This window comes from Scophthalmus maximus, chromosome 22, assembly GCF_022379125.1.
Source record: "Scophthalmus maximus strain ysfricsl-2021 chromosome 22, ASM2237912v1, whole genome shotgun sequence".
Lineage (NCBI taxonomy): Eukaryota > Metazoa > Chordata > Actinopteri > Pleuronectiformes > Scophthalmidae > Scophthalmus > Scophthalmus maximus.
This window is the reverse complement of record NC_061536.1, coordinates 2,190,822-2,465,786: the sequence shown is the minus strand read 5'-3', so window position 1 is coordinate 2,465,786 and position 274,965 is coordinate 2,190,822. Positions and strand designations below refer to the sequence as shown.

The window sequence follows — 274,965 nt, the reverse complement described above, 5'->3', positions numbered from 1 at the left end:
GGCCAGATAACTGTCTTAATCCACAAGGAAGCATGTAATATAAGGCTTTGCAAATCCTGGTTTCTGTTCCTATATACTGTATACACACACATGTCTTATTGTACAATTATAAGATGGCCAAATAAGAAACTCGATGAGGTTTATTTCTTGTGTTTCAGTGAATCAGCCTTTTATCTTGTTGCTTTTTGTTTTGATCTCAGTCAAACACAGCAAGAGACATATCAAGTATCACTGCTTGAAGAGAGAAACCCTGCACTCTTATACATCACTAGGATTAGGATGACGATGACGATGACAGCCTGCAGTCTCATCGGCACTGACGCAGTTGAGGACTCACCAGGCTGTCCTGTCAGTCTGATACCGCTGCTGCTGTAAGATATATATACTGCCTGATCTCTGCAAGTCTACAGTGGCAATACGGTGACGTTGTTTCACTATAATCCAGTGCAGGGTATGACAAAAATGTCAGCATAAATCTAGATCAGGAAAAAATAAAAATAATAATGGATGGATTTCCCATTGACTTGCATACATTCATAGAGCTATAGTGGAAAGGAGATGTAAATTGTGAGGAATAGTTAGCGTCATCCATTCATTAAATTTATTCCTCTTTGCTTTTTAAATACTTATTGTTATCAGTTTGTTCATCTATTACATATTTACTGCTGTCATGATAATTAAGGATTTGGGAAAGACAGGAGAGATAATCAGTGTCCTTATTTGTACATGAACATATACAAATCTGTAAGAGCATGCATATTTAGACATATATGTATAGACATTAAGACATGCAGCCACCTACATGTACCAGGAAACATAATTTTCATTTACTCCATGATTTCACTTTAAATGATTTTCCCCATTTAATTTGTAATACATATTTGTCCGTCAGTTAATCATTTTTCAATAAACGTATTACTTTCCTTATAACACTGATCCCAATGTGACTTCAACATACATACACATATCCAATGACATGAATCATATTCAATATTTGTATGGTTAAATATATGAAATAATCTGAATTAGTTTAAGGCTATTGAAATCCTTACAGAATGTGATTTCTGATAAAGAATCCATTTATCAACTTTTAAGATACTAATGGAGATAAGGCATGATGACTTGTTAAACGGGAGTGCATAGGATAATCAATATTAACGAGTGCTATGGTCGGCAACAGCAGACAGTATTGATTGTGGCAGTGTGTGTGTGGAGCGCTGATGAATCAGTGCAAGCTTTGAATGAAGACTATTGGTGTAATTTTTTGTCGAACAGTGCTTTGTGAAATTTTTCCATCTGCGACGTGTGAGAAGCGTCTGTTGAGGCTGTCAGTGGCATTACGACGATGCTGCTCCAACAGCGTCAGAACTATGAATATCAGCAGACTGTGAAAAGATCATTGTTATTCTCAAAAGCATTTTTTTTTTTCTTCTTTTGCCTCATCTATTTGTGACCCAAACTTGATTCAGACGTGCTGGAAAGACAGTGAAGACATAGCTTTACAGGAGTACAATAAATAAGAAATGTGCTGCAGCCAAACGGCTGACATTTAACTCCTCTGCATCATCTCATGCGACATTGTTCTTCCATATATGAAGAGGAGCAGATGGATGAGGCCTCTCTTCCTTCCGTCTGCTCGCTGCAAATCTGTTAGTCACGCAGAAAATGAGGAAGATGTTTCTTGGTGATACCCCAGAAAGATTGTGCCATAGAAAAAGCTCTTATTCAAAACAGGCGCTGATAATCTACAGTAAAGCCTATTTGGGTTCATTAGAGAGTGTTTACAGACTATGCTGGTCTATTGAGGACTCCCGAAAGACAGGTTTCAAAGAGAACGACGACTATCAAAGCAGTGAAGAATGAGATATCCTGACTTTTAGTTCTTATGGACTCAGTAATAGTGTCCTTCATTTTGCTCACAGGCAAAAACAAGGAAAGGGACTTCAGAATTAAACCAGGAAACTCAAGAAAACACAAACACAGGGGATAACAAAGGTAACTTAACTAAGGCCAAGACACAGGGTGAGGTCGAATTGCCCTTCCCATCTACTATTCCTTGACCTCAGTGGAAAACGTCATATGGGTCAAGGAAAGGTGTAAAGAAGGACTGATAGGAATTAGGAAAAGCCGACAGGCGCTGAATCCGACTCGACTTTGACTATATTACGTCATCATGCGACAGTGGATGTTATTGACGTGCGTCTGCCGTGGTGAAACTACAAATTTGCGAATATGGCCTGGAAAAAACACAGCGGTTCCATCCAGTGTTTTACCACTGTGAGACATCAGATGCAAATGATTCATATGTAACAGTAACTTACATGATGACGTGAATCTCTTCTGGGTCATACACTTCTACTGCTATTTCGGACTCAATAGTTTAAGGTTCTTGCATGGCGCGTCATGTTGAATATTGCTGCCGCAATGAATTGTGGGGCGTGTCTATCTCCTTTCCCTTCGCATAGGAAGGTGCAGTGTACCCTGTGCATTTAGAGAATCATCATGGCTGCTGATCAAATACTTCTGGGTCACTTCAAGATTTAGGAAACTTCCTAAGCCAATTTGACAATTCGACCTCACCCACACTAGGAACACTGCAGAATATAATCATAAAAAACACAAAGTGACGAAATAGTCCATAACCAAAATGCTCTTAAGTTCATGATCCTCCAGGACCATGACAGCTACTCATTTATTCTCCTTGTACTGCTCAAGCAAGGCCACATGGGGAAATAAATTGTTGACTATTAATACAATATCATTTTCTTAAAGTTTACTCACTGAGGATCCAACTAAAATCAACCCAAGACATTTTGACGGTGTTCACACAGAATAATCATGATCCAGCATTTCCACCACACAATCACAGAACGAGCATTTGTCTTCCTTATTAAGGACATATTTGCACAGAATGGAATTCATGAAACAGTTCTGATTTTGTTAGGGGAGAGTCAAATCAATATTTCATGTTTTATCTGGGTCTATGTTTTATTTTATTTGTTGTTTGAACTTAGAAATACCTCACACATAGAGAGGAGCAATCTTCTTGTCTCACTGTTGAAAGAAAGTAAATATACATGTCTTTTCCAAAACTTTATCTAAAAGAACAAACTAACCACATCAGTACATATTTCTACTGTCATGTTAAACTCTTTGCTATCAAACTGCCTATCACAAAGAATACTGTGGTACCGGCATGTCACAACACACGTGAAGCTCGCAAATATTCTGGCAGCAGCAGATGGGGTAACGGGTGAACGACGAAGAACCATAAATAAAGTTAAAACAATGTGGAAATGAATGAATCATTGAATGGATGGATGACTCACCTACTCCAATAACATTGCCTTCATTTCTTTTTAATTCTATAAAGCCACGACAAAGGCTGACACGATGATGGGAGATATTGGATCTGACTGTGGAACCCTCAGCTCAGACTGCCGGGTGTGGCGTCCCCGCGGAGAGTCTTACAACGGCTGATGAACAAACTATTGTAATCTCTTTTGCCTCTAAAAAAAAATTGCCTGTCATTAAATTCTTGACTGCGAGACTTAATGACATTTCTGAAATTGGAGAGAGATCAAATTTACCGTTGGCGACTGAACTGAAGAAATCCTATGAACACACAGGCAGCCTCTCGTCTCTCACTTCCAATCGATGCAAACGTTTCTGGTGGGAGTAGGAAGAGAGCTTGTGGGGGTGCAGGCGGTCATTCTTTAAGCTTGGGGTGACAAAAATCGTTGCACGCTTATATTGTTTGTATTCATTGAACTCATTCAGTAGTGGGAGTGTTCACGTCGTTTATTCATCATGAGCAAGGGACCGGTTGGTGGGGGGTAAAGGTTTACAGAACAGGGATACTGAGGTCAAAAACAAAAAGATCTTGAATCTTTAATGCTGCAAGTGCAGCATGTTGAATAAAATCAGGAGAAAAAAATAACAACAAATGCCACACAATGATCGTTTAATTGCTGCGATGTTGACTTTCAATGGCGGTAAATGTGGAGAGCGGCTCTCGGGGCTTCCCTGAGGACTTCAAATTTTTGTTGACTGGAGAAAATCATCACATTATGCAAAGTGGTGCTGCAGGCCTTGACTGTAATTGCACGCAGCAAAAATATTCTCCTGTGGGTAAGTACCACAGCAGAATGGAGTACAGTGCTGAATACTTTTCAGACGGCTTATCACATTACTCTACATATGGCGCTTCGTAATGACCGATAATCACAGAATATGATTAGTGCTTGTAAACAGCTCAGGTGATCGTCACTGGGAATGAAATGCCATGTAACAGCTGTTCAGGTCGGGAGATTGTGTTGGAAGGGTAAACTTTGTTAGGAAAGGATGAATGAGAAGCAATAACTGCATATTAGTCTTGAAAGCCCCACAAAGGAATATAAGACAGGACTGGGTGGCCTCACCAGGATGGTGACGTTCCATTCAAAAGAGCTGAGGAGCGGATATGATGATGACAAAGAGCTGTACTTCCCCCGTGTTCATCTTCAAGCAAATCCGATGCAACGCATGAGGCATGTGTGGCAGTTTGCTGCAACCTTGACCCCCTGCTGAATACACTGACACGGTTTATTGTTACAATTCTTGACTGTCCATTCTTCACATGTTTCTGTTACCGCAGCTTCGATTAGTGTCTGCTCCCCTTTGTGTACAAGTCACGTGGCAGAGCGACATCGATGTTTGCCAAGTGCAGGACGGATGGCCTGGTGTGATACGCCTGTGGTGACAACACACAGTGACTGATACCTATAGTTTACATGCTTCTATAGATCCTCTACATCCTTGGGAGCAAACCGGATGGATTCGGGGCTTTAACAGCTCGATCGATGAAGTGCATTGGCACATGGGTTGTAATAATATGCATGGTCTGCACGGTTTCCCAGAGGAAAATTGTTGCGATACTGTCAGGCTTGAGCAGGAACTGGACCCAAATGCAGAGGTGGTGGAGAGAATATTTAATAATAAAACGAAAACCAACTCAAAGTGTCCACAACATGTGGCAAAAGCTGGTCAGACCTAAAAACACTGGAGCCAGGGGGAAGAACACAGGTGGGACACACGAGGAACAGGTGCAGACAATCACAGGGGCAGGAGACAGGAAATGCAAAGACACCAGAAACAAGACACAGGAAAGGAAGTGCAGCAACACAAGGAAAAGGACTTCAAAATAAAACAGGAAACAACAACAAGGGATCAAGAACCTAAGGGGAATAAAAAAAAAAATAAACAGACTAAAGAGTCCACTGTAACCTAATAGTTCATGATCCTTGCAGATCATGACAGATACATTACGTTTGTTATCATGAGCTGTGGGTTTTAAAGATGGCGAATCTGTATTTACCATGAGGATGGGCAAATAAAAATCCTTTAACGGGAGCTTTTAGGTGTGTGGATCTTTTCGTTTGAAATGTCCTACAGTTTGATTTTAACACCGATCGCACCTTGGAAACCTTTTGTATAGACTAATCAGGGTCTGGGTTTTCCTTTGTTTTTTTTAAGTCAGCATGTCTTTGGACTGTGGGAGGAAGTCAGAGAGAACATGTAGACTACATATAGAAAGGCCCTGGGTGTTTTTTGTCCGAACTCGGATTCCTTCTTGCTGCGAGGCAACAGTGCTGACCAACACACCACCCTGCAGCCCTGGTACTAAAGTAATGACATACAGTAAATGAATGCTCCAAGAAAGATCCAGGCTGCAACTTATGAGTTCAGCTTAGATTGAGGGATTGCCTCACATCAATTTAATGTGAGGCGTTACTGTTATTTCATTATTTATGAAATAGGTACTGAATTAATTGATCTATTTATTGATTTCATTATGTTTCATTCCACTGGCACTTTTATTTAAATTAGAATAACATGGCATTTTATATAAAACAGCAAACCAATTCCATCTGTCGATTCCTGTCCTATTAGAGTATTTTAAGAACCTGCATACCTACAGTAAGTTATCTGAACACATTTTGCATCTGGTAAACTGCGGCCTTGGTGGTCTTTTGTTTTGTGCTGTTGTTCTGTTCAATTGTTTTAGTGCCCACCGCTTTCTTGTGAACTGGTCTTAGACACTTGGATGTGAGATTAGGAGGTAGGCTAGTATGGGAGTTGTAAAGTTTTCATTGAATTTTAGCCAACTTGCTTCCTGTTGCTGAAAGCTGCTTTTACCTGACCAATTTATTCATTTATATTTTTGCATTGTAAAGATTTGTATCTTTTAATATGAAAGCTGCTTTCTGATCTTATGTATTCCAACAACATTTAAACAAGTGATAGGCGGCTGAGAAGGTGCGACTGTATCACGTGGCCTATCACATCTCAGTTAGGGAGGTGCCAGAGGATTTGGCTGAACCAGTTTTCAGTTTCATTATCATGTGTTTTACAATGTATTTGACTATTATTGGAGCATCCTGCCCAGATAGACAGATCTGAAAAAGCCTGAAATCCCAGAATTCCATAAGTGAACATGGGGCGAACACTGGACCTGAATAATGGTCATAGCTGAGGAATGAAGGCCGTTCAGAATGTGCCACAGAGAGAGAGAGGAGTTCTAATTTTAGAAGCTGATGATAAGCGGTGCTCCCTGTGGGACAGGGTGATATCGAAGGAATGCATGCTGACTCTGTTGCCATGGCGATTATAATGCAGCTTGGATATCTCCTAATTAGAATGCAGGGATGTGAAATAAAAGGAAGAGAAAGAGGAATAACATGAACTGAAATCATCATCATCACAGCAATATGAATCAATAGCTCCTGCCCAGTGAAGGCATTATTTGGATGGAGTGGTGGAATGGGTGCACTCAGCTCTCAGAGAACTGAGGGCGGGGGGAGGAAGGCAGGATCACAGTGCAGTGCTCCTTCTTAAAAAAGTCCTCATGCTCAAGTCTGCACATCTTAATGTTGTTTTAATGTTTTTCTAGCATACAGCATGTGTGAATTCTCTTCATATACTGTGTAAAGGTAGGGAATCCCAGACATTTTATTAACTTCACACGTACAGTAACTCGAGCTGGACAGAGAGTGATGTACAGTAAGGCCTAAGGCCAAATTGATCCCTGTGTAGAAGCAGGGCTTTCCTTTCCAACCTGGAGAAAAAAAATGAAAAGCTTCAGCTCTCATTTATCTGTGTCAGATTATTTCAAATTAAAAATTTGATGAATAATTGATTTATTCATTAGCTGGATGTGACATCCTGAGGAGTTAATAAAAACGCATTTTCTAAAAATGGGTCTGGAAAGACATTCCCCGGTACAGTAATTCATCATCTGGGTCCGGCTTTACACCGTGTTATTAAATTCAGTCTCAACGGTGCAATATTCATCAAGTGAAATACAGAGCAAGAGGGCCAAGTTAGCCATACACAGTAGAGAACATAAAATAACAGATTTCTCTGTAAGAGTTTAGTTTGATTTGGCTTCCTGATATATGGATCACAATCTACAGAATTAAATTGTTTTAAATATTATTTTTGTCCACTGCCTGGACTTGACGGCGGTGTTGGTTTGTCTATTTCCATTACTTTGAACATAGTAAAAATGGCTGAGATTTGGCTGGATAATCATGGTCCCCACAGCCTGAACTATAATGACTATGGTGACCATTTAACATTTGTTTTAACCACATTATCAAGTCCCACAGTTTTCTCTGACACTTATTTTGTAAATGAACTTGTGAACTATTTGGCAGAGGATAACGCTCTTGGCGCCCTCAGTTTCCTCTGGTACCAAGGCATAAATGTCCTCTTGTATTCGAAAAAGATTAAAGTCGACAAATGTCCATGAAATTTGCAGAGCACATTCACGCTCCCAAGAAGAGCAGGAAAATGTATACTCTACTGTATTCTCTCTGACCTTTCATCAGGCGTCATCTTTTGAATTTTTCTTTTATTTCTTGTGGTAAGACTGAAAATGAGGGATTGCACTACTGTCATTAGCGCATAAAAAAAATGATTGTGGGGCCATGAATTAATTATATGTGGGTACTGTTCATGGCCACAGCTTAATGATCTTGCTCCTATGTTATGAAGTCGTGGCCTATCCACATTTTCTGTCATGCATCAGAGTACTCCATTGAAAAATAAAAAATAAATGTGAGAGGCTGAATTTGTCCTTCAGATTTTTACAGATTTTTCAGAAGATGCTATGGAGGTATTTCTTATGCACTGTGCATGGGGGGGAGGAAATACCTAATTGGTTTCATTGTTTAGCAAGTGTTTGTCATTATCTGCCCTCAGGAGCAAAAACCTGACTTTTAACTTGAAATAAATAATAATGTGACGTTTATCAGCTTATATGAAACATTTTGGCCATATTGCCCAACCCTGCTGTGTCCTAAGTTTTCTGAAAACATCTCAGTGTAAATCACAGGAAACAAAACCAGAATCTCTGAACTCATCTTTTGATCTTAAACCTAAGTGTCTTATTGTATGTGCACAGCAAAAATCAAAGCTGGGCAAACCCTTCTGGAGGAGACTTCAAATATATACATAAATGTGTGATTTTTGTTTTACTCACAGCCTTTAAAAATCTTCATGGGGCACTTTAAAAACAATGCTCTCAACCATTCAATTCAATTCAATTCAATTTTATTTGTATGGCGCCATATCACAACATACATTGTCTCAAGGCACTTTACATAGTGAGGTCAATATTACAATATTGCAGGGAAAACCCAACAAATCCCACAATGAGCAAAGCACTGCAACCATGACACCTGCAGGGAAAATTTGCCTGCAAATCAGCACTTCATGTCCCCTGATAGTCATTATGTCTCCCCGAGGAGGCCAGAGAGAACTCTGTGTCTCTTCTCGCGTATAAAGTGGCAGAATAATTGTCGTAATAGTCTGGAAAAGCATCCTTCTCCCTGCGGGGACTGTTTACCCTATTGCATTTGTTTCCACCCTGACATAAATGGCACTTGTGTCCTCAGTTGACCTCTCTTACTTGTCCCCTATGCTGTGGTGATCTCTGCTTGTGTTCTCACTGTATAAAGAAAATGGCCACAAGAGGCTGAATCCGAGAGAGAGCGTCACTGAGCCAGAGGTCTCAGAGGTCACGCTACTGTTAAGATGGTTTCAAAGTCTGCTGCACACTCTTACAGAACCCCAGAGTTCTTATTTTAAAGAGTTTGTCCGCTAAAAGCCTAATCTTGATGTAAGTGCACATAGGAACTAAATGGATGGGTCGCTGTGAGTCAGCACCATCTCCTGGTACCGCGCACAAACTATTTTTCTTTTTTAATCATCAAATACTAGGTATCTGGATTATCTAGGATCATGCAAGATCCTAGCCTAATCATTTGTTTTTTTCTTACCAGCAGAAATAATCTTGTTCAGGCTTTTCCTCTGCATTATGTCATTGTAAATGGAATATTTTTGGACAAAAAATATCTGAAAATACCACCTTTTGAGATTAAACTGAGCTTTTTTCCATACATTTTACAGACAAAAATAATAATCGATAACGGACTGAATAAACACATTACTTAAATATGATCTGTTGGCCCCTGGAAGCCTCCACTGCCGCCTTGCTCTAGGGGTGCACAGCACTGGAAATGAGTGAAATACTTTAGCAAACCAGATTTATTCTTGCAGTCACAATCTGCAAATACTGAAGAGCAGCAAAACACACAATACAGAACACCCACATTTTCTGTTTCCATGCCAAACTGTAAAGCAGCTTCTCCACATAGAGACCATACTTCTACCATGAGTTTTGTTTTTATGTAAACAAGTTTTAAGGATCCAAACTTGTAGATAAATGAAGAAAACTTTATTGATCTTGAGGGAAATTTGGGATTTCTATGGAATCTTCACTTAATTCACATTATTGTTTCATAAAAATTTTCCACAAACGACCAGTAGCAGTACTGATGAATATTCAGCCAGTTAAACTCTAATCACACCAGAAAAAGAGGAAAGGATCCAATGTGATTTAGATTATGTGGTTAGAAGATTAGTCTCTGTCTTTCATCAGATGCTGGCGAGACACAGCGAGGCGTTGGTGCCTCCAAATCCAAATGAGTTTGTGAGGGCGACCCTTCGGCCCCGGGTCCGCCACGGCTGCGCTGTGCAGGGAACGTAGTTCAGGTCAAACTCTGGCTCGGTGCGGTCCAGGTTGAGAGTCGGGGGCAGGACCCCGTGGTAACAGGCCAGAGCGGTGAATGCTGCCTCCAGGGCCCCTGCCGCTCCGAGCAGATGTCCTGTGGCTCCCTTTGTGGAGGAGACTGCCATGCTCTCAGTGCTCTGCTGGAAGAGCCTTTTGATGGCAGCATTTTCGGCCGCATCACCCAACGGCGTGGACGTGGCGTGAGCGTTCACGTATGTTACATCTGCCGGTGAGACGCCAGCATCTCTGAGGGCTGCAGACATGCACCTGTGGAGACAGTGGTCAGTCAGTCAGAGGACAATTATGCTATTTTCCAATTTGGATCTCACCTGATTGGTGGAGATAAAAATGTGTCACCTGAACGCCCCATCCCCGTCTGCAGTGGGTGCAGTGATGTGGCTGGCATCCCCTGAGAGCCCATAGCCCAGCACCTCAGCGTAGACCCGGGCTCCCCTCTTCACTGCGTGCTCCAGCTCCTCTAGCAGGAGCACCGCGGCTCCTTCGCCCATCACAAAGCCCTCTCTCTCTGGATGGAAGGGTCTCGACGCCAGCTTGGGGCTGTCGTTCCATTTGGTGGCGAGGGCGCGCGCCCTGGCAAACCCAGCCATGGACAGAGGCCCCACGCATGATTCGGTTCCCCCTGCAACCATAGCGACCGCATCCCCGTGCAAGATGAACCTAGCGGCATCGCCTACGGCGTGTGCCCCCGTGGTGCATGCTGTGGACACCGCGTGATTGGGACCCTTTAATCTGTGTTTGATACTTATGTGCCCAGCAGCCATGTTGACAAGGATGCGGGGCACAAAGAAGGGGCTCACTTTGCTGTAGCCCTTCTCCTGGAAGGCAGCAGAGGTGCGAGCGATCTCCTCCAGCGACACCATGCCCATGCCAACAGCCACCCCTGTACTGAGCTGTTCCTCTGGGGACTTTGGGGACCACCCGGAGTCCTCCAGGGCGAGCTGAGCGGCTCCCAGGGCCATCACAGTCGCCGGGGACATGCTGTTGATCTCCCCACGAGAGGCGAACCTTTCCACGTTAAACTGACCCTCTTCAGTGCCTCTTGTCACTAGAGCGGCCACTTTACAAGGAACAGACTTGTACTCCTCAGAGTCCAGAGCAACTATCCCACTGTGGGCTTTAACCAGATGGTCCCAGGGCAGAGCGGTCCCTGTCCCCAGAGGGCAAACCAACCCAATGCCAGTGATGACAACCCTCCTCCTCTGCTGTCCAGAGCTGCAGCGCCTGTAGTGTTGGTTTGGACAGACACAGGCACTCTTAAGAAGAAGTGCCCTCACCTTCTGTGGTCTCAGCTGGAGTTTAGTCCAACAGGATGGTGGTAGGGCGGACATAGTGCTACCTCTGTACACGCCCGCTTAATATGAGAGAGATAATTTCACAAAACGAAAGCGGAAATATTTCCCTGACACGTCTGAACGCACAGTTGACAACCAACTCGACGGGGCGCTGCTTCCGTCAATGCGAGAAAAAAAAAAAAACGCGCAAGCGCACCGGCACGTCCTCGAATGTGCCTGTGACTTTGGATCGTCTTCACATGCGCCACACGCGAACGACTTGTGGAATATTCACTAAAAAAGGAAAATGAAAGTGACAATACTTAAATTCACATTTCATAGAATAACGGACAGCAAAAACAAACTACAATTTACACTATTTTCAAATGCTACAAATATTCCGGCGGTGACGGGGCAGCTATTTTTTTTTTTGGTCCCAGGACCCAAAACATCAAGTTAGCCGCAGCAGCTGAGTTAGCGTCAAACTGGGAAGAACCGTGGTGTTTTGGGAGTGAGGAAAGATTAAATATATATATTGATATATTGATATATATATATACATACATACATACAAGTATGGCTGTGTCGCCGGCGGTCACGACGCTGTGCGACAATTCAAACGAAGTCTTCCTGGACGTCGCCAAGTTGCTGCTGACATACGCGGACAATATTTTGAGGTGAGCTTGTGAACGGAGGTTGTGTTCGAGGGATTCTGTACGTTACCAGTAAACTACAACTGGAGCTCATGTCACGTCAACACGCGGGGGGAAACTCCAGCTGTACACTCTGTTTGTTAAAGCAAAAAAAAAAAAAAGAAACCCTCTGTTATACAACACAGCTTTGCTTTTTGCTTCTTCTTTTTTTTGGCCCTTAATGTGATGACGCCCTGCAGGTGTCTGCAGGGTTTCCTGGTATGACTCACGAGGAAGCAGTTTTTAAATGGTGTCGATGGACTCCCAATTCTTATCACACTCTTTAAATACACGCAGTGGAGTTTCAACATGTACACGTCAAATGTCTGCATGTCCTGCAGTGGTAAACAGGATATTGACAGTCATGTGCAGTCGCAACAGCACCGGTCAACCCCAAGACACTCGTTTGTAATGTGTGTTAATGTCTTATAACTGAAGGCATAACTGAGTGTTTGTTTGTTTGTTGTTGTTTTTTTTTTTTTTTAAAAGCCTTGAGAACAAATGATGCCACCTCCCCACAGGTGTCCCAATGAGGAAAAGTACCGGTCGATCCGCATAGGAAATCCCACGTTCTCCGCCAAGCTGCTGCCCGTCAAAGGAGCCGTGGAGTGTCTCTTCGAGATGGGATTCGAGGAGGTCAGAGTCTGCCACGTGGCCACTACCAGTAGCTTGAAGCCAAGCCTTCCGCATTGTGTCACCGCCACGGGGGACTAATACGCCCGGTTGCTCCTCCTTTCAGGCCGAAACCCACTTGGTGTTCCCCGGATCGGCGTCGGTGGAACAGCTGAAGCTCGTCAGGGAAACCATTGCAGCGGAGCGGGATCGGAGGCTGCGAGGAGGTGGACCGCCTGTCCGTTCCCCCAGTGCCCAGGCTGCTGCAGCAGCAGAGAGTCCAGCTGCTGCTCCTGCTGCTGCTGCTCCTGCTCCTGCTCCTGCTCCTGCTCCTGCTCCTCCTCCTGCTACTCCTGCTCCTGCTGCTGCTGCTTCCAGCCAGCCTGTTTCACCACCTCTTCCACAGCCATCATCCTTGGTAAAGATGCTTCCAATCCCTTGAAACTGCATAAGCTGTGACTGAATATTTTTGTCGCATTCAACTGCAGTGTCCTCACAGCAGAGGCTGAACACACCATAACACTCCTAGATCAGTTTTCATTTGAAAATGAGAATTTTACAGATCTAGGATGGACAGATTCTAGTAATTAGAAACTCCAGTGAATGCCATGCAGTTCGCCAGATAAGGGAGAGACAGCGAGATGAATTAACAGCATTACAGCATCACAAAGTCATATGTGTGTGTGTTCAACTTTAATAATGGGGCCCTTTTGATGTGTTATAAAGAGCAGTTGAAATGTGCCAGTGAATCAGTGCCAGTCATTTACTTAGCAGCTCTGAAAAAGATAGTGCTCAATGTTAGTGATGACTTGAATTAATAAAATATAAATATATATATATATATTTATTAATTCTTGGTTGGTGACTGACCTGGCTGTTTTCTTGTCTTGTTTCAGGAGAGCAGTATGAGCTTCTTTTTGACTCTCCAGTCAAACTTCCAACATGTGATGCTGTATGAAAACCTCGAGCTGCAGCAAAAAGCTCTGAGTCACATCCCTCACCAGGAGCTGTCCTCCGCTGCTCAACACAAGCTGAAGGAGGCTGAAGAGGCCGACCCAGGTGAAGCCCCCTCAGTCTCCCATATATTTCTGTCGTTCTGTCTGTGAGCAAACGTGAATGTTATGCTCCTTTACACACAGATTCAGGGTGGCCAACTGACATTTTTTCTTTCCTCTTTGTAGATTGTAAACTTGGAATAGAGGAATTCCTGGTACTGGAGTTACTCAGGTGGTTCAAACACGACTTCTTCTCCTGGGTGAACAGTTTACCCTGCAGCCGCTGTGGAGGCTCCACCCAGAACGGCAACTCCCTCAGTCCCAGCACCGACGACCTCCGCTGGGGAGGCCAGCGAGTGGAGAACCATTACTGCCAGGGCTGCAGGCTCTCCACCAGATTCCCCAGGTCTGTCTGTCTGTCTGTCTATCTGTCTGTGACATTTTGTCTACTTCCTGTTACTTAAGTGAGTGAGTTTTAAGGTTGTATTTAATATTAAAATGAAGATTAGGTTGCTGAGAAAGTTAGACAGGTTAGGCAGTCAAATTACTTATTTTTCCCACAAACAGGTACATTGTGAATGGATATGATCACAAAACCAATTGATCATTATAAATTGCTTGCATGATTTCTCTACCAGGTACAACAATCCGGAAAAGCTGTTGGAAACCAGGAGGGGGCGCTGCGGGGAGTGGGCGAACTGCTTCACCCTGTGCTGCAGAGCCCTTGGCCTCGAGGCCAGGTATATCTGGTGCAGCACAGGTATGTACATGACTGACTGATGTGGGTCTTGCTTTGCTAATTTGATTATCTGCACAAAAAGGAAAAGATATACATGTTTTTTATTTTTTATTTGAGTTATTACTTGAAAACTCTTCAGTTCCCTCAACTGTCCATTCCTGCTGCTCCTCTTTTCAGCCTCTCTCTGAACCACTCTGTTTTAGCTCCTGTCTCTTTATGGCCCAGTGAAGCCCAGTCTGCTCTGATCACTTTTTGTGATTGGTCAACCGCTCCAATGCATGGAGGTAGTGTTAGAACTTAAAGGGGCAGTTAGCGATTCTGGAGAAAGCTTGTTTCTCTCTTTGTAGTTGTGATTTTGCTGCTCTGACCGGGCTGCGAACCCTCGGTATGGGAGTCCGACGCACTAACCACTGCGGACTTGCAGCGTGGAGAGCCAGCACGTCTCTTCAGGTTTCGACGAGTGATGTTTACAAGCTGCACTCACAGTGTTGTGTGGTTCGGTTTACAGAGCCTGGGCTGCTCCAAAAACCTTTTTTTGCAAAATGTGTATTGCTTTAGAATCGCTTACTGCTGCTTTAAAGGAAGAGGATTCTATTCCAAACACTGAACCAGTTTTAAATATTTTGCCTTGAAAATAGAACAAATTTAGGATATTGAATCCTAATTTTATCGTTGGTTCACACATGAGTTTGACTCATTATGTAACATTACATTTCTCATTAGATTTCTCAAGATCTCAAAATGTCAGTATTGGCTTTTGAAAGCTCTAAAATCTTCTGTCTATTATCAAAACTGTTTGTGTTGTTTCAGACCATGTGTGGACAGAGATCTACTCAGTCGCTCAGCATCGTTGGCTGCACTGTGACTCGTGTGAGAACGTCTGTGACAAGCCTCTGCTTTACGAGGTCGGCTGGGGGAAGAAACTGGCCTATGTTCTGGCCTTCTCTAAGGACCAGGTCAGAGAATTGGACACACTACTATTACAAATATTATGTCCTTAAAGGATATTCTATATTTTTTGTTCTTTTTAATGTATCCCATGAATAGACTAAAACCTACATAGGGTTAGTCCATCTCTCAATGGTGTCCACCTTGCTATGACTGTGGAACTCACAATGAATCTTTAAAAATGGCTCACAAATTAAACTACTACAACTGAAGATTAATACACATTTTTAACGTCAATGGAGGTCTTTGGCACAGAGAAATAAGATCTGCCAGGCTTTGGATACACACAGTATATTACAACGCTCATTGTTCATAAAAGCTTCAGAATGTGTATTGAAATAACTTTGATTTGGTGGCCGGTTTTAGTTTCTCAGTGGATTTATTTTTTGTAAACCTAAAACATTTTTAAAGATGCTTTCCACACATTTGAAACCTGCATTGTTTGCATTCATATTCACTTCCCAGCAGCCAATCCTTGCTGTCTTTATTGAAGCATAGTGTTATTATCTATAAAGGGTGGTTTGAAGAATTGTAGAAAACTTAATCTATTTCTGTATGAAGGAGTCTGGACATACACATCTGTGAATATATTCAAACTAAATATAAGTGCAAAATATGTCCTATTATTTATATATAATTTCCAGTTTATTTTTGTCTGTAGCACCTTAATTGAGGCAATCAACAAAGATCTGTACACTGATTGCTGTTGTTAAGACATGAATTCTCTTCAACGTCAGTTCATGTACTCATACTCGCACTGTGTGTGTGTGTGTGTGTGTGTGTGTGTGTGTGTGTGTGTGTGTGTGCATGTGCGCGTGCTTGTGATGCAGGTGGTGGATGTGACGTGGCGGTACTCCTGCAAACATCCAGAGGTTTTGTCGAGAAGGACCAGTGTTCAAGAGGCCTGGCTGCTTCACACCATTAATGGGCTCAACGCCTCAGTAAGTCTTAACCCCTTTTGACTCTGCATGTACTAGAAATCACTGTGGGGACTCTGATGTTAGCCACCTTCTGTCTGCGATACTGTAGAGGCAGCAAGTCCTGAGTCCAGACAGGAAGAAGGAACTGACAGGGAGGTTGCTTGTCGAGCTGGTGGAGTTTATTTCCCCAAAGAGGCCAAAACCAGGAGAGCTGGGGGGACGCAACTCTGGCTCTCTGGGCTGGAGGATAGCAAGGGGGGAGACCAAAGGAGCTGAGCCAGGGTCTTCAACACAGGTCCAGTATATTATAAAAGGTGTTGTTATGGAGCTTACTCCACTGTGAATGTCAATCAGCTATATGTATCTACTAAATACACATTTCAATAGACCCTTTTTCCATCAGCTAAATAAACATGCTATGAAAAAACAAAAAAAGTCCATCAACTTTTGGCCTTCGATCTCGACATGCATTCACAATGTATGTGTGGTTATAACATGGCTATTATTTCTGTTGCACTGGGCAACAGTCCCATTGCTTATGACAACACTGTACCCAGTATATATTTGTTAAGATTAAGGACAGAACGAAAATACATTGACACTAATAAAACTAATAAGAAATAAAAATCACGTAAAAACATTAAAAAAATATAAAAGAATTAGATCAGCGATATGAAAGGACGACATTGCGTAAAAGCAAATAAATACATATAACAGCAATAGAACAATAGATTTTATTTCTTTAAATGGATTAAAAAAGGGAAATGCTTCAGTATACGAGCTTATGGGGAACGCCGGTATACATTGTCCGTCTGTATGTGTTTATCTCAGGAAGCAGGTTACGTGTTTACTCCCACTGAGAAAGAGCGGAGCGACCGATTACTGCACGTGTGCTACATTGCCTCCAAAGACCAGTACTGTCGACTGTCCAGCAGCTCCGAGGTCGTTCGGGGGTGGGATCAGTGCGTGTGGAAGAAGGAATCGGTCTTCAGAAAGGTGGAAGACGACTGGCAGATGGTACGATCATCAACAAAGCCATGTTTTTTCACTTCAGTTCAGATATATATATATATATGTATATAAATACATAGGTGTTTTTCTTTTAGTTTTTTTAATATCCTGTGATTTGTAATTACAAAAGTATTCTTAATGATCTCACGGTGTATCAATTTGAAAACAGTGTTAACTTCAAATGAAGCCAATCTAAGTGCAAATTGTCTTTGAATATACAGTGGTGTGAAAAGGTGTTTGCCCCCTCCCTGATTTCTTATTTTTTTTGCATGTTTGTCACACCTAAATGTTAGAGATCATCAAACAAATTTAAATATAAGACAAAGATAACACAGGTGAACACAAAATGCAGTTTTTAAATGAAGGTTTTTATTATTAAGGGGAAAAAATCCAAACCTACATGGCCCTGTGTGAAAGTGTTTGCCCCCCCCTGTTAAAACATAACTTAACTGTGGTTTATCACACCTGAGTTCAATTTCTCTAGCCACACCCAGTCTGGAAAAGGTTATAAAGCCATTTCATAAGCTTTGGGACTCCAGCGAACCACAGTGAGAGCCATTATCCGCAAATGGCGAAGACATGGAACCTTCCCAGGAGTGGCCGGCCGACCAAAATTACCCCAAGAGCGCAGCAACGACTCATCCAAGAGGTCACAAAAGACCCCACAACAACATCCAAAGAACTGCAGGCCTCACTTGCCTCAGTTAAGGTCAGTGTTCATGACTCCACCATAAGAAAGAGACTGGGCAAAAATGGCCTGCATGGCAGATTTCCAAGACGAAAACCACTGCTGAGCAAAAAAAACATTCAGGCTCGTCTCATTTTTGCCAGAAAACATCTTGATGATCCCAAAGACTTTTGGGAAAAATACTCTGTGGACTGACGAGACAAAAGTTGAACTTTTTGGAAGGTGTGTGTCCCATTACATATGGCGTAAAAGTAACACCACATTTCAGAAAAAGAACATCATACCAGCAGTAAAATATGGTGGTGGTAGTGTGATGGTCTGGGGCTGTTTTGCTGCTTCAGGACCTGGAAGACTTGCTGTGATAAATGGAACCATGAATTCTGCTGTCTACCAAAAAATCCTGAAGGGGAATGTCCGGCCATCTGTTCGAGACCTTATGCTAAAGCGAACTTGGGTTCTGCAGCAGGACAATGATCCAAAACACACCAGCAAGTCCACCTCTGAATGGCTGAAGAAAAACAAAATGAAGACTTTGGAGTGGCATAGTCAAAGTCCTGACCTGAATCCTATTGAGATGCTGTGGCATGACCTTAAAAAGGCGGTTCATGCTCGAAAACCCTCCAATGTGGCTGAATTACAACAATTCTGCAAAGATGAGTGGGACAAAATTCCTCCACAGGGCTGTAAAGGACTCATTGCAAGTTATCGCAAACACTTGATTGGAGTTGTTGCTGCTAAGGGTGGCCCAACCAGTTATCAGGTTTAGGGGGCAATCACTTTTTACACAGGGCCATGTAGGTTTGGATTTTTTTTCCCCCTTAATAATAAAAACCTTAATTAAAAAAACTGCATTTTGTGTTTACCTGTGTTATCTTTGTCTTATGTTTAAATTTGTTTGATGATCTGAAACATTTAGGTGTGACAAACATGCAAAAACATAAGAAATCAAGAAGGGGGCAAACACTTTTTCACACCACTGTATATTCAGCAATTTCAATATATATAACAGCAGGAACAATTCTGGTCACAGTTTTATTTTTACACTGGAAATAATATTTTTTCTGCCTTGACACATCAAAGTCCATACTGCAACTGATATTATTATTTAATGATTAATCTGCCTATTATTTTCTCAATTAATTTGATGTTTGCTTGATTTATTTGACCAACAGTCCTAAACCAAAAATATACTTAAGCTTCTTTCATATTCAATAAATATATAATAAATGCAAGTACAAACACTTGTATTTGAGAAGCTGCAACCAGCAAATATATATATATGTGTATATATATGTATATATATATATACATGTATATATATATATATATACAAATTGGCATTTTGCTGGAAAAAACTAGTTAAATAGTTAGAAGAATGTTTTGTGATCCATTAATCGATAAATTGACTTAACACCCCCCCCCCCCCCCCCCCCCCCCCCCTTCCGAACATGAACACATTTTCAGGATAATTAAATGTATGATATGTATAATTGTACAAATGTCAATTTAGTCAAAATACCAGGAAAAGGGGTGTGTACATCTTTGAAAGGAAGTACCCTCTGTTGGGCACCAGCATCGAAGCAAGAACTCATTTTCACAAGCTGGTGTTTCAAAACATAAATGGAATTTCTCTTGAATATGAATTACATTTGGTAAAAGTATAGAAATATCTAATGAGAAGAAAAAATGCAGTAAAATATTAAGGGAATACAGAAGACGAGCTGTATGTGTTTTGACCTGTGTTGTCTTTGTTAAGGTGTACATAGCTCGAACAGAAGGCTCCTCAATGGGACGTATAAGCTGGAAGTTTGATTTCTCTGCAGTGGAAATGAAGGTGAAGTCCGTCTCAATCAGGGCCAGTAGCCAGACCTTCGACACAGGGAGAGTCTGCTGGTACTTGCAATCAGGCCAGACCACTACCGAATTCTCCGGAGGTACAGTCACGCAGTAGATCATCAAATCAAGTCCTCAAAAATGTTCTTGTATGACATGATCACCTCGTTGTTATTTCCTCTCCTGTGTTTGAACCATCAGATGGGAAGATGCAGTCGTTTCCCAGTCTGTGCGGATCCTCCGACTTCATTGTTGAAGCACAACTCTGTGATGGATCGTGGCAGCACTCTCAGCTGTTCAGACAGAGCCTGAAGGAGACAGAAGAGCCCTCATTTGAAATCCTCATCCATCTAGAAGATGCTTAACAGTTGCTTTACTCAACAAAAAATTGGATCCATAATACTGTTTCACTCTTGGCTGCTCTGATGAGCTCAGGGCTAACTGGTGGAATTATAGTTAGAACTATAAATTTATGTATGTTGACAAATCACTGCAATAGTCAAAGGTGTCGGTCCTCCAGGATGATTAGAAATGCATTCTACTACACATTCTAATCTTTGATGGGACTATGGGCCAAATGAGCTAATGAGCTATGAGACGTGCATTCTGAGACATAGGGTTTTACCTGTAAACCCATAGAGTTTTTATATCACATACCTCCATTGTGAATATGTCTGTAATTTGTGATTATATGGACAGATTTCACACCGCAAACCAGAGCTGAAACCCTAATCAGCTCTGGTTCTCTCCAGTGCTCTCGTTAGTAGTAAAATGTCATTATTGTTCAGTGTATTATTTAATGGTGTGCAATGGAATTGTTATATTTTATCATCCACAGCTACAGACTTGTGTGTGTGATTCCAAATGAAGCAGAATAATGTCCGCATTGGTGTAATGGAAGGAGTTGGAGTTAGAAAATGGTGTTATAATAAAGATATTTTTTTGCACCGGGGTGAAATCATTTTCCTATTTGACATTCGTCAGTTTACGTGGCTGTTATCTTCATTAGCTCTGCATCTAAACCTCGATCTTTCCTAGTTTTGGGGTATGTTCATTCAGGAAGATGTTTCACACATTTGATCAAATCAAAATCACCAAAGACGACGATGCAGTGGAGAGCGCAAGGCATCGAATGTCTGCCAACTGCGCATGTCTATACAGATGATGTCCGGGAAGATCCCATTTCAATCTTCAATAACTTTTTTAGACATAATCAAACCACTGCCATTATACAGAATTACAGCCATTTAGTATTTCACGCCTGAGCACGAAAAAAAAAAGGACTAAAGGTTTGCATTTTCAATAGCTCACTCATTTCAAACCACCTCACATGTCTGTGACATCCTCTCATAGCTTTCACAGCTGTTAGTTTGTGAAAAAAGGCCTAAGCAATAGCAAAATGCTCAATGTTAAGGATGCTAAGGGATTTGCTATGGCCTTTTTCACAAACTAACAGCTGTGAAAGTTGTGAGAGGATGTCACAGACACGAGATGTAATTTGATGTCAATAAATTCAGTGAGCTATTGAAAATACAAACCTCATTTGCATATTAAAGCAAAACGCTCACTGATGCTTCACATACTGAAAGCGGTGGGAGGATGTCAGACAAATGAGGTGCATGTGTTACAGGGCCCTCTGCATCTGTTGCAGAGGGCCCAAAATAAAAGTTTTAATAAATGGAAACGAAAACAGATTTACAATGTCCAAATTAAACCAAGAACACAATACGACCAAGAGCGTTAAAGTGTCAATCAGGGCCTTTCTGTGTGGAGTTTGCATGTTCTCCCCGTGTGTGCGTGGGTTCTCTCCGGGTTCTCTGGCTTCCTCCCAGAGTCCAAAGACATGCAGAATGGGGTTAGGTTCATTGGAGACTCTAAATTGACCGTAGGTGTGAATGTGAGAGTGAATGGTTGTTTATCTCTGTTTGTGGCCCTGTGATAGGCTGGCGACCTGTCCAGGGTGAACCCCGCCTCTCGCCCAATGTCAGCTGGGCGCGACCCTTAAATGGATAAAGTGGTAGACGATGGATGGATGGATGGAATACATAGGTAACTTAACTAAAAACCTAAACACAAGGACAACCACAGAACACAATCACTAAAGCAAATGAAGCAAAAATACTCCACAACCAAAACAGCTTTTTCACAAACTAACAGCTGTGAAAGCTGTGAGAGAATGCCACAGACCTATAAGAGGTGGTTTGATGTCAATAAATTCATACATGACTGAGCTATTGAAAATGCAAACCTTCAAATATGCATATTGAAAGGAAAATGCTCACTGATATATATGCTATGGAATTTGCTCATTGCGAGGGGCAGGCAGCCACCTCTCATCCAAAGTCTGTTTTCTATTGGTTCCTCAATGGTGAAGCGAGCTCCCCATTGACATTGACACAGCAGAATCCCTTCAATGCTTTCGTCGCAGACTGAAAACTCACCTGTTCAGACTTCACCTTACTCCCTGAATTAAATATTTCAAACACAAAAAAATTGCACTTAATTACAAATAGCACTTGAAGCACTTTTTGCCAATTTCATGAATATTTTTGTTCTTATTAATTCTTGCACTTCTGAGTAATATCTTCATGGTTGAATAGACATATTGTAAGTCTCTTTGGATGTCAATGACAATTGACAACTCAATTTTATTCACCATGGACTTTATACACCAATGTTAACACTAGTGAAAGCAATCAAGTAATAAAAAATATATTTCAAAAGAATCCGGTTAAAATGAGACCAGAAAAATAATTACTTCAACTTCTGGAAATTAATTGAACCAGAAATGATTTTGAATTTAATGGAGATTTTTTTCTACAAATAGGCACAGCCGTGGCCAAGAAATTTGCCCCTGCATCTGGCAATATTTTCCAAATGGGAAACATCAGCCCTGGCAAGCTGTTTATCAAACCCAGCACCGAGGTGCCAGGGCAATTTTTTCAGCACCAAGTCTGGTTGCGCAGCCACTATAACAAGAACGTGTTCCAAACACAATACCATGGGAATATCAAGTCAAAATACGGTGTGTCTGTTATAACTTGTGTACAATGTGGTCTACAGTATGGGGGTGAAACTGATAACACATTAGAGTGAGGTTCACTCAACACGGGCATAATCTCTCAATTAAGAAAGAGGCACATTTTTTAATTCATGGATGGAATTCTATTAGAACTACAGCAGTACAAAGTGACACAAATTAGAATAAAACTCAAAGACAGAAAGCGGAGAGCATCTGGACATCCAGACTGAACACCATAGATCACAGGGGGCTCAATGAGAAGTGGTGAGGGGTCCGCAGCGAGGGCCAGTCGATGGATAGTACACTGGGCCCCCTTCAGGGGCTCCAATCCCCTTTATCCAAAACTGACCCAAAAAACTGATCAACACATCAACAACATAACGACTTGAGGTGGTTGATGTGAGAGATACTCCGTGCCCTTCGAGATTTGCTTGTAGGAGTCCGAAATTGAATGTTACAATTGTCACTGACAACTTTAATCGGGACCGTAATGTGGCTGGAACGATGGCTGCCGGAGGTGAAGGTGGTTTGTCAGGCTCCACTATCGTCCTTATCCTTTTAGCCTGCCTCTCCTTGCTACCGCTCGCTGCTATAACCTGTTCTTTTAAACAAAGTACAGGGACAAGTTTAAAACCAAGAGGTATTTTGAACAAGCACAGAGATGATGGCTGGTGCCACCTGGACAATGCTTTCAATGTGAAAAATTCAGAAAAACTAACGCCAAAAAGGGCAGACTGCTTTGTATCCTTGAATGAAAGACCGAGATTGAACTTCCTTGGACACATTCTTTGTAATTTACTCGATCACCAGACAGAGCGGATATTCCCGCTGCACACCAGACAAACAACACATGCAGAAAAGATGCAAATGGCATCAGGCAACAGGTTCCATTTTTTGGACTCTATGGTCAGCATAAGCCTGCAACATCTCATTAAAAACCCTGAAATCAATCAACAAAAACAGCCTGTGCATAACTGAAACATTAACTATCACTTTCACGTAAATACACCACAAACAACCTAATCACATTTACACAATGATGGGCTGTGGGAAAATTCCTGCACTGGAAACTTAACAGAATCGATTTATTTATTTATCTTTAACCTGGTTAAAATTCAAAAAACTCTTGACGTTTGGCAGATTACATATTCCCAATGCAGCCGGGCACACTAAGGATCCATGGAACAGTCCTGTCTCATTGTTCTAGTGGAAGGTGTGTTACTGAGCTCCGGCGCATATGGAGAGTCAGACAACCAGGCCATGATCATCTCTGCCACCAGACTGGGGTCTGAAGGACATGACATCATCAACAGCAGAATCTCTAAAGTATACCAGCAACAGAATTTCAATGCAACTTGCCGTGTTTTTCTGGATTGTTATTACATGGCATAATACCTGGCTCCATGTACTTTGTCATATTAGTACCAGCAGTTAAAAAAAGTACCTAGCAGAGAAAATTACAAGTTGCTTTCCTCTAACACACTCTCTAAAGTAATATAACACATTTCCTTAGATGGGCTTTACTGTCTGCATCTCAGACAACAAATGATTATGGTTATTATGAAATGCTTTGAGAGAGTGGTACTAACCCACATTAAAGCATGCAGCCCTCCTGACCTCGACCAACATCACGTCGCATACAGGACCAACATATATATATACACGCACACATATATATACACATACATATAGACATGCATATATATATATATATACACGTACACATATATATACACATACATATACACATGCATATATATATACACAAACATATATATATATACATGCATACATACATATATATATACACATACATATATATTCAACTCCATTATATTTGAACATTGAATAACTTGTTTTTTGTAAAAAAAAAAGAGACAACTGTATCATTATATCTTTACATGCTAACCGGTGCAATATGTTAGGTTATATATTTATTTAATCTGTAAACAAGTCATCAAGCATCAGAGGTAAACATGTAAATAAAAAACAATTAAGTTCGACGACAAAGTCAAACAATTGATCAATAATTGACCAATAACCACAAAATTTAAATGTTTTGAATATGAGGAAAAAACTTTGTGTAATTTATTCAGTTTTCTTTTTGGATTTTGCACATTGTACTTTTTTTCCAGCAAGAATCCTCTTGTACCAGGTCAGTGACGTGATTCAGAAAGTTTTAAAGTACTATTTATTTATTATCATTTATAAATAATTTATTATCAATAAATCATTTTATTTATTCACTATTTATTATTATCTTAAATGTATAATCTGTTTGTGAGTAGAGCCTTACTGACCCTAACCCTGAAGCCAAGTCAAAAGATTTCAAATGTTCACATTTTGATAAAGTTAAGTCATTTTCATTATATAGTACATGAAACATGTAATTAAAATGCCTTAAAGCAAAAACAACAAATTATGACTCCATTTAATACTGCTTACTAATTCAATATTTAGTATGACGATCCATTCTGGTCAGTGCAGGAATTTATTGAAGTCTTACAGATCCACATATACCAACAGAAGACTCCAGTTAAAATTGTTCAACTCAATGATGAAAGCTCATATTTCCTGCTTGCTGCCACTCATGATGAAAACATATGCTGAAACAAAGCAGTGTGTTTTCTCAGCATGTTGATAATGAATACAAATTTACATAAAGCGTTGTCTCTTATACGTAGACACAAAATAAACAACTCTTAATGCACCTTGCAGGGTCACGGTAAAGTCTGTTACATACTCTCATTGAGTGAACTTACAAAACTTCTTCCACAATAATTTACTTTTAAAAAAATTAAACATGGAGCTCATATATTGGTATCGGTGTATATGTTGGCCAAGAAGTAATAAAACTACTATATGGGAAGTCAAATATTTGTGAAAGTGCAGTGGAAACTGTAAGGTTTAATATACAAAAATATTGGCCATTATGTACTTGGCAGATTTTTTTTAACTATCAAATATCAGTATAGGTTTTCTCCTCAACTTAGTGTCGGTGGAACTCTAGAATATGTAACAGAGCTTAAACCCAGTTATACTTAACCGCAACATGACCAAACACTGATGAAACAGGGTATATAAAAAAGTATCAAACATCTCTGCACAACAATAAGAAAATGCATTTGTATGTCCTGCCACAAGTTACATATAAAAGCCAATATATAAAGTGAAACCTTGACAAAGAGTATCAGCATGGTCGCGTGCTGCCATGCAGGATAAAGTAAAAAGCATTCATTCCTTAATAGAACTGTGATGCCTCAAATTAGTAATCATCTGTATTTTCATCACCAATTATATATCAAATAAAACCTAATAATTTAAAGCCACACATCGTGCTTCACACACACACAAGCAGTGGCATACAAAGCTTGTAACTCAACGTTTCAAATCAGTCCGGAAATGTATCAACCGTCCTGAAACGTTTCTAACGTATGGCTTTATTTACTCTCCTCCAATCATTTACTCATGTGCTTGAGTTCCTGTAGAATACAAATATTCTACAATCCTCAGTCTGTATTGCACCTAGTAACGGCACTTGTCACAAACACTGATGGGAGCCGTGTTCACAGTGGCCTGTAACACGCGTCTGGTTGCCACATACGCAGATCCACCACAATCTGGTTCAGTTTCTTCATCCACAGATTCCTCTCGTCCTTGGTGTCGGCACTCAACCAGTTTCTGGAAACAATCAGAGTTCAGCACATGCAGTCACTCATTTTGAATGAATATGTACATTAATGATCACATATTAATGGTCAGTACTTACTTGGTGACACACATGGTGTTCTTGCACTGACTGACTAGTGTCTCTTTGTCATCCTCTCTCTGTGGTCTGACTGTGATGAGCTCAAACGTGTTTGGTCTGGCACAGAACTCTCTGTTTGCTGGTTCCACTCTCTTACTGGTGCAGTTAGCCAGGTTGATGCGACCAATCGGATTCTGCCACAATCAGCAGCAGCAGCAAGAAAAAAAAGAAACATGTGGGTCAAACATTGTGTGTAGGACTTTTTTTCTCTCTTCCTCTGCGTGAAGGTTGTAAAGCTAAAAAGCTTGAGCTTCTTCTGGTTCCTGCTCCCCATGCATATGTCTCACATTCAGACAGTTTACTTCAAGGAACTGATTACTCTGCTCGAGATTCGGGACATAACCGTCATTGATGCTGTTCATCATTAATAACACCACTACATCCATAAGTAGTCTATTTTTGTCATATGAACAAGTCTGACAGTGCTTCAATTCAACTCTTTGCTTGTTATTACTATTTGTATACTTTTTTTTTTACAATGAGCACCAATCAGAATGTTTGCCATCATTTGTATGGACGAGCTCATCACTGCTGTCTGTAAACTTCACAATGTTCACCAAACCACTGCTACAGTCAAGAAAAGAGATACATGGGAAAATCCACTTGTCACACAAGTAAAGTATCTTTATTATCCAGTGGCAGTGTATGAAAACTTGATGGTGTCTATTTGGTCATATTTTTATTTTCATACACTGACTCATCCTTGTGACGTATGCGCAGACAGAGCAGGCACAAGGCGCAGAAGAGACACTCGCTCAGTAAAGAACACTTATTACAATGTTTGAGACCTTCTGCACTTACATGCCTACACACAGTATTATTATTACAGTGTAAACAGAGTGACCAAGTGCCACTTCTTAAATCTTGCAGTTTGGTAGCTGGAGACAAACTTTTTGATTTCATCTGCAACTAGTGTTCTGTCTGAAGCACATGTGACATGGACAGAGCTTCTCAGCCTCACATATTTGTAATCTCAGGGTGAAAGGTCACACAGATTTAGACCCTGATGCAGTTCTCCATAATCTGTGATACCACCTGGCTCCTCAGGCCTCCTTTCCTCATTCATATTCGTTATGGGTCCGACTCCTCCCTGGTCTGCGACTCTGGACCAGCCCACCACTGTGTGGCACAGTCCACCACTGTATGGCCCAGTCCAGTCCACCACTGCGTGGCCCAGTCCATGACTGTGTGGCCCAGTGCACCACTGTGTACCAGTACAGTCCATCACTGTGTGGCCCAGTCCAGCCCACCGTGTGGACCAGCACACCACTGTGTGGCCCAGTCCACCGCAGCACACCACTGTGTGGCCCAGTCCAGCCCACCGTGTGGACCAGCACACCACTGTGTGGCCCAGTCCAGCCCACCGTGTGGACCAGCACACCACTGTGTGGCCCAGTCCAGCCCACCGTGTGGACCAGCACACCACTGTGTGGCCCAGTCCAGCCCACCGTGTGGACCAGCACACCACTGTGTGGCCCAGCCCACCACTGTGTGGCCCAGTCGTGGCCCAGTCCACTGATAAACATCAGCATTATTTAAACCACCGGGTGATGTTGCCAGGGGCTGTGATGTAACGTGATTACTGTTAACCACTTTGTAACATATGGTTCGACTGTTACTGGATAAACAGAAGTCGACCATTGTTTATATTAGGTTAGTTTTTCTGATAGTTTGCTTACACTTATTATCTTGCTTTCACAGGACTTGTGTTTTCATTATGTTAAGACAGATGAGGCCAGACAGGCAGTGTCTATTCAAACCTCAGATCAGTGGCAGATTGTATGCGATTAAGATGTTTTTGTTTGGTGGTTTTATGATTTGTCGTTGCCCCTTTCCTTTACATGTTGACTCCCCTGACTCCTGCTCTTTGTGTTGTGATTTTACCTTATTTGCTTTCTTGAAAAATAAATGGCTAAAATTGCCTCATTCCACTAAAGGCTTTGTAACTTCCCTCCTCTTACCCCTAGACCAAATGAAGGGTCATAACAATCTCTGTTCCTGGCAGCTAACTGACTTTGGGCCAAAGTCAGGAGACAAGAATTACACATTACCCATGTCAGAATCACGTCATTTTGGAAAGCTACAGGAAGCACGGCTTGTCCCGATACAAGTCTTCAGGTGCAAGTCCACTTTTCTCTAAAAATGGAATTGGGGACACAACTATGCACAACTCAGAAATACAATTGCCATGGTTATGGAAATACACCAGGCTGAAAAGTAGTGAAATTCTCCTGAATTTAAAAAAACTAAACAGGATGTTATTCGTGACAGTTACCTTGCTCTTCTCATCATCGGGGTAGGTCCAGTAGGAGACGTAGTATCCTGACAGGACACACCACCTCCTGTGCCAGGCTCCAAATCCACTCACATCTTCAAACATTGTCTGGGGTTGAAAAGAAGACGGATCAACAATTGGGAAACAGCATGAGCAAACCAATGCTGGACTAATGCATTAGTTCATCTGTGGTGATGATTTGATCTGACGACACTCACCAGGAAGCCCCTCTCCTCCACCTTTGAGCCAACTTCACACTGCATCTTGAGGTAGACGTTGCCCTCCAGCGGACACAAGAACGGCACCTTGGATTCATAGTGGATGGACATCGTGGTCATTTCAAACATGTTCAAGATACAAGATTAAAATACAAGTCTTCTTCAAAGATGGTGAAAAGCATCTGACACGCAAAGACAGGTAACATCCACCCTAATATGTTTTAGTTTTAAAATGCATCACTTTCTATGTTGGTGTCAGACGTACACACTACTCTGCTCTTCCAGAGGTGCAGGGATGTGTTTTAGGCTGGACCGGCAGAGATGTTGACCCACACACACATACATTTGCTTCCTGATTGGATCTTATCAGTCATGACTCAACTTCCAGCGGTGAATTCAAAGCCTTACTGACTCGGCTTCCTCTTTACACAAGCGGTATGCGTTTTAACTGATGGTATGGACGGTATCTTTTTGGTAACGTATTAACGTGGACAATTTAAATTCCCTGATGAGAACAGATTTGCTATCAGACTAAGTTAATAGTGTTAGAATGTAATGTGGTGGCATGGCGTTGCCAGAATAATACTCAAATAGCTATCAGTCTGGGACCTCTTGGTTCTTTTAGATGGGATTCAAGAGGGGGTTACCAACGGACCGCGACGAATGTCAACAGACCAGAGGAGATGATGTGATGATGATTCCACAATATCATTGAACCGGTGTTGCCGATATAGGAAAATATTTGCTCGTTCGTTAGCAGCAGCCATGGTTGTTTCATCCGCGCCGTATAAACCCCGGCCATTATCGGTTGTGAAATCACTTCCCGATGGAGGAGATCCAGACTGTATTCTGGCAGAGCAAATTTAAATGAGCTCCCAGAATACATCTGGATCCCAGGCAAAAAATGCAGTTCATAAGGTCCTTGTTAGTGTGTGCTCACCTTTCCCCACACAAACAAAATAAATTAACAAAAGGGCAAGTAGTAACCTTGGTATGAAACATGTCACTGAGTAGTTCTCGTTCACAGCCTTCATATTTGATCTAAAAGAAAGATATCGGGGCAGAAGAATGAATATAGGCAGAGGGTTCTGTCCTATGAGAGTCTCTATAAAGCCTGTATACAGATACAAATATACTATGATCGAAGACTGCCACACAACATGAACACTGGGTCTTCAGAGAGCCACACATGAAATGCAGAGTAAAGAAGAGAACTAAAGAAAGACAACAGGAGAACCTGTGAATGACACAAATGGTTTCTCTACCTTCTCCAAAGGAAACTTGTTTTTCCCGATGGAGGACAGGGTGAGCTTGTGTGATCCAACCAGGACGAATCTACTGGTGCGCACAGCGTTGGGGCCTCCGGGACTGGCCACGACTACATACAGAGAGGGAATAACCGCACATTAAGATTTACACCGACCAAGTTCACATATACTAAGTAGTACAGTGAAAACAGATGTAAATGGTAAATGGGCTGTATTCATACAGGGCTTTTACAATACAAGTCACATTCACCCATCCGCTGCTAGAGCAGAGACAATTTAAGGTTAAGTGTCTTGCTCAAGGACATTAAGTTCAATTTCTAACTTCCTCTAGTCAGAGAGTTTATCCCTGTAATCAGAATGACCTCAGCTTCGGTTTGGAGACTATAAATTCATTATCATTATAAATTAGAGTCTGCATTATGTGAGTGTGATGTAAAGCTTTCAATACATGGGTATTTACAAAGACATGTCATTCAGATGCACCACAGGAAGTTTAGGATAGAGCAGATAGGCACTCAGCTAATTTGAAATGCTAAACTAAAGTCCCGGAAGTTTCCCTTAACATAACATAAAATGTATCTGTCAATAAGCTAATTGTAAAACATTTAACATTAATTTTATATATATAGTATGAATAAATGACATACCTGGTGTCTGCCCACTTTTCTGCAATGAAAAAGATAAAAAGGAAAAAGTTGAAATTACATTTAATTTTTTAAATCTTGTGGTTAAAGTAATTTCATTGGGCAAACAGATCTGAAATCTTACAGTGATGCCGAGGAATCTCTTTGGAGTGATAGCCTGAAGAAAGAAGTAAGAAGTTAGAATGAGTCTGAACTGAAAGTTCTTTTTCACCACCTGAAACTGTGAGTATACTTTATACAAATATAAACAAAGCACCTTTGCTTCCATTTTTCAGGTTTTTCTGCACTCAAGACTCATTTCTGTGCACAAATATGTTTAAGACACTTGTCCTTATGATTATTGCACGGGTGTGGCTCGGCTCACCACAATAAAAAACAATCAAACCAGATGTTGAATGTAACAGTGCCACAGATGTCGACAGCTGCTGTCAGGGTGCGTCAACCAGAGCAGCATCGGCATAACCCAACATCCTGCCGTATGCTGCAGTGCCAGCAGAAGATCCATAAATCAGACAACTCAGCCCCATGTTGTTCAAGGGTCTGTACATGTGCTGCAGATGACTTCCCATACAAGTTTTGTTTTGTTCATTGGAAGCTGTGTGATTTTGCACGCTGCGTTTATATTTTTGCTCAGTGTAATAATTGGAATAACTTTACAGTTGTGACATTTTGCAACCACTGCACACCGACCATCAAGTGAGGGATCTGATACAGAATCAATTCATACCGACATACAAAAATCATGTGCTTCATCAGCGCATCTCCAGATATATGCACGCGCACACACACACTTTAACAATGTTTCATGAACTGATGATGAGTTTCCCATTTGGTAAAAAAACAACAAAGGGCATTTACCTTTGATTTACTTGGTTTCTTCTTCTTGTCACTGCAGACCTCACTTTTCTGCACCTGAAGGTGTAAATAGTCAGTTACTCTAGATAACAGCACAATACTAAAGCATTTCTTTAATGCTTGATTTGATATCCAAAAAATGTTTGCATGGCAGTAATACACAGACATAAAAAAGGTTTACATTTTCCACTTGTGTTATCCAGATGTCCAGCAAAAACTTTAACACTGAAATAAGTTGAAACTACGTCTAAAGCAAGATGTCGCCACAGGTTAAAATATGATGCCAAAATTAAAATTAAAAAGACATCAGGTCACAAGTCAGCGCTGTTTCAATATTCATTGAATTTCTGACAACTCTAACCCTAAACCTGTGTAACACTGTTGGGGTTCAGGTGAATCCTGCATCTGGTAAAATTGACCTGTCAATCCCCAGGTTGATGAAATGTTTGTGGGTTTACAGTTCATCTTAAAGTGAAGAGGAAAACGTCTTAATAAATTCAGAGGCACAAAGGAGTTTCAGTATTAATTATGAGCATACTGAATATGTTGCACAACACTTTTTCAGTGTATGTATTGTCAGTGTATAATGTCAGCAACATTCTGAAATCCACAGGTTTGCCAAGAAATTTCACATTTTACTTTCACGGACTAAAGAATTAAATTTGTATATATAAACAGATGTAGCTCGAACACAGGAAATCAATGTCTAAAAGAATTTTATAGCAGTGGAATGTGCTAACACGTAAAGAAGGTTGCTGGGTTGTTTTTATAAAATGAAAGACAGGAGAAAAATCCAGCAATATGTGGTCAGAGCATTATAATAACTCACCAGGCCATAGACCTCAATATCAATGACAAAGTCACTGGAGACATCAGATCTGAAATGAAGAGATAGAGGAATATTTGATGTCATGTTTGATATAATCATACGTGTAATATCATTGGGTCTAATAAATGTTTATTAAAAGGAACACTTTATCATGTTCCATATTGAAAGCCCCTGTGTGTCATTTATGTAATTTTCTGGCGGCATTTGGTGATAAAGTTGCAAACCGCTATCAACTGAGTTTCTGTGAATAAGTTTATCTAAATATTACACACTGTAGCTGAAACAGACTAATACTGTGCAAAGAAAATTTGAGTGAGGCTTGTTTTCTTCATTCATTGGTTATTAAATGTGATTTGAACTTCAACTATGTCCCTAGTATAAACAGACACAATGTGCTTAAACTGTTAACACAAATATTTCGAATGGTTCATGTCTTTATTGAACAGCCATTGTCAGACTCACATAGTGAACCTTGTGGGGAAAGTGAGAGTGTCTCCACTGAGGCCACGGTGTGTGCTGGCCAGCGGAGTGGCCACCGTGTTTTCTGCTCCAGCACGAATCATGATGAAGAAGGAATGTTTAGTCGACTCTGTAATAATCAAAAGAAAGAATAATATTAATAACTACCAATAAAATAGCTCCAATGAAAGTTCAATCACCAGAATAGAGCTATACATAACTAGATTGTATTTTTTCTTATCTACAACTGAGCATTAATCAGTGACATCAGAGAGTCACTGCACGTTTTGAATGTACCTGGCTTATTGGCAGTAGAGCAAACAAAGTCTGCCTTGAGAGGCAGACGGATCTCCTGCAGGGTGATGGAGCCCTTGGAGGCAGACTCTGGGGCCACAGGGGCCTTTTTCTGTCCAGCTGCTCCTCCTCTCAGACGATCCAGCTCCACCTTCAGCGCCTCCCTCCGCTCCACTAGGTCAAAAGGAGAGACAGTCAAGCTTGAACACGGCTCTTCTTTCAGCTGTCAGTTGCAGTGGAGACAGGATTTCTCGCATTTTCCATGTGGATTTCAGGATTGCAAAAATGGTAGAGAAGTTTCCAGTGTGGTGAAACCACCATATGCAAATGTACCTCAAACAAGTCATGTTTTTCTTCTGTGTGAATGAACTCACTTGCCACCAGCAGGAGCCTCTCCGCCTCAGCCTCCACCTGGGATCCTTTTCCGTGCTCCTCGTCTGTGCAGCAGTTAAGAGCCTGGCTGGCCTGATGAATAATTGTCTGCTGCATGTTCACCTCATTTGTCAAAATCTACAGAAACACAAAACAGTGATTATTCCACGACACACAGACCAAGCTTTGGTATAACTAGAGAAGGGCAAGAGGGTGATCTGACATTTTCAGAAAACGATTCCTGTTTTTTCTCCATGTACATAAACCAATCTTTAAGATATACTTGGGGTCAAATATTTATTCCAAACCTTCATCTTCTGTTTCATGCTGAACAGACTGGATCCTCTGGGTTCTTCTGCTCGGTGAGAAACATCCTCATTTCTCACAATGACCTGCTTCACAGTGGGTCTCTCCGTCTCCTTCACTCTGATGGACCTGTATGCATCAATGCTAACACAAACAAATGTACATGTTAACATTCAAACGTTCAGCGACAGCAATGAGAGCCAAGTGAGTAACATGTGGGCAAACACACCTATAGAGCAGTTTATGGTCTTCGTCTAAGGCCTCCACACTATCTGAGGAACCAGTTTGAATCACATTAGTTCTCTGGAACTTGCTCCGTTTGGAAACGTCCTCTGGAGACTTCACAATGAATGAAGTGGCTGGAGTTGACGTCTGCACAAAGACATGAAGAACATGTTATTTTGTTGTTACACTGTTTTTTGTTAGTGTCTTCCACAAAACAAAAAAAGATTTAGTGACTGTGGAAGAAAGATGCAATGTCAGTGCCTACCATCATTCTGCCCTCTGGACTCCTCACCACAGCAGCCACAGTCTCTGCCAGGGGAGTGAGGAGTGACATGGAGGAGATATTCAAAGCATCTTCCTCCTCATCCTCACTCTCACTCTGCTCCAGGACTCCCTCAAACAGTTCGTTGATAACTGCTGAGTTGATGGACTGGTCTACGTTCATCTCTTTCTCCGTGACCACCTCCTCTTTGTCTGTTGGTCTCACTTCAGTATGAACGACCACCCTCAGAGGGCTGGATGTCAGTGCTGGAGGCGAGACCACCAACCCATGACCTGCTATTAAACATAATCCATGTCACCCACTTTTGAAAGGCAGACAGATCCCATTAATCCTCAAACTGGCTGTGACATCAGAAGTCGTTCTTTTTGCTTCAAGCCAAATGGACAAACAGTTCCGCTACAACAAGCCTCAGCTTTTGAACATAGCAAAGAAAAATACTACTAAATGTTTTTGTGTCATCGTTATTTGAATCTTGATGAAAGATCTTCAAACCAGGGCTGGGCGATATGGCCTGAAGTGTTAAAAATAAAAAAATCTTCATCAGTCCACATTGATAATTATTGTGGTAAATGTCAGATGATTATTTTTATACATTTATTAAGTTTACTGCCTGAGTTTTGCTCCTAGGTGAAGGTTGTGGTTTTAAACTTTTCTTCATGGGCAGAGAATGACGAATACAAATCTGATAGAACATTTAAACCCCTCACGTATTAGACCTCACCATGCTTGAACAATGCATAAGCAATATACATTGAACTTTTGTAATATTGCTTTTAATGATTTATATGGTTATTGTTTTATTACACAGCCCTATAAACAAGCCTGCATGTGTGAGAGATACATTTTTAAAAGGTTCTATGTCCAGTATTTGTATCATTCAGAAAACCCTTGTTAGTTTGACTACATTTGACTCTGCAGCTCTGCTACTACTGTTTCTGTGCTCGTGGGGATTTTGTGCTGAGTCTGATGAAGGTAATCGCAATTAGCAAATAAATAAACTAAGATACAAATTCCCTGTAAATTCAGATTTAGTCCTTTTCATCAGCCTGTGTCAAATATCTTGAATCCTACATCAGACAAACTGAACTAAGCCTCCTAGTGTAACACTGTTATCTCTAGCTCAGCATTATTTGACTAGAATTGGCTTCATGACCAAAAGAACAACGGCTAGCTCTGAAACACGGCCACTCGAACATTTGGACAATATTAAATACAATGTGAAACTTCAGAGTACCTGCAGGAGTGCACGTGGTGGGTGAATCTGTCTTCTTAGTCGACGTGACTGTGGATTCATCCTGTGGCTGAAACGGGACAACTTCACTCTCCACTGGCTTGACAAGCTGTTCCTAAAGAACACATCATCTGTGAGACATAATGTTGGGTGTGCTATGATGAAACTTTTTTTTGCCTGTCAGATCCAGGTTTGTCAGCAAACCTTGCCATCGGTGTTTCTCTTGGTTTCTGTTGCTTCGTCTTTGTTCTTCCACATGTTGTTCCCATTCTGGAAGCGACTGCGAATCTTAGCCAGCTCAGACTCACGCTCCTGAAGAGTGGGGGGATTATTATTATTTATTTATTTTAATCTAATTTTGTTATCATAACGTTGAATGAAACACTACAGTGTGTGGAACATTCACCCACCAGCTTCTGTCTTTGGGTGAGATCGGCCGTGGTTGTGTTTGCAGCCTGGGCAGCTCTGAGTCTCTCCTGTACCAGTCTGGTGTTTGGTGTGACGGATGGAGTTACAGTGGGAGTCTTGGCCTGGACAGCACTGCCTGCGGGAGAACTCTGGTTGGATCGCTCCTGGCACCTCTCTCCAAAGCGCTCCAGGAAAGATTTTACACCTACTGGAAAAAGAAAGCAACATTTTCTGTTTTTTTTAATCATCTTTAAAGTCACCCTTCAAGAGTACCTCAAAAACACTGATGTACTGTATAAAGATACATTAGAATTATATCATAGCTGCCAAACAAGACCTGCAGTTTTCTTTTTTCTTTTTTATAAAAAAGTGAATTATTATCAATTATTTAAAACATTGTTAGTGCTCGGGAAGTGTGCATAGTTGTATAAAATGATTGGTGAATGAAATTGTTGACAATCTTGTTTATTTATTTATTTTTAATATAGAGTGACCAGTGTTTACCCCAGGTTTACTTGTTTGGGGATGAAACTTAAATCACATTAAGTTTCATCCACAACTTCTATACAGGAGCCCACAGGAATGAGGAATAATGTGTTTAACGAAAGTGCCCTTAAATGACTTCTGTTTTACATTATATGTTTAGAAAAAAAAAAGAAGCAAAAAGAATTTTATAAATTAATTTTACTTTTCAAAAAGTATTCAATAGTAGGGGAAACACTGCTCAGTTAGATCAAAAACATTATACAACCTTAAAAAGTAAAAAAAAATATATATTCATTATATATTCATTCAATATTTTAAGTAGCAACAGAATTTTTAGCACTTCTATGAATTAGAATATTCAGAAACTGACACTGAATCATTACTCCATTTGAATCCATTTTTAATCTTGTCAAATAATCCCTAAATTAAGTGAAAAATAACTCACCAGGACCTCCAGCTGTGGCCTTTTCCTGGGGGGCAGAGGGGGCAACAATGGCAGGCTTAGCACAGAGCTCTGGCTTCCTGGGGCTGGCAGTAAGGAGACCCTTGGAGAGGACCTGACTCTTCAGGGGGCTTTGAGGCACAGGGGCTGTGGAGGACGGCCCGGCCTTATGGGGACTGGACTGGACGGTTGTTCCATGGTTGGAACTTTTCTGAGGACTAGAGGTTAAGGTCTCCCCCTGATTGGAAGTCTTCTGAGGACTAGAGGTGACAGTCATCCCCTGGTTGGAACTCTTCTGAGGACTAGAGGTGACAGTCATCCCCTGGTTGGAACTCTTCTGAGGACTAGAGGTGAAGGTCACCCCCTGGTTGGAACTCTTCTGAGGACTGGTTACCAACTGGAAGGCTGGTCTGGCTGCAGGGATGTCAGCCTTTTTGGGGCTTGGGGGAACTACTCGGCTAGACTTTATAGGAGAATACACAGCCTGCTGAAGAGAAAACAAAACTGAGTCAGGTCTCTATATACTAAAACAACAGGTTATACGTCCTAGAGGGTATTCAGATACGTAGAAAGCACTGCTGTTCACAGATGCAATGGGGTTGAGAGTCTAATCTGCCAATACTGATTTTTGCCGATTCAGATTTTTGTTCCCACTTACACTATAATTCACAGCATACTAGGGATGGGTGTGAGTAATAGTAAAACAAATGAACTCAATTGGTGAACAGCACGTTTTGTGTGTGTGTGCGCTCGCACACCCTCCTTGCTTCTGCGCTTGACCCGAGACACAAACACCATAGATTTTTGGAACCCGCACTTCGCCTAACCATCCGAGAGCAGTTGTCTGACCTACACGACGGGGTTACTGTGCAAGACATCCACGGGGCCGCAACGTCGCAAGCACAGAGGCATTGGACACCCAGCACCTGCTGACACCTGACACCTCTGTGCCAGTAAGAATTGAATTCATTTTAGGTTTCCAGAAAAATTGTTTCTCCAAATTTTATTTTCTGTGTAAAGATAAGCCTCAGTTTTGTTTGTTTTTACCGTTACAGGCCGACAGCGTTTGTTCGACGTTAAGTCAAGTAAAGTGTGACCCGTGAATTTAATTACGTTTTTGTATGAATAAAATGTGATGAAGTTGTAGTTGTGAAAAATAAATCCATAAAGGGTAACTGTGACTGTTTTGATTGAGAATAAGCATTACGTTTTTGGTATGCTGTATTGATGTGCATAGTTATTCCTGCAGAAAGATGCGTTCTAAAAATCGATTTAGAAAAACGAGTGGGCTGGTACGCTTATCGATCCGGTACTCTAAGAGTTCCTCTTATCAGTTCTTGTTTCCTCTTTAGAAGAAAAAATTAAACCAATTGAGAATAAAAGGGAATGGACAACTGTTTTGTTTCCAGCCGTGCACTCAGAGTCAGGGCACAGTTCATGACCCCTGCTGTGCCAGTATGAGATATTGATTATTATAAAACCAATAAAAATAGGTGTTATATAATCAAATGTTAAAGGACATTCTCAGAGTGTATATTTCACATATTCACATTATGCAGTCATATAAATTGTGTTCTTGTGAGTGATGAGTAAAGTTTAGGGTCTTCATAGCAGATCTGACAGTCATGGAAAATGTTATTCAAGTTAAGTTACTTTTGAAAAGCTGTCAGATTCACTAAAGCACCAGGTCATACAAAAGCAACCAGAGAGAAGGAGACATTTCTAGGTCAACGCACCTGATTGGAGCTGGATGTAGACTTTGTGCTGACAGCTGACCTGGGAACAGCTGAGCCAGTCTTTTCTTTTGGATTCTCTTTGGGGACACTGGCATGGCTTAGGTCATCTTCCCAGGATCCAATGGTGGCCGCGAGGTTGGCCAGTCTGCCTCTCCTCCCTACTGGTGTTTGAGAGGACACAGGAGGGGCAGCAGTTGGTGGGACCTCCGCCTGTCTCTTCAGCAGGGACAGGGGGACACAGTCTGGAGGTGCATCAGAGGAGCCTGAAAAGAAGTAATACGTTCATTTGGATGAGGACAGATGATATGACAATCAGATATCTGACCACAGTCTCCAGTCTTTTTACACAGTGATAGGTCAACTTACTAAAGTTAATTAAAAAAAAGTTGAGTTTATTTTTTTATATTATTCTATTCTATTTATGAAAATATTTTGTATAACTCACCCCAAGGACTGGGACAAATCTTCTAGATAAGTAACTTCTAACAAAAGGTGTACATGTATACGATTTAGAATGACAATACCGATATAAAAAATCTTACCAGCTTCATAAATCATAAAAACTATTTGTGACATTGGATGATTTAGTTGCTGTCTGGTGTTGGTTCTTCAATTGAAAGGTTATGAGTCAGTTCCTGCAAATTCTGATCATGGGTGTTATATTATTTGGTCTTGTTCACTCCTTGACCTTGGATTGCTTTTTTAAATATCGACTGCATCATAAAAAGAATTGTATCGAAGTTAAATCATCACATAAAATATTCTTACTATCGCCATCCCAACATTTTCTTTGCTCAGCGAGCCTGTGAAAACGTGACTTCATGCCCGCAGCACATGGAGCTGGGTCTTCCTCCAGGTTCTCCTTGGTCCTCTGGGGGACCGGAGAGGCTTCTCTGCTGCTCTGATAACGAGCGGCAGGGGTGACGGCTGACTTGTCCTGCTGTGGCTGTATAGTTTTAGGCTGCCCTAGCTGACAATGAACATCAGGCTGGGTAGCAGTCCTCTCAAGGGAGGAGGACTGTCTGCTGCCTGGCCCGACTGGAGGTTTCTTGTCTGTGGGTGGATCGGAGGGCAGAGGGGCCACGGGTCGCGCCATCATCGGCTGTTGGTTCTCCTCACCAGCTGCAAGCTGGACATTTTCCCCTGAGCACCGGCGCTTGGAGGGAGAAGGCTTGGAGGACAGCTGTGGAACTGTTAAGACATATTGGAGAAGTATGAGCAAAGACACTCAAAATGAAAAGGACAAGTCTCAGAGCATTGCTACACAACAGACATGGTCTTACCTGTGTCAATGACTGGCTCACTGGTCACACTGTTGGTGTCAGCCAGAGGCTCTCTGGGCCTTTTGACCATCTGCCTGTTTGCTGCATTCGGCCTCTCTGCCAGTTTCTTCTGCAGGTTTTCTCTGCGAGCTCGTGTCCGCTCCAGCAGTTTCTGTTTGAACAAGGCAGAGCTCAATTGTTAATAATAATAATAACAACAACAGCAACTGCAAAAGTTAATCGATTAGTAATCGACTACTAAATCTATCGCCAACTATTTTGAATCGATTAATCGGTTCAAGTAGTATTTATGAAAATGGAAGACAAAATTCTCTGCTTTCAGCTACTTCAACGTGAATATTTTCTGGTTTCTGTGCTCCTCTACGACAGTAAACTGAATATCTTTGGTGTGGACAAAGTAAACCACCATCTTGGGGTTTGGGAAACATGGTCATCATATTTCACCATTTTATAGAACAAACAAGTCAATTAATCGATAATGAAAATAATCGTTAGTTGCAGCCCTACATTTTACTCTTCCTCTTTAATTAGAACACAAAAACAGGTGAACAAGTGAAACTTAAGCAGCAACTTGTGACTGCTCATGAATATGAATAGAAACATTCCCGAAGGCCTTTGTTGATTTAGCGCTTGAAGCAGATGTTCAACATTTTGGGGGACATCTGCTTCATGTCTGTGTGTTAAAGCTGGATTTGTACTTAATGATGCAGGTTATCAGATCATAGTTCAAAGTGGATGTCTCCCACCAACACGTTGGAGCGTTGAACGTTGGAGCTATTTTATCAACAGTACGTGGTTAATATTGTTTTATTATTATTTTATCTTAAAGAATAAACAATGCAGACAAGATGTGCATACATTTTTTTAAACTTTATTTTATTTATACTCTTAATTCAAGTTCTATTTATTTGGTTGCATTTGTGTTTTATATTAAAAAGTTTAAAGTTAAACTGTAAAATATCAAGCCTCAATTAGATTTCTGTATCCCAAGCATAAGCTGCTAAATCCTTAATACATGGCTTGAGAATTGTGTGTGTTTGTGTGTCTAGTATTGGTCAGTTTGTAGTGTGGAGGCTCCCTTCATTAACAGCCCTTCTCCACCAGAGTGACTTTCCCTCCCTCTGGCCTCAGACATGTCCTGTCACATCCTGATTGACTGTGCTGTAGGCAGCCCATACACACTCCTCTCCGGGCCCCGTGGAAAACCTGATGTCACGACTGTTCAGCGTTCCTCAGGAATGAGCCACTCCTGCCTGCGTTGCCAGGATTTGAAATGTCGAGCTCAGCTGGTAACGAGCGTTGGACGACTTCCAGTGCGGTTACATTCCACTCCCTTACATGGACACAATAACGTTAACTGTCGTACGGGTTTTTTTGGTTTAGTGCATTGATCAACGTGAGCCCCATTCAACTGTTTCTGTTTGTTTTGTAAAGTGCCTTGAGTTCATGACAATCACTATAAAAAATATAATGCATTATTATTATTATTATTATTATTATTAAAGATGGAGAACATCATATGATTTAGGAAGCCAGTCAACCAGCAGCTTTACCACATGGTCGAACATTATCAAATCGAAATAGTCTGCTCTAAGAAGCGTGAGGACGTTTTTAGTTCAGGTGTTTGTCTACTGACGATGGACAAGACAAAGAAACGACACGTGACATTTTTTCATTGGCATTATTTCAATGTATTGCCACAACTTCCTGTGTGCTGTAGCGCTAGCTTACGTTTAAAAACACTATCGGAATAAACAACTTCGTCTCGTTCCGTAGCTAACGTGTGTCTCGTTAGAACACGTTAGCATCGGTAGTTAGCCACATTAACCGTTGGTAAAGTTGAAGTTAGCTCAACGACTCACCTCAGTGAACGGATCCATTTTGGGCGATTTATCCGAACTCGACGAAAATGTCCAATGTCTTTTTCACCAGTGACACGCAGATCGGCTGAGGCGAGCCCAACGACGCGCAGCTCTCTCCTTCTTCTTCTCCTTCTTCTTCTTTTCTCTCACGCTAGACAACTGTTCAAATTTGAATTTCAGCGCTGGGCGTACTGCGCAGACTCCATCCGTTGAGCGAATTGCTCAAGGACCAATCAGCGTCAACGAGCCGAGCATTACGCTTGTCAGCCAATCACAGCTATGGGTGCGTTGTACGAAAGGAAGACGTCACAAAACAACATGCACATGATTCTGGTGCTGGAGGCAACGGCACTGACCTGAATACCTTTATATACAGTCTATGCCTTATACATACATTTCATTTCAGCTGATTTAATGAACAAAAGTCTCCTTTCATTTGATAAAAATACAACCATGCATTTGTTTTTTTACATTCCAACTTCTGATACCATGAGCTTTTACCTTTGTTGTTGTGATTTAAAGTGTCTGTCCCAGATGGAACAGTTCTACTGACATCCTATGAAAAGAGCTGTGTCTGTGGAGGATCACAAGCAGGGATCAAACAAGGATTACTAACGCATTTCATCAAACAATAACCAATTGTGCATTGAATTATTAATTCATACATTTGCTTACAATTTAGTTTTGATATAACTAAAGTACAAGGAGAGAAGGGGACATATTAATCCAAGTTACTTTGTAATTTAGTCCATTCATTTAGAGATTAATGAATTGATTTGTAAACACATTTTGTTAATGCCTATACTTACTGTACTATTTGTCATCAATTAATAAAATGCCTTATTACCATTTCTGTGTCACATTTGGTCCTCCATATATCTATCTCTTTTGCAATTTAACATCCAACTGCAAAACACAAATAAATGAGGTTAAGTTTTTTTATGTTAGGGTTCACACTGTAAAGAGAGTCACCCCCTACAGGATGTTGAAACAAAGGAGCCACCATATATGTGTGTGTATATATATATATATATATATATATATATACACATATATATACACATGTACAAAACGATATATTTGTTATGACACACACACAAACACACACACTCACACAATAATAGTGAATCATTGCTTGTTTGATGTTAGTGGTTGGGCTTTAAATAGAAGATGGAGCACGCATTTCATAGACACATCACCACATGTAGTCTTAACTTTAATCCACTTAAAATGTGAGTGTGTGTGTGTGTGTGTGTGTGTGTGTGTGTGTCTGTGAATCTCTGACCATTTCATTTTTCCTTTTTTGTCTGAACGGTCTCAGCCTTTTCTGAAATGGACTTCACTTCCCATCAGCGTCCTTTGTGGGTTGCGTAGGCAACAAGGAAACCATGGAAACCGAGCAGTCAGAGCGGAGACAGCTCGGCCGGCCTCTCGGTCTCTCCCGTCGTTAGTCGGACCAGGGATCCGTGTGGGCTGGACGTGCAGTGTCAGCTCGGCTCATAGGCAATTAATATGTTTTGCACTTACACTTTTCTAGCGTCGCCACGACAGGGAACTCTTTGGACGCCATTGGAGCTTTAGCTAATGCAGCTAGTTTCACTCTGCTCACCAGACGTGGTATTCTTCAGACAAGCTCTGTGGAAGTTGAGCCTGAACCCGACACCTTACCAGAGGATGCTGGAGTCAATACAAGTCACAGGTAATGTTAGTTTCAACGTGAGATGTGATGGGGTTTTTTATTTAAAATTCAACAACGTCATAACGCCGCCCTCGCAGTAGCTGTTTATTCATTGTGCGGTACAACTGTTCGAAGAGGGGGGCGTGGCCCGACGTTTGTGATGCAGTTTTATGTGCGTGGAAGTTCACTCGTCGTCGCGTGTCCTCATTCTTGTTCCGTCGTGTTATTCACGTTCCCCGTGCTATTTCTGTCATTCATACAAAAGCCTCAGGTGCTGACACCATGGGTGAATGGAGTGGTTGGGTTTGTGCAACTGTCAGCTGTTCACTACCAGCTGTGCAAATGTCAAAGAATAAGCAAATACAGACGAACATGTACAGACAAGCAAATACATAAACAACAACTAATCAGCATCAGAAAGTGTAACGATGGGCAAATCTCCCAAGAAAAAGTATTTGATTTGTTGAGTTGTACAGTGGTCTCTTTTGCCTCGCCGTTACCCCTCCGCACCCCTTCTTCCAGCGTCCCTGGATGTGACAGTGGGTTATCCCACTCGGCTGATGTGTTAGATAACAGTATTTGATTCGAAGCCACTGAAGCTCCGAGTTGTACTTTCCCCTCGTGCGGTCCCCGCTGCCACTGTGCTCATTAGTTTTGAGCTCCTGCTCCTGTGAGTGGCCGATAGATTCTGCCTCAGTGCTCCTGTCCGAACTTAGGCTGCTCTCAGGCTGATGATGCTCCGGGTTCCCTCGGTACAAGTCCTATGGCTAATGTGAGAATCATGCCTACTGTAATAGCAGGATCCTGACAGGACATTAGTCCAGGACAGGTCAACTCAGGGTCTATTTGAGTCAGATCACATTATTATGATTGTATTAATAAGTGGTAAAAGAAACGTGGTAGTTGGCTTACAGAGATGTCAAACACGTTCATCATACTGATGACAAGTTATTGTATCCCTATCTGTATTACCTTGTTTGTTTTAGCTTGGCATTGGAATAGATCTAATTTTATTCTGCGGCTTGATAAGAGGATTAGTCTATCTATCCATAAATGGTCTGCACGTGAAGGGGAATCTGAAGTAATCAGCAGACACATACACTGTCCTCCCTTAACGGTCACTCTTGTTATTTATTTCAGAAAGACTTCACTGGCCACAAGTAGAAATGTCCAAAAAGTACATCTTTAACTCTGCTGACAAGGAACTGAGTCCAAGCCAAGTATACCTGGAGAAGATTTCCTCCAGTGCCCTCAAAGACCTCTTCAGCTCTGGCTCCAGCAGCTACAACGTACTGCTGCAAGCAGAGGAGGAAGAGTGGAAGAGCCCAAAGCAGGCTCTGTACAAGAGGCCAAAAACATCAGCAAAATGTGGTGCCACACTTGGTAAAAGAAACCATCCAGGCATGGCTTTTAAAAAGGTGCGTGCTCAAGAAGGTGGCGGTAAACCTGCACAGACAGGTTGTGTCCAGCAGCGGAGCATCGCAGTAGTGGGCAGCACGATGGGCCTCACCCCTCGTACAGTCCCACAGCTCAGGAAGATGTGTGTCCCCAACTCGTCTCGCACTAAACTTCCCTTGTTGCATAAAGCAATAATCACAGGTGAAGTGGAAAATGCCAAGAAGCTCTGCATCCTTTCAGCCATCAAGCCGTCTAATGTGGAAATGGAGAGGGTCAAGTTTTTCAAGTCGGACTTCAGCTACAATCCGCAGTTTGAGTACAGCAGCCCTGTCTCTCCACTGGTCTTGGCACGGCACAGTAATGCCTCAGATCGCTTCCTGACACAGGTAAGAGTGTTTCCACCAAACGTGTGGAACAATTCTTCACTTTATTTTTTTGCAGTCTTCCTAGCAGGCAGCTGCGTAAGTGATTTAATGTGCGAAAACAAACAATCCCAATAAGTGTAGCAGACATCCACAAAGTGTAACCTTTTGGGATTGAATTTATATTTAATTATTTCCAATAATTTAGTGAGGAGATTGTATTATTGAAGCGATGTGCAATATGTAACAGTTGAATGTGTGTGGTATTTATGGAGATGTGCAATATGTAACTGGTGTGTGTGTGTGGGGGGTATTTTTGGTGTGGGTACTGTGCAATATGTAACATGAACTATTGTTACACCGTCTGTCAATGGGACTGTAGTTGAATGTACATGCGGAATGACTGGGGGCTGATGTGACGCTGTGCCCAAGACAAATTTCTCCTATGGGAGACAATAAAGGCTAATCCGATCTAATCTAATACAGCAATTAGCATTAACTAATCCTTGGAAAAGATAGCAGAATAGGAATAGTCATGGTGAAACAATGATGTTACCACATCTTACACCTGTTTCACACCACCTGTCTTTACTGACCTTTAGGATCTTTACAATGTACCATTAAAAATGAAAATAAGTGGATATTTTGTTGGCTGATTACATTATTTGTTAAATCAGTTTCATTATAATTATTGAGACAATAAAATAATGATTAACATTGAATGACGCAGTATCTCCCCTAGATGTTTTTTCTTTTATTAAAGCTGCTCTATTCCATATTTATATATGAATGACACATTAAATGACTGTAAAATTTTAACGCTGTGAACCTGCAGACAAAAACCACCATCTCTGCCGTTACCCTGAGCTCAACGGAGACATTTAGGATCGTTCCAGCTTATTGTTTTACTTTATTTAGCATCTTAGTCCTACTTCTCTCCTCAGCCTGGTCTCCAGCAGCAGCAATCAGCCGTGTGTAAACTTACTGTAGACCATCAGTCGACTGTATGGTGAACATATGGAGCAGTAAGCAGCTTAAGAGACATATACTTTAATCAAGAATTGATTTAAAGCACTGTGAACACTGGACTTTCAGGGGCTTTGGCTGGATGAATAGGAAAGTGAATGCTAACAGCTATCAGAAAATTAATATTTGGTGGTCAATATTAATATAAAAGCATTGGCCACAAATAATATGTAAAACAGTGAGAACAGTAAAATACTTTGGGTTTAGTAAGAAACTGTAACATTTCAGAGGACGTCAGCTGAGTAGGCGGTCCTTGAATGTGGCCCAGGACACACAAAAATGTGGCCACGTGAGTCCCAGACCACATCAGATCTCACACGATGTGACCACCAGACCATCTCCCAATGTGGTCTGGTGATCACATCTCACATGTGTCTTTAGTGCATCTGGAGTGTTCACACTGTCCACTTGTGATCAGATCACCTGAGACAGGTGTTAATACCATGTCTGAATGGGGCCTTTGCTTGGTTGTATGGCAACTACAATAACCTAAAGCGAAAAGTCTCTTGCTTTAGCAGTAACAGGTCTTTCAGCTAATTTACAACAATTCACCAAGTGCTTGACATAAAAACATAAATTCATATTCTTAATGAGGGCATTCAATCTTAGGCAAAACTGTATGCTAGTGTCATACAGAATCACAAGATTCGAACTATCAAAGATTCAAGTAGTGTGAGGAAAAACTTCTGCCAAAAATATCCATTCATTTACCAAGACATTTTACTACAGTAGAACATTTTTAAAATTCTGTTACTAGGACAGAAATAATGACAAGATCGTATCTTCATGATTAAAACTGTAGAGTAAAACATACCACAAGACGTGATGTACAGGAATTAATTTGTTGTTGTTTTTTACGTTCCACCCCTTTGTCTTTGCAAGCCATGAATTCTGTGGCAAGGGGTCATACTCTTTGTTTTCCTACACTGCAAGAACAAACTTTTGCCATGACATCTGAATATGCTGATAAGTTGAAGTCCTTTAGACATTTGTCGAGAGGTTTCAGGACATGAAAAGTAAAGTAAAGGAACTGAACATATTTGTTGAACTATTTAATGTGGAACCACCTCATCCTCACTTGGATTCTGGACCACCACCCTTGCTTCATCTGGTGTCTGCTGGAACTGTAAGGATATGATACTGGCCTGTCTAAGTGTATGTGAGAGTATAGGCCCTCATGAAGAATGATGTGGAGACCACCATCAAGAGCTCCAGCCTATGCACAAATGGAGACAACATAGAATATTGTGAGGTTTCGACCTCACTATGTAAAGAGCCTTGAGATGATGTATGTTGTGATTTGGTGCTATACAAATAAAAATAGAGACAGGGATTGGACCAGGACCAACTGTAGAACCCCATAGGATGATAAGGATTTGCTAGTTACTGTGGACTTCTCTCCATCCCATAGTTGGTCTGTAAAAATAATTGTTTGTGGTTTGCTAGTGGTTTGCTTAACACCTGTGCGATTGTCTGACTGTTTGTGTTTTTATCTTTACCAAGTACTGCATCATTAGTCATTAGTTATAATGAGTTTCTCATCTCTTACAGGCAGTGCACATCATGGAGCTTGCTCTGCAGCGATATGGCAGCTATGAGAAATTTGAGCAGGTCACTGGGGGTAACCTCCTCACCAAGAGTCGTGTCTGGCACAATGTCAAGAAATACATGGAGAAGGAAGGCTGCGTGGGGGAGGTGAGAGGACACAGAAGGAGATACTATGCTGTTCATTAGCACACTCATCTTTTTGTAGCTTTGATTGTTTTCATTGTGACTCAGTCGTAATGACAGTTGAGGCAAAGGATGTCATTTGGAGCCTGGTTGTTTTTCGTGTCATGGTTGACATAATCATTAAACAGCAGCCGACAGGAGCATCGAAGCGAATGTGCTTCAGAGAAAAGTGAGACCTTGCAAGAAGCTGCCACTTTACTGAGTACATCAAAACCAGTTCGCTTTTGTGTTTATGTAATATCAACAACGTTACATCACCCAGTTAATATTAATAACGTTCCATTGAACATATTAATCCTCATGTACATCAACCTTTGTGTATGCTTGGCAAATTCTTCATGGGTTCCAACGTACCGGACAGCAGAAAGAAAATGCAAGTGAGTGGAAGGGAAACTCTCTGACACTGTCCAGCATATATGACATGTAAAGATGTATCCAGTACAACAAGGAAGAGAAAAAACACATTTCAGTAGTCATCAGACTGAAAATTAGTAAAATTAACTCTCACGTTGTGGTGGAATGCAGAGTCTCATTCTATCTATATATTTGAATTTACTTTTTCACAGCGATGTAATGTTTGAAACGTACAAGACCAAGGCTTGAATCTTGGAACAGCAGCCTAACGGTATCTGTGTAGTTGTGAACCAGTCTAACAGTGTGTGAGAGATGGATCAGCACAGTGCCACAGCCACAGAAAAGTTAATGCCATTAGCAGTAGTCATGTGTCCCAATGTGTAGACAAGTGGGGGTTGCAGTTAAGTAGTAACTGAAAGGGAGGAGAGCTGGGATAAGAGCAGGGCTAACGCAGCTTTGACCTACTGTAAGTGAGCAAGGAGAGAGATTCACTGTTGCCCACCAGCTTGCCAGTCAGTCACCAAGTTGTTGTTGGATTTGATGATTAATTGGTTGGAAAGATAATTTTTTTTGCTGTGCAGAGACGCAACAAATATAATCAACAATTTGTTTCATGTCAATACAAATAGTGTCAGTTTGATAGACATTTTTTGTTTTTACAACCCATCAATTACAAGTATCACAGTGCAACACAAAGCATACATTTGTGTAGATAAGTCATATTTGATATATGGGCTTAACAGTAACATGAACTGTCACTGATGGAAACGTCTGCCCATGTACACATATTTTGTGTCATTTTGTATCCCTTATGTGTTGATAGATAGTAGTCCAGGTGACAGATGACCTCCTGTCCAGAGCCTCCATGACAGTTGTGAACAGCAGACCCACACTTACCATCAACATCTCCACTGCACGGGAGCACTGGCTGGAGGGCATGCTGAGGCATGAGATTGGTGCGTACAACAGTTTTCATTCCTGGAGGTCACCAGACAAATCGGGGAAAAATTGAAATGTAACTGTAATGCAGTTCATCAGGCGACATAGCTTCTCTAATCGCAGGTCCGATTGGCGTCATCCAGTCTTTGCTAAATGACTGTAATAGACACTGTATCAGTAGACCACGGCATGTATCTCCAATTGTTGTTGCAACGAATAAAGTTAGCTTGAATTTGAACAAGTGTTAATCGTGTAATTAATCCTTATCCCATTCCATTAGGCACGCATTATTTCAGAGGCATCAACAATTGCCACCAGCCTTGGAGCAGCAGCGTGGGCAGGAGGAAGCACAACCTGAAGCCCCTGAACCCCACAGAAGAGGGTCTGGCAAGCATCCACAGTGTCCTGTTTAGGAAAGACCCCACTCTGTGGCGTGCTGCCCTGCTCTACTACACCGTCTACCAGGCCAGCCACATGTCCTTCATTCAGCTCTTCCACAACCTGGGCCGCTTTGTCCAGGACCCCAACACCCGCTGGGACTACTGTGTCAGAGCCAAGAGAGGCCAGACTGACACTGCACAGCCAGGTCACTATGTTGGGCTTGATTCCCCAAAGGTTGTTTTGAATACATAACATGATAATTCAGGTTATGTATTCAAAACAACCATTAAATTACTAATATTAGCATTTTAAAATTCATATTCATCAAATGTACTGCCCCTCTTCTCTGATCCATAACATTACAGGGTGCTTCAGTAAAGACCAGGTCTACCTGGACGGCATCCTGAAGATCCTAAGATACAGAGACAAGATCAACTTCCCACTTCTCATGGCTCTCGGAAAGGTGAGGCTTCTCAACCATCTCCGTCTGCGCTGTTATTAGTCAATTTACTGATTAACCAAGCAACAACTACATTGAATAACTGCTTCCTGGATTATTCACAGGTGAGAGACTTCATTCACAACATGAAACAAGCAGGTTGATCAGACTTACACCAGGTGGATGTGCCTTCCTGCCAATACGTCTTTTTCTTCAACAGCATTCATTGGCTGAATCCAAATGTCCACCCTTCAGATTTGTGGAACGATACTTGCACACTTCTGTGATACAAATTGCGAAGTGTAACAAAAGTCTATGAGAAGTCTGTAAATAAGTTCAAAAATGTAAATTAAGCTGTGAGCTTTCATTTGAAAACAGACAACTGGCGGGCTGAGCTGGTGCCTCTTCCCTGAATGAGACAAAGTCTTACCCAGCTCTTAATAAAGCTTATGTAACCTCTCTCAGGAGAAGAGAGACCATGTTCTTCTGCTTCAGAGGAGCTGAAGCCACTGATGATAGAACATTTGAACATGAACAACCAAGTTTTACAACACCAGTGGTTTGAGGACAAATGACACAAAAATAGTTCCCATCAAATAATAACTCTAGGTTCAAAGACCTAATCTGTCAATGTTTACGTTCTGTGTGCTCAGGTGTCATTTGAAGACATAGATCGCCTTAAAGCCTTGGCTCACATGGAGAACATCCGAATCCCTCACTTCATGCAGGACCAGGCAAGGTACGCCGAGCAGCTGACTAAAATAATGTTGGTCAACCAGCTGACTGACGAGGAGCTCAAGACCATCATCTGAGCCTGCTTCATTCCCCCTGCACGACCCTGAGCAGACCAACAAAAGCTGTCAAATTACTGCCAGCCATAGCCTGCATGCCTCGACACCACCACCAGTAGTGTGCACGGGGGCGGTGAGTGTCTTGTTCAGCTGTATTGCATGTGGTACACACTGACTTATAATTAATTGTCTGTTTGTACAGTACATCACCCTGCGATTTCCTTGTGGTGTGTTTATGGCTGAATGAAGTTCAGTATGAGCACGACATGAGCAAATTAATTAAAATCCACACAAATGTGCACTATTATGAACGTGCATCCAGACTGGTTACCATCTGGTTGCATCACAACATAGAGGGAGTGTGAACTCATTCTCTGCTCAGGTCGCCATAACTTCACTATATCATTCATTACATAGAATATAGTTGTTGGAGGCTACATTAATGTTTAAAACCTTATATATATAAGATTTAACACCTTAGATTTAAAATGTAGCTGCCTTACAATAACATTGGTTGTTATTTTATAAGGTTTTTTGGGGATTAGAAAAGTCAGTTGCATATAAACGAATTCAAAGAAAACGTGCTGGATGCTCAAACTCCAATTGTAATGAAGTCACAGCCCTAATACTAATTTAACTGTAAATGTCCGTGATAAGCTAATGATACAGGCTGTTACAATGAATCAGTTGTGCCCATAGGTTTTTTCAACCACAGCAGTGAAATTCTTAAAGAAAATGATTCACTTCTTGTGCATGATTATGGTTAAATGTAAACCTATGAAACACCTATGAGTATAAGCAAAGCTTGACCTAGTACTTAAATTTTGATTATTTTGTCGTCCGAGGACCTGATCCAAGTGTACTTACCTGCGGAAGGTTCTGTATCTGTCTCTGTTTTGAACACAAACACATTCTTGCACTTTGTTTACGGTAGATAACGCGGAGGTTTACCTTTGTTGCACTGCATTTGGTGGGAATTACAACTGAGAGCTGTTGCTGGAGAGAATGATCATGAAAGCAAGATGGTGCACTATGTTGAGGCCTCTCCCCTGACAGAGATGGAGCGATGAGCTTCACAGCACACAAAGCTGGACCTGTCAAGCACTGTTCTACATTTGTTGAAAAGAAAATGTCCCTCATGTGTGAAAGTAACTGGTGGTACTGTTAGTGAGGTTTTAAAGGTGTGTTCCGTGAAGCCCTGTCAGACTATTTGCACTTTCTTACCTTGAATCTACCTTTTCAACTGCAATGATATATGCAGCTACTGTGTACAGACTGATCTGTGTAATGGCGTGTGGTTGTTGCTAAAACCAAGGATGACCTGATGCATGAAGCACGTTTGCTAATTAGGTTCTTCAAAGACCAATTAAATGATACGGTTTAATAACATGGTATATCTATGTGATGTTATCTCATTGAAGGATTTTTTTGTGATATTAGTAGATAAAATCTTCAAATAAATGTGTCTCCCTGCATAAGAGTAACTATGTGCTTTGTATCTCATAAATTAGATGTCCCTCTCCATTTATATATAAAAATTATGTAAATTATTTGTTGCCAAAAGTTCTATCATTCTGCAACATGTTTACATGCAGCAGTATAACCGAAACATCCCAGGTTTTCAAAAGTATTTGTCTTGTTGCAACATGTCTCCTGTGACTGATGAGCTGTGAAGACGATAAGACATTAATGCATCAACATCTCCAGCAGCATTTAACTTTTATATCTGCTGTCAGGTTGTTTAGTCCACTGGTACTCCACCTAAGGGTTTGGGCGGATTCAAAGGGCCACTAAATGAATATTTGGGGTTGTGAGATGATTAATGAGAAAAGACAGAAGAAAACTTTTGCTACAATCAATCTTTTTGTACTTTTACTTCTTTAAGCATTGATAGTAGTTAAAGAAACCATATAAAAACTCAAGGAAAGCACAGAAAACTCAAAGACATTTGAAACTATCAATCACACTAATATTCAGTGAAATCACAGCTGTCACTAGCACGTCTCTTAAGGTGTTGGGGAGTGATGTGTAAAACTGCACAGAGATGTGAGGTGAGGTCTGCACCATTTTTTTGTTTTTCAATTTACAGAGCCAGGGCTGAGCCGTAAATACAGGGGGTTTTTCGGCACACACAGAGAACCAACAGCTAGCGGACCGTGAGAAAATATTTGCTGAATTTCACAAAAGGTGTGTTGGATTAAAATTGCTTACTGCCCCTTAACTCTAAATGCCATTCAAGTTTTTACATGTAAATAGAACAATTTAAAATGATTTTCCGTGGGTTTTTCACTATGAGTGACATCCCAAAGTAAAACTGATCCATTGAATTAAAGAATATTGATAAGTGTAGCTTTAAAGCATTTGACAGAATAAAATCAGTCATAATGCTTCTTTTTTTCATAATTATGCATTGGAAGGATATTTAAAAACTCAACAGTTCCAAAATTATGCAGTGTAAGCACAGGTTCCATGTCACTCAGGATTATGGGGGTAAAATACCAAATGGATTTTTAAAAAATTGATTTGCCTAATGCTGCAGCTTATAATGCTAAGACTGAATATCTAGGCTTCTCTCAGTGTCAGAGATCAACTGCAATAGTGTCACAACACACACTGCTGGCGTCTCCGTACCCTGAACAGGGGTGTCACACTTCACCGTCACTAGTGTTGGGTTTCGCTGGGAAACTGGAAACCAGTAAGTGCCAGAGTGATGACTGATAACTACAAGCAATGACATGCCAGACAAAGGTATCAGGCCTCACACTCCTCTCACCTACACCTATTGAAAACACAAAGTGCACAAAATGTAGGGTGATGGAAATGAAGTTTGTCGGTACCAGTGAAATAGAGCCACATCTCCACAAATGCATTGTGAGCTATACAGAACACAAGGACGTTTCAAAAATAACGGCTCCTGTAAAGGATCCGGATCTTCTGGTTTCGTTCCTTTCAAGGAGGCTTTACGAGGTCAGAGTAAGCTGATGATAAAATATCTCATGGCCAATATCCCACAAATGGAATAAATGAGATGAGGTCCACAGTCTCTGCAACATTAGTTTGGATGGGTGGAGGGTGGGCTGCATCGTACACTTCTCCTGTGGTCTCCTGTCTCCCTCCCCAAAGAAGGAATCTCAACTGCATAATTTCTGGTCGTGGGGTAGTCTCACATGTAATCATACACAAAGAAAATCTTAAGGATCTATAAACATCTTGCTCCTGGTAATATCTGAAAATAACTTTCCTTGGTCCTGAGGTCTATCATCATCACATTGATATACATTATGGCAACACACGAATATACATGTTGAAATGGAATTATTGTTAACCACCATGACTCCACTAATTGTGCCACATGTACTAGACATATTAATCTATCTATTCATTGTTCTGAAACAGTCATTAGAGGAGTCATTTCTTTGTTTGGTCACTTGGGGTCAGTTATTGTAGACTTTTGACCAATCCCGCGAGAGGACCACCTTCTTGATCAAGGTATCACCGTTCACGGACCAACCATGCTGAGTGATTGTGCTGACAATATACTCATTAACACAACTATAGGTTGCAGGGACAGTGGCTCACTCAGTCTTTACAGCCATTCAACACACATACAACTGTTGAGTACAAAGATATTTTACATTTGATTTGATTTAAAAAGGGCTATATTCTCCCATCATGCAATGCTGTTTCCACACGAAAGGCTGACTGAAAATCGTCTATTTTATCTAATTTGACCTTCTACAGATGATCAACAGCCCAACTGTGAGTTCACGTGAGTGAACCAGACTGAAACACATGTTGTTTCATTCACATCTGAAAGTCAGAGACAAGAAAAGAATAAGGAACGTTCAACCTGTTCCCCCAATAGACTTGCCACTTCCTCTTTCTTTTCTGCCTGTGGTGGGTGCATAGATTGACTCATTAAAACCGGGGTGGATGAGTGATGTTGTCACTACTGCCACCTACTGGAGTGTGACGGCATTTTCTTCTACATAATTATCCATGTTTCCAAGAAGAAATGATTCAGATGATGAACATGAACGTGAACAGAACACGAGGTGAACACAGAGCCTGTCTCTCGTTTGACTGGAAAACTGCAGCATCAGAAATGATGCAGAGAGGATTTTAACTTCTGATAACGCCACAGTTCATTTCAAAACTAGAGCGCAATGATAGACAGACAGACAGATCGATAGATATTTTAATTATCCCAAACTGGGAAATCCGGCTTTATATGACTGTTATGAAGAAAGGTGACGCGAGCAAAAACAGAGTAATGCACTGAAAAAACAAACAGGAGTCAAGAACATAACGAGAAATAAGAGATTATTCTGAAAAAACTTCTTATTGAGGTTATTATGACATGACTGTGTCATGTTACAGGCTACTTACTAGATATTACAACGAATAACCAGGATGTCACAATTTAATTGTGATCCCGCCGTTTCATATTTAATATTCAACAGCCAGAGGGGGGTGCACCGTTCCTGGAGGTACTGCAATACCAGGTCGATGCGTGGAGTGGACGGAGCAAGCCCCTATTCCATCTCCCTATTCCAAAAATCAATTTAATATATGGTCCCCGGGTAGGGGACGTATCAGATATTAAACTGATAAGAACAGATACTACACTTGATCTTAGCCAAAAGGCCGAGAAGCGATAACGGAGATGGGTCAGCGGTGACGGAGTGATTCTCCTCACAGTCGTTCTCACTGAGAGGTCTGAAGACTCAATGAACAGATCAGGGACAGTCGGTGAAACTCGACTAAAACACGACGAACCACAGTCGAGGGAGAGTCACAGAATCGCTGCAAATAAAAGTATTTTTTAAAAGAAACAAACGTAGCGACGTGAACTCCTGGACTCTTCCGGGTCACGTGGCGCGTTCGTGTCCAATAGAAGTTTAAGGCATTCGTTTTTGGAATAATTTGAAAATACAAACACCTGTGTGTATATTTCACTGATATTAATGACAACACGTAACATTTGCTGGTTACAAAAATCACCATGTAATCTGTAATCAGTAACTGACAACTGTTCAAAGTAATCTGACCCAACCTTGTCAACAGGACACTGAAAGTGTAGAGCCCTCTGCTGGATGCTTAGGATAACTGCAGCTCATTCACCACCTGCTATTTCCTGTTCGCTGCAACTATTTCAGTTAGTCAACTTCCATCTTTATCGTTTCTCTGTATGCAATTCACAGCAAGAGGAAACATTAGCAAAAACGAGACGAGGTGACGAGTGAGGAATAAACTACTGAGGCCTAAATTTCCCTGTGTATATTTAACTATCTATCTCTGCAACCTCACTTCATTACGATTATACTGGTCAGTTTCTATTGAAGATGTTGATTTATTGCATTGGTCATTTTTGGGGCTTTGAATTGTGGTTCTATTCAGTTGTGTTGGTTTTACAGAGAGGTGTCCGTAATATATTGATAATATGTTTGTGATGATCAAACTAGTCAAACAAATATCTGCTGAGTGAAGAGAAAATGATATGTGTTCACTGTCCTGTCTGCATTTGATAAAAATATTACTTTTTTTCTTCCTTGGGAGGTTTTCAAAGTGTCCTTGTTTAATAGTGTTGTTGAGCTTCATTGCACTCTGGTTTTGAAATGAACTGTCGTTCAGTCTCATCATTACTGTAGCTCATTATCCAGAAGTTGAAATCCACTCTGCATCATTTCTGATGCTGCAGTTTTCGAAGCCTTTCCCCCCCCGACAGATCAAACGAGAGACAGGTTCTGTGTTCACCTCATATTCTGTTATTATCTGAATCATTTCTTCTTTTTTTCTTTAGAGCCCTTTATGCCCACTTTCCGTAAGTCAGCATGGATGCCAACTTTGGCTGAGGAATTACCCACAGTTCATAGCGTTGTGACGTGAAACACGGGGTAACCAGGTGGAACGTATGAAAAAAGATAAACAACCGTCATGTTGGAAAAGAAAAAAATTCAAAACCCTGGAACATTTTCAAGTCCAGTCGCTTCCTCAAGTGTCTTGGCGGTGAAGAAAGTTTGATTTGATTTTTAAAACTTTTCATTGAAATATGTACACAACAAATAACAAGATTATTGAGGTACAAATTTGAATTGAAATGTATTAAACATGAAAAAACAATAAACACGATCAATAAAGAAAGACGGAAATGATAAATAAACAAATAGATTAAAATAAATATACAAGGGGAAATACATTATTATTTCATTGTGTGAGGAAGTGGGGTAAAATCCTATAGAAGGTGCTTTTTACTTTTTTTTTACTATTTCTAAGACTTCAAGTACAATTTAAATTTTAAAAAAACAACTTAGAGTTAGATTTACATAAAACCACATTACAACAGAGTTGGCAATGATGAGATTTTTTTTCTTGTCAACTTGTGAATATCAAGCCAGAATGTATGTATTATATTACATTAGGGCCGTGAAGCAAGTAAAATATTGAAAATAAAAAGACCCAAACCCACCAAAGTCAGCATGCAAGTTTTTGCATGGTGAAGTCAAGGTGCTGTCCCATTCCTGTTTATACTCTCCCACTCAATCACTTGCCAGGTGACGTCACAGTGTGTGAGGGTTCAGGGTTTAGGGGTTAGTGGGTCATTGAGATTCAGCCTCTGACTTTCAGATGTGGATGAAACCACATGTGCTTCAGTCTGATTCAATCCCTTGAACTCAGAGCATTCAGTGTCTAGTGTTTACTGAATGCTGAAGTTGCTGCTGAAGGTCATGCACTCTGCAGTGTAGCCATTACATTACATTCATTTAGCAGACGCTTTTGCCCAATTCAATCTGTGTAAGTATACCCCCTCCCCCACAATATACCCAGTATTACAGATGTTGTGTGTAGAATAATGGAAACGTTGATCCACTGCAGCAACTGGTCACAGAGTGAATGGTGACACAGGGGGAATAGTTCTTAGTTCTTTATATTAACTTAAAAAATGGACAGCAGCACAGATTAATCTTCTGCATAACATTCAACATATGTACATGATGATTATCCTTATTAAACTCAACTGTTGAATGTAACAACTCTTCACACAGTCTCTGCAGAACGAACGAGAGCCATTAAATCGCTGTTTTTTTCGTGTGGCCAATTGCGAATTTCGCCAGTCTGAAGGACATTGCCATAATCAAAGTATAGCATATGACATTTTCACTATGCATGCTGATTTAACAAATATTTACACTGTACCACAGTCCTAGCTGCATGGCGATCCTTGTGAACCATTAACTGAATGAGTCAACAACGAGTTGTACAAATAGATCAGATGTACAAATATTGAAAATATGCCCTTTGAGCCGACTGCAGTCCCTTATACACCGTTGTGCTTCATTAATCTCATTTTCCTTCGCAGACTATCAGCAAAACCAAGAAGATGGGAACCTGTATGATTTTGGTGGGTGTGCTCACCATCTGCGGCCTCTCCTTCAGTCAAGGTATAATACAAAACACTACATTTTGTAAAAGACAAAAATGTGGGCACATTATCGAATTACCTTTTGTATCACTTACTGTACCATATTGTTAAGGGGTGCAGGAACAGGACCCAAATGCAGAGATAAGATAAGATAAGATCACACATACCTTTATGCGTCCCACAACGGGGAAATTTGGTCGTTACAGCAGCAAAGTGGACAGAATATAGCAGAAATATAGCAGAAAGAATGCAGTAGAAAAAAAAACAACATTTTTAATTAAAGGAGACAAAAAAAGAGACATTCGGTCTTTCAGGTAGAAATAACAAAAATACACCAGGGAAGATTGAACACAGGTGAGACACATTACAGGTGCAGACAATCACAGGGAAACACAAGAAAACGTAGTGACAGACAAGAGACAGGGAAACAGGAAGTGCAGAGACGGCGAGGAACGTGACTTCCAAAATAAAACAGGAAACATATTTGAGACGAACAAACAAAAGGGATGACAAAGGTAACTTAACTAAAACCTAGACACAAAGGAAAACTACAGAATATAATCATTAAAGCAAACACAAGGTAACAAAGTTGTACTATACTCACTGAATCATGAGATGTGGTAAAAACCATTTTAATAGCCGTCCATTTGTACATTTAAAATTTGTCTGTGCTTCTTTTTACATTTCTCCAGAATGCCGTCGCACGTTTCTGGAGAATGTGGATTTCCCGGGAACAGACATCACTTCTCTCCTCTCTCCTGACGCGGAGCACTGTCAGCAGCTGTGCACCCAGCACCCCTCCTGTCTCTTCTTCACCTTTATTCGACAAAACTGGACCGAGGATAACAGGTTTAACACTGACACATTCACTTTTCTTCATCAAACAATCCATCGAAGGTAGTCAGGGTACATCTGGAGCTGTGCACTGTTTTAAAGCAAAATACAGCCAAAGTCTAGCCTGTTGTCGCAAGCAAATGTAATCAATTTCTTTTTTGTTTTTTTATCCAGCTCGCATGAAAGAAATATTCATATCACCTGATCCTCTTTGCAGGAACTTTTACTGCTACCTCAAGTACACTGAGTCGGGAAGGCCCAAAGTCCAGAATCCCCTTCTGGGTGTCACCTCTGGTTTTTCCCTCAAAGTCTGCGACTCAGGGTCAAGTAAAAACAGCGACATTTTAAACCATTACAAAAACAATTTATTCATTTTGAGATTTGCATGGCGTGTTCTCATGACCTCCCACTGTCTTTCTGTCAGTGGTACCTTGTCTGTCTCAGATGTACCAGAACACCGACTTCCTGGGGGCAGACTACAGAGGCTTGTTCACAACCGACCATGAGGAGTGTCAGAGGGTCTGCACACAGGACCCATTCTGTCAGTTCTTTACTTTTGTAAATGGCGACTTCACAACAGAGCGAATAAGGTAGAACTTGATAACATAACTCCACATTGCAGGTTGAAGCTAAATTGTTGTATTTCTGACATACGTCTGCTCTGGAGCCAGGGGTAATGTCATAACCTTTTATTGCATGGGGTGGGACAGGGCTGCAGTATGATATCCAACAACCCGCCTTTGCCGCCATTTGCATATTCGGCAGAGATTGGTTTTCCGTATTTGGGACGTACCAAATCAAGCTTGCCAGGGTTCGTTTTGAATTTCAAATTTCAGAGAAGTGCACAGAAATCTCCTCCTCCAGGAGAGGAATGTGAAAACACCTCTATAGTGACAACATGTGCTGAGGTACAAGTCCCACAGTCAATGTCAGACATTTTAGAGGACAGAAACAGAAGAAAAACACTTTTTTGAGTGGAGGGGGGCTTTAAGTACTGGTCAACCTCCAAAACCTCTGGATCCTACATATCCCATAATTCAGTTGGATACCGTCTTTTGTTAACATCTTCCGAACACTTCGCCCAAAGGTTTATAATAATTAAACATTTTTAGTCGGCATCCAATGTGGAGGAAGATTCGAGGTTGGAGTGATGAAGCAGGATCTGTCATTAACTTATGGTGTTGTTTTTTTTTCCTTTTCTTCCAGGAATAAATGTCATCTTAAATTCAGCTGGACAATACCAAGGACTCCCGGTGTGAAGAGAGAGGCTGGTGTCGTATCTGGATTTTCCCACAAAGTGGAAATCAGTCAATATTTCGAGCCGGGTACGCCAAAGCGGTAGCACGGAGACATACATCCTGCGGGTAGATGTGTTTGCTTTCTCATTGTGTTATCTGTGGTGACAGTGTGCCGGGGAAAGCTTTTTTCAAACACGGACATCCCAGGGAATGACTTGGAGGTCCTGCCCGCTGCCTCTCCTGAACACTGTCAGGCACTGTGCTCTGCTGATCCACGCTGTACCTACTTCTCTTATGTCAGGTAGTGTGCGTCTGACAAACTCTCTCAGAGTGAAACAATTACCGTTAACTCTTTTCTCTCCAATGTGACATATAGACAACATTTGTTTAACATCACAAAGTGTAAAGAGTCCTTACTGTCCCTGAAAGGCCTAAACATTTGTTTCCCCCCTTCTCAGTCCAATCTGTGCTCTACTTTATGAGTTCTCAAAACGTAGACACACTTCTATTTAAGATTTCCTTTTTCGTTGTTCCTACAGTAGCAACTTCAATTGTCACTTGAAGAGCAATCCAAATGAAATTGTGACCACGGCCAAAGAGGGAATCACATCTGGGCTACCAGTGCACTTCTGTCAGCTGGATAACAGTACGTATCGCTAACCAACGCTGAAAATTGAAATTGTACGGAGTTTGGAGGAGAAGTGGACGTAGGGAAAGTCAAGAGTCTTACTGTTGCAGAGGGGACCACCGAGAATCAGGGTATCACTCCGCAATCCACCCGTTCGACTCAGAGCTTTCGCGGCGAGTTGGCGGTGGTCCCCTCTGCCACAGTGGGACTCTTTCACTACTTCCACATATCCTCCAAACTCCGTAAAACGACAGCGCTGATCACCACCTCCATAAGGTAACATATTAACTATGCATTTCCACTTCCAAAATCACTGAACTATCCCTTTAGCTGAAATAAATAAAACCGGAGGTATGGTAGTCGGACGCAATAACCACTAGGCCACAACCGCCGATTGAACACGTTCCGTCCGAAGAAAAGCAGCTCACCGACGAGTATAGATTGCCAACTATTTCCACAGTGCAGAACACACCGTCACAAATTGGACTATGGACACCTATCTAGGTTCAGACGAGTTCCGACAGGCGACCGTTGCTTTGGTGTGTAGCGCCCTTGACTCTGTCCCCCTCTGTTGACAGACTGGCTGAAGGTGGCTCATGAAGGAGTTAGTTTCGAGGGTTCTGACATTCGCTTTGAGCTGATGGATGATGCACACACATGTCAGAGGACCTGTACCTTCGATCCTAACTGCCAATACTACAGCTACTTCACTGATTCCTACTCCGAGAGTAATATGCGGTACAGTATTCTTTATGCATGCATGCAAACCTGCATGAGTACATTTTTTACATTAACTTGAAGTCGTCACACAATCCGTCTTTTAAAATTGATTACTGTTGTATTTATGGAGTTCAATCAAAGATGCTGTTGTGGATTTTGTGTCCTAGGCGCCGCTGCTATTTCAAGCGTGTCATCACCGTACCTGCTCCGCCCAACATTGGAAAACTGAACAATGTCATATCTGGCTTCTCCCTGAAGAGCTGTGCATAGACACAAACCTAACACAATTTGTTTGCCATTCAAGACACGGATTATTGTATTTGTGTGTAAACAATAGCAATAAAATTGACTATAAAATAAGTTTGCTTTCATCTGCTTCATTCATTTTTAAGAGTCAGTTTTTAAGTGGCAGCCCACCATGACGTCACCCATTGGTTTGTGAACTGTCGTTTTGAACCCTGGAGTTTGGCATTTTGACCAGCACCATGTTGTTGTTTTTCTAAATCAAAAGAAACCATATTCAGACGAGCTAGGGTGGGTTTGGCTGAGAGCTCGTACACTTTTCGTCCACCCACACCTACGACCTGCACCTATTGGACCTTACTAGCTGCCAGTCACATGGTATCCACACCCCAATAGATTCATTCATTTTCCCCTAGACCTCTATAGAAACTAGCTTCTTTTTGCAACCAGTGAAGACTCTGTCTGCTGGTTATTCATTTGCTTCAATTTCCAGATTTTTACATACAGTCTATGCTTCTACCATGAATATGTTGTATAGAGGTGAGCAATAAAATTATATATTTGTTTTTACAGCCAAAAATTTGAATTAAATGTTATTATAAGATACTAATATACAATGATAATACTTATAATAATATAATAATAGTTGTTACAATTTCCTGACGCCCTGGGCCCTGGAGAAATGTTCACTCACTTCCTGGTTTCTTCCCTCCTCCCTGCATACGGAAACCCTCCTTTTTTCCCTCTGCCTGAACCGCAGCATCGTTCTGTTCACAACACCAGTGTCAGACATACACACTCACAAGCATGCGGCACTTCCCTCCTCTCTCCGTCGTTCCCTTCCCTCCTTCCTCTCTGCTCCCTCCGTCCTCCCCTCCCCCCGTGGGAAACCCAGTGCAGTGTGACTGTGGTCGTCCTTCCTGGAAGCTGTGGTGGTGACTCTGGCTCCTCCACTCAGGGGCCAGAATAGTGCCAGCCAGGCAGCCTTGTGTGTGTCTATGTTAGTGTGTTGTCTGAGTGCCTGTGTGTGTGTGTGTGTGTGTGTGTGTGTGTGTGTGTGTGTTGTCTGAGTGCCTGTGTGTGTGTGTGTGTGTGTGTGTGTGTGTGTGTTGTCTGAGTGCCTGTGCGTGTGTGTGTGTGTGTGTGCGTACGTATGCACCCTCCGCAAACATTCCACCACCATGCCGTCCGTCCAACCGCCGGCCGGCCTCGCACGAGAGAGCCATGCCGCCACCGCGGTTCAGTCCTGACGCCAGCCCTGAAGACTCACATTACACACACACACACACACACACACACACACACACACACACACACACACACACCCACACACCACATAAACAAAACACTCAGAGAGGCTCAGACAAACACATGGAGGGGGCAGCGAGCGCATGAGACTTTTCCTAAGCACACACTAGCACACTCACTCAAATAAACAATATGCACTTTGCGGCACACACACATTTTTTGTACCGCAGACCACAGACATTGCATCCTGAAGTAGATCAAAGCGTTCTCCAGCTGTAAACACACACGGGACTCTTCTCTGCTCTCTCATCCCCACTGAGCTGTTTTTCGTGAAGCACGGCACAATTCCGCTGATCGTCTTGAGAAACAACTCATTGCAACTGTCATTCATCATTGCTCGGGGCTTTCTCGTGCACACTGCGAATGCTGGCCTGCTCTCTGTGATTCACACCATGTCTCTCCCTGCCCTTTTAAACCTTCCCAGTCCTTCTCATCTCGCCACAACCCTGTCTCCTGCCTCTCTGCCACCCTGTTATTGAACGTCTACGCCGAATCAGTCACCCGACCGCAGCCCTTCAGATCTTTTCCTTTGTTTTCCCCTCTCCCAGTGTCTCTCCGTCCCTCCCTCCTGCCCTCTCCTTTACTGTTTGTCCATTGTTGAAGAGACTGGGGCGCAGACAAACAGGGAGAGAAGATATCCACTGGTGTACCACAAGATTGAAGAGAAAGAATGGCATAGAGACAGCCGGGGAGAGGAAGATACATAGACTGATATGACGGTAAAGTTAATTACAGGGGACTGCCAATTAGAGGGCAAAGTGATGGGCCTGTTTGCCTCGCCGCGGCATCCCAAAAACATCACCAGCTCCCACCATGTTTATCCTCGGCAGCCACACGACCACAGCTCCCATCAGCCGTCGCTGGAGACAGCTAAAAAACAGCGGGGGGTTACGGTTGGGGAACAAGCGAGCCGTGATTGCAGACATGGCCAACGTGGATAAGTGGGTAACATGTAGTTTTCAGCCGTGTCTTTTCCATTCGTATTGATGGCAGATTATGTAGCTGCAATTACACGTTTGCATTTGCATATGCAGTCAGAGAAAACACGGAGAAAACATGAACAGAGTTGAAGGCACTTCACTTTATAGAGATTTTTGTCAGACATTCATCAGAGTTGTAAAAGGCAAACAAGTATCAGAGTTAATAGATCAGTGAAAACTCAACATCACCCTGTTGAGCATTTTCTATATATATGGCTCTGTTGGATATTAATGTGTCTATTTATTCGAATGCTCTATTCCTTCACATTCCCCCATTCTTTTATTGAATATAAATGTTTGTCATTATCTAATACTTCACCCATAGTCTAATATGGCTTTTAGAGTCCCTTAAAGTTGGAGACAATAAACAAAGGTCCAATGCTTCTTTCTCCAAATTCATCGTATTTGCTACATGGTGCACTTGGGAGCTCCATGTCCACTGTACAGAGTTCATTTGGAAAATAACAAACTGGAGGTGGGCCTCAGAAAGCTCCGATCTCAGTCCCCCATGCCTGGGCCACCTTGGCTGATCCGCTCAAGCCCCTCCGCTGTGCTGTGGGAGACCCCAGAGGTGCAAAGGGTCTGAAAGACACTTGCGGTTGAGCAGAGGATGATGGAGTAGAAGAGGAGGTTGAGGAAGAGGAAGGGGTGGGGAGAGGAAGAGGCGAGGCCCTGGTAGCGCAGTGTGGGGATGGCTGGGTCGGTCTAGAGGGGGCTAGGGCTGGGGACGCCGCGAGGGAGGGCATCCTGTGGACGGAGGCCAGAGCTGCTGGCGCGAGGAGCGGTGGTACACCCTGTTGGCAGCCGGCCATGGGGGCGAGGCGGAGGGAGGCGGGTGATGGGTAGCTCCCAAGCAGGGCAAGGTCTCTTCGCCCAGCGGAGAAAGGAGTTGAGGAGGACGCTGGCGAGGTGGCGGCGATCTGAGGGAAGGACGCCCACTGCCAGGGAGGGAAGTGTAAGGCGGAGGCCGGGGGTGACTGTAAGGAGAGGAGAGGGTCGAGCTCACTTGCACAGTGGGAGAGGTGGGAGACCAGGCGGGCTCCTATAGGGTCCTGGGACTCTCCCTCGAGGGAGCTGAGGTACCGCACCACCTCCCCGACACACTCTCTAAAACCCAGCGTCCTGTAGTCGACTGCCAGGGCCCTCGCATCAAAGTATCCTTGGGGGAAAAAATTGACTTGAGTGAATTATGATAATCGAATGCACACATAATTAGACACTCAGGCCAACGCTGTGCATTTTATCATTTCTTTTAAAAAGAAAGCAATAATGATGCATTTGTTTCATTTTTGATGGATTGTTGATCTTTTCCAGAATTATTAAATTCTTTAAAATTATTAAAAGCCTTTGGTATTCTTGTTTGAATAAATAAAAATGAAAGAATGAAAAGCAGGAAATGCTGGACATCAAATAAAAAAAAAACCCTGACCTTTTCCTCCCATGGCATGCAGCAGTTTGAGGTGGTCCACTGTCATCTGCAGGATCTCTGCTTTCTCGAGCTTAGATGAACCCTGCAGGGAGAATCAACGACATTTTACTCAGTTACGTCACATTTTATTAAACTGGTATATTACTCCGTGTCACTGAGTTAGAGTAGATTAGCTTAAATTGAGTGCTGATTTGTCAGCAGTCACCTGTTTCTCAAAGGCACTGGGGACGAGCCTGCGCAGCTCTGACAGGCTGTGGTTGATCCGGTCTCTGCGCCTCTTCTCTATGATCTACAGAGAGAGAGACGAGCAGCGGGACAGTGAGAGCTGAGCAAAACAGCTCTAAAACAAAAGATTAAGACCCGAGGTTGTAATCCGCTCACCCCTCTCCTCTTCTTTCGGGCCAGAATCTGCGAGGCACTGCCAGGAGACATGGACCCGGTGACTGGGCTGCACCGTGGGGAACAAAGGAAAAGAAGGAAATCGATGAGGGGGTGGTGGAGTAGCTTTGATTTCTGTTGCATATTGTTATTATTACCCTCCGTAATGTGACACAGAGGCAGGATGGCACATCCTCTCAATCGAATTAGCTTTTTGGGCACAGAGAGGCGAAGGAGTGCCCGGGAGAGGAGGGAAGGCAAGATTGTTTTTGTTTTAATGCGTTTTTGGACATTAGTCTCAGTGAAATGGCATGCTGTTCTTCTTTCCATCTGAGAGAAGGCACTTTTAGGAAGATGATTATATAGCCTCGGGCCGGCGCTTTCGCTCACATGGGGCTCCAACATGCAGCTCCTCTGAGCACAGTCACTCAATATGGATCGTGTTTGTTTGTGAGCTCTCATCTTGCTGGCCCGCATGAGCAAATCAGCTCGGAGTTCCCTTCAAACTGTCCCACCAGAGACTTAATGCATTTCTATTAGATTTCAACATGAGGGCCGCCAATTCAGCTGTGTGTTTTTGTTTAGGTTTATGTTTGAAGTCTTCTGTTTGCATGTCACATGGCAATCTGATTTATCCAAACCGTCCTAAGCATCAGTGTCTTGCTGGGTTCTTTCGTGTTTGTGTACTAGATGCAGTTATATATATATATGACAAGTTATATGTGATGGCATTGGAGGTCACATTTGCCTCAATGGTTGAAATTGATTTTTTTTCTTTCTAATAAAAACATTTTATATTTGTGCCTGCGCTTTTTATAGATTATTCCAGATGATTATATGCATTTGAATAATGCACACACTATGATTTAAAGTATACATTTGTGACAAAAAATGACAACGCTCAAGTTTCCTGTATGATATTATAACCTTTTTTCTAATATAAACGGAAAATAACAATTTACTCTTTTAAAATATCAGCATTTTTTAAAGCAAAACAGTTATGTATTACGTAACAGGGGCGAATTTAATGAAATCAGTTCACTCATACACAGTGTATGTGTATCCCTCAGCAGATTTAGGGGTTGTCCCTCTCTGTTGCTGGGGGGTTCATTTGACAATTCCTTTTTTTCTGAAGCGTTCCTGAAATGGAAAGGTTAGAATTCGACACTGCTCCAGTGCAACAACTTGCAATTCTAAACCAATCAAAATTATTTAATGAGTACATTAATCCGTGAATTTTTGATGTATTTGACCTGATGGTATTTTCTATATTGAATCCATTTAAGAGACAGTGTCAGTGCTTCTTGTGACTAATTGCTGTAATGCACCGTCATGCATGTAATGACTGGTACCAACCTTGTTTTCCTGCAAGTAAAAAGGAGCAAACATGACGCTTTCGAAGAGAGGGACTCATTTCCGCACGAGTGAACACAGGAAAGTCTCTGCGCAAAGGCCTGAAGTTTAAAATGTCAAAACCTTTACATGACTTCAATACATTTGTCAATACGTTGCAAATGCGTTCGACGCGAATGCCGAAACTTTTGGAGTAGGAATCACTCATCACGCACCACATCTGACTCTGACATAAACTTTTCCTGCAGCCTTTCAGATTGTCTGCACGTTGGTTGTATGGCAGCGACTACATGTCAAAATCTTTGTCAAAACCCACAGATGCCCAAACACGCTTGGAGCAAATGTTGTCTTGAGCTACTAATTACAACTAGAAAGCATCTAATTTGACTCTGAAGTGAGACAGTGAGGCCACGGGCTCCACGCTCGGCGATGGTCGGCCGATGCTCACCAAAAGCTGTCTTCTTGTCCCACGTCAATGAACTCGTCTGTGTCCGAGTCCGGGGAGCTGTAGTCGTGAGGTCTCTTCATGTCTCCCCTCCTTCTTGACAGGGTGGCTGGATGAACGGACGGTGGACTGAAGGATCGGGGGTGATCTTGTCGCCTGCGTGGAGGGGACACGCTGGCCCCGGTGTGCCCCTCACTCTCTTGAGCTGTTACTTTTAAAAGCTTTGTTGTCCTTAGTTACTTCTCGTCACTTGTGCTCATTTCTCGTCGTTGTTGTTTCCTCTTGTCTCTTCTGTCCTGTCCTCTGTGAATCAGCGGTGCCACTTGTTCGACCCCCAAGGGCCCATGACAACTCAGAAAATTCACAAGCTGCTTTAAGTCTTTCACTCTACCACTGGCATCGTCTCCCGCTTTCTCTCTCTGTGTTATTTCTCTCTTGGCTCCCTCTCTCTGTCACATCCACCCAATGACAAAATAGGACTTTGGCAGTTGGGGCAGGGTTGCCAGTTTTGGCTCCCCCGCCTCCACTGCCTGTCCCTCCTCCCTCCCTTTAATCTGCCCTTCCCCGGCTTGTCACCTTCCCTCCCGCCCTCTCCAGCCCCCTCCGGGCCCCGTCCTTTCCACCCCTTTGCTCAGTCATCCCCAGTCAATTAGCCTCCAATCTCATCCTGCTCTCCTCCCGTCCCGTCTTTCTGTCCTCCGTTCTTTCTCTCTCTGCTCCTTTAATTATACTGCATTGTAGAAAACAATGGCAGTGGGAGGGAGGGAAGTGAGGTGTGGGAATGATGGGCTGTGAAAGCGCACCAACGTCTGCAGGGGACTGTGTGACGGTACGCAACGCTCCACTCTCACACAATCACACAGGTGATCTGGAAAAAAGGGAGTTATTGAGCTACTTTGTGTGCGTGTGCATGGGACAGACGAACCACAGAGGAAGAAGAAAAATAAAAAGAAACCCATGACCTATAGCAGCTGTCAATGATCAGGACAAGACCACAATATGGAGAAAAATAAGATTATCATGCATTTTCCCTTTCATCCCCAAACGACTCCTCACATTGCTTTAATACCACTCACTATGGTGCAGAGGCTCCCAACATGTTTTTGTCTCACACACTAACCCACAGCCTTGTCACATGAGTCAACAACACCGCCGTTCATGTTCCCAATATTTTCTCCCTAATAGATCATAAACTGTGATATTGAGCCCTATTGAATCATATAAAAGTGATTATTATTGCAATATTATTTTCATACAAATGTTGCATTATTTCATGCTGTTTCACTGTTTCTGTGGCTTTGGCCAAGTTTCAGTTTGAACTGTTTATCCTTTACTTTAAAGCCATGCTACGATTTTTCAGTTTATATCTTGATTTTACTTTGTATGAACTATTTTCGACTTGTGATCGAATGTGACTTTGAATTTTTTTTTTCTGCATACATGACATTGAGAAAACCTGCTAATTGAGAACACAAGATCAGACCTTAATTTAATGCGTGTGTGTGTGTGTGTGTGTGTGTGTGTGTGTGTGTGTGTGTGTGTGTGTGTGTGTGTGTGTGTGGTGTAGCTATGCAGAGATGAGGGCCGGTACTGAGGGGTCAAGAGAGAACTCAGCCCAGTGAGTATCTGAACATCTGGGCTCTTCGCTGGACAAGATAGCGCTCTCTCTGTGGTCTCTCTCTTTCTCTCACACACACACACACACACACACACACGCGCGCGGTCGCTCGCAACACTTAGCACTCAGTTCCGCTGCCACCGTGGGAAGATTGCTGGTACAGATTGCCATGGAAACACGAGACCCAGGCGCCGGTTGTTGGGAGCGATGCCTGGCTGACCCAGCAGTGTGTGCATATGTGTGTGTTAAAGACGGAGGGAGGCCAAGTTGCATGCCCCCTACCACACAATGCCCAGCTGAGTGCGTCTCTTCCTGCCTGGCAGACTGGAAGGGTGTGTTGGTTTAAACATACCACAGTGCATGAGTGCAACATCTTTGTGTATGTTTTTAATTTTTGGAGCAAATAAATGAGTATGAACTGATTTTTCCATTTCTACGTCTCCTGATATGCTTTTCTCCAGCTATTGTTTTTTTTATGTTTATCTCACTTACATTAGCTGGAACTGAGCATTGTGCGTCTGCATTTTATCATGATGTACATGTAAAGTAAGAAACTAACTTATAACATATGCATGTGTGTGTGTTTATAATACCCAAGTGTCAGTAATCAGTGTGACCATCACCAGGGGGGCTTATAGTGTGGTGGGTATGAGTCAGGAGGAACAGAAAAGAGAAATCCCCCCCCCCCCCCCACCACCACCACCCCCCCGGTCCACATATCCTTTCATTACCAATCATTCCTTAATTCAGATCTGGATCTCATTTCAGCATCAGAAACCAGGGAAGAAAGAGTCTGAGAGAAAAGAGACATCTCTGAAGTAGGTTTACGTCTCTTCTCTGTTGTTATTTTTGTCACCCACGACCCTTGTCTTCAAAGATTAACTTTCTTCTCTCTATCACCAATCTTCTTATTTTTTCTTTAAAAAAATAATACATTCAATTCACTCTGGTTTCACTCATCGTTTTTGGCCAGCACCTTCTCCGAGTTGTTCGAGGATGAGACAAGTTGCATGAAAAACACGCACGAAGGGGAACGTAATTAAGAAGATGAATGAATAAATAAATAAGTTAATTATGAAAATGGTTTCATGGTGGGGGCATGTAAAGGGGGGCTGATGGAGGGGAACATAAGAGAGTGAGAGAGAGTGACAGAGCTGGCACTGGCTGTCTGGAATGGAATTCTGGGAGAATTCTGGGAGATTTCTGGCGATCGTGGTCGGCCACTTCAAGTCCTCTCCCTCCCATCGCTCCAAACCACAACAAGGCAACGTCCCTTATTGAAATTAACAAGCTCATACTTTTACAATTTCCACACACACGCACACATACGCAACTCAAATATGAACGTGTGAATGCTCAGGGACACGCACACACATGGCCGTGGACTGATTCATCCAAGCACAAACACACACACACAAACACACACGCAACTCCCTCACACGAATGTGGACAGTACATACCCACAATTTATAAGGCACAAACACTCAGCTGCAATTATTGTTTCTGATGCATGACTATTGCCATTGTTTGAAAGTCTGTGATATGGAACCAGCTCAGCAAGCGATGTTGTTTGTGACTGTGTCCTCTGCGTTGATGTCAGACTGAATAGCTGAGTGCAGCGTTGCCTTCCATTAACTTGTGCTTTGTTTACCAGGATCAGAAGAAGAACTTTCAGCAACTTTTTTTTTTCTAAATTGTGGATACTCCAGCTTAAAGAGACAGTCAAAAGATTTGAAATGTGTTGAAAGAAAGAAAAAAAAAGAATTAGTGTGTACTATTAAATATCAAAATACTATTTCTCAAAAGAAAAAAAAAAGATTATAATTCAAAACAGTACTGGATTCAATGTCATATAATCAAGGACCAGAGCCATTTTTAAGGCAAAACAAAAGCAAAGCACATTTAATTGTATAGTACGATCAAGCACCAGGGCAAGTCAAAGTGATTTACATCACATATGATATGAAACACATTTATACAACATATAAAAGAAACGCATTATGAAAATTGACATAGATAGGATTTGAAGATTAAAGCTCCCAAGGATCAACTACTTGCTTCAGTCTCTCCCATTAGAGATCCCTCCCAAATATTATAAGAGAATTGATAGTGTATATAAGGAATTCCTCTGGACTGGAAAGCCAACGTGCATGAATATGGGAAAACTGCAGCAGCCAGTTAAAATGCTGGTTTAGGGCTCCCAAAAATATTATTTTATTATTATGCTATTAGCCTGAGGCATATGGCACACGGGGCACTGCCCCCTGAGAGAGCTCCCCCGTGGTACAGTAGAGCAATCAGTATCAGCTCCTCTCCCTTTGTTACACTGCTTATCCAGTAAATCATCTAAAAAGACGAAGGCTCATCCAATAATAGTTCACCTACAAAGCACATGGCGGAAAATTGTGGGGCTGATAGATTTTGACCCTTATTTAAATACAGCCTCAAGTAGTTGGCTAAATCCACAGCTCAGCATTGATGGAATGGGTGGATAAGGTTCATTTTACATTAGGAGATTCATATGGCACCTATACACCTAAATCATTTCATGACTTAAGACGACAATACATCTTATCTAAAATTCAGTTCTGGAGATGTCTTCAGCTCCGCCATCTATTGTGTGTATGTTTTGGGGTCAAATATACAATCCCCAAGGTCAGCAGATAAGTTATGTTCAATTCTCCAGGTCTTTGGTGAAAGACATGAAGCATCTCAATATTATAGGATGCAAAAATTGCGTGCGAAAGGGATTTGGGGGTATCATTTGATGAGCAGGAGTGGGATAAGATTTAGGGGCTACACAGACTTGGTTTGAAGGATTCTGGATCCTGCTGGAAATGTAGTGGTGATGAGGGTACGCTGGTACATGTGCTATGGTCATGCCCCAGGATTCACCAATTCTGGATGAAGATTCACTGTTATATTGCTTTTGCTTTTCTCTTCCTCTTCCTCTGCCACCACAGAGGAAACTGGAAGATGCACGGAGAACCATCTTTTCGGGCCTGGGTGACTGAATTAGGAGAAGTAGCTGCTTATGAAAGGATGTCTTATAGGATACACGACAGGTTAGAAAAATATCTGCTGATGGGTGGGGCATGTACATTTCTTTCTAGAGAAGAGCCAATGTAAAGACAGGATGGATGCACACGTTTTAATTTCTTATTTTATTTAATGAGATGTTTTTTTTCAGGTATTTTTTCAAATATATCATTGTTTCTCTATTTGTTCTTATCGCAGACTTGTATGTTCTCCTTGGCAATTGCAATAAGTGAGCCACTCTACGCGTGCAGGCCCCTCTGGTTTCTGTGTTGGGTGTAGGGGTGGGATGGGGTGTTGAAGTCAGTTGTATTATATTTTGTCATTTGTTGTATGACCAATCATCATTAAAAAGCTGGTAATGAGGCCGGTATGGTGCCCTGCTGTATGCAAAACCTCAGTCGATTCCTTATTGGTACGAGGCCTTTATAACAGTCCGCCTGTGGCTGGGCGCTCAGTCACTGGGGTCATGGCTGGATTGGCATGGGAATTGGCGCCGGAGCAGCTTGGCTCTGTCCAGGCTGGACTCATGAGGGAATGATCTGCCCCTCAGATAAGGAACGCCTGGGATAGGTGGCACTGCTTGTCTGCTCGTTGCCGCACTGCCCTTAGGCCGACCTGGATGTATGAGGCATTCCCGGAAACGGCAGGTTTGTTATTATGGAGTGCCTCCGAAGGGGCTGCATTGTGTTTCTGTGGTCTGATTGAGGTGTGAAAAAACCTCCGGAGAAATAGGGTTAGACACAGTCAGTAAATATGTTTGCGATAGTGGCTGCTACGATTTGAGGTGTCAAGAGGAAAGGAGGGCTGCAGTGATGGGCCATGATGCCAGTCAGAGAGCGAGAGACATAGAGAGAGAACAGATAGAGAGCGAGAGAGAGAATCCTCCTCATCCGGCTCCCTTAAGCAAAGATAAATAAAGAGGCTAAAAGCCGAAGAGAAGGAGCTGAAAGGAGCTTTTGTGGTTTCCGAGTGGGGTCCCTCTCATGGCGGTTCCCACAGCACTGGGCTCGTGATGACATTCACCATATTTCACACACACACACACACACACACACACACACACACACACACACGCTGATGCGCCCTGTGACTGTGGTGACTTTCGCTGGTGCCGGGCCCCAGACGGGATGGCGAGGGCCCCCAGAGCCACAGGCAGCCATTGTGCTGTCGCCGCGGAAACCAGCCTCTTTATGTCAGACATGTTTTTCTGTTTGTTTTCTTTTTTATGTCTCTAATGTGGGCAAGGGGGAATGTTTCCCCTCTCACCCCCCCCCCCCTCCCCCTCCTCACTGCTCTGTGTTATTTCCCCCCAGTGCCCATCTTCCTCCCCCTCCCAACAATCCATCCACATTTGTTTCTCCTCTTTTCCTCCCTCCTCCTCTTCCATTCCCTTCCTCCCTCATGTCGACTGCCCCTTTCCCCCTGGAGATCGTCATTTGTAAAACTCTTTGCTTAGACAGCCCATATCTTTGTCATTGGGGTTGTGGCCTCCCTCTCACTCTGCTCCTTTTTTATCTCTACTTCATGAGGTTTTGGCACTAACTGGCACTTTTTCTTCCTGCACAGAAAAAAACAACAACAAAACAATGTGCACAACCCTAAAACAACAAAACCTATCCCCCCAAAAGAATTGTGCCTTTCCCACGCTAAGCCAATTTTCTTCACAAGATTAAACAAACTATCAATAACAAAATGAAAGAAAATGGGTGGGGGGGGGGCTGGGGGTGGAGGGGGAACAAAGGAATCTGGTTATGATTCGAGTCTCTAAAAAAGCCAACACAGGATGCCCCAAAGTTCTCCAGTGAGAAAAACAAACCTACAAAAAAAGCCAACTGTTACTATTTTTAAGTGCTTGAAGAATGTCGCTCGGTGACATGACTCAAAGGCACGCCGGGTCTCGTCCGTAATCAGTCCATTCTGACTGCGCCGCTCGACCACATCACACACAGTGCGCAATCTTTCATGAGCCACAGAGCAGGCGAGGAGAAGAAGGGGAAAGTGAAAAGGGAAAAGAGTTCAGGGCTAATCCACTCTGTCCCCTCTGCCATGCATGCAGCTGATTTGACCTGGGGTTTTAAGACTCAGCTAATATTAGGAGCCGGCTATCATTCAAATTTATGGTGGAGACTAATTTTTATTGCGTGGAGCCATGTGATGCTTAATTCCTCCATGGGCGTTCTATTTTCGTACAGTGTGTACAGTGTAAACGTTTCTGAATGGAAAGTAAAATGCACTGGAAACCAGAGACAAATGCATCTGTTCCTCGGTCAGCTTGAAATTCAGACACCTGGAAAAGGTGAGTTCTGGATTCTTCGTAGTGCGCTCTGCCGGGGTCAAAAACCCGGGAGATGCTGCTCCATCCCCGCTGTATCAACCTGGACTGCAGCTCTCTGACACCCTCTCACTCTCCTAAATCCCTCTTATAACTTTACACCTCAGATTAGGGCCTTATCAGGGAGCCATCCTGCCCGCGCCTCGTTCTGACGGCAGCTCCGAAGAGCAGGCGTAAGCCCTTAAAAGCCAGCATTAAAAACTTGCCGCCACCACACTGTTGGGTAATTTTTAGTGTTCCCAGAAGGGGATTACAGTGAGTGTGCAGGCAAAGAAAAGAAGACTTTGATGAAGGAAGGATAATGACTAACATCGTTCTCAACTCCTGAGGGAGTTGTTACCGCTTTTATTGGTCCTGATAGAGGCTTTTATTATTAACAATGGCTAGAACTGAGGGAAAGGATGCTCTGATCACTGAATCTGGATCCTTTCAGGATTCTTTTTTTTTTCTGTTTTCCTTTTTTTTTACAGACACTAAACCAAGTCTGTGTTATTCACTAAAACTAATGGACTGGAACAGTTCAGCTGATCTATAAACTTGCAGTGAAAAAGTGAAATGCTGCTTTCTTGAATAGAGTTCCCAAGATTATTTTGTCTGATGTTCCACCACAGCCCTATCAGATGAACTCAAACGCCCCCCTCATCCACACCACCTGTTTTAAATATGTAAATATTGTATATATTCAGCAATCGATTAGAAACTGTATGATTCTTAACACTAAATAAAAGAGGATGTTGTCACATTTGTTGCCACACAACTTTATTGTCAATGTTCAGGTTATTGGAGAGACAGAACGCGGATGTTTGTCGTCCACCATTACCTTTAACCTGACGTCTTATTCATCCCTTTTGGCTGTACTGTATATCCATTGGTTTATCTTTAGCAATCTATTCAACTCTTCGTCGTTTATTTTTGACTTACATTTTCAACTATTCATTCGTATGTTTAGATCATTATTTAAAACAGGATCATTTGGTTTTTTTCACTACGCTCAGCTAACGATTTCAGTCACCTTATGCTTCATCTCTTGCTATTTCACCTGTTCATCCATTACTTTAGCATGTTTCCACAGTTCATTCCTTACCTTTAGCAAACATCGTAAACAGTTTTGCACTTCTAACCAGCTTGGTTGAATCGTCACTTTTAGCTTGCTATTACAACCATTTTATTGTTACTTTTAGTTAATTACTCATTTATTGATACACCTAACTATTCATTTGAACTTCCCTGCTCACTTATGAACCATTTTTTACACGCTCGTTTAACGTGTTGCCACTCACTTTGATGGGCAGCTCATTGTACACATAGACTGTATTTCTTTGGCTCTGTATTTTCTGGGTTTAACCCAAACATGTGCAAGTACCTCTTGAATGAAATCACAATTAGATATGTGAGTTTAGAGGATTCCATTGATTGAGATTGGTGGAACCGGGTGGCAAACGAAGGAAAGCCCCTGGAGTAGTCTAACAGTGCAGTGTATCAGGTACAAGTCAATCAATCATATGTAAGTAAGTTAATTAGTAATCGTTATTTAAATAGCACCTTTCACAGACTCCTGGCACAAAGTGCTTCACAGGGATAAAACATCATTTAATTCAATACAGCTCAATTATATAGCGCCAAATCGTGACAAACTTTATCTCGAGGAACTTTACCTATTAAGGTCGCGACCTCACAACATAAGAGAAACCCAAGCAGCACTTGGCGACTGTGGAGACAAAAAACTCTCTTTTAACAGGAAGAAATCTCTAACGGAACCAGACTCAGTTGTGGGCGGAACATCTGCCTCAGCTGGTTGGTGAGAGGAGAGAAATTGGGGAGAGAGGGGAGGTGGGCAGAAAGAGGGGGAGAGAAGAAAGAGAGCGGGATAAAAACCTTTGTTCGGCTAGAGGTTGGGGTGAGGGTGAGGGGTGAGGGTGGGATACAAACCCTGGTTTGGGTAGGGGTTAGGGTGAGGGGTGAGGGTGGGATACAAACCCTGGTTTGGGTAGGGGTGAGGGTGAGGGGTGAGGGTGGGATACAAACCCTGGTTTGGGTAGGGGTTAGGGGAAGGTTCACCCTGGTTAGGGTGAGGTGGGTGGGCAGGGGGGAGGGGGAATTTAATTTAGGTAAATGCCATGCTGTCTGTTTTTGACATCAAACAAAGGTTGACAGTTGACACAGGTGAATGGACGCGGACAGAAATGAACACATGCGACCGACTTGCTGAAAGGCATACGTATTTACGTAGTGAACTCTGCACATTGCTCGGGCAAAGACGTGTGCTGTCTTTCTCAGACACAAAAACACTCGCCTGAGGTCAACGCTGGGGGATGACAAGCCGACTGCGAATACTACCGGAGGCTTTGATCTCGGCGCTTGGCTGTGGCAAAGACAGCCAGCCAGCGCTGAGGCCCTGTGCTGCCGGAAGCTTGTGGTCCGGGACGGCACCATTTACTACTCTGTACTGGTGCTAAATATACAATAATAAAAAGGCTGGCAGATCATTTCAGACTGTGATACATTTCCTCTCCAGCAAAGGGAAGAAAGGAGCGAGCGAGAGACATGCGTCTCCAGATCACTGACGAACATTGAGTGATAATTACAGAGAGAGATAGACAGAAAGAGAGAGATGAGGTTTTTCCCTCTTTTGCTTTTCTCTTCCTCTTCCTCTGCCACCACAGAGGAAAGTGGCGTCTCCGAAACTGAAGAGGGGCGCCCGCCGTATTAGACTCCCAATGATTGGCTATGATTGCATTGTCTGATCCCATGAGGGATAAAAGGACAGCAACACACACGCTCTCCCACCACAGGCCTGTATTTCATTGCTCAACGATCGCCGCCTCCTCAGATGTCAAACATGGCTTTTCTGAAAACATCTTTAGAGATGTAGACATAAAAGAAAATATGATTCAAATTCAAACATTGTCTTTATCTTTTTGAAAACGGTTTCTGAAAGACAAAAAGCTCACACACACATAAACACTCTCATACTCCCCCATGCACTCGACTTCACCACCAGTCCACCACACTCCTCTCAAAGCTCTTTGATCCCTGGTCGAGGGTCCTCTCCGTGGTGCCTCTGTCTGAATTCCAGAGATTCTGGGATAATTCAAACGTTTCACGGCGCATACTTGGTCCCCCCAGGAGACAGCGGCGGAGATGGAAAATGCCACCACGGTCCCCGGCTCTCTCTGCCTCCATTGTCCCTACTCTTTAATCAGGCCCTCTCTGTGGCTCACGCTGCCACCGTGGTGCGTTGTCTCAGCCTGGGAAAATGCTGGCCTAAGTGGCTGTTATGTGCTGAGGCGAAGACCACAGGGACCCAGAGGGGTGCTGCTGGAGCCCTCTGTGCCAGCCGCGGGTCTCGGAGTGGCTAACACACACACAATGAGTGAGGTCCCAAATCTGGATGCAGCCTCACATAGCAGCCAACGCAACAACTATTTGCTATTTAGAATGAGCCTCTACAATAAATCATACAACATCGTAATCATAGGCATATGCCAAAACCTAATGATAAATCATTTACTATAATTTGTTAACCAGCATTAAACTGCCATACAGATAGGGCAGTGTTGTAGAAACTCCAGTGAGACTCCTTGGCTGTGAAAGGTCTGTCGAGAGGGAGTTTCCTGCCCTTGTGTCAACACATGACCAAAACAAAAGACTTGTGTTTCCCTGAGTCAGAGAGGGGAGAAGGTCAGCAGCCAGTCGTACCTCAGGGTTGAACCCGTTTCAGCTCTGTTTTGGGACAGACTCGTGTCGGGGCTGGGCGGCTGGACAAAACGCTCCATCAGGTTAGATTTACAAGGACCGAGTTATACCCTACTGGTTTATACTAGTTTATATTTAGTGCTTACAAGCGTGAACTGAGTTTTTATGATGTGCCATAAATTTCATTTTCAAAAGAGATTGAGTATGGAGGCTCATGTACGCCCACTGTGGTTTCTCCCTGCCACCACGAAGCCTTTGTGTTCGCCCTGTTCGCCATGGGAAAATATCTGAAACAAATAAGTCGCCTGGTCGGCACCCATCATTGTAAAAAAAACACTTCTAAGAGCTGTGGATTGTGCTGAGAGGGTGTGGCGCAGTGCTTGAGGAACTACTTGTTTACTCTTGCCGTGTCAAAAAATAGAAAAAGGAACTATTTTCTCTCTAAGATGGAAAGCGAATAAACAAGTATTCTTGAGCAGACATCGTGGGCAGGCGCGAGCCGCCGCCTGTGGTTGGAAGGCAACATGCAGGACATGGTTTGAACAGAAAGAAGTAAGACACTGAGGTTCTTCCCCCAAAACACCATCATCATCATCATTATCACCATCACTATGGATAAGCTTCTGCAATTGAGAAAAGCAGGCATGATATAAACTTTATAAAACAAGCCTATGTAAAGTTTAGATTTTGTAAAAGGATAACTTAATGTCAGAAAAAAAAAGGTAGACTTCCAGGTGATAAAAATAGTGTCTATCATATGTGTGTCCACACATGACAGTATCTGTGTTATATTAGTGGACACTCACACAGGGGTAACTCACTAACTGTCGGGTTTTTGAGGTATTTCTTTTTTCTTTCTTTTTTACATTTTAGAGATGTACAGCAGGATCATGGTAGAGCGGTGTGACTGCACTCAGCCACCTCTAAATAACCCTTGCATAACTTTGGTAATTTAGGTTGTTGTGTTTTTTTGATGATCACAGTTGAGGAGAACATTGTCAACATTACAATTATTCTAAATCAATTTTGCAAGTTTACTGAAACAAACTTACAATTGTCCAAACTCTAAGTACAATCCTCACACCACGTGGTACATTCAGTACACCACTCTATGTGACCTGCAAAAGGGGATTACTCAATCAAAATAACTAACTCGTGTTTCAAAAGTAAATAAATTCATCAATGAATAAATCATTGTCATCAAAACAAAATGTTCCTTTATCATTGCTTAGACCAAGATGGTCAAAATGCAAAGACATCTTGTCAAATGACAGTGAACTCTAAAAGTCTGATAGTTACTTTGTAACATTTTCCAATTACTAACATATATATCATATATTTTTAGGCAGCACAATAATATTGTTGTCAGCCACGGTACACACTATACTTTCAACAAAACATTTATTTCTCACACCAGCCAAACGCGAATACATAAAGAAAGCTTGTCCAGAAGAAAAAGGAAATACAACAGCAAAATTATCAGGAACTCCTGTACAATGTGTGCAAGAAAAAAAGAAAATATGCTGGAAATTTATTGACCTCATGGCTCATCCAATCTCTCGTCTGTCTGGCCAAAACCTTTTCTTACTGGGAGCAGCCATTGCTCCCAGTAACGACAATATGGTCATATACCTTCCATCTCCATGCAAAAAAAGAACTCCTCAATGGGATTTAGGAATGGGAGTATGATGGGAGAAACTCCATCAAAAAACTTGGGTGGGCAAAAAAAACATTCCCTTACTGTATTTGAACGATGGAAACTTACGTTGTCCCAAACGATAAGATACGTACCACATAACTACTATGTATCTAATATGTGTGACAGGTTATTGTGATTGATGGTTGCTCTATTTAGCCTGTAGGGATTTACACAATGAACATGTGTATAATTTCATTTATGAGAGAGAGAGAGTAATATGATTCAATGGCAAATGAATGCAAACCATTTTGATCTTCAAGGCTCAGTCAGTGCATTTTGTGCCAAAGCGATTATAAATGAATATAGTCACATGTGAACAACTGACCTCATGTTCATATAAATAGCCATATAGTTTGACAAGGTTAACTGTAATGTCCCACACAGGTTGTGTGATGCACAGTTTAAACCCACATTTGATTCATTCATTTTGTGTCAAGCAGTTTCCAACTCAGCTAATCACCTCGGAGACACGAGCACCGGGTAGATTTATCTCACCATAACCACGCTGTACTGGCATTTTGACATTAACTGACTGATCCCACTGATACAGTTCACCTAAGAAAGATGCACCTTGCTAAATGAGTATGTTAATAATGTGAACGATCTCACACGTGTTGCCTGTAACCTTGCTATTTACTACAAGAATATGAAGAATCATCTTTATGAAATTGGATCCAATCTGTCTGGATGTTCGCCAGTGTTGTCAAGTCCCATCTAGATACATTACGGCTCTGTCGGCCGCTGATTGGATAGAAGAAATACGTCACTTTGTATCGAAAGCGGAAGTTGTTGGCACGGGGGAACCAGCTGGACGATGAGCCTTGCTAACCTCTATTTTGGTGTTGTATTAAAGGTTTCGTGACGTTCTGACGTGTGCTTGCACAGGTGAGACCATCATATATCATTTTTAAAAAGCTTCCAGTGTGTCAGCATTCATTGCAAAGTGCAGCTGTTCTCGGTAGCTCCAACTCAACGGTCGCTAGTCGTCGTTAGCATCACAAGCTAGCATGTAGGTAAACACCACCGGGGAGGCATGCGGCTGCTGCTGCTGCTGCTGCTAACATATGTGTTTACATGATAAAGTCTCCGCGAGCTAAAAGACAACAGGTCTTCCATCATATTAAACGTAGAGTCGGGGAAAGTGGTTCCAGCACCCTCTTAGATTCTGTTCAAAGTTTGTCTGTATAATGTTTGTTTCCACCCCAAAATACAATCTGTAAAATATTGCTGTAAGATTACAAATGTTCTTTGTTTCATGTTTGGCCATTGTTATTATTTGTTAGTAGTAACACTCACAAACGCCTTATCTGGAAAGCCAACATGTATTTATTATTATTATTATTATTATTATTATTATTATTATTATTTTATCATCACCTTTATTTAACCAGGAGTAAAAAAACCTTGTTGAGATTAAAAATCTCTTTTTTAAGAGTGACCTGGCCAAGACATGTAACAGGGATTACACATAAATACAAAAACATAAAACAATTTCAGAATGAGATACAACATTCATCAACAGTCAAAGCATTTACAGCCAGTAGTGCTGTTTCTGAGTCATTTAAGATTTCATTAAAAGTGTCTGATGAGACCAGTTCTCGGAGATTACGGTCCTTTTGCGAGTCATTCCAAGCCGAGCGAGCGGTGATCTTAAAAGCCCTTTTCCCCAGATTCATTCTGTCTCCGGGGACAGTTAGTATTAATATGTTTGTACTGTCTGCCAATAATATGATAACATGTAGAGGCATATGCTGATGACTCAACTGTGAGGATATCCGCTCAACATATGTGTCCGCATTTTTCCATGAATAGATTTCTTCCATGCACAAAGTACATCAACATGTGTAACCTTCTATGTGGAACTCATTTAGATACTCTCGCTGGAGCTTGAGAGAGAAGGTTGGAACATAAAAAGTCCCCAGGCCTGGTGTTTGGACCCTTTTTATTGATACAGAGTTTGGTTTGAACTAAATATGACACGGTGTTGTGTAACCGTCATCTGTTTGGACACAAAACGACCCGTTGCCTAACCTAAATGATTGTTACAACACCCCACAACCCCAAAGCATATGAGCAGTGAAATCACCACCCTGCTGTGGTCCAATTTTGACTTAGGAGTGTCAAAATTTCAGCTGTAAAATATAAATATATTAAATATATATATTTATATAATATATATTTACAAATATAAAAGAAATTTGAAAATCAAGTGTCCCACAAGATCGTAGCGTGTGTAGTTGATATTTGAAACAAAATCTTTGTTGTTTACAGAACCAGAGTCCAAACTTGTTGCTGTTTCAGTGTACACGGTGGCCTTTAAACGGTGACCTGAAGTGACGCCTGCCCCTTCTCATTCCTCTCTCTGGCAGGGTTCACCAAGGTGTGTAGACATGGAAGTGCCCAGCTACCTGCCCAAGCTGCTGTTGGAGCTCAACGAGCAGCGCAAGCGAGACTTCTTCTGTGACTGCAGCATCCTCGTCGAGGGCCGCGTCTTCAAGGCTCATCGGAATGTGTTGTTTGCCGGTAGCGGCTATTTCCGGGCTCTGCTGGTTCACTATCTGCAGGTGAGAAGAGCTGATGTCACTTTGCTTCCCACTGTCTTCTTTTCTTCAGGAGAACTATTTTCTCTCTAAGATTTAAAGCGAATAAACAAGTATACTTGAGCAGATATCATGGGCAGAAGTTAGACACTGAGGTTTTTCCCCCAAAACATCATCACCCTCATCATTATCACTATGGAAAACAAGCCTATGTAAAGTTTAGATTTGCAGAAAGATCATTTTATCTCAAAAAATGAAACAAAAGTTAGACTTCCAGGTGATAAAAATAGTGTGTACCTAATCATACATCTATTATTCCTGATTCTGTCCCTATCAACCCTCCTTTCAGGATAGTGGTCAACGCAACAGCACAGCATCACTGGACATTGTAACAGCCGACGCTTTCTCAATTATCCTGGACTTCCTCTACTCTGGCCGCTTGGGCCTGAACAGAAGCAATGTCATCGAGGTGATGTCAGCTGCAAGCTACCTGCAGATGACCGATCTCGTGAACTTCTGCAAAGGATACATCCGCTCATCTTTGGAAATATGCAACAAGGAGAAGGAGAGGAATTCTGAGAAGGAGGACCAGGCACAGGGCGGAGGGATGGGTCCCGCCGACAGTGGCACACCAGCCGCGGCACCCTCCAGTGGTTCGGGGGCTGCACAGCCTCATTCCCAGGTTGCCGAGGCAGATAGAGGGGCAGGTTTCGGTCCTGAGTGTGTAACCTCGGCAAGAACCCCCTCGTCAATCCCTGCCGCCACCCCTCCAGGAACTCGCAGGGACATGGACAGCGACTACCATTCCAGGGAGGAGTTTGCATCCGGGAGTGAAGGACAGAAGGGACACATGGATCAGACAAACCTCTCATCCTCCTCCTCCTCTGCTATGACCCCGGAGTTAGTAAACCCCAAGATAGAGTACGATGAGGAGCTTATGGAGTCCCCTGACACCAAAGATCTTAACCCCTATCCTGGCCCCTCTCTGCATAATCCTCACCACAGCAGGCTACTTCCATCAAGCCCGAATGAACGCTCCTCCCTGGGATACAGCCCTTCTTTTAATGCCAGGCAGCTGATGGAGATGCTGGCCAGAGGCGAGGACCCCGGTCCCCTGGGGGACCGAGTGGGGCAGCGTTTTACCCAAGGACAAGGTAGCAGCACAGGAGGAGGCACAATGGAGGAAAGTTTAGGTTTTGTGGGATCGTCTATCATGGAGATCCAGTCTGACTGGCTCGGAGAGGACACAGGTAATTACAAGTGTTAAACAAGCATCTGGAAACGAATACTACGTTGCATTCTATAAATTCTCAATCAGACAAGTCAGGCTGCACTTTTTGTCCTAATCAGTTAAATTGCAACATTTGGCCTCTGTCTCCCCCTGCAGGCGATGGCTTAGTAGTGCCGGTGAAACTCCACAAGTGCCCGTTCTGCCCGTACACAGCCAAGCAGAAGGGCATCATGAAGAGACACATCCGTTGTCACACAGGAGAGAGGCCGTTCCCCTGCCCCATGTGTGGCAAAAGGTTCACTAGACAGGAGCACCTCCGCAGCCACGCTCTCAGCGTAAGAACTCCACTTACCTATGACGGCAAAATATTATTTTGGAACCTTTTTATTATAATCTGCGAAGCTGTGTGAGAAGAGTAGGGAATTCACGGATCAGAGAATCTATTGAATCTAGACCTGGTTACTCACAGATGAAGGGAATAAAAAACACAAAGTAGCAAAGGCTGATCATGTTGCCAACATATTTCTTGTAATATGTTTTTATATCACTATATTTCTCGTTGTGTAAACAAGAAATAATTTGTTTGCAACTGTTGTATAGGAAATTTAAATTTAATTGTTAAGAATTGTTCGAAATGGTTCGTACGAAACAAGCAAGGAATTCATTCACATACTTTAATGAGGTGCAGTTGGCTTAAGTTCTTTATCCCTTTTGCTTGTGTTCATGAGGTGTGTAGGAAGTACAATTACATGAATACTCTTATTCTTCACATACTGTATAATAGAGCTGCAACAGTTAATCGATTACTAAATTAACTATTTTGATAATCGATGAATCGGTTCAAGTAGTTTTTATGGGAAAGAAAGTCAAAATTCTCTGATTTCAGCTTCTTCAATGGATTTCTTGGCTCCTCTGTGACAGTAAACTAAATATCTTTGGTGTGTGGACAAAACAAAACATCATCCTTTGGTTTTGGGAAACACTATCTGCCCTTTTCACAATTTAACAACATTTTATGAACCAAACAACTAATCGATTAATCGAGAAAATTATCGACAGATTAATTGATTATGAAAATAATCGTTGGTTGTAGCCCTAGTGTATAATAATGTGAAAGCTGTTGTTGCCTGTGTAAGGAATTTTCAGGTTTCAGGAGGTTTGCAGAAAGACAAGTCGAAGCAGCCGATGAGCAGTTTCAGCAGGACACATTTATTTTGAGATGTGGTTCACAGCACAAAACGAAGACGAATCAAAGTGCATATGGGTGTACCGTTCTTTTGTACCCACTATCTGTGAAACAGGCAGTGTGAGATGTCACATGTTTGATTGTCCACACACTTACACATATCTGTCATCATACTAGATATATCTTCAACATGACATTGGTCATCTATGTCATTATATTCGATAGCTTCAACAAGATACTGGTCACAGCAAGGACACATCGGCACCAGCATGATTATGTTTAGCATCAACAAAACATTGCTCACATCGCCCAAGCAGGACGCATTCTGCTTCTAATCCTCAAAACAATATGTCATTAATCATCATTACAAATGCAACCGACCACTATCTTGGAATGAATTGAATCTGCCTTACATTATGAATGAACAATAGACAAAATGTAAAAAAAAATTTAAACATGAAAATCATGATGAATGTAAATATAGTCAAAAAATATAACTAAAACCTCTCTAATTTAAAAACGACCTCATTTGTAACATGGACAGACAGATTGCTCTACATTGTAACATGATTTATGGTGATTATTAGAATGAGTCCTCCCCTCCGGCATGCTCCACCCGTTGGAGCATGAGAATGCTCATCTAAATTCTTGCATTTCAAGTCTCCCCCACTGCTGACTGTGTGTGTGTTCGTGTGTGTGCACGTGTGCGTATGTGTGTCAGCCACCGTATCTTGGTCCAATTTGCAAGGTTGTGGACCATCTGTGTTTGCCAGTGTTCTGTAATCGGGCACTCGTATTGTAATTCGAAATTTACAACTTAATCATCATCATCATTAGAATTTTAATATTGTCTATCATTCATACAAAATGATTTACATCTCTCTCGCTGACTATCGTCAGGTGCACCGGCACTACTGGCCCGTGTCGTGTAAGAGCTGCCGGCGAACCTTCACCGGATCTGGGGTTTCGGCGGGACTCAGGCGCTTCGGCATCTGCGAGAGCTGCAACTGTGTGACCACCACCCATGACGACTCCACCCCTGTCCACCCCGCCGGCCAACCAGAGGCCCTGGAGCGAGCGGACGGGGGTACGGACTGGTCCAGTTTTATGGACGACGTGGACGAGGTGGAGGTCGGCAGAGTGGAGGACTTGGTGGAGAAGCAGATGCTGGAGAGGCAGCTCGGCACTGATGTGGGTCACACACTGTGACTCCGTCACCCTCTGCACCACCACTCACACTGCGGCCATACTGCTGTTGATGTTAAATTATTACTGTAAGATGATCTTATTTATTGATTACTTATAACCCCCACATAACTTTTTTTACTATTGAAGACACTGCACTCATTTCATGTGCCTGACAGCAAATGGATTCTGTGTTTGTTTGTTTTTTGTATTTCCAAATCATAAATGTTCTCTTTCACTTCCTGCCCATGTCTTTGCACAGTCGATCAAATCCATATTTGCCTGTGTGAACTGTTCATGAAGAGAACTTGGCTGTCCATGGAAGATGGACAAAGTAGGTTGTTATAATGTTGCGATCCCAGTTTAAACCAGAATAAAAAAATAAATAAAATTGTTCTGGTCATGATGGGGCCACTGTGGGGGCGAGGTCGAACTGTCCTTCCTATCTACTATTCCTTGACCTCAGTGGAAAACGTCATGAGGTCAAGGAAAGGTGTAAAGGAGACTGTTTGGACATAGGAAAAGCCGACTGCTTAGAGAATCTGACTCAACTTTCACTAAAGGTCGGTTGTTATTGACGTGCGTCTGCCGTGGTGAAACTACAAATTTCTGAAGATGAGCTACAAAAAACCTCAGCGGCTCCATCCAGCATGTTTCAGTGTTTCACCACCGTGTGATATCAGATATAAATGATTCATATGTAACAGTAATTTACATGATGACGTGCGTCTCCTCTGGGTCATATTCATACTCTTCGACTTCTTCTACTTCTACTTCGGATAGGATCACTTACATCCGTGCATGGTGCGTCACGTTAAATATCGCTGCCGCAACGAATTGTGGGGCGTTTATATCTCCTCACTCTCACTTAGGATCTCCAGTATACCCTATGCTGAAGGAGATAGGAAAGGAAGCATTGAAGCTCCTTTCCTATGCATTTAGAGAATCTGAACAGCTTTTATCATGGCTGCTGATCAAATACCTCCGGGTCACGTCAAGATTTAGGAAACTTCCTAAGCCAATTTGACAATTCAACCGCACCCGAGGTAATCTGACAATAAATGTGTTGAGTAACGGTGGACAAGTTTGCCCTTTTATCTCATTTTTGTGTATTCAACTGCTTTTCACAGTCAGAGGTTGATGTTCATTTCCCTGCTGCCTAATCATCAGATGACCACCTGCAGTATCATGACACAAAACCTGCTGTTTGACCCGCTACTAACCAGATAATGCCTCCTAAACGGGATTGGGATAGAATTATCCTTCACTGTCACACTTGGGACTAATTTGTCTTGGGCTTTTTTTTTTTGGACAAAGAAACAAACGGGTGATGCAGCAGCACGTGCCTCTCCACACGTCTGTAAGTTAACTTTTTGGTATTCAACATTTGATATTACAAAAGATGTACAAGCACACAAACTCTTTCTAGTTAGTTATTGATCGCTAGTGGAACAAAAGAAAACTTATTGCTGTACACCTTGTGGTTAATAAATAAGATTTTACACAGAGTATGAGTATCAGTTCCCTTCAGGCAGAAGGTCACCGATACTCATACTCTTTGTGAAAAGAGCCGTCTCAAATATATCTCCCGGTGAGATGGCGGGGGGAAGCATACCAATTTGTTTTCCAGCCCTTCTGACCAGGTTTTGGAGTTGGGACTTTTTATTTTATTAAGTAATGGATGACACCACAAGTGCGACAAAACACATTTACAGGTTTGGTGAGAAACATTTAGGGGGGGCCACAACAATGACAGTGAGACATAAGATGCAAACCAACGAGCAGACAGACCATCTTAGGATGAATAACAAAATAAGTATGATGGGCTGTGAGTGACAATATTGAGTGTAGGGAGCGGGTGTGGTGAGAAGGCCAATAGACAGGACGGTTTCGTCTGTTTTTCTTTTTCAAATAGAGATCAGTGTGGGTGGGGGGGGTGTGTGAGGTAGCAAAGAGAATGAAGGGAGAAAGAGGGATGAATAAATGACAATTCATTTGTACAGTGGTGACTAAGTATAAACAGAGAAATTAATAAATCGAATTATAGTAGATTTTGCGACCGAGTTCTTCGATCCGGACTCGTGGGCAGATATATTCCAAGCCTCTGGAGCCAGGTATAGGGTTTTACTCTGCTCCATATCTCCCATACTGACATACATAGACCCTAACCCCACATATTCTAACCAGAATAACTTGGCACTTATCCCTGAGATATGTCTGAGGTCATGTATCTGTGCTTCTACAGGTATGTGGTATTCACATCCAAACACCATGACGGATTCACAAACTGGCCGTCAAAAAGCTCCTGGAACTGGAACTCGGTGGACTTGGGTCCTCACCGGGACCTGGTGGGAGAACTGTCTGCTGCAGTCAGGAAAAGGCAAGTGGGTCAGTGGTGGGGTTCTTCGTTTAGGTTTATTCAATTGGACCTCTTCTTTCGTCCTAATTCATTTATTAATGATCCGTGGTTTTTAAGAAATGCAGGTGAGACCGTGGAAAGGACCCATGATTTGTGAATTGAAGGATGTGATGTGATGTGATGAATGATTGGGGTCAGGGTCATCTGCATGGCAGCATCATGTGATTTAAAGGTTTTATACACAAGATTTTAAACATTGATACAGCAACCAGTTACTATATTCTATATGTAAATATACAGAGGAGTGATAGAGTCCTGAGCAAAGAATGAGGTGTGTTGTAATCCAATCTGCTTTGGTCTTTGTTTCGGTTGCTGCTCATGTTGGTGCGTGTGCGTGTACGTGTACGTGTATGCGAGTCCTCGGGCCATCCCCACATTTATAAAGATGACACCCCAGAGCTTTTTTCTCTGCGCTGTGGTGTCTTTCAGATCACATAAACACTGACACACATCTGTCACCCGACTACCACGGAAAAAGCAGAGGCTACACCTATTTTACAGCTATGTGGTAATCATCTGCATGAATCCTCCCAATCCGAGCAGAGTGGGCTTTTTAGACTTTAGCCACTGTAATAACAGTAGGTCATATGCTTCTTTGCATATTCACCAATGGTTTTCTGCTTCTTTTCTTCTTCCAGCCACCAGATCATTGCGTTTGGGTCTGTACCACTCTCTGTATGAGTGGTACCGCCCGCTCTACCTGTCGGATCGAGCCGCCCAATTCAAGACTCAAACGTTTGTTGCCCAGAAGACTCTTCCAGAGCTAGTGCAACCTCGTGGAAACCTAAAAACCTGATCTGATCTGGTCTGCTGGGGACTGGGAGGCTCCAGACACCTGCTGGAACTCCACCCAGTTCCTGGCCTGGCTCTACAATGACAGCCCAGTCAAGGTGAAACCGGCACGCACATACATAAGGTGAATTTCATAAAGGTGAAAGGTCACAGTAGGTCGTCCCCTATACGACTGTGTATCCAGTCATTTTTGTGATGAGTGTTTTGGTGATGTTGCGTCCATCTTACACTTTGTTTTCTCAGGACATGGTGTCTGTGGTGGCAATGGGTGGTAACTATTTACTGAACATCGGGCCCATGGCGAATGGGATGATCGCTCCAGTGTTTGAGGAGAGGCTGAGGGGACTTGCTGCCTGGTTGGGGATAAACGGGGAGGCTATCTATGCTTCCACTCTGTGGAGGGTGCAGACGGAGAACAGCACTGTTGAAGTCTGGTAGGAGTGGAGAATTTTAAGCCACGTTCCATTTTGACGTTAGGTAAAAGCTTGCCGTAGTTTGGCTTTAACCACCGTTTGCTCCTATTAAAAGGTACATCGCCAAAAAAGGAACAGTTTACGGCATATTGCTTGGTTGGCCCTTCAAACAACTATTTCATCTGCGAACGCCGAAGACATCCGAAGGAACTAAAGTAAGCCTCGCACACCACACCCGTTCAATTCCACTTAACGTCATTTGTCATAAACTCTTCACAATGGTCCACAGGTGACACTTTTGAACTATCTAACTAAGTGGGAGCCAGAGACCCAGACAGCCGGACTGATGATTCTTTTGCCAGAGATGCCACTATCTCATGGAAACGCCTGGACTCTGAAGCTGGAGGGTGTGGCCTGACATTGTATGGTGTTGTGTCACGTCTGTCCCTCTGGCGTGTGCTAAATGTGATAATGTGTGTGTAGATGAAGTCATCACTAAGTTTTTTATGATGTTGGGGCCATTTTCTCTTAAATATTAATCTTCAATTATGCTGCGAATTGAATTGAAAATATTGTGTTTCCGATGGGGGTATTTTCAATTGAATTGAACTGCATTTTATTTGTAAACACAACCTTTAAGATGCTCCACAATAATCACTCAAATGCTTTCAAGTGTGTCAATCACCACACTCTCCAGGGTGCTTTCAAATGCACTGCAACCCTGTAGGAGAAACCAGTTAATTATTTAAAGTCACACATAAGAGCTGTTTGTGCTGATTGTCTGTCCATTACGTGGCATGTTAATGTCATCGCACACAAAAAATGAAACGTGATGATTTCCTTCCAAAATGAAAGGAGGGCAGCTATGTATTTCACAATTCAATAATGGTGTAAATAATATCCGTGAGTGCCTTTTTAATAATGTGGCATTACTGTATGATGTGTGTCGTCACTCTGCGTGTTTAATATTTTACGCATATTTTGGGGGTTTTGCAGTTTGGTTTATAGTTTTTTTTTGTGTCTTGTTGTGTGAAGGAAGGGGGTTGGGAGTAGCGGCAGGGTTTTTTTTTTTTGTTTGTGTCGCAAATAAATATATAAAAATAGTTGAGTATGAAACATCCCAAAGTCAACTGAGGAGGGCGACAATACGCCTTCCTCGAGTCTGATGTGCAAAAAAAAAACAAAAACCCACACACCACAGAAGAAGAGTATTTATTTCCGACTTTGTTTCGTTTCTAGCGGAGCGCGGGTGTCTCCCGTCGGACCCGCGGCTTCGCCCGACGCCCCCGGCTGAGCCCGTCGTGTGTGTCGCAGGAGGACGGAGCGCGCATGGGGAAGTCGCGAGACCTGAGTGAGTTCGAGCGGGGCATGATCGTGGGAGCCCGCCGCGCCGGCTGCAGCATATCGGAGGCCGTGAAGCGGCTGGGGTTCTCCAAGACCGCCGTGTCCCGGGTCTACCGGGAGTGGTGCGACAAGCGGAAGACCTCCAGCCACCGGGGCTCCTGCGGCCGGAAGCGCCTCGTCGACGAGAGCGGCGAGCGGCGGATGGAGCGAGTGGTGGAGGCGAACGTCCAGGCGACGAGCGGCCAGATCCGGGCCCTGTACAACAGCAGCGCGCCGGAGAAGCCCATCTCGCTCGCCACCACCCGCCGGACCCTGAAGCGGCTCGGCTACAGCAGCAGGACGCAGCGGCGCGACTCCCTCATCGTGGCCGGACTGGAGGCGCTGGCCGCGTACGCGTCGCGCCCGCAGCAGCCCGGCTCGCCCGACGAGGAGTCGCCGGGCGAGCCGGAGCCGGAGCCGGAGCCGGAGAGCCGGTCCTCCGCGGGTGTCGTGTGCGGGGATCAGAACGACCCAGACTGAAAAGACTCGGTCCTCCTGCAGAACGGGGAATCGACCCGGAAGCAAGTGGAGGCGTGTCTCCGGTGAGGACCACAAGCCTGCGTGTTGGTTAACACGAACAGTATGTGCATATGGAGTTCATATTTAACATATTGCTGGGTGTTGGGCCCCTCGCTATGCTGCCCCCCCAGTTCTTGAAGATGTGAGAAACTGTCTTTTGAGACTCCGCTCAATGTCCACGTGTTATTTGCAGATGCTGCCAATGTCCTACCACATTACAAAAGACGACGGTTCTTCTACCGGAGCCGGGTCACACCTGGTGACCCCTGGGGAGGCCCCTCAACTCATCCACATGTTCATGAAACCATGTCCACATATATGCCTTGTGCTGGACGCAGCCATTGGAAGATCATCAACTGTGGCCACAAAGGGTCACATGGTCAGCAACAATATTCAGACAGTCAGACCATCCACATGTTGATATATCAAGGGAACCAAAAGTGTGCAAAGAAACACACGGGTCACGTTACACCGCCAGTGGAGGCCTGGACTGTTGACACAGGCCAGGCTGGGTCCATCAGGGATCCATGCTGTTGAAGACAAACTCTCCATTTATTGGATTTTCACTCTTTTTTTGGGGGGGGGGGGGGGGGTTGTTTGTTTGTTTGTTTGTTTGTTTGTTTTCTCCAGCATTGTGAATAAACTGTGGAGACGTTTTTCTGTGAATATCCCCGCAGCACTTTCGGAAATGTTCGGACCCGTCTGGCACACCACGAGCCACTATGATCACATTTCTTTCCCCCATGCTGGTATTTGGTGTGATCATCAACAGCAGTTACACAATATCGATCAACAATTAAACATACTCCATCAAGGGATACCTAAAAAAAGTGTTCATCATATTGTCAACTTGTGACTGACCGTTCAGGGGCAGTTAAAGGGATAGTTCAGTGATGTCTAAGTGGGGTTGTATGAGTCACTTATGCATAGTTAATGTTACCTCATGGAGATGGAGATCAGCGATGTAATTTAACGGAGTTTGGTGGTGAAGTGGAAATGGTGAAAGTCGGAGCACACTTACCCCACTTCAAAATCACTGAACTATCCCTTGAAGTATTTTTTTTTTGTAATTTAAAGGTTTTCAGGGCTGAGCTAGAATTTGGACCAAAAATGCAGACGACCAGACTCCATGAAAGTTTTAACATATTTAATAGTTTTTCAAGCAATAGAGGGTGAGGATCAAGGGTTGGTGATGATTTGAGCAGTTGGGTAGAGAAGCAGGAGCAAGGCAGTGTGAGTTCGGCATTGGTTTCGTGACTGAGTTCCAGGCTTGGGGATGAGTTCCAGGACTCATACCTGGCACTGCCTGCCTCAGAAACTGAGCAAAACGATGAGAGAAGGCAAAAATCAGGGTCGGGGAAATCTCCGAAAAAGATCTGAACAAAGCCATAGAAGAAAGTGCAAGTGTTTAACCACGGTCGAGACGAGACAACCTGACGTTGAGTCACACAGCTTTAATGTGGGAGATAGAACCGGTGTGTGGCCCAGCGAGGAACTCAGGAAGACCACGCCCACTGAGCAGCTACAGACATCTCATCATCTCATCTTCAACCGCTTATCCGGGGTCAGGTCGCGGGGGCAGCAGCTTCAGTAGGGGGGCCCAAACTTCCCTTTCCCTACAGACATAATTGTGCTACATGATATATTACGAAAATCCGACAACCCCCCCCTTATTTTTCTTGTTCAGAGATTTGGCTAGAACAAATGTAATCTCTGTTTGAGTAGACATGGAAATTAGGAAGTTTTTTTTATTAGACCATATCAGGAAGAATGAATCTCTAACCTGTGTGCAGAATGTGTTTTGCCAGTTATCGAGTGGCTCCTCATGATCACAACTGATAGAGGCTACTCATTTTGATTCTGATAGGCTACTATCTAAATGAGATGTTGCAAACAGATCTACTGTGCAATAGTTGACACTTTATGTGATGCTGACTGTCCCTGTAGTTTAGTCACTGCATAAATAACTATCTATATCCATAGATGCCTTTTTTGTGTCCAGCTGTCAATATATGTAATATATTTTTTAAATTTGTGTCACCAAACCTATTGATCAGGAGGTTCTCACGGGGCGATACCTGCTGATCGTTTTTCATAACTACTTTTGGTTCTATCGATGCCAGTGATCTTTCATATTATTGAAAACAGACTTTACTGTCCCCTGGACATACTGAAGAAAGCTTACCAAGGGTTTCATTTTCAAGAATGATGCTGAGCAATTACTCATCTGCACATGAGAAAGCAATACAATACAACTCTGTTGCATTACTTTTTAACCACACACCAACAGATCATTTGAAAGTCAATCAACCATTTATTATTAATGACCACACATCCAAAGTCGGTGCGTTTTGCCGTCAGTACAGCATGGCGAGTAGCTCAATTCAACAGTGTCAGTAACATCAAACAGATATCAGCATCATAAGACACGACTGGTACAACAGACAATATGGATTAATTCCAATCAATAATTACAGACACAACAATACAGATTGACTAAATTAAATGAAAGACAGAGGGTTCATCTGATATGAGAAACATAGCAATTGTAGGTAATAAAATAATTATGTCGCCACCTCTCCATAACAGCATAATAATACATTATTATTAAATATGCTAAACGGCATCATGGCCGATAGTTGTACAAGTATGTTCAGTGGTCTATCTATCTATCTATCCATCCATCCATGCATCCATCCATCTATATTAGTTTTGACATTGCACTGTCTGAAGGCAAGGAGGTAGTACTTTTATTTTGAAGAGTACAGCGCAAACATAGCCAATCATACGCAAGGGAGCACTGAAGACCCACCCACCAATGAAAATGAAATATTGGGTGGTATATTTGTTTGTCACTAAGAACAGTGAAACACTAAAATCGAGCTGAATTCTTGTTTTTGTTTTTCTCAGGCAAAATTGAAAAAAAAAACGACCCATTTCTGTTTTTCTGCCTGTGTCAATTGTACCAAAAAAAAACCAAAAAAAAAGTTTCAAACGAACTTTACTCGGACCGATAGAGCTTGTGTCCCAGTTTTGTTATCGAGTTGTTTAAGCAGCGGGGTTATATACGTGCCACGGGGCGACCCGACACTGCCTGTGTCGACGGGTTGTTATTGAGTCGTTCAAACAGCCACGTGACGAATCATGGGAAAAACAGCCACGTGACGAGTCATGGGGAAAAACACCCACGTGACGAGTCATGTGAAAAACAGTCACGTGACGGGAAACGATCCACCTGCAGCGCAGCGCAGCGCCTCGGTCTCGACCAGCTCCACAGCGCAATTTGCCCGTCAGCGAGCCGAAAGCCCGAGCGGAGCGTCCTCGTAGCTTTCGCTGGTCAGCGGCGACGGGAGTGCCATGGTCGCCTGAGCCCCGAGAGACCCCCCCCCCCGCCCTCTCCCCCGTGAGCATGTCGGTGCTGTGCCTCCTCGCCGCCGCCCTCGTTGGGCAAAGCGCGGCCCGCTACGCCGCGAACTGGACGAGCCTGGACGCGCGGCCGCTGCCGTCGTGGTACGACGAGGCCAAGGTGGGCGTCTTCGTCCACTGGGGGGTGTTCTCCGTGCCCGGCTTTCAGAGCGAGTGGTTCTGGTGGAACTGGCAGGGCCGACAGCCCCCGGACGCGAGCATCGTGAGCTACATGGCCCGGAACTACCCGCCCGGCTTCAGCTACGCGGAGTTCGCGCCTCAGTTCAAGGCTCAGTTCTTCAACCCGGAGCAGTGGGCCGACATATTCAAGGCGTCCGGGGCGAAGTGAGTCCACTTCTTTAGATAATTCCTTAATATATATATATATTTTAAAGTAAACAGACCGTAGAAATGATTTGCATAAAGAGGTAAAGGTGTGTGTGTGTGTGTGTGTGTGTGTGTGTGTGTGTGTGTGTGTGTGTGTGTGTGTGTGTGTGTGTGTGTGTGTGTGTGTGTGTGTGGGTGGGTGGGTGGGTGGGTGGGTGGGGGTGGGGGTGTGTGTGTGTGTGTGTGTGTGTGGGGGGGGGGTGTGTGTGGGTGTGTGTGTGTGTGTGGGTGGGGGGGGGGGCAGAGAGACAAATGAGCAGAAGTACAGGAACACGAGGAGGAAAATGCAGAAGCGCGTGTGCATTTGCTTCCGCAGATTGTTAAATAATGAATTCTGCCAGTATCACTGTACAATTACACAAGTGTGTCCACCCCCTGTATTATTTGACCCCGCCTCGTCTCTGGTTTTCTGAGCTGTACAGTGCCTCACTCTTACGGCACACGTTCACGTGAATCGCAGGTATGTCGTCCTCACCGCCAAACACCACGAGGGCTTTACCAACTGGGGCTCTCCCTACTCCTGGAACTGGAACTCGGTGGACAATGGTCCTCACAGGGACCTGGTGGGAGACCTGGGAGACGCCGTGCGCAAAAGGTGGGTCCGGCCCTAACTCTTTTTGTCACGTGTTGTGGTGGTGGTGGTTGTTGTTTTTGGCAGCTGGTACTGACTCTGAGAGAGAACAAGTTGGCGTTGTCTAATCCTCTCTGGCTTTAACAGCACATTAACAGGTGTGTCATTTCTTTATTCAGGTCGTTGCACTACGGACTGTACAACTCCCTGTACGAGTGGTTCCACCCTCTCTACTTGCTCGACAAGAAGAATGGATTCAAAACACAGCACTTTGTGCTGGATAAACTCCTACCAGAGCTTTACAACATGGTTGTCAGGTCGGTAGTGCTTTGATTACTGCGTCAGCACTTTTTCATGCTGGGGGGTGTGTTTGAGCCTTTGCTTCCCTGTTGCCCTTTGCAGGTACAAACCTGAGCTCATCTGGTCCGACGGGGACTGGGAAGCACCTGACACCTACTGGAACTCCACCCAGTTCCTGGCCTGGCTCTACAATGACAGCCCTGTCAAGGTAATTGCACTTCAGACAATGCTTCAGACAATTTTCTTTATTAAAAAAAAGACCGTTAATATTCAGCGGGGTTGCATGCACTCATCAGCTCTCCCTCGCCTTAGGATACCATTGTGACCAATGACCGATGGGGAGCTGGCTGTGCCTGTAAACATGGTGGCTACTACAACTGTGCAGACAAGTACACTCCGGGCAAGCTGCCCAAGCACAAGTGGGAGAAGTGCACTTCTGTGGACACGTTATCCTGGGGTTACCGGTGGAACATGCAGCTGCGTGAACTGATGGGCTTACCCTCCATCATAAAGGTGAAGATATTAGAACTGATTTATAACAACCAAATCTGTAATGATAGCGGGGCTGTTGCCCACTGACTGACTGGTTATCATCTTCCTTCCCCTGCTGCTGTTCCAGGATCTGGTCTACACTGTTGCTCTGGGAGGAAACTACCTTCTGAATGTGGGCCCCACAATTGAGGGGATGATCCCTCCGGTGTTTGAGGAGAGGCTTAAGGGTGTTGGGGCCTGGCTAGATATCAACGGGGAGGCCATCTACGCCTCTAAACCCTGGAGGGTCCAGGCGGACAACACCACTGTGCCAGTCTGGTAAGGAGCAGGGAGGAGCGGAGTCACAACAACCAGCCTGTGACCCTGTGTTGTGTCATAAGTGAGATGCTTGTGATTTCTGCTGAAGCTGTAAACTGTAAAGCCACAGTGTGTAATATTTTGGAGAACTTATTCACAGAAAGTTGATATATTTTCCATAACTATATGTTCATATATGTATAATCAACTCTGAATGAGTTAAATATAGTTACATGAGGTGGACCCGACCTCCGTGTGAGTCGCCATGTTTGCTACGTCCTGTTGAATACGTTTTTTGCACGAAATGGTCTAGAATACGGTCCAGATTATTGGTACAGTTATCATTTTCCTTTTTCTAGGTATACATCTAAAGGGACCACCGTCTATGCCATCATCACAGACAAACCTTCCAAGTCCACATTGCAACTGTTTGAACCCAAAACATCAGCAGCCACTCAGGTAAAGTGACTAACGAGATGTTTCCAACCAGCTTACGCAAGGGTTATTGTATGTGTGATGAAATATCATAATCTAAATCAAAGATTTTTTTTCCCATGTCCAGGTGACCTTATTGGGGAATCCGAAGCCCTTACCCTGGTCCCCAGTCAGTCCCAGTTCTGGCCTGATCATCCTCCTGCCCCAGCTGCCCTTTACCCCCGGTGAGGCCTGGACTCTGAAACTGGAGGCTGTTCAGTGAGCCTGAAACACCTCGGCTGATTTGAATGTGGCTCGCATTTGGGACTTAATATACTCAGGTTTTTATTATGTGGGATAAAGGGGATACTTTTGCACATGGGACTTTTTCCAAAAAAGGAAATATTGCAGATTTCAGGTTGAATTTGCCACTGACTCTTAATTTTAAAAAAAATGATTTATTGATTGTAAATGAACTGTCTTAACTGTCTAATTTCTATTTCATAAGTGAATCATTTCATGTTTTATATTTTTACTGTACCCTTTTTTTAAATTGCTGAAATGGTTGGATGAGTGATTTTCTGAAATATGCACAACTTTAAGATGCATTAAAATGCTTTTATGCAAGATCCACTTTCTTTGACTTTTCTTACCGTGTCCTTAGTCTGTCGGAATTTCTGGAACTGAAACACTCGTTCAGGTCTCATCACACTGCTGTGCTGTGCTCATACCCTGTGACCTCACATCCTGCCTCACTCCCTGTAACCTCACATTAGATATATAAACCGAGAGCGAATAGGTTATTTTTTCTTTAGCTGCTTGGAATCAAGCCACACGACTTGTGGATGACAGTTCACATGTTCTGTGCAGCAACCCTCAGGTTTGCCTTCACCTTGTGATCTTGAAGCCACAAGTTCCTGAATCCTTGTCGGACACGTAATATACAGTGGCAGTGGACCGTATTAGTGAGTGCAGGTCTCTGCCGCAACTGTTATGCAAATAGAGAAAAGAAAATCCTCTAAATGTGTAAGTCCGAGTTGAGAGCTGACGGAGAAGAGAATGTCCGCTGGGATTGTGTGTTTGACTCTGAATGCCAGCACTAAATGTTCTTTGTCCTCATTTAACCTTCCTTAGCAGGTGTGTGTGGCCTGCTTTGCATTGCAGACAGGGAGAGAGAGACAAAGAAAGAAAATGGAAATGGTTAGCTGTGGTAGGGGGTAGAGGTTTTCATGATCATTTTTCTCTTCTAACTCTGCCAGAAAGCGAATAAATATATTTCCCCAAAAATGTCGTTTCTGGTTGGAACAGAATAAAATGTCCCTTTTGTCCTTTTCTGTCCCACTGGTTTCGAGGTGAGTGTGGCACTGTTGGTGAAAGGTGAAGTCAAATACTTCAAGCAGACCAATCGGAGTTGGGGCAGCATTTGAACCGGAACCTGATAATGTCGTGGGGTTGTTTGCTTGTGCTGCCAGGCCTTTGTCAGTAAAACCTCAACAGTCAAGAAAATTGACACAAAAGAAAGACAACAGAGACACAGCACTTGCCTGGTTTAACTCGCTAAAATAGCTTTATAATAATCATATTAATAGTAATAATATTAGCCATTAAAAAAATGTTTTGACAACGTTGACAGTGTTACATTCTGTGTTGGGGTAAACCACGTCACAGTGTGCCATCTCTCTGGGCTTTAGCGCTCTCAGACGTGCTCCTGCGACATCTGGATCCATAAAACATACCAGATCAATAAATGAATTTGTATGTACAAAATGCGAAGCACAACACACCAGAGTCATGATTTACACATCACTGTGCAGCACCCTCCGCCGTCCATCACAAACTCACACTGCATCTCTCGGTCACCGTGGTGTTCTCATGCATCTCGTGTCTCCACCGGTGGCAACTACGAAACAAAAAGTTCATATCTCACGGCGTCGCTATTGCTATGTGCTCCAGTCAATTCCTTTTATAGGAGGAAAGAACAAACGCGTCTAATGTTTGTATGTACAGTATGCTGTCTTGGCACTGAATCAAATGCGTATAAAACAAGAGAACTCAAGGATAAAGCTGAGCTTAAAGACAGAAAAGCTCGCCATATCTAACCCGTCTGATCAAAAATCATGGTGTTCAGTGAGGAACACAAGAGAGAGATGAAGGAGGCGGACAGAGTAGAGAACGAGGGGCTATTTAGTTTTTGCTACATTGCTGTGCAGAGTAGAATACAGAGAGTGGACAGTCTGTGATCAGTGTGATGTCCAGGTTTTTTTTACCTCCTGGCAGAACTACGAGTTCAGAGTGGAATCGAAGCACGAGAGTATTTCTAATGTTTGGATCTTCCTCTCAGTCCATCCTGTTCTTACTTTCCTCTTTTGGTGATCTGTCCATCATTGATCCCAGAGGAAAAAAATGTCTTCCCAGAGTTAGTGTCAGTTTGCTTTTTTCCCTTCTACTCCCATCTCCTTAGCAGCAGTGATTTAAGACTAATCATCACAGATTAAACTACTGTAGTTCTTTTTCGTCAGTGAACACGAGCTCCGCCTCTTGAATACAGAACAATGTATACCCATAGATATAATTGACAACAGCATTTATATAATAAAGAGAGTGATGGCAATAATGAATCCTTTAATGACAATAATCATAGTAATAATAATAATCATTTTGTAATAACAATATATGTAATATTGAGAAGAGCAATGTCCATTGGAAACATGTATTTACAGTTTTGTAAACACGAGGGTGGCAGGGTGTTTGTTTTTCCTTAATTACACAGTAATTGCTCAATTGTCTCTGGCCCACATGGTTACCTGTGTGTGTACTCTAGAGCAACATTACAGTGTAAGTACACGCACACAGACACACACACACAGTACGAACGCAGTTACACCTCAGGGCTGAAGGCACATTGGAGTTTCAGTTGAACTTCTTCTGGGCTGCGAGCTGCTCTGGAGGCAGACGGAGAGACAAACCTCTGAGAGGAGAACCTCAAATACGTCTAAAGGAAGTTAGGCAAAAGTACAAATGAGTGTTAAAAGTTATTTACGATTTTCATGAAGTCCGACCTTGAAGACGCCGTTCTTTTCAGCATTTACATCCTGTTAGGATGTCTCTACACGGGGGATTCACAGGAAGTTATCCCTATCCAGTGTTATTTTATCTTGTTGATATCAGCATAGCAATACTTTTCAATCTAGAGCTAATGTGTGATCAAATTTCCAGGAAATCAGCAAAAGAAAAGATTTTTTTAACACACATTTCCATTCCCTACCATTTTTGGGTTGAGTGCATAAAAATGAACAGTTCTCTGTTTGGGTGCCATTAAATCAATCCATAAAGAAGACTGCAGAACTAAACTAAAATGGCGGAATACAATGCAGAAAATACGATGCCAAATATGGCTTTTATGTATTCATCTGAGGAATGTTACAGTCTGCTATTCGGTCCACACTTCTGATTTCTGATTTCCTTTCTGCTAGAGCAGAAGTTCGAGAGACAGTCACATATTCGCTTAGTCTGTTTCCATTGCACTATTTATTTTTATTTATCATGTATAAAAAAAAACCTTTTAACAATATTTTTACTTTGAATGTCCATCCTTTTCCACAGTTTACTCATACACAAATTAAAAATGCATATAAGAATAGGTGGGTAGAAATACACTTTCCAGCTAACCCCACATTTCCTTTTGCTGTGAGTAAGTCAAAAGCCTTCCACTGCTGAAACGTGGGTTGACTGATTATTCATGGACAAAAAGCATCTACAGGCCTGCGGGGAGTAATAATAATACATTAGATGAATAGAAAAAGATCTCCTGCTTCCTATCAGGGAAAACGAGATGGTCCAGTGAATACGTTTTTCCTCCAGAGCAGCTCTGCCCTCTGTGAAATGTCAAACTCAAACTCAAATCTGCTGCTACGACATCCCTCCTGCTCCACTTTGTTGCAGATGCACAACACACATTACACACACACACACACACACACATTGGCTACAATTGAGCTACCAAGCCAACTCCTTCACCACCTTCGACCCTGCTGCTCTCCAGTCTCTGAGAAATGGCTACTGGAGGAACGACGGGCATTGCCCCTTTCATTCAGAGAAATATGGAGAGCGTTCCTGGGGGGGGGCAGCTCTGGTCCTGTATTGTCAGCGGCCGCCTGTCGTGTGGTACTAGAGAATCCCCTGAGGACAGAGGCCTGGGTCGGGGGGGTTGGAGACACTGCTGCTAGAAACTGAGGTACTCGGAGTTGACTTGTCCGTCCGGCTTGCCCGTGTGGGGTTTTTGCACTCCAGCAAGGAGGGGAAGGGGTTCATGTCGTCGTCTGGTGTGTTTGTGAGTGCATGGATCATGTTTTTACAACTGTACACCCAGCTGCTATCTTTAGCTGAGGCCCCTGTATTTATAATGTGCAGATATATATAAGGACAGATAGATAAAATACTGAAAAAAATCAAAAAAATCGATGGAACTCCCAACCGCAAAAACGTGTGTTTGAAACGGACCTGTTTCAAGGCATAGTGGCTGGCGAACACCTCCACTTGTGATCGAAAGTGAAGAGCGGAAAGTCAGCCAAAAATTGAACAAGCAGCAGAAGTTGCTACCAAGGATAGATATTCAACAAAGCCTCCTTGATTCCTGGTTTCCCCTCAAGGCCCGAAAATGGAAAGACCGTGCCATCCCTCCGCGTGCGGGTTTGAGGATTTCGAGGGTGGAGCCGAGGGTCCTTCACAGTGGAGTAACAGTATAAAAGCAGGTCTTTGTGCTTTGTTTGAGAAGGGCTGTGTCGTACACCACAGAGATGTTGTCAAGTTTGAGGGCAACAGCGGAGAAGGGGTGAGGGGAGGAAACACCGCTGCGAAACTGATGTCTGATTTTGAGCCCTTGTCTTTTCCATTGCCAGGGCAGCTTGTTTTTACACCGAGGTGGTTCAATTGAGATTCAAGTCAAAACACAGAGGACTGTTTCAAGGTTTTACAGTATTACTGTCCTCCAAGGATATATAACCTTTGTACAAATAAGTCACTCATTCAAACGACTGCATTTGTAAAATCTTGTAATCTCGTCAATCTTTTTTTCTTTTTTTTTTCAATTAAAAAAAGAATGTTTACAAGCTACAAAATTTTTCTTAATTTGTGTCGGTCAAAAAATGAGGTTCTGCTAAGTTGGTCACAAAACATGCAGTATTAACAAAATCTGCCAATCTTGTGTGAGTATTGCAAGTGAGAGTGAGGGAGACAAAGGGTGGCATGTCAGTACAGTTAAACTTCTTCAACAGTAGTCTCTGCAGGTGTTAATGCAGATTTGACCTGCTATTTACATGTCTTTCTCCTTTTGCTCATATATATTTATATATGTGTACTGTAAACTCTACCGGAAACCTCCACATATAGCTGGTTAGGCACGTGTAGTTGGCTCTAAAGAGGAAATACAGGGAGGGGATACAGCAGTATATGTTGTTAGAACCACACATAGATATACAGTAGATCTAATGAGGATCATTCTTGGCAATTAACGCTCTTGCCAGTTATACCCTGTTAACCTGACCCAGCACTCACAAACCTAAGGTAATAATAATCATTTGAAAATTCTTTTTCATATATACTGAGTCTGGATATGCCACACAGCTGAAGATTCACACAATGCTATAATCTATCATAATAATACTGTATTTCACATTTGATATATGCTTTTTTTGTACATATACTGTACTCAAGAGTGTCTACTAATCTAGAAATGTAGATTATATCATAAAATATACATCTCCCATTTAAAATATCCCATTTTGCCAACACATTCCATCCAAATTTTTAGAAAAGAAAAACTGGTCATGCTAAAAGATTCTTCTTTTTCTTTTGTATGTTTTCAAAATGGCTGATTCTGACCTTTTAGTTTTCATTGGGCTTCATCACGTCCCGTATTACACACAGCCCTTCACGTATACACCACACACACTCACGCAAGCCTTTGCACAACATCCATACAAAGTACTTCAATAAGAAACGTGTGTTCTCGCACAGATCTGTAAATGAGACCCCTTCAAAGCTTTTCAAAGTCATGCTACAACTTCAGTGGAACCACCAGGTGTTACGACTTCAGGGAGTCCAGTAAAGAAATTGGGCAGTAAAGGAACGCTTAGTTCAACAAACACACAGTTTTCCCTCCATTCATAACAAGTGTTACATCATTCGATACACAACCTAGTGGATTCTTTTCTATGGTTTCACAACTGACGGTTTCTTCTCGGTGATGATTCTTTGGAAACGTTTTTGGAGGGAGCCGCGTACAATATGACTCCTTTTGTTTTCTTTTTTCGTCCAGAGAACTCACTCCTTCTCCCATCAGTGGTGTGTGTGTGTGTGTGTGTGTGTATGTGTGTGTGTGTGTGTGTGTGTGTGTGTGTGAGTGTGTTGGTGAAACTGTGTGCACTTCGAGTTAGGCGAGCGGGTTCCGCTGAAGACTTTGGCGGCTTTTGATCTACCGCCTTCTTAATCGTACAAAAAACTCCATGGGAAAGTCCACACAAACTATATTGAGTAGAAGAAAACAGGAACCAAGGGGTAAGGGAAAGAAGTGGCGGAAAGTAAGGAAACTGATCTTCTTTCGTGGCGGTTTCATCAGGGCGTCTGCTCATTTCTGACAATGAGGTGGGAATGACTCTCCCCGCACCACTCGTGTCGGTTTGGGTCCACGTTTGACCACTTGATGGTGCTATAGTCTCACAGTGAAATAGGGACCTTGTCAGTAAACAGTCCTGAAAAGCCACCGAAACATATATTCCCGTAGAAATACCAAGCAACCCCGCCCCTGAAACTCCAGAAAGACTACATGAAGAGTTGTTGTTTTCTTTTGTCTGTGATGCTCTCTAGCTGTCAAGACTGTGATGCTGTACTGCAAATGCTCCTCTCGGCAAACACGAGTGCGCTCGCTGCACAAGGAGCACTTGCACATTCAAACAGCCCCACTGCTGAGTGCCAAGGGGTGGTCGACGGATACATGGGGTGTGGTTGAGGGGAATGAAGGAGAGGGAGAGAGAGAGACGGAAAATTGTTTCACGTTCTTCGACCGAGGGCCTGGGTGGACGTATGGCACCTGGGTGGACGGCGCTAGCTGGGGCAGGCTGAGTGCGTTTGGAGGACGTTCCTTGGGGACTGAGGCCCATCTGACTTTGATGGCATTTAAACTGATGGAGAGAGAGTCATCCATGTTCATTCATCCGTACTGGTGGCATCAGTGAAGAGCATGGATTCTTCTTGTTGCGATTCAGGAACCTCCCAAAACGTGGCGCGGAGCTGATTCTGCTGCAAATGGCGTCAGGGATCCATACAGGGAGTTTCTGTTAGAGGTTTTGTGCCTGTTAAGCCCTTTGTTTTCGGTGATGGAGAAGTGCTGGGTGAACACGCACAGGCATGCTACTACTGCGTGACCCTCCGCTGCCCAGTGTTAGTTGGCAAATGAAGCGAAATAAATAAATAAATAAATTCAGAGTTAAAAAAGATCTGTAACTCATATTTGCGAGCAACCATTTCGGGTCTAGGCCTCTTTGTCAGTAAAATGTCCAAATTTCAAGACACTAAGATGGCTGTCATTGCTTGTTGAATGAGCAAGATATTGGCATTTGCAGTTGTGGTAAGTTGAACTAATGGAAATGCTGAGGGACGGCCAGCAGATAAACAGCAACGGCCTGCAGAAGATCCAAAACTAGGCGCGGGTCTGAAGGGGGTGGGTGTCGAGTGAGGAGGTGGAGAGGGACACACCACAGTTCTATGTTCAGAGTCGAGTCTGCGCTTCGGGGATGTAGATCTCGATGCTGTCGGCGCTCTCCGTGGCCGAGTTCTGCCTGAAGGAAGCGGTTCTCTTGGTCTGCAGCAGCCTCCTCCTCGCTTCTGTCCTCTGACGGTCCCCGAGGTCCAGGGATTTCTCCCTGATGGGTAGGGTGTGTCCACCCATGCGAGGTACCACCAGGCCCCCCGACCCACCTCCAGTGCCCACATCCCCAGTGCTATCAGCCCGGAGGCTGCCACTCACCCCGCCTGCTGGCTTCTTTGGTAAAGGAGGAGGAAGCTTCTTGTCCTCCTAGCCCATCGATAATGACACATAGATTGAACAGACAGTGGAATTGTTTGTGTCGGGTGGTGAGAAGATGGTTTTTTAAGGAGGCACAAATAGGCATCCCATGCAAAAAAAATAGAGAGATATTGGGAAAAACAAAGAGAATGGAGAAACCAAAAGGAAAAACCACAAACAAAAAAGGTTAAATTCAAGAAAGGAAGAAGCATGAACCAGGACATAACGACAGAAAGAAAGAAATCAGCAAAACGTATGTCAGCATGCATTGGCATCAGGACACATAAAAGGAAATGAAATGGGAAAGGAAAAACAGAAATAATATAAAAAAATAAATAAATAAACAAAAAAAGAAGAAAGGAGAAACAATTGTTAGTTTGTTATCAAGAATAATGTAGTTGATCAGTGAGAAGTCTAACCTTTGTAGACAATAATTTATCAGGCAAATACTTTCCCTCTGTTTGCAATAAATGCAAAAAACAGTTACAGTTAGAATCATTTCTAGCAGTTTAAGACTCCACTGTCTCGTGGGCAGCTCAGCTCAGTTCCTCTTGCTGCTCTGTATATTCACAGCCCGCAAACGCTCGGAGGGCACGACCATCTGTGCTACTCTTCTGCACATTGCCATCTTAGCTCTGGGGGGTTGTTGAAGGGAAACCAAGGCTGTTTGGATCCCCGGGCCTCTCACCTTCTTTTCAGGTGGGAGCCTCCAACCAGAGTCTTTGAGCCTCTGGAGGTCCTGAAACTTGACCCTGACGTCCTCTATGTTGAGCTGGAGCAGGTCCCAGAAGCCTGCCAGGTCCTGAGTGGTGGGCTGGGGGTAGGCCGATGGGTCCTGGGAGGGGCAGTGGGACAGGGTGTGACAGGTGATGCGTGAAAGAGTGTATACAGGGATTTGTGAAAGAGAGAATATTACACAGGACCAGTGCCTTGTGTTTTTGCAGCCAATTTTGCCCTAAGCAACAATGAAACGCGTCCGAACCACGCAACGTATGTAGTGTGGGTTGTCATGATTTTGCATGCAATCACACACACTCACCACACTTTGTTGGCAAAGGCGGAAGAACTGCTGGACCTTCTGAGACATTAGCATCTGGGCACTGCCAACAGCATTTCGAATCAGCTCGAGAACTAGGGATGAAACAGCACATGAACAAGTTTCAGAAATCCAAGAATTTATTCATAGTTTATCTTTATCTCAAATCTATGCGACCCTCCTCCCAAACTCACTGTCCTCAGGCAGCTCGTTCTCCTCGGCCTCCCTCTCCATGTTCTGGCACCAGCCCTCCATCCTCTCCACCTCCGTCTGCAGGAGGCGTAAGAAGAACTCTCCATCTCTCATGCAGGGCGAGGCCCGGCCCGAGTCGGGCAGGCTCCGGGGGCCCTCCAAGGAGGGCGTTCCCGCCCAGGCTCGCTCGGAGGTGATGGGCAGAGGGGAGTGGGCGCGTGGAGGCAAGTGCGGGTGCTGGTGAGGTCGTGGGTCTGCTGGGCAGGCGTCAGTGGTGTAGCCACTCTGGATAAAGTCCTGGGAAAACAGAAGAGAGAACTGTTTGAGGAAAAAAATACAAGGTATTTGGATACGCTCCAGCACAATGAATGAAAGAACAGATTTACAGGGACCACATCAAACAATCCCACAGTCAGTCATGGATCATGGAGACCTTCCAACTGTGGCTTGTATCACAATGTTAGCGACACAATGTGCACACAGTTATTGTGGGGAATATACGATGAGGCCTGGTCATGTGCAATGCATCTGTCTCTTGTGGTGGTGCCTTTGCATCATGCACAAGCACCTGGTCAACACTATTCACATTCCCGCCAACGGTCTCAGTGCCATGTCACCGATTTACGTCCCTAACAGTGAACGCGGTGACTGAACCAACACTATCACCAGCATCTGCTTGCATGTTTACCACCAGCCGATGAATATTGGCTGCAGCAAGCAATCTAATCTAATAGGCCACACCATTGTTTTATTAGTTTCTGTTTGAAAACGCTTTCCAAGGATCCATTTCAGTAGGAGTTCATTACTGAAAATGACGCTTGATGTCTCTGAACAACGCTGTCGTCAAGCTGTTTCGTCTTCATTATCTGATATTTCTCCTGATGAGTGTTTTGCTGGGTGACAGACCTACGAAACGGAGACACTGATACTGAGGGGATCTTTAGACAGTTTCTGATTAACTCGAGGTTATCCTTCATGAATATTCATAAAGGGTATTGTTTCATATTTGGAAGGATGTTTGCAACAAGTGTTTCTCTCACAGTTATTAGAATTAAAATAAATAAGGCAGGCTGACTACTAAGCTTTCATTTGCTTTGCTTTAGATTGTTCTATAAGAGTGATGTCACTGTTTACAGAACAAGCAGACGAGCTAGCAAGGCTACAGATGACACAGACACATGGCGGCTGTCTTCATCCATGCCACCTTCGCCCCCAAATACATATGTTATATGAAACAATGCACGTTCCAAGATATATATTTTTTTTTTAAAGTAGCTGCTTTGAAAATGTTTTCCCTGCAGACCTACCTCTCTGTAGGCCCACTGTCCCTGCGTGTGGACGGTGCGGTGGCACTCGGTGTACTGACTGGCCGACTCGGGCTCTGACGAGTGCCTTTGGAAGGAGCAGCCAAACTGAAGACTCTTGTCCTGTGTTGGCACGGCGACGCTGAGCCCCGGGAAGCCCTCGGGGTCCAGGTCGGCCTGCACGCTCGCCGTCACGCTGTTGGAGCGCTTGAAGCGAGCCCGCCTGCAACACAGGCCCGCAGCCATCCAGTCACACAGAGTATCGCACGCAAATCTTTTTCTCCGATTATTTTTCTTCTGATAATTGCACATTCCTGTTTGGGCCGGGTTAGTCACGCTGTCACTGCAGTCACTACTATTCACTCGATCTGAGATAAGTCCTCCTGAATCCTCTGGCATATGACGCACTGGTGTGTGCAAATGTCATGTCAGTGGACTCAGTGACGAGTTTATATCCCACCTCCTCTCATCCTTCTTTGCTGTCTGATGAGGTTGTGTGAGGTGTGACTCAGATTTCCCTTCCCGTGGTCCTCTTTTACCCACCGACGTCCCACTGTCATCCGTGGTGATGGCAGGAGGTGGGGGACATTGTTAGCAGGTGTGCGATCACACACTGCTCGAGGTTTGGGAGTGCGTGAAGCATCGCATGCGTGTGCGCCTGACCCGTAAGCGGCGCTGGATATAATTAGGAGAAGGGCTGCATCACGTGTGAAAGTCATGTCGAGTGTATGATTTGCAGTAGTCATGGTTACAGTCACTAATGGCAAAAAACAAGACATTCTTGGAACAAAGTGTTACAGAGTTCAAGCTGTGATGTCTGATGAAATGTTAAATGAAATAATAGGATCTGGCCAAGAAATCAGCCATAGGTGGCGGCACTATGGGGCGCCAGGGAGATGAAGCCTTCTTTTGAAATTACATGTGAAAATTATTCACGCTATTGTTGAAGCCACATATTTTTGGGGGCAAAGATTAATTTGAAAAAATATATATATATTGCAAATCTTAGCTTGTGCCCATAATTAAGGAAAAATCAAATGCCAGGCAAAATAAACATATTTCAATTGGGGAAGATATTTAAAAACATAATTTGAATTTCAGTTGCACTTCCAATACCTTTTGTCATCTTCCACTTGGACCCCTATGGAGTGGACCTCTGTAAGAGCTTTGCCCTCTCCGTCCGAGTCCGACAGGGTCTCGGAGCTGTCCACCTGCAACAGAAATTGCCACAAAGCACCACATTCAGACCACGGACATCTGCTGAAAACCAGGGCCTATAGATGCCACACACATCTGGAATGAATGGAATTGTCCAACTATTTGGTAAATGTGCTTCCGAGGACCTCTAAAGCTCAATTCAGTCGGCCAACCCACGTTTGAAAAGTTTATTACAGCAGCAGGACATAGTTAGAGTTGGGCGACTGCGCTCCGACCTCATCTCTCTGACATAATCAGATACGAATACATAGAGATAATGGAAAGTGATGATCATACATCATAAACCCCCCTGTCGGAAGCTGCAGGTGGATGCTGGGGAGGGGCTGAATCAACAGGCAGCAATTATGACACACGGCAGCAGAGGCACTAAAGCAAAGGGAGGGATTGGAAATCATTGCAGCTTGAATAAACCGCCAAGTTGGGGAGGGGTGGAGGTTTGTAGAGAGTGAGGCATGTAACATGAGTAAAGCCACTCTCCATCCGTTGCAATGCTATATCTTGTTATACCTATTTAAACTGTGCAAGGACCAAAGTGTAAGAACAACAGGGGACAACAGGAGGAGTGAGGTGCTAGCAAGCAGATTTTGTTACTAAGCTAACTGGCTGCTGGCTTGTAGCTAGGTTTGCCATCCAACCCTATAATCGTCGATTCCAAACACTTTACGAACTCTGAACATAGAACTGTGGTGTCTCCCTCTTCACCTCCTCACTCACCCCTCACCCCTGCACAGCAGGCCTGCGGCCAGTTTTGGATCTTCTGCAGGCCGCTACTGTTTATCTGCTAGCTGTCCCTCACCATTTCTATTAGTTCACTTTACCACAACCTTTACAGAAATACCGACGTGAGTGGGAAGAATTAAAGGTGACATATTATGCTCATATTCAGGTTCATACTTTTAATTTGTGTTACCACTTGAAAAGGTTTACATGCTCTCATGTTCAGAAAAGGCATCAGTGTTCTCATGCTGCCCATTCCTGCAGCTCCTCACTTCACCCTCTGTCGGAAACGCCTGGGTTTCTTTTAGCCCCGCCTCTCGATAAACCTCAGTCTGCTCTGATTGGCCAAACGATTTTAAAAAATATGTAGGAAATGTGAAGCCCCCTCAACAGAATAGTGGAGATTCTCAGATTGCAGGCGGGGTTACCCCAGAGGAGTCCAACTGTTACATCACAATGGGAGAGAAATCTGAACCAGTTGTTCAGAGCCAGGCTGTAGGGTTTAGCCAGCTCACAAAAAAACAACAGGGTGGTCTTTTTCTACAGTTTACAGATGGACACATTTATGTGCACAAACACTGAAAAAGTGATTTTTGCATAAATTGTCACCTTTAAACACGGTGGTACACGGTGGCCTGGCAGACATTCAACAACATGCCTCGAGAGAACAACATGTTTTGCCAGAAAAAAGTTAAATTTCCTCGTTTCAAATCCAGAATCTATGAATATGTAAATATTTTATATTTCCAAAAGTTGAACTATTGGACACAAGATGTTTCCTACTCCACTGTAAAGTCAGTTCTCGGTGTATATCTGTGCCACATTACATTTGTGAAAGTTGTACACTGGAGCAGGATCTGTTAGTTGTGTGTGGTGTTTTTCATATCGACTTTCATACTGAGACTTTCCACTTTCAGAAGACAGATGTGAAAACAGCCGTACAATGTCAAACTCTGCAAATATATTATTCTGCACAGAGAAGCTCAAACATTCAACTGAAGTTACAAGAAATAGAACATTATTTTAAGTGTTCGGGGAATTTATCCCTGGTCTACTGGTCCACAGAGAAAAGAGAAAACTTCATAATGAACCAATGACTGTTTGTGGAAGAGGGTTGAGGGAAGGAGGAATGTTTTGCAGTTTATTTCATAAATTGTTCAATAAATTCATAGTTGCTTATTTGAAATAAGCAATTTTCCCAAGTTGTTTCTCGTAATTTCTAATGTTTTTATTAATAAAGTACGTCAAACTTTAACTATGAATCTAAATGCTTTCTTAAATGTTAAGTTAAGATTTACGACCACTGGCGCCCCACCCCTCGGACTCATGGTGGTCGTGGCCCCCGAGGAGCACGGTGTCCTTTATTTTTATGCACAGAAGGTGGCAACCCTAGTTGTAGCTTCATATTTAATGGGCACACATGAGAGTCGAATTGATCGTCTCTCATCCTGGCCAGGGGCGATTCCAGGATTTTTTAAATGAGGTGGCACAGGGGGGAACCAAAAACCAGTCAGGAGGGGCCCATGGGAAATCAGAAAACTCTCTCAGAAATAAATACTGTGTTGAAAATTGGTCTAAAATACATTCAGCAGTCCAGTCATCCTGTGCCACGCCTTTAGACACACCTCTACCCTGGTCAAAAATATATATTACACTTTTGCTTAAAATTTGTGAGGATATTTTATTCACAGGCAGGCTACAGCTAGATTTATGCTTGATGCATCGGTCCGTGCACATGGCGGAGTTGACGCCACTTCCCGTGGCGCGTGGTTCGCATTGGTGTCGTTTTGCGAGGTCACGCACCTCCCATTTCTTAATAACCTTGTGCCGCATCTGGAGCTGGACGAGCTGGAGGCAAGACTTTGCGAACAGGTCTTAGCGATTTGCAGACATGCGGAAATAAGCAAAGTGCATCTCTTCGTCCGAACCCTCACATGGGCTTCACCAGGACCTGGAGTCGTCATCCAAAGCAAAGACAGACCACCTTCTTCATTTAAGTTGCTTTTCTGATAGCAAGCTTAAAACCAACATTTTTTCCTAATCAAACGATTGCAACACCACCTCTGCTGCCGTTGCCATAGCGAGTGATGCCTCTTTCTTTTCCTGCAGTGTAGTCTTTTGTCAGCAGCGATACCTTGCGTTTAGGATAATTTACCGACTGTCTTTGTTTTACATTCAATATTTTATATTGAATATCTATTTTTTTGGGGGACTGTTGGTCAGACAAAACAAGCAATTGGAAGATACAGCTGTGGGTCAGAATAAAAATTGTGAAATATTAATTTTTCACTGTATTCGTTTTTCTCACCTGCACAGCTATAGATGGACTCCACTTTCTCCCACCACGTCCTTCCTCCTGCCCTCCAGCTTTACACAGCACAAGGCTGTTCTGAGGCAGAGAGGCGGATTTCCCCAGGCTGCCCCCAACCCTGCTTTCCCGCTCTCTGGCCGGCCTTGGTGGCCCCTCCAGTAGGCTGTCAGCTGAACTGCTGTGTTTGGCTCTCACCCCAACTCCCGGACCCCCTCCGTAGGGCACCAGCTCCCGCGAACCCCTGACCCCGTCTAGGCTCTCCGCTGAGTTACTGTGCTGCCTAGAACGTCCTGGGCCCGTGGCAGTGTAATAGCCTCCCCTGGAGGAGCGACCCGAGGGCCCGTCAGAGCTGCCCATGTCCACGGAATTGCTGTGCAGTTTTGGCCTCCCGGAGCCTGAGACCAGCTGTCCGCCGCTCTGGAAGTAGGCATCCTGGGTGGACTCGGTGCTGCTCTGGGCCCGCACAGAGAGTGAAGACTTGGACATGCGAGGTGGGAGTGGGGGAGGAGCACCTTTACGATAAGGAAAGACTGAAGTGTCAGAAGAGGGGGAGAAAGGGAGACAGAGGCAAAGCGGGCTGTTAAAAGCATAATGGGAACTATATGACCAGGGAGGAGGGGAGGTGGATACTTACAAAAGGGACAGACTGGATGGAAAAAGGTAAAAGGAAAGACAGAGTGACACGAGAGAAATTCATTGAGGTAAAAGCACAATACGCGAAGAAGGAGAACAAAAAAAACAAACAAATTCATTAAGAATTAATTCCATTGTGACGAAAAGATTCATTAAACTCACAGCTCGCCATTTCATTTCACCTAAAATCCACATTTGGTGTGAATTTCGAAAAGAGGCACTTTCTGTTCCACCAAAGTGGTGGAACAGACAAACATGACAGAGGTGAGGAAAGACAGACCTCTTCCCTTGAGCTAACTTAACTCTGCTTCTCAGAAATGTAAAGCAATATCCTGAGAGGAATATTAAGATGAGAAGTGAAGATTCTCTTCCTCCTCACAGCTCCATTCAAACGTTCACGCGCATGCACACACACACACACACACACACACACACACACACACACACACAAACACACACATATGATAAAGGCTTCTCTCTTCCCTCCAGTGTTTGTGCGTTTCATTTTCGTACAGTGCATGTGTGTGTGTTTTTTGACTAATGTATGACACTTCACAGTGGCTTTTAGACACACCGCACAGACACACACACACACACACACACACACACACACACACACACACACATTTACCCAGCCAGAGAAACTTGCTATCACACGGGGGAGGATAACGGGAGAGATGAGATACAGAGACCACACAGAGATGACGGAGAACAAAGAGTCCGCACAATAACAGCGTGCATACGTATACATACAATACACAAAGTGCTGCAGAGGAAGGGATGAGTGTAAACGGAAGATTAAAGGGATTCAAAGAAAAAGTGAAGGAAAAAAGGGTTAGAAATTAAAAATGAATGCACATATTGCATGCAGCAAAGTGAGGTGCCTGACACATTTGTGTGCGGGCGTGAGTGTAAGAGCATAAACTTGCTTCTGTTGAGGTAAGCAGGCACGAGCGCTCATAAAAACCCCTTCTCCCACTGGCTGCCCCACTGACTCTCCTCCCAGCCTGTCCACACACTGATAGGCTGGGGCGCACGCATGCGCACACTCACCGGCCCCGCCCTTGATGCCTCCCTGGGGTCCTGACATGGAGAAGACGGAGAGGCAGTCGTCGTCCTGGGAGCAGCCGGCCTGGATGGCGCGGACGTAGCTGTGGCTGCGGGTGCGAAACACACCCGGAAGATCCAGGGCCTCCATGGCTTGAGACTCCACCTCCCCAAACATGGTCTCACACACTGCCTCGAATTGACGATTCAACGTGTCCCCCAGCTGGAGCGGGGAAAGCAAGACACCTGAGTCTCGCGAACTCTAGTGAAGACCCTGGTAACAGATCACTGTACTCGATGCAAAACAAACAAACCGTCCAACTGCTTACCTGTGAGCTGGTGAGAGAGCGGGTGTAACTACGAGAGCGGGTGTGGGTCTTGGGGGTGGTTCGGCTGTTGGGGTAGGAATCTGTGCACTGCTTACACGAGTACCTGCATCAAACATTTGATACACATACATCAGCTTTACCGGCTACAGTGGGTGATGAAAGCAGTTATTATTTTACACCTTGTTGGTATTTTATTTGCTTTGCTATTTTTGTCAAAATGTCATATGCGAAGCAACGCGGTTCACCATTTGATTAACTACTACTATCAAATAAGATGTCATATGCCACAACTGTGCCGGTGGGAGACATTTTGAGTGTTGTGTTCCCTCATTCCCATGTTGAATGTCAAAAGTCGCAAAGTAGCAAATCATACAGCATCTTCCACTTTATTTTGTCTATCATTCTGAATTCAAGAGAATAATTTGTCTACGGTACATGACAGTATCAAATACATACAATTTATTGCAAAAATACAAATTATCTTTCTATTTGTTAATGATAACTGAACTGTGCTGTTTGCAAATGGGCTTGATGGGGCTGGACAATTATCCAATATTATCACTTATTGTCTTTCTATATCATTTTCAAGATACATGCACTTCAAGTTCTTTTTTTGAAAATGTAGGATTTTGTTCCAGTAAAATACAAGTGTCAGATTTCAATCAAAGGGGTGAAAATGAATGTTTGTGCATGTCGTCTAACTATAGTTTGAAGCCAGCATAGGTTATGCTGACATTAACAATAAAGTCATGGACTGTGGTGCTGCTTCATGCAGTAATAAAAAGGGAGTGATATTAAAAGCATGTATTTTAGAATTTCTACAGATCAATAACAGATTAGCCCCTCGAAAAAAAAATCAATCCATGGAGCAACCAGGTTTTCAACAGAAACACTGAATGTGTGACTTTACTCGCGTAAATCTACTGATAACAGGTTTCAACATGTAAAATGTCCCGATAAATTTAGTCATTTTTCAAAATATTTGTTAGTTTTGTCGTAGGGAGGATTTGCAACTTCATCCTTTTTATTAGTCCTTACGTAACCTCGCTGAAATGACTGAGGTTCACGAAAAATCACCCACGAAAAACAACTATGTGAGTGTGCAGGGCCTTTAATCTATCAAAATAAATCATATTTAATGAGATGGTTGTATGTTTTACATGTATGATCAATGTAACTACCAACCGTAACAGTAAAATAAATATATAAAGAAGTAAAAGGTGCAATATTTCCATCTGAAATGTAGTGAATTTGAAGTAGCTTGAAATATTAAATGACAAAGTTGGTCAACGGACTTAGTAACTGGATGCACGTATAGATTGATATCTACAGCTGAGTCCAGCTGGTTGTTACGTCTGCCTTTCAAGGCTGGAGCAAGGAGTCACAACCAGTTCAACGTCTTTCGACATGACATTTGACCTTTGATCCATGCTGATAGATCGTCTGAAGGCATCCCTCTGAGCGATCAGGGTGGACTTGGGCGAGGCCTTGGGGCTGGTGTCTGAGTCTGCACTGTCGTCGTCGCCCATGGCCTTGATGTAGCTGCCGCTTCGCATGCGACGGCAAGGGATCTCTCCCCCGGTGTCGGCTGCGCCGCCGTATCCGCCTCCCCAGTCTTCTGAGGGGACCTGAGACACGTGTTTGCGTGGAGATTCACACAGTCATTGGGTTAGTACAATAATAGTGATCTGAGTTAGAAGAAGTGTATGTTGAGGTACACATGGTCAAGTTTGTTTAGTAAAATTCTCTATAAACAGATCAAACACAGTTGTTATGAGTAAAGTGTCAGTACGCATTCTTCATCTACACCAACATTTGTTAAGGGCAAATCAATTAATCACAATGCAAAATTAATCAGTGTTGAGATACTGAAGATGTTTTCACTGCACCGTCGGCAACACTGATTCATTTTGCATTCCCAATATCTGCTATTCACCACTCCTCCAAACAGAAATATATTTCACCACTGAAAAATATTTCACACCTCAAACAGAAGGACAGTGATGATTCAAAAGTACGGTCCTGGCACTCGTGCACACAGTGTTGGGTTGTAGAGGCAAACTCAGCGACGCAGATGGCTCAGGCATGCTCATGCGCACGATGGGAGAACACACACACACACACACACACACACACACACACACACGCGCGTACAGTATATGCATGGGGGATGGCGTTAGAGAAAGAGAGAAAGGGACAAAGGGACTTACAGAGAGAGAGAAACTCTGACAGCTGGAGAAACACTGACACGAAGAAGGAAAAACAGCATGAGCCAGAAGCCAACAGCCAGAGCAAATAAGCGAATACAGAGCAAGGTAGACGGGCAGTGGGGACAGACAGACACAACGCAGGCAGAAAGACGGGAAGAGCAGATGTAGAAGATGACAAAACAAGAAAAGGGGAAGCAGAATAGCAGACTTAAGCAAAGAGAGAGCAGGAAGACGGATGAGTGGACGGAGGAGAGTCTGATGAGAAAACAAAAATGAAAAACACACACAGAGGGACACACTCAAGACAAGACACTAACAAGGAAAACAACAAAGAGAATGGATAAAGAGCAGTGAAAAGACACCGAAACACTGGCAGGTTTCCCACAGCCAAACAGCTTAAGGTGACACTGCATGTTCATAAGAAGTGACTGATTTGGCAGAGGTCCTCTCTTTAAATTGACCAAGCGGGATAGATGTGTCCCGAATCTGTGACCCTGACAACCAAAACAATGGATTAAAAGTGGCTAAAAAGCCTCAGAGAGCCAAAGGGTATATCAGACATGGCTGCAAACTCTCTGTGGGACCATATCAGCCACTGCTCCAAAAATATTGATTAGTTAAAGTGTAATTTGCATCATGAGAGCTGAGGTGATTCATTCGCTATCACACTGACATTTGTAATACTACATTTTTGTTTAAAGGACCCTATATCTTCTTATTCTTCACCATGTCCCATCAGCCCACCGGCCACCACAGGTTGTGTGGCACAGCAATGTATTCAGAGAGCAGAGATTACAGCTAAAAACAGCAGAGGGCAAATTAAAGAGGACATGAGGTATCTTCAGAACAATACAGACGGGAGCTGTGATTCTTGAATGCCAAAAAAACTGAACAAATTCATGACTGTGAATAAATGTTAAGATCACGTTTCAGTCATGAATATGCTGCGTTAGAAATGTAGTAGACTTGCATCGTGGATGCATTGGATTTTACTCAATGAGAGATGAACTGAAGTGACATCCGCTCTCTATACTATAGCAGATGAGCGAATCTACATAGGACCACTCCATTTATTTTTCCAGCGTAATGAAAGCTCAGGCGGAACCCTCTGCCTTCTATTTTTTCCAAATGCTGTGAGGTGTGCAGTATGGCACACGTGACCAAATGAAAACACCTACACGCACTGACACACACACACACATACAGTGGAGGCCCCGGGGTTTGGCGTCCAGCTGAGTGTGTGTTTTTAAGGTCATCACTTAAAAAGATGATTCAGCCTAATCTCCCGATCCCCCTGGCCCCCTTCCACTATCTCTCTCTCTCATTTTCCCATCCTGCTCCTTCACTCCTTCACTCACTCTGCCCCTTGGCTATCGTCACCTCCTTTATCTCATTTCTATCCCTGAGCTTGCTTTGCTATCTCTGCATCCCTCTATCTTGCTCCTTACCCCCTCCCATGTCTCTCCTCTCTCTCTCTCTCTCTCTCTCTCTCTCTCTCTCTCCGTCTCTCTGTTTATGTCTTCATTTCACTCTCGCTCCATATTCTCGTTTTTCTCATTTCTTATCTATCAGACACAGGCCGAGGGGAAGAGAGGGGCTTAGGGAATGGAGGGCGCCGGGTTCCGATGCCACACATCGAGATTGCCTTTGACACCATGGGAGAAAATCTTACACATGTCCAATTGTAATTCAGACTTCAGTATTTTTTGTTCCTTTATTTTTTTACTTTGAGCGGCTTCACTTTTCTTTTGGCCTTTGTGCAGCAAACTTGAGCAGTGTGGTCAGGATAAACATGTACAAACATGTACAAACAGTGTTTCAAAAAAAACCTCTACTTCAATATGCATTTGCCGCATGTGCTATACTTTACTATGAAAGAGTTACATAACTGTATCTATGTAGTCTGATGGTCAAATCTGGTGAAACTTGCATATGAGAATATTTCTGCTTTAACCTAGTCCCATACAGTTTGAGCTGAACAATAACAAAAAATCTGAACAATGAAATAAGAGTAAAATTGTGTCAAGAGTTGTGTTATTGCTCCACTGTGTTCACCAGCTTGTTGCTGACTGAGTCTGCCAGCTTTGTTCCTGCATAGAGATGTGGTCAGAAATGACACAATGAGATCAGCGATGGCGAACCACATTAAAGGTGCAGAGCAGAAAACCAAAAGAATGAGCTTAACTAGCGTAAAGCTTTGAAGACTTGGGAGGAATTGTGGTAATTCGCTGAGTGACGCTTTAATATCCATGTAGCCATACAATCCTTTTTTATTGTGAAATGTAAATTGATAAAAAAAACACCTTAAAATCTGCTGGTCTGATATTGAGTCTGTACACACTCTATCTGCATTAATCTGGCTGCAAACGATTCACATTTTGCTCTGGGATATTCCCAGAAATTGTTCCTTCAGTTTGGCACCTGAGCTGCTGTTGGTCCTGAGGTCTGTTCCTGGTGGGGCAGACGTGAACAGCTCTACATCTGCAGTTTCAGGAGTCCGCCTGCTCCGAGACCATGGATCAATCCGGCTGACTTAAGCACACCTGAGCGCAGAACAAAATTCTCTCTCCACACAAGGTCTCACCACTCCCCACAAATACTGCAAGTGACGCCATGGAGAAACGGAAAAAAGGCTGCAGTGGGGGACGTTCACTTCATGTCCTGAGGTGGCACTGCTGTGGTAGCCTAAGGCACAGAGGCAAATTGTGTGTGGAAAACGTTGCCCTGCTCTCACTGTCTCTTCTATCAGCAGACCTCAGCTGCGTCTTAAGGATGAGGGTTGGAAAAAACACCAGGGACTTCTGTGGGCTACCTGCTGTTTCCGTAGAAACACCACCTGCATGGCAGCTCTACCTCAGCACAGCTGGAGGGTTGTGCATGCATGTTTGTGTGCTCCCTCGGCTGCCTTTGTAGGTACACTTTAACAGCCATTAGCTTTTCATTTTAAAAGGAATTCATACAAAATAAGGGAAAAGGGCAAATGGAAAATTGCACGAGTTAGACTCAGAGACAATAGAGTGCAGCTCCTGGCACTGTGAGCTGTTAGGGAGAGACATCCAATAATCTCTGTGTGGGTGAGAATCATTGTTTTCTGAGTCACAGAAAAAAAATACCAAGATAGTCCAGGGTGTCGCTCCGGTGGATATTGAAACATTTGAACCGTGGGCTGTTTTTGCTCATTTTGAACATTTTACATCATGTGTTTTTTGACACTTTCTGTGGGTGATGAAAAATGTAAGGTCTTGTGGCTGACTCGCAGCAACATTTATCCTATTTGCTGCAGTTCAGCACTGAGAAACAAACAAAGTCACCCATATGCTATATTCCCTTTGCAAACACACACACACACACACACACACACACACACAGCTCCTGATGCAGGCATACACACACCTGCAGGTAGTGGAAGCTCCTCTCCTTCAGCTTGCTCTCCAATGGCACAAGGGCTTTGTTGTAGCCGCCTCCCCTGGTGGAAGGGTACACCTCCCTGGCCTGACTCACTGTCATGGCTGACCAGGTGCTCCTCTTCAGGGAGTGGCCGTGGTGCCCGTGGTGTCCGCCTTCTTCACTCCCGGCCAAAGCCATCGTGGTACACGCCACGCACTCCCCCTGCCCCTGCCCCGGCCCAGGCCCCGGCCCAGGCCCACCCCCGCGCTCCTTGGGCTTCTTCATAGTGAGCTCCTGGATGGCAGCATCGAGGCTCTCATGTCCGCTGGGATACCCCCGTCTGCCTCCACTCACCAGGAAGCTGCTGTCACTGTCCAGGTTGTCATCAGAACTCCACCAGCCCGCTGTCCTGCTGCGATGGCGTCTGCCCGACTCGTGCCTCGAGTCTCCACTCTTGCTACGCTCTCGAGACTTGCTCCTCCTGGTCGAGCGAGACTGGTGGCCCGAGTAGTGGCCTCCACCGTCCTCCCCTCCACTCCTGTGGCCTCCTCCCCTCTCGCCACGGTAGTCCCCACCTCCTCTTGTGCCATTGAATTCCCGCTTGGACGGTGCCTCCAGGGAATGGGACTTGGCAAAGAGACGCTGCACAGAGTTGACTAGGTGACGGATGCGGGAGGGGCTTTCACTGCGCTGCTCAGCACCCCCACTAGCAGTGCGCTGGTACTGCAGCGTGTGGAAGCCATCGGGATGAAAGGGCACCTGCTTCTCAAACTGGTCCATCAAGTTCGGGGGAATGCGGTGCATCTTCCCTCCGTGGCCTGAGGACAGGCACTCCTCACAGGAGTCAAACGACTGGAGAGGTGGATGCTGGGAACGGGGAAACGTGCCCCCTCCGGAGTGGCTGTGGGAGTGGGAGTGGGAATGGTGCCTTTCCAGGGCCAGAGCCTCAGCCGGACCTCCCGGGGGATAATAGTGGCCGTCACTGTGACCCTGGTAGAAGTCTCTGCCCGGGCCGTCACACTCCTCAGGCGTGCAGTGGCAGGGCCCGCCCCCGCCACCACCGGAGGAATGCTGGGACATGCTACGGCTGACATGGTACCCTTTCATAGGCGCCGGGGCGTGGTGAGCCGTCCGGGCCGAAAGGGGGCGCTGTGGGCGTGACAGGGCTGCACCGGTCTCACCTGGGGGCACAGAGGGGGTGATCATTCACATTTGGTATCTTTGGAAACAGGACCGAACACAATGTATTTATGAATGAAAATATGAATCTTATCAAATAATTGAATCCAGCGTTATCAGTATGATTCCACCTTTCTATTTGAGGCTTATGATCTAAACAGGAAAAAAACATAATATACATAAGAATATGATTGATTCGTACGGAGGCAATAACGAAAAAACATATCACTGTACATAAGTACAGAACTTATTTTGATGTTCCTGTTCTTCTTGCTGTATGTAAGTGTTGTCTAATGTGTGTGTGTGTGTGTGTGTGAGACACACAGGTGGGAGTTGCAGTGAAGAGTGAATCACCACGAAAAAGACTTTGCAGATTGACGTCCACAAACTGAAAGTGAAAAGTTTTTTTTTTTCTGTTTCTGATTAACATTTTTATTGATACTGCACTTCATCTTTTAGCCGACCAAAGACAAACAGTGCAATAGTGAGCATTCATCCCGCAGGCGGCAATAAGCCGCCACAGACAGCTTTCTTCTTCTCATTCATCTCAAGGGCTGCCGGGCTGATAAATCAAGAATATTAGCCTTTTTTCCCCTCTCTCTCGCAGCGTCTATTCAGTTTGCCCTCCCGCTTAGCACCTCTTGCTCCTCTCTCCCATCTATCGTTGCATTCATCAGCCAGGCTGTCCCTGTTGTCTGTCCTTAGCATATTCTCAAACGTCTGTGCATCCAATTACGGAGCGATTTCACTTTGTGAGTCGCACCCGAACAATACTATGATTCACAATATCCAGGTGGTCAGGCAGAAACCAGCCAGGAGAGGATGAGGATCTTCTCCGCAAAACAAAAAATGCAGGGATGAAACCGGTACACAAGCTGCAACAAGAATGTAGCACAACGTGAACAATACTCTGGTCGCTGTAAGTTAAAGTTAACAGAATGGAAATAGAATAAAGCCTTTGTATTTGCCTTTGTAATGCCTTTTCATCACATGGATAACGACTGAGATTAAATTCCAAATATGGTAATCATGTTTTATCCGACTGGCATTAATTGCTGCGGGTATAATCACATCCTCTATTAACCACAATATCCACTAACTATATAATGAATCACATGCATACACAGGCTGTTTATAATGCTCACAAGCCTTTCCCATCATCTCTAGATTTGATTACACTGAGATGAAATTACTCGCTGAAAGCAAAAATCAGGCTGCTCTCCTGGACGGGATCTCTGAGCTCCTGCGAGTGCGTTTGTTTCTCGCCTTCGCCTGCGATCACACAGAGATGCGAGATAAGGGACAGATGCTGGGATAATCATTAAATTGAGCGTGGCCTGTTTGCCTTGATTGGGCGAAAGAGAGCCGCCACCCAAGATGCTCCCCCACATCCTGCCGTGTCATTGGTGTAGCCGTGACGACGGCCCACTCCAAGTCAGCATCAAACTGTGAACAGATTTCCGACAGCTGTGGCGCATGGATGGTCCGGGCCACGTCAGAGTGACTTTCTGTGTGTGTATGTGTGTGTGTGTGTGTGTTTGAGTGTGTGTGTGTGTGTGTGTGTGTGTGTGTTTGAGTGTGTGTGTGTGTGTGTGTGTGTGTGTGTGTGTGTGATTTATTTTCTTAATTTGTGTTTATTCTTTATTTTAACATTACAAGATGTCACTAGCCCAAACATTTGGCAACCACAGGCTCTTAAGCCTGGCCTAGTCAGACTAATACTGAAATGCTTATTAGTCTGGGACCTCTCGGTTCATTTACGATTTCCAAGAGGCGCTACTACGAGACGCAGACCAGCATGCCTCCGGACGCAGTTGGATAGTCCTACAACCGGTGAGAGCAACGAGTCATGTGACGTATGTTGAGCGACGTAAAAGTGTCAACAGACTAGAGCAGAGAGGAGATGATGTGATGATTCCACAATGTGTGTAAACGAGTTTCTGTGGGAGAAATGTGAAAATATCTTTTAGTCAAATGCTCGTTCATCAGCAGCAGCCTTGGTTGTTTACAAAAGTCGCTTCTCTCCGTTTCGTGGTATGAATAATAATACAATGGGGGGGATCCAGACGTAGTCTGGCGGAGCAAATGAAATGAGCAATGAACAATTTGTTGCACTGCGGAAGCTTACCCTATGTTTTAATTTGTGTAACATTTAAATCTTAAGTAATCAGATTGCCAGATAAAAGTTATTGAGTACAAGGTACCATTACTCCCTCTGAAATATTCTAGTCCTGTAAAACCCCAAGGGTAGAATTTATATTGTACACTGATTTCTGAGCATTTTCACTTCAGTCAAACTTTTTGAACATGAAAATTTATTTCGAGAGTAAAATAAATGAATATTTAATATCTATTTTTTGAGAAGCAAAATTGAGTGTATCAACAGATGATGTCCCCCTCATGTAAACATTCATTCCGTCTTGTTCTGATCCAGTTTGAAGACAGAATACAATAACAAATGTTTTTTGGACAGAGATATATATTTGGCGGTGTGTCGTACTTGCATGTGTGTGTCGCTGTTTGTGAAAAGACAGCAAGGTGAGTAGCGCTGCTCTGCCTTGAGGAGTAAATGAAACCATGTTCTGTTTATTATGAAGTCTCTGGCTGTGGAGCAGGCACTGGCTGGGAGCTGTCAATCACAGCGACACGCACGGCATCTCAATGTGTGGTTGTCTGGGCGCGTGCCCCCCCCCCCCCAAAAAAAAGCCCATATGAACAGACAGACGCCGGAAAAGATAGCGGTAGAATAAGTGTGGCAGAAAGTTGTCTCTCACTCGTCTTTATTTTCTTCCCTCTATCCACCCATCTCCCTCTCCTCCTGACCTACTTCTGTCCATCCTCCAGTCATGTCTCTGTCTCTTTGCTCTCCTCCTTTCTTTCTTTCTTGTTTTTTTTTTTTTTAAACCTGTCATTCCATCTGGCTCTCTGACTCTCTAATTACAAAGTTTTTTTTCTCCATTTTTTCCATCCTCTACCAATCTGTCATCCATCAGAGTTCTCTCTTCCCGATTTCTTGTCAGATAACTGATGTATATATGTGCACACATTTTATACATGACAACAACTGGAACTCCTCTGTTCTCTCACAACCTCCTCCTCCATTAATGTTCTTTTTAATCTCCCTATTTTCTCCCTATACTTCCATTCATCTGGGCAACCCCCCCCCCCCCCCCCGCTCTGTGTGTGTGGTATTCAGTGGGTGCTCAGTCGGGAGTTGGAGCCGTACAACACGCTGTCATTGTTGAACACTGCTTGGTAACAATATGATTGTTGCAGAGGCTTTAGTCTGGAGCGGTTTCATTTTAAAATATTAATGTGATCATGCCAGCTGCTCTGACCCACTTTGCTAACAGCTGGGTCTGCCCGCTCCCCGCTGCCTGCTGTGAGTTGTGGGTCAAAGGGTGTTCCAGGTCAGTGAATTACTGTAAACTAATCTCTTGGAACACTTACGGGAATTTTGTTTCTACCTGCCCGGAAGCAGGATACCTCAACAATGCCTGATTCCCATGAAGTGCGGCTGGTAGAAAGGAAACACCTTGAGCCGTGGAGAAAAGACTGCCGCATCCAAGAGAGCCTCGGTTTATAGGTCGTGAGATCAATTTTAACACAACTTTCAGGGATGATAATTCAGTCAGATACACGTTTGCACACTTCAGCCTCTCGCGGGCTCCTCACGGACACAGCAATTTTGCTTGGGAGCAAATCCCCCATAATAGAAACAAATTAGTAAACACAAATATTCTGACATGACATGAAAGTATCAGCAATGTAATGGAGAGAAGCGTCTTTGCTATAGACCTGTATAGATATTAATAGTCAGCTGATATACAGTATAATTAATATATATATATATATATATATATATACATATATACGTATATGTTGTTTGGTTAATCCATAATTTAAAAAATAAATAAATATATAAAGCATCACTGGGTCTTATAGAGGGTTATTTTATAGAGGGTTATTTGCTTACCTGCTGCAGGAGCCATTTTTGCACTTCACTATCTGTTTGGGTGCTAAACTAAGCTAACTGTCTGATAGCGGTAGCTTCATATTTAGTGTAGCATATAGACACTGTGTATCTGACAATTCCTTGAACATATGTAGGCCTATACAAGATGTACAAAAATGTATACTTTGAATATTTTTTCTTTCTTTTTGCTCCAGGTATTTGCTGCAGTAATGGTAAACTAGCAGGGGCGGACTGGCCATCAGGAGATTCGGAAGATTTCCCGGTCCATCCTTGGCTGAACCCTCCGGCGGTCATATTTCAATTTCAGGACGTATTCGCATTCGCAGACAGCGCAATTTAAAGGGGGATGCTAGGGGTGATGCGAGCCTGAACTCATTAATATAGACCTATAATTTAATTTTTTTTTGTCTTTTATTTTGTTATTGTCTTTGTATGTAAATACAGTATGCAACATATTAAAGTTTATTATTATCGCTATTAAAATTACTTCTACGTCCGCCTTCACGCGCTCTCATAAAAGGCCGATCCCTCCCAGAGTCCCGGGCCAAATTTTTGTCCCAGTACCTCCCTGGAGACAAGGCAGGCATAATCTCATCTCTAACTGAAATGGGCCGACGCAGCGAAGCGGGCGGTATTGTGTGACTGAACACTGGCTGTTTGACAGCTGATACAATGAACCAGGCTACAGCGTGGTCAGGGGCCGATATGTCGACTCGTATAAGGACACGAGAGGGTGAACTGCACCAAGCTCTTATTGAATCGTAGTCAAACAATGGAAAGGTTTTCATTACTGCGGTATCTTTCCATATGTGCGTGTACTGTAGACTTCAAAGATGCTATCAACCAGTGGAGCGCTGAACACCCATAATGGAGATTGCGGCGGACAATTGTGAAATGTATAAATATGGGAATGGGAAATAATAGAGGATTGGCTGTGTGTTGGCGTGCACTTCCATCTTCGCCAGCCAGAGACAGACATGCATGCTGGGAATCTGGCAGAGGGACTGATTTGGCTCCTCTCAGCTTTTAGCGATGAATGATCTATTTCCATTTTTCCACACACCACACACACAGGCACACAGACTGCAGCCGGGTAAACTGCTGTAACAAACCCATCATGAAACCTGAAAGAATCAAGGATGATGGGAAAAGATGGAACATTTCAAGGGGTCACCTGTGAAAGAGGAAGCGTAAAATGCGAGTGCAGCGGTGGTCTGACGCGGCTGACATTGAAAAAGTGAAACGAAATATGAAGAAGACAAGAAGAGTATAATGGCTCGGCATCCTTTATTAAAGGCGTCTGCATGGCCTTGTGTACAGTATGCTTTCTTATCCATTGCGGATGAAGAAGTGTTAACAGGCATTCAGGTGGAAATTGGCCCGAGTTAATCTACAAACATGGTGCAGATGGGTACCCTGCTGATGTATGTCCACACTCACACTCTGGACATAGAACTAGGTGCTGGTGAAGGCGGCTGACAGTGGACTGTATGTTGAGAGGTGAAGAGTGACGGATGAGGAGAACGTATACAGCAAGAAAGAATGAGGAAAAGTGTGAGGCAGAGAAGGTATGAGAGAGAGAGACAAAGAGAGACAGAGAGAGATATGATGGCCACAGCACAGGGGAAATATGCTCCCATCATAAGGGTAAAATTGAAGAGTGCCTAGGGGGCAATCTCCCCTATCTCTGAGTCTCCACCTCTTCCCATATTCTCATGCACAACCTTCTTTCCACTTCTCCACCTCCCATTCTTTCACTTTCACTCCTTCTCTATAGCAACATGTCTGCACAGTGTTAGTGCAGGCTCTCAGGCACCAAGCAAGGCCATCTTTTCTATGGCAAGCCCAAACAATCAGTGAGCAGCTGAAATCTCTCTCTTGTCATCGTCGAGGGGAGATGACGACATTACTCCTAAGCTAAATACACTACAGAGACTGGAGATAAGCAGACTGTCATGGGACGCGCTCAACTGTGAACCTGTCGATCTGTTGTGGCGAACAGAAAGTCTCCTCAACATTGAGCTCTTATAATAAATACTTCTGCTTAACCCTTGTGTCGTCTTAACATTCGGTATACTCCTCTTGCCCTCAGGGTCAAAAATGACCCGCCTTCACTAAACCCCAAAAATGTAAGCAGCTTGATTGATTTTGAAATGCTAAATCTATTATGAAAGAAGTAACAACCTGCCATTCATCACAAACTGTGTGAATATCTGTGTGAGTTTTCCCTCTTCACAGTGGAGAAAGACTGCATTTATTCAGTGGACAACACTCGTTTTTATTACAACACAGCTGTCATTATTGTTTTCTTTACTTAGGTGGAAATTTATTATATTTATTTTTATTTCTTAAGGTACTGCATAGATGGTAAACAATATTTGGCTGGTGTGATGAACAGGTAGAAAGCTGAGGCAATGTCCTGGGCATGGTAAACAATATCTTGTGGGCCCCGGGGTCATCTTTATGTCATTTTGTGCTGCCATCCTGCCCTTGTTGTCATATGGTGATGAGGACCATATTATTTTGCTGTTCTTTGACAAAAAAAGTCTCTCTTTCAGCTCGGGGCATTTCTTCTACATCTCAAGATGATGCATCATGCTCTGGGTTGTATTCCTACCCATCTTCTTATTCTGATACCTCCTCCTCTTCCAAATCAAAGATGTCTTGCTGGACATCCGACACAAATTAGAACTAGGGCCTTTTCGACACTGAAACGTGCCCCCATGGCTTCAGCACAGAGAGAACTCAGGGCACTGTCATCTGCAGCATCTTCATAGCCTCTGAATGTAAGGGTATTAGAAAACAATGCTTTTCAAGAAATGTTAATTTTCTGTCTGAAATTGAAAAAGCCGAGAAAAGGTGATGTGCGAGAAAGTTTTAGTTCTGTCTAAGATCAATCAGTAGACACATAAACTCAATTGCTTCTGTGTGTTTGTGTGTCGGTGTGTGTGTGTGTGTGTGTGTCTGTGTGTGTATTTTGTAGTGTGTAACTGACTCTGTGACTGTGATTTTAACTGCTGGGTCAAAAATGACCCGAAGACAATCTTTGCATGGAACTATGAATAAAGGCAATATTTCACTTCTTCTGCTGTTGAACACGGTGGCAGGTCATTTTTTACCCTTAGACAACACAAAGGTTAAGACAGCCACAGTTTCCGTCTTCCTGAATCAGCATCCACTCAATCAATTATTCCATTTCAAGGGTGATGTGATTTTGTCGCTGCATATGAGCATTAAAAAAATTATTATATGCTTTGGTAAAAAAAAATTATACTTGGTTAAGGAGAAATATAGGGGTCATGGTTAAACAGCAGTTTTACTGATGTAAAACCTGTATGGATGATATGACCTATAATTACTTATTATTATATCTATATTATGAAAAATTGTGAATTAATTCAAGTTCACAGAATTCTTTTCAAAACGGCACCATGAGGCCGATGATCTGCTACTGTAGCTAGATTGACTGATGGTGCAGACTGAAACACAAAAAGAACTCAATAACCAGTATTTATTTTAATCGTGTGAATTTATAATCACTGAACTTTGATCTTCTGTAGCAACAATCATACTTAGTCTCCGAGCAGCCCCCAGTCTGACACAAAAACATTTATTTTCTGCAGTAGGAAGGAGGAAATATTTAAAACTTGTGAGAATTGTAAATACATTCTCAGGGTCCTTTTTTGTTGGAGCGAACAGAATCATTTCTTTTCAAGGCCTGACGATACCCATGTTCAAAGAAACCTACGTTGACTGTTGACGGTTGGATGCCAAACCGTGTTTTCCTTTCTCCGCCCTGAGAGGTTTGGTGGCACAACTTCTAACCCTAACCCTTTTTTTTTTACTTATTCCACTTTATGCACCACGTACTGTTTATGGGTACTCCAATAAACAGCTCATGGAACGTTGCATTGGTACTCCAAGTACATTATCACAAATTGTGTGATGAAATTAAGTAAATCATATCAAAATGTACGCCCCCTTTGTTTAGACTAAATGTCTTTCGCAAACATGAATCAATTTGACTAAGTGAACATGATGGAGAAACAGATTAAGCATAAGGTTGTATTTGTTTATGCCACTGAAAACCGCCCGAGAGGGCCTCTGACTGTGACTTAATGAGAAGGAAAATACCAACACCGCTTAGCAGCAGTGCTGCTCACTTGTAATTGGCCTGCATTTTCCTTCTCCACCTCGGAAAACACGAGCGGACATCACCCGGGAAGTAACATGGGCATAAACAGAGATCAAAGGCAATGAGACAAGGGCGTAACAAACTTAGACATTGGGCCTTGACCCTCTGCCGGAGAGGTCGCGTCCTTCAACACGCGCTGTAGCTCTCGCAATTATTTGGCCATCACTCTACGTTTCTTCAGTAGCTCCGTGTCCCCCTCTCCTTCTACATTTCTGCTTCATATTCTCCCATATCTTGCTTCATGCTCTCTCCCCACCGTCCTCTGCTGCTTTTATGCGCATCCGCCGTCTGTCCTCCTCTTCCTCTCCATTCACGTCGACTCCGCTCGGCTTGTCACTTTTTTACTCTCATGCCGTCTCAATTTCTTCCCTGCGCCCACTCTTCTCTCTCCCCCTGTCTCTGTAGTCGCTCGCGCTGTTTTACAAACTCTCCTGACAGAAAATCAAAGGTAGATGCAGAAGCGCAGCTCAGAGGAGAATTAACGAACACGCGCACACACACACACACACACACACACACACACACACACACACACACACACACACACACACAAGCGAACACGTACAGGACAGCAGTTCAGAGTGTTCTCCCACTGTCCCACTAAAGTTTGGTCACCCGAAAGTGACACCTACTCTTAGATGGCTTTTAAACCACTTTAAAAAGCAATCTGATTGGTGTTTTCTTTCCACATTGATTCCTTGAATAAATTACAGTTAAGTTACTGCCATTGCTCAACAGTTCACATTAAAGGCTTTTCTTTGGTAAAACACAGGAGCCTGTATTTGTTACAGAGGACAGAAATTGTTCATCAAACATAATGTAGGTCTGCTCCATTAAACTTGTAAACTGGAAGAAGGACTAGTTAGTTCATAGCCATGAATGATTTATTATCATGTTCTCGCTGACACTGTCTCTTAAGCACACAGGGGTGTCGCAACAGGGTAGGCAAAGCAGGTAAATACCCGGGGCCCTGAGCTGTGAGGCTGAACACTTTAGTCAACAGCAACAACAAATTTTGTGTAAATGCGATGATTGTCTATGTACAGGAGATTGCCACAACAACATGGTCGAAAACGCTCTAACAAGGCCTCATGCTGCTAGCTTTTCTGCCAAAAGCTCCGATATTTAGAGGTTTCGATTGAAGACTACAACGCCTGAATGGTTCCTGGGACTGTGGAGACGGTTTGCACTTTAACTTTACTAGTTAAATATTGTTTATGTGTGCAAAGTACATACTTTGTTTATAATTTTGGAATAATAATAACAAAGTAATTATAATTTTGATGTATATATATATATATATATATATATATATATATATATACTTCTCTTGCTGCCAAGCAACAAGAGAAAGATGAATGTGTTTGACGGACAGGTGATCACAGGAAGGGGGAAAACATCACAACAAGACACATTTAAGAGCAAAGACAAAATTAGGAAAAGAGAGATAACTCACAAATTGACATCAAGTTGTGGGACAGATTGGTTGTCATTTCAAACTTTCCCACTTTAAAGTCCTCCAAATGCTGAAAACACTGCATATGGATACATGCTGCAGCAATGTTCACAGATGCACATCACACACAGAGAGACGGGCAGGGGGCTGGATGGACACACACACACACACACACACACACACACACACACACACACACACACACACACACACAACACACACTGCCAGTCAGCTGACACTAGTGTTGCTAGGTTACTTGGTGAACTAGGTTACTACATGTAGAACACATTTGCATAAATCATATACAGAAGAGAGATAGTTCAGTTGTCCATTGGGATCAATAATGGTGATCATACTACGCTCAGCTTCCGAGGGTTCAACCATGTGAGCAGTGCAGCCAGATTAGGAATTACTGTATTTGTGTGTGTGCGTTTGGTTGAATATCTTTCAAATGCCAAATGTAGGCACATTTGAAATGCAAATAAAAAGCAAAAAATGTCTATGTGTATTTGCATAATTTATGTGTGTATGTGTGTGGCTGCTTACTGCAGGTTGCTGCTTTGATGTAGGGTTGCCATAGAGAGCCAAGCCAACTCCTGCTCTTTCCTTTCCTTTCCTCTTCTTCTTTATTTTCATTTCTTCTCATCTTTTGTCTTTCTTTCCTTTCCATTTTTTCCCCCTTTTAACTTCCTCTCCCTTCCTGTTTTCTCCTCTCCATTTCCCGCCCCATACATTGAATTATCCATATTACGTCTCCCTCCTCCAGTCTCTCTCTCGCTTGGCCTCCTTGCACCCACTTATTAGAGCAACCTAATATTAATGCCAAAAGGGCAGTCTGCAGGACTATAATATTTAAACACATGGAGGAGGTGTAGTCACACTTAATCTCATTTAAGGTGCAAAATAAATAGTTTAGCAGTCATCTTGGCTAGACGGCAAAGTGTTTACATCATTCAGTTCAAAGGGAGGCTCGGTGTCCGCTGTGCCACATGCTGTATGAATCAATGGCTGGATGGATTTTACCCCCCCCCGCACACACACAGGTACAGACACACATAGGAACCTGTGCTAACCAAAAAAAGAGGAAAACAGTTTTGTGCTGAAAGTACTTAACAGCTGGCAAAGGGACACATCGGTGCAATAGGTGGGAAGTGTTAGGCAGAGATAATACTGTCTATTTTTTTGTGTGTGTGCGCGTGCGCCAACTGCGTTGCTTTGAGCTAAATGCTAACATCAGCATACGAAACATGCTGATGTTCAGTCGGTATATTGTTTACCATGTTCACTCTCGACAACATTTTCCAATTAGCACTACACACAAAGTACAGCTGAGCTCAACAGGAGTCTTCGTGACATTAATAATGTAATTAGATTTCCAGGTATTTGGTCATGAACTAAAGTTTTGGACAAACAGAAGTGTGGACCGGAAGATGGTGCTGGGTAAATAGTCAGGTGATCACTACAATCAGTAGGATTTATCCAGTATCTATACCGCTCTAACCCCTAAGGGTGGCGGGGTGGCTGTGTGTGGGAGGAAACTGGTGAACCCCGAAGAACCAAGCCACACAGAAAGGCCCTGGATGGTTGGTGGCTAATAACCCGGATTCTAACAGAACCTTCTTGCTGTGAGGCGACAGTGCCTCATCTTTTTTTTTTATTGAATTGAAATACTTTATTTCAAACATTTAAAAAAATAGAAATAATAAATATATGTTAAAATATGTGAATATATATATATATACACATATATATTAGGGATGTAACAGTTCACAAAGTTCACAGTTCAATACGATACAGTTGTGTCACGGTTCGGTACGTTTTCGACACAGGATAAAAGTAGAAATACCATTAACATAATAATGTTAAATGTTTTTTGACTTTGAACAATGACCCATCTTCTGGGGTGTCTCCTTAGCAGCATACAAAACAAAAACAGATCTTTAAAAAATTAAAAGTATTTATGAACAAATACAAACCAAATAAAAGTACAAAAGCAACATGTTTATTTATGGACTCCCTCAAGTTTCAAGTTTGTTTCAGAAGAAAGATGAGAATGTCAACATCATCTGTACACAGCACAGATCTGCTTGATGTGACAAAGTCACCTGCAGTGGACGATACTGTCCACTAGGGACAGGCGTTCACAGACAAGTAACACGGTGAAGTGCTGTGCCGTTAGCTTTGTGCAGCCCTTGGCGCGCACGGCGTTTTGGTCAGTTGGTTCTTTTTGGTCTTTTTTTTTATTATACAAAGCTATAAATTCACCAAACGCCGCCGTTATTTGTTTTCCCCTGTTTGAAGCAGTTGATGGTTCCTCCACGCTGCAGGAACAGTTTGTGTGTAGTTCCACCCATTGACATGCTGGGTGATGTCGGCGTAAATGAGTTGACATGTCTGAAGTAGTCCCACTGATGTAACCTCTCGTGTAGCAGATGCGACATACCGTTGTTTTAATAGCAATACCAGCCATACTGCAACAAGCTTTATAATATAAAGAAAAATGTAAATATGCCTGCTGTGTACATCACAGTCCTTCATAATATAATAAACATTATCCGTCCGAAAAGGAGTAGGAGAAGCAACATGCTTATCCAGTCCTACCCCCATTCTATACAATTATAGTTTTACTGTTAAGAAATCATTAATCATTTGCTTCCATATCATAATTTCTTGATACAGCTCTGAGGAAACAAAATACCAAATTTGGCAAGGTTCAAATGTGAGCATTGTTGGCTTCCAGTTTTGTAGATTTCTTACTTGCCTTAAGACGACTTATGCGTCAGACACACTACACAATTTTTTAAAGTGGTCACGAGGCTTTCGGTCATTGTGCTTCTCACACTACTTGACTCATCTGTTATGGGGGTTCACACACCACACGATCCTTCACCAGGAGAAATGTCTCCAAAGCATGATTTGTCATGAAAACACGCGAGAAGTGACACTGGGAAATATGCGATACATACACAAACAGAAAAAATTGGAGGTATGTCTGCGACCGAGAACAGGGTATGAACAACCAGATAAGGAGCTTGTTCATTGGTTCACCTCTTGCGCATGGAGGTTGTCACGTCTCCTGGAATTCAAAAGATGGTGGGCAATGACGTAACATCTTACATATTTTTTTGATTGGACACTTTTAAAGCATTTAAATGCGTTTAGGTGGGTTAGGGTTAGGGTTGGGGTTAGGGTTAGTCGTCGTTGTACACTGACATCAAATGAAAAGCTTCTTTCGAACCTATCAAAACGACAGCAGTGCAATAAAAAAGTCACTACATCTACCGCTCTTCTCTCACTTTTCTTCCACATTTTAATATATGCCACTATCAAAGGAAAGGGAAAACTCTGGAGTAGAAGGTGCTGCTACTGCGCCTATTATGCTGGTTGCCAACTGCCACTAAAAACGACGAAGAATATAGTACAACCAATCACGTTGCGATCTCTTAGCTGGTTGTGGCCCAAGAACACGGCCTCAACCAGAGCTTTGGAATTGTTCGTCACTTTCAAGATGGACGTCAAAAAGAAGCTGTGTTCAATATATTGCAGGATACTCTTATGTTGACAGGTCTGACGGAGAGAAAGAACTTGACTCATTAATATGTGGCACGGCATTAAAGTCAGCTCGAGGATACACTCATTATCTGTTGCAGTGAAAGAGCAGAACATGACACGAACAAGCCCCGCATATAGTCTGCGTGATGATTCGTCCAGAAACACGGAAAAGGCAGAGAAGATGTGTGAAGAGTGTGGTTGTGTTGTGTGTTGCCACAGTTCCCCCTCGGGGTTTCAGGTGGACGCACTCACTGCATGTCAGACCCCACCTCATGCTGCAGGAGATGGTTCCTCGCTGGTTCCCCGACTTGTCTAGATGTCCATCCTGCTAGATATCTAGATATATGATCGCGTCATTGGTAGTTCACACATAGTGACCGAGATTTGTGAGCCCCGATTTCACGCGGATTTTCCTCCTTTTTGTCGGCGAGCTGAAAATCGGGCTTAAAATCGTTGTGTGAACTCGGCATTAGTGACTAAATTTGAAGTTTCCCAACATTTAAAAGTTTGACATTTATCATTCTTTCTTCCCTTTTGTCTTCACAATATCACCCTGAAAATATTGTGTGAGACTGTCACCAAAAATGGCCTGGTTGTCATTTACAAGCAAAACATTCGAGTATTTTTTGTCCCTTTCGGTTGAGGAGTGATAGATAGATAGATAGATAGATAGATAGATAGATAGATAGGTACTTTATTTATCTCAAGCTGGGAAATTCCGGTGTAACGGCAGCACCTTTACACAGCACACATTAAAAATATATACAATATATACACAAATAAATGTAAAATATACAAATTGCAAAAAAATATAGAGAATAAGAATAACACATTTAAAGAATTTACATGAAATATTAACAGCGGTGTATAATGTATGCAACTCCATTGTTGCGTCGCTTATGTGCTGCACTGCCAGACAAAAATAATTTGTTCAACTTACTGATGAATATGTCAGTGCTGCAACGTGGCTGACTCTTAATATTAAAGTGAGTGTCAGAGAAAGGAAAGAGAGGACGAGAGCAAATGAGGAAAAGTAAAACAAAAACTTGAAATCCAGCACGTCAAATCCAGAGGTTGCGGCCGTGTCCCATAGAAATGCATAATTCTGCTCGCTCAATTCATATTCAGCACAGAGCACCCTGCTCTTCTATTAGCCTAATATTATCCAACGCAAATTAACTGCGGGTAATTTCATTTCTGTAATAGATACTATCTAATAGGATATGCACACTGCCGTGTAGACTGTTCCTTCAAAAATATAGATAGTCACCCACTAATGATACCTGACATTTTGTCATGTCATTCAAAATCATCTACGCACAAGCATTTTAATTCTTATATATTGGTATTTTGGTTTATAGCCGCATACAAACTCCACTCAGTCAGCAGTTATAAATGGAAAGGTCTTCTCATTCATTCCAGAGAGAGAGAGAGAGAGAGTGCAAATCGAGTGACATTCAGAAGTCATTCATTGAGGATGCAGACAAAAGAACAAGTATCGCTGAGGAGAAGTGAAAAAGTACTCTGCTATTGTTCACTGTCTCATTATAAGGAGAAAATCGGCGCAATCTAACCAGGCAAAACAATGAAACCAGACGAGAACGAGAATGAGGAGAAGAGGGAAAACAGGAGATAATGAAGACTTCATTAATCAGCGCTGATACGAGCCCTCGTTTATCATGCCATTGTTGAGACCAATACAACATCCGCCGCTGAGATGTCCTTAAAATTGCCCGATTGTGGCAACTTTCTCACAGGCTGTCACAGTCACATAATCTGTATAGAAAATGCAGCCGGTAAGAGCAGATTGCCCGGGCAGAAATCCCAAAACTTTTACGCAGTCACAGAGCGAAGCTCACGTGTAGCCTTGTGTGTTAGATTTCCAATCATGAGAACAGGACAATGCGAATGCATAGGGTGAAGGGAACAACTGTTCACTGCGCCTGTGATTTTCATAAACAATGACAACTGGCGGGTCAATAAAATGTTTGTGACATCAAATTGTCGGGCACAATGAAAACAAGTCTGCAGATCTAATCAAGTCGTCGAAGAAAAGATCGAGCACTGCGACAGGGTTTACTTTGCTTATGTGGAATGAATAAGGTTAAAGGAAGCTCATTTTGTTTTTTGGGTGCTGCAACTAAGAACCATGAACATAGTCAGACATGATGTAAAGCAGTGATTCATGGTAGTGAATAATGTAAAAAAATAAAATATATATATCTAAACACAGCATTTTTAAGTGCGTGTAGGCACAGATTACAGTGATGTACAGTTTAAGCTGGGGATTTAACTTAAAAAAGTCACACCGAAACAACTGAATACATATCATTTTATTAAATATGCCTCCATCTGCATTCCTTCGAATAACTTTGACATTTTCCTTGCTGGTGGTGCGTATCACGTCCTGACAGTGACAGTTACATTGACAGGGTTGTTCTGTCCTGAGAACATGTGCCTGTATTCACTGTGTTATAATTTGCTGGGTCGTGTGGGCTCAGACACTGCTCGGTATGTTTCATGTGTACTGAAGTATCTGATTGTATCTACCTGTAAACAAACAGTGATAAAAGTTTTCCAGTCTGCCTAAAAAAAAACAACTAACATGACCATATACATTAAAAAGTCATTAGTCACTGTGCACACAGAGTTCACTTTCTAATGCTGATTCCAGAATCCACAGTCCTATTATGAGTCATTATCTTCCAAAGTTACTTTTTAGTATATTATTCCCTCGTCTGAATACGATCCTTTCCCTGTAGCTCATTTTGCACAGAGCAAAAGCTGGATATTGTGTCCTGTCAATGACATTGGATTTAGGAAGGGACCTTGAAATGACAAGTATGACCATTGAAAACAATTACAGCAAACAAAAGCTGTTTCGGTCTACAAAGTGGCTTGAGACTACTGATGAAAAAATGTGAATTTATGGGTTGTCGTGAGGGAGAAAACATACCTAATCTATGATATACACCTACGTCGAAAGTTTCAGAAATAGTCAAAAGAATGTTTTTATCCTCTTAGTCGTTTGTGATACTGTGCATTGTGCAACTTCAAAATTAGAACACTAAGAAACAGACAAATTTAAAAAAGAAATGTCAAAATTAACGTAAGCGGTAGCCAAAATATACGGATTTTTGGATCCTACACTTCAAAGGATGCAACTGAGAAACCAAATTCCTGGCCGGTGAGTGCCCACGTCAATCAAACTCTGCACCCCAAGCTAGTGACGTACGGTATCTGTTAAAATTGGTCTGTCTCCAAGCCAACTTGACAAAGCTCTTTCTGCACCACACAAGATATTACCCAACGGTAGACATAGATTTGAACACATGGGAGTAATCAGAGATAATAGGGTGATGCTAAGATTATAGGGAAACATAAAGACGGGGAAAAACACTTCCCTCACCGCGCAATCAAATGCAAATAGGCTTAAAAGGATGTGTTAAATTAGCAGAGCTCCATTTAAACGTGAGCGTCTCCAAAGTGCGAGAGCGTCTCCTTGGCTGAAATCAGCTCGCACAGTCCGGGGGTCACAGATTGTGACGCACTTGATACCTCATTTAGAGTCAAAAGCACTATCTGATAAAACAGGCTCGAGTGCAATAATGAAATTTGGCTGCGCGCTCACTTGATGAATGAGGTCTGCTGTATCTTCGCTGCTTCTTTAGGAACTCTCCGTTCTTGTTGAGCCAACTTCAGATCCACAGATAATCAGGATCATGGAAGTAGTGGAGTGGAGAGGGAAACGCTAATGCGCGCTAATGAGGAGAGAGCTGATGGAAACAGCCACTTGATTACCTGTCTGACTCGCAGTAATGGATGACAGTGTACCCGTGATTAGTGTGTTCCCTACACTGCGTGAGCCTGTGTGTATACAGTGTAGTGCGTACTTCTGTACCTTCATCACTCTCTTTCTTTCACCGGCTGGGTCATTTTTTCTATCCGTCTGCGTGAGCTGTGTTGTGTCAGAGGGAACTTTTTCCATCATTTTTTAATGCCACACCGTTTCACAGGCCAGCGAATGTGTGTGTGTGTGTGTGTGTGTGTGTGTGTGTGTGTGTGTGTGTTTCCCTGTGTCACTGAGCCAGCAGGCATGGTCTGTCCAACACCCATCCATGGAGACAAAAGAAGAGAGCCATGAGCCCTCAGAGAAATATCCACAATCAGAGAGAAGCACAGAGAGTTGCGATGACTCAGGGGGACACGCTTTAGCAAAACTTTCCGAGGATTTTTGGGTCTCTGGTGAGTTAGAGAGTGGGTATGACTGACAAGCCATCTGTGGCAAACAGATGAGCTGGACGGCTAAGGCTGAAAAAGCCTCCTTTCACAGAGAGAGGCTACTGTAAATTCAGCAAAGTAAGAGGAGGATAACGCCACCTTACCTCAAATTTGTAGACGAGGCTACCCATCTGCTGCAGATATTTTTTACGACGTAATTCCGCTCAATTTTCACTTCAGGTGACACTTCATACAGTATTCTCACCAAATTAAAATGGAAGAGCCTTGCAGGAGTCAACTAACTCTGGGGGCAAAGTAATGCTTCATCTGAATTGTCAGTATGATTTATCATCCATTTTTCTCATACTTTATGGGGATCACCAAACAGAGTTCATAGCTTAGGCATGTTCTTAAAGTTTCTAAACATCTCTGACTGGAAAATAAGCTGGTCATCTTGTCGTTTGGTCCAAATAAGAATAAAAAAGAGGTCAGATAGGGAAGGATGCTGAGCCTAGTTCTGTTAGAGATTTCTTTCTGTTATAAAGGAGGTTTTTCTCCTCCACAGTCGTCAAAGAGCTGCTCAATCTGGGAACTGTTGGGTTTCTCTGTAATATTGTGAGGTCTCGACCTTTCTATGTAAAGTGCCTTGAGATAATGAATGATTTGGCGCCATACAGATACAATTATATTTAATTGTGTTGGGCTCTGCCAGGGCTCCTCCTGTTCAGCTTGCTGCTTGGTTGATGCCCTTCAACGGACCTGTACAGCTCTCCTCATGAATGGAATAGAATGAAAAGGCCAAGTGTATATTGCCAGTCACTGAAAAGATTCTGTCAATATATTGTCCACGTATACTCCTGCTGCTGAACCCCAGAACCACAGAGCAATTTAGTTTGAATATGGCAGTGCATGGAACAACTCATAAGTGTTCAAACAGCAGAGATCCACTTAGAGGTACAAGTGGTCCAACTTTTAAATAGTGGCGTTACGTCTGCAAAGTCAAATTTTAGGAAAAGAGATGTGGCAGAGACCTTCTCTTTGAAGCAATAAACCTGCCTAACTGTTTTTCAGAGATTTTGCAACAGCTGAGAGGTGCTGTTTGGGCAAGATGGGCATGAGAGAAAAAGAAAAAGAAGGTGATGGAGAGGAGAGAGGAAGAGCAGGGACTCCCCACTGTGCTCAGGATAGGAGCAGCATTAGGTTGAGGTGAGGTTGGGGTCAACAGAAAAACCAACAACTACTTGATCACATTCAAATGTGACTGTAAGTAATTAACAATGAATTTCTCTTTACTTGAAAAGATATCAGATGTTTTGTGATGAAATTCCCTCAAGGCGTCCACTTGAACACCTGAAGGATGAACGGGCTACTTGCACAACCATGTCCGGGTTGTACTTACTACTGCTCAACTGTTTCCGGTCCGGTTCAACAATGGCGCTGTTTCGTTTGCTGATCGGTAACGAAGTGTCTGCTGCAGAACCTTCGTGTGAGAGGTGTTGCGCGTGACTCTGTTTAGGCGTCACTGCTCATCGTTGTGGGCGTGTTCTTGCTTTGTTTTCTCCCTCTCATTTTCCTGTCTCTCTCTAGGAGTGGAGCAGAACCTGGATTTCCCTTCCAGCATAACTGTCGGGGGGGGGGGGGTTGGTTGGTCTGGGAGATGCTCTTCCAGCGCTGTCCTCCATCTGGGTCTTGGGGTTCCCCAGCTTGCGTTCAGAGTTTGGGGCTTGAGGAATTTAATTTGTCATTTTTAGTTCTGGGATGGAGATCACCAGTAGTTCAGTTTTCGGTTTTCTTTGATTGAAATAGGGGGATTTACGTAGGTAGTTAGGGGGATTGAGCTGAGTATGACAGCCCACAATGTGGCTAGCCCAGTATCTTCCCCAATCCTTTTGTTCATTTTGGTGTTTTGTTTTGTTGTCCTATGTGTATCTCTGTGATGAGAAGTTGATGGTTCCGAGGCAAACAATTTAATTATATTCTTTATTGGCACCTTTTTTTGTCTTTGCGTCATGAGTGATATGTCCCGCTCTCCGGTTGGGCTTTGGAGGCCGTAACAGAGGCGACGGAGAAATGATCCCGACGCAAAACCCCTGACAACTTAGTACGCCATTAAATTTCATTTTGTTTTTGAGTATGAATCAAACAATCATTCTGCTAATCATGACAAATAGGATAATGATTTAGTGACAGGTCAAATTCACTGTAACATTACAATGTTCAGCAAAAACACTTTTTCTGGCCATTATTCAAATCACAACTTAGCAACAGAAGATTGTGACCATATTTCCTGCAACTTGACTGGTTGGTGGAGGCACACAACCGTAACGAGATGGTTCCTGCTGCCCATTTAATTTTTCATTTGAAAAGGCCTTTTCTCCTTTCCAAAGTGTTGCTTTGATCCGTTATTTTTCCTCTCAGTTCAAAGTTGCTGAACTGTAGCTTAACAGCATTATTGAAAACAGTAATTTAGCACATAAAGTAGATGATTTTCAAGTATTTTACTCAACATACATTTCATTTATTAAAGACAAAACTAATAACTGGTTTTATGAGCATTTATCAATGGTATACAGTATTTATGGTGAGAGGCAGGAAGCCGCTCACGTTGAAAATGAGGGGTGACAGAAAACTAAAGCTGTGGGAGGAGTAGGAGTGCAGATGTGTTGAGAAAGCTTGGCGTTGAAGTTCATGAGCCTCTTTAGTTTTGCCTGTCACAGGAAGCTGATCTCTCTAATCAGAATAAGCAGCTTCTCGGCGCAGACTCCTCATCATCTAATTAATCACAATCAGCCAGGAATCTACAACACATGAGCGCAACCCAGACATCCCACAACGTCACATACTTGTTGAGACACACACACACAAACACACACACACACACACACACACACACACACAGTGGCCTAAACAGCCTAAATGGCCATGGGTGTTTTTTTCCCCCTTAGTGTACCGCTCTAGTGTGTAAAGGCATCTGCAGTGAAACCTCACTAAGTTTCAAGGTCACCGTGGAAGCTGAATGATTTGGACTCATCACATCGATACTAATCCTAAACTGCCTTAACTTCTCAGTGAGCCGTGACGAGGGGTTAAAAAAAAAGATAGATCGAAAGATAAAAATCACAGAAGCTGAGAAGGGGGGGGGGGGGGGGGGTCAGGGTGGGAGAATCGCTTGCGTGGGGAGAGGGAGCGAGTCAAGATGTACTGTCTGTCAACCACTCGTTACCATTCTCGACTCCTTGAGGATCAGAGGAAAGCCGAGTGTCACTCGCCTGTCTGCGCTTTGATGTGTGCCGTGTGAGAGGCGAGGCTCCCGGCCTTTCATGTCATACTTTGTATTCAAGCGTCCCAACCCTGGCGAGAATTACACTAAGATAGTCATTTGGTTCAAGCTCATCCCGCAGCCGGATTCGCCTGTGCTCACGTTAAGGCTGCGCCCGTTTCAACAAAGGACCTCAAACTGCACTTCAAAGCACAAAAAGAGATGGAAAATACAGAGTATCATATCATTTTGTAGTACATTAAGTCCCCTGCTCCTGTGCACTGAACTGCTGCTACCAGAACTCAGAAACACAGAAATAGTTTATTTGGCCCTTTATCCCACAATGTCACATCAATGTGTAAAACTGGACAGAGGGGAAAAGGCATGCAGTGATTTTCCAAGCAGAAAGGACTAGGAGCTAATAGATTTAATATAAACCTAAACTAAATTCTAAAGGTCGATGCTTTGTTCATTTCATAGTCCTCCACTCATGGTCAAGAGCTCCGGACTGTAACATTAGTATGAGAGCATCAAGCAGGGCCTGTTTCTTGTTTTGTGCGTTTTTAGCTCCAGTCTCTCCTGATTGGCTTCCACAGGCCTGCAAGAGAGACATGCTACTGAATGCAGTGGTATTTCCACCTTCAAACACAGCCGTATGGACAGAGACAACAAACAATAATGCAAGCATGCCTTGATATCATTTTCAAGGGGGCAGATCCTCAGAATCAAAAAGGAAGCACTTCTGGCCAGATCAACAGACATGCAAGGAGAACTCTGTTCTACAAGAGACGTCAATGTCTGCCAGTCGCTTCAACTGAAAATGCAACGGGCCGTATAATCGATATGTCTATTTATGTCCTCATGCTTTTACGTTATTGATACACTGTTGCCGAGTATTGATAGGGCTCTAAATCTGCTACCATTTCCGCTGAGCAGACAGCGACTTCTGCATGACTCCTTGCATTTGCCCATACATTAGGATGACGCTGGATTTAGGCAGGTTGACCAACATGACAGGAAGAAGAAAAACCAAGCACCAGTGAGAGAGAGGGGCAACTTCTTAATCAAAGACCAACTGTGGATTGTGTAGCACTCATGTAACCTAGGTAATCTGTGACACGGGCAACATAAAGAACATGATTAGCCCCGTCATTTGTCATCATTGTGATTTTGTGGAGAGTACAGCTAATACCAACTCACAGGCAAGTCAGCATATATTAGATATGATGGTACGACACAAAAGAAACTGTGAGGACTGTGACTTTATACCTGCATGTATATCCTCGATAACCAACTTTTGCAAAGTAGCCACTGCACAATATCTGTGGTAGGGCGGAGGTGTGCATACCTCAATGATCAGGAGGAGAGCCAGGACTTGCTTTGTCGATGCTCTGCAGGCTCCGAAAAAAGCCAAGCATTCACTCTCTATTCAATACCATACAGTTCCAATATGTACTGTCCCTCTGCGACATTCATCTCTTCATATAGGATGGGATACATATGAAGCTTTTCATGGCAATAAGACACAGTTACCACTCGCTGCTTTGTCAAGTTGTCAAAGACTTGGACCCACTGCCTGGATGTACAACCCTGTCTTATAGGAAAACATGACAAACCCTAACAGCTCTCCTCACTTTGTGTTGTGGTAGCAACATAATTGCCAGCTGGATTTAGTTCACAGAAAAAGGTTCTTGTCGTTTTCTTCTTTTTTAATGAAAAAAGTGCTCCATTTAATGTTAACAGTGGAGTCACCAGGAGGTGGTTGTGGTGAAATGGCGCCTCAGACTTGTGATTGGCTCACCGGAGAAAGGAGGTTCGCATCTCCTACAAACTACATATGAGTTGGACAAGGACAAGTTGTGGTTCCACACAGTACGAGGTTACAGTTTTTAACTATTTTTGACCTTGTGCAGTGACAAGTAACAGAAAAATCTCTGCTGGTTGGGATGACAAGATCAGCGAGGCTAGCTGTTTCCACCTGTGTAAAGGCTTTATGCTAAGCTAGGAGACTGCCTGCCAGCGATAGTTTCATATAGTTTTCATAGTTATTGTCGTTCCCAAAGAGTTTGACGAGTACTCTGACTTCATTCATGTGACCTATTTCTGTACTTTGTATTCGGTGATCGTAACATCCCACATTTAAGCAGAAATATCTGACCTTTGATTTGAGTGACAACAAAATAAAGACAGAAAAAAACTATTTGTGTGTATGTGACCTGCACCTTGTGATCCAGCTGAAAGGTTAGTAAGCAGCAGGCTGACTCACGCTCAAAACACACACAGGCACAAACACCCACATGCCTGCACACTAATAAACCACGCACGACAGAGCGTTCGGAAAACATGCCGAGTATCTGAAAAGGTCAGGGGTTGTGGATCAATTCTGACAGGGCCACTGGGATATGGACACAGATGGCGCATAATCTCCCATCCCCTCTGAATTATGCAGCATGATTCTCCCCCTAACTCTCCCCTTCTCTCTTTTCTGGCCAAAATCACAGCCGAAACTTTAATTCAGACCTAGTTACACTCTCCCAAAAGTCCCTTTTAGTTCACACAGGAAGGACCAATGCTCAGATTAACTTAAATTTTGTATTACGATTGCAAAGCATAATACCAACCGGAATCTGTCACATTGACAGTAAGTAAGAGGACAAACTTGTGGACCCTTGTCTCATCTTTTACAGCAAAATTACATCCGGGATACTGGCTATACAGTATAAAGTTTCTGAAGTTGCAATTTTAAAGATTTGTAGTTTCTGTTTGATGCTTTGATAAAGACTTGTTTCCAAAACTAGGCTTAGGTGTAAAATATCACTAGTTTAGCATAAAACAATGCACATATGGCATATAACGATGACAATTCAAGTTCTTTCGTGTGGCTTAAATGATTATGTCTGTCGTGACACAGGTTAATTAAGTATATATTCAAATGAAGGGCTTTGATTCAATGCAAGGCAGAGATCAAAACACATTTTAGGTAGTTTTCTGCTGTCTGAAAAAGCAGGGACAAAGGGAGGCAGAGCACCGTATTAGATGTGTTTATAATATATTAATTGAAAACTATATGGAGCATTCAAAAAAACGATAGTAAAGACACTGTGACAGTAAAGGGAAAACCCATATGCACATATGAGCGATCTACATGAAAGGAAAGAGGACACGGGATGAGCTCCACTGCCTTTCAATTATTGTCCCCTCTCTCCTTATGCTCCTCCAGCTCTCTTCTGAGACAAGAGGGAGCTGTGAAATTGAATTGCTGAGCACATCTTGACAAACAAAGCAACTCTCCTCCTTGCTGCCAACAGGGGGGGGGGGGACCGGCACCGTGACAGCGACAACACAGCCATGTCAGGGCCTGATAAGTTCACTAACTGTTGGAAAGAAAACAAATCTTAGTGGCTTAAATCCAACATGCAGTGGAGCAGATGAATGGCCCGGGTATCGGTGCACTGCATGATTGGTTGTTGTTCTATGCTCTAAGACACTTTGCACAATCTGGTCCTTCAACTGGTGCTTGGAGATAAAGGTAGATCTTTTTCGATTTCCTTCTTGTGAAAAGTCTGGATTACTGCATGAGGTGAACTGATTCCTTCCTCTTCCTAAAGGTTCAGTGTGTACGATTTAGTGGCTTCTAGCGCGTAGGAGAACCGTCAGCTGCCTTCGAGTAACATGAAAGTGTAAAAGCCCCTTTCCAGACCCAGGGCGCGGACGAATTGGCAAATTTGCTTAGGAAGTTTCCTAAATCTTCTAATTGAAAATAGATTTTACGGGCAGCCATGATAAGAGCTGTTTGGATTCTCTAAATGCATAGGAAAGGTGCTCAAAATGCTTCCTTGTATATCTCCTTTAGCATAGGGTACACTGGACTTTCCTATGCGACAGGAAAGGAGAAATAGACGCCACAATTCATTGCCGCAGCATATATAACGCGTTATGCACAAAACGATTAAATCCAAAGTAGAAGAAGAAGAAGGGTATGAATATGATCCAGAAGGGACGTACGTCATCATGTAAGTTACTGCTACATATGAAGCATTTACATCTGATGTCACACGGTGGTAAAACACACTGAAAAATGCTACAGCAACAGCGGACTCCATGAAAGGGCTATTAAGGGCTCATTAATAAGTAACAATAAAAAAAAAATATGGTTTCATGTTAATATGCACTAATGAAAAAATGAATATTACCTTTAATCTATATCCATAGATGATGAGAAGATAGCTACCACGCTCATGTCCCTATGATAAATATGAAGCAACAGCAGACAGTTGGTTATGCAGGGCGACACATAGTTTAAACTTTGGTTAGCCATGTTACCAACATGTTGAATTTTGATTTGCCCAAACTGAGCAAACAGTGGTTGTAGTCTTCAGTATTCAGAGTGAAGAGGGCACTTCAACATTAAAATAAACAGTGGGACCGCACCGCTCTCTTTTGGAGTATATTGGAAAATCATTCAGACGAATCTGAGTGACTCTGAACTTTCACTGGCAGACAGCCTGTCTGATATCTGTAAATCTGATAACTGAAGAACAAAAAGAGCCCATGCAGCAGTAACTGGTCCCTGCAGGCATTCGTTCTTGAGTTTCATTGCCACAGTGCAACGAATGCTATGAAGAGGATTCTGCTTCCAATATCTAAAGTGTTCTTACGTTACAGTGGATATGGACGAAAAGTTGAGAAGGATAACAGCACCATCTGTGTCAAGGGAGTGTATACTGTACAAAAGTCATTTGGTATCACATTCAACCTTTCTCGGAAAAATGTTGGAATTAAACCTATTACGACGGCTTATTTGGCCACTTGGGTCCACTGGAAGCAAACTCGCATTGACATCTTACTGTTTAAGGGGATAGGATGCATACAGCTCCCTGATCGTTACACATCCAGCAGAGCAACACTAGCTTTCATATGGAGTCACGTTTCTGTCCATCAGGTAAACGTAAGTCTAACGTTCACTCTGTTTTCAGCTCTGTTTTTGGTCAGCACCAACCAACCGACCAACTCCTGAGATATATACACTTGGCTCTTCAGCAGCTATGTCAGCTCTGTTGTCTGCTGAGACTGAGAATGACACTAGCTGTGTAGAGAGACTGAATCGAACCAGTAAAGTTTGGGGCTCGAAAAGCTCAAAACAATGAGGTGACAGGCAACAGAGAGGGGAACTGCACAGTCGGGTAATAATGACATGATAGGGTCATCACTAGGCAACACATACACATACAGTGGTTATAGGAAAATCTGCATTCTGCTCTAATGCCCCAACCACTTGGAATACTCTCCAAGAGTTCCTAAAAATGAATTACCTTCCGCCTTTCAGAGCAATAATGCTAAATATTCCTGTTGTAATTGTTTTTAGTGACTTAAATGTCCTTATTTTATCACTTTGAATCATGTTCATTGCTTATTTGATGCATGTCCTTGTTTTGTTTTTTTGTCACTGTTTTTAAGTGATTTATGTCCTTTATATTCCAAATATTTACTATATTCTGCACTCTCTGCACTATTGTTGTTTTGTAATTCAACATTTTATTGCGTTATATTTTTGTGTAATCTCGGCTGCATTGAAAATGAGGGATTGCCCTCAATTGTACTTCGAGAATTAAATAAAGGTTAAATGAAATGAAAAAAAATGTCCGATGATGTATAAAGGCCATTGTTGGTAAAAAAAAACTAAAAAAACAACAACGATAACAAAAAATAATTAGTACAGAGCTGTGGGATGGGGGACAGAATTTTGTGTAACAGGATCTACAAAGCAATGGGCACTCCCAAATGTCCCGGTTGCGGGACAAATAAAGGATTATCTTATCTGCAAGGGTGTCGCTGGTTGGATCTTTGAGCAATTCTGATGGGATTTGTGCAACAGCAGGACAAAATGAAAGAAGAAAAAGCTATCTCATGGCGTTTTCCTCTGAAGAGACCCAATTCAAGCCAACGTCTCTTACGAGGATATGGTGATTCCTTCTCTGTGACTATAGTTTATTCCTTGACTTTATGATGTCTTTTTTCCCCTTCTTTTGCCTCTTGTGTGTCCTATCTTGCCCTGTTCATGTGAGTCTGTGGCGAGGGGGTGGCGCTCCTCACTCCCGGCTGCAAGATTGCCAATCTGTGTACCCACCTGCCCTTCATCCACTCATCAGCCCCGCAGTGTATCTTCTGCGGTTCTTCACGCACTCTTCGCCCCACCGTTGCTTCGGCCAGTTTGGTATCACGCACACACACATTGTCGGCTGCTTGCAATTGTTTGACCTGGGTGACCTTGATTACCTTGTGCTTCAGGATCACCTCGTGTTTGACCTGCAAAACTCTCTGCCCGGCACGCTCGGCACACAGCGGTTATCTCCGTGACCAGCTCATCTCCACTGATCCCCAGCTTCTTCTCAAGCCCCCTTCCACGTCATCGGCTCCCCAGCCGATTCTCCTGCCTGCTGGCCAGTCATCCAACCCTGCTCGCAGCTCGGCCTAAATTCCCTGCCCCGGCCCCATCCTACAAACTGCCAATTCCCTCTTTGCACCTCAGCCTTCACCTGAAAACCATTATCATCTCTAATAGGACATCGTCATATATGGTTAATATAAATTACTGTTGGAACAAAAATACAAAAATGACAAAATCAGTGTAGTTGAAATAGAGATGCTGCTGGCCTGTTGAATCCAGGATATTTCAGTTCCAACTCTGCTTGTCGCCTTGAGGTGGGGCACTACATGCTGGAGAGTTTCCCAGATCCTGTTTAGCCTAAACCAGCCCCCCCATCCAAAGTGCCCCACCACCCCAGAGGCCCAGGGGCACCCTTGAGCCTGACAAGCTTCCCAGGACCCACAGTTGGTGATCTAGATTTACAAGCTGACACATGGCATCCTTATATTATTGATACTCTGGGGAGGTGGAGTATTGGAGAGTTTGCCCATGATCGGGGGTGGGGGTGGGGGGGGGGGGGGGGGGGCGTGGTCTGCAACAAACAGTGCTTGTGTGTGTGCATCCATCAGTTCTGGATGAGAGGGGTGTTTATTTTTGACATGGCGTTACGTAACCAATGAGATGATGCACTTAAAACATCAGGTTGTGTATTACAAACACGCTCTCTCAGAAGAGTTCAGGGTGCGTATGCACACGCATGTTTTCACATGTATGTAACCAGAAAGAAAGTGAAACGCACACACTCACAGGCGGTGCAGTTAAAACGGTGATTCAAAATCTATAGGTCCGTTCCTCACACACACACACACACACACACACACACACACACACACACACACACACACACACACGCACACACACACACAGACACACACACACACACACACACATTACTTTTCTCTCCTTGTACATGAGTGGGCCTTTGACCAGCAGTGAGTAGCTGGGAGTGAATTACAAACCATTATCCCTTGTGCTAACGCAGTTACCGTCGAAACCTGAGAGCCCTCACCGGAGGGTAGAGATGGAGAGAGTATATGGACAGAGAGAGGATGGGATAAGAAACGGAGAGAGTGACGGGATAAACGGAAATGAGGAGAAAGCAGACACGGTTATGGAGGGCTGTATGAGAGGGGAGTAGAAGTGTAACTCTTGACTTTTCTGTACCGCTCTACATGAGGTGAGCTATTGGGTTTTGTTTTTAAATTTTCACCCCACTCTCCTCATCTCTCCCGCGCCCCCATATTTGCCCTTGTTCTGTTCCTTTTTCACTCCATCACATTGTCACAGGTTCATGGTTTCTTTGGAAAGATGACATCACGTTAGTCACAGTGTTTAATCAGATGTCATTATCATTTCACAGAACTCTCTTTCTGCGTGCATGTGTGCATGTGTGTGTGTGTGTGTGTGTGTGTGAGTGAGTGACTGTCAGTAATGTCACTTCCACTCTTGGCAGGAACAGAGGATATATCCTTATATGGGGACTCATCGCATAGCTCTGTGAGAATTTATGAACAAAGACGAGGAGAGAAGGTGATAGAGAAAGCCAAAAGCGATAATAAGGAAAGGTGTGTCCGTGCGTGTGTTAAAGATCAGGAGAATGAAACAAGTCTGAAAGGGGTTAAGGAAATATGAGAATGGAAGGGAAGATACATGTAATTATGAAACAAAGCAAATGAAAAAGAAAGGACAAGTGGAGCTGGAAAAGAGGAAAGATGAGGACAGAGAGTGGAGGAGAGGATGAAAAGCAGCGACGTCCTTGCACATGGGTGTGGGGTAGCAGTGGTGGTGGTGGTGGGTGTGAGCTGGGGATAATCCTTGTATCCAATTGTCTCCTGTTTTCAAACCAATTATTGTCATCTGCAGCCCCATGAAAGAGAGTTAATGAGGGGAGCAGAGCTTTGGAGTGTCAGGGCACAGTCAGGGGAAGAGAGATAAAAAAAAAAAAAAAAACAGAATGGAAAGAACGAGGGGATATGGGGGAGAGAAATGTGGCACTGCTGCAAAGGGACGGAATGTAAAATAAGTGAGAGAGAAGAGGAAAAAGTCAAGAGTCAGGAAGGGAGACAGCTCACCGATGCATTTTGTATGCCCCGCACTTTCTCTCCTCGCTGCTCCTCCTTTCTATCTCCTTCTTTTACCTTTCCATGTACACTTTTGTACTGCATTGCTACATTTAGAGAATTCAACCAATTCAACTGCATAGGACTAAAGCCTATGTCAACTATCAAATATAATTTAGCAAAAAGATGATGCTCCTAAAATGAAAGCGTGAGACATTTATAAACACATTCCCAGTGTTCCCGGCTTAACTATTTGTCCCATGTATTATATATCATATATATCATGTATGATGAAGTGGCTTTATATTTGGTTTTTGTTCTAGTAAGATTGAGCCTTGTGGCTAAGACTGTATCTTGTACTGTATCTCTCATAAAACATCACATCGTTGTACAATCTCAATCATTACATGTTTTGTGTGATTTGTTGAGCTTTACTATATGGAAATGACACAACGTGTGCAGTAGGACACTAAAATAAATCAATCAATCATGCTCAAGGATTTGACCACATGCTTCTCTCTGCACTCACTGGAGAGGTCGTCTGCTATAGTCATCTTTCACCATGGTAACCATGTCTGCAACAGCCATTTTTTAACCTCAATCCAATCCATCTCTATGGTGCTCCACACTGTATGTCTCTCCTGCTCATCATTCTTAGCAACTTCATTCTCCTGTTATTTTACACATTTCCAGCACAATGACGTCACTAATCCAGGACTCACTGAGTGTTCACCCTGTTCACACCCGTTTTGTGTTATGTGGACAAAATATCTCCAAAACGCAGGGAGAGATTTTCACCAAACGGGGGGGGGGGGGAGTAGGCCTGAGCAAAAAATCTTAACGCGATCATTTTTTTAATATTGATCGATATCGATATGTATCACGATATCAATCGAATCACTATTTCTGTCAAGCTTATAGATATCATAATATTTAAACCACAATTTAAATATCATTCTTTTTCTGTCAGAAGTTGAACATGACAAATGTACTGTAGAACATTATACAACCGCTGCTGCATAATGTAGTTGTATAAGTACAACTGCTAAATGCTTTCGACACAGTTTGCAGCGCCTCTATACTTCGTTTCTTGTCGGACTTTAAATAGCCCAAAATATCTCCACACTACCCAATTCTTCAGACCCGTCTTTTAAACAATGTCCTCGTCTTTTGAACATTTCCTGTCGTCGTCTTTCTTTTATCTCGCTCTCACTCCTGACGGACTGATGTGCACAACCGCAGTAGCCCAAACTTTAACATGTGAGCCGCTGCCAGCTGCGTCTCCTACGCTCTGCTGTGTGCGTCAACCTTGCTTGACGTGGCTGTCACTCTATTCCCGCCACATGATTGGTTCGGCACGGTGCTATTCTCATTATCATTGGCTGTTTGTGTTGTCTGTCAAAACATGGACGGAATGAGTTCTATCGACGTTGTATCAACCGCGTCTTATATTTCTTTCGAGGAAAAGTTATTTTGCAATAATTCTCTTTTTTTATATATATATATATATATATATATGTGTGTGCGCGTTGTATTGCCTATATACGACATGCACAGGGTATGCATCGCCCCTCCAATGCTTTTCATTGTATGTTTTTTTTATTTGAAAGCCAAACTGTGGGTGACAGTAACAACATTTGGTTAGAAATTGTCAAACGGAAATGATTTTTTTTTTTACATCAGTGTTATGTACCTGTATGTCTGTGCTGCTTCCAATATCGTTAAATGACTCAAGTTAATAAAAAATACCATATAATATATAAATCATTGTGTCAGTGCCTCAAGCTTGGAAGACTTAATGTACTTATTCCAGGACCTCTATCACAGTGCGATGCATGTAGAGTATAATTTGAGCGCATCTTTTTTTGGACCTTTATTTATAGAGTCATAAGAGATGACAGGAAATGCAGACAGACTGGGAATGGCGTGCAGTGAGTTTGGTAGTTATTTCACTGTTCATCTTCATCTCTTCATCTTCGTGTTCATCTTTTTTTTCTACACCTGCCACGTGAGACATTTCCATATGGAGTAACAGTCTCAAACAACTCTCGTGTGGTTCTGTGTTTGTCACTACTGTCACCGCGGCACGGCCAACAACCGCGGGGGGTGGCGCTGTGTCACGCGCTGATACAGGGTGGTGGTGTTGCCCCGTGAAGTTGCTACGGTACCTGACGCTGCGCAGCATCCTCCTTTTTAAAACCAAAGAACTTCCACACAACCGACGTGAGGCTCCTCTTCGACACTAAAGTCTCCGCTGAATCATTTTCTGACTGCGCTGTCGAGCTTGTGGCCATTGCGCAGCAAGCTAGAGTGCAGCTTGACTGCTGTTTATTCTTTCACTGAGCGCTCCACTCGCTCGCGTATCACGTGACCCGTGTAATCGCGCTTTATCGCATCGCGATATAATCGCAAATGCTAAATAAATAGCTATATATAGTAAATAGCTAAATAAATATGTTAAATAGTTCAGCCCTATTAGGAGGTACAGTAGAGTTGGTCATCCTCTAGCCAAAAAGGTTGGCGGTTCAATCCCAGCTTCCCCCAGTCTGCATGCCGATGTGTTCTTGGGCAAGACACTTAACCCTGAATTGCCTCTGGCGGCTTTTCTGACAGTGTATGAATGTGTATGAATGTGACAGAAGAAGGGAGGTAAAAAGCAGCGCCGTGTGAATGTGTGTGAATGTGACTTGTCCTGTACGGCCCTTTGAGTGGTTGATAAGGCTAGAAAAGTGCCATACTATTTCATACCATTCGGCACAGTAGGTGCCAGCGAAAATGTATCTTTGTGCAAAATTCTAGGGTATAAACCCATTCTGTTCAGACCAATGCATAAACACGCCCGCTCGAGTCACTTAACGTGTACACTCTGCATGTGTCCCTCTTGCGTGTGAGCATGTCTTTGAGCTTCGAGGTGTTGCAAGCACATGTTGTCTCAGCTGTGACGCGCAGGGCAGGTCACTGTGGGAGCATAAATTCAGCAAGTGACTAGAATTTTCAACTGCCTTAATTTCCCCCTGGACACAATACTCGCACAGTCACTCGTGTGAAGAACGCATTAACACAAGTGTAGAGGATTAAGTACACACACACACACACACACACACACACACACACACGGTGTGAAAGGCCTGAATCTGTTAAACATCACAGTTTCAGAGCTTCACCTCACCGACTCCAGCAGCTGGTTTACGTATGTGTCAAATCTGATCTGTTTTAGGATCAAACCCTCTCATTACCTGCACCGACAATTCAGTCACAACTGAAAATGAAATGCAGCGAGAAAGATTGCAGCAGAAGAACAGATGATGTGATAGGAACAAATGAGGATGTGATTTTCTTTTTGCAGACTTCTGTGTTTTTTGTGTGATTTTGTGCTTGTTTGAGTGTGGGGGAGCCGGAGAGCATAGGGATGGCAGAGAAAGAGGAAACAGAGAGCGAGCCGTGGATAGGAGAATAATGCTGCTGACGTTTTTTTATTTCCTTGAAAATCTCAACGTCGCATTCTTGTCACTCGTTCGCACGATCAATGGGAGAATGTGTGAGGAATAGAAGAGAAGGAAAGGGACAAGATGTCTAACTGCTCTCAGTCTGCAGAGTGCGAGATGAGGAAATATGACTAAGACGAGGCGATGACAAGATGGCACAGACATCCTCAAAAAGTGACTTACTATATTTACACACAACATCATTGACACATAAAGACAAGAAAAAAAAAATGCAGTTTAGAATGAGAAAAAAACCTTGCCTAAACGTCTTTATATTCATTGAGAGAAGAAGAGACAAAATTACACGGAGCGTTTTCTTTCTTTGTTCAAACAAAGACACGTTTAGATTGACTGAGTCGCGCATTTCTCTTCTTATGAGCTTGAATCACCTTTCTAGTGATTCTGTAAAGCAGCACCGGAACCATGAACGCACATCCAACAGTGCTAGACTGGACCAAGCCATGCGTTTAAACCTACTGTGGCTGTAGGAGATCAGATAACGAATAGCAAAGTGAGAAGAGCACATCGACAACAAAGCAAGTTGACATTTGGACCCATTTCAAATATAATGCAGCTGAGAGATAAAGTAGATGAAGACATACCAGAAGAGACACTACACAGAAATGTAACCTTATAACAAAGGGGTAACCCACGTCCTCCGTCGGTTTGTTAGCTGCCATTCCGAAGCCTCGAGTTTCGCATTTTGACCAGCGCCATATTGGCTTTTTTGCAACCGCGAGTAGAATTGCGGGTGGGTCTGACTGAGAGCTCGTCCACCTGCGTGTCCACCTACACCTGCGACCATGCACCGGTTGGACGGCACCGGCTGTAACTCAGAATGTATCCATGCAACGGTGCTTTATCATCCATTTTACTGTGAATGTTATAAACCACGTGATAAGTAGTCATTTTTATCATAGGCTTCTGTAGAAACACTTATTTTTGCAACTGGGGAGTCGCCCTCTGCTGGCCATTCCAGAGAATACAGGCTTCAACCACTTACACCATTGGCTTCATTTTTCTGACCCTGTGACTACGTCCACTTTTACATACAGTCCATGATTAAGATGCTAAATAGGAATACTGTACTTTTAAAACCACATTAAGCAAACTACTAACATCTCACTTAAAGTCAGGAGCCCATTGGCTAAAGTGTTAGTTCAGAGAAGATTGCTTGTTTTTGTGAATTAAACAAACTCTCCATGTTAGCACACGATACGCATTACAGGTCATTTTCTATTCTGAAAGGGTCTATGACGTGGAATCTATTTGTGTCATCTACCTACTCGACCAACTGTATACTTGAACGAAGTCTGTTAGGCAGTAGCTACACTGGTTGTTACAATGCTTAGCTTGCTTTGTGTGCAATAGGTTTCTAATAAATATTTATAAAAAAAAGAAATAAATCTAATTGTACTATGAAACCAATGAGAAACACTTACTGTATAACACAATCTAGAACGCCTTTCTGGCAAAGAAGGGTTTATTGCAGGGCTGTTGTGCAAGGTTCTTTTTGATTGTTGCAAGAGTTTGATTGCACTGAATTTGCTTATGTTTTGTCATCTCTCCAGACTTAATTGTTAAAATCGGACTCAATCTGAAAATAGCTGAAAAACATTAACATTAGAGTGAGACGCTGCGGTTATTGCCCAAGATTGACCCTCAGTGTATTAGCACTCGCATGCACTCATTAGAGTATGCACTCATTCATTGGTCTATATTGTTTTGAAATCCTATGAGAGCCCTTTAGAGCCCCTGAACTCCCCCTCATCAAATCAATGTAAACACAAAGTCACCGTTAAAAACAGGATCACTCAAAGCGTAAGAGCAGCATTGTCGGTTGATTATGAGCCAACACAATAAAAAAAAAAACGTCTTGGCAGGATTATTGCTAATCTTTACTTGCATTGCATATCCTCCCCCGATGTGCGTGTAATTGGCATAATCTTTATTGACTGTCTTTTATATGGTGAGCACTCATACAGGAGGATCACAGCAAACTGTTTAGTCTAAATCAAACAATTTTATCACACAAGTAGGTGTAATTTCTACATTTTACAAAAATCTACTCAGACACAACCGTATCATTTAACAGTCTGGATAAAGGCAGATATGTATGTAAATCGTGAATCGGAAATGAGTCACATTATCATGATGAGTTAATGTCACAGAACATGCTGTATGAGCAAGGAAATGCATGGCAGAAATATAAAAGCAGGACCAGTATCTTATCCCAGATTGCCTTATGTATATTTAATCATCACTGAAAAAGGAGTCAAACTATTTTATCTTGTTTTTAGATGCCCAAAACAAATATTAGCCAAATAGTGTCATATTAGTAATTCAAATGTTATCTTATGACATATATTACTGCACGATGAGAGATGATTTATAAGAATAACACTTAAGGAAACAACCATGTAAAGGAAGTTTACATGGATGCTATCTGTAATAATTATTATTACATTACATGAATGTAATGTAATGTAATTGATTAATTTTTGGTTATATGGGTTATATGGTTATATGGGAGAAGTGCAACATGCTGTAAAAACAACACTTAAGTATCACCATTCATATCATGGCTACTGAAAATTCTGTTTTTGAGTGTGTTTGCATTATTAAACTGCATATGTGTGTGTATATATAGTGAATCTGGAAGTCCAAATTAAACTTAAATCTGATATTAATGATATGAGGCGGACGCATTAACGATGTCTATGATAGATGGTAACGGCAGCGTTACTCTCATTCTTCTAGGTTTAACATGTTTGAGATTTGAGAGCTTCTCTCCTGGTTACGTAGGACGTTAAGACCCTGTGAACCCCTGCAGTGTTTAGCTACGCGTTGCCTGGCAACAAAGAGGCAGGGATTCTGAGGCCTAGGAACTATTTTATGATGATATATACAGAAATGTATTCATAAATGAAAGTGATTCTGCTCTTAATTGGATTACATTTAGCATTTTCTAAGTTGATATGCCTTGAATTGAGTTAGCAAATAGATATGATAGAATTATAGTAACTTCAGGGGCAAAACATCTGTGAAGGGTGGCACCAGCTGATGACCCTGCAGTTGACCCACCAGCACCGTTGGAGGTTCCACAGACAGCAACGTCCAGCAGATAAATAAATACCTGTTCCTCCACTTTAGCATTTATTTTGAGTTATGTTTGTGTCCATCAGATCCATCCATCCATCGTCTACCGCTTTATCCATTTGGGGGTTGCGGGGGGGCTGGAGCCAATCCCAGCTAACATTGGGCGAGAGGCGGGGCCAGCCTATCTCAGGGCCACATACAGAGACAAACAACCATTCACTCTCACATTCACACCTACGGTCAATTTACCTAACCTACCTACCGAAGCCGGAGAACCCAGGGAGAACCCACGCATACACGCATACACGGGGAGAACATGCAAAGTCCACACAGAAAACCCCTGGTTGGTTTGAACCGGGATTCGAACCCAAAATCTTCTTGCTGTGAGGTGACAGCGCTAACCACTGCACCACCGTGCAGCCCTGTCCATCAGATGAATGTTCAAATTCTTCTTTTAGCTCTTCGCTTTTAAGCCTGTGTGGGTTCCCCTTTCACATACACAGTCATGTGAACTCTCTCTTGTGTTCAAAGACTTACTCACAGAAAATGAAAATACATCACAATACTGCATACTAGAGATACTCGGGGTTTTGTATATCATAGTCATCCTCTATAGTTTTCAGACTTCACTTCACAATAAATGACTTTTTTTGATTTGCTGCAGTGAGGCCCTGTGGAGTGATCAATAGCTGGCTTTGGCCAGAGTTCATTGAATGCCAGCACTAATTCTACACATTTAATTGGCCATCAAGTGCTAAAAACCACACTGACAGAGTAAAAATTAGGCTGAAAGGCCAAACAATCTCTCCAGTCCATCGTAGACTGAGTTTTGTGCAAACATGTTTTGCTCCAATATTTGTAGTCTCCTACTTATTTCCTCTCTGATATACATAATTTGTGACGAACAAGAGATGGGCGTGTGTGTGTGTGTGTGTGTGTGTGTGTGTGCGTGCGCGTGTGCGTGGTATGTTCTAACCAATGGGCTCCGGTCATGCGATCCATGCTGCTGTCTAATTATCCAGATGTGATGGATGGCTTTGATTAAATCATACGAAGGCTGAGACACTCCTTACCTCCCTCTACCCCATTGTACCCCTTCTTTCTTGCTCTCGCTCTCTTTCATTGTAACATGCAAGCCCGCGCGCACACACACACACACACACACACACAAATTACTTTACTTCAATGTCTCCTGCTTTTACTGTTTGATATGGGACTTGAGTTGTTCAGAAAACAGACCAGCCCTGCTTTCAACATTGACAAAAGATATCTATAAATCATCTCGAGGAAGAGAGAGGAAGAGAGAGGAAGTGGGTGTGACTGACACCTAATGAATTAGGCACAATAAGAAAGATGGACGGATCGAGAGATAGAGATGCAGACAATCAGAGGAGAAAATGGAATATCACAAACTAATAATAGTTGCTTAGTGTTCATTTTCACACAGAATAACTGATCCCATCTTCTCATGAAACATCAGATAATCAGGATCATTTGGGATCAGTCCTTTTTCATCATTTCCATGATTTTTTTGGACTTCCATTTAAAATCTTTCTGCAACAATTCCAGACAATTAATTTTGCTGCTGGGTGAGTTCAAGTTATTGCCTTTTCTTATAACTATACAACAACGAAACCTGGTCTTTAAGGGTCTATAGTAACCCTGTGGCACAGCAGAGAGAAACAATTTATTACATGCTTTTTTGTTATCTCTTGTTTATTGTGTCCATTTTCCTGTCAATATTACACAGCAGTAGCTGCAGCTTTTGACAGTGACAGATGGTCCCTTCTTCTGTTCAGCTTGGAGACGAAGCTGGGGAGTAAATAACCTTTTTCTTCATCTGAGCAACTGCAGAACCTTGTAGGAATATTAACGACATCCAAAAAAAAAGTTTGTTTTGTGCCACATAAAAAAAAGAAAGTAAATCATTGGTATTATTCAGGCATTAAGTTGTTGAGAAGAGACGTTGGCATGCAGGATTGCTACAGAGAAAAACGGTTCCCTTATCTGCCTGCTGATAAACTGCACTGCAGATAATCAAGGAACACAATTGATAATCTGTTGTCCTGCACACTCAATGCTGCCTGCTCCTTCACAGCTACACAACCTAAACGACACACATCCTAATGTGCTTCCTAATGAGATGCCGTCCTTCAGTGCTACAAAAAGCTGCTGTTTGAAGTTTCACTCTCCCAGAAACCATATGCTGACAGCAGGGAGACTGCAGGCACGCTGCCACAAAGCCATATGCACACGCAGACATGTAAGTACAGATACACACACACACGCACACACACACACACACACAAGCCCGCAGTAAATTATGCCCACATTCACATTCAGAAGTGGAACTTGAGTGAAGGGGAAAAATGGAGGGAAGTGACTCATCTCTGCGAAATACACCTCAAATGACATGACACCAGTTTAAAGCCTTTTATAGAGTTCACTGTACTGTTAAATTATGTTAAACACACTGTAACAAAAAATGCAAAAAATGTATGTGACAGAGTAGACGGAAGTATCAGAAGCAATATTCAACATATGCAAATGGAAGATTCCGGATTTCAAAGCATCTGTGTTAATCGGGTTACAACAAATGTAAATCAAGAGCATCGGAGGAGTGCATACCCTGCGCGCGTTGTGTATTCTGAATTCTGCCTGTGGAGAAAAGTAAAAACTTTACGGATGCTTTAACTGAACCAGAGGGGGGGGGGGGGGGGGGGGCAACTAGGGATGTGCGATTTGACGATTTTATACGGTCGACGATCATAACTTGGCATATGATCTGCTTTTCAGAGGAAGGGTGAAAACAAAACCCCGCTCAACACTTCTCGAGAGCACGGGGTAATGAATCCCATACTTTGACCTTTGTAGTCACCAGATATCAATCCCTTCCCAAATTGGTCATTTGAGTGATGTGTGCAGGTGTTCTGAGTTTTTGTAATTTTATTGTTTAGCACTAGCTTGCAGTGAATCGCTCTCTGTTTGTCTCGCTTACCACACTGGACAGTACGTCACTTGGTCTGCGTCTTTCTTAGCAGCCACTTCCAGGGCGGTTCGCGCTTTGTTCGCCTGTAAATTTGTTCAAGTAAACTTATCCTATGAATGGTATTATGATATTATCCTATCATGTCCGTGGTAAATGTGATTTCACAAAGGGAATTTTCCCTTCTAACTGATTTAACACCTGCTCAAGTTAATGTGAACCTCTATATGGACTGAATTTATTTTACCAGGGCAGGTGGGGTGAAGTTACATTACCTGCCCAGGACAGGGATTTTAAACCTGTACACAACACGTACTGTATATTTAACTCCACAGGCGCATTTACCTCCTGTTTTACTTCGACTACTGTGGTCAGCTATTTATAGTTACACATATTCACTATTTGAGGTTTGAACAGGAATCAGAACCAATTTCATCCCTTTTCTTTTTAAGCCTATCGTCTTGCAACCCCTACAATTTATGTGTAGCTCACAAGATACAAGCCATTAAATTGCAAGGAACCATAGCGGCGATAGTTCGTCGTCACTGATGAGTTGAACTGAAAACAATCTGTGGCAAGTGGCTTCGGTATGAGTGTGATGATTGACACTGAAATGTCTCCGTACAGAAACGAATGAACATTACGGAAGAAATGTCTTGATTTGTCACCTCCACCTCGTCCATTATTTTCCTATATCTGGACACCTTGTCATGCGCTATCAGTAGTGAATTACAGGGCCCTGCCTTTGCCCTGACAGCAACCACAGGCAAGACGTGTCACTGTGGTAACAGTGCAAAGCCAACCAACCCTGCCCTACCATCCCAGCCGAGCGAGCACACACACAAACACACACACACACACACACACACACACACACACACACGCACACACACACATAGTATTCTGTCTGTAAGTGGCCCTCTTTCGAGCTATAATCATGTCCCAAGTTTCAGAGCACTATATTGTCTGGTGAATACTGAAAGTATTTAAAAAACGAGAGATGCATGACTGACATTAGCCGATGTGTTGATGGATACATAGGTGAACAGGGAGGATAGATAAATAAAAATGACAAATGCATGGGGGGTAGATGGATGGGAGACTGTTAAGTGGTTTCAGCCAATTAGAGAGGGAGAGTAGATAGATCCAGGGTGCTACCAGACACCAGATGGACTGAAGCGAGCTGACGTCACTGTGGTAACAAAAGACTCAGGAGGAAAGAGGGAGGAGAGAGTGAGGACGAGGAAGAGACTAAGAATAGTAGTACATCCTCAGGCCAGCACAATCGGCCGGCCCTGCCTGCTATTTTTTACTTTACTACTGTGCCAGCCAGCGCTCATCTGACATTTTACTCCCCTGTCTTTCTCTATCACTATCTCCGTCTAGTCCTTTTTTCCAGTTTGCAAGACCAACTTTGCCACATCAGCACTTCCTATGAAACAAACCCTGCACTCCGTGACCTTTGGAAAAGCTGCGGTCCCAGCTCAAGCACAGTTGGTGCAACTCAAACTGGTGTATGCAGTGTTCAGCCATGAATGTGGACTGCAGCTTTAAAAGCGAAACATGCGCAGAGGAGTAAGTCAATCAATACCGGTTTACACGTGAGATAAAAAACAAGACACTAGAGTCCGTGCAGAGAGAACATGATTGAGTGGCGCGCTTCTGCTCCCCGCGTTCTTAGAGCTGTCTCACTGACGGGGGTTAATCCTTGAGTGGTTCCACTGGGAACACTTACATACTCCTCCAGGGGATGGATTTCAAGGACGGACAAGACAGAACTGGAATTTATATGGGAGGGTACAGGTGACAAGTATAGCTGCAGGAATTAAACATGCAAGTGTGTGTGTGTGTGTGTGTGTGTGTGTGTGTGTGCACATGCATGCTCTCTACTTACCACAGTCTCATCAGGAAATGGTGCTCCATCACTTCAGGTAGAAACGGTCAGATGGATACCTTGCTCTCAGTCCCTCTGCAAAAAGGAAGAAGCAAAGAAAACAAGGAAAAATATCAGGGAAGTTCAAACTGCAAAAAGCTCTGATGAGATGATTTTGTTCAAACCCTGTCATACTTGGCAAGAGGCATTCAGTTCTGCTTCTCTTTCATCTCTCTACTGTAAGTGCCTCCCTCTGCCATGGGAAAAGCACCCCTCCTTATAAGCGCCGACCTCTAAATGGGTCCCTGGCGGTGCCTGAAGATGCAGTATTAGGGAAACAAGAAGCTGCCCTGCTGGTAGCACTGTAGGCCCTGGAGCCAAAAATGGAGGGACTGCAGACACATATGCCGGGAGGGGAGCGAGGGAACAGTGGAGAGAACAAAATTAGCGATGGAAACAAAAAGGGTTGGGAGTGAGGGATAGAGGGATAGATAGAGGGAGGGGGGAGGGGGAAAAAGAGACAGAAAGAGGAGGCGATGACTAGGAGGCCAACTGCTTGATTGAGTGTGTGCTCCTCCAATTACCTCCTAAAGGTTGCAAAGTGTGTGAAATCGCTTGAAAATAGAAATGAAAAACAATGAGGTTTACAAAAAGGAAATCTAGAGATAATAGTAAAAAAAAGCAAGAGCATAGCATTATGCATTTACCCTTGCTGAAGTGAACTGAATGCTAAGTGCTACTTAGCTACACCACATTGGAGGATGCCACGGGGTTCCACACACTTTATTACTCTTCCATTAGCATTAGCATTACTCCAGTGATTACAATTAGCTGTTAGCATTAGCTCCCTGGGCTTTTTTTCTTACTGACATTCTCTGCCTCATTATCACTAACGCGCCCCCGCAGCATGTGTTCGAGGCTCCATGGCAACTAATATGCAGACCACATTTACAGTTTGAACCCAAGTCAGGAGTCAGAACATGACTGGATGCATTCCGATCATTCCCAAATGGCACAATGAGAGCCTGACTTCATTTCAGCAGCATAATCACCTGGTAATTTTATTTGGCCAAGTCGAATGGAGTCGTGTCGTGTGCAGTGGCGTTCGGACGCAGAGGGGTACAGTCCATGATGATGATCACAAAGGGTTTTTTAATATGCATTGTGCGACATGAGGTGCTGTACTCTTGCCAATCCTACACAGGATCTGTCGCTTACGTTGGTCAAGCGCAGCGCGGCAAATGCTCTCCGAGGCTCCCATTGATTTGCCGGAAAAGTGTGTATGCAAGCGTGTGTGTTTTTGCACGAGTGCGCCTGTGTGTGCGTGAGGGTGTGATGTGTCGCTAGCTAGCAGCAGAGATAATTAGAACACAACTCTTTCGCTGTCCCTGCAGGCCACTGATCCAGCTGCTTTCATCTAATATAGGTCAGCTGTGACAAAGCCCTCAGCATGGACACTGATCAGCTCTGCTAGCTCCCTCATACACAAAATATGCGATCATACGCCCGCACACGCAGGGCGGGGCATGCGCTCTCAAATGTATATGGTTTACATGCACAAAATCGCACAGAGACCTATGCAGGTGGATACACACACTGGCCTGCATATCAATGATGGCAGTCAAAATGGGTGTGAAAAAACTCACTCGCAGCCTCATCTGTCTACTGCCCGATAAACTCACACAGGCCAATTCACAAACAGACTGGATGGTGTAAATGAGTAACATCATGTCAGCTCTCTAACAGAAAGAAAATATTGCCAGACAGGGTCAATCCAAATGCATTCCCTTCGCCCCAATTCAATGCTAGAATGGAAATTGTGTTCAGTTTAGAAGTCAGTAAGTATTTGTATTTAATCACTGGTGTACAACTTACATGAGTTTGTGGCACTAGGATGTTAAGAATACAAGAACACACACAAAAAAGAATAAATTGCTTGAATCAACTTAAACTGTTTGTTTAGCAAATAAAGATAATCTTTTTTATTTGTTGTTATTTTATTAATGTTTTTATTAATGTTTTGTAAGGTGTCCTTGGGTTTCTTTAAAGGCACTGACGAATAAAATGTATTATTATTATTATTATTATTATTAACACTGCAGGATGCAATGCATAACAACTGCACAGATAATTCTGCTATTAACTAAGTGAATTTCAAATAAATACCTGAAAAGTATTATATACCAATATTTTGCATCACAAAAATGTTCCTACATCGAGGAATCTCCCCAAAAAAAGTTGTGTCACTACAGTGTCATACAGTAGTGGCCCATGGTCATAAGGGGGCAGACACTGGCCCCAGCCAGGAGACACTATGTTTTGAGGTGGATGATTTTTTTGTTGGGGCGCTTCCCCACCTGCCCATATGGAGGGTGGCAACTGGTCAAATAACATTGCATATCGTATAGTGTGACCCTTCTAATAAGCTTCATAACTTTAAGATTATCTGGCCTTACTGGCTGCTTACACTCTAATCCCTTCTGGAAATACAAAAGACTGAGGTATTGCCAAGTTTTTTGCATACCAGTGAGTGCCTGGAAGTCCCCTTATTTTGGTCAGCCTTTCTATGAGTTTTGCAGTTCATCCTCAACCCCCATATTTTCTTTCGGTGTAGATAGAAGAGCAAATTTATTTGAACACTCTGTTCTTTGGCAACAACCGCAGGACTCAAAGTACTCCAGAGTGGGCTACAGCTTAGTTAACAGTAAATCCTAAAAATCCTCCTTGACACTTTCTTGAATGTATATACTTCACACACACAAACACACACACACACACACACACACACACACACACATGCAGTATTGCAGGATCCCCGGTCCTGAGGGGTCAACCTCACTGGGGATCCCGGACCAAGACTTGATGAGACACAAACTGCAGAGCTGTTGGGGGTGAGGAGGAACCAGTCAGTAGAGGAGAAAGGCAATTATTTTCTCTGCATTTCTCCATGCACTTCACTCGGTCGCTCCTCTGTTTGAAAGGCCACATTTATCAAGTGCCACCACTGATCGAAAGACTACAACTGAAGTGACCGCTTCACCTTCTCGGCTGTTTCACCCAACCAATTGTATTAATGACCAATTCAACAGAAAAGCATCATTATGTTCTGTCCGCCGTACTACAGTGGGCTCACTAATGGGGCAATAATTGGTCCAATTTACAAAGTGAAGAAAAACTGGCGTAGCCTTTGGGATGACTTGATTGAGAGGCCTGCTCTGTGTCACATTGCGGGAGATCTATGCATTCTCGTGACTCTAATCACCTCTTTCCTCCCTCATTCAGCCTCTCTTTATTTTTCTTCTTTCGCATGCCCGGAGAGTGCAAAGCTAGCAAGTGAGGTCATGCAGGGCTTTAAACAACTGCGGCTATTTATGCAAATATAATCAATATTTGAGAGTCCCCTTCTCTACTGACTCTCTCTCACTCTCTTGCTTCCTCTCTTCATCGCCCTCTCTAACAAGAGACTGCAGTAGGGGCATTAATTAGGGCCAGTTCAGCCCTGTAGGATTCCCTACAGGGTTGAGCTGTAAGGCCAGTTCATACCAGGCCAGGAGAGGACAGGTTTGACTTGGCCACTGCAATTCGGGAACAACAACCACAGAGACAGCCATTGCCACTCAACAATCTACAGCAGCTCTGACTTACATGTGTAGTGGTCCCACAGTGGACAGGTATTCGAAAAGCCAATTTTTTTAATATGCCTGGGTTTGGATGGTGTAGCTACGTGTCAGTCACATGACTGGACAGTCCTTGAAACAAAAAAAATCCAACATTCCGAATTGGAAGACGAAATGTCAGGTATGCCAAAGACCTAATTTACCTGCTTAACATATTGTGTATCAACGGCCAGTATTGATCCCACAATGTCATGGAGCCAATCCCAGCAGACATTGGGCGAGAGGAGGGGTTCCCCCTGGACAAGTCGCAGCTCATCACAGGGTCAACCTACTGAGGCGAACAACCTCCAATGAACCTAACCACGATCTGCATGTCTTTGGACTGTGGCAGGAAGCCGGAGGACCCGGAGAGAACCCAGGCATACACTGGGAGAACATGCAAACCCCACACAGAAAGGCCCTGGATGTTTTTTGTCCTTCTAGAGTTTATGTATTAATTCTTCAAGTTATATGTGAAGTGCATACTTTATTCTCGACTTTGAGGCAACTGCGGCAACCCAAAGCGTCTAAAGGCTTAGTTCCGTTTGCAAAGCACTGTCCTACATTTAGCACACAGCACATATATTCTTAATCATTTCTTAGGGATTCCACCGGATTAGGTTCAGACAAACCAAGCAACTTCTTCAACACCGACCATTTCCAATTAGATCCTATTAACAGAACACTGACTTCATCTCTGCAAACACCCTATAGGGGATTTCCATCAGCTTAACAGAGGAGAAAATAACAGTTGCAAGTATTCCCCCCACATGGCTGCTTATACCCTTCTGATTTTCTTCATTCAAGCTTACCATGAAGTTGAGGGATAACCTCTGAAAACCCCCAATGCATATATTTGAGTAAGATATAGAGTTATCATGCCTATCACACGTACATATACTGTAAGGCTCATGCTAATAACATTTCTCGGAGATCATGTACAGTATTCTGTAAAGGCCTGTTGCACCCTGCCTGCTGACAGGAGCTTGATTAAGCTGCAAGTAAGATGACTTGAGGAGAGCGAGCTTTAGAGACAGTATGGATCAGGGTTTTCTCAGAGAGAGAAGATAAAAACAGATGAGGAGAGCAGAGAGCACGGGGAGAAGGAGTGCTGGCTTTCCCCTGGTGGTCTATTAAAGCAGGTGCACATACACGTAGCAGTTGGATGACAAAAAGGCAATAAAAGAAAGGTGCTTTGGAGAGAAAGTCAAGAAAGCAAGAACGGTAAATTCTGATGAACAGCAAGGGACTTCTGATGCTGATAACACCAAAATGAATGTATTTCAATGGCTCTGAATAACTCTGACACACGTTTTTGCACCCTGTCCGAACTTCAATCCATTTTGACGGAGCTGACCTTTGACACAACTGGAGAGTTCAGAATGAATATTAGCTATGTTTCACCATTTTACACAACCTTGCTTTGCAAGACAGTGTCATTGTCAAAATTGTCAGTCGTAGAAATGAACTCTCAGAAAATGATCATTCCTCTCTGCTGTCTTTGGAGCTTTAACAGTCAGTTTCAGCTTATTTTATAGTTGTACAACTTCACAGTTTTTGGTTTACTCTCATCTCACCCATGGCTCCATGAGATGATTCCTTCTGGAAAAAAAAGAAGAACATTGAACTATTTTCAACCTCTTTACTGTTCTCCTCCACTACAGACAATCTCCAACAACACCAGGGACTTGCAGTAGAAAACACAAGCAACTCATGCCAACCAATCATAGTTTTCTGCAGCCCCCCGTGGTATTTCCAAAGTTCCCATACACCCAATGTAAAGTTACTTTTGCGTGGAAGCACACATAAAACAATGGTGGTTAAGTGTACGTAAGCCAAACTGTACCCCTTGCATTCACAGCTATACATGGACCTCAGTGTATTCAAGCTGCTCGCACCCGCTAGCAAATCGAGTACAGTGAACGACTTGTTTAATGTTGGCCTCCACATGGCCTGTCTCAACGCGAGGACCTCACCTGTCCACACACAGGAAGCAAAGGGACGCAGACCTTGTGCTGTACGTGGACACACACAGACATGGGGTCTGGATGCAAAGCACGCGGCCCCATCTCTCGTCCTCAAGGCTTTTAAAACTCTGTTCTGACTCGGCACAAATCAAATGAATGTACCAGCTCCGGGCGCGCCCGCGGACACACTGCACATTAGAGTGAGGTGCTTGTGATACGGTGATCTTAAGCCCGTACAGAAACGCATGCATAAAGCAGAGGGAGCAGTGCTGAGCTGGGAAGAGGAGGTAGAGAAGGGCACAGGAGTGGTTGAAAGGAGGTCAAAAATGTGAGTGGGAAAGGTCGAGATGGATGAGGGAAACGAAGGCTCGAGCAGAAGAGGACTCACAGGGACAAAAGTCTTCTTTCTGCTTCACTGGGTTTCATACAAGTGAAGCATTTGCTAAAGTAACATCTGTGCACGTGTGTGCAGGCTTGCATGTACTGAAGAAATATAAGCTTGTAAGAATGCATTTGTGTGTGGGTGCAAAAAAACAGCTGTGCTCTTCTTCATCATCTTGTCTCCTTATGAGTCCAGCTCCGTCTCCAGTTCTCACCTGACTGCTCACCATTTTTCGTATAATATCTACAGCTCTTTCTCTTTCCCTCTCCTTCTCCTTTTCATTTACTACTTTCCCTCTGTCCTTTCCCCGTTTCCGTCTATATTGCTCTGCTCTCCTTGAGGACATGAGAACAGGACGACAAGGAAGAACAGAGCAAAAGAAGGCAAGACCATTTCCAAAACAATGACCTGAAAACAAATTGGCTGAGTTCATCACGGCCCCATAATGCCTGACCGCTATTCGTCACAAGCGGGCATTTGGAGGATGACTAAAGTTATGATTAATTCATTCCACTGCTGCTGGTGAACATAGCAGCAGAAATGCTTCCCCGCAGCATCCTAACAATCAGGATCTCTCTCGTCGTTCTCAGTCGGACCTGCAAAAGATTTTGTGTGTTTGTGTTTCAACATAATCTAAATGTATGCACATGCATGTGTGATTCTGGGTAAATGCATGTGAATTATTGGTAAATGGGCCTTCACCCAAAACCCGATCCCGAGCTTGCTGACGCAACATGGATCTTTAGACAAATATACTCACGGTGCACTGACTACAGAAATGAATGATGCATGCTGTTTTTGCAACATTGTGTGTGCATGCTTGCGTGTGTGTGCAATTGCGTGCACATGCAATTGTGTGTGCTCGGATGCTTACAGGGAGGTCATTTTGGGAGAGACAATCTCAAGGCAATGAATAGGATGTCCATTAGTGGCAAACTATCGGTAATACGACACCAGGGTCACAGCTAGGGTTTACAGCGCCATCCCGAACCACATCATCTAATGCCACTCAAGGTCGCCGGCTGGGGAACACTGAGTGCATCTCCATTCTTGCACCAGTTCATAATTACCTCACCCACATTGGTTTGTTGGATATAAGCTATCCTATTGGTTGGTTTGTCTATTTGTCATCAGAATTACACAAAAGTGCAGAACCAATTGGCACCGAATTTGACGGGCGTGGGCCAGGGAAGAACCCATTTCATTTTGGTGCAGATCCAGTTCAAGGGGCCAATTACAAGATAAAAAAACAACCACACTTTACTTAACATTGTGAGGTAATTGTAGGAATCTTGATTTAAACAAAAGTAAATGTTTATTGTGTTGAGATATATCACTCTTTACTAAATGGTGCATATTGTTAGACTACATCCTTTTTTTCTCTATTGTAGGAACTAGACAGACGTGACTGTTTGGCCTTGTTAGAGGTCTGAGCTCTACTGAGTTCCATTGGAGGTTATGTTTCCTCCCCTGTCTGTTGGTTTGTCTGTTTGTCTTTGTCTGTTTGTCTGTTTGTCTGTTTGCTGGTATATTCGCGCGCAGGATTAAGCAGAAACTAGAGAACCGATATCTACCAAACTTGGTGGAGGGATGGGGCCCGGGAACCCATTATTACATCTTGGTAAATTTGCTGATTGAGGGGTGGATCCTGGAATTTTTTTTGACTTTCTTTAAATACGTTTTATGACAAATTAATCATCTACGTCATCAGACCACTTCCATTGTTTCTTTAACATTTCGAGCAAAATCTGAGAATTTGTATTACACAAGCTCTTTTCTGTTTAATACCATAATTATGATTGTATTATTATTACAATGGAGAATAATACGTCATTATAGTGGCTGTTTTTAATACTCTCACATCTTACTTAGAGAGTGTCTACTTCAACTGACATTTGAACATCTTTCAGCCTCCACTCATCACCTGACCCTTGACAGACACTATTTTTACTTTTAAACTGATAGTTTAGTTTAGTTTAGTTTTATTTCACATATAAACAATACAAAACACATAATGATAAAAGTATAAAAAGTACATGTGTGGGTGCAACAGAAAACCTGTACAGGCTTGTATGAAAACCACACCGGTGCACCGGTTTAGAGAAGGTCAATCTAACAAACTTCTTCTGCGGGAGAAAAATTTAAACGGATACGTTAGATAAATCTAACTGTCATATTATGTTAACAAATATATTGTGTAAAAAAACACTTATTTTTCTACGGGTCCAAAGAGATGTTGTAACCTTATTGCGGACAAGACCAACGTGTTCTCTCCAGGGGTCTCATTTATAAAACTGTACGTAGGATCCTTACTAATTAGTCAGTGCAAAAAACATCTCATGAATGCTGATCCGTATATTAATGAGCCTGGCTTCCAGTTGATCGACAGGTGAAAAAACGTCACTTCTAAGACACTGAGATAGACACGCCTGTATGGGAGGTGGATGCCCGGAAAACAACGTTATTTGGTGCCACAGCAGCGGTATCACTAATATAAAGGAGCAGTGCGTGGCGACGTGTAGCATTTGAGGAAGTTTGACTTTGAAGAGTTCAAAATGCTTAAATGTGCAAAATAAAGAATCTCATTCATTCAAGGCGGAGGCGAAGAGGAACGCGTCCGCACCGCCAGAGCCTGGCAGGTGCTCTGTTTGATAGATTCCTACTCCCAAAATGTCATGATTTACTGATCAAATGCTTTCGAAAGATCTAAAAATATATAAGTCTAACTTATATATATATTTTACACTTTTTCTTACACTTTTGGACCTCTCAATACATCCAAATGCAATAAGTTGATGGGGGTTTCTTCTGCTTACCTCTCTCTACCCAATCCTCATTCACGGTCAAATGACAAATGGCAACTTCACCTTTTCCACCTTCCTCTCCATCTGGCACAGTGGACTTTAGCCTATCAAAAGATCAGATTTCCTCGGGGGGGGGGGGGGGTGAATGAATCAGAGCCAATTGTAGGGGTCTTGTCGAGGTCACAGATGATGTCATGGCGGCAAGGCATCAAGTGAAGTCATCAAAGCCTCATTATTCCTTTCACTCAGGTCCACTCGGGCAAAATTACCTTCACAACTCGGTACGTGCCTGTGTGTGTTTCACAGTCCAATTTGTGCCAGTGCCTAGTGTGAGAACACGTGAGATGGCTTTTGTGCACTTGTGTGTGTGTGTGTGTGTGTGTGTGTGTGTGTGTGTTCATGAGGTGCTAATTGAGTTTAAAATTCAGCTGCTCAATGAAACATGAAGCGTTTGTGATAAGATGCTGTTCGTGGAAGAGGCCGCATGCTCAAAACCCAACAGAAAGAAATATATATTTTCTACATTAACCTGCAGAGCTCTCCTCACTCTTTACGTTTCATGAATCTTTTTCATTTCCGCGAGAGGTAGAGAGAGAAATGATGATAAGCAAACAAGAGCGCCACTTATTTATTTCTCTCTCTCTCTCTCTCTCTCTCTCTCTTTCTATTTATCTTAAAAAATCATCATCAACCCACGCGCAGCAACCGGAACCACCGGGCGTCACATTGGTCACAGACTGGCTGCCTCCGCTGCAATTTGCATATTCCTGCATAATGCACACTAGGCTTGTATTTCTAATTGGAGTGTAACGATCATCAAAATTGATTGTCTGTGTATGTTTTCTGGTCCGTGAGTCGGTCTTGATCTAAACGTGAGTGTGTGTGGGAGCATGTGTTTGTTTATTGTATGATTTCCAAAAACAAGTGATCTGGTGCCCTTTAAGTGAGGAAGGGAGGATGTTCACTGCCTTCCAGTGATGCTCACTCACCACTTTTGTGTCATTTTGGATTAACACATTGCCTTAACAGTTTAAAGATTCACCTTATCGGGAGCGTGTGAAACACTCCATCTCATGGATCTTTGCTAAAGGCCAGCACTGTCACAGCTGCTTTGTGAGTCTCTCTGTAACTGCTGCACATGACCGCCACATACATACAATACACACCAACAATACCTGTGTTGACACACGTTCCAGCCAGCATGACGGCATGGACACAAAAAGCATTTCTTTTCCAATCGATATGTTAGTTGATTCATGTGTGAAAGATGAAGGTGAAATAAATGCTACGAACGTCCCTTGTTTACTTGCTCTCTGATGTAAAACACTGCTGCTACAAAAGCCACCTGAAGCAGCGCCTGAATTTACACATCCATTTTTCTGACAACTTGCATATTCAACCTAATACCAATTAGATGGGAAAAAAATCTGCAAGGAGCACAATTGCGCTGTAAATGTCATAAAGGCCGACACACGCACACACACACACACACGCACACACACACTCAGCAAGGAGCGAAAGAGAGAAAGAGTGAAATACAACGAGACACTAATTAGTGGACGGGAGCAAAGTGGTGCTAAGAGTTTTGACAGTAAGGAATGTCATAATTCTGAATCTTCCTCTCTCTTTCTTCCTCTTCTTCCATCCCGTCCCGCTCATTAATTGGCTGTCACAGTTGTGCGTGTCTTGATGTATGTCTGCTGTTTGTGTGTGCGTGTGCGTGTGCGCATGTGCAGTGATTGTCTACATCAGACTGGCGGCCGTGGGCTGCGGTTGCCCCCGGCGATGAGCAACCACATCATTAGAGGCAGGTGATTATCCTATTCCATGCGACAATGGTTACTACTTTGGTGACCGACACACACATAAACACACATACACACACACACACACACACACACTCACACACACACACACACACACACACACACACACACACACAGCGCACCTCTCTCTTTCTCACTTTCTTTCCATCTGTTTCCATTAATCTGTCAATTTTTTCAGACTTTCTGTCTCCTACTTGACTTTCTAACTTTTGTGTCCCTCGTGTAAGGCCAAACGGCAATAAGTGGAAGAATGTGGAAAAAGGCCACCCAAGTCATATTGTGCAACAATGTGTGTCCACATATGTCTGCTTATAGGATTGTGTAAGATTAGAAGACATAAGAAGAGAGAAAACAAAAGAGAAAGTAACAAAAATCAAAAAGTACAAAGAGAGATAACTAATTTTTTTGTCCTAACCAGACTCATCTACGGTCCATTTTTACAGCTCTGGCTTGTAGCCCTAAAGCAGGATTAGTGTATGATTAGTTCTGCAAAGATCCTGCTGTAATCCGCAATTGTCATCTAAAGAAATCTACAGCATCTCGGTGCATTATGACCCGAAGGACAGCTCTGTAGGAGTGAGGCAAAAATAAGAGATGAGGCGTTGCTGCAGGATCGAGGCCCATGAAATCCTGGTGTAACATCTCACTGGTCTTCAAAAAACACGACAGATTGTTGTTGTTACTTGCACGTTGCCTGGCAACAACACGGAAAAAAGCTACATTAACCGCTTTCGCTATAGGCTATTGCCTCATGTTCGAGACGGATGATTTCATGTAGATTAATTTGCTGCATAACCATTTGTAGCTATTATACAGACGCTGGCTGGTGCCATATTCTCTGTTCGACACTGACGGATGTCAGATCTGGCTCCTACCTTGTTACTTAGTAACATGGAAATGTTGCCGTTGCTGCTCCTGAATGGGTTTATATTGTGACGTCTACCCTTTGTCTGTGTTTTCATTATTCTCCATTCTTTGCCCGACATCAATGGCATTATGCTGCAGTAATTAAACATTATATAAAACATGAAAACGCACCGTGATCTACATCTAGTATGCAAAATCATACTGGATGTTAATGTTATCGTCTCTCTTAGTTTGTATTTTGGTTATATTCCTGTAATTTACATTTGTGCAAAAAAAATGAATACATTCTGAGGGCAAAGAGGTTAGCTGGGAACACATTAGATGCAATCCAGCATGCTTAATCTTAAAAAAAAAATAGTGTTTTGAAGAAAGAAACAATAAAAACATGTAGACAAGCATTCTTCTCCAGCTGTTTTACGTAGGTGACAGCTTAGATCAATTTCTTCTGCCTGTAGGAAAAACCAAATAATGATGGTGGTAAATCCTTCAGTGCATACGGAACTGAAATGTTACAACTAGCACGTGAAGACAGTCGGTAACGGCTCAGCTTGCCTTTCGGACTGCGGGCAGGTTCTGGAGACACCAGCCATGTCGGATGTGCAGGCAGGAGAACTAGCAGGGTGCTAAGAAACTCCAACACAGGCTCTTCCTGTGATGCTGTTTCTCATCATTTGCCCGTGTTAATCTTGAGATCTGCTCATTAAACTGAGCAGGAACATCAACACAATGTCAGCCACTCCTGAGGAAGAAAGCACCAATACGCACACACACACACACACAAACACACACCCTCTTCCATATGTATCACTCGCATCATGGAGCCATTTCTTCTTCCATTACACACTGAAACACAATAGATTTTCAATATGATGACAAGTGGCATTTCACTAATCAATTTTTTCATACTTGGCAGTCTATGATTATACTGAGGGATTTTTCTTTTTCAGAACTTGGCTTGTCAGGCCATGTTGACCTGACAAGTCACCATAAATAGAAACAATATGTATGTTTGGCCAAATAAATCTGTCAGACTTTTTCTCGCCTGCCCTGAGCATCTGTGCATGATGCAGCTCATTTTGAATTCATGCATTTCATCATTCGCTGGCAAAACATCTTCGGAACACAAAAATGACAGTGAATTCCTTAAACCGTATATACTTGAGAACCGTTTCACATGAGATGCTCCCTTGCATAACATTACTTTGGTTTAGCTTAGCTGCCCATCCTGGCAAACTCCCTTCTTTCCCACTCAGCGCACCGAGTGACATCCATATTGCATGAGGTTATTGCTGGGAACGAGTCACACAAACACACTAGACGAGCATGCATAGAGTTTTTTCGCAGAAAACATGTATACAGCAACAGAATGCAGAATGCTTACTGAATGCATGTGCCTACACAGCAACCCTCATTATGGAGTATGAGTTCACGAGTTTCGGTCTTGGAGCCTGCAGCCCAGATAGCACCTCTTCTTCTTGTTCTTCTTCTTGTAGTTTTACTAATTCATCAAGTGAGAGTCACGCACCGCAAGCTCCACAAACCCTAATTTACTATGCACTGCGCTAACAGCTGGAGTGTTTCTCAAATAGGTTATACTTACATTCCCCCCGCTGTCCTTTACATGACAACAAAGCCAGCAGCTCGGTTGTCTTTGATCCGAGGAGCAGCGTGAGAGAGGAGCGCTTAGCACAGACGGGGGGGGCTATAGCAGAAAAGATGGAGGATAAACGCGTGCAGCATATTACACATTTATCCACATCTCTGTCTTCCACACTAGATTTTTTTGATTCTCTTTCCACCTTTCCTGCCCTGAGGTTGTGGGAAGAGTGCCAGCCGAGAGAGTCCCGCTGGAGAGTGTGTAAACTCGACCCCTAACCCACCCAAGAGGCACCAAGACCATCAAATATGCATATGGCAGCCCAAGCAGCTATATGGGTTTTTTCCCCTTTCATACTACATATATTCCTTCAATATGTATTGAAATTGTGTGCACTGTATGAATGCCATCTCTTAAATCTACAATCACAAAAGCTGGTGCCTGTGTTTGTGAAGTTTTTTTCACGGGCTCTCCTCGTGTGCTCTGGCTTTTTTTTTATTAGCGTCAGCAATTTCTTTTTATTAACCAGACGCGAGTTTCAAGCTGAGACAGTGATGCTCCTGATGAGGTGAATGTCAGAGCGGCCCTCTCAAAGAACAGGGGCGTGATGAAAGGTGAGCGTGCACTGCGGCTCCAGGCTGTTCACCTGGAAAAGTATGAGACAATGGGACAGAGTCGTACGGGGGAGTAAATCCTAAAAATGTCATCCAAAAGTACAATTTTAAACCGTTTGAATAGAAACTGTTCCCACTCAGCCAGGGTGCGTTAGCAGGCAGCTATGGATGCTCTCAAATGATATGAACTACTGTAACCCAATGAGCCACAACTCATCTCCTGGCTGCCACTTGACGGTATTCCTATACAAGCCGGGACACAATATCTTATGAAGAGAGATTCACCCTCAAAAATCAATGTCTCTTGCCCTGGGGTCCATTGTATTGTTGAGCTTTTCTCCTCTTCCTCTCTCCAACAGTTACCTGAGTTTAGAGCTGCAAAGAGTCTGCTTGAACCTGAATATAACTGTATACAATGTTGTGGCCACAAGAGAGTCAGTTTCTTTTCTTTCTGGAGAATCCCACCACTGTGTAAGGTCCCACATCACTCCACAGAGGTGAAATTGAAACAGACGAGGCGTTTTGAAAGGAAACTGGGTGCACACAAACGACGACGCTTGGGATACGTTATATATGTTTTACAAGCCCGTGCTTTTAAGTGCTATGCACCAGTGCTTCCCTCTCACAACTCTTGAATTACCCATGGTAATGGGTACATCGTGTGTCCCATAATGTACAGTATGGATTTCAAGAGATGTGAATATGTAAATCAGAACCTCTCCACCTGCAAAACTTTTGATTCCGACAAAGCTCCCACCTTAGCAAAAGTGACTGTTAATAAAACTCTGTGTCAATCAGCTCTTTGAGCTACATTGTAAGCATGTTTGGCTTAGTACCGTACCTATGGCAATAAATGAGTAGGCCAATCACTCTAGCCAATTTGGCCAATGAGCCCCACCATATTGGAAAAGGCGTGATTCCTAACTGGCACTTCCATTGTGTAATGTTTCCCGACTGCTTTTTAACACCACTACAGGTGTCCATAGACTTTATGTAGCAATAATGTTGTGATCAAATAGATTACAACATAGATCAAATAATGTCTCTGCCACTTCTTACAGAATCAACAGCAAAAAAAAATAATCAGCCCCAAAGGCCAGAGATAAAAAAAAGACAGCAGAGACAACACATATTGCTAGATAACACAGTAGCTGTGTACAACAATCCGACACTGAGCTACAGTCTCAACAGGAATCATCAAACAGAGCAGGAAGGTGACGCACAGCAACGTACAAGTCACAGGAGACTGATCTACTGTCAACAGCTGCAGCATGCACCAGATGGTTATGTAAAACGAAAAGCATTTTCGACCTTGGGATACTTCAGGTGGTGCGTGCTGCTTGTGATTATTTGTCTCTTTTACAATTCTTGTAAAGCGGATGATCATAATCTCAAAATGTGACTTTTGTTTTCAGATGCTAGAGCTACATGTAACAGTGTTCATTTCACTAACTATGACGAAAAATGTTTGTCAATCACCCTTTTTTCCGTAACTAAGACGGATGTTGACGGGCTAAAGATAGATCTGCGACTATAAAAATGTTGACGAAATGTCTGCTTTGTTTTCGTTGACGAGACAGAACGAAAGATCCCTTGGATATGATGTATGTAGCATATCATGTGCATTTTTAAGACCTTTTAAAATGTTCATTTAAAACTGAGTCAGATTGAAACTCAAAAAGTCTGCAAGAGAAACCCTATGAAATCATTACATTAGCTTCTTTACAGCTACAGTAGCAACTAATCTGCAAGCCACACACATTATTTTAGCCAGCAAAATCATCTCGCATTTGCCTACGTCTGTCAAAAGTGAAGGACCAGTTGTTTTAAAAGATTGAATTATGACAATCTGCACCCAGTGCCGTACTATGATGGACGAGCAAAAGCAAGTAAGGAGCAAGTCTCAAGCTGTTTGTCCCAGGTCCTGACAAAACACTACGTCACTACCACAATTTAAAATTACGTTAATATACTTGAGCTTGTAAAGATATTTATCATGTTCTGTCCCACTCATTATGACCTTAATATAAAAACACATCCAATGCCCCATGCATCAAAATTCAACACTAATAAGTCTTTATGCGTGTCAATCAATCAATGTGTTGTCGTCAAGTTTAGTTTGGTAGATACTTTATTTATCCCGAGGGAAGTTCAGGCATCCAGCAGCATTTACAAACATACATACATTAAACATACGTCAAACAAAATTAAATTAAATATTAAACTATAACTATAAAAACTAGCTTATGACAGTGCAAAACAGGAACGGTGCAAAATGGATGTGCAAATGAAGGTAGAAATAAATTGTCCTTTTCTATCGTCCTCCCTGCCTTTACTAGTTGCTGTTGTACAGTCTGATGGCCAGGGGGACGAAAGAGTTTTTCAGTCTGTTGGTGGAGCTGGATTGGGACAGCAGTCGGCCACTGAACACACTGCCTGGTGAAGGTGTTGTGCAGTGGGTGGTTGGCGTTGTCCAGTATGGACAGCAGTTTGTCCAGGGTCCTTCTTTCTGCCACTGTCACCAGAGAGTCCAGCTCTGTGCCCACCACTGAGCCAGCTCTCCTCACCAGTCTGTCCAGTCGACCAGCGTCTCTCTTCTTGCTGCTTCCTCCCCAGCAGACCACGGCATAAAAGAGGACACTGGCCACCACAGACTGGTAAAACATCTGCAACAGTTTTTTGCAGATGTTGAAGGACCCCAGCCTTCTCAGGAAGTACAGACGGCTCTGCCCTTTCCTGTGTAGAGTGTCCATATTTGCTGTCCAGTCCAGCTTGTCGTCCATCTGCAGCCCTGACCACCTCCACATTGACCCCCTCGATGGACACGGGTTGGAGATGTTGTTTCTTCCTTCTGAAGTCCACCACCATCTCCTTGGTCTTGGAGGTGTTCAGCTGCAGATGGTTGGACCTGCACTACCTCACGAAGTCCTCGACCAGGCTCCAGTACTCCCCCTCCTGTCCATCCTTGATACAGCCAACTATCGCAGTGTCATCCGAGTATTTCTGAATGTGGCAGAGCCCTGAGTTATACTGGAAGTCAGATGTATACAAGGTGAAGAGGACGGGAGAGAGCACGGTGCTGCCGACCACAGTGTCTGACGTGCAGCCCTTTAGTCTGATGTACTGTGGTCTCTCCGTAAGGGAGTCCGTAATCCATGTCACCAGGAGTGGGTCCACCCTCATCTCTGTCAGCTTGTCTCTCAGCAGGAGCGGCCGGATTGTGTTGAAGGCGCTGGAGAAGTCAAAAAACGCGATTCTCACAGCGCCGCTCTCCTTGTCCAGATGAGAGTAGGCCCTATGGAGCAGGTAGAGGATGGCATCCTCCACACCCACCTTCTCCTGGTATCCAAACTGCAGTGAATCTTGTGGGTGGTGGACCTGGAGTCTGAGGACATGGAGCAGCAGTCGTTCGAAGGTCTTCATGATGTGTGATGTCAGTGCTAATGGTCTGAAGTCACCCGGGTCCCTGGGGTGTTTTTTCTTAGGAACCGGGATGAGACATGAAGTCTTCCAGAGCACTGGGACCCTCCCCAGCTGCAGGCTTCGGTTGAAGACGTGCTGGAGTGGCTCCCCCAGTTCAGCAGAACAGGCTTTAAGCATCCTTGGACACACTCTGTCCTGGCCCGCTGCTTTCCTTGGACGAAGCCTCCTCAGCTCTCTGCTCACCTGATCCTTGGTGATGATGGTAGGGAGGAGGGTTGGTGGTGAGGAGGGGGGTGAACTGTCCATGTGTGTGGAGGGTGGGGCTGGTCTGCAGTCTGAGGTGGTAAGGCTGTTGCTAAGGAATAAATCATAGGCTAGCAATGCTGATGGCTCTGTTACAGAACCTGCTAGTATTATGTGAACAGTAATATGCTAACAGTTAGCTGTGATGCTGAACAGAAAGTATTTTTCGCAACAGCTCCAGGAGCCACATTCCTTCCTTCGTAAGGTACATGGTGAGGAAAGGTACGCCCGGTGCTTGGCACAGAAATATCTGTCCCCCATCCAAATGGGAATGGCCATGTGCATGCATATTCACATAACACATAACTAGTTAGGGTGTTTGAAAATATGGTAACCCCACTGTAGCACATACATAGGAGAAGAAAAACCTCAAACCGACAAACATTTCAATAAATGTATCCCTGCAAGATGAATAACAAACATGTTTAGGCCAAATGGGGCACGGCGTCAGAGAAACCACTGACATCATGAGTAGAGTTAGGGCTAAAGGAGGAACGGACATCACGGTGTGGTGGCAAACACAGAACAAGGGACTGAGGATCAAAACCTGTCTGCAATGACTGTCATTTATGAGTATTTTTTGTAAGTATTGAATATTATCACATATATCACACACACACACACACACACACAAACCCTTAAGGTACATCACCCAACCATACACTCCTGTGTTTGAATGTAAGGGCTTATACAGCCATGCATGGTTGGTCGGTGACACACAAACACCACGCACACTCGCACGCACACACACGGACACACACACACACACACACATACACACACACACACACACACACACACACACACATACACACACACACACACACACACACACACACTTAGGTCCAGTAACATACTCATAGACTCTAATTAGCACAACACTTTGCTGTAAAGGGCAAAGCTGTCTGCTGGCTTTTGGGGATGACACTCCTCTGATAACCTTCCGGTCATCAGGAGGGGAAGTGAGAGGGGAGGGAGATTTCATCACGTGTGTGTGTGTGTGTGTGTGTGTGTGTGTGTGTGTGTGTGTGTGTATGTGTGTGTGTGTGTGAGAGAGAGAGAGAGAAAGAGCGAGTGAGAAACATTTTCTGCATCTGATGTTGTTGATCGGTTAGTAATGGGGTGGCTGTTCACACTTTTGTGCGTGTGTGTGAGGGGGCTCAATTGTATCGGACAACACAGGGCAAAATGAAAAGTGATTAAACTGAGATTCACTCTTTACTCATGGTTTTCCTCTCGTTCTCAGTCCACCTCAAACCGTTACTCTCTCTCTCCCCGACCAAGGACAGCAGGGCTGAGCTCTCAGAAATAGACAAAAATGGAGAAAACGAAACAATCGATGGCACTTGTGTTTAGAGTGACCACGTGGTGTAGAGAACGAGTGGCAGGCCATGTAATAGAGATGAAGCGAGGCAGTTAGCGGGCACAAGTGCACGGAGGCGCAGGCAGCCCAGTCGCAGAACAAAACTAACGGTGTGGCAGTGTGACGTTGAGGGATTCTCAATAAGAAAAGAAAAAAAGGGAATTGATTTTGGGTCAGCCTCTGAGCAGAGATTCGGGGGGGTGACGTTGGACTCATGCAGCCAGACATTATTGAAATCATCATCTAAAGTAGTATGAGTAGAATTGGTGGAAACAGACTCTGTATTAGACAGTGGCTCTTCCTTCACACACACTCAGTCACCCACGAATCCATCCAGGTTGTCAGTGGAGCGTGTACAGTAGGTGAGCTAAACGCTATGATGGGCCTGAAGCTCAATGAACCGCAAGCCCCCCGCTCTCCCTGTCCCATGTCGGAGCAGATGGTGACACACTCTTCCATCATTCCCCATTCATTATAAGTCAGGCGGCACATCGCGTCAGTGTGTGCGTTTTTGTAGTGCGTTTGTCCGCAGTGCACTTCGTGGTGAAGTGACACCGAGGGGATCGGCTGTCCAACGCTTCTGCTCACTGAAACTCAGCTGCAGGATTTTTGGGATCAGCTGCGTTCTCTGTTCGGAACATGGGCCCCCCACAAACACAGAGCCGCAGCTTAACACTGCGCGTGTGTCTAAAAGTCGCAGTACCTTGGCGGGAATCTGAAATGCGGTTGGCAAAATGTGAAAGCAAGGCTGTTGGTGAAACATATCCTGAGATGATTGATGCCACGTGTCAACTGCGATTTGCTCGGAACACTGAGGCTACGGAATGGATCACCGCCTTGGCGATGCCTGTCAACACTCTTCAATCCCTCTACCCTTCTGAGGCACCGGCGGGGAGGAAGTGCAGATGTGCAGTTAGTGTTTCAACTCATCGTCTCTCTGCTTCCTGGTCGGGATTTCTGTGTGTATGGAGTGCCTCTGGCAAAAACGCGGGAACCATCTGCTCCGCTTAGTCTGCCTCTCCACTCGGCTTTTTGCTCCAGCTCTCTCTTTGGTCCCTTTTCCTCCCTCCTCTCTTTCGCCTTCATGAAGCCGCGCAATTCACCCCTCTTGCTCCACTGATCACTAGTTATGCTTTGCTTAGTTCATCCAGGGAAATTTTACCCCGAATTCAAAGCATTTATTCATTTCTATTCTTATCAATGCAAAAGGAGGTTGTCTTAACACTGCATAGAATTGAAATGTTTGGCGTTGGAGTACGACTGCTGGTGTTGATCAGGGAAGTGATCTCTGGAGGCTTCATATCTTTTTTTATTTCCAGGAATATTCCCGGTGAGATTCAAAATCTATTTTGCAAGAGAGTCCTGGCCGAACTATTTATATGTTAGATGCATATCATTATCATCTATGTAAAAATTCTGTAAAGCCTTTGTATTGTCACCCATCAGCGTACAGTGGCAGAGCAAGCTCTGTTGTTTAAACGTGAGTGTGAAAGATAAGTCAAGATGTTCCAAGTTTCTTATGTCACACACCTTCTGTCAACCTGAAGAGAACAGCTTGTTCAATGTGCGACGCTAGCAGGCCTCTGCAACAGGGCTGGATGATTTTACACATGTCACCGTTCCAAACCTTTTCCTAAGTGTTGCCGTTTCCCCTCCAGACCTAAAGACCCCAATTTCCCCCTGGAGGTTTGTCACTAGAAAGACACAAGTTGTGTAATTTTTTAATAATGTGCAGGTTTCTGACAATTCTCCAGTGTGACAGAGGAGTCTATCTACACTGCTAAATCTGAGGGTTAAAAAGGAATCGTGAAAAAAAGACGATGCTAGCCTGGAAACGTCCATTTTGTACCTGAGCTAAAGCATGCAAAATGTCTAAATTGGTAACAATAATCCAAAAATCTAAATAATGATACAGCATTGAGTGCAGTCAGTCTTTGTGTTCTAAGCATGATAAGGCAAACTTACAATCAGATCCTCATTTCATTGTAACGGCTTTTTCATATTCATATGCTGGAGTCTCACATAGCCAAATCTCCACAGACTGTTGTGGCTGCAGCCATTACCATTCTGCTATAGGGGAAAACATGTTCTGGCTTTATCACACTCGCCCTGAGTGGTACTTAGCCCAGGATGCACCTGCAATCCACATGGTGCGAGAAACTCAGCGGTGGAAGCACTATAGTCCTTTCTGGTTTGGAAGAAATAGCTTTGCATTTTAGAACTACACAGTAAACTTATTGGTTGGGCATGCTAATGTTTGCAGCTCATGTTAATGTGAAACACACTGTTGATCCTTTACTCCACTTTTGCTCTTGTGTTTTTGGTTTGGCTCCCACAGCTCATTGGAATCCCTAAAAGTTTGTGACTTTGAAAAATTTAATAATAGCAAATGAAAATAGACATTTTCAGTCGTTCTATATTTTGGGCAAAAAAAACCGAAACTGAAGTTCTTTTGACATTTGCCTTTTACTTTTTTTTATCACTGTTAGTAAAGAGTCTCTCACGCAACTTCCACAATATATTGTTTTTGCTGTGCTGTGGCAGAGAAGGTAAGAGACCACACAGTCTGCTATCACAGTAACTCAGTGGTCACACGTTCACCTCTCTCTTCATAATTGTTGTCTGTGAGCGTCTTTCAAGCCTGCTAGTTCTGTAACAGCAACCGACCTCCGTCTGTGTCTCAAGTGACGCTGCAAAGACCTTAAAGTTGATGTCTGACAAGGTGTGGGAACCCTGAATTGATGTCAGGCAGACAGAGAAAATGGATGAGAAGAGAGAAAACGCTAGCAGTCGGGACAATCCCTTAGCCTACAAAGACAGCTTTAAAAGTCTGCAAACACTCTCTGTTGTGCTCTCTGTCTTGCATCTTTAACTTCTGTAACTTATTTATTTCATCTGTCACTCAGCCGACTCACTTTGTGTCTCGTGTAATGGAAAACCAGCAGGGTGCCCCCTTTTGATCCATTGCAACTGGGGAACTACTCTCCAGCAAACTCAGCTCGATTGCTGCTTTCTAAACGTGCTGAAGTCGAACGACCCTGCGTCCATCCCGTTCTACCACTCAATTCATTAGGTAATTAGAATAAATGGCCACTTAGCCGAATCAATTGGAGGAAGACTCCTGCACCACCAGACTGCGGTATTCTCCCCAAGGATCAAGGCCTGGTGCAGCATGAGGACTGGACCCAGAGTGATCGAGCTCGTCCTGGGGTTGTTTTGGATGTGACACACACACACACACACACACACACACACACACACACAAATACAAAGAGAAGTGGTCATATGCATTCATAATTAAATGACGGAAAACAACCCCTGCACACTAGACTATGAACAGTATCTGCGGGCTTCTGTCCACAAACAGGCAGTGATTTGACAGCACTACAACCAATAAATTATTCTGTTTAAATTACGCTTTTATTATGCTGTTGGAAGCATTTGTGTAACCAGGGAGTGGATATCTGTGTGTGTGTGTGTGTGTGTTCAAATTTGTTAGGTGAATCAACGCAATAATACAAACCATTAATTTCAGTGCATAACAGTCCTAAACTTTTAAAAGCAGACACTGAACAAAAGGCCGTTCTGTATGTGGGTATTAACCGTTTACTTTAGATTAAAATGAACAATTACAAAACATAACTGTGGACAATGAGGCAGGGGAGATACTGCAATCATTTGAAAGGCAAAGGGTTTGAAGCGACATGATACATTCTCTCTTTTGTTGTTGTTGCTAGATGTAATTTGTTTTTTTTCATTCCATATTGAGTCCATTATTCACATGCAGTGTCCAGTGTAAGAATACAGATGTGCTGCTTCAGCGGACGTCACTCACTTTTGTCCTATATGTCACTTAAGTTGACGTAAAAATTCATTTTAAGGAACTGGATTCATTTTCTTGTTTCCTGTTGGATGATGTTGACGGTAACCAGGTTGTTTGTTTATCTAATATGCAGCGTTCCAGTCTGGCCATGGAATGTTTGCTTCATGGGCCAAAAGGACAAATTATAACCCATCAAAAATAAAGAGATGACAAATATTTCTATAACTTTAGCACTTCATCATAATGGGAGGAAAACAGTCCTACTTTACTTAATGGTCCTGATAATGCTAAATAAGTAACTGGGTGAAAAGGAAAATGTTGCCCATGGCTGGTTTGAGTCACCACGATACTAGCAACCCACTTCCTGACCAAAAGCCATTATTGCGCATTTTCCGGGCATTGCAAGTTCATGTTTTACAGCTGAAAGTGTGAATAATAATAATAATCCGATGAATTCTTCTGCGGTATTCAGGTCAAGGGAACTTAATATGAAAAAAAGTCTGTTGGGCTTCTGCACTGTACCGGCGAGTTGACCAAGATGAACGAGTGCTTTATCCAGAAACAGATAAAAAAATAATTCCTCTCCTCTCACTCTGCATCCTGTGAAGGGTCTTTACACCAAACGGTGAAGACCTTAAGTACAGTGTCTCTCTACAAAGCCTTGTTTATGTATTGCATAGTGTGAAATAATAATAATAAAGAATTGCATAGCATTTTGCAAAACAGTTACAAAGTGCTTTACGAGTTTGATAATGATTGTAACTACATTGTGAATTGTGTCATTTCAGATTATTTATGTCAACATTAAGAGAGAGAAAAGATGTGTATTACTGTATACTATAGTATCAGTTGGACAACCCCTGATCCACAGTAAATGTTTACAAAAATGTCCATGTTGTGGAAATGGAATCATATCTGGCCGTGATTTGTGAGGTGAAAGGTCTAGTTGCCTCGGGGTTTGGGATTGCATTGCTCAACAGAAAAGCTCATGATCGAGTTCAAGTTGGGTGTCCAACTTCACAACTCTGAGGGGGGAACATGTGACGGACATGACCGTGACCTCTGTCTGTCTGACACCATCGCCGTCCAGTCACATTAACACGGCAGGTGGGAAGAGACTCGGCGGGTCTCAGCGGCCTCTATCTGTCTCTCACTGTCTCTCCCCTCCAGCCACACCTTTGTGTTTCTTCCTCTTATACCGTCTCCTGAACAGACAAACACCAAAAAATATATAAAGCCTGAGGAGACATAAACTCAGGGTCTGGCGGGTGTAGAACAGATGCAGGAGGATGACTAAGAGCCTTCTTCAGGTTTAGCGGTGGATCCTTTCGATCCAGTGTGATCCAACAGAGGGATCAGCAGCTATTATCCCTGAGAGCTGGCTCAACTCGCTGATCACAGCTCCGATATTACGGACAATGTCTGGTTTGTGGAGGAGCTACAAGACGGGGAAACATCCCTGTCTTCTAGCTTCTTTTAAATGCTGCATTCTATTCTTAAACATGTGAAGATCATCACAGACTGTTTTTGCACACATTAAAGAATGCACAACTGGAATTAGAATCCAAAAGGTAACATTGGCAAAGACAGCAGGCTGACATATTTCGTTCGGACTGTTTCCTCTGTTGCTACGCTGCACATCTCTGTCCAGCGCACACATATGCGTTCTAATAAAACACACGTGTGCACAAATGCGCATACACATGCACACGAATTAAGATCGAAGCATGAACACGCATGTGCATGCATAATCACGTCACGCACGCGGTCCGGACTGCAGCAGGGGGAGTTGTGTCAGGCAGAGAATGGTTATAAAACTTTCAACGTTAGTCAATGGAGTCTGTGAGAGTGCGAGTATGTGTCAGTGTGTACTATTTGCTGCCCTTGGCGGAGCGCGAGGTCTGATTTGTAGCAGGAATATCGACAGGAAAAGGCCTTGCAATGAGGTCTTTCTCCTGAGGGACCCCTCCTACCATCATGCAGCAGTGCAGACACGCAAACAAACATATAGAAACAAAAAACTTGGTTTTATTGCTATACTTTGGACACCCTGCACCAATGGCATCAAATCTCTCACCCTAACCTTGATATTACTGCCTCACTGTGTCCCCCACCTTCCCATTGACCAACAGCCAAGAAGCTGGATGGTGCTGACCTTTCAGGGAGGAAGCTATTGCAGTCCATTTGTTTATTTCATCAGCCCACTTTAATTAACGTGCCAGTACGGAGAGAACAGAAAGAAGCTAAGAAAATCTCAGGATATGTTTTCTGTCGAACACAAGCTTTTTATCCCTCTGGCTAGCCTGTTAGCCCAACAGCTCCTGTACAGCAGTCCACCAACCAGCCCCGAGAGTTGTCACTATGAGAACCAAACTTTTTGCGATGACAAAAGGTGGTAAAAGAGGTGAACTTTTTTTTTTTATATCAGTAAACTTATCGTCGCAAAACTTAATGCTACAGAAACAAACACCACAGACACTCCACGTGTGACACAGCGTCCACTCTCCGTGAACCGTGGCACACCTGTCTCGTTCAGGCTTTCAGCACTGAGTGGAACATAAGAGACACAAAGGACCCAGACAAGCAGACAGGGACACATCGTTGGTGATAACACTCTGTAAATCAGGGAGAGCTTGCCGGGCGATGCACTCTCTCCCCTGCAATCGTCCACACTTCTTTCACACCCTGTTCCTCTACTGACACATTGGCCAATTAAACTTCTAAACTCTGACACTCAGACTGCCTGCTTTTTGGAGTACCTGGGGTATTCTGCAGTGCGTGTGTGTGTGTGTGTGTGTGTGTGTGTGTGTGTGTGTGTGTGTGTGTGTGTGTGTGTGCCTGTGCGCTCAGGGTATACCGTCCTGGCATTTCTGTCAGGCAATGGACGGATTCTTATTCAACTCAGATCCTGCAGAACTTTTAAAAGGTATGAGACAGCAAAATAACAGCACACCGCTCTCCCCCTCCATCACTGCGCAGTATGGTGTGAGAGAGACTTAAAAAGAGGGCTTTTAATACACTTTGTCTTAAATCCTTTCTGATGTCACTTTTTCATACTGAGCTGTCCTCACACCAAGTCCTATCCATGAAGCTTAGCCAATCTACAGTTAGAAAATAAAACAATTCTTGTGATGCCAAATGACTCATCTTCAGCCACAATCAGGTTTGGGGAAGGGAAGGAAAAGGCACCTTGAACTGAGTAGGGAAAACAAGTTCCCACTTCCAAGTGGTCTATCGCAAAATTCCCAAGAGAGGAGATTTTTGGGGCATTTGGACACACCACATCCTCAGTGTTTTCTCCTCAACATACAGGATAAACACTTAACGTAACTCTACTTACTCACAATAAGTGCATTCAACCATAAAGATATGACCCAAAAAGTGCAAGAATCATGAGATAAACATTTATCAAACAGGCTAAAACAGTTTCAAGTGCTCCATTCTTTTCTTTTTTTTATTTAAAAGAACATTAATTCAAGGAGCAAGGTGCAGTCCAAACGGGCGAGTTTTCAGTCTGCGACGGAAGCATTGAAGGGATTTTGCTGTCCTGATCCATCGAGGAACCGGGACAGCAAACAGACAGGATTCAGTTGAGCGGTGGCGGCCCACCCCTCGCAGTGAGGAAGTCGTTTGGTGGTAGCAGAGCGCAGTGGACGGGCTGGGGTGTAAGGTTAATGGTGTTATTCCTGTCATTGGCAGCACATTTCATCCCCCCTTGCAAGTGTGACAGTCCTTCCACAGTGGCCACACCGGCAATCGTGATTTCAATTGCTCATTTTGCACAACAAAGTGACAGTGTATTGCCGACATAATTGTGTGATTTCCAGGTGGCCAGCTAAGGCTGATTGACTGACAGGCCATTTTTCTTCTCAGATGAAAAAAAAGCAGCTTACCGAGATGAAAAGGCCAAAAGATCTCAGAGTATTTCAAATGCCTATGGAGACCATCAAAATACATTCAGTCACGTATGACAAATCCTGTTCAGTACAGAGCCACAAAAGATTGCAATGAGGACAGTAAATGATGGTCACACAGGGCGACCGTTTCACACCTGCAGCTGGTGTGTCTGCGGCTTTACTGATTCAAAATATGCACGTGTGTGTGAGTGACCGTCCACGCAGGATTAAAGAAACACTGGATTATACCCTTCGCGCCTCGATGAAGCTCCTTTAAATCCTCAAATGAACGGTCAAGGAGAGGACAGCAGCTCGAAAAAAGTCTTGTGATGTTTTTCTAGTAATACAGTTACATCCTCCAGTTTTCAGAAAAAAAAGAAAAAGACGCACTACCACAAAGATCAGCCGTTCCCAAAAGAAAAATTACAAAATCTGTTGTGTATATTTTTGATATTTGTTTTGGGTGACAGAACTTTTCTTTGGTAAGTGCCAGCACAAGTGTGTGTGTGTGTGTGTGTGTGTGTGTGTGTGTGTGTGTGTGTGTGTGTGTGTGTGTGAATGTGTGGGCCCTCACACCCAACAGTAAACGGTCAAAGAAAACAAATTGAAAGACTGATTGAAAGACGTCTGAGCCCAGCAGCCTGTTAGTCTGTCGATAAAGGAAGTGCCTTCTTTATCACGTAAGAGCTACACAACATCAAGCCTTGGCTCTCCCTCTTTCTCCATCTTCTCTCAGAGTCTCCCTGTCTCCTTCTCCCTCTCTGCCCGGCATCTGTCGCGTACAGAGAATGCCAATGGCAAAGAGGATCAGGCAAAAGCTGAAGAGGGAGATGAAGACTGCTGAAGAAAGGAAAGAAGGGAGCCCATCCAAGAAACTACAAGAAACTGAAAAGATGGAGGGATAAATGGATGGATAGATGAAAACAATAAAACAACAAGCTGCCAATAAAGGGATTCCTGAATGAAGACAGGCTTTCAAAAAGGAAGGAGAAATACTGGAAGACGTAATGAATGATGTGCGCGCCTGTGTGTGTGTGCTTGCGTGCGTGCGTGCGTGCGTGCGTGCGTGTGTGCGTGCGTGCGAGATCTGGCCAGCCATGCGTTTGGCCTTCACTGGGGAGCTGATAAATCCACAGCCGTTTGACTCCTGCCAGACGCCACCCCACACACAAACACACACACTCTACACACACTACATCTCCATCTGTTTGACTTGTGCCAGTTGTACCCCTTTCAATTGCCCAGCATGCCTTTCACCCGAAAACAGAAATAAGCCCACTCAAAGAGACGCGGACAAAAAGAAAATACAGATAGAGACATTAGTTAAGAGATGACAGGTGCTACAATTCTACTCTTAGTTGTGAAGAGTTTTCTTTTATTTAACTAGCATATAACCTTTAACAAGCTGGAACCTGTTTGGTGTGTTCTAGGCCTGTCACGATAATCACGATATCGACTTATCGTACGATAGATGAATATGAACTCAATCATTTTGATTGACCTCAATAACAGCCATTGTGTCTACATGCCTGTTTGTTGGCATAACAGTGAACGTCAACAACAGTCCAGCAAGTCTCGCTGCTTCATCCTCTCATCTGTCCCCGTCATACGATTAATCAATTATTGGTTTGGTCTATAAAATGTCAGCCAATTCGAATTACTTAGTATATTTCTAAAGGCACAATGTCTTCAAATTGCTTGTTGTGTCTAGGCCTTAACACAAGTCTAAACTGGATAACATTTCTGTCGGCAGCAACACAAATCAAAACGTGTAGGACCAATAGGCCTAAACTGCAAGCTCTCATGATTCAGTATCAAAAAATGGTCTTAAAATGGCGATCATATTGTTTATCGCAATAATCTCTTGGACAATATATCTTATTGCCACAGTCCTAGTTGGCATTTGTTCACAACACTGCCGTTCTCTTACTGACGTTTGCATTAGTAGTGGAGATAGTGGAGAAGTATTTGGGACTAAGGAAAGCACAGCTCATTCACAGACTTTGTGAATGAGCTGTGCTTTCCTTAGTCCCAAACAACCACATACTTCTCCAGCCAGTTTGTCACCTGAGGCTTGATGTTTAATCTCTCTCTGGATGCATGTACTACATTGCATATACATGGCCTGATTTATACATATGTTATTCAGAGCGATAATGAAAAGCTGTCATCGGCTCCCTGGAACGAGCAGCCAGTGCTGTCAATCAAATGGGAAATGCTGTCACTCGATGAAACTCTAGACGTGGGTCTAGAGTGGTAGAAGAGAATTTCATTCTGTGGCCCTGACTGCCCAAGGCAAAACCCTCAAAGCACTATAAAGGTGCTTTATGTTAACTCCACTGACTTGCTATCGCCAAGAGACAAAAAGGGTACGGCATTCAACTTCATTGGGAAAAAAAAGAAGGGACTGAGCAAAGCAAGAGTCAACATCGGTGTTTCTTACGCTGCCGGGGACAAAGTCAAAAGGAGGTTTGATGCTCAATTGCCAAACTTTCGGGGAGACTGGCAAGTAATCAACTGTTAATGCTCACGTTGGCAATGCAGCAGTAGAAAACACTTAAATATAGCCTCTTTAAATTCCCTCCATAGCACACGTCAATTCAGTACCGCCTAACAAGTGGAGAGACGAGAGTTAATTGCTGTGAGCTAGCTAGGTTTCTGCAGTAGTTATCTCAGCCCTCAGGTGAGTCATGGCCACCACACCGCAAGTAAGCATTGCTGCTGAGAACAGCAGAAATCCACAAGAAGCAACGCCCGGTGTGGCCGACAAACATAAACCTCCATAAATCCTTTTCGGTCATTAAGATATTCCTTGGAGGTAAATGGGCCAAAGCGGCGCGGCTCCTCGGCTGTTTCCGTGTGAAGTTTTTCGGAGCGCTGATTAACATGCGGTGGTTTCCATTCTGCTGACTCCTTCAGGGACCGGCTCCTCTCCCCACCTCGTTTAAATAGGAGGGCAGATAAAGGGCTCCACTTGGTCAAACAGTGCCAAAGACTGTGAGATGGGCTAATGAGAACTGCGTGGCCCCGGCCTCCAGAGTCGTGTGTGTGTGTGTGTGTGTGTGTGTGTGTGAGAGACAGAAAGAGTTTTTATATTTTGGCTGGTTTACAGTTAAGCCTGTAAATTTAATGGAGCAACAACAGTGAGGAACCACCTTTGCTTGAACACAAACCGCATACACACACACACACACACACACACACACACACACACACACTGATGTTAAAAAAAGAAAAGTAGCAAAAAAGAAAACAAAAACAAAGCAGCATTGCATGTTGGCTGAACATGAATCTAACACCCACACCCAGAAACAAATTGCCGTGATGTAATTCACAAAAGAAGCAAAAAGGACACAACATGGCTCGATCTCTTCCAAAATCTAACATCATCCCAGCCCCCCTCTCTGCTCAGCTGCTGTAAGTAGGGCACATCAATTTTTCACAGTGCCTCTGTCTCTCACTCAGTCTATGGCTGTGACCGCAGCACCTGTCTGGGCCACATGTTTTACACCCCTCTCTATATGCCCAGATTGACAACACCCCACGCATCCCTTCAAAGAAATCCTCACATCTTCGCTCGCCCTCTGGTCCTCCGTGGTCCCTTCTGTATGCCTCTCCATCCATCTTCCTCACTTTCTCTGCAATCCCTGCTCCCCCAGCTGTGAACCTCTCAGAGTACCATGCCATCCATCAACAAATGTATGCAATATGTAATAATGACAGAGGGTGTGCAACACACATGCACACGCGCACATATGCCATGCAGGGGTGGCTCGATAATGACATGGAGATTAAATGGCAAAGAAAAGCAAAAACTTACTGATGCTGCACTTTACAAAAAAATCACCTTTACACACAAGCACACACACACACACACACACACACACAAACATGCACACACACGCACGCACAACCAGGCTTCTATTAATTTGTATACATCTCACTGTTTCAGATACATACAGAATCTATAGCACAACCCTGGAATCAAAAATCTGTGGAGCAAACTTGCTGCCCCAGGTTTTATGGCTTTGAAAATATTTCTTTTGAATTATGCATTTGGTTTTATGTATCAATATGCCGGGTGCTCTGCTTATACCAGGGATGGAGCCACAATAAAATATTAAGTGAAAAAGAAATTTGTTTGGAAAAAAAATACTCTTGAAATAGACTTTATCATTTACTGGTGAAGCTCTTTACATCATTGTAATGCAAAAGACAGAGGTGAGAGAATTTCACTAGTTAACTGACCTGCAGTGGTTTTGAACAAACCACAGGTGAAGCCACATGTAAGCTCACCTGTGGGCGTACAGTATGTAAACCCACATGATCTCACATAACTGCATTGCAGAATTAGACAGAGTGTTTCCAGAAAAGTACACCATCATTAAAAGGGACACGAGTCAAGTCTAAATGCATTACATCTAGAATTATATAATGTAGCTTCCAATGCAGCTTGTGAGAAATGTCAGGTCAACTGGAACCATGATTATAGTTCACATTTCTGTAGCTGATCCGTTTTACTCCTAACAGAAACGTGGGCCTGGTGGGACGGGCCTCGACCGGAGGCCTCCACTGTGAACGTGCTAAATTAGTCACCACAAAAGGGCAGTTTTGAAAGGACTTAACCACCTGAGCTAACCTACCCAATATTCTACAGGGTGCAATTCACAGCCCGTACTGTACAATATACTCTTATTCCATCCTGTTTCAAAGGTTATATGTTTCTAATATCAGGAAGTACATGAGATCTTACTCACATTAATATATGTGCCTGATATCAGCAACAAGAGGAAGATTTATAGGGAGGTCATTATAAGTCACTTCACTAATGCGTCAGTGAAATCATACAAAAAGATTAAACAGATGTTCTTTTCTTAAATCATATAGATGAGATAACTAAGGTGCTTATTTGACTCGTTCCTATAAAAGCTCCAAAATGACATAACTTCGACGTCAAGTATGAAAAAAACTTAAACTAAGGGGGAGTGTTCACGTCAGTCAGAGTTAAGATATGGCATGAGTGATGATGAGATATATGAAAAGAGAAAAAAAAAATAGATGTGTATGTGTGTAGGGGGGTATCACCTCGCCAGCAAGAGAGAGCAAAAATAACAGCTATAAGATAGCTGTAGCCGGTTATAATAAAGAGGTCTGGAGATGGTGATGTGCTGTCTTTGGAGAGATAATCCATTTGTCAACCAAGCTGTGGGCTGAGGACAGGACCCGGTACACAGAGACAGACGGAGAAGAGGAGGAAGGGATAACACTTGGCGGCGGAGGCGCAAACACAGAGGAGGGGTAGGCAATAAGGAATAGAAAGAGGAGAGAAGACGACAAACAGCAAGAAGCGGCTGAGAGGAGATGATCAAGTGATTAGACAGATGGAGGGTGTAAACACGGGAGAGAGGGACAGGGAAAGAGGAGAAGAAGAAATACAGAGTGATCGTGGCAAAAACTGGGAGTGGAGCGCGTGAGAAGGAGGTGAGATGCGAAAGGTGGGCTGGGGGCTTTACAATACTGTATGAAGCAATCAAACAAGCAGGAGTGACAAGAGAGCCGGCGGGGGCACAGGGGCCAAAAGAGCGAATGAAACGAAGGACAAAGAAAGATGAATACAAAGTAGAAGCATAAAGACGTTGGTGTCTGTGCGTGTGCTTGTGCGGGAGAGAAAACGAGAGAGATGGTGAAAAAACAAGGAGAGAAGATAGAGACATGAAAGGGCAGTGGGGCGGCAGAGATCAATTCCCTCTGGGGGTCGCAAGATCAGGGCAGTGGAGGGCCAATGTTACATCATAAACACTCAGTAGGCTACGGCCACACAACGCCAGGCATCAATTTGTCCTGGATGTGCAATGAAAAATATCCTCATTGCCCCCCCCCCCCCCCCCCCCCCAGGGGCTCCGGCAGCGGAAACTGGTGTTGTTCCGCCTCGACAAAGTGGTTTTGTCTCTATGTCGTGTTCTCTTTGTGTGATATGGAAAGTCGCAAAGTGTAAAGAGTAAAGGCTTCAGGTGTGCATGTGATAAAATTGTTGTTTTTTTCACAAAATATTTTCTGACCACTTACAAAGGGGAAAGTATTCATACTTCTTCTGAATGGCCACACTCATAAAGCCTACCATCATGGAAGTGCTGAATCATACATACTGTATGAGGATAATGGAGTATTCTATATTATATCATCAGTTTGTGTGCTTAATAACTGGCCGTTAAACTGCAGTGCGAACAATGAGCTGATCAATGTGATTCGCGTGGGATTCGACAGCAAAGACCCTCGCGAAGCAAACCTGAACATTAAGATTTCATGTCCCCTCTGTGACAGACACACGAGCAGTGCTCAAATTGTTGGATTAAGCTGTTGTTAGTGAGTTTAAGCAATAAACACGAACCGGAATCCTGTGTCCACCAAAGAAAACGTTTTCTCATTGTGCCTGGATATGTTGTGCTCTATTGCGGCTAATGGGCTCCGATAGGACTTGAGAGGATTGCAAGCAATAATACTGCTGAGTCCTGTGGTTTAGTTTCATTGATAATATCACCTCGGTGGCCTGAGCCGAAGCCCTCATCCCTCGGTGCCGTCACGAATCAACCCTCCGCTGCCGCTCTCTCCCGATTTCCTCGTCGGGTTGAAGCGTTGTTGGAGTGTGCAGGTTTGCTTTCGGCTTTGGATTATGTGGTCAAAGGGATCAATGACTAACCCAAATGCTTAGCACCTCTCGCACACACAGACGTTCATTAATGCACACGCGAACCCGTGAACATGCTTCGCCAGAGGCGTCTTCATTATTAAAATTCCCACAGCCAGTGGAGAAGAACAGACGCCTCCCCACTATCATGCCGCGCAATTACTGACACTCGGTCACATAATAGCAGGTTTTCATTCACTCAGCCGGTTTGTTTCCCTTAAGTCCTCCTGCTCTTTTTGCCATTATTTCTCATACGCTCTGCCCTCAGCCTGGCTGCCTCAAAGCCACTCTAATTGCATTGGGGATCGGCCTTTAAAGGGGTTGCTATGGCGACCGGGCGAGCCTTCACCGCGCCACATGCATCGCTCACTTTCCTTACTATAACTAACGCGCGATCGCTCGCTATCTCCCTGTCTCTCTCTTCCTCTTTCATGTGCCACTGTACTTCCGACCACATCTACACTTTTTCCCCTTCACTCTATTCATCCATTAATCATTTCCAACTTTTCCATGCAGATTGATAAAAACGTGGGAATGTGTAGCAGAGGATGAGTGATCTGCAGATGTTGCAGGAGAATGCCTCGCCCAATGAACACTACATGGATGGACGCATGCGCATGCACACACCCCGAACACACCCCTGACCCAACCCCCAAACACACATGAATGCTTTTAACAGCTATCCTGTTGTGACGGGACTGAACTGCAGCCAGGCCAGTGTTGTGTTAGCGTCATGACAGTTAGCCAACAAAAAGTACATGCAACCTGACAGCTTTCACACAAGTCAATCAAAAGCATCTCATAATATCACGCCTTAATTCTGCCTCTGCATTCTGTATAAAACGGTACAACCACGGAATGGCGGGCATTGTTGTTCCACCTCTATTCCAGCACCACATGCGGTCACAGAGCAGAATCGATTTCTGTGGCGGGACAGATGTTGATGCTGTGTTAAACGGCATTGCGCCTCTGACGTGGCGAGCAATATGTTTGCCTGTTGGGTTCATTGTAATCTAGCAAAAAAGGAAAAAAAAATATAAATAAAAAGGTTGAAACTGGTAATACTTCCAAAAAAGTGATTCCTTGCTCAGATTCTATTTATCGATAGGTAGAAGTTTGTTCTGGTGAAAATGTTACCACACCCAAAAGTGATGTCACTGTGTCCTATAGTATACCTGCAAGATTTTCAGGGGGGAATTAAGTTTCTCTTAAAGAAAAACATTCACTCGTTGCATAGTATGCTCTATTGTTAATTTCATTGGGCCACAAATTATCTCTTCTCTGGCAATATTTTCTATCTTGCTCAGTGGTCGTCCAGCACCAGTGAACGCAGGACACTTGCACGAAGGCAGGAGAGTGCGCGTGACACAGAATTGAGTCATTCCTAACTGGCTCCAACCAGCTGAAGCAAAATGGGAAGCTCGCACCTAAAAGCGAGGCTATATACTTCTGTGGCGGGCACGAAAAGCCGGACGCTCGTCAGAAAACTGTACTGTGCATTCTACACCACAGACTGGTCCCCACAACAGACTCAAACACCACTGACCGTTTTGAAATCCAACACAAGAATCATGTCAGACCATGACGGAGAGGGTCTATGGCTGAGAGCCGTGTGGTGCCCAAAACAAAACCCAAACTCAAATGCTTGAAGAGTATATTTTGACCGTGGCACACAGTACGGTAAAGAACCGGTAAGATGGAAGGATATAAAGTCGGTCGTTGAAACTCAGCATCTGAAAAGACACGACACAGATTCACGCAGTCGAGAAAAGGTAAGGAGTGATGATATGTATCGTTATCTGGATATGAAATCACCTCTATCAGGGTACAGGCACAGCCCTGGATAGAAATAATAGGAAAGAGGACAGAGGGGAGGAACTTTTTTGGGGTATCACATTGTTGTCGTCCAAATGGCAGCGGATGAAGTGGCTGTTATCTGTGCCACCTGCTGTTTAAACTGTAAACAAATCCAAGTGTGTGTGTGTGTGCGTGTGTGTGTGTGTGCGTGTGTGTGTGTGTGAGTGCGTGTTTAGGATGACACTGATCCACAGTTCAGATGGGTGCTGATACAAAGCCAGCACCGGGGGGAGTCGGAGTCCCGGTAGATTTGCCAGTTCATAACACAAATACTGTACACACACATTCACACATGTACACGCACAGTGTCCCTCTCTCCGCTCACACAGAGCGCACACGCACGCACGCACAAGCAAAAAGTTAGCGCACATACAAGGGACGAGCAATAGAGCGCAAAGAGCCTAACAGCCTTTGCGGCTCTGTTGAGCAGTGTAACCTGAGCATGAAGAAGACATTACTGCACAGTGTCTGTTTTTCTTCCCCTTCATCTGCTTCAGTCCCGTGGGGCATGGACTCTCTGTGTGTGTGTGTGTGTGTGTGTGTGTGTGTGTCATGTATTTCCACTACTAGTTAAAGTCGGTGTAGGTAAAAACCCCTGCTGATCTCGCCATTTCCTCTTTACATCAGCAGCCAAACAAGCCACAGGGAAAACTACACATTCTACTTACCTCTACCTCCCTTTCTTCCCGTCTCCTCTCCCTCCTTCTGCATCTCCCGACCTCACATGCATTTCCTTGTGCTGTCTCCTCCTTCCCAAAGTGTCTCCATGCCTTCCTCCTTCTCCCCGTCCTCTCTCGCTATCCATTTCTGTTTGAAGCTACCTGCAGTGTGCACTTCTTTTTTCAATCCTCCATGCACAAGTTCCCTGATCATTCTCCATCTTGCGTTCTACTCCCCCCTTCAATAATTCAAGCATCTTTTTCCTTTGGCGTATACAGTATGTGCGATAGAAACCCCTTACCTGAGAGCCGGAACATCACCGATGGAAGGCGGTGTGCTTGGACGAGTGTGTGTTTGTGCGGTTCTAGGTTGTGCATGTCTGGAGCTGAAGAAATGGGTCGCAGGCCTGGGTGTGGTTACAAGCGTGTGTGGTCAGCGTGAAGACACTGTGGGCTGCATTTTTGCGGTGATTGTGTAGATATAGACATGTTGTATATATTTACTGTTACTAGCAAGTTAATACTTTTGACAGTTAGCTACTGGATTAGTCTCCGATCCATATTGGGTCATACAATAAGGGTATAAACCTCCTGGTGTAATCTCATTAAGTGAGATTACAGCAGGATCATCATTTCATATTCAGATTGATTCCTCCTTCCTAAACTGATTCTCAAGCGTGCTCCCTCATCTCCTCTGCTGTCGCCGGCCAAATGTTGTCCAGTCTCTCGGCCAGGTCTTGCGTGACCTGCCGTCTTATCCGGGCGGATCCATGTTAAAATTGCCGTGGTGCAGGAAGAGCTACGTGTTTCACAGAATTGCTACAAATCCATTGTTTCGCAACACTTTTTGCTTTTTTCAAGAGAAACAGACAATTTGCAAAATGGCCACCCCAAAGTAGACAAACAGCACCGCTGCTTCCTGCTCACTGTTGAGTTAACCTATTAATGATATAGGTCATTGTTAAACACGTGAAAAACATGGAGTCAGAGAACAGGCATGAAGGGTTTGAAGGATGAACAGACGGAGGTAGAGAGATAGCAGAGGGAAAACAGAGAGAGAAAAAACAGAAAAATGTACATTGAAACAGCATTAAACTCAAGTTTAATGCTGCCTGTGAACGAAGCAGGTAAATCCTATAAATCATCTCGTGTCTTGAGGCTTCTAGAGAGCGGGAGAGAAGAAGAGCAATAAAAAGGGAATGATGCAAAAAGAGGGAGCCAAAGAACAAGAGAGGCTGGCACCACATTTTAGGTCAAGTTGGAAAGCAGCTGAGGAATGTGCCTGAACCAGCCCCCAGAGGATCCGAATGGGAAACCATTCGCCTTGACAAGGACATTAAAATCCAATATACTCACATTATGAGGCTCATGCACTTCTGAGGTTATTTTGGACCCCGCGTGCATACACACACACACACACACACACACACACACACACTCGCGGACGCACACAGACACACACACATGCCGCTCTTCTGGACTGTCATTAGCAATATTATTTGAGATTTGTCACTTCAGGCCCTTGACTGCAATCCCACTGACAGTGTAAGCCTGATCACTCTTCATGAGTGCCCGACACGTCCATGTCCATAAATACAGATTGGTTTGAAAGCAGGGATTGGATATGACTACACACACACACACACACAAAGATGTGCCTGAAGACACATCCTCTTGACTCCTGACGCACACGTAGATGCATTCACGAAATATCACAAACGCCATTGTTAACATGAAGTGGTCGATGATCATTGTTTACCAACGGTTTAGGAGGCGTCTTCTAGTCAACTCACTAAAGGGATGTTGAGTACGACATCTCATATTACTCCTACAATTACCTCTTGACATGTCTGAGTCAGACTCATATTAAGGCCTCTTTCCCTGGGCTCAGGTGAGTGTGTGTCTACAGCATGTGTGTGTGGAAAGAGGACAATTAATCCTCTTATTCGCCGCCATTGCAAACATGTACAGCTGTAATTTCCACCTCTGTCTTCGATATTAAAGTGGGCTTTGGGGCTGCCGGTGTATCTGTGTGGACTCAGGCTCCAAATCCCCACAACGGCCACAAACGCAACTCAGTCAGGACTCAATCGAATTTGCTCCTTTATCACCTTGCTCTCATTTAAATTGGGGATGGGATTCGATGCTTATTTTCCTCTCTCCTTTTCTGGCGGAAGCTGCCTTTTTGTGGTCGAGGAGAGGGACTGTTAAAAATTCGTTGTGAGGGATCACATCACGGCAGTCTAAATCAAAGGCAGTCTGAGCAACAATGATATTCCCTCACTTTACTAGGCTAGGAACGAGTCGCTGTGTGTGCGTGTGTGTGTGTGTGTGTGTGTGTGTGTGTGGTTGCTGCTGCTTCTTCTGCACTGCCCAACTTCAAAAGCAGCGTCTCCACTTAAATCTTCTCCTCTCCTGCACTGCAGTACCAAGGAGAGACAGAAGAGAGAGAGAGAGAGAGAGAGAGAGAGACCCAGGCTCTGTCTGCCAGTCCCATCCCTCCTTCACTGCCCACAGATGTTTCCTCTCTCTGCCGTTCTCCCTCAGTGTTTCTCTGTGACACACCGATACACACATGCACCTACCCTCTCTCTCACCTGCGCGCCACAAGACCAATTTTTGCAAACCGGCACCCAACACGTTGGGTTGTTTTAGGGCTCGCAGGAGGCGGCGTCCCATTCAAATGTCTGAAACACTCTCTGAGAAAGGTTGTGTCGTAAGCTTTCACAAAAAAAGCTAATCTGGTTTGTTAAAATGACTCTGGGTTAGAAGTGTAAAAAAAAACGTCCCGTATATATAAATGACTGTTTCCTGTTTGATTTCAGCTGCTGATTACCCACATTAAGGTCCTTTTACCTGTCTATTATACACATATTATACAAATCATACATATAATTCTGTGCAGATATCTGCCGGACACACTCACCCACACATTTTGACTGTGTAAACACACACCGCTCCCACCACACATACTGGCTTGGCCTTGTAGCGACTTACAGTTATAGCCTCATCTTTCTTTCTCCGGCTCGCAGACACAAACATACAAAGTCACACTGCATTGGACAGCGTTGGTGCAGTGAGGTGAATGTTTCAGGCATATTAAGTCATACTAGGATGGTGCTGAGCAGCGGGATGGGGGTGGGAGCGCGCTGGCACCAGCTCCTTGCGATTTCCACCACCGCATCGTCAAAAAATTGAAAAGCCAATTCCAATTGGACCCCAGTAACCAGAAGTGACCTGACTGGCTGCACAGAATATGGAATGAGAGAAAGAGAATGAGAAAGAAAAAGAGAGGGGAGGGCAGAGTGGAAACGAGGACAAATGACCTACACCCTGAAAAGTCTTGTTTGAATGTATGGGTATGAACGAACCACACGGAGTCTCACTTTCATCATGAGGGACCACATGATTTGACAAACTGTTCCGTCTGCACGGATCAAGGCCGATCTTAAAGGACCAGTGCAAAGAGAAATGGCTTTCGGGTTAGCTGACGATTAATATCATTCTCATTCCCATGTGTTAAAACCCAGAGCTGGAGTCAGGATGTGAAGATTGGACATCATAGTAAAGAGCTAGCCTGGCGCTATCCTAAGTTCAAAACTACACACGTCTACGGTTCACCAACTAACATTCTCTAGCATTCAATTCACAATGAAGACCCCTTTAGGCTGCCTTAACATTCGTTGCAAACAATGCAACCATCACTGCCCACCTTCCATTTGTCCTTTATTTTGGCACGATTGCGAAGCAAAAATCCACCAGAGGGCAGCGCAGAGTCAAGCGATACTGACGACATCAAACATGGCGACTGTGGAGGAGTTTCAGAAAATATATAAGTTAAAGGGGCAGTAAGTGATTTTGGAGAAAGCTTGTTTCTCTCTTTGTTGTTGTTGTTGGAATTTTACCGCTCTGGCCGGGCCGCGAACACGGGACCTTGCTCAAGAATCGCTTACCGCCCCTGTAAGACAGAGGCAAAAGTGGCCGCATTGTAAACGGCGGTAGGGGTAATGTTTGTAGTTTCTTACCAACTCGAAAAAGTCTCTCCTCAAAAAGTCACTACATTGTTGAAATTTCTTCTGGCTAAATGAATAATAAAAATAAATAAGTCTTGTTTTAAAGTGTTGGATGATCTTCTTTTCTTTTTCTTCTCTGCACGGAGCCAGGCTAACTGTTTCACCCTGCTTTCCGTCTTCATGCTAAGCTAGCATCGTACCTCGGGACAACACAAGGTTAATATTGATCTTCTTATCTCACTCTTAAGCAGAAAGCAATTCAATTCAGTCATATTGCTATTGAAAACAAATTGATTGTGGCTAAGAGGCAATTCCCTTTGCTTTGCTTATAAACTACATCAGTACAGCAGGTCATTTGAACATCTGTTAAATTGTGCAATTTAATTATGGTATACATTTTATGCTGATAAAAATAACGAACACATGATGTATGTTCGACATGTCTGACAGAAAAGATCTTGCAGAACACATAACAGTACGTGAATATATGTACACGCATTGATGATCGTGGTACCTTGCCGGGTCATCCCTCGACCTTTGTCAGTCTCTCTGCTCCGATTTTTACATTTAGTTTTCTGCATGATGGTGTTTCATGTATTTCTCCCTGTGTAAGTTACTACATCTGCTCCGAGCCTTATTTTTTAATTACAGCGACGACGTCATCTGATTCCAGATCGCTTCTCGTGTGTGTTGTCCTCCAAGTGTGCCGGTCCCAGCTGCACTAATGTAATGTAATGTACAGGTGCACTGTGTGATTATAATCTAATAGACACACTTGGTGTGGACGTCACAGGGACATCACTGCAGTTGTGTGCGCATTGTGGTGGCAGAAAAAAACAGAAGACACAAGAGGCGGGAAAACAGCGAGATTACCGGCGTAAGATAAAAAGAAAGTCTTGCTGTGCCGTCGGATGTATGTCAGGAGGCATATTAGCCTTTTACCAACACCCCATCCTGTCTTCCTGCACACTCCTTCCCTCGTGTTATTATCTCCCCTCCATCTCCTTCCCCAACCTCCATTGTCACCTCACCCTCACCCCTACCATCCTCCTCCTTCCTTGTTTCATTTCATTTCAGCACCTTCATCCAACCTCTCCCTGCTGACCCCATCCCCCATCTTCTTAGCTCTCCATCACTGCTGACCCTTACACCTCTCTCCTTCTCCCTCTCTTACACTGCCTGTTGGCTTCACCTTGACCCTCACTCTGTCCATCCACCTCAAACCCTCCAAGACCAATGGATCGACGCCGACGAGACCCTGACACCCGATGCAGGGAATGAGAAGAGGAAGTTAGAAAATGTCAAGAGTGAGCGACAAGGGAAATCCCATAGGTTGGAAGGGGAGCTATAGGGAGGGGAGCATAGATATGAGCAATGGGGTTTATTTGTGAGACGCACACACACACGCACACGCACACGCACATACAATTGTACTTTCACAAACTTACAATCCAATCCACAAGAGGTGTCAAAGAAAATGGTCACACTGGGCTGCCCAGGGTTACAGGACACACACACACACACACACACACACACACACACACACACACACACACACACACACACACACACACAAAGAGCAAAGCACCACTATTCTTAAATCCTGAGTGCTTTCACCCAAACCCGACAGAGAGCACAATAAACACTAATTAATCTGCAGAACATCTAATTGCTTTTTGACACTGAACTTAATGATTAAAAGGAAAATTGCAGCTGACAATTTGCCAGAGTGCATAAACCGTATTATTCTACTGACATGAGGTAACAGTGTGCTCTCTGCTCGTAACAGAGAGAACAGGCACTGCTTCAGCATCTGTGTAAATCACTGTTGTCGGCTCAGGTAGTGTAAATTTAACACAGTCCAATTATTACACACACTTGGACGCATAAGCGCTAAACAGATTTGTTGAAACATCATACAAGTGATTACAGGTTCTTTTTTTGGATTGATAACTGGTTCAAACTGAAGTCGCATTGTCAAAACTCCTCACACAGTCAGTGAAACAGATGCTCTGTGGACCAAACTGTGAATCACTTTCCATTGCTTTCACACAAAATGCATTAAGTGACCACATTCTCCAAAATCCATGAACTCCTTTCTCATTCATACTTCACTCACTGCAAAACACCTCATATTTTGCAGCGCATTTTTTCGAATGTTTAAATAATGTCTTTCAAATCACATTCAAAACAGAACGATGGATGCAGAAACCGTACTAAATTGATTCGAAAATCTTAGAAGGATATTTACGATAAAATGAAATAACAATCTTTCCAAACATAGCTGATACGTGTTTTTAGTCTCGATAGCAAACACAGAACAGCGGACAGCTTCAGAGGGATCTTGTTTGGAAACATGGATCGTGGAGCAAAGGTTGATGGGAAAAAAAGAGTGGCAGGGAGAGGGAATACTGGTGATGTTGACGAGAAACTGTGGCCGAATGCAATTCAATAAAATTGTATTTGTATGGCGCCAAATCACAACATCCATTATCTCAAGGCACTTTACATAGTGAGATTGAGACCTTACAATATCACAGAGAAACCCAACAGTTCCCACAATGAGCAACCATGTAGAGAAATGTGAGGACTCGAACCCTCACTGTACTGTACAGTATGAGTGATTATACTAGACTTGTTGTTGAAGTCGAAGTTTATAGTAAAATACTATATGTAAGGATATAGAAAAAATAAAGGATATTGAAGCATTTTCTGATTCACTCTTCTCACATATACTTTAGTACAGCCAATAAAGTAAAATGTGGTTTTCTTATTCTATAATGTAATACTGAATTGTGTGAACAATCATTAAAACTCCAGTGTAAAAAGTCCATCATTTACGTGATGCTCCCTGCTGTTATACTGTTTTTTTAAGGTCAGCGTGTTGTGTCTGACAGTGTTTTGCTTTCAGTACGAGAAGTGTCGTCAGTGTTCTGGTCGAACAAGTTCACTTTGAGACATGTACGAAGTGTTGTGGTGATTTGAGTGAGATCTGGGGATTGAGATTAATTGTTTGGCCCAGATCCATGTTGGTGATGCAGACTGTATGAAGAGTCTAGAAAAAGTGGTTAGTTAGCCATTATTAAAAAAAATAAAACACTTGCGGAATTTTGATGCATTTTCTTGTTCTGTGAATTTTCACAAATTTGCGAGTGCTTGAGACCTCTTGTATGAGTCATACTTCAGTCAGGCCCACCGTCCAGAGAGCATCCTGTGTCGAACTGACACCCGCTCTATAACACTCGTGGGGAGATGACTCGCATCCCCTCTGATAACTTCTTATCTAAGTCATAGCCCACTTTGCTTTAGCAGGACACATTCTAACCTCATGTCAGACCATTCCCTCTTTATCCCTGTCACAATACAGCACTGCTCTCACACGTCATGGTAGTATTTTCTAAATGAGTCCCCTAATATTGACACATAAATGTCGCCTGAAGCCCCAAACATCTGCTGTGTAATGCTAAGTAGAAGTGAGAAGTGACCATAGATTTTGCGCTTGAGTGAAGTTGTGGAAACTTACGAGAGCTCAGAGCACACGGTGAGCTTGAACGGCGTTGGCCCACGCCAGAGCGCCTTTGAACTTAAACTGCCGGCGAACCCAGCTAACGCCTCATAGCCTTCTTTCTGAGGAACGCTACAGTGTGTTGCATGGCAACCGCCGTGCGCTGTGCGGGCAGCCAGCAGGGACTACTCCCATTACAAAGGCGCTTTTTTGACGCAACAAAAAAAATCAAATTGGAGTGTGTCTATTACTTTCATTTTGCCATACTTTTTATAAACGTTTTATAAAAGCAATAGCTCATGATAGGCCATGGTATATTCTCATCGTATACCACGGTCTGCCATGAGCTATTGCTTAAATATAAAGTAACCTAGATTTAATCTTCTGCATTAAGGGATATCCTGTACATACATTGGCTCAGCGTCAAAACAAATACCACATGGGGACAGCGGGAGCCGGGATTGACCCCCCCCCCCCCCCCAACACACACACACACATTTCCCATGCTAGTGGAGTTCTCATTCTCACTAACAAACACCTGTCAAAAGGATTATGATGGAAAAACCCTCTGCTTATCATCCCCCTATATTAACACATGTAAGTCCAGTTCTATTATAGATTCACAAAGAGGCAGCTGGAAATAGTTCAATTTGTCTGTACAAAAGTCGCACAACCCAAAGAACTAAAGCAGCAAATCGCAAAATAAATGATTTGCTAAGAAATCAAATTAAAGGATGCATAGATTATCCGAGTCGTTGTCGAGTCCTTTCGGTGCCAATCGTCTCACTGTTACAAACGGGCAGTTATCCCTAACGTTGAATGAACATGCCCACAGTGATCACCGTGAGAGAGAGTTAGCTGAACTTCCTTCAGTAGAGTAGACCAGTTGTGAGGGGATAAGCTGCAGGCTCTGAGAGACATGAGGGAATACATGCAAGCATGCATTTACAGGCATGGGGTTCACTTACTGCACACACACACACAGACTGTACATACTTTGACTGTTTTGCTCAACAGGCCCAGCATGTACACATGGGGGTGGAATGTATTTCATTAATGGCCGATGTAGGTACCAGAACTCTGGCTGTGCTCAGCCTGTAATGGTCTCACTCCTACAGCCAATGCCGCTGACAGGCAGTGTGTGTGCGTGCGTGCGTGTGTGTGTGTGTGTGTGTGTGTGTGTGAGTTGTTCCCCACCCCTGTGGAGCTTGTCTCTTGCCTATTTATTTGCTTGCTGGTGTCACTGCATTTGCCACCGATGTTTACACATCGGGCTGGGGTGGGGGGGGGTTAAGGTGGTTTTATGCTTTACGCATTGATCCGTCGGCACGCCAGCGGTGACGCCATTTTGAGCTCACTTCTGCGCATCTAGGCCGTTTCGTGAGGTTGTGCACCTCTCATTTTTTTGTTACGTGGCGCTCGCGATGCGTCCGGCGCATTGCCGACATGGACGAGCTGGAGGCAAAACGCTCCTCATATGATCCGTCAATGAGGCAGATATTCACAAATGGTAAAAACAGAGAATAATTCATGGCCCTGTTGCAGATCTCTCCTACACCGTGAAGTTTAAAAGGGAAGGCTAGAGCCAGACAGTGTTGTTCAGGGAGAATGAGGGGAGGGTTTCACTAGGCCGCCCCCGACGTGTCTGTCGTCATTCAGAGGGCGGACAGACCACCTTCTTCTTTTACGTCGCTTTTCTGAAAGCAAGTTTAAAGCCACAATTTTTGTCCTCATCTACCGATCCCAACACCAGCACTGTCACCGTTGCCATGGTGAGGGAGGCCTCTTTCTTCTTCTTGTGCCGATTCCTCCGGTGTAGATAGTGTTTTGTCAGCGGCGACACCTTTTGTTTAGGAGAAGACTGCACTGTGTCAGAACCGTGAACTGCTGTGACGTCACAGCACGGACCGCTGCGTCAAGCATAAATCCAGCTTTAGTCGCATGTAAGACAACCACAGCCTGTTCTGTCAACATTATTACTTACACAACCGCTACTGCTGTTACTGTTATCCCTTATCTGCTTCAAAATAAAACAACATTTTGAAAAATTGTTCACAGTTTTTCTAAATTAATCATTTTCCTCATTAGCTGTGGATGTCACAAATCGAAGGCAGAGGTCAGAGTCCCTGCAGTATCATGTCGGGACCTTTGCTTCTCTGCATGCAGACGGGTCGGGGCCGCTGGCCCTCCTCCAGATGCGCCTCATTTAACCCAAACTTGCCCCATCTGGAAATAAATATTATTATTATTTGAATTACTCGAGGAATCGTTTCAGCCCTAGTCAGGAGTAATAACTAGGTAAAAGAGAAAATGATAAGATTTTTTTTTCCATATCACCCACGCCTAAGTGACATGTAAAAGGAGTCATGAGTTCACATTTAACAAATTGTTACTGCAACGTGTTGCCATATTTCTTTCAGTTTAAATATGAAAATTGGTTTGGCGACATTTCTACTCATGGCCCCATGAAACACAACACAGAATGCCCTAAGCCCTTTGAACTCATTGTTAAGATACTGTGCACGTGAGTTTGCTTTGTGAGAGACACCTTGACGGAGGAGGAAGGTGTCCAGGGTCGACTTCACCTCTCACAACTCTCATTTATTCTGTCCTCCTCTTGCTCGCTCTTCCTCTGTTCCCTCTCGTCTGTCGCAGCACACCAATCTCTCCATTGCATCCCAGTGTGAGTCAGCGCCCCACTGATCAAACAGCGCATCGTCCCCGCTCTTCTCCACTGCCATCCCCGTCCCTCGTCTCCCTCATCTCTGTGACAGACAGTCGAACGCAGCCATACACAAACAGCTCCCACTAAAACGCTCCCCTGGGGGACCAACCCTGCATTCTTGAAAAGTAAGACGCTCCCTCCGGGAGAAAGCTCTTACGGGGAAAAGTAGGGAATAACAAGCAAGCAAGAAAATAGCAAGATAAGATCACAAACACAGCTCTTCCCATCTCTACCCCCCCTCCTCTTTCCTCAAGCACCAGTGCACAGTTTGCAGCGAGGATACCGGGAGACAATGGGCCATCTTTTCCCCTTTTACAGCTCCACTGATTTCTCCCTTTATGATATCGCCTCTTTCTTTTTTTCCTCCTCACTCCTTCTGTTTACTCGCTTGTCCCTAACACCTCGGAAAGCTTGAAAAGCACAAACACTCACAGTTTGCTCACAACTGACCGCAGCCTGCATCCTAAAAGAGACAGTTTTCTTTAACGTCAAGTTTTCCATCGTTCCCCTTGCACTGACCAGAGGTGTTACAAGTCACGTCTGACTGGCAGAATGGAGAACACTCACACTCATTAGCGCGGCGCTTTGTGAGAAATCGACGCCACCAAACAATAACCCCTCTGATTATGTTTCATAAGAGCATGAGATGAGATCAGATGATGATATCGGCGCCACTGCCGTCATCAGTGTAGTAGGGGGAAGAGGAGATAAAGAGGGTTGTGTTGCTGATCATATCAGTATGATCCTTGTGTTTCTCACTTGTTGTATAAATTCTCCCGAGCACATGTAACACCGTCTGTACCCAGCTAACATTTGGCGAGAGGCGGGGTTCACCCTGGACAGGTCGCCAGCCTATCGCAGGGCCACACACAGAGACCAACAACCATTCACTCTCACATTCACACCTACGGTCAATTTAGAGTCTCCAATGAACCTGACCCCATTCTGCATGTCTTTGGACTGTGGGAGGAAGCCAGAGAACCCGGAGAGAACCCACGCACACACGGGGAGAACATGCAAACTCCACACAGAAAGGCCCTGGTTGGTTTTAACCGGGATTCAAACCCAGAACCTTCTTGCTGTGAGGCGAAGGTGCTAACCAATACGCCACCGTGCAGCCCTCGCCCAGTTTTATTAATTCAAAAATGTCTGTTCTGTGTATTCTGGTGAGCTCTCATTCTTCATGGATAAAGCAGACTAGGGTAATACTGTTGCAGTAAGTTATGCCGATGCTTTGACTGAGTTATGACCAAGCTTTTTTCCTCTTGTCCTTGTTCCCCTGTTGCACTGAACTGCTCATGTGGCCTGGACCGTAAACTGTGGCTTATAGCCAGTTCCACCGACCACGTGCTTAGCATGCACCTGCAGTGTTTTAGGACTCAACAATCAAAAATCATTAAACTGAAGTTGTGAATTAGGAGTCGACATTCAACATTTTCATGATTTTCAGTATTGGCCATTTTTTAAGCCGATTTGCAAAATATTCTACTTTGGCTCTATTTCCTTTGTTCAACTACATAATAATACTGCTGTTAGCTCCCTGCACTTTTTGGTTAATGTCATGTTGAAAAGTTCTTTGAATTGAACATAAACTTTAAGGCATTTCAACAAAGTGTTATGTTATTTAAATGTTGATGCCTTTTGACACCTTTTTCAAATATCGGTTATCACTCTCTTAGATTAGTGATAACCCGTATCGGTATCAGCCTGAGAAAGCCATATCGGTCGACCCCTATTGTGAATGACTAATAACCAATACAGAATACTAATAGTGATGTGCACAAATTATCAACAACAAAAAAAACTTTGACACCAGAGGACTAGCTCTCTTATCTTTTTATTCATAATTTGAACATTAAATATTTGAACTGTAATGACCTGTCAAAATGTACCAGTTATTGCCATTAGGAAGCGAGTCAACTTTTAGTATAATGAACAAAGCTAGCTCATGGGGTGAAGAAAAAATAAATAAATAAATGAATAACAGCCACCGAGTCCCTTCCCCTCTCTCTCGGTATTAATATTGCAAGCTTGCGAGCGGGCGTATGCATGTCACCATCAGTGATGCCTGGCAACAATGCCTTCAGGATCTCCTGCATTATTCAGAGAACCCAACAAACACTGGGGCTCTGCCATTATCTATTTAAATCTGAGCAAAGGCATGTCCCACTGAAAGCGTGCACTCGCACAACCACCTGCCCTGCTTACATGAGATAGAGGGGGCTGAGGTGCGGAGGAGGCCCGGGACAGCTCCACGTAAAAGAGGCAGGAAAACATGTAGAGGAAGAGTGATGGAAGAGGCTGAGATGTTATCGTTGAGGTTGGGCGGGGGACACAGAGAGATGGAGGTCGCAAAGAGATGAGGACAGAGAAGCGGGGGGCGGAATTTGGCAAGACAGCTATTAGAGTGAGGCAGGAAGGTTAGACAAATGTTTGTTTTTTTAAAAGGGAGACTCATTCTACAAAATGGAGGCAAGGGAAGAAGTGATGGAGGCAGATAATAAGAGGGCATTAGGGAAATAGATGGGGGAGGGTGGAGAGGAGAAGGTGATGAGAGGAGCAGAAGGAAGAAAGAGGAAGGAAGGGAAGGGAGCATGAAAGGGGAGGAACGCAAGAAATAAAAGTCAAAAGAGTGGGAATGTGGAAGACAGGACAGAAGGCAGGAAGTGATTCAGAAAAGAAGAAGCGAGGAGACGAGGGGAAGGATTAAGTAACTGAAACTGTGAAGAAAAAGGAGGAAAGGCATGAAAAATGAAAAGAACTGGTGCACCTTGAAGAGAGAGCGGGTGGTATAGATGAAACGAAGAGCCACCACATGATGTAGCATTTAAAAACTAACTCCCTCTCTATCATTTCACATCTCCCTCTCCACCCCACCTCGCTCCCCTCCATTATCCATTCATCAAATGACGACCATTCCTTCATCCCGATTTATCCATACAATTGCTCATCCACTCCATTAGGCCATCGTTCCGCCGTCCTTCATCCCTGCTCTTCCGTCCCCTGGTCATCTTAAGGTAAAAGCACATCCCCTCTCATTGTGGGAAAAGCCACGCTTAAATCATAACAACATCCAGTCCAACCAGTCATTTAATCTTGCATCAAGGGATCATTTCATATCCAATCAGTCCACTCGTTTCAAGGATTTTCCAATGAATCAAGCATAATGTTCTTGATCGAGAGATCAGTCTTATTTGGCCTTGCTTCATGACTGCAATGCTCCCCCCCCCCCCGTCAATAAGCAAAAACACAGCAGTTAATTTGAAAGTAATGGATAAGAAAAAGTGTGTTTATCCACCGCGAATTAGCATGCCTGGCTAATTAACTTACCATAGCAGTAAGCTAGAATTACTGTCAGAGCCGAGGAGCTCGCCATCAGCTAACTATGTTATCTTGTCGTCCAGCGGGTGGGAGCCTGCCCTGGGTGCTACAACCGGAGTTCAGATTGTTCAGGCTTTTAGCGTGACATTAAGTATGTAACGTGCTTATTGAACTTGACTATTTCACTAAATAAATATTTGTTGTCAATGGTCTGTTGCCCGGTTGGCGATCCTCTTGTTGACAACAGAAGAAAGAGTAACTGATGCACTTTGTTTTCTCCCATGGGAGCTGTAGTTCTTTTTTCTTTGCTTACGAAGTAATTGTTTTATAAATTTCTCACCACTGATTTTTTCACTACAGCAAAAATGCTTGATCGTCAACTGCAGATGTACAGAATGGAGTATTACAGCTGGTGGAGGGGTGAGAGATTGATTGAGTTATTGCATATTACATACAGGACTGATAAGCTTGTACTTGCCACACTATCAATTCTAACTTTAGCACACACACTTAAGAGCACAGACTTAACAAAACGTTCATCTCTTTCCTGATCAATAAGAGTAATTTCATGACTTTTTCATGGTTGGCTTCTGTCAACACAGTCATGCAGAAAAAATGGTTTTTCACAAACCCCAATTGGGTTCCAACTGCTAATATTATTTCTCCTCCACACAATTGTCATGGGAACTGTACTGACTGTGTGTGTGTTTCCCTTGACAATTCCTCCAGAATGTATGTGTATATATATATATATATATATATATATATATATATATATATGGAAGGGATAAGAGGTACAAACACACATCTCCTAGGCAGCATTTTTCATGCACATAACACAGTAGGAATTTTTGATATTGTGGTTTACTCATGGTACAAGGGCTTATACATGTACAGACAAACACACACACAAATGGAGTCATATTTTTCAAGGTATATGACTTGTTGAACTCCAATGCTCCCCATGTGACAAATGGCTGTGACTCATCATCCTCCATCATGAAATCCATGAATCCCTCATTGATATCTAAATCCCAAAAAATTTCAATATGCCACAAGTCCTCAAATCAGCTTCCCTGATTCTCTCTGCTCTGGTTTCCTTTTTTTCTGACATGAAATGCTAAATGCTCATTCTGCCACATGTGGCAGTCCTCCGTGCAGCCCGTAATCATTGCAGCGCTCGATCGCTCACTCTGCCAGTCAGAGACGAGTGGAGAGGAGAGGGCCAGCTGACACCCAACACCCGCCCATCCTCCGCTTCCCCCCATCCCCACACAAACACGTACACACTTCGACAAACAGACAAATAAACACTCACACAGGCGGATGGCGGCAAACAGAAGACCCTGGCGTACAGAGCGGCACATGCGGAAAGGCCAACGCGCCTGACTATAGGGATGGGCATTGGACTCGGGCTTGGGGCTTGCTAGGGTGGAAAGGGGAACAATTTCATGCCCAAGTGCATCAGAGAAGAGAACACTGGGAACATGAGCAAACATTTTTCCACCCAGATAGGTTACAGCAATTACCCTCGCCTCTTTAACTTCGCCGCTCGCCTGCAAGCTCTGTTTCAGGTCCCATCCACGAGTCGATCCATACACTAAGTTAGTACTGGAGGGCTGGGGGTTGGGTGGGTCTCTTTCCCTCCATTACATCATTCTGGGAATGATGGGGAGACTCTTCTCTCTACTGCGAGTGCGTACTGAACAATCATGACTTGTCAGGTTGCCCGGTTGTCCGGCGATAACAAAAGTGGGTGAGATTAAATGCTCATGTTACAAAACAAGGTGCCAACTCTCCAGTTAAAGAATGGCTCCATCGTGGCAACAGTGGAGGTATGCGCATGAATATGAATATGTGAGGATCTGTGCTGACGATTAAAGTGTGAAGGATATGAGAGAACATTGAGTACATTCCTGTGTGTGTGTGTGTGTGTGTGTGTGTTTGTGTGTTGTTTGTGTGTGGCACCTCTGCTCCAGCGAACCTAGATCAACAAACGGGCCTCACTATCCTATTGGTGTTTGTCTTTTTGCCAAAATTCCGCGCTTGCCAAAAGAGAGGCGTGGACGAGAGAGCCCTTCAGACACAGGAGTAAAGATTAGAGTGAGTATTAGTACAAATACACCTTGAGAATGTCAGTTTCAACCTCAGCTTTAACTTTAAGTATTGTATCTACCATACTGACATTAATTGTACTGTAGGTTGCATGAGTATCTTCAGAAGCCAATCTTCTTATTAAGGGCATGCGTTTCATTTCATTGGTAATAAAAAAATCAAAGCAGCAGAGGCAGAAAAATATTAAGAGTCAAGTCCCAAAAATGCTGGATACTAAATTTCCCACAATACCACCAAAAGCATCTTTATGTTACAACCTTGCTGTATGAGTAAATGCCAATATCTGTTAAACTCTACTGTATGTCCTGAGTTTTTTGGGGGTCACAGATATGTATTCCCCAAAAAACCAAGATAATCCCAATGGCATCACATCTAAGACGTTAGAGTGACTGGGTACTGCTCTTCATCTTTAAATTAAATTTTTGGTAATTTGACATAATGTCATGACTCATTCCACTTGTGTAACTGAGATAAATAATGTGACTGCTTCATTATGCCTCTGCATATATGCATTGTGTGCATGACGAGCGTTTGTCTACAAGAAGCTCCGGGATGGTGAATTTAAATTGTCATTCACTGCAACATTTAGCGGAGACTGAATCCAATCCAGTATTAGAAAAAAAACTGCAGATGTCTGTGGCGTCTAATCATCTCATCTCTGCCAGCCCGTGTTTCATAATGACAGTAATCCCCCTGCTCCCTTCAGTTTGGCTCCATCAGCGAGATAGTTGGAGGACAGGCAACGTTTTCAATGACTAACGTTAGATCGACTGATTAACTCCGAAGGTAAATGTTTGATTGTCAATAACCACACTGATATTAGGAAGCAAGTCAAATCAGACCATAGATCAGTCATGGTACCGTAGCCCCTTTAGAATCTGAGCTAAATATTACCCTAGTGTCACACTTGAATAAATTCTGCACCCTGATATTCAACTCTAGGAGCACGCCCATGCCTTTCATCGCTCCACTCCACAGCTGATCCTCCCAACTGACTTTATGTCCGTAGTCGTTGCTGTGCTTTGATTTGTTGAACTGTTTGTGTTACCATTAGGTGTTTAATGATACGGCTGCAAAGAAACTCCTTCCATATACATAAAAGTTGACTGGTTGATGTTTCGATGAGGGCAGACATCATCTTCGAACCGAACCGAACTGCAATCAAAAACACAGATGACGGAACACGGCGTGCTTTTATTGTGCTTGCGTGGCCGCTGAACTGATGCTTGTGTCTGTGAGAGGCCAATAAACAGCCCCCAACCCCCCAACCCCCCACCCCCCGCCTGAGTTAAATGCTCTTTTATTGATATGCAAAATGCAAAATTGCCTCTTTATGGCTCAACACTCGGCGTGGTTTATGAAAGTTGGGGCTGAAACGGGAAGGGAGGCAGAGCGGTGGGCAGAAAACTTGAGGAGAGGGAAGAAGGCAGAGAAAGATGCTGCGTGCCTGCGTGTGTGTGCGCATGTGTGTGTGTGTGTGTGTGTGTGTGTGTGTGTGTGTGTGTACTCTTGCTCACCACTGCCGCATATTGTTCTCATATGCAGCATAAATGTATCTAGATTTTAAATTAATTTACTATATCAACACTGAGAGCTTTTCTTTCAAATAACGCCGTCCCGTCCGCTCTGTGGTTTCATGCGGTGGACGAGTAAAGGCGGTTTACCCTTTACGTCTGCAATTATTTAATTAGAATTAGAGGTAATGTTGGCACCCATTTTCTGCCATCGGTCCACCACTTTAAGAAAAATGACAACATAAGTTATCTCTGCCAGCAGCTTAGTATGACCCATGGTTATATTTTGTTTGTGTCATAGGCCCGTATAATCCAAGATCATAACAATATTCAGCAAAATCATTTGATGCTCTGCTGTGTTGACATCACCTAAATCGTTTTTTATATAAGTTACTATACAGAAATGTGAACAAACACCTTTCAGTCTGTTGTCTTTCTGCGCCCCATCATGAGTCGTCAATAGGGGTCAACCAATATGGCTTTTTCCGGGCCGATACCGATTCTTACTAATGTAAGAGGTTTCGATAACCGATATTTGAAACCGATATTTGTCTGCAGTAAAAAAGTGTCAAAATTAAGTAAAACACAAACTCTGAACACAAAACTTTGTTGAAATGCCTTAAAGCACATGTTCAATTCACAGAACCTTATTAAACAAAAAAGTGCTCGGCGATATCAGCAGCATCATTATGAAGTTGAACAAACAAACATGGGCGGGAGAATTTCTAAATTTTCTTAACTTATCGGCAAGTGGGCTTAAAAATATTCGATAATCATAAAAAATGTTAATATTGGCAACGATAATCGGCCAGGCTGATAATTGGTTGAGCCCTACAGCACGTGTTGTTTTACCCACTTCCTGCATCGCTCACTCCCCTGTCAGAAAATAGTGTCTAAGAACCTTCAAACAGACGCCAAGATGAACTCTTCATCCTTATTGGCCAATTATTACCAAGCCTCTCCAGTGCTGCTGGAAAAAATGTTGACCGAAAATGAGCCCTGGCCATTTCAACCCAGCACACTGCAAGAAATGTCCTTTCTTGATAAGACTTGATAAGTCACAGAGAACTGGTATTGTGATAGCGCCTCACATTCTTAATGTGGCTGCTGAATGAGGATGAGAGAGTCTGATGAGATAGAGGAGGGTCTGGCAGTGTTAGAAAATCTTCTATCAAGAATTTGCACGATTTTATTTTGTGGTTCTTAATTTATGTTATGATTAAAAATGTATATAAATACTGTAATTTCTTAGTAATTTACAGCATATGCTGTATCATATTTTGAGAGTGAATGTAAGCCAAAATAGTTGGGAAAAACTGCATTTTTTTTTTCCATCTAACTGTCCTGTCACACTGACAAAATGAACAGCATAAAAGAACTTTCTGTTTCATCAATCTGCTGTTTCCACATTCGACCGTTCCAGACAGGAAAAGTGCAATCGATTGAGGGTGACTTCATTGGAAAACTACAATTATGACTTATTCTGCAAACCAAGCTGGACAGACTTGACAGGAAACCAGTCAGGTGTTTAGAGCCTGTGCGCTATTTACAAAGCCGCTAACCTATTGTAGCTTCAGTAACTTATAATACTGACACTAAAAGCTCTGGTCAAACAGCAAACAGCCCACTTTGTTAGCCAATAATATTTGGTTTCATGTAGTCAGGTTTTGGAGGCACATGGTGTCTGATGCAGCGTTTTATTGATGTGCGTACACGTCACAATGTCATGAATTAACTCTGGAAAACCCTCCAGTGACCTTGTTTCTGCAGCCTCTATCAGAGCAACACAGCTAACGAATCAAGCTGACCACTAGATTGACAGTGGGTGCACAAACAACCAAGCATTGACAATGCCTTGGTGGCGCCAAAGATGGTGGGGGCCTCCCACATCAAATTCTGCTTTTGACCCTCACAAAGGCTGGGGGCCGGAGCTGAACCAGCGGGATAGTGGGATACAGGACAAGAGGCACTGAGGGGCCACTCATCATGTCAAACCAGACATGTGGGACTGTATGTGGGAGAATGGTCAGCGTCTTTCACATGGGCGCCACGGAGGCAACACATTTCAATTGTGCACAGGTAGAGTTCTGAATGTGCAGCATCCTGAACGACCCTCCGGAAGAAGCCTGGGCCGGGGTAGTCCTCGGGAATCATCTCCCCCCTGTCCCATGGAGACGCACGGGTTGTGCCGCGGCTCTCGTGTGATCAATTCAAACTGTGTGCAGTGTAAACGCGGTGCCATAACTGCAGCCGCCGCGAATTCCTCTCCGGGACACACACACACACACACACACAAGCACACAAACACACACACACAGGCGCACACACACACACACACACAGACACGCACGCTTTCACGGTCAGCGAACATTTACGCACGAATGAAACTCGACGATCACCCACGTCTCCGGGTCGTTTCCACATGTGTTCCGAATTGCCAGCCAAAGACACATTTTCTGCTTTTGAGTGAGTGTGTATGTGAGGAGGAGGAAGAGGAGTGGGATGGGATGCGCGTGTGTGGAGGAAAACGGAGGAGGGGGTCGTCCTGCGTTCACGAATGGCGCAACTTCTCTTATTTATTCATCAAGTTGACCCAGTCGGGAGCCCCGCTGGCGTCCAACCAACCCAGTCCCTGACGTTGACTGGAAGACTGCGCCAATACGAACCGATATCTGGTCGTTATCATCACACACACACACACACGCACGCGCGCGCGCGCACACAGTCGCCATGCACGAGCCACATGACAGCCTCTACTTTGCACGACACGCACGGAGAGTGTGCGTTCAGCACCTGCGCTCGCAGCCCTCTCCATCCCATCCGGCAGCCTCGCGGGTCTCCTTACCTCGTTGTGGCGCCTTGTCCACGACGTCTTCCCTGAACGTGATCTTCGCTGGAGTAACACACATACACACACACACACATACACACAGACACACACGCGCCTATTCCGCAGCTCCCGGATCGCTGTGTGGATGAGGACGGAGGATGGAGAAGCAGCAGTGGAAAGCAGCGGTGCCTCTCTCTCTCTCTCTCTCTCTCTCTCTGGTTCACAGGCAGAGCTCCCGACTGAAACGTTCCCGGCAACCGATTGGTGCTCGGCTGCTCCTCTCCGCTGCTCAAGGAGGGGCCAAACAAAACGGCGGGGACCGAGGATCACTGGAACATGCAGGGGCGATTCTAGGACCAGAGCTGTAGGGGTTGCTGAGCATCCAATGATCCCCCCCCCCAAAAAATCCTTTTTTCTTTTTTAACAAAAAACTGTACATTTTAACGTAATTTTGGACAGAATTTTTGAAAGAACAACATCAGACTTTTTGCGCTCGGGGAAATCACTGTGACTGGAAAACTTACTTTAACCCTGAGCCGAAAAGCTTGAGAAGCACTAAAAACGGGCTAAGCACGCCTATGCTAACATGCAAACCAAACCATTCCATGTCTTCTTTGTTATTATTATTATTATTATTATTATTATAAAGTGGTGTTGAAAGGTGATGTATCTTTCTATTTCATTCAGGCAAACTGTAAACCACGTGTTTCCGAAATGCGGTTGCTTTGGGTAACAGTTTTTCTGAAGGTGCAAATAATAAACACTTTGTATGAATGATGTGTCAAAGAGAGTTCATCTCTGTTCTCCAGTCTAATTCAATTTGCTCCCAATATGTTGATTTATTTTTGAAAAAAGCATTAGATCAGCCAGTTTTTACGAAATGATCTGAACTACGGACTATGATTTGTTCATACTTGAAGCAGAAATACACAACTTTCCTATCGCAGTGTAACAGCGAAAGGAGAGGCTTAAGAGGCTTCAGTTTGTTTTCTTTATACTAGATTGGGATTTTTACAGTTGTTTCCTGCTCTGGACAGTAGCCAGGCTGCTGGTATTGAGTTAGCCGTGAGGCTAACGCTGCGGCGAATAAATGCTAGGAGCCAGAAAACTAAGTGGGAGCTTCAGTGAACAAACTTCTTTCTTCTCCTCCGTTTTCTCCAAAGTAGTGTTGAAAACTTCCTCAGGAGCTCTGAGGAAAAGTACCTGCGTCCTCAACGTCATCTTACTACTGCAGTGACCAAACAGTAACACCACCTGGAACCACTAGGGACACAACGGTTGTGTATGTCTTAAGACACTTGGTCAAAACTGGTTTTGTCCTATTAGAAATTACAGAATAAAGAGGGAGAATAATGTAGAACCAGATTTTAAGACGGTGATATTACAAAAGAGACGAGTTGCTCATTACAGGCATATGTAGAGCGACAATCACTGGCTATGTTGCTGTACTATTATATTTCTTTGCCTGTGATACTTGGATGCACATGTGCTGCGACTGAGGAATGAAACTCTTTTCAACCTAAACAAGGATCACCGACTCAAACTGAGGCATACAGCAGCATCACTGAGGAGAAGTTATTCTGAGGCGACGACTTCAGCCACCATTACCATTTTAGCAGCGTAGCCGCCCTTTCTGCATCCGCCATCACGTTGAGCACTTAACTTAGATGGTAGATACAGTAAATGGGTCAGAGCGGAGAGAGAGAGGGAGAGAGATGTAGAGACAGTGCAACTAAAGATTTGTTTGCAATGGGCCCCCAGGCCAATTCATGATTGAGTGTTTTATTGCACAATTGAAAAACTAGATCGACCTACACTTGCAATAATTGACCTTGATTCCATTATCCCATTTCCTTGTTAGAGAGAGGTCTATACACTGTGCAATGATGTACAGCACCAGTATACTCCAACATGACACACACCTTGATTCCTTCAAAGTAGCTGAATCAGCAGGTGGCCTAAAGGTTAGAGGAGCCAGCTCGTGACCGGTAGGGTCGCCAGTCGATCCCCAGACTGGCAGGATTAAATCTGGGTGGGAAGTCGAGGGTGCAGTCCCACGTCGCTGCTCAGGTCTGTCAGAGCGTAACAGATTGTGGTTGTACTGGGTCGCGTTCAGGTGTGAATATGTGTAACGGTGAGCAACTGTGGCTCAGGAGGTAGAGGGCCGCGCACTCACCGGAACGACGATGGTTTGTTCCCTTGCAGAAACATAAGTACACACAATAACATCCATGGTGTTATTCTGGGGACGTTAGCAGGATTTTCATTCATGTCCTGTAGACTTAACATAACTTAAAACTAAACTAACCGTATCCCTCAACTCTGGCCAAAACATCAGCTTTCCTTAATGGGTCACAAATTCCCCCCTATTACCCAGTCTGAAATTAGTCCCACATGGTAAACGCACAATCTTCGTTGTTAAATTCGAACATACTGTATAAAAAGTCCCCATGCACAACTTACATAAACACAGGAGTCGGTAAGACAGAGACGTGAACACAGGAGTCTTGTAGTTGAGTCTCTAGTCTCTCCAACTGGAACAATGTCAAAAAACTATTTCACAGAATAAATAAAGTTTTTTTTTAAAACGGCTGCTGAGGATAGGCAAACCTGATGTTCACGTCCCATTTCAAAATGTGAGGGGAGAGAGGATTTAGAGAGAGAGAAGGTGAAAAGGTTTGCTTTTTATTTTTCAGAGTCAGCAGGACCCACCCTATTATTAAGAAAGGCATTTTCCAACTACAATTGTCAGTGCTATTTTTTGAGAGAAAAATGTGAACATAAAGGATGCTAGATGAACGCTTCCATATTTTCCTCTTTAGTTTACGCTTAAAAACGCCCAAACTCAGCTCCTCTTCTTACATTGGCAAAGTAGAGTTAAACCCAATTCAGTACTTACAAATATTCATGATATTATTAAATAATTTCAAACTGAATATGACTATGGGCCATTTCTCTTCCACGTGATTTTCACCTACTGGCAATCAAAAAGTACATTACCAGCATTTTTGAATTTAACTGGGGCAACAGCTTCGATGAAGATGCTTCTTGGAATTTGTGAAGAAAACTTACTTAAACCTTCAAACGTTATTATGCAAATGGAAGTTTGCTATCACCAGAGTTTTTAGTGCATCATTACATCCAGAAAATATTCCTGTTGATTTATCTATAGCAGTGACAACTGTGGAACTGCAGCAGCTTGGTTACATCACCGGGCTTCAGTTTCAGGACCACGGCCAGTGACCACAAAACGGGCCAATATTGTGTGAGACGCTCCGTGTACGTTTTGAACTCTGCACACCAGACTCCTGACAATCAGCATCAGAGTGTTTGCAAGGGCAAGTCCACCTGAGATCGGTGGCGTCACGCCATCTGCCTCAGCTCGCCCTGCAAGGTGAGGTTTCGGATCGCGAAGGTTGCCGGGCACTGCCTACGTGGGAAACGCATGAATCCGTCAGCCATTAAGGGAAACACGAGCTCATATTCAGGTTCATAATTGATTGAACATGCCAACCCCGTGACACTGACATTTATTACATCACCATGCAATCCTGAGCCTCACGCTTTGCTTTACACGAGTGCATTTCTCCCTCTATCTCAGAGTGAGAAAATGCTCATGCAAAGTAAAGGAGAGAAATATCAGGCTGTGGTATGATAGCCCCATTATGTTTGGGGCATCATCCTCTCACAGCTGTGGCAAACCATTTCCCTACATAACACTACTGAGACGTCTGTGCAGTCCCTCTCTCTCTCTTGAAGGAAGGCAGCATAATGAATATTTATCAGTTCACTGGGTCAAGGTGTAATATCCGCATTTTCAACATGACACAACACGTGCCCTCACCCCTCATGTATGTGGCAGGGCATCCATCACCGGGGGTGGAATCGTTTACAGCCTGGCCTTGCGCCACCTGCTTCGCAGCCTGCCAGCAGCTCTGTTTGTGTCTTCATTAGCACTCGACCAAACTACTCTAAAGCCACATGTCAGAAGGCTCTGACCCCCGACTCACATCGAATTAAGTCAGCAACCCTGCGGTTTGTAATTTTGTGTCCTCGACCAATTCAGATTTCTATCCTGCGAAAACCTGGTACTTTTCTTTGGGTCTTGTGATCGAAGTCCAGAAATAGCAGTGGTGAGAAACGGAAATTGGAAATGCTATCCCAAAAGTGGATTGTTATCTTAGAAAACCCATAACCCCTCTTATGTGGCGTCACAGGCCAAGTATTAGCAATGCAGGTATTTCCCATAAGAATCAATATTACAAAAAAAAAACAAGTTAGCGGCAGGCAGAACAACAAGTACTAATCTAACTCTCTCCCAAGCTCTCTCAGACATCTGAAGCGTTTGCATGAGCGTTGCTCTCGAGGCCATCAGCACATACCTGCCGTTGCAACACAGTGGATACAATAGCAGGCGCAGGGAAGTACATATTGATGGGAACCGGGAATAGTGAGCAAAACTACAATATATGTATGTTGTTGTTTTTGCCTAAGTAGCCAAGTTAGAAGGCAAAATTAGATCAAAACAGATCATGGACAGGTCAGTGAGGACATTGCTAAAAAAACGTCAGCTTGTTATAATATCATATGGATACCAATTGCAGGCTTTTTCTATCTGCAGTGGCTGAGGCTTACCTGTGGCCGGAGTGCATTATCCCCACTGCACACTGGACGAAAGAAATTGATCACCTTCAAAAAGGCCGCCGCTAGATTGATCCCCGAACAAATGCGATGAGCTTTATCCATAGTTCATCCCCTTTGGTTCCTTTGATGTGGGGAAACTTGCTGATCTGCCATGTCCTCCTTTTCTAATAAAGCTGTCATCAGCTGTCGATGAACACTTTCGTGGCATGGCTCCAAGCTGCCTTAGATCAATAGTGGCTGTCAGGGAGTGTTCCCTGGGCGAAACAAGGCTGGGAGACACATGGTAAGCAGAACACAAGGGGCGGGGGGGTCTAGGCAAGTTTCTGATTGGGTACGGACCCTGATTTCAACAGGAACAGATAACACTGTGTTTACAAGTGGTAACAAAATTCCGGGGTGGTGACACTCAACTGTCCATTGAAACCTGATTAAGAATGTGAGAGATACAGGATGTATAGTAGCTGAATTTTCGTATGTATGTGTGTGTGTGTGTGTGTGTGTGTGTGTGTGTGTGTGTGTGTGTGTGTGTATATATATAAATATATATATAGATATATAGCTTCCAGCTCAAAGAATATATATATAAATAAATATACACTCACACACACACACACACACACACACACACACACACACACACACACACACACACACACCACTTCAGAAGATCAACGGCTTTGCCAGCATCATGCATATTTCATCAAACAACATGCAAGGCTGTGGAGCGTGTAGCTCATGTAGCTTTGACATCTTCACTAACCAGTCGGCACTGATAGACACACGGCCAACAGCTTCAGTGCTGGAAATGTACTGTTAACATGACAGACTAATAGAGTGACAGCGATTCTTCACTGCCCAATGCCAAAGCGTGGTCACACGATAACAATGGCCTCATGTCATGTAACTCCTACTCTCATGCATTCATTTTACATGAAATGACATTCTGTCGGATGTTTGGAGATACATGGCTGAATTGATCTTTGATTCTCTATTTCACACTAAAAAGTCTGCAGCCATGCTAGCAGCTCTGTGAGTCAGAGGTGTTAGCCACATGCTGACTTCACCAAGCTAACATCCTCACAGTGACAATGTTAACTTAACATATCATGTTTAGCATGTTCAAAATCTTAGTTAAGTAAAATGTTAGCATGCTAACATTTGCTAATTAACACGAAACACAAAGCACCACTAATGATTATGGGAATGCCTTTTCATTTGCAGTTATTTTTTCAGCCAGTACTCAACAGATCAAATTCAGTTATTAACAAATTCAAACAATTTAATAACTGTAACAGTCACTCATGCTAACTTTCTATATTCCAAAAAAGGGAGCTTTTTTCCCTTGCCTTTACTTCCCGTGTCTTTCCAATTCTGATTCTGACTGGCGTGATGATGGCACTAATTGAAAAGTCAATACATCCCAAAATTATTACAATCATCTTGGAGTCAACCTCAATGTCCATAAAAACTTTAAAAAGCAATCCATCCAGTATTAATTTAGAAGAAAAGTCAGGACATCACCGAAATAAATAGCATTTATCCTCTGAGAACCATGAATGTCTTTACAAAACCTTGTGCCAATTGGTCCAGTAGATGTTGACATGATTGGGGAATCATTTTGACTGGAGAAGAAGTCAGGAGATCAACAAAGTCATTAGGATTTATCTTGTGGGGATCATGAATGTCTATGCTAAATTTTGTGGCAAACCATCTAGTAGATGAGTAAATATAGGACAGGACAAGTCAGGGGATCACTTAAGTCTGTAAGGTTCATCCTGAGAATATCTGTACCAAATGCCATGGTAGTTTACAGTAATAGCTCGGACACACTACGTGATCCAAGTCCTAAGATCGCTGTACCATTCATACTACACGACTTGTGATCATGAGGCTTTCATTTTTTTTACGTGACTCATCGGTAACAGGGGGTCACACACTACACGATCCTTCACCAGGAGAAATCATCCACGAGTGTCTCTGGTCTTATACGTTTTTGTCACGAAAGGACAAATGCGAGAAGTGACACGTGAAATGAAATGAAAGCTGCTTGCTCATATTGTGGTTTGGCACGGACGAGTGTAGGTGGTCTAGTGTAAACATCGGCATAATCTTCCCTGGAAGTCCACAAATGTCAACCCTGTGGTGGAGCTGAAGCAAAAGTCAGATCCATACTCTGGGGACCACAAATGTCTGTACAAGATTTAATGGGAATCCATCTGATAATGGTCACGATTTTTCAGTCTGCACCCATGTGGGGAACCAACTTACCAGCCACTAGCTGGCTGGGAGTATCATGGGTTTGAAACAGTAGATTCTTATTTTCTAGAAATGAATGTTCACCTCGCAGAACCACCAGAGTATACAGAGAGACTGGGTAGAGGGTGTTCCAGCCTGTTTTTCTACAGGCGCTAGTTGTAGTTAGTCATCTAGCAAAGCAAGATTGTTGATTTAACACTCACTCAGGAGACCTTAGCTGTCATGTGAACGGATCAGGCCATGTTGTTATCTTCTGTTTCATTTGAACCTGTGAGGACACATCTGCCTGTATGACTTGTCTTGTAAGTTTCACTAAATGAAAATGGACAAAAAAAATAGTTCCTTCATCCCTACACTTATAATTTGGTTTTCCAACTCATCTTTGAATTGGAGTTCCAGCTCCACTTCCAACTGCATTTTTGAGTTCACTGATGTACACACAGGGCTGATTCTGTCATAAAATACAACAGTGCATGTTAAAATGTGCCCTGCGGTGAGGAACTGATTGAGGTGGAGGCTGGCAATTAGTTTCATTGATAACTGGAAGAACATGCTGAACACAGGAAGGCATAACACGTCTCCTGAATGAAAACAGTTCCATTACTCTCCGTCGGCTGCCCTCACTTCCCTCCTCGCCATTCATCTACGGATGTAATGACCAAAGAAAAGAGCAAGAAGCTGATCTGTCAGGATGATTCACTGTCAATTTACCAGGCTTTATATAAAGCGCCACTCTGCGCCGCAGGCGCAAAGATGAGTCGGCCTCCTAACTCTCCTCATAATCTACATATTGACACTTATAATGGTACGATGCTGATTGGGAACTTCTCAGCAAACACTTAAATTTGACTGATGGTGGTGTCAGTTGGTGGTAACTGTTGTGGCCAGTTGCAGCTGGATTTTTACAGACAATGTTATGACGTGTGATATGGTGCGGAGAAGTGTTATGACTTACTGTTTGAATTTGTGTTACCATGCATTAAAACGGATGCAAATAAAATGCTTGTTTTTGATCAATCACAGTTTTCAATTTCTTGGTGACACTAGAAAGCCATTGGATTTAATGGTCATAATATTGTGCAGCCCAGCTTGTGCCAGATTTGATTTAAGAAATTTAATATAGGCTTCCAGCATGCGTTTACTAATGATACAAACTCAGTTTGCATAATCTAAAGGCTTGTTTGGAAAAAGGTGCATCATATCTGATGTATTGCCGAATAATGCTTCAAGGTTATCTTCCAATGACTTCCAATGAGTAAGCACAGAGAATCTGAATTATAGTAACACTTTGGGCTTTTTCGCGTTCTCGATAGGCACATATGTGCAAACAAAACTCGTGCACAGCTGGCTGGATGGTTCTGTGCCTTGACACACACAAAAAAAAATCTAGGCTTCAGACATATGCAGTGAGCACAAAAACAAGGGGAGATATTGCTACGAAGTTTGAATAAGGAAACAAAGCCTCTTTTGCATTTTCACTTTTCTATCTAACGTATTACTATACTTCAGAAAGATAATTCAAAAAAGTTGAATATATGTGGAGTCCATCACATAACACACATTATACACTAAACACATTAACTACACAGAGTACTTAGTACTGTACTTAATCAACCGAATTCTTAACTTATCTGGGGGAGGAAGTAGTCAGATAGATTCATTACTACAAAGACACTAATTACTGAAGCAAAACACGAGTAGTTGTAACAAAATGTCTCTAAAGCACCAACACTAAAAGTCCTCGTCATGCATTAAAGCCCCCGTGGGAATTGAAATTGGAATTATTGACGCAATAACCTATAAGCATAGCTACTGTAACAGCTTTATATACACAGGTAGTTCACAGCACTATTTTTATACACCGATCATATGTTGTGTATATTTAACCATAATTACCTCTGCCTATGAGGTTATGTTTTCGGCCGTCTGTTTGTTTGATTGTCAGCAAGATTACGCAAAAACTAATGAACGGATTTCCACAAAACTTGGTGGTAGGATGGAACGTGGGACAGATCCAGGGAGAGGGTGTGCAATTTTCCAGCTTGAATAGATTTAAGGGGACTGGCTGGGACTTGGCCGAGGGATGTACTCTACTTAGCAGGGCCGGCCCTAGGCATAAGCGAACTAAGTGGCTGCTTTATGGCCACCAGGGGGCCCCCAAGAGCACTTGAAATGTCCCACAAGAAAGCTTGATTTAAAAAAATATCTATTTCATTATATACATGTTTAATTATGTCAATGGCAATCATACAAAAATGCAATCTTATGTTAACGGGCTGGCAAAAATTTATACTGGTTTAATCAATTCCCACTGGCTCGTATGTAACGAAAGTCATGATACAACTGCAGTCAGTCAGTCGGTCGAAGGTACTTGTAGTTGATTGGCGATCTCCGCTTGTTGCAATTTTTTCAAACCACAAGCAATTCAAATGCTTGTTTACAATAATTGCATTATCTGCTGGTTTATTTTTTAATACTTTTCAACACACCAAGTTCAGTCTGCCCCTCAGTACTGTATCACTCTGAATGTTAAAGTGCAAATTAACACTGGACCACTATTGTGAGCAGGCTATTTTTAAAATTAAAAACAATAGAAGCATAAAGGCTGACAATGGTATAGTGTAAGCGACACAGCTACAACTAATTACATTGATAGGGTGTGTTCGATTTACAGAAGGTTTGCGAAGGATCAAGCATTGACAATAGTATTGGTGGCCCCCATATAGGCCGATTAGGGCCCCATATACGTAGGCTAGCGTCGGCTCTGCTACTGAGTGTCATTATGGTTTTTTATAATAAATGAATTATTAGTACCATTAACTACGGCTTCGAACATAAGGATTCCCTCCCAAAGCAGCAGAGCGCGAAGGTAAAGTGCCTCATATTGTTCTTCAGTGACTAAAGACGCACTCATTTGCACACAAAGACTTACCATAAGGCCTCCGCAAACTGCACAAAGTTACACCTTGCACTGATTTGTAATGTAAGACAGCGGCAGGCGGGGAGAGAGATTGACGCCGGCGTCATTAGAGGAGGCGTTGCCACAGCAACAAGCGGCGATGGTTGGACCGAGTCCTGCAGGCGGCATGAACGTATGGAGACATAACAAATCAGTTCTACCAACTCAAACCGAGGGCTGCATGCGGCGGATTCCCGCCGCTGGGCTCAGTGGAAATGCGGTGCCTGGCGCCGTTGCGCGGCACAACTGGAAACTGCACGAGTCTGGGATCATCGTCTGATCGAGAGCTGTAGCTGTAAAAATGAACCGGGGCTGAGGGCGCTGAGAGGGGGGGAAAGAGGGAAAACGGTTTGTTCTGTCATTTATACACAATGACAACAGCGCTGCTCTGACATATTCAAGTCATTAGATGGGATAGAAACGTGAGATTTAAGACCCTCTCTCGTTTTCCACTGCTCTCCACGCGCTTTCCTCCCCTTCCTCCTAACCTTTAAATAACGAGGTTAGGCGATGTTCCCATGCAATTAATGCCAATGGCTTGTTTGAATCTGTATTGAAGCCCGTGCGTCCGAGCGCACTTGGCCGACGCCAACTGGACCTCATCCGTCCCATTTCCTGGACCAACTTCCCGAGGGAGGGACGGCGGAGCCGGCATGGGAAAGTTCGCCCCAACTTTTCCCTTTTCTTTTTCCGATTACATCGAGTCAGTTTTAAAGAAGGCCAACGCGAGTCGAGTCGAGCCGAGTCGAGCCGAGCGGTGTAGACCACCACAGCGAGGAGCCGAGCGCAAACCAGCGCCCAGGAGACAGTGAGGAGACGCGCCCCGCTTCACGAGAGAGAAAGGTGAGGAGTCTGCCGACTGACGACAGGAACAAAAAGATTCTTTGTGTAGTTAAAGAGACGTGGAGACGGGCAGTGAGTTTCTTGTACTTTCCAATCTTCCCGAGGTGATCTGAAAGAAAGCATCTCAACAGGTGTCTTATGGATCCTGTCACGCTGCTCCTTATTGACCTTTGGTCCCTGTGTTCTTCTGTGGTCATTAAGCGAAAGCCCCAGGGAAACCTCTGTTGTATTAGCCTCAATTGGCCTTCCGCTTGAAATATTTACTATGGTGATTAATAATTATTTGCTCTCCTGTATCCCACGTGACATGGTAACTTCAGGTATGCCAATGTTAGACCAGATGAGATTGAAATGATCAGACCGCTCAATAATCCTATGAAAACTCTACTGTTGCTCAGTGTCTGTGGTGGTAATGGTTTAGTGGTTGTAGAGTTTTATTGCACTTTGAATATACAGTATATGATGTACTTTATGGCTTTATTTGATGCTGTTTTTCGATGCAGTGCGGTCGACCGGTACTCTGTGGTATGTTGTCTGTGGATCCGTCTGGTCAGGGTCACGATCTCTGTCGGTCCATTGTCTCATGTCATCCTGTCAGAACAGTTCGAATTTTCTTTTTATGGGCATAAGTTTGTTTTTGTTTTTCTCAGAGGGGGAAAAATAACAGAAAAACATAAATAGTCTAAACAAACAGGACAAATGTCACAGCAGTGTCTCGACTCCCCCACACAGGATGTTTGTTCAGATGCGTGTGTGTGCGTGTGTGTGCGTGTATGTGCGTGCGTAAGCACGTCGAGCTTCCCGACAGGCCACCGACCGCGCCATTTGTCACCAACTTTCCAACAACCCCCGCCTCAAAACATTGTATCATTACAACAGTTTTATTTTTAAAAAAGTCACTTTGTCTAATTTGAATCCGCTTTAACTCATTCATAAACCCTACTTAAAAAAGAAAAAAGCTTTAGTAAAGTTTAGTACACACCATGGTGTAAACATTTGAGTGGCCTCTGTTGGACTCATTCAATCCAGTTTGATTGTGAACAGTGAGCTTGTACAGTGTTTCCACTCACATTAGCACTTTAGTGCCATGTGGTTTTGTTTTAGTTCGTTTTTAATATGTGGGGGCTTGTTTTTCACCTCTCGACGATGGGGAGTTGGAGCCCACCCAAACAACACTGTGAGCTCATGGAAGAACTGAAAGGGGCCTACAGTCAGATACACATGTTCCTTAGAATAAAATATCCAAAAGGTTGGAGAAGCTTAGCTCATTTGTTGCTTATAGAAATAATGAAAAACATATGCATCAGCTGTGTTCAGGACGACCGATGGCAATTTTTTTAGAGGAAAATAAAATATACCATTTAGGAATTAAGTAGTACGCTCAAGCAGCAACGTAAATGCAAAGGTTGGTGATCTATATGACGTGCGTAACAACTACAACGACAGGCAGATGAGGCTCTGTGGTGCCACCAGGCCAGACCTGACATGAGTTCACAAAGAGAATGTTCTGATGAGCTGGGGAGTTCTTCGGAAGTGATATCAATGAATCAAATGCTATTTTGTAAAGGTAGTGTCAGTGAAGAGGTAATGTCTTTCTCCAAAATTATGAAAAATCTCAGATTGAGAAATTAAACTCATTTTCTTGGCTGCTTCGATTAAAGTTCTTTGATATGCGGTAGAGTCGTTGACCAAAACAGCCTCTTTTTTTTTACCCTCCCCCTCAGGGTGAATATGTGTCTGCTTTTATGTGTGTCCATTTTCCCACTTTTAAATTCTATGCAAGGAATTTTAATTAACTGCCATTGGCCATTTTTAAAGACAGAAAAAAACTATTCTTATTTTGTATCCGAGCGTCAGCATGAAATTTCTCTAGCCGTGTGAAAAGCGTATTTCTTAAATGTTCTCTTACTCTCCCTGATCAATCCATCCATCCTTCATCTACCGTCTGTCACTCTTAGAAGCAGAGGATGTCAAGGGCTGACTGGTCCTTCCTGGAGCACCTGCTGGAGGAGGGCCAGGAGTACTCGACAGGCATCGGCCGTGTCTGGCTCACCGTACTCTTCCTGTTTCGCATGCTGGTACTGGCAACTGCCGCAGAATCCGCCTGGGACGACGAGCAGGCCGACTTCGTCTGCAACACGCGTCAACCTGGCTGCACTCCCGTCTGCTACGACAGAGCCTTCCCCATTTCCCACTTTCGCTACTTTGTCCTCCAAGTCATCTTCGTGTCCACGCCGACCATCTTCTATTTCGGATATGTGGCTGTAAAGGCTGGGAAGGACAAGGCAAAAGAGGAGGAGGAAGGTGGAGGAGTTTTAATAGAAGGGGCCAAAAGGAATGTGACTAAAGACAATGCAGAGGAAAAGGAGAAACCACAGGATGTGGGGAAAGGTAGAAAAGCTTACAAGGCTTCACCTGAGGCCCCGAAACTGAAAGGCAGGCTGCTGTGTGCGTATGCATTTAGCATCCTGTTAAAAGTCCTCCTAGAGGCTGGCTTCATCATCGGGCTGTGGATCCTCTACAACGGCTTCCTCATACCAGCAAAGTTCGAGTGCACAGAAGTCCCCTGTCCTCACACGGTGGACTGCTTTGTCTCTCGACCCACAGAGAAGACCATCTTCACCATCTACACTCAGGTGATCGCCACCATCTCCCTGCTCCTCAACCTCGTGGAGCTCCTCCATCTCCTTCAGCTCGCCATCTCCCACCAGCTGGAGAAGCGCTACCGTGCCCAGCGGCAGGACTACTTACCTCGGCCTGAGCAGGCACCGGCCGGACAAAAGACTCCAGAGCTCCAGGCGGAGGTGTCACAGGCTTGCAATGCAGGGGGGCACGTCAACGTCCCCCTGCAGGGTGAGGCTGCATGCTACTCCAACCCGTGTGAGAGTTACAGGGATCTGACAATAGAGGCAACCTGGGGACCCGGGGAAGCTGGGAATGACTTGCTTCCTAGTTACATGAACTGCATGGGGGCCATGAGGACAACCCCTAGAGTCCATTATAAAAAACAAGCACATCACACTGTTAAAAACAGTAAGGGTGCCTATAAGGGACAATCAAAGCAGAAGCATTATGTTTGACGCAGTCAGATGGGGTGACACGTTGTCTACGACTATGAAAGCTTTGTTTGGTTTCCGAGTCTTCCGGTTTTGCGTGTACACTATTCTGCACATGATATTTGAGTGTCAGGAGTGCAGGGCGACGGCTCAAATGAGGGAGAAATGAAGAGAACAACAACCATTGCACTGTGAACCCGATGCCTCAGAGGCAGGTAGACATTCAGACAGATAAATGAAGCTATTCAAAACCGAACATTTTGGGAACACTCCCCAAGGCAAAAGAAAATGAGACTCTGCTATGAGAGAAGATTACAGTCATAAGATGCCTTCATGTTGCGTTTATGGCTTTTGGTTCGTAATGTGACAGTGGAAAAAAAAAACACTGCAGTGGGGGGTCTGCGGAGGTCAGTGTGTATGGGAGGGAGTGCACTGGAACCAGATTTAAGCATATTCCACTGAGTTTTGCACTGTAACCCATGGAGCCGTTTGAAGCCCCCTCTTCTCCCCATGGCTCTTGTACACACTGTGGAATGTTCTGGTCTCAGGGTCCCGCTCAGCTCCCAAGAGGATAATGGCTGGGCGGATGCAGGCACGCATGCATGCACATCCACATACAATGTATTTTTCCCCTTTCACCCAGTGTGTTTTGGTCACTTGAGTTGGGGATGTGGACCGGGAGGGCATGGGAATGCTGGGATTGAACAAGGCTTATCGTTTCCAGTATCCGTGGTGTCTTATTTATGAAGGAAGCGGGAGCGAGAGAGGACCACTGCACACATCATCGCACGAGCTGAATAATGGAGCAAAGGCAAGCATCCGGTTTGAAAAGCAAACCTTTTAGTGAGCTGCAGAGAGAAGTCAAAAGCACATCAGTAATTGCACATCGAATAGACTGAAAGAAGTACAGAAATGTGCAGATTCAATGAAAGGAAATTAAATCAAAATATTTAATGTTAAAGATATCGAAAAAGAAATACCAGTGTTAATATTTATTATTTTAAAAAATAAAGTATAAACTACCATAAAGGATGTCAATTTATCAATTGTGTATCACGTGTCACATTTTCTCCCCCACACAATTACATATTGCAATATTTGCAACCTATAAAAAGGCTCTCTATGGTGACGATTTGGGTTATGCTCTCTACGGATTTATTCCCTTTTCTTTATGAATACATGGATGAGATTTCCATGTGGGGAAATGTCTCCCAAGTGTGTGTTGCTTCGTTGTCAGGCCCATAAACTTTCCACTATCCAAATGTTGTTACTGTACGGAAGCAATAAATCACTCAAGAGAAAGTGCTTTGGGGATAATATAAAGGCCAAAGTGTGGAGAAGGGGATCAGCCTTACAGGGTGTCATAAGCAGAACCTTCTGAGATGGAAATATTTTTTTTTGCTGTTATCAAATCCACAGCTCTGGCAGAAGAAAGCATTAATTATAAGGCAGTAAAAGTCCATAGGGGTCTCTACTTCACACCCCCGGGCAGTGCTGAGGGTTAACACTGCTTCTCCTGGAGAGCAATTGATAGAATCCAGCCCCTTCAACAAAGGTGCTCGCACAAGCTCCGAATGAATGTAGCCATATGTCTTTTCAGAGTGTGTGGCTGCAGCCCTCTGCAACACGGCACTCATTTCCAGCAATTTACAGAACTGTCTCCATGACGATAAGCAGTTATCTATGGCAGGAAAAGGGGGTTTATGGGAAATTTGCGTGAGGCAGGCTCTCATAAAGCAAACAGCATGAGCATGCGGGGCCAAATGAGAACTGTAACGAGCTGCTAAAAAGCAGTTGTTTTTTTTAATCTAAATGTTTTATGATTTAACAATGGGAAGACTATCTCATTACTCAGAATGGAATGTGGTTTTTTTTTTTATTGTCGGCAGCCTCTCGCTGTGTCAGGGATAAATTGGCAGATATTGTTGAGAGAACAATCCAAACGGAGCCTGCTGAGGCTGCCCAGGTCAATGCCTGTCCACGAGAACTTGGCTGGCACTCCCGTGCAGTGTTGTTATCTCGGCCCAAGTGGGCGGGAGCGATGCGCGTGCCCTTGTTCGCATGCGTCCACGTGACCGGTCATGTGTGTGTTTTCACAAAAAAAGCCAGGGGGGGTCACGGAACAGATTGCACACGGCGACCCCATATCAGCCCCTTTGCTGTCAACCAAAGCCAGCAGCATAACAGTGGAGCTCCCTTTTGCATCCATCTTCCTTCTAGCCGATGAAGCCGGAGAAGCCCGACACCCTGCTCTATTCTCTCTCACCGGGTAAACTCTCACCTCCTGTTCAGTGAAGGAAATATAAACCTCAAGGATGGAAACAACAGCGAGTGTGGCTCCAACAGTCCTTTTTCCTCTAGAGTCGATATACTGTATCTGTCCTCTAGAAATTGCAGGCCTTCTATCGAGCCCACCGACGGAGCAGATGAAAGAGATGTTTCTCTGCCAGGACAATAGGACATTAATACTATGTTGGTTTTCCTACCCGCTATTCATGTTCAGACTATTTCCACAAATTCAGGGCTTTTCAAAAAAACTAAAACATTGACAGTGGAGATATGTGTTTCAGTCAAGCTGTGTTAATAGTAGGAGTGGGGGCTGGGAAGACCCCAATCTGTGCGACATGACCATGTTTCCTCTTTCCTGACATTGTTGAAGTCACTGTTGATGCATTTCCTCGCTGTGTGGGTGCTGCTGATCGCACACAAAGAAGGGCAATCCTGCAGTCTGTTTAAGGAGAGGAGGAGACTCCAACACAACTTTCTTTAAACTTCACCATACTACTACTAATCCTATCCCTAACCTTAAAACTAATCCTCACCCTAATCTTCACCATCTAACGATTTATATCATGGGGAGGGACTTTGTTGTTGCCCACATAATGTGACTTTTTAAGCAGATTTAGGTCTCCACAACATTAGTAATAATTAGACCGCACACACACACACACTCACACCACTGTTGTTAAGACCGCAGAGCAGTTTGAAGCGGCATCACGAAGCCTCCAGGCTCCAGCAGGTCTCACAAAGAGGCAACTGTTGTGATGAAAAGCGACACCACTAATGGGAAAGTTTCACCACCGGTCCCTACACCAGGCCCTGGTGTGTGATATAACGATCATGTGACAAGCGAGACAAACTGTGAGGTTCCGGAAGTGAAAATCACATTCATATTCTCCATTGCCATTTTGATCTTTAGCCAAATTGTCGTAACCATCCAATGTAGACTCACCACGAGCTACGGGGTTGTGAAATGATGGTAAAACTTCAGGACTGTCTTTGAGGCATAAAGGCCTGGAAGACTTATAATCTTTTACTTTTAAATTCAGACAAAACTGAGGTCATTGTACTAAACACCTCAGTGAAATATTATCTGATCATATAGTTACCTTAGATGGTATAACTTTGGCCTCCAGCTCTACTGTGAGGAACCTTGGAGTTATATTTGACCAGGACATGTCCTTTGACTCACACATAAAACAAGTCTCCAGGACAGCCTTCTTTCACCTGCGCAATATCAAGAACATTAGAAACATCCTATCTCAAAAGGATGCTGAAAAACTAGTCCATGCATTTGTCACTTCTAGACGGGACTACTGTAGTTCATTACTGTTAGGATGTTCCCCAATAAGTCTGTGAAAAGCCTCCAGTTAATTCCAAAATGCTAGAAAAAGAGATCATATTTCTCCAGTGTAAGCATCTTTGCATTGGCTTCCTGTAAATTCCAGAGTAGAATTCAAAATCCTGCTCCTCACATACAAAGCCCTTAATAATCTGGCTCCATCATAGCTTACAGAGATCATTCCATATTATCCCAATAGATCACTTGTCTCTGTAAACGCAGGACTACTTGTGGTTCACAGAGTCTGTAAAAGTAGAATGGGAGACAGAGCCTTCAGCCACCAGGCTCCTCTCCTCTGGACCCAGGGACGTATACGACATCTCAAAACCTTCCTCTCTGATAAAGATTATCGTTAGAGCTTCTCAGGTGTTACAACAGACTCTAAGAATCACGTCAATCGGTACGGAGAGGGTCTACGAATGAGACCCACTAAAGTACAGTGTAGTCCTCAAAACGCAGCACAAACTCATTGCAAGAGGCCAAAGACTTTGCAAGAGGCTTATGCCCGTGACACACCACATGGCAAGGGATCACAAAAATGGAAAGAGACGACTGCTGACATTGCACTTAACATCTGCCCAATTCAAATCATCAAAAAAGGTAGGTTAAAATAAGGTAAATAAACAAAAAAGGTAAAGGATATGTATCTTTCTCAGGGTATGAAACAGCCTCTGACGGGACACAAGATTGGAAATGAGAAAAAAGGTTCTCTTCTGTCGTACTTCCTGCCAGCTGTCCTGCTGAATGTCCTCTGAGAAGGCAGAGAGGGCACTCACACACACACAGGCAGGAATGACCAGCGTGCCCTGACTTCACAAAACTCAGACTTTCCTACACACATAATATTGTAAACAAGGGACCGACACGGCCCAAAATAGCAGTCCATCGGGTGAATGAGGTCGTCCAAGTTAGGCAATATGTCTTTATTTGGATGTAATTGGAAATAATGTACCTTGCATAGCAAAGACCACTTTGTAGAGCTTAGTGTTTATGTTATAGCGCGTGTTTGTGTGACAGGCATACAGTGTTACATGTGCCAACTCCTTTTGTGTCCCTCCACGTGCACACACACAAACACACAGTTCCGACACATGACTTTCTCTGTATCCATAACAATGTCACGTCCAAGCAACCCACTCCTTAATTTGGCCATTTGTGCTACTCAACAAAATGACCAAAATAAATGCTTTGAGCTGTCCCTAAATTTAAACTCTGGACAGGAAGTGGGACTCTATCTGTTTCCTGTTCCAGTACTTTTTCTCCCCAGGGATCGCTCATTGGTAATTGTTCACCCTGACAATGGGGCCGCAGTGGGCATTGTTGCATTGTTTCGTCCCGGCTCCCCTGTGTTTTGAGGACCTAATGTCATGGCTGCCACATCGAAGGCAGGATGGTGGGAAAATGGTAAAACTCAACTGCTGAATGGCTGGAGTCAACTAAGAGTACTGGTACCACTTGTAGCTCCCAGAGATCTGTGTCCTTGTTTAGTATTATGACTGTGACAGGAGTGGTTTAACATTTCTGAAAACAGCAGTTACCCTTAAACCCCCTGATCAAATTCTGCTTAGGGCTCCATATCGGCTAGGGCCGGCTCTGACTACAGTGACCAAACAGCAATACCACCTGGAGCCACTAGGGGCAAGAAGGTTGTCTGTTGCCTCTTTAATGAGACATTCAACCATTAAATGTATAACTGATACATTTTTGAGTAGTAACTGATGTCAGCTAGTTTCATTTATTTTAAATTATTTACAAATCCCTGTGAGAACAAACCTGCACATGTTTTCACTATGTAAATGTTTAGTCTGTGTTTAAGTTTTATATACAGCCATACCTGTCCTTCTGGATTCTGTGTGTGTGTGTGTGTGTGTGTGTGTGTGTGTGTGTGTGTGTGTGTGTGTGTGTGTGTGGTTGTTTAATAGCAGGATGTGGTGCCCTTCCAACAGGCAGACGGCTCTATTGTTCCTGCAGCAGAGGGAGGACTGTCTCCTTTCTGTTCGCTCAGGATGTTCGATTGGACCTCCTTTACAGGAAAAAAACCCCAGCCAGAATCACCCGCACCCACTATCCCCCTTCATCCAGCCAGAACAACGGAACACCTCCAGACTCCCCACTCTTTTCCCCTGAGCCACGGAGCTCGGTTCCCACAGTGCTGTCCAGTTGTGAGGAGCTGGGCCATTGTTTAAGACGCCTGACCTGTCCTCTTTATTGTTCCCAGGACGGACGCACGCACACACGCACACGCGCACACACGCACACACACACACATACTCCCTCTCTGTTTGATTTAGCCGCAGCCTCTCGATCCTCACTAGTTTCATATGGAAACGTCCACCAGCTTGAAGCAATTGGCACACTGCGCACACACAACCGGGGTCGCTGGACTGGAGCGGGTCGCTCCACTGATAGCAAACCTGAGAGGGGAGTACAAGCTGATGACTGCCGATAGCACTGCACGCATTTACCAGTCTGGACCCAATGTAAATCTGGGCCCCATAATCTTTCCCCATTTCATTAAGCCGGCAGAGTAACGTTGCGGAACCTATCCTGGCACACTGGAAAGGTTAGCATCCATTAGGAGAGCTCCTGGAGCGACGCACCTCTCTGCTTCATTATTTAACAGAGGAAAGGTTGCGGGACTGGAGTCAAAGTGTCCTTTGTATATGAAAAGCTTCATAAAGACACCAGTAACGTCCACCGGTCACTCAATGATGAATTCTTATCAAGCGCTTTGTTTACTGTCCACCTTACTGGTCTTGATTTAATAATGAGAACACTTGAGATTTTCTGGATTGAATATGTGGAAACCGTTCCCTCTTCCTGCCTTCACTGACGGTCACTTAAGTGTTGAACGATAGTCCTCCTACATATTGTTTCGGCAACCCCAGTTTTCCAAGTTAACCATATTTTTAACCATGTCTTGAAGTCACACAGGAAAAGGTCGGTGGGCTATGAAAGTGAAATCATTGCTTTTGTTGGGACCCGTGTATATTTCGGTGACATTACTGCTGGACTGTGAGACAAGAATGGAAATCTACCCATAAAAGGACAAACGTAATGTTGTAACACCAATGTCTTTATCAAAAAGGAATGTTTTCACTTGTTGCCGCTGTGCCTACAACTCTTTAGCGACAGCAAGGACCAACTGTGATCCGTATCCAAACGCATAAATAGGGGGCTGTACATGTACTGTGTCCTGACTAACCTGTGGTGAGCTCGGTTCTTCAAACGTGGATCAACTAGTCCAGGCTGTTATGGGGATAAACAGATTGTTAATTCTCATCGCAGATAATTTGGTTCTTTGAATTACAATTCTAAAGATACAAAAAGTCATCTATATATTTCCTCTTCGGTGTGCTTCACAAGACACCTCTATCGTCTATACAGTTGGTTATAATGAGCAGTCTATTACACGGAACGTTGTGTTCACACTTGAGCAGATTTCGTAGAGACAATAAGGGTCTAGCAGACTTAACTAAATAAATCACCTTTGGTTTATAATCTTATACCAACATAAAACGAATGGTTTCTGTCAACTTAAGAAGTCTGTGCTAATGATACATTTTATTAATGCTCAGGTCCAGGTGATTAATCCCTATAATTTCATGGTGAAACATTTGCATCTGCTTTCCGTTTCCGTCAGCACTTTGACCGACTGACAGTTTGAATACGTCTACGTCTGTCTCTGAGGGTGTTTTTTTCTTCAGTATTCTATAATAGACTTGTAGGAAGCTTTTCAGTGTGAACGTTTAACCAACAAGTTTCAATCATTTAATTGTAACCTATAAATTCTCATCTACCATCTTCATACCTCCGGGTAGGAGTCATTCATCACTCTGAAACAGACTGATGTGTGTGTGTGGGGCTTCACGCTCAAAACTTGTGGTCACGAATCAGCTTACATGGAAAAAGCCTGAACTGTTTGAATGCGCCTCGGGACCTGCTTCTTAGACCACAGCTATTTTAAGACAGCTTTGAAGAGACCGTGTCGAGTTCCTTTTGTGCGAAAAACAGCATTGAAGCCCACGAAAAAAACTATGTTAAACTTCCTCTATGGACTGGTCTTTTCTTCTATCTACTGTGTGCCACGGGTCAAACTGCAAAAGGTGATATTCCTCATTTCTGACTGGCGTTTCCCCTCCTTGAAGCTGAATGAATGGAGTCACTACTTCCTTCCTTTGAGGTTGCCTTTTGTCCTTGGAGGCAGTATTGTTTCATAATGAGGATCAGATACTTGTTCAGACCAGAATGTGAAACGACGCCACTGAAAGTCAAGTGACAAACTGCATGATGTGAAACTTGGTTGGAATAAATCTCTGGGGGAAAGTTCTTTCAGACAATTTCCTGACATGAAATTGAATTGAAATTGCCATTGAATCGGCACTTTCAGCATGAAAACTCAAATTCATTTTATTAATCTCATTTTTCAGTGACACACATAATAACAACGTCAAATTTGCAAGAAAATCCAGACTTCCTTTAATGAATGTATTGTGTAGATGTTTCAGACAGCAGCACTAAGCAGCTTAAACTTCCTGAGAGACCTCCCACACTGTTGGCTCATTCGACCACATACCATCAAAGGTTAGATGAGATAAAAAGAACTACCACATTAAGACCGGTCTTACTTCCTCTGCTTTCATGCTCATTATCAGCTGTTCTTTCTGAACATGAAGACTATGTTAAAGGAGAAACGCCTGTGTGTGAAAGCCCTGGAACATGACATCATTTGTATTTGGGAAACAACAAATAAATGACATGGGGGTTGGTAAAAAAGTCACAATAAAATCTGTGTCAGTGGCACAACTAGATTTACATGTTTTACAGACAATGTTCCTCTTTTCTACGAGCCAGAGGACAAACTGAAGAATAAAATCAAACCTTGTGGTCAGTTCAAATCCTGAACACCCAACAGTTCCAATATCCAAGGTGTTTTTCAGTGATTGATCAGGCTTGTGAAACATCAAGTGGAAGGTCAGAGAATCACAATCTCTCACACACACACACACACAGTATTTTTAACTGAATAAAATGTCAAGTGTTTTATTATTCCCCCTCCTGCCTCTGAGAAGTGTCTGAAACGAACAAAAGGCAAGCTGAAGCTTTTTTGATGGCCAGGGGTGAGGAACAAAGGCTGAGATGAATCGGAAGAAAAGGTCTTTTGCCCCCTGCTTCACCCCATTTTGCTCCCAGTGCACCATCCTCCAGCTGAGAAACGGACAAAACACGCGAGTCTCTAATGGCAGCCACGGTTAGCTCTTTTCTGGTCGGTTCCTGTTCAGAGCCGCTTTGGGTGTAAACTCCAGTTTGTCTTTCAGGCTAAGCACCTGCGTGCTGTCCATACCCACTTGCTCCTGAAGCTTCCTCTCCTCCCTCAGCTCCAGGATGCTCATCTCCTCCTCTCGAGGTTTGGGCGTTCCTCTGATAAACCATTCCAGGTGGTAGCCCACTGCTCCGACCACAAAGGTAACGGGAAAGGTGACATACGGAGCGTAGGTCCGCATCGCAGCCCACATCAGAGGCCACATGACTGCACACCGCTTTGGCTCCCAGGTCCTCCATGGGGGGAAAGAGGATAAAGAGTATGTTGATTCTAGCGGACATTAAATGATATTCATAAATGGAGTAAATAGTTATGGGCCATTCACTAATAAAAAGAAGGAAAAGGAACTCCGTCTCACCTCACATGCTCTGATTAAAAAAACAAAACAAACATTTCTTCTCTACTGGTTCCCCCTTGTGGTTTGAACCGGACTGACAGTTACACCAAATCTCAATTCGATCACAGACTTTTACCAATGAAAAGTACTTGTTTCATTTAAACGCACAGTGTGAGTTGCACTGTGACGATTTAAACCATAGAAAAGAAGCAGCTGAGTGAAAACTTTTCAATCATCAAATTAAAACAAAGTCAGGCAATAATACTTTCTCGGAGAGATGCATTCTCTAGACTGTGTTGGCGACTGGGACGTTCCGGAAGCAAACTGCTGGTAAATCAATTACAGCCTGACCGATTTATCAGTCTGCAAATTAAAAAGAAATCTGCCAAAATAAGCCATTCACAGACACAATGGTATCGGTAAGTTAACTTGTGAAATATCAAGGCGAAATTGAATTTCTTTGTCATAAGGTTTGTATTTTTAACATGTATATATTGAAAAATTTTTAAATGACACCAGGACATTATTATTATTATTATTATTATGTTAACTGAATCTTTGCAAACCCATGAGTCAGATGACGTAACGTTGTGTGGCGTCAATGACATGAGCAGGCCATCTGCTCACCTTGTCTCACCTCCAGCCAACAACACACAGCTACAGACGCTCCAAAGAGTAAGGGCTGGTTTCTCTAATGTAAAAAAGATGAACGCATTCTCTGATGTCAGCACAACTTAATGTTATTGTATATGGGTCTAGTGTTTGATGTCATAGAATAAGTTCTAAAAGTCACAATTGAAAGGTATTTTGCGGCTGTTGTTGTGGATGCCGAACAGAAACCCGCTTGTCTACGATTCACAAACTCCATTCATTCGTGGTCAACTCCATTCGGTTTACTTTCAACACAAGCGGGACAAATTGAACGGGTCAAATTTCGGACGGGGTTTGGCGTGGCGCCGGTGCGAACGTTAGTCTGCACACAGAATGGCGAGGGACAGCGCTCGGAGCAACTGGAAAACATCATGTTGACAGCTCACAGCGAAACAAGCGTCTCATACGACTGTCCCCCGGTGTGGAATTTACTCACAAAGTTTTCTGCGAATCAAATCCCGGACCGAGGTTATTTCAATCGACTCCACTCACCCCTGGCACGTTGATGCAACAAGATCAGCGCAACTTCCGCCTCTGAGCTTCCTGCTTCATCTCCATTGGCTGACGCTACGCCGTAACCGGCAGTGACCAAGAGGGTCTCCGCTGCGTTCGTCGCAGAGCTGCAGCACCGCCTATTGGTTCGAGCGCTACACTGCTCCGACACGAGGACAGCTCACAACCATTCACGAATCAACGATAACTACTATGATTATTGTTAGTACTGATCGTGGATGGTAGCAATAAACTACAATAATTGTATTAATAATTACTTTATAAACAAGAAATTATATCATAAATTAATATACATACATAGTTTGAGGTCATTAAAATGTGGACTTAGTCATCCACCAATATCTTTACGTGATGGTAATATTTTTATTTTATTAAATCTTTATTTAATCAGGGAAACTCATTGACATGAGGCCTGAGAACAATTTACATTTAGAGCAACAAAAGACAACAGAAATTACAGACAGCAAGAGTAGACTAACAGACAAATATACAAGAATGGAAAAAATAAAGGCAGTTGCAAGATGCAGTGAAGTGTTCTAATAATAACTGTTTGAATTATCGAAGTAAAATGAGACTGTCCAGTCTGAAGTGGGTTTGTAATTCATTTCATTTCCAAAGCTGCATAATAGTTAAAACCAGTATTCCAAGATTTGTCCAAATTTGGAATGTCCAAAGTGGAATGGTTGGCAGATCTTGTTCTGAAGTTACTGGTTTTAACAGAAATGAGTGATGTAAGATAATCTGGCAGTTGTAACAGTAAAGCTTAATATACAGTATAAATAACATGATGTGTATATTTGTTCTTGATTCTAGTGATGCGCAACCGACAAACAATATAACAGCAACAATTCCACCACAAGAAAAAACATGTTTTATTAAGCTGTAGAAGTATCAAATAACTTTAAAGAGCATGTTTTTTTGTGACTATACAGTCTTAGGGAGCTGTGTTCTTACATAACCTTCACTGATGTGTGTCCTTTTCTGCAGCACTGACTGGAATCTCTCCCTGTGTTCAAACCCTCGGTGGCGTTCCCGCACAGAATCCTCCTCTGGAGGAAAAGTCACAAAAAGGCAGTCAGATCTGTCGACACTGTTGTGTAATATGTTGACAAGGCGTGAGCTGCCCCGTGTGGATGACAAACCCCTCCGCTGTCAGGATGGGATTCTTTTTTTTCTTTTTTCTTTTGTTTAAAAGCACAGTTTGGCATTTGAAGACAGAGACACGTTGAGAGGCTCAGTATTCTGCATAAAGAGACAAACAGTTTCAAGGAAGGCTTCGCTTTCTTTGTTTAACTGCTTATGAGGGAGAGAGACTCCTGTCCATTTCAGGTGCCCAGCGGATGAGCGGTAGTGGATCGACAACTATTCCTCGCAAAGCTCAATGTGATTGATGACACTAAATTCAGGACGAGGCTGATCTACAACGCAGCCTGTCATGGAGCGATGACCAGTTCTGACTCATTGGTCATTTCTGCAGAGGCAGGGAGTGACAAACAAAAAAACCCAACTTTGTTATTATAACTTCAAATGACTGCCCGACACGGTTGCGACTAACAGGATTCCGAGTGGGCGATTATGCCTCATGCTTCAAAGATGATTCCTCCCTCTGTGCTGTCCATCTTGTAGTTGCCAGAACTGGCATTTGATCAGTCCTGTCAGATCAAGTGAAATGTGCTCGTCCCCCGAGGGGGACAACAACATCACTGGAGCCAGTTCTGCTTTACCACTAACCTTTAGGAGGGGCAGGATTATTTCATCAGCCCTCATTTAATAGTACATGAGATTTAGAGCCATGTAAAAATACAAACCGCCTTATCAATCCAAATAACAAACTGGGGCCGACAGAGTGGAGTGACACAAAGCGGAAGCCCCCGTAGACCTGCTCTATTTGCACAAGTTAATTACAGATGTCAGGCATGGTCAGTGGTGGGAAAATTCCTCATTACACAGGAAATGACAGGCAGGACTTAAGTTGAATCACTGCTGAATCACACAAGCCGAAAACAGGCAGCTAGCACGACTCTTTGTAGGTTGAAACATTCAAGCACGGCGTACTTCTGGCCGAACTCAAGTCTTTTGAAAAGCGCTCCGGACTCTTTACCACAGCCGCGTTCAGGTGATGACAGGGCGGACGACAGCTGGAGCATGAGTCAGAGTGTTCTCAAGGACCTGGGACAGCTAAGTTTAGCTTCAGGTTAAGATGGACAGCGAGGACAGAGGAGTAGATGGATGTGCGATATGACCGAAAAAGAATGCACAAGAGGATTTGATGGATGCCTGTGATTGGGGATGAGACGAGGAGAAGCATGAGGACTCTCGACGCGGACTGTGATCAAGCAGAGTAACAGATGGTGAGCAAAAGAAGTGCCAGATGTGAAAGAGGAAGACAGTGAGTGTTAAAGCCAATCTGCCCAACAAAGGGAGAAGTGGGCAACCAATTTGGGGGCATTTTGAGGTCAAAGGTCGGCCCTGACAGCTGGTAAAGGAAACTGTGCAGTACAGTTAAAACGGTTCTTTTGCTGAGATTGAATAACCCCAATCTGAAGTTGCTTTGCTCAACTGCAGTGCTGGCAGTTATTATTCTTCTTAAAACATAAAATCAAATGTCAATTATGTCATATTGACGGTAAAGTAGTGCCACCATTAGCATGGTACAGCTGCATTTACACAATATCAATAGCTTCAGGTAATATATTGAAAACTCTAAATGTCATGAAAGGAGTTGTGGTTTTTTGCATCGGAGTGAATGGTTGTCAGTGAAGAAAAAAATGATTACATCAAAATGTGATACGATGACATTTATTTGTTTCCGGCATAAAGAAACATTTCAGATTTCAGATTTCAGAATGTCACGTATGACACAGAGTGTATCATCCGTTACTGGCATCATAATCATAATCAATGAAATAAAGGTGGCAAACAGTTTTTCAGTTCTTTTATGCTTTGGTCACAGATTTATATATATATATATATATATGTATATATATATATATATATATATAGTTAATACTGGCATATAGGAGAACAATTTAGCAAACATGATAATCATTTTTTCTCTTTTTCTTTTATTTTAAACAACACTCCACTAAATAAGAGGATTGAATAATAAATTGGCAATATTACTCCTGTGTGGACCCTGGAAGTAGCCAGGATATGTATGACTTCAAAGGTGAATCGTTCAAAAGGCACAGGACCACGTTGATGCTAAGCAGGAGCAAATTCACAGGATATACATTTGTAGTTCAGCATTGGCCATTCCTGTACTCCACTGTAGGAGCAGACGGTCCAATTATTTTTATTCTCCAACTAAGGGTCTTTTTCCAATGATGCATTGATTCAGCCCTGACAGAAATATGGTGGCAGGGGCTGCTCAGTTAATTAAACATGTATATACACAAGGACCCTCTCTGATCGAAGTTGAACTATTCATAACTTTAACCAAACACTGGTTCTGGTAAAGTTAAATGTCACTGTCACCAAGGCATCTACGGTGAGTCGGACCTGTTCGGAGGGAACTTCAGTATAACTTAAACCCCTGGTTACAGTTGACCTAAACAGTAAATGCTTTAGTTTCCTTTATAAGAGCTTTATAAGCTTTATCTATTTACAGCAACAAGCCCAGGAACAATGTGCGCTGGCTGTGACACTGCGGACGTACCAACATGTGGGGGCACTGATGGGAGAACACTGAAAACTGAACGTGGAATGATGCTGTCAGTGGCTCACATGAGCCTGGTGACGGCGCCCGAGAGGAAATCCTCGTAGTTGAGGCGGATGTTGCCTGTCATGGTCGTGTCCCTCTCCCGGAACACCTGTGTCATGCTCTGGAGCTGGGTGCACACCTGAATGAAACGGTCCAGCTGGATGCCGGGACGCCCGCCCCGCAAGGCAAGGCGCTGCACCAGCGTCTCAGAAAACTGTGGACTGAGGTTGTAGCCCATCTGAGCAAGAGCTGAGGAGAGGAGGAGAGGATGGAGTGAATTAGATTTTTTTCTTTCCTAATTTCTTTTTTTTTTTTAGTTCAAAACCAGTTGCAAGCTGCACCAATGATGTCTTTTTTACATAACTACAGACAACTAACTGTAACATAAGCTGTTTTCAGACATGAACTCCAAAAAGACACTTTTTCCACAGTTTGCCGTTCACATATGAAGGAAGCAGCAGGAGATTGTCCAGATCAGACACGTTCACAAGAGAAGGGAAAATGTCAGGAACATTCAGGCGAGGGGTGGCGCCTGTGTAGAGCGCCCACTCGCTCGCAATGAATCTTCCGGGGATTTTCCTGCTGTATTCTCCCATGGGCTCACTCTAGCAATTTTCGGAAGCTTTACTAGAGGGCCAACCGGAAAAGTTTCCGGGTGTGTCAGGAGCAACATATGGAGACAATTGCTTCGTCACACAGCCCCCTCAGGAAAAGTTCAGGAAAATGTCCGGACATTAGCGCATGTCTGAAAGCAGCTGTACGTTAAATGGGGGATACCTTGGTGTAGCTCCATGCCATTGATGCTCCCTGAGCGGTCCCTGTCAAACTGCTGAAACAACAACCTCCACCGCTGCATGAATTCCCACAGTGCTGAGAAGCCAAACAGGTCAATGCGACCTGATCGAGTCTTGTCAAACATGTCTAATGGGAAAAACAAAAAACACAGCATGTTCAAACATGAGTTTTCTTCAGTTATTGTTGCGTGCTCTTCAGAAATACAAATGTGTAGTGCACTTTCGCAGTGTTCCCTTTAAGCCCATCATCCTTCTCTTGTGGTATCTAAAAGTGACAAACACAAGTCACACCGGTCTCATTGTGGTATTGGTACATTGCAAATGCAACTGGAATGCAGGGGTAGTTGCACAACTAACAAGTTAACAAACCAACCATGACTCAGTCATCTTCTCAGCCGGAGTCCTGGCTGCCTGAATTCCTCTACTTAACGACAGAAGTGATTCCTTGTTTTGGAACTTTCAGAGGCAACACCAGTCTAATTTCTTTTTCCTCAACAATGCTTTATCCATTTGTTTTTTCCTAAAGACCCCCCCCCCCCCCCTTGCCGTTGAGCCGTTTAAAAAGTATTTCACATAGTTAAACGCTGTGTCATTCTGGCTCGAGAAACACTTTGACATAGATCGGCTTCACACTCCACTGAGCTGCAGCTGCTCGACTTACTGATCATCATGAGGCAGGTCTCGTCATTGAACGCAGACCAGTTGGAGTTGACAAGTGCCTGCTTCAGCTCCTTCAGGTTAATGAAGCCGCTGCGGTCCGTGTCGACAGTGTGGAACCACTGGTATGCCTCTGGGTTCACGCCAGGAGGGATGTTTCCTACGGAGAGGAAGAATAAAGAGGATGGTGAAGAGAGGAGCAGGGGTTGTACTGACTCTGACGCTTAAAGATTGTTTTCTTTACATGCTCTTGTTTACATCTCTTTTTCCTTCTATATTCATCCTCCTTACTGTTTCCATCCACTTACTACTTCACTGAAGCTCTCAGGCTTTGAGGTGCAACGGGTGTGTGGGGGGACAAAGTTAGTCAAAGAAAAAAGAAAGACGGTGAACATTCTTAGAAATAAAGCATCTGCCAATGCCAATTTATTTACAAGGAGATAAAGAAACACACTTCTCCTGTCGAGTTCTGCTACAGTTGAAGTTGTGTCAACTGTCAAGCAGAACCTCCATCATAAAAACATAATACGTACGTGCCTGTCTTTTACTTTTAATGTTTAAGGAGCTGATTTGTGAAAAAGTATTGTACATGAATGATGATTGTAACGTAGCATATTCTATATATGAGAAATGGAATTCATACATTTAAGTTAATTTTGTTTCGGAGTTAGGTAAGTAGTTATCTACATTTTCCTTGCTATAAGAATCCATGGATGATTATCACAAATAGTAACAATGTGTAATAATTGTCTTCCTGCTAAAGAAAAACTCCCCTAGCAAGAGGCCATTACCTGAATACAAAGAGAAAAAGAAAGGGTGTGTGGTGCAAGACGAGGGGCGGAGTGGAGAGAGGACTGGCTGTCAGAAAAACGAATGGAGAGAGAGGGACAGGTGACACCTCGGACCAGACCCTGATGGATTCTGTCCCTTTGTGGAGTGATGGCGACGGCTATCGGCTTCTGACTTCCACTTAGCTGCTACAGGAAACAGTGTAATCAAACACATACACACGTACACACTACACACTCTTAAACCATCTGTCTCTTATTGGGTTTAGTCCTCACTCAGTATTACCGGAGTCATCACTCCAGCTGTGTGATCCTGCTGAGGGGCACAAACTGAACCCCGTCTCTACACGACTGTCTGGGAACGCAAGTCATTTTCTATCCATCATCCCACCAGAGAGACAGAAGCAACGAAGAGGATGGGGGGAAGAAATGAGTGCCCGATCTGCAGCCTCCTCACGTTCAGAATATGCCTGTTCTACTCCAACAGGTAGGGAGAGGGGGGGATACACAGCTTCGGTCACAGCCTTTAGTTACCTGCAGGAGCATGGTGTCCGTAAGGTCCTGCAGTCGGCTGTCCCCCGTAGCCCCCATAAGGCCCACTGGGGGCACCCCCTGGTCCAGGCCCATACTGCCCTCCATGACCTGGGGCTCCACCACCCCCGTAATGACCTCCCGGTAGACCTGCTGCACCACCGTACGGAGCTGAGTGGGGCTGCCCGTAGGGGCCGCGGCCTCCCCCATATGAAGCACCTGCCGGTGGGTTGCCCCCTCCTGGATAGCCCTACAGTGACAGACAAAGTTCACCAAAACCAAACGAAAAGTCCAAGGAATAAACAGGCTGAGCACAGGAGCATGAAAAGGTAAAAGTAATACCAAAGAGTAGCACAGATATAAAGAGTACTTCAGGTATTGGAGGAGTATCCAGAGCTGACAAGCTGTACTTTAGTAGAGTTTTCATGTAACCTAAATCCATTTTGTATTATTCTTATTCAATTTAATTCTGTTAGTATCCTCTCCTCATTCTATCTCTGGGCTGCTGCATGTGGATCAATAAAGGATTCTCTTACCTCATCTTATATCTCTCTATAAATTATATCTTATCTCAAACTTGCATTTTACTTGAGTATTTCCATTGTCTGCAGTTTTTTACCCCACTAGCTTCACACATATCGCTGACAGCTACAGTCAGTCCTGCAGATTTGAGTAACAACACACGTCATTAGTTTACCTAACTCTAATAAATTCTTATTACATGAATGAACATGTATATATCAAGCTACCCGCCAGTATACACAGAAGCAGGGCTGAAACAATAAGGGGATTCACTGATTGGTCCATAGGCGGAAGAGTTATCGCCAGCTTATTTTATATTTTGATCGATGAACCATTTCACTTCATTTTTAGGCAAAAATAATTGATAAGAGTCAAAAAGTGATCTAGATACAGCTTCTCAAATCTGATGTTTTAACGCTTTTCTTCTTATATATATATATATATATATAAAGAAAAGTAAGTCAGCAGATCACTTATTAGTTCAAAGTAGCCGTTAGCTGCAGCCCTAAAGCACTGAGCAAAATAAACATTAATGTCAATGCTGCTTACAGATGTATCCCTCATAATAAATCCAGATGTGTGATATGTACAGGATAACGAGTTCTAAACTCCAGCTACGTCTACTTTGACTGCAATAACAAGCTTGTAAGTCGTCCGACTTGAGCTGTCCGTCGTTACAACAGTTACCACAGAGTGAAACATGACAAACACGTCAAACTGTACAACACCCCGGCGGCTACAGTAAACACATTAACGGCTAACGCTACTCGTGTTCCGTGGACATTAACGTCGTATCCAGGCAACACAACGGATACTACAGTCATTCAACAATGTTCACATATGCTTTTTTTATTATAATTATCATAAACAGGACACAAAGGGAAGTATCTCGGTACCTGGCCGTAGTGGAAACTCATGTTGGACTGACTTCACTTCCTCAGCGGGGAAACCTTGCGGGCGGACACCAGCGCTCAGCCTGACGATTGGTGCATTTCCGGATCTGTCACCGCGCCCTCGCTCCCTGCTCCTGATTGGACGCCGTAGACGGAGAGCGATGACGACAGCGCGGACAACTATCAACGGCAACATCCGCCAATACTTTCCGAGTTACAGAGTTTGTAATTTCAGAGTTTATTGGGAATCTTCTCGGGCAATTATTGTAATATTAAATAGTTTAGGGATTTAGTTTAATCTCATTTAGATCTGTCAATATGATGCTATTCTTCTAATAAACCAATGCAGAGTTACATAAGATAAGATAAGATATACCTTTATTGTCCTGGACTGAAGAATATAGAAAGAAATTTAAAAAAGCAATAGGTGTGTACAAAATATAACAGAAATATATATATATATATATATATATATATATATATATATATATATATATATATATATATATATATATATATATATATAAATACTACATACAGAGCAGTAGCAATAGTTGTTATTGCACTCTAAGTGTACCAGTGAGTTATTTTTACAGTGGTGTGTGTGTGTGTGTGTGTGTGTGTGTGTGTGTGTGTTTGTATGTGTGTGTGTGTGTGTGTTCTATTGGGAGCAGTGCTGATTGTACAGTCGCATAGCAGCAGGAAGGAAGGACCTGCGATACCGCTCCTTCACACACTTAGGGTGAAGGAGCCGATCGCTGAAGGAGCTGTTCAGTGCAGAGACAGTGTCCTGCATGGGGTGGGAGTCATCGTCCATCACTGATGATAGCTTTGCTACCATCCTCCTCTCTCCCACCACCTGCACTGTGTCCAAGGGGCAAAACAGGACAGACCTGGCCTTCCTGATCAGTCTGTTGAGTCTCCTCCTATCAGCTGTTGAGATGCTGCTGCTCCAGCTGCTATGGGTCCCATCCCAATTTTATATATATCAACCTATTCTTTTTTTTGACTTTAAAGTGGTCTGTTTTCTTTTCACATACTGTAATCGTCACAAAATGGAATATACCCTTTTTTTCCCTGTGAAGTCATACTCTTCTACCCTTTTTCTTGCATGTTTTTCAAAAAGAAGAAAAGAAACACTCGCTTTGATATTTTAACAGTGAAACAATTTCATAGATCACAACAATAAATACAAAATGTAAAACAAAATATATTATCTAGCATCTTACCTCATTATTTTACAAAAGAACCAAAAAAGAAACCCACCGATACTTGGTTTCTGGGTATAAAAACATGGTGTCTTTTTTTAGAGGATATATGAATAAGTGCATAAATGTATCCTGAACATCCATTGAACAATTCAGATTTCATAGTATGAGGACATAACATGGTTAATATTTTACATTTTGAGTTAAATCTTAAACAGTGTCAGTGGAGGACTAGCAAAGTGAGAATTTCATTGGTAAAACACCAATAAAAAAGTTTAACTCTTTACGATTACAATACAGAGCATTTTCTGCAGATTAATGTGTTAACAGTAAGGACAAAAGTGCTCTGTGTGCTGTATCTTGTTTTATTAATTATTGGCCAGTGTGTATGTTAAGAGATGGGGTTCACTCTGTGACTACATCACATGAGGACTTTCAACATTGGATTCTTACATTATAGATAATAGCTTAGCTTCCTCTGTAATCCTCCCCTTCGAGGAGTTCATTTGCATGCAGCAGGTGTACGTTCAGCACAAAGTCATTTAACTTGGTAATATTTCCAAAACAAGGTCTCAGAAATCCCTGAATTGATGGACATCTCTTTGGCCCTGAGCAGCAGTTCTCGTCGTATTCTGGCACCTTGTGTACTTCATTCAGTTCTTCAACAAAGCCCCTGCCACATTTGTAGCTGAACATTATTTTTTCTCAGTAGCCTCCTCAGCCTTGGTGTTACTGAGGTTCTGGATAGATAGTGTAGGATCCATCCTGATTGGTGGTTTGGACCTGAACTCCGACCTTGGCGCTGCCAGCGGCGCCATCTCGTGAGTCTTGGCGAACATCCTCATGTCTGCCTCGGCTTTCCTCCTGATGACCTTCTGGATCCGTTTGCAGATGAGGTAAATCATCTCGCAGATGCACATGAAGATGCAGACGGCAGAGGAAACCACCATGAAGAGGGTGAAGATCTTCTTCTCGGTGGGGCGGGATATGAAGCAGTCTACCGTGTTGGGGCACGGCTCCAGGGAGCACTTGGACAGGCGGGGCATGTCGTAACCATCATAGATGTAATACAGGATGTAGAGGAAGCCGGCATCAAAGCCTGCCTTGAAAATCAGACTCACCTATGAGAAGATAAAGGATTGTTAAACTTGGAGACACAAGTCCTTCATGCCTGTTCATCCGTCAAACAATATCCAAGAGATTTCTCTCTCTACTGGTTTGGGTTTGATGATAGGATGAGGAATGGTCCTATTTTTGACCAAAGATTGTAAAATGGTAACTCTTTCAGCCATGGTGTTGGAGTGTTGGTAAAACATGTTATTGATGTGGCCAATAAGTAAAAATGTACATACAACAATGTTTCCAGTTCACAAACTTCAGTTTAGTCAAGACCAAACATCTCTAGCAAGCCCAGAAATAAACCTTCACACCCTTTGTTCTTACCAGGTAGGTCCACCACAGCCCCCCGCGTTTCTTCCCAGGGTTGGCATAGAGATGGGTGCCCTTGTGCGAGGAGGTGTACTGCATGTCCTTTTTCTCCCGATACCTGACGTGCCCGACCACCATCAGCGACGGACAGGTAACGAAGATGAGCTGCAGGGCCCACAGGCGGATGTGGGAGATGGGGAAGATGTGGTCGTAGCACACGTTGTTGCAGCCCGGCTGGGCCGTGTTGCAGACAAAGTCCTTGCTCTCATCGCCCCACACCCGCTGGGCGGCCACCACGAACACCATCACCCTGAAGACAAAGACCATGGAGAGCCAGATACGGCCGAACACAGTGGAGTATTTGTTGACCCCGCTGAGGAGGGACTCCAGCGCAGACCAGTTCATGACTGCTGCTGTCGAGGTGCAAGAGGGGACTGGGGAGGCTGAGAGAGAAGGAGCAGCTCTTCAGGAATCTTCAGGATGGGATTCTTGATGAACTGACCTTGAGGAAATGAGAGAGTGACCGAGTAGATCAGAAAAAGGACCTCAACAAGTGCTTAAACATTAAAAACAACATTGCACAATCTTCCTTTCATTTATTTCATTTTATCTTATAAAGCAACAATTATACCAGGGTGTAATGGAGGTACTCAGAAATCAATATATCTGCTGAGATATCCTGACGTCTAGTCCCTGAAATGGGTAAAAACTGAAAAAGCCCATTGTTAATAATAATAGTAATAATAAGTGTCAGTATTATTTTTGTAATTATAAGTATCAGTCTGGTAGAGATAAAAGCGGCGGTTGTACAGCTGTTATCTCTCTCTCTCCTCTCTCCCCTATTTCTCTCCTCACCCTAACCGGTCGAGACAGATGTTTCTCCCACATCTGAGTCTCGTTCTGCCAAAGATTTCTTCCTGTTAAAAGGGAGTTTTTTGTCCTCCACAGTCGCCAGGTGCTGCTCATTGTGGGATTTGTTTGTTGGGTTTTCCCTGTAATATTGAAATATTGACCTCACTATGTAAAGTGCCTTGAGACAATGTATGTTATGATTTGGCGCTATACAAATAAAAGCTCTAATGGTTTTACACATTTAAAGTCACAAGCAGGGATTTAAATTGCAACATTGTAAAGTTACTAGCCAATTTGGCTGGTGATGAATGAAGCAAATAACACTTGCGTCTGTTTGAATCGGCTGCAGAACCGATGCGACGTCAGTTTTGCCAGATTGGTCTTTCTGCCATGAAATTTGGGCGGTTTTGTCTGTGTTTGTCTTGGAAACGTAATCTTCATCTGGCAACACTGCTTGTAGAACTAATCCTACATTTCCCGTGAACACTATGTCTGTGTCATACAAACATCGGGCTACATGCCTAGCATGCGTGGTATTGATTACGACTGAGCTATAATGAAATATAGGAGACGAACGGAACGGCACGGAACAAAACAAAGGAGCTGAGTATTAAAGTAGTAAAGTTAACGTTAGTTAGAAAAACAGACGTGGAGATATTTTCCTAGAGTTACAAAAAACAGAAAAGGCAAAAGAGGTAGGCTGCAGACACAGGGGACGATGAAGATGAAAGAGGGGGAGGGAAGAAGAAAACAAGAACTTTAAATTCTAAATGGCTGTCGGGTCGTGAGTGGCCTGTATTTGACCAAGGAACAAATACAAATTGTTTTTTTAAATTTGTATGTATAAAATTAGATGCACATCATGTTTTTCAAATAACAGTCAGCTAGTGGAAAATCTGATTGGCTGGTAACTTTAAAAATCTACTAGCCATGTTGGCTGGTGATCAAAAAAGTAAATTCAAAGCCCTGGTCACAAGTAACCTTCTCAAAAAAAATGAATTACTAAGATACTGTAATCATCAAAATATGTTTTTTTCTAATTAACTGTAGATACTGAAGTAGAGTAGACACAGACACACACAAGATATACATTTTAAATGGAATTCAAAAAAAAAATTTAGGTCAGCGACTGCGAGAGTATATATACATATATACAAAACAGGTTTGCTTTGCATCTTTTCCATTGTATCATCCCTCCACCCCGAGAAGCCGAATAAATAATCACAAACAAAAAAAGCAATATTGAAATGGTGATCACCCCTGAGAAAACCAGACACCGCTCTCAGAGAAACATATTCCCAGACTGAGCTGGTTTCTGTTTACACACAGCCACCTTTTCAGAAATTGACTCATTACACATCAATCAGTGAGTCATCTTCGGAGCCTCCCTTTGCTGAGAGGACAAACCAACGCTCTCAACTCTATCAGTCAGCAATTTGAATAGCGTGGCTGATGATCAGGCAGCCACAGTCGTCTCTGTAATCCCAAACGCCTGTTGCAGGCTTCACAAGCATTGTTCAGGCATTGCATTCCGTTAAGGAAATTCAGGTTGCAAAAAAAAACAAATCAACAAGTGGATTTAGTGGTTTGACCGTCAACAGACTGTAAAGATGGAGCTGTGATGAATTCTCTAAGGAGGGTCTGCTGCGCTTCACAAGGGTAGGATTTCTTGAAGAATTTATTTTCAGCAAGAGAAGGAAAGAAGGCGCTTCTCTCCCAAATTTACATCTCATTCTGATGAACGCTCGCGGCCTGACAGCGAACTAGTTGGATAACAGCCGCGCTGTCCACTGTTCCATTTCAATTCTGCCTCGTATTTTGAATTCAGAGACACTTTCCTTCTGCATCACCGTGGACACACTGAGCTGTCAGATCAGTTGCTATTTTCTCTCTCATCCAGCATAAGAAGACAAGAAGTGGCTCAAGGAATGCCTTCACAATCACAACACAGCCTACCGAGCGCCACTGACAGACACTTTCAATCACCGCGTGATGTTACCTCCACTTTATCTCTCCCTCTAAGTGGATAATACAAGCGGTGATATTAATCTTTAAATGTGTCCCAGCCTGTGCCTCTGAGGCTTCGATGTTCCTCACTTTTACCTTGAGACGAGGCTGAATATTCTTAGCTTCAATCCGCAGGGGTGTCATTTGTCAAAAAAAAGAAAAGGAAAGAAATGTTACCAAGGATAAATTCACAAATTACATGTTTAGACACAAACACACAGTCTTACACAAACGTAAACAGCGTGATTATTTGTGCAAAAGCACAAATAATACATACCCAAACTCTGAGGTGACATTGAGCACAGATGGGGAGAGAGAACCTCAGAGACGACAGTATATCTTTTCTCAGGGAAATTGGAGCACAATTTGTTTATTCCGTATTTGCTCTAAATTGCAATGTTGCAGTCTTCGCCAATCTCAGCCGTCCCCGTCCGTCTCTTCGCAGAGTGTTTGTCTTTTCTCCTTGTTATGATGGATGAGGCGTATCATGCTCTCTACGTAAAAGCATTTGATTCCAATTTATCCACTCAATGCGATGCAGATGCAGCTGTGGTGCAGCATTATTAGGACTCTCATTACTGGGAGTTGTGGGAGAAGTCAACTAACATTCTCAGCATCATGCAAACAGGTGAGCTGTTTGGCATACTAGTATAAATCGCCTTGATTTAGAGTAAAGATCGTCACTGTTTCTACATCTTTATTTGCCCCTTGTGTGTAGAGCCACCTCATCTGACAGCGTGATAGATCCCTGGCTGTGACTTGCTCTACAGGTTCAGCGAGTTTCAAATACCTTCCTGTCCACCAAGACTTCAATGTCTGTGTGAGTCAACTCCTCACTAACAAGGTGGGGTTGGAGTTCTCTTGAGTGTGGATTCCTTTTTTCCGGCTACTCTTTCGCCCTCTGTCATTCTCAGTTGTACGCCCAACCTGACTTTCTTCCATTTTTCGAGGCAACACATTTTAGCCAGAGGAGTAAAAAAGCACAAGCAATCGATTCAGGTTATCTGACTTTACAAATCTCACTCCTCTGTATGTGCCAGGGCTGAGCTCTTCCCTTGACATGTGAGATCTGCCCTGGTCGTGTGATAGAACAGGAGCCGAATGAACAATGTTCTTGGCCTTTCAGTTTCCACTTTTTATAGCACTATTTTGGATTCTTAAATCAAACTGAAATTTTTACAAATTTACTTCTATTTAAATTAATCTAAGAATTCTACAAAATATACACGGAGATAAAGCACCTTACCTTTTCCTCTACACAGGAACACGATGCCTCCTGACAGGTGAGTAAGTTGTGTCCCAGCAGGCCTTGTGTCGATGTTGACTGATTTGGTCTCACCTGGATATTTTGAGGTGGTTGGCTCCAAGGTGTGGACCAACTGGAAGAGGAGAGGGTGGGTGGAGCTCCACCTACAGACACTCGCAGGCTCTCTCACCACACTGGTAATTCCAAACCCGGACTTGTTTTGCATGAGCACACCTTGGGGTTTGGGGCTTCAGGGCATTTCAAAGAAAAACATAAGTAAAAGACAGGAATAGAAAATAGAAAGAGTGTAAGAGACAATTGGAAAATTATATGGTAATAATGACGGTTAGACCAAAGGCATTTAGGAGAAAAGGTAAGTAACAGGCAGGTGGTTAACGCAGAAGATAACAGATCTGCATAGTGTTGTAATGTGATGTGAAACTGATGCCAATCAGCAAAGTGCAGTCTGTAAATGTGAGAACATGTGCTGAGTGTGTGTGAGAGTGTGAGTGTTCACCTTCAGATCCTGCATAGTGTCAGCGTCATCAACCTCCATTTACTGCCCTGTTGATTGTATATGCACACAATTAAAACTGTGAATCTTAGGTTGCCCCTTCATAGCCTACTCACAATGAAAGTATGATAAGTATCATACTTAGTAGTGAATCAAAAGTGAAAGAAAATGCAGTGGAAAAATATCACTATTAGCCATACACTGATGTGCACACATATCAAACAAAAGGTTTCCCCAGTGGCATTATATTGAAATTCCACAAACTGTCAGTCCTGTATCACATTTCCTTCCTCAGCCCTCATACACACACACACACACACACACACACACACACACACACACACACACACACACACACACACAATCCAAACAAACATTCACATGACAGCCAATCCCTGCAGGAAAGAATATAATAGACGTGTCGTCATGAGAAACCATCCAACACATCAACAGGGGGAGGGATTCTCTGAAAAGCCCTAGACCCCTTGTTTTTCTTTTTTATTGTTTGTTGGTTTGATATTTTTCCCCCTTTAGTTTCCTAGTCATGTGCTGACGCACCATTTACTAACTGCATATACTATGATTTAAAACAAAGGCAGATAAAGACACATTACAGGAACACATACATGAATGTGCAAGATAGGAAGGATGAAGACACAGAACAACGCTTGTTTGGTTTGTACAATATTGTTGTGAACCAGAGAGACAAAAGAAAAGGAAAAGTTTTTCTCATTCGGTTACAGTTTTTACATAATACCAGTCAGTCCTTCTTAAAAGATTGCACCTCGCTCAAAATAGCTCAGTCTGCACAAGGTTGGATTCTGCCGTAAATATTATACTGACTTGCATTGAGAGAGGAAGCAGACAGGGGGAAGATCAGACGGACAGAAAGAGGAATGTCTTTCCATGAAGAATATGTTATGACCTCCATTGGCCTCTAGAGAATGCTGATGCTCCATCATTTTACTGCATTATTTTTCTGTCGAGCCGAGAGAGAGAGAGAGAGAGAGAGAGAGAGAGAGAGAGAGAGAGGGAGAGGGAGAGGGGAGTGTTAAGCAGTGAGAAAAACAGTGGATCTCATCTCTCCCGTTAAAAATAAGCAGCCGCGCCGTCTGAGGGAAAGGCAGAAGAGGCTACAAGCTATTCCGCGTTGTTAAATTGTACAAACCAACCCATTTATCATGTAAAGCACCAGCAGCCTTTAGATGAATCTAAAGGAGCGGTAGTTGCATATCAAGCCAGAGCTGCATGGCCACTTGCAGCTCTTCAATAATACTCTTTTCACTTTGCCACCCGCTTTGGCACACTGGGTTTACATGCATATGCTCAGCCAATCAGAGTGAGGCTATTTAACGCATACAGCTATGCTCTAAATGAGGAGGGAGCTACTGTATGTCTGTCCACATCCCTTAAGTCTTAAGTAGCGTGGATTGTACGTTACTTATTAAACTGGTCATAACTGTTGACAAAAGGACCTTCAGACCATTTGTTTTAGTTTTGTTGGTTGAGTCTGAACGTGTGTTTTATTGTTCCGTCACCCTCCACTACTGCTTTTCTGTTATGCTGGCCCCTCTGGCGGAGTCATGTTAGCACAAACAAGAGCATGACCATTTGTGCAAGACACAGGGAAGTCCACTGCTGTCTCTGTGATCGAGTTCTGCCTATTGAGTCCAATCATTCTGCAGATCTTATCACTTCCGTTTTTGGGTCGATCTGAATTACACGTAACACGTGAACAGCATGAGATCAACATGCTGCTTTTAAGCATGTTTAAGCAGCTACTGTTTTAAAAGGTGACTGGTAATGGCTCCACGTAGTAGCAGACAGGGCGCGTATCTATAGTTAAAAGGTCAACATGGCCAACTTCTCTCACTAGTTTGAAAAAATATTACATGAACACATGATAACAGAAAATTCTAGCTTGAGTTCTTGCCAGGAGAACAACTTTCACCTTGATCAATATTAGCTCTCATGACTGAGTTAAGGTTCATTAAGGCTTGCTGATATACAGTAGCTGATTAAATAGTTATCGGATTTCGCTATAAATGTGATCAAAAGTGTGAAATTATTGAAAATACATTCCCCTGTCCAGCACAAAACTGAAAAAAACAGAACAAAACAAAAAACATTTTAAAAAACATTTCTCAATATCCCCTGACCTCGCGAGGAAGTGACTGTTTGCTAGTCGTAGAGCTGCCTGGTACAGACCTAACTATGTCGTGCTAAAATCTCCCTATTATGTGGTGGGAGAGGAAAACGATGGCTGATTCATCTTGACCTTAGATGAACTCCAAGCAACAAAATTGTCTCCCACACATTGCCAGGACTTTAGATTTACTGAATGGCTACACTGCTTATTCTCTGACTCACCTGTCTGAATACAGAAAAGATCACTTTTCTTAAATGAATTCTAAAAGTTTTGGAGGCAAAGTACTTTGGGGGGGGGGTTGGATTCAGATCCTTTTTACTAGCTGATATGTGAAAAAGACTGAAAGGTACATAAGCCGCTCACTCTTGTGAGTCACCAGGGCAGACTCAGTGCCAACAATTCAAGAGAGACCTGCCTAATAATGAAGGTTCACAAGGGCTCTCGGGGCCTGGAGAATGAAAAGCAGCTCGCACTGTTGGGTAGAGGTAGGGGCTATATCATTAATGTTTTATTCTAGAACACGCCAGCAGAAGCCATTTCAGGTGAAGGTGGCCAAAAAGCCCCTCTGCAAACCCCTCATGAAAGTGTAGACATTGTAGAAATGAGGGGAAGTGAACAAAATGAGCAAGTCACTGGTCACACACTGCTTCTGGAGAAGCCGTATCTCTCTGAATGGTGGATTAAATCTCAGCACCCCCGATAATTCCTACAATGTCAGCTGGCAATCCTCGATGCATTGAGTCTCGTTACCTCTGTCTTTTTATAGAGCAGAGCCCCAAAAGATTAACTGGGCTCAGACTGATTGGTTGAGCATGCGTACACATATCCTCATAATGCTGGAGCTATTAAACGTGTTGCAAGGCCCCATTAATGTGTGAAATAAAACCAAGTGACACGTTTATTATCTGCATGGGGAATCAAAGAAAATGAGCTTAATACTTAAAAAAAAGAAGGAAATTCAGAAAATATTCTTCCCACAAAACCTAGCTTCTGTCCCTCACTACAACATCAAAAAGGATTTGTGGAAAAATATGGTGTTAAATTTTTCTATGTGGACGTGTAAAAAAATGCCTCAAAGCTTTTCACTCGTCAGGTCAGAAGTGTGTTTGACATCAAATATCCCAACAATGCTGTATCCACCCAGACTGACAGTCATCCTCACAAGTCTTGTGCCTTGTCTACATGATCGTCCTCAACAAACCGCCCTCCCACCACTCACCCCTCCACCTTCGCCCGTTTCTATCCCAGCTCTCGCCCCACCACCCATCCTGTTACTGCTCCAGCGTGGGTCACTCCTCAGAGCTGGTGACACCGAGCCCAGCCCTCCCTCCTTCCACTGTGTGTTGTGACAGCATCATGTCTCCGCCGCCACTGCGGATGATGTCAGGGTGCCCCCTCGAGGAGGTCACCGCCTTCTTCCTCTCTCTGTGTGTGTGCATCTTTGTCCATTACACAGACTCCACGGGATGCTGCTCTGAGGGAAGGGAGGTTTGTCAAACCGTCAGCAGAGATAAGGGATTTTTTCTGGGGGAAAGAAAACACAAAACTGTCTGCGAGCCAATTTATGAGGAGAGACTGATTGGTCGAGCATGTGCACACATATCTCCGTAATGTTGCAGCTACTAAATGAGTGGCAAGCCCCATTAGTGATGTGTGAAATAAAACCAAGTGACAAGTTTATTATCTGCATGGGGGATCGATTTATGGGGAATCAAAGTAAAAAAAGAGCAGCCACCATCTTCTTTCTTGTCCTTCTCTGTCCATTAGATGCTGGTCTGTGGAAAGGAAGGTGTGTCAAACTGTTGGGCAGACTTTGGGGGGTTTTTTGAGAAAAAAAACACAAAACTGACTGTGAGCTGATCAATGCTGATAACAGTCAATCAAATAATCATTAGTTTTAATTTTGATGTGTTCCACATAAAATGCGTGATTTCTTGATTGAATCCCTATTTACCTCGCCGACCACTGGGATACGTTGTATATGTGATTCCTTTTCAGGTGAACATATCATTAGCTCAGCTGCATCACCATACTTGGTAAACTCTAAATGTTTGAACCATTGGTATAAATCAGTTTTCTAACCACACACTGACTCGCTGTGAACCGACTTGTCCAATGCATCCGCACTCTGGTGTATTTTTATAGAGCATTTATCTTCCAGGAGCCGAAATGTTACCACACCAGACTTCTGAGTAACAACAGCAGCTTTTCTCTTATTAGAAAAATTGGAGAAGCTTGAAAATACAAACAAAAAAAGCTTAAATCTAACAGCTGTTGACTGTCCAAGTTCCTCTGTCGCATCCAAACTATCCAAGGGTTATGTTAGAACCAATAGCACTGAATTGCTTTAATTCAGTCTTTTTCATTAGGACATCTGACATAAACCATAAAATATTGCATCATGTATGAGGCCTTCAGGCATTTGTAAGAGTCTTACAAAGAGAGCCAGAGAAGGAGTTTGCAAACCGTTCACAGTTTCCGTGCTAGTATTTACTTCTTTGTGAAATGTTTCAACAATGACAGAAATTTCCAGATGGTTGTTGGTTGGTTGGTTGGTTGCCAATGGGCAATGTCAGATTGAACAGAGGCGGATTTAGGTTTGTGGAAACGGACCGAAGTGAAGAGTGAAGGCCTTTTAATCTTTGATTTCTTGGGCCTGTGGATTAAGTTGATGTGGACTTCATGCTGTCATCTATCAATGCAAAAATATATCGAAAATGCAACAAGACAAGAAATATGTGATACGTTTGGAGGAAAGTTCTATGCTGTAGTCGAACAGCATCTGCTACTTTGAGTAGGTCAGGATTTGCTATTCCAGAGAGCAACCACTCGTTTTTGTATGTGGGCCTGGCAGTGATTGTGGTGTTTGGAGGAGCAGTGAGCTGCATGTAAAACCACACTACGTTGTTTTGTTGTCTGCTGGAGCAGAAAATTTGGTTTTGTGACTAAGCAGTCTAATGTCTATTGTCTATCAATAATTGGAAGATTACTAATTGGATGTTCACAAAATAATTGTTGACCTTGTTAATGCATGTTCCGCAAACTTGAATTGTCTTTGTGATTTATATTTCAGGTCAATGGAAAATGAATTACACCTTTTAATATGAACATCTATCATTATGTAACATCTCATGCTATAAATGATGCATGATGATATTCAGAAATGATCTTCAATTATCTTGCCTTCAGCCTGCGCCTGCATAACAATGCAGCATAGCATAATGCCAAGTAATGGGACTGCGTGCACAACAAGTGGGATTATGGGTAGATCTTTTGCAGATTGGTTTCCACCCTTTGGGGGTTTCTTCTTCCAATCTGTGGATCACTTTGCTGCAAGAAGACATATTCATCATCATTCTGCAAACATCCACCTATCAGTGTCTGTCAACATCTTGTTAGATGAGTAGATTTCACTAAACAAACAAAGGTGAGGAAACCCACAGGCATCGACTAAATCATTGGGGTTCAGCCTCTGGGGAACATGAATGTCGCAGTGTAAAAAGTAATGGCAATCTCTTCAAAAGCCTATTGCTGAAACTAACAACATACAGACTCACATTTCCATCCCTAGGACATTTGGACGGGACATCACAGCAGCAGATGATCATAAAAGCAAATCTTAGTTGGAAGAGTGTCACACTTGTAGGGAAACAGGATAGAGGACCCACAAGCTCACACTTAGACCAGAATAGGAAGTGATTAATTCAAATAATTAAACTCAAAGTCTTAGCTGAATTGTGAGGCCATCAGAGGTCCGAACTGATTTCTAAAAAAAGGTAGTTCAAAACAGGTAACAGATCCAGTCAAGGTCAGCAAGGAATCCAGAGTCCATAAATACAAGAAAACACAAAGACCAACCGAACAGAGAAGACAAACTGACGAGAAGGGCTGGGAGCACAGAGACTAAATCCACAAGGGGCAACTCCACACAGGTGGGAGTGCATATAATCACAAGGGCAGGAAACAGGACAAAGACAGGAAGCGAATCAGGCAAAAACACAAGGTAGACAACTTCGAAGCGTGTGTGTGTGTGTGTACTGGAGTATGTGTAGATATTTTATATCTTATTATGCTGCAAACAGGATTGCTCCAACAGAGTTTCTTTGTATAACATGCAGTGTCAATAAAGATATATTTATCTATAAATACAAAGTCCACCTGTTTTACTAAAGGAAATGTAAATCCTCTAACCGAAATATCAAAAGTCCACAACGATGAGTCAAACATTAAAGTTGGCAGAATCATGACAAAGGGAGACATTACTAACAATAAATAAAAAACGGGTATATCGTAACATTTTAGCTGCACTTTCCTTCCAATAGAAGATAATCTAGTTCAGATCATCCAACTACACCACTGTCCTGCATAAAGCAACATATCAGATCACTTGATAGTTCCTCTTTTCTCACTCATCTACCAAAGCTAAAAATTATGGAATTATTCTTTTGTGGCTTAAATATCTGAGGATGGTTATTTTATTAAATCAATTCTTTGTTTTTTCTTTTTTGGAAATATTTTTAATCAGTAGCTGAGGTTGGAGCCAAGTCTGGTCCTCTGTCTCCTGTTTAGCGCTTAAAATATCCCACGACATTTTTTAACAGCTTCACTAAAGGCAGCTGGCAGATTTTGCTGTCTGTGAGCTTTCAAATTTTAAAATAACCCCTTGTATCTTAGCATCAAGAAAATTTAAACCACTTGACAAGGGAACTGATCATAATAACACAGCAAAGAAGCAGCGGTGCTAAATAACTTAAGTTTTGTTCAGCTGCATCTTTTAAGATCAGAGCACAGCATGAAACACAAACGCCAAACTCAATTCTAGCTATGGCAATCAACTGCAGAAATTACATCACACACGCATGCGCACTCCTTTCAATCTATGGGGCCAATATCTTAGCAATATTAGGTGTGTGTATGTGTTTGTGTGTGTGTGGAGATTTGTATAACTGATTAGCAATCCGTGTGTGTGTAATCAGATTTGTGTGTGTGTGTGTAAACGAATCTGCAAATGTGTGTATAGATCTGTGAATGTGTAGATAAAAGTGTACATAGATATCAATGGCTGAAAGGCTCAGTGTTCTGTTCAAAAAGCTGGAAATACAGACGAGTCATCAGTTACAACCCAAGTGGTCCTCGCCAATTGCCTGTGTTTGAACAGGAGCTATGGCAAGCGAGGTGGCCACTTCTCAGCACTTTTTTAATGCTAGAGTAATTGACATGCTGTTACATAGTCTTGTGCAGTAGGTGGCGCTATGCACCTTACAATTGTTTGCGATCTGCCAGTGTCCGGTTCTAAAAAACAGCCCCGTACCCCACATCCCCTGAATTCTGACTCCCTTTTTGTGTTTTTTTTTTTACTTTACAAAACACTTTTTAGAAATGGCCGCCTCGCTTGCCATTACTCAGCTTAGGGTTAAAAAAAACAAACAAACTCTGATACAGTAATACAACTCTCCACACTTACAGATTCCTGTACGCATTCACAAATCTCAGCACGCATTTGGAGATTATTTTTACACATACACAAATGTGATTACACACACACACACGGTTTGAGATACAGTTAGACAAATCTCCACACACACAAAGGGTTAGGGAAGGCAAGGTGGTGTTATGTGATTATACCGTCAACAAAAAACTGCACCTCTAATGGCGCGTGACCACGGGAGAGAGACTGGCGAAGGTCAAGAGGCGTTGTGGTGGAGATGAAGGAAATAATTTGTCCACGCTTTTAGGCTCAACCTGGCACAAAGTTAAAAGAACATCCATGCTCCACATTCATGCCTAGCTCCAGAGGCAGAACATTGTTCATGACTCACTGCAGCCTATTCGAAAGACTATAAAACATGTCAGCGATTTGAGTCATGATATTGACCTTTTTACTGCTTTGAATGAGATGGATGTAGCCAAGAAGAGACAGCTTGACATATCTATTAATCCAGCATGGATGTTAGAAACTAAAGTTTGACGCTCATGTGGACCTGGACTCTTTGTTGGCAGATGTGCAATATAACTTGGACAGTGACACATTCCTAAACGGTTTGGCTCCATACTCTTATTACCCTAAATGTGAAATGACATGATGAAAAATCTTCAAGCACTAATCTGAGTGAATGTTGCTCACACAGGAGTCAGAATATATTTAGCAATAAATTGCTAAAACCTTGCAATGACTTCTAAAACTTTGCTACTAATGAACATAGCCACTCTCTAATGTTTTCTTTTTTAACCAGACCTTTCTATAATGAGATTTCAGCTGTGGCTCTGTTTGGCTCTAAATGATAATCTACAAGATGCCATGTGTGCAACGAAGTGGCATGGAGGGAACATAGCAGGGACAAAGAATAAACAAAGGACTGGAGATTTCAACCCAGTTCGAAAATGATCAAGCCACAGAGCTTTATGATAGACAAGCAATGCTGGGCTGATTTATTCCCATTAAATAACATCACAGCTGCCAAAAGTGACGTTTCTTTTAATATTTCATTTTTAACAATATCTGCTCAGTGTGTTTCCAATCCCTCGCCCTCTATCCAGATTGTTAGCTTCTTCATCTGTCTTTTAACAAATTTTGATCAAATAACTTATGGATACCTGTTTATAATTCCATATTTTCTTATCTTGTCAGTGACTCCAGCAGACAAACTTACGGCATCAATGAGGGGTGGGGAACCTCTGGCCTCCGGGCCACATATGGCCCAGGGGAAAGTTCGATCCAGCCTGTGAGACAATTCATTTAACATGAAAAAAAGCAGCTCTGAAATACAACATTGCATAATCTCAACAGTGATCACTTTGTCTGTGACAAAAGACAATGGTAGACTAAAGTGTCCTTCAGCCTCAGCCCCTCTGATGGTACGCCTGTCAGGACAAGGTCAGGGTGAATGAAACACACATGTATAGTAGTTGTTACATGTCACTGTGGGCGACCATCAAAGAAAAGTAAATAGACCATGAAGATTACTACAAAAATTTTAATGGAAAATGGTTCTCCTCCCCTGAACAGACATACATAATAATCATTCCATCAAAAGAATCATTCCATCTATTTCTTTTCTTTTTTTTAAACTAGCTTGTACCTACAGATCATAATAAGTATGGTTACTTTTCATATTTTAAGCTAAATTAAAAAAAATCCCCCCAAAAATTCTTAAGACCTAGCAGAACGGTTACTGGCTCATTGGTGTCCAAAGGAAACAGTGTTTTACATTCGTGTTCGTGAAACCTGCCACAACCCCCAGTCACAACAAGCACAGAGAGCTTATCACAATATTGAAGGACCTTGAGTTGGAGTTCTCCTAATGGCAACTAAATGTTAGTTTGAATAAAACTCCCATCGAGGGGTTAACCCAACCTTACTAAAAAATATAGCCTACTCATAAATGTAAGCATTATATTTTTCAACGTCATCCAAAAGTGGTATTGTGTGCTATCTTTAATAATTAATATTTTGTAAAATATATATATTACAGTTTTTTTGTTTGGGGACCTCTATAACAGCTAAAAGAATGTACTTCACACAGACTTATCACCATCATAACAGTTAATAAGAAGAAACAAAAGAAATACTTGACTCGTATAACATATGAAACATGATTTAATTCAATTGTTCCTCAGAGTGCTCCTCGAGGATTGCTGCACTCGTTTCAGCCTCTCTCCATGAACAAACTCCACAAGGAGAGGTAAGCTCAGCCTCGTCTAATGCGATGGATTGCGTCATGTACCAAGAGTTTTGTACATCAGCTACATGTGCATTCGTGTCTCCACATAAATCCTGATTCATTACACAAAATCCAACACTCATGTCAGGATGATGAATATTGATTGTCAGTCTTTGAAGGTTGAGGTTTGGCATGTCTTCAGATAAGGCCTGACCTCTCCCCACTGCGGCTCAACTGTTGTTTAACTTGAACATGAGACAAGCTTTTCAGGCGATTCTCAATCTCTCTGGGATGTAAAGTCTCAAAATCATGCGCCGTTTATTATCAAAGAAAATGTATCTCTTAGGATGGAATTTATCTTCATTTTAAAACAACCTCCTGCAATTTCTCCTTAATTCTTTACCTCAATTCTTCTTCTCAACCATAATTTATAGCAATGATGAGCTCTCAGGCTTCTTGGCCTCCTTCATGGTTGATGGAGCAGCGCTCTCATGTCATCAGCATCAGGCATGATGCCTCACTGAGACACCTCACCAATTATCGGTGCTATTTTGTCATCTGTGGCTGACACTGAAGTGGTTCTCTGTTCCCTTCCTGTTGCACTGACGTCTCTTTTCTGTTGTTTTTTTGTCAATCATTTCCAGTTCAATCCAATTTTCCCCCCATCTTTGATACACTTCTTAATACAGGTGACAAAGCATTTGTCTCCTCTGGACATCTGTTGTGTTTTCTCATGAAAATGCCAGCTTAAAATATTTTGCAATAGAGGACCCTCATTTAACAGTATGAGGAGATTGTCCCCTGTTTTTCTTGTTTTTCTCTTTTTACAAGTAGACCAAGGTTTAGCTCACTAGAGCCTCAAAGAGGATGTTTTAGCTTTAAATTGCACTTTGTCAGTGTTCCAATATATAGAAACTGATTTTTGTGCATTAGCAGACAGATGCAGAAAGAGGAGGAAAGAGGATTTATCACTGTTTATAGCACACATAGATTTGATTAAAGAAGTAGGCTGGCAGTTGGCAGAACTACAAGCAGTGGCGGTTCTAGCTTGTATGGCGTCCCCCAGAAAAAAATATTTCAGTAGTGCTCCTGAATTTTCATTGAAATACAATATGAATCTGTTACCCTAAATGCATTTGTTGCACCATTAAATATAATATCATTATGCACAATTGACCAAACTTTCAGAATTGGAACCAAATCATACAACCTCCATGGCTAATTACAGGCATAACACACCACAGAATCTAAAAAAATATTTGCAGAATGTAGACATCTTTTAAGTTAGCCTACAACATTGACAATTCTCATACTGTTATTATCATGACGACACTGTTTGCAATTATATACCATCCAAGTTTCTAGTTGGACAGAAGTGTTATACAAGCCTATTTCATTACATGCATATTATCAAATTCATTCATACCTTTATCTTTTGTGCGTTTCTCTTCTTTTTCTTTCCTTCTTTTTCTAAACTGAGCACCTGATGGCTTAAACCGTTTCTTATCCATTTGTGTTGAATTGGCTCTAGAAAATCAATATATTGCCAATTCCCCAACAGTGTCAACCAAGGGTCAAGACTCAACCAATTTGTCTTGGTGTGCAGACTGATTTCACACAACCCAGAAAAAAAATGCAATAATATGTCTGTGAAATTATATATTCACATTATTATGATTGAATCAAAAAAGGGATAATAAAAAAAACGACACGCTGTTATATTAGTGGGGTATCTCCTGTCAGGAATGGAGCAGTGCGTGTGTGGTACGGCGATAGAGGCATGTGTGGCGCGATCCGGAGAAACGGAGTCGACTGCAGCAGAGAATGTGCAGTGCAAGTTGCAGTCTGTCTGTTAATAAATGCTGCAGCGTCTGAACTGAAGACAAAGGAGAAGTTTTCTTCGTGTTATGTGCCACGCTGTTGAGGAAGTAACAGGGGTGAGTCCCAGAGCGAGACAACACTCCAGCCCTGGAGAAAGTGAAACGCACATCTCCGCTGCTTCCCGATTACGTTGTGGAAGCCAAGCACGAAAAGGCTAACAGTGCAAATGTCAACAATGTGATAAAAAATTTAAATTTTAAAAAAAGGTTCTGATTTTATTTAAGCTAAATAACTAGCTTATGCATTGAGCATATATTGTTCTGTAGCAATTGTGAAATTCGTGGATCATATAAACTGCTGCTGTCCACCAAAAGCCTATATGATTCATGTTGTTTATGCTGTATCTACATGTGTTAGGGGATTAAAAGAGGTGGATAAATCAATGTACCTCGCTTTCCTCCTACTCTGACATTTCCCTGTCACATCCTTGATGCTCCTGTTGCCAAGAGGGAGGTTAGGAGATTGGTGATAGGCTAGGGACTGGAGAGAATTGACCAATCAATGGAAGGTAATATCAGTCACTGATTCCGCCTCCAAATTCTCAAAACTCCACTTGTTGAGGAGTAGCGGATGTTCAACCCTGCCCGTGCATGGCAGAAATGCTCACTAGTGAGTATGTTTTACGCATGCGGTTTTGTTCTGCTCTCTTGCATAATAAGTGCACGTGTGGTTTGTACGTGAGTAGGCACAAATTTCCCGTAACTCCTGAATGGTGCAAAGCGAAAAACGTGAATTTGCGCCATTTGAAATATTTGAACTACAGTCAAATATTCATGTGACGCGATGTGGCAAAAGCCAATTAGCCTGGAGATAATCTGTCCACTACCGACAAAGAACGGGTCGTTGTGTTAACTTGCATTACTCGCACGAGTAAACACAAATGATCGGCTAAACCAAACTTGAGCAAGTCAAATAACCCAAAAACTCGCTTTGCATTTGGTGTGAACGCATTATTCCGGGTCCCAATATGGGTCACAGCCCCAAACAGTAGATCTGTTTTTCCCACAACGCCACTCAACAGTATCTTTGTATTATACTCTTTTTGCCAAGTAAGTGCCTTCACACCGCCCACCCATAGTTTGTTCTGCTGAAAAAAAACAAATTTCCAGTTCCGAGACCACATTCCATACTCTGTGTTAGATCAGATAAATCATTTGCTATCAGACCACTTCCTTTCTTCTTTTATATTTCTACTATAAGAACTAGATAATTGTGAGTTGGATTGTGTGGCCTTGGCGGAGGTATGCGCTTTTCCCGAGTCCTATTCTAGTTTGATAAGTGTTTTTTTAAAGCCAATAATAAGCCAAAGTCCTTGATAAAAAGTTGAGCTTGATCACTGTGCAACAAATATTAATTGAAGAAATTAAATGTCACCTTTTTCTGTGTCACGGCTCAACATCTTGCTGTCAATACAGGGGGCTGTCTGAATGACCTGTTTTAGGCACAAACATCCATCCGCGTGTGACCAAAGAGATGTTTCATGCAATTTCATTCCCTAATATGTAATTACTTTGTTTGTCATTAGTGCTGTCAGTATGTATACCTTCCATGTACAGATGAAGGGTCGGTGCAGAGAAGCTTCTTCATCCTAATAGGTGAAAACATGCACATGAACGCATTCATCCCCAAAGTGATTACCAAGGGCGGGAGAGGTGGAGAAAATAAGTGTCTTGTCTCTCTTCCAACATCTTTCCGGGCAAACAATCAATGATGGCCAAGCAACAATTGAGTTACAATCATTTAGTGTTTTCCGGCTGGGCTTTGATGCCATCTAGTTTCAGACGAGGCTTGGTGGGACAGGGCGGTGGGGGGAGAGTTAAATTAACTCAAGTCACTGGGGGAGAATGGCACCTGAGAGCTTTCGTTATTCAATAGACCACCATTCATCCACTCGTCCTCTTCCTTTGCTTTTCTTCCTCCTATTTTCCACTTTCCATGGCGTGCATGAAATGCCTGGCTGCTTTGAGACAAGTGAAGAGAGACACATTTGCTTTTGTTGTCGGTAAACTGTCTTGGATGATGAGTATTTAAAAAATCTTTCAAGGATTACATGGGTATTTCAAGCAATTTCCCCGAGGAAAACAGCTTTTGTTTGCTTCTCTTCTGTTATTGCCATTGTCAAGGACATTTTTTTCAATAGTCAAATTGGATAAAAATAATTATGCTTAAATAGACAAAACCTTCAGCGGCTTAATTGAACATTGGAGCTTGACTGAAATGTGTTAACAGTGTTGTTTGTGGAAATAATATAGCAGAAAAGGTAACCACTTGGAATTTAGATATGAACAGATAACACTGCGTAAGGTTTCCCCTGAAGGTTTGAATTATTTTCTTGTGGTTTGACCTTTAATTCAAAGCCTGGTGAGATGTGGTATTAAAAAAAAGTAATAAAACAAAAATAAAAATGCGTGTTGAAACTAAAAAATTGCTTATTCAACAGAGTTGCCATCTATCATCACTTCCCAGTTACAATTAGAAAAAGGTAACTTACCTTTTGCTTTTATTTACAATTGTGCCCTCTATTACAAACAACCCAGTGGTAGGTCAGAATGTTTAAAAATACTTATTTTTTTTAAAAAATAGCTCTGCATTTCAAATTGAATAAATATTGTTTTTAAATCAGGATATTATTTTGCAGGAGACCAAACAATACATACATACAACTTTCAACAATATTTTCACTCATGAAAGCACAAATGCCAGAAATTCTTCATAGTTGGGCAATGCCAACTCTGCACATCCAAAATAGAAATTACTACTCAGTTTTCTTTCTTTAGCTGGGTACATTTAATAAATGAGTTTAAAAGAAATGTCCATAATTTTATTGGTGCCAATCTCATCTAAAAAATTGATTCCAATAGGAGCTCACAAGGGTAGTGGAGTAATATCTCTTCGGAACAGAGCCCTCATAGATTTGTTGTTTTCATCAGAATAACTGGGAAAATAATTTTTGGCCTATGGGAGAGTATATTGGAGATAACAAGGGCAATTGTTGGACATTAATCCTTGGCGGAGATTTAAACAGTGTACAAACTCCAGAGGGTATAGCACCAAAGACTTTAGCATCGTCCCCAGGTCTTACAAGGATATTATATTCTGCCAGAAACTCTTCATAAGTGAGAAGAACACCTTTCCTATTAAATCACCGATCTAGCTATACGACCTTGTTGTGAAATCAGTATTCCAGGTAAAAAAAATGGTGTTTGTACATAATCACAAGGACGCCTGGTGATGACAGGCAGAAATCATTTTAGGGGTTTTGTCAATATCATAGTCATATACAAAAATAATCCCGTTTAAACCACCCATCTTGGTGTAATATTCCAAATAGCAGTAAGGTTTCAACTTCAGCCAGTTCATTTTCATAAGAATGTTTCTGTGTCAGACTGAAAACTCACCTGTTCAGACTGCACCTCAGTCCATGAATCATTAAAAAAGAAATGGAGCACTTGAAGCCATTTTGTCCGTTTGATAAATGCTAATGAATGCATTGTAGAATCCACTGTTTCAGATCTTTAACTAAAAGTACTACTTAGATTTTGAGCATTCTTTTTAAAAACATGTCGCTTGTTTTCCTCAAATTTTGAAGCGCAATACTATATCAATGACGTACCATTTTTAAAAAGCTTAGCAGCAGTGGTCCTGAATCAAATGTGCCATCATTCTACAGTAAGGCCCAACTGTTCATTCCTTGAAACCTTGAAACAGCAGCTGACAAATTCAACTCAACCCAAGGTTAATTTAGTTCTGTGCCTTGGAGCTTGAGATCAGACAGTTTGCAGAGTCTTCCTGCAGATGTTCAAACTTTGAATCTGAGACCCTCAGAATCTGTGCGGACTAAAAAGTTTAGCTCGAACACTTATGTCTAATGGTGACCTATGTACCGGTGTACAATCTTTCTTTTTAATTCGGCTGTAAATACGAGTCATTGTGTGACTCATCAAAGTCAGAAAGATAACTGTGACTGTACAGTCTGTATGTGCATACTGTATGTGTATACGGACGTTTTTAGAAAGTGTGTGTTCCTGCATGTATGGGCCACTGCGTCCAGATCCTTCTCACTTGAGCTCCAGTCTGTGGAGGTAATGAAGATCAATGAGAGGAAAGGTGGAGGTCGGCTGAGATCCAGGTACTGTCTCCCTGTTTCAAGCCAAAGCTCTATCGATCCCCTTGTGCTCCACTCAGCCAGAATCTGATAAAGGGCTTCTGTACATACACACACACACACACACACACACACACACACAAATATACAAAATGCACACATTGCACACAAAGACTCACTCATGTGTGTACCAAAGAAACACACCAAGTAGCTTACTCCCTAATGCTAGAGAAGGAGTTAAGCCTCCATCACCCTTTTACAGTTTTTCCACACACTGTCTCACAAACCTGAAGGAAAATGTAGGGTTCACATTTCATCATTGTCAAGTAACGCTGGCTAAGTAGAGTTATTTTTCACACTGCAAATTGCCTTGTTGTGGTGTTGCATTCAGGTGCGCTTTGTATGCTCCTACGCCAGAATGTAAAGGATAACAACACAAGTACATTATGCAAACAAGCATGGGCACTGATATATGTTTCTGCCACTGGCGACCCCCATGCTCAAAATAAACCTCATGCAAAAACCATAACCCACATTAAATTGTTGCTATACAGATTTGGAAAAAGTAGTCAAATGTAAGCAGTTCAGTTCCTTTGGAAATTAACAGTGCGGACTAACAAACACACACACACACATGCGAGTCGATGGGGCTGGAAGTCATTAAGCCGTGAAGTAACTTTCAAAAAGTTTAAATGTAGCTCTAGTGTAAGTTCAGTCAGGAAGACTACTCTCATGCTTGCTTCGGTTGTAGTCTAAGGCTCTAATCAATTTTACCCCTTGCCCCTACCCCTTGCACGTTCACGTGTAGGGGTGTTTCAATTCCCTCTGGCATCGAGGGGGAGGGCTAAGGCGGAGGGCTAGATGGCCCCTCCAAACTGAGATTTTCCAGACCCACACCCCAAACGGAGGGCTTTGGGTCATGTACCAGAATGCCTTGCGAATCAGCGGCAAGTCTGCTGAAAAAATGTCCAAGGCGACCAAAGAAACTCACAAATTTGTATTTTCTCCATTAATAATTTATGACAACATTTGGAGAGGTAGGGGAAGGGGTAGGGGTAGGGGTAAAAAAGAGAAATGGGATTGGGCCTAATTCTCATTCATTCAGCATTCCATCCACTCACGCCTGTGCACTCTCACGTTAATCAGCTGGTCTCCCTTATCCAATAGCATTGCAACACACCTGCCTTGTTAGCCTATCACCTTGCTGCTGTCTGTTTAGATATGGTTTCTCTCCCTGCCACAGTCCTCTCATGCTGCTGTCCTGCATAAACCCATCATCGCCCAGTATGCCCACACTCATTGGTTTCTTCTCTCCATCAACCTAGCAAGTCATCAACCAGAAAGTAATAATCAATGCCCACATGAAACATGAACATATATCATGTATCGGCCAAGAACACAATCCAATGCAAATCACCTGTGAGACATCACCACAGGTTGCATTAACAGGTCCAACAAGTTATAATAAGCTATTCACTGTTGTCACACATACATAAAAAGCATACAAGCCCACAGCAAAATAAAGTCAACCATCAACACATAGGCCCACACAGCTACTAATAGGGGAGTAACAATACATGTATTCGTATTGAACTGATTGGTACGGGGCGAACTGAACGATTCGTTGTAATCCTAAATAAAGCTTAAATTGTGTGAAATATAATGTTCACAGAGCCACTGTGCTCAACAAGTCAGCCCACACCACGTTACAGGC

General features: G+C 43.2%; 14 protein-coding genes and 1 non-coding gene across 28 annotated transcripts; 7 read left to right on the top strand and 8 right to left on the bottom strand.

Annotated features, from left to right (window-relative positions):
- Positions 1 to 9,573: 9,573 nt before the first annotated feature.
- On the bottom strand, positions 9,574 to 11,614 carry oxsm (3-oxoacyl-ACP synthase, mitochondrial). The gene is made up of 2 exons (XM_035620789.2): positions 10,475 to 11,614; positions 9,574 to 10,384 (listed from the first exon to the last, which is right to left on the bottom strand). The coding sequence occupies exons 1-2, from the start codon at positions 11,464 to 11,466 to the stop codon at positions 9,982 to 9,984; spliced, it is 1,395 nt and encodes a 464-aa protein (XP_035476682.1). The 5' UTR covers positions 11,467 to 11,614; the 3' UTR covers positions 9,574 to 9,981.
- A 337-nt stretch (positions 11,615 to 11,951) lies between these two features.
- ngly1 (N-glycanase 1) lies at positions 11,952 to 20,799 on the top strand. The gene is made up of 12 exons (XM_035620786.2): positions 11,952 to 12,086; positions 12,591 to 12,737; positions 12,841 to 13,131; positions 13,610 to 13,772; positions 13,895 to 14,114; positions 14,347 to 14,468; positions 15,258 to 15,403; positions 16,226 to 16,336; positions 16,425 to 16,610; positions 17,147 to 17,332; positions 19,771 to 19,948; positions 20,049 to 20,799. Exons 2-12 carry the CDS (start codon positions 12,603 to 12,605, stop codon positions 20,210 to 20,212), a joined length of 1,902 nt encoding a protein of 633 aa, XP_035476679.2. The 5' UTR covers positions 11,952 to 12,086; positions 12,591 to 12,602; the 3' UTR covers positions 20,213 to 20,799.
- Positions 20,800 to 25,341: 4,542 nt separating this feature from the next.
- On the bottom strand, positions 25,342 to 42,326 carry anln (anillin, actin binding protein). Of its 8 annotated transcripts, XM_047330244.1 has the most exons (25): positions 42,154 to 42,326; positions 40,292 to 40,442; positions 39,777 to 40,199; positions 39,009 to 39,271; positions 37,634 to 37,759; positions 37,276 to 37,591; positions 36,347 to 36,552; positions 36,141 to 36,248; positions 35,940 to 36,051; positions 34,688 to 34,980; positions 34,427 to 34,569; positions 34,200 to 34,341; positions 33,894 to 34,029; positions 33,523 to 33,693; positions 33,229 to 33,355; positions 32,767 to 32,815; positions 31,941 to 31,994; positions 31,207 to 31,239; positions 31,086 to 31,104; positions 30,436 to 30,548; positions 30,158 to 30,211; positions 29,171 to 29,257; positions 28,953 to 29,060; positions 26,639 to 26,811; positions 25,342 to 26,550 (listed from the first exon to the last, which is right to left on the bottom strand). In XM_047330244.1, exons 1-25 carry the CDS (start codon positions 42,169 to 42,171, stop codon positions 26,436 to 26,438), a joined length of 3,540 nt encoding a protein of 1,179 aa, XP_047186200.1. In that variant the 5' UTR covers positions 42,172 to 42,326; the 3' UTR covers positions 25,342 to 26,435. The 8 variants fall into 8 exon arrangements, with proteins under 8 accessions (XP_047186200.1, XP_035476639.2, XP_035476641.2 ...); XM_035620746.2 differs by having other exon boundaries at positions 37,276 to 37,759; XM_035620748.2 differs by having other exon boundaries at positions 34,688 to 34,977; positions 37,276 to 37,759.
- A 1,191-nt stretch (positions 42,327 to 43,517) lies between these two features.
- kiaa0895 (KIAA0895 ortholog) lies at positions 43,518 to 52,725 on the top strand. Of its 2 annotated transcripts, none has more exons than XM_035621326.2 (7): positions 43,518 to 43,852; positions 44,972 to 45,615; positions 48,169 to 48,312; positions 49,526 to 49,658; positions 49,922 to 50,227; positions 50,388 to 50,485; positions 51,115 to 52,725. In XM_035621326.2, exons 1-7 carry the CDS (start codon positions 43,738 to 43,740, stop codon positions 51,271 to 51,273), a joined length of 1,599 nt encoding a protein of 532 aa, XP_035477219.2. In that variant the 5' UTR covers positions 43,518 to 43,737; the 3' UTR covers positions 51,274 to 52,725. The 2 variants fall into 2 exon arrangements, with proteins under 2 accessions (XP_035477219.2, XP_047186261.1); XM_047330305.1 differs by having other exon boundaries at positions 43,520 to 43,852; positions 44,976 to 45,615.
- Positions 52,726 to 55,720: 2,995 nt separating this feature from the next.
- LOC118292551 lies at positions 55,721 to 55,911 on the bottom strand. The gene has a single exon (XR_004786931.1). It is a non-coding gene; the product is annotated as a U2 spliceosomal RNA (small nuclear RNA).
- Positions 55,912 to 58,536: 2,625 nt separating this feature from the next.
- LOC118292458 (coagulation factor XI) lies at positions 58,537 to 62,455 on the top strand. 2 transcript variants are annotated; one of them, XM_035621403.2, is made up of 9 exons: positions 58,537 to 58,694; positions 59,368 to 59,524; positions 59,727 to 59,836; positions 59,934 to 60,099; positions 60,716 to 60,834; positions 60,916 to 61,048; positions 61,290 to 61,393; positions 61,954 to 62,113; positions 62,263 to 62,455. In XM_035621403.2, the coding sequence occupies exons 1-9, from the start codon at positions 58,634 to 58,636 to the stop codon at positions 62,363 to 62,365; spliced, it is 1,113 nt and encodes a 370-aa protein (XP_035477296.2). In that variant the 5' UTR covers positions 58,537 to 58,633; the 3' UTR covers positions 62,366 to 62,455. The 2 variants fall into 2 exon arrangements, with proteins under 2 accessions (XP_035477296.2, XP_035477295.2); XM_035621402.2 differs by having other exon boundaries at positions 61,287 to 61,393.
- A 2,252-nt stretch (positions 62,456 to 64,707) lies between these two features.
- Positions 64,708 to 68,742, bottom strand: heyl (hes related family bHLH transcription factor with YRPW motif like). The gene is made up of 5 exons (XM_035621498.2): positions 68,235 to 68,742; positions 66,437 to 66,503; positions 66,261 to 66,344; positions 66,056 to 66,137; positions 64,708 to 65,785 (listed from the first exon to the last, which is right to left on the bottom strand). The coding sequence occupies exons 1-5, from the start codon at positions 68,312 to 68,314 to the stop codon at positions 65,109 to 65,111; spliced, it is 990 nt and encodes a 329-aa protein (XP_035477391.1). The 5' UTR covers positions 68,315 to 68,742; the 3' UTR covers positions 64,708 to 65,108.
- Positions 68,743 to 81,371: 12,629 nt separating this feature from the next.
- Positions 81,372 to 87,836, top strand: zbtb8b (zinc finger and BTB domain containing 8B). The gene is made up of 5 exons (XM_035621188.2): positions 81,372 to 81,500; positions 82,985 to 83,179; positions 83,505 to 84,405; positions 84,543 to 84,721; positions 86,473 to 87,836. Exons 2-5 carry the CDS (start codon positions 83,006 to 83,008, stop codon positions 86,779 to 86,781), a joined length of 1,563 nt encoding a protein of 520 aa, XP_035477081.2. The 5' UTR covers positions 81,372 to 81,500; positions 82,985 to 83,005; the 3' UTR covers positions 86,782 to 87,836.
- A 742-nt stretch (positions 87,837 to 88,578) lies between these two features.
- On the top strand, positions 88,579 to 90,091 carry LOC124849804 (tissue alpha-L-fucosidase-like). Its single transcript, XM_047330408.1, is given in 6 exon segments — positions 88,579 to 88,585; positions 88,808 to 88,871; positions 89,003 to 89,137; positions 89,822 to 89,945; positions 89,947 to 90,071; positions 90,073 to 90,091. Coding segments are annotated over 6 exon segments (474 nt in total).
- Positions 90,092 to 95,504: 5,413 nt separating this feature from the next.
- Positions 95,505 to 98,778, top strand: LOC118292048 (tissue alpha-L-fucosidase). The gene is made up of 8 exons (XM_035620703.2): positions 95,505 to 96,033; positions 96,536 to 96,670; positions 96,826 to 96,963; positions 97,049 to 97,154; positions 97,259 to 97,459; positions 97,566 to 97,756; positions 98,095 to 98,194; positions 98,298 to 98,778. The coding sequence occupies exons 1-8, from the start codon at positions 95,693 to 95,695 to the stop codon at positions 98,430 to 98,432; spliced, it is 1,347 nt and encodes a 448-aa protein (XP_035476596.1). The 5' UTR covers positions 95,505 to 95,692; the 3' UTR covers positions 98,433 to 98,778.
- A 919-nt stretch (positions 98,779 to 99,697) lies between these two features.
- Positions 99,698 to 218,358, bottom strand: dlgap3 (discs, large (Drosophila) homolog-associated protein 3). 2 transcript variants are annotated; one of them, XM_035621015.2, is made up of 13 exons: positions 218,124 to 218,358; positions 162,385 to 162,459; positions 120,602 to 121,776; positions 116,418 to 116,626; positions 114,999 to 115,101; positions 114,676 to 114,892; positions 112,987 to 113,519; positions 109,860 to 109,954; positions 108,747 to 108,966; positions 107,442 to 107,736; positions 107,251 to 107,342; positions 106,900 to 107,046; positions 99,698 to 106,220 (listed from the first exon to the last, which is right to left on the bottom strand). In XM_035621015.2, the coding sequence occupies exons 3-13, from the start codon at positions 121,700 to 121,702 to the stop codon at positions 105,915 to 105,917; spliced, it is 3,318 nt and encodes a 1,105-aa protein (XP_035476908.1). In that variant the 5' UTR covers positions 121,703 to 121,776; positions 162,385 to 162,459; positions 218,124 to 218,358; the 3' UTR covers positions 99,698 to 105,914. The 2 variants fall into 2 exon arrangements, with proteins under 2 accessions (XP_035476908.1, XP_035476907.2); XM_035621014.2 differs by lacking the exons at positions 162,385 to 162,459; positions 218,124 to 218,358 and adding exons at positions 131,402 to 131,548; positions 131,758 to 132,026.
- Positions 218,359 to 228,321: 9,963 nt separating this feature from the next.
- On the top strand, positions 228,322 to 232,996 carry gja4 (gap junction protein alpha 4). Of its 2 annotated transcripts, none has more exons than XM_035620507.2 (2): positions 228,322 to 228,810; positions 230,772 to 232,996. In XM_035620507.2, exon 2 carries the CDS (start codon positions 230,778 to 230,780, stop codon positions 231,888 to 231,890), a length of 1,113 nt encoding a protein of 370 aa, XP_035476400.2. In that variant the 5' UTR covers positions 228,322 to 228,810; positions 230,772 to 230,777; the 3' UTR covers positions 231,891 to 232,996. The 2 variants fall into 2 exon arrangements, with proteins under 2 accessions (XP_035476400.2, XP_035476399.2); XM_035620506.2 differs by having other exon boundaries at positions 228,325 to 228,810; positions 230,769 to 232,996.
- Positions 232,997 to 239,882: 6,886 nt separating this feature from the next.
- Positions 239,883 to 242,439, bottom strand: smim12 (small integral membrane protein 12). Of its 2 annotated transcripts, none has more exons than XM_035620513.2 (2): positions 242,292 to 242,439; positions 239,883 to 241,044 (listed from the first exon to the last, which is right to left on the bottom strand). In XM_035620513.2, exon 2 carries the CDS (start codon positions 241,014 to 241,016, stop codon positions 240,741 to 240,743), a length of 276 nt encoding a protein of 91 aa, XP_035476406.1. In that variant the 5' UTR covers positions 241,017 to 241,044; positions 242,292 to 242,439; the 3' UTR covers positions 239,883 to 240,740. The 2 variants fall into 2 exon arrangements, with proteins under 2 accessions (XP_035476406.1, XP_035476404.1); XM_035620511.2 differs by having other exon boundaries at positions 242,236 to 242,349.
- A 2,656-nt stretch (positions 242,440 to 245,095) lies between these two features.
- Positions 245,096 to 250,354, bottom strand: pef1 (penta-EF-hand domain containing 1). Its single transcript, XM_035620510.2, has 5 exons — positions 250,204 to 250,354; positions 248,789 to 249,035; positions 247,471 to 247,626; positions 246,793 to 246,936; positions 245,096 to 246,264 (listed from the first exon to the last, which is right to left on the bottom strand). The coding sequence occupies exons 1-5, from the start codon at positions 250,222 to 250,224 to the stop codon at positions 246,035 to 246,037; spliced, it is 798 nt and encodes a 265-aa protein (XP_035476403.1). The 5' UTR covers positions 250,225 to 250,354; the 3' UTR covers positions 245,096 to 246,034.
- A 990-nt stretch (positions 250,355 to 251,344) lies between these two features.
- Positions 251,345 to 257,169, bottom strand: gjb9b (gap junction protein beta 9b). Of its 2 annotated transcripts, XM_035620509.1 has the most exons (4): positions 256,942 to 257,169; positions 255,792 to 255,817; positions 252,852 to 253,338; positions 251,345 to 252,529 (listed from the first exon to the last, which is right to left on the bottom strand). In XM_035620509.1, exons 3-4 carry the CDS (start codon positions 253,239 to 253,241, stop codon positions 252,104 to 252,106), a joined length of 816 nt encoding a protein of 271 aa, XP_035476402.1. In that variant the 5' UTR covers positions 253,242 to 253,338; positions 255,792 to 255,817; positions 256,942 to 257,169; the 3' UTR covers positions 251,345 to 252,103. The 2 variants fall into 2 exon arrangements, with proteins under 2 accessions (XP_035476402.1, XP_035476401.1); XM_035620508.2 differs by lacking the exon at positions 255,792 to 255,817 and having other exon boundaries at positions 256,942 to 257,168.
- Between the last annotated feature and the right edge of the window lie 17,796 nt (positions 257,170 to 274,965).

What these genes read in the sequence shown, in the direction of transcription:
- oxsm (XM_035620789.2), bottom strand. Translation starts at nt 11,466, where the DNA reads ATGTCCGCCCTACCACCATCCTGTTGGACTAAACTCCAGCTGAGACCA. An exon ending in GACGGGGATGGGGCGTTCAG is followed by an intron (nt 10,385 to 10,474) that starts GTGACACATTTT and finishes CTGTCTCCACAG; the next exon opens with GTGCATGTCTGCAGCCCTCA.
- ngly1 (XM_035620786.2), top strand. Translation starts at nt 12,603, where the DNA reads ATGATGCCACCTCCCCACAGGTGTCCCAATGAGGAAAAGTACCGGTCG. An exon ending in TTCCACAGCCATCATCCTTG is followed by an intron (nt 13,132 to 13,609) that starts GTAAAGATGCTT and finishes GTCTTGTTTCAG; the next exon opens with GAGAGCAGTATGAGCTTCTT. An exon ending in TGGAAGACGACTGGCAGATG is followed by an intron (nt 17,333 to 19,770) that starts GTACGATCATCA and finishes GTCTTTGTTAAG; the next exon opens with GTGTACATAGCTCGAACAGA.
- anln (XM_035620746.2), bottom strand. An exon ending in CACCACGTGCACTCCTGCAG is followed by an intron (nt 34,981 to 35,939) that starts GTACTCTGAAGT and finishes TATGTTTAATAG; the next exon opens with CAGGTCATGGGTTGGTGGTC. An exon ending in GAGGCTCCTGCTGGTGGCAA is followed by an intron (nt 33,694 to 33,893) that starts GTGAGTTCATTC and finishes CTTTTGACCTAG; the next exon opens with TGGAGCGGAGGGAGGCGCTG.
- kiaa0895 (XM_035621326.2), top strand. Translation starts at nt 43,738, where the DNA reads ATGCAGCTAGTTTCACTCTGCTCACCAGACGTGGTATTCTTCAGACAA. An exon ending in GGAGTCAATACAAGTCACAG is followed by an intron (nt 43,853 to 44,971) that starts GTAATGTTAGTT and finishes TATTTATTTCAG; the next exon opens with AAAGACTTCACTGGCCACAA. An exon ending in CATGCTGAGGCATGAGATTG is followed by an intron (nt 49,659 to 49,921) that starts GTGCGTACAACA and finishes CCATTCCATTAG; the next exon opens with GCACGCATTATTTCAGAGGC.
- LOC118292458 (XM_035621402.2), top strand. Translation starts at nt 58,634, where the DNA reads ATGGGAACCTGTATGATTTTGGTGGGTGTGCTCACCATCTGCGGCCTC. An exon ending in CGGCCTCTCCTTCAGTCAAG is followed by an intron (nt 58,695 to 59,367) that starts GTATAATACAAA and finishes ACATTTCTCCAG; the next exon opens with AATGCCGTCGCACGTTTCTG. An exon ending in TTCACAACAGAGCGAATAAG is followed by an intron (nt 60,100 to 60,715) that starts GTAGAACTTGAT and finishes CTTTTCTTCCAG; the next exon opens with GAATAAATGTCATCTTAAAT.
- heyl (XM_035621498.2), bottom strand. Translation starts at nt 68,314, where the DNA reads ATGAAGAGACCTCACGACTACAGCTCCCCGGACTCGGACACAGACGAG. An exon ending in CCCGAAAGAAGAGGAGAGGG is followed by an intron (nt 66,345 to 66,436) that starts GTGAGCGGATTA and finishes CTCTCTCTGTAG; the next exon opens with ATCATAGAGAAGAGGCGCAG. An exon ending in GCATGCCATGGGAGGAAAAG is followed by an intron (nt 65,786 to 66,055) that starts GTCAGGGTTTTT and finishes TTTTCCCCCAAG; the next exon opens with GATACTTTGATGCGAGGGCC.
- zbtb8b (XM_035621188.2), top strand. Translation starts at nt 83,006, where the DNA reads ATGGAAGTGCCCAGCTACCTGCCCAAGCTGCTGTTGGAGCTCAACGAG. An exon ending in CTGGCTCGGAGAGGACACAG is followed by an intron (nt 84,406 to 84,542) that starts GTAATTACAAGT and finishes CTCCCCCTGCAG; the next exon opens with GCGATGGCTTAGTAGTGCCG. An exon ending in TCCGCAGCCACGCTCTCAGC is followed by an intron (nt 84,722 to 86,472) that starts GTAAGAACTCCA and finishes GACTATCGTCAG; the next exon opens with GTGCACCGGCACTACTGGCC.
- LOC118292048 (XM_035620703.2), top strand. Translation starts at nt 95,693, where the DNA reads ATGTCGGTGCTGTGCCTCCTCGCCGCCGCCCTCGTTGGGCAAAGCGCG. An exon ending in GGAGACGCCGTGCGCAAAAG is followed by an intron (nt 96,671 to 96,825) that starts GTGGGTCCGGCC and finishes TTCTTTATTCAG; the next exon opens with GTCGTTGCACTACGGACTGT. An exon ending in ACAATGACAGCCCTGTCAAG is followed by an intron (nt 97,155 to 97,258) that starts GTAATTGCACTT and finishes CCCTCGCCTTAG; the next exon opens with GATACCATTGTGACCAATGA.
- dlgap3 (XM_035621014.2), bottom strand. Translation starts at nt 131,486, where the DNA reads ATGCAGTGTTTTCAGCATTTGGAGGACTTTAAAGTGGGAAAGTTTGAA. An exon ending in CCACAACTTGATGTCAATTT is followed by an intron (nt 121,777 to 131,401) that starts GTGAGTTATCTC and finishes CTGTGCCCCCAG; the next exon opens with GTGAGACCGGTGCAGCCCTG. An exon ending in GGAGCTTCCACTACCTGCAG is followed by an intron (nt 116,627 to 120,601) that starts GTGTGTGTATGC and finishes CACGTGTCTCAG; the next exon opens with GTCCCCTCAGAAGACTGGGG.
- gja4 (XM_035620507.2), top strand. Translation starts at nt 230,778, where the DNA reads ATGTCAAGGGCTGACTGGTCCTTCCTGGAGCACCTGCTGGAGGAGGGC.
- smim12 (XM_035620513.2), bottom strand. Translation starts at nt 241,016, where the DNA reads ATGTGGCCTCTGATGTGGGCTGCGATGCGGACCTACGCTCCGTATGTC.
- pef1 (XM_035620510.2), bottom strand. Translation starts at nt 250,224, where the DNA reads ATGAGTTTCCACTACGGCCAG. An exon ending in CGGACACCATGCTCCTGCAG is followed by an intron (nt 247,627 to 248,788) that starts GTAACTAAAGGC and finishes TCCTCTCCGTAG; the next exon opens with GAAACATCCCTCCTGGCGTG. An exon ending in GACCTGCCTCATGATGATCA is followed by an intron (nt 246,937 to 247,470) that starts GTAAGTCGAGCA and finishes TTTTCCCATTAG; the next exon opens with ACATGTTTGACAAGACTCGA.
- gjb9b (XM_035620509.1), bottom strand. Translation starts at nt 253,241, where the DNA reads ATGAACTGGTCTGCGCTGGAGTCCCTCCTCAGCGGGGTCAACAAATAC. An exon ending in GGCTGTGGTGGACCTACCTG is followed by an intron (nt 252,530 to 252,851) that starts GTAAGAACAAAG and finishes ATCTTCTCATAG; the next exon opens with GTGAGTCTGATTTTCAAGGC.